The 267,758-nt window shown below is 34.8% G+C and overlaps 5 protein-coding genes and 1 long non-coding RNA gene across 19 annotated transcripts; 2 read left to right on the forward strand and 4 right to left on the reverse strand.

Moving 5' to 3' along the window:
- Nucleotides 1–53,656: 53,656 nt before the first annotated feature.
- On the forward strand, nt 53,657–72,570 carry LOC18423641 (mitogen-activated protein kinase 4b). The gene is made up of 6 exons (XM_006828240.4): nt 53,657–54,064; nt 60,058–60,187; nt 60,589–60,726; nt 70,951–71,283; nt 71,646–71,829; nt 71,964–72,570. The coding sequence occupies exons 1-6, from the start codon at nt 53,904–53,906 to the stop codon at nt 72,131–72,133; spliced, it is 1,116 nt and encodes a 371-aa protein (XP_006828303.1). The 5' UTR covers nt 53,657–53,903; the 3' UTR covers nt 72,134–72,570.
- A 20,084-nt stretch (nt 72,571–92,654) lies between these two features.
- Nucleotides 92,655–111,287, reverse strand: LOC18423640 (Tetratricopeptide repeat (TPR)-like superfamily protein). 9 transcript variants are annotated; one of them, XR_016061586.1, is made up of 12 exons: nt 110,734–111,287; nt 107,729–107,816; nt 104,163–104,367; nt 103,789–103,896; nt 103,184–103,348; nt 102,423–103,025; nt 98,958–99,023; nt 97,721–97,801; nt 96,486–96,583; nt 96,198–96,389; nt 95,898–95,958; nt 92,655–93,102 (listed from the first exon to the last, which is right to left on the reverse strand). XR_016061586.1 is itself a non-coding variant. In XM_006828239.4 (12 exons), exons 1-12 carry the CDS (start codon nt 111,269–111,271, stop codon nt 92,768–92,770), a joined length of 2,568 nt encoding a protein of 855 aa, XP_006828302.1. In that variant the 5' UTR covers nt 111,272–111,287; the 3' UTR covers nt 92,655–92,767. The 9 variants fall into 9 exon arrangements, 7 of the variants coding, with proteins under 7 accessions (XP_006828302.1, XP_088731035.1, XP_088731033.1 ...); XM_006828239.4 differs by having other exon boundaries at nt 96,198–96,417; XM_088874909.1 differs by having other exon boundaries at nt 96,198–96,417; nt 103,749–103,896.
- Nucleotides 111,288–120,129: 8,842 nt separating this feature from the next.
- On the reverse strand, nt 120,130–122,521 carry LOC110008287 (uncharacterized). Its single transcript, XR_002283052.2, has 2 exons — nt 122,193–122,521; nt 120,130–121,370 (listed from the first exon to the last, which is right to left on the reverse strand). It is a non-coding gene; the product is annotated as an uncharacterized LOC110008287 (long non-coding RNA).
- Nucleotides 122,522–125,921: 3,400 nt separating this feature from the next.
- On the reverse strand, nt 125,922–167,747 carry LOC18423638 (Zinc finger C-x8-C-x5-C-x3-H type family protein). Its single transcript, XM_006828237.4, has 8 exons — nt 167,293–167,747; nt 166,781–166,865; nt 166,549–166,689; nt 166,328–166,416; nt 142,659–142,847; nt 142,373–142,503; nt 142,188–142,290; nt 125,922–126,535 (listed from the first exon to the last, which is right to left on the reverse strand). The coding sequence occupies exons 1-8, from the start codon at nt 167,458–167,460 to the stop codon at nt 126,359–126,361; spliced, it is 1,083 nt and encodes a 360-aa protein (XP_006828300.1). The 5' UTR covers nt 167,461–167,747; the 3' UTR covers nt 125,922–126,358.
- A 9,835-nt stretch (nt 167,748–177,582) lies between these two features.
- Nucleotides 177,583–207,458, forward strand: LOC18423636 (uncharacterized). Of its 6 annotated transcripts, XR_016061590.1 has the most exons (10): nt 177,583–178,028; nt 178,912–181,527; nt 184,340–184,423; nt 186,114–186,243; nt 186,340–186,428; nt 200,448–200,587; nt 200,811–201,055; nt 206,055–206,141; nt 206,248–206,347; nt 206,755–207,458. XR_016061590.1 is itself a non-coding variant. In XM_088874914.1 (9 exons), exons 1-9 carry the CDS (start codon nt 177,978–177,980, stop codon nt 206,929–206,931), a joined length of 3,579 nt encoding a protein of 1,192 aa, XP_088731040.1. In that variant the 5' UTR covers nt 177,583–177,977; the 3' UTR covers nt 206,932–207,458. The 6 variants fall into 6 exon arrangements, 2 of the variants coding, with proteins under 2 accessions (XP_088731040.1, XP_020530687.1); XR_016061588.1 differs by lacking the exon at nt 200,448–200,587 and having other exon boundaries at nt 206,048–206,141; XR_016061591.1 differs by lacking the exon at nt 184,340–184,423.
- Nucleotides 207,459–233,164: 25,706 nt separating this feature from the next.
- Nucleotides 233,165–243,971, reverse strand: RHL2 (Spo11/DNA topoisomerase VI, subunit A protein). Its single transcript, XM_006828232.4, has 2 exons — nt 242,319–243,971; nt 233,165–233,412 (listed from the first exon to the last, which is right to left on the reverse strand). The coding sequence occupies exon 1, from the start codon at nt 243,601–243,603 to the stop codon at nt 242,329–242,331; it is 1,275 nt and encodes a 424-aa protein (XP_006828295.1). The 5' UTR covers nt 243,604–243,971; the 3' UTR covers nt 233,165–233,412; nt 242,319–242,328.
- Nucleotides 243,972–267,758: the final 23,787 nt, after the last annotated feature.

Below are 267,758 nucleotides of genomic sequence, written 5' to 3' on the forward strand. Positions count from 1 at the left end.
TGAGCTGATAAAATCCAAGCATTGAAAGACTCGACAATGTTTGAGGCAAGATGATTGTATACAGACCCTAAAAAATAGGTATCCGCCCAATATTTGGGTGGAATATTCTTAATCCTATCATATGCTTCTAGGTCGGCACACTGTATATCAAACATTATTTTTTCAAACCCAACAATAGTCACTTTATGAGCAGCCTTCCAAAACAGCATAATCAATACTTCAATATTTGTTGACCTCTTCATAAAGCCCTTGAAGTTCTCTTCCATATGTCGCCGGCAAAATGATGGAAAACATGTTGGAAATTATTTTTCTATTGCTTCTAGCAGGCTTTTCTGTCGATATGATATAATGGTTAAGGCAGGCAGATTAGGGTACTCATTCAAAAGCTCACTCAATATACTTAAAAACCAATACCAACTCTGGTAATTCACCTTCTCAACCACTACAAATGCAAATGGGAAGAGCCCATTATTTGCATCTAGCGCGAAAGCGCACAATAAAATGCCTTGATGCTTTCCTTTTAGGAAGGTTCCATCAATACCAATTAGTGGCCTACATCTATTAAAAAACCCCATAATGCATGGACGATAGACAATAAATAGCCGTTTGACCTTGCCTTCATTTGTGTGAATGCGAACTTCGGTTCCCGGGTTAGTTCTTCTGATATTCTCAATATATAGGGGGAGGTCATGGTATTGTTATTCATGTGATCCATCTATCATCTCTCTAGCAACCTCTTTTCCCTGCCAAACTTGCATGTAAGAAAGTTTGACCCCGTGATCACATTGAACATCCTTTATAATATCTTTTGCTTTAATTTTTAGTTAGTCAAGAAGGCGTTTAATCTTTTTTGCCACCCAATCACTACGAGCTAGTGGCTGATTGACCCTCCCCATTGGACTACTACATGTGTGCTCTTTAACCATAGACTTCACTTTAAAGCATGCGGTGCTGCCAACTCGTAAGCACCGCACTTGTCATGTGCATCCGTCTGCCTTGCAACTTGCCCACACCCGTCCTAATTTACTTTTGTCAAACTTCAAAACAAAATTGTTGTGGATTGGAAAATCAACTAGATGATGCCGGCATTCATTAACATTTTCAAACAATTGCCCAACATTCAATTGAACCTCGTTACCAACTCCTCTACGTGGACTCTCTAGTGGTTCAATGTCCTCCATATCATGCTTTGTTATGACCTCAGGGTTGGGCACCAATCCAATGTTTTGATCTTTCTCAGGTAAAGTGTTACGTCGACTGTTGACAAAAGATAGAGTGTAAGATGAAGCAACAATTTCTGCACATATAAGATTAAAATAAAGCAATTTACAGATGAAAAAATAAATTGTAGATATACCTATTCCTTGAAAAAGGACCCTCAGCAACAAATTCTTGTTGTGCCTCGGCAATATATACTACAATTCTTGAAGATTCCCCTCCCAACATAAAAGATGTATCTATATCATCACTAACAGTAATCACATCAAGCCCACTAGATAGACTTGTGTTGTGGTACATAATAGCTAATTTGCTTGGATTACACTTGGTTAAATTTGCAAAATGATTTTTTAGTTCCTCCAAGGAACTATTCCCATTATACTTGGTGACCTTCAATTTTTCTCCTTTATAAATAACACGTATGTCATTTGCATTCGTCTCAAATGACCCCCCATATCAGAATACCAGTTGCACTCCCTCAGTAGTCATCGTCAATACTATTGTATTAAATGAATAGCAAAGTTAGTGTTACAAAAAATCAATACAAAAAAATTACCAAAAATTGATATATTTCTTACTACTTTAGTGTTCATAAAATCTGAGTATTGCATAATAGATTGAAATAGTTTACTACTAAAATTGTCAGTAGCCATCATCAAAACTCATGCATTAAATGGATAGAAAAATTAGTGTTACAAAAAGTCAATACTAAAAATTTACCAAAAATTGGGATATTTCTAACTACTTTAGGATTCATAAAATCTGAGTATTACATAATAGATTGAAATAATGTACTACTAAATTGTGAGTAATAAACATTAAACAAAAGAAAACAAGAAATACTCACATAAACACAAAATAAACAACAAATTTTAATGCAAACAAACAAGTTTAACAATTATTTAGCCAAAACAAGGAATACAATGTATCAACATGATACAAATAACAAATAATTACATAAAAAAACAACTTCATCAATATTAAACAAATTCCATTATTCATAAAAAAATACACAAAAAATGTTATTCACAAAATAATAAATAAACTTTAATTAATCAACCATATAAAGAAAGAGTAAGAACGGTACCAATCACGTCCAAATAGTGGGTCAATCTCTTCAACTTTGTGGGTTACTGTATCAAGGGACAGTAAAGGGAGTACGATGCTTCAATGATCAGTTTTTCCCAACTTTATAAAAATAAATATATATATATTTCCGTTTGTGAGCAAAAAATGTTGGCGCACAATATTTCACATGTTGAACATCCGAAATTCTCAGAATTTCGGATGTTTAAAATCCGAAATTCTCAAAATTTCGGATGTTCAACATCCGAAATTCTTAGAAGTTTGAATGTTCAGCATCCGAATTTGTTAAAATTTCGGATGTTCAACATCCGAAATTGAGAAAATTCACTATTGTCGGCACGGTTGTCTTCGGATGTTGAACATCAAAAAAAGGGCAAAAGTGTCTTTTTAAAAAAAAGACGTTATGGAAGATAAAAAACGGACAGATGAGTAATAACATAAACTAGTAGGTATAACTGTAATAACGTAAAGTATAACTAATATGTATGTAATTTCCCCTTATTTTTAATAAGGAATGCTCCAATATGATAAGGTTGTTTTCACGAGTGCAGTTGGCATAAGGATGCATCCGTAGCTGTAGAGGTAAGGTGTACCTTCAAATTTTATCATGGTATATAATTTTGATGTAAAATGTTCTTAAGTTTATCTCAAAATCTATTTTTATATCTAATCATAAAATTATAAATTTGAAGAATGGTTAAAATCAAGTAGATCAATAAACATATGAAAATCTTGAAAATAGACGGTGTATATGTTGTAAAATGCACTATTTCTGAGACTTAAAATCTTTTTATTTTTCATGGTCATATATCTCGAAGTCGAGATGATCAATCAAAGGGTTTTTCAAAATTAAAACTACCTTTTTCAATTGATTTTGAGGTGCATCCGTAGTTCTACATTAAAAGGTTGCATCTTTGTAGAAACGTTTTCGTGTCTTCACACCTAGAGAGACATGTAATATGATTCTCTACAAAGACTATATGATTAGTCTTCTTCGAGTGAGAGAGGAGGAGAGAGAAATTAACTTTCTTTCTTGAGAAACATGTACTCACTGGGTTATGGTGCACCGACCTTATGACCATCATGTTGCTATATGATTGCCGAGGTAGTACTGCATTATCCTACACAAAATTGTTCATAATAATGTAATAATATAAGGGTGTAGTTGGCATACGGATCATCCGTAGCTGTAGAGGAAAGGTGTACCTTCAAATTTTATCATGGTATATAATTTTGATTTAAAATATTTTTAGGATTATCTCAAAATCTAATTTTATATCTAATTATAAAATTTTAAATTTTAAAAATGGTTAAAATCACGTAGATCTATAAACATATGAAAATCTTGAAAATGGACGGTGTAGATAATATGTTATAAAGTGCACTATTTCTAAGACTTAAAATCTTTTTATTTTTATGGTCATACATCTCGATGTCGAGATGATCAATCAAAGGGTTTTTCAACATTAAAACTATCTTTTTCGATGGATTTTTGAGGTGCATCCATAGCTATAGAGGTAAGATTGCAACCTTATATAAACTTTTTCCATAATATAATATGGGATTGTATATTATGAGATCATTTATTTTTTGTACAAGAAAGTCACAATTATTTTTAGTCAGATGTGAAATCCAACAGATGAAAGTGTTTCACAACATTCGATAAATTTTATTTTGGAATTTGTGCCTTAGCACTGACACGTCATCATTCACTTAATTTCAAATATGATGGTCAATGATGATTGTGGCATCCATATATCAAAAGTAAATGGTCTCATTATATACTTTTCCATATAATGTAAGAAAAATTACAAAAAAACCCTCTCAAGTATACCATCTATGCAACTTACGCCCCAACTAACCTTTCCTCTCATTTTGTTCCCCACAACCATCTTTCCTTGCAAAAACCCCCCAATCCAAAGCAAAAGAAAAAAAGACTAAACTACCCCCTCTCTCTCCTCGTGGCTTTTACCCATGACTCTCTCCCCATGAGCTCCGGCAGTCCATTTAACGCTCCGGGAATGAAGACACAAGCTCCAGCAATACAAGGACTCGCTCCGGTAGTACACCTTCTGGAGCCATAGCGCTCCGGCGGTTGAATAGGTTGCTCAAGCAATGAGGACACACGCTTCGTCAGTAGAAAGACGTGCTTCGACAGTACACCTTCTGGTGCCACATCACTCTGGTGGTTGAATAGGTCGCTCCGACAGTACAAATACGCGCTCTGGCAATACACCTTATGGAGCCACATCGCTCCGGCGGTTGAATTGGTCGCTCTGACAATACACTACTTGGGACCATCAATTGATTTTTTTTTTTGTAGGGAAGGGTATTTCCATCCAAAAAATAATAACTTTTTTTACCTTGGGTGGTTTTTGCAAGGAAAGCTGATAGCGGGGAAAAAAAATGAGAAGAAAGGTTAGCAGGGGGTAAGTTGCATAGATAGCATGCTTGAGGGGGGGTTTTGTAATTTTCTCTATAATATAAGCATCCTAGTTAAGCAACAAAGATTTCCTAGGACTAGGGCTGCTAATGGACTGGGGCGGGCCTGTTAATGTTCTTCGGGCCAATTCGGGGCCAAGATGAACAACAGTCGTTATAGGGCTTGGACAGGCTTTGATGGGCTGGCCTGATGAGTCCCGAAAATGTCTTGGCCTGGCCCATTTAGCATGAAATTTTCTTTTTTCTTCAAATCTTCACTTTTCACAATTTTTTTGCTTTGAAATTCAAGAGATGAGAATAATACAAAAAAAAAAAAAAAAAAAAAGAAGAAGAAGAAGAGAGGAAAGAAGTAAAGAAAAGAAGAAGAAATAAAGTGACTGCCCCTGTGGGATGGATATATGGCACAAATGCATGTCATGTACTTATGGAGTACTGCCCTTTTTTAAAAAAAAACTCTAAATTTCCTCCACCGCGGCCCCTAATTTGCAACCCAAATCTCTCTCTCTTTCTAAAATATAACTTAAGAATAAAAAACTTGAAGTTTTGTTTTGTACCAGAAGATGACTTGTTGCTTCTTTTTGTATTTTGACAAGTTTTATTTATTTATTTATTTTTTTCGCTGTTGCTTCTTTTTGTTTTTTGACAAGTTTTATTTATTTTTTCCAGTGGCATAGTGGAGAAAATTTCCTGGTCTGACATAGGAATGGAACGTGGGATGCATAAAATGACCCATTGCTTCTTCCCTTGCTTGCTTTGCCTAGTATTACCTACTTTCATTTTGAAACTTTTTACCCACCTTATCTATTTTTTTTAGGAAAAGGCTTATATACGGTTGCAACCTTATATTGTAGAGCTACGGATGCACCTCAAAAATCCATCGGAAAAGGTAATTTTAATGTTAAAAAACTCTTTGATTGATCATCTCGATATCGAGATGTATGATCATGAAAAAAAAAGATTTAAAGTCTAAAAAATAGTGTATTTTATAACATATTATCTACACCGTCCATTTTCAAGATTTTCATATGTTTATAGATCTATTTGATTTTAACTATTTTTAAATTTTAAAATTTTATAATTCATTGTAAAAATATATTTTAAGATGATCCTAATCCCATTTTACATCAAAATTATATGCCATAATGAAATTTGAAAGGGCACCGTAGCTCTAGACCGCATCCGTATGCAAACCGCACCCTTTTCTTTATCTGACTTTTATTCTCTCTCTAAATAAAGAAAGTGAAGAAGAAGTAGTAGCTAGCTTAGCCTAATCACCTTCTATGTGGAAGAACAAATTTTGGCTTCTTCTCTTCTCTCTTTAAAAATACATTATTGAAACCCAATTTTTTATTTATCTCTTAAAAGTTAAAATCCATTCTCTTTCTTTTTAAAAACCTAATCTCCCTTTTTCTATTTAAAAACTCACTATTTTTTTCTTTAAATACCCAATCTCCTTTACCCTCTCAAACAACTCATTCTTTCTCCATGAAAGCCTATTATCTCTATAAACCAAATCTCTTTTCCAAAAACCCATTCTCTCGATAAAATCCTAATCTCTCTTTTTCTCTCTAAAACCTCATTCTCTCTAAAAATTCAATTTCTCTCTAAAAACCCAATCTCTTTTACTATCTTTAAAACCTATTTTCTATTTAAAACCTAATCTCTCCCTCTAAAAACTAATACTCTCTCTCTAAAAACCCAATATCTCTTCTTTATCTAAAAACCCATTCTATTTTGAAAGACCCCATCTCTCTCTCTTAAACCAATTCTCTCCCTAAAAACCAGATCTCTCTTGAAAATATTTTAGCATATCTTTTGTCTGATGAAAAAAAAAGAAAAAAGAGGTTTCTTAATGGGCCAACTTGACCAAGACCAATAGAGTACCAACGGGGCAGTCGGGCCTCACTGGCATATTTCTGGGCCGGGATGAGTTTTCATGGTCAATTTCCAGGCTGGTCCTGGACAGTTCCGAGACTCGGGGCGGGCCGTAGCGGACCGTATGCAGTCCTAATATTCATAACCCGCACAAAACGCGGAACACCAGCCATCTCCGAATCTCAATGTCTATGAATAATACCGCATTCTCCCCCTGCTACACTAACCTCTCTTTCTCTCTCTCTCTTTCTCTCTCTCTTTCTCTCTCTCTCTCTCAACGTTTATCTCTCCTCTCTCTTTCAGCTAAACTCCCTCTGTCTTTTACTTCTCTCTGCAAAATTCTCTCTTTCTCCAATTCCCTCTTTTTGTCTCTGCAAAATTCCCTAACTCACCTTATCAAGACTCGCTTTCATTCCTCCCAACTCACTCTCGCCATCAACTCTCTCGCTCCATTAACTCTCTCGCTCCATTAACTCTCTCATTCAACTCTCTCTCTCTCCATTAACTCTCTCATTCAACTCTCTCTCTCCATTAACTGTCTCATTAAACTCTCTCTCTTATTCCTCTGCGATTATTTCTCTCTCACTCAAAAGTCTCTGTGTCAAGGTTTTATTCTGAAATATTCCTAGAAATGACATCAGTGGAAAGTAAAGCAAAAGAGATGAGAAACCTCCACGGAGAGGCCAAATCAAGGCCAATATCCTTGCTTCTATTGCCAGCTCTGTGGCTTCAAAGAACGGAAAAGAAGGAAACCAGAATGGAAAAGAAGGAAACCATAGCTCTGATATCTCTGTGGCGTCAAAGAATGGAAAAGAAGGAAACCCTAATGGAGGTGGAGGCTCACCTCGTGAAGCTGGCAGCTCTTTTTGATCTGAAGAACACTTAGACCCCGGATTCCCTGGAGAAAATAGTCCTTTCCATAATCCTTTCTATATCTGTAAAATTTATGTCCTTTTTAGTGTTCCACTTAGGGTTTCGGAATTTCAGATGTGGTTAATAACTGTCTCGTTCAGGAGCTCTCCGATCATAGGGTCTTTAAGAAATCCATGATGCTGCTTTCCTGTGATGTAACTGCCTTGAATTCACATACAAAAACAAAGTGGAAAATTCGATCCTTTTAGCGTTTCTTCCTTTTAACTTTTCTGCAGAAGAATGTACTTTTTGATTCAGTGGATCACTGATAGTAAAGAAATGGAAGATAGGTAGGGTTTGAACTTAATGTGCACCTCTCAATTCCAGATGCAAGGCATAATGCGGGTTTGCAAAACTTTACTCAGGGCCATTGATGTCCTAGAGAAGATGGTATAATCTGTAATTTGTGAGGGCCAAAGCTTGATTATAAAATTAGGGTTTGCTTTTTAAGAGATGGATCCCAGTTTCTAAAAGAGTAGGATCTCTTTGCGCCAATTTTAGCTCTTATTTCCTTTCTTTTCCATCAATGAACGCATATTCGTTTCTTTTCCATTATCATAAAAAATGTACAGTTTAAAGTGAGAGAATTTGCTGAGCTAACCGGGCTGTTACTATTTGAAACGGGACTGTTAGAATCTGAAACCGCCTGATTTTTTCTACACTACTGTACTAATCACATTATCATAAAAATGGATGATTGAGAGTCTTCTCCATTATCAAAAAAAAATTGACAGTTTAAAGAGAGAATTTCTTGCTCTAACCGGGCTGTTAGAATTTGAAACCGCATGAACCGGGCTATTAGAATTTGAGACGGCTTGATTTTTTCTGCACTGCTTTCTACTGTAATCACATTATCATCAAAATGCTCTCTGCTGTACTAATCACATTATCATCAAAATGGATGGTTGAGAGAGAGAATTTCGTGAAGATTTTTTTTTTTCTTTTTTATTTTTTAAGAAATTCGTGATTTAAGGGCAGTTTAAGAAACTTATGTGGTATCATTTTATTTTTTTCATTTTTAGGAATAACGGCTGAATTTAGAGGAGGCTATGGACCATTTAGTGAGAGAGAATTGGAAAGGAAGAGAGGAGCAAAACTCTCGCAGCAAAGCACTTCAAAAAATTCCTCTATTATTATCCCGTGGTGTGGTTTGGATAACACGTCAATCTTATACGATTGAAGTAGGGTGCATCTCAAAACTATGCTGAAAATGTAGTTTCGGTACCCAAGAGCTTTGCGATGATTCATTTGTGAAATTTAAATTTCTTAAATCAAGAAGATTTATTAATATTTGAAAATCTTGAAAATTGACGGTTCAGATAATCTGTTAGAATATTAACTATTTCTAGGACTACAAATCCCCTTTTTTCATGTTTACGAATCTTGAAATTGAGATGATTGATTTGAGGGTTTTCCATTGTGAGAACAACCTTCTCTAATGGAATTTTTAGGTGCACCATACTCATACAGTATGAGGTTGACACCTTATATAATGTTATTGGAAAAAAATAAGGCTGCAACCTTAAATTGAGGGAAAAATTGACCATCTCAATGTCCAGATGAATAAATATATAAAAAAAAAGATAAAGATTTTGAGTCTAAAAAATAATGCATCTTGCAACACATTATCTAGACGGTCTATTTTCAAGATTTTTATGTATCTATAGATCTACTTGATTTTAACCATTTTTGGAGTTTAAAATTATATAATTAGATATGAAATAGATTTTGAGATAATCCTAATAATTCTTTACATGAAAATAACATGTTATGGTAAAATTTAGAGCTGCGTCTTAATTGGATTTCTTAAGGTCGCAACCTTTTAGAAACCACATATTTTGCCACCCACATTCCTGAAAATAAAGAGTAATTATATAAAAAAGTGTTTGGCCAAACTTATTATTTTAAGTAAAATATTAAAATTTAAATATTTGTATTTATAATATCATCTCACAAATATAATCATGAAAATTACTTCTTTTATTTTAAATTTTTTTGTGATCCATGAATGATGATAATTATTTTGTGGGTAGACAAAGTAGTATGCATTTTTTTGAGCAGTTTAGCGGCAGAAAGACATTCTAAATAAAAGAAACTTACCATTTATATAAAAAAATAAAAAACAGTAATTCTTAAAACTTTTCCATTAAATATTTTCTTAAGCACAAATAAAAATAAGAACATCTCACAATCGATAACTCAAAACGTGCGCAGAACATGTGCCCTTCGCTAGTCATTTTAAAGCATAAGCATAAAAGTTTAGCAGACTTTTTTTTTTTTGTGCTTATTAAAATGGGTGGATTAGACTAAGCCCCAGATGATCTCAATCAATGGTCAAAACCAGAAATATGAGACGGAGTTACTCGGCGGGACCAAGCTAAAATGTGTTAAAAAATAAAAATACAAAAATTTTAAAACAGGAAAAATATGTTTAAAGTAAAATTAAACACAATATATTTAAATAAGCTTTAAAAAGTAGTGAAAACATAAATTTTGAAAAAAAATCAATTTTGTAAAAGGAGTATTTTACAAATAACCTTAAAAAATATAAAAATAAGCATTTATGGCCAAAATATTTTCCAATCTTTGCCAAAAGATAGAAAATATAAAAATACATATTACAATAAATTTTTTGCTTTTTTTTTTTAATTTTCTGTGCATTCTTTTTTGTTTTTTTAAAGATCCCTCGTCAGGGTGGCGAGTCCGACATACTCGGACAAATCGCCCAAGCTTTTAAACGCTGGTCTTAATGAATACGGACCTCTCTCTCCCTCAATTTACCAAGTTCTGCTAAAATCTCTTCCTTTTTTTCTTCTCTTCGTATTGGTACATGAGGTTTTTAAAAAATGATTAATATAGATATGGTTTGTAAGGTTTTATTATCATTTGACCACATTTTTTTTATTTTTTATTTTTTTTATATAAGTTGCCCTCCTACCTAGCAATAAAAGCACCGAACAGGCCTGTTATTTCTGCAGAGCAGGCACCGAACAGGCCTCTTATTTCCGCAGAATACCAGACCACTCGTGAGGTATCATCTAAGGTGAGAAGCCCAAATAGATATTTACAATCAAATATGATTGTATCCAAAACGCCCTCCTTTGTAAATCCAGTTCTTGCCCCAGCACACATTCTTTTGACCATTGAGGAACGAATGGAGCATCTCTCGTAGTGCTGGAAGGCAACGAAGTTGCTGCATTGCGTTGAAGTTGCTCAGATTCTTGGTAAGAATCGCTATTGCAAATCTATCGAAGCCTACGCTACTTGTTGTCAGTAAAGAAGTTGTGGGAGCTATTTTTATTGAAGGCGACTCTCTTAATGTGATTAAGTGGGAGCTATTTTTATTGAAAGCGACTCGATTAAGTGGTGCCGGTTGGAACAATAAACCCCTTGTACTTCTCATATCTTTTGGTTGAAAATCATGGATTATTATCTCCTGGGATTGGAGTTTCTTTCTCTCATATCTTTCGTTAAGCTAATGATTCAGCAGATTGACTTGCTAAATATGGCGTCTCTCTATTTTCTTTGTCGACTTTTGATGTTTTGTTTCCAAACATGTAATCGATGCTTTTCAAGAACTCATTCAATAAGGGTGTGGTTTCCATAAGGTTGCAACTTTAAACAATCCAATTAAAGCATACCGTCAAATTTGATCATAACATATAATTTTGATGTAAAATATTCTTAGGGTTATCTCAAAATCTATTTTCATATCTAATTATAAAATTTTAAACTCCAAAAATGATTAAAATCAAGTAGATCCATAAACATATAAAATTTAAAAAATGGATGGTCTAGAAAATGTGTTGTAAGACGCATTGTTTCTGGGACTCAAAATCAATTTTTCTTTTATAATTATACATCTCGATGTCGAGATGCTCAATTAGAGGGATTTTAAACATTAAAATAATATTTTCCGATGGATTTTTGAGGTGCATCCGTAGTTCTACATTTTAAGGTTTCAACCTTATATAAACTTTTTCCTTCAATAAAAGTACTTATTATTGTAAAAAAAAGAAAAGAAACCCTCTCATTGCTCCTGGCCTCTATGGCTATTATAAACACGTCCAAAATGCCCTCCACTTGATCTATTTTAAAAGAGCCCAGTTTCTATGCTGCCAAGCCCATATGTAAAAATGCGGGCCTCTTAATAAATATATTTTTGAGATGGATTTTCAGACTTAATTTTTGAGGACATGCAATATCTAAAATGGAGATCATGAATAAGAATAAATAAATTTTAAAAAATAAAAATAATAATCCTAATAAGAAAACATTTGGACCATTAGTTTTCATTGTTTTTAGATGGAACACCTACTTGCATCCATTTTTAAGATGGATGCTTTATACTTTTTAGACAGCATATGTAGAAATGTGGTCCAGCCCGCATGAAACAATTTTCTATTAGAAAATTTTTGAAGGGACAAAGTGTGATAAGGAGATCATTCTAGTTTAGCATCTTTCAATTCAATGGGCTCAAGCTTTTCTTTGCAGCAAGGATTACCCCAAATAGTTTTTTTCCACCAATTTGGGGGATTTGTTGTTTCACAAGCAAGTCAAAATCATCAAATCCTCAATATGGATACCCCCTCCTAGCGGCTGGCTAAAGCTTAATTTCGATAGAAGTGTGAGACAAGAAACTTCAAAAGCCGGATTTGGGGGCTTACTCAGGGATAGTGAAGGCCTATATATTTCTTTTTATTTTAGGGAGTTGCCTATCTATGACATCAATGAGGTTGAGCTAAGAGCGGTCAAGTCGGCTTTCAGCGGATCATGGACAAGTCATCATTGTAGGGGATTTAGCTAATGTTATTCAATGGTGTTCTCAACCCTCATTAATCCTTTGAAAATGGACCTCAATTATGGATGAAATATGTCTAGCTTTAGCTTCTAAGGAAGTTCGGTTCCTTCATATTAATCGTGAGGAAAATAACAATACTGAAGCTTTAGCAAAATTAGGTTCTTCATAGTTCTATTTTCTCTTTCCTTTGTTCTCTTTTCTCTTCTCCTTTCTTCCTCTCTTTCTCTTTCTTTTTCTCTTCTTTCACTCCTCTGTTTTTTTCTTTTTATTCTTGTAATATCTCATTTTCTCAATGAAAGCTTACTGTTAACATTTTAAAAAAAATTCCATTAAATATTTGGGCTTTTCACAATGTTGTCCGGTATCCATAATACCGGTCAGGATCAAGGCATTGCAGAAATAACAGGCATGTCCAACATTGTTATTGTCAGATAAGATGGTAACTTAAACAAAAAAAAAAAAAACAGGGGGGGAGAAGGGGTAGTCCTCATAATTTATAAAAAAAATGACATCAAATGACAATAAAGGCCCCCAAACCACCTCCGTATATAAATCGCTCTTCTTTAAAAGCTTTTGTAATGAGAAAAAGGGAAAAACTTCATAGCCCCCCTAAATATAAGGTAATTTTAAAAAATATTACTTTCCATTTTGGACGCAAACTGTCTTGGTGTAACTTACTTATTTTGATCGTTTAAAGTTGCAACCTTATGTAAACTATACCTTCTTTTAATAACTTCATGTAAATTGCCAAAAGTAAATTGGCTTTAGTCCTCATCATACTTAGCAAAATAATATGTAAGATCAAATTTTCCATTCTTTTTAAGAGTGGACTACTTAAGATGGGGTTTGGTGGATTTACACTGATATCGATCAAGTGGATGAAATAAAAGACAAAGTAGGATGAGATAAATGGTGGTTAGGCATTCACATCCTAAACAATTTAATGGAGGAATCTTGACATCACAACAAGCCAACTTGTAGACCTACACGTAATAGCTAGTGATCTAATGTAATGGTTGTATCACAATATCATGCAATTACACTTTTAGAAAACCATATTTGTCGTATTTGTGTGACCCAAAATTTTGCATGCACACTCTTTTTATCTCAATAATCAGTTCAAAAAAAAAAAAAGTTCGATTTGAACCTTAGATATGGTCAAAATGAATCCCCTCCAAAAACGAATCTAGACTGTTCATTAGGTGAATTTTAAGATCTTAGCCTTTACAAACTCAAAATAATTTTTTTATTTTCTAACATTGTTCATCTAATGATAATAAAGCCATCTAATAAAGCTTACTGTTAACATTTTAAAAAATTTCCATTAAATATTTGGGCTTTTCACAATGTTGTCCGGTATCCATAATACCGGTCAGGATCAAGGCATTGCAGAAATAACAGGCATGTCCAACATTGTTATTGTCAGATAAGATGGTAACTTAAACAAAAAAAAAAAAACAGGGGGGGAGAAGGGGTAGTCCTCATAATTTATAAGAAAAATGACATCAAATGACAATAAAGGCCCCCAAACCACCTCCGTATATAAATCGCTCTTCTTTAAAAGCTTTTGTAATGAGAAAAAAGGGAAAAACTTCATAGCCCCCCTAAATATAAGGTAATTTTAAAAAATATTACTTTCCATTTTGGACGCAAACTGTCTTGGTGTAACTTACTTATTTTGATCGTTTAAAGTTGCAACCTTATGTAAACTATACCTTCTTTTAATAACTTCATGTAAATTGCCAAAAGTAAATTGGCTTTAGTCCTCATCATACTTAGCAAAATAATATGTAAGATCAAATTTTCCATTCTTTTTAAGAGTGGACTACTTAAGATGGGGTTTGGTGGATTTACACTGATGTCGATCAAGTGGATGAAATAAAAGACAAAGTAGGATGAGATAACTGGTGGTTAGGCATTCACATCCTAAACAATTTAATGGAGGAATCTTGACATCACAACAAGCCAACTTGTAGACCTACACGTAATAGCTAGTGATCTAATGTAATGGTTGTATCACAATATCATGCAATTACACTTTTAGAAAACCATGTTTGTCGTATTTGTGTGACCCAAAATTTTGTATGCACACTCTTTTTATCTCAATAATCAATCCAAAAAAAAAAAAAGTTCGATTTGAACCTTAGATATGGTCAAAATGAATCCCCTCCAAAAACGAATCTAGACTGTTCATTAGGTGAATTTTAAGATCTTAGCCTTTACAAACTCAAAATAATTTTTTTATTTTCTAACATTGTTCATCTAATGATAATAAAGCCATCTAATAAAGCTTACTGTTAACATTTTTAAAAAAATTCCATTAAATATTTGGGCTTTTCACAATGTTGTCCGGTATCCATAATACCGGTCAGGATCAAGGCATTGCAGAAATAACAGGCATGTCCAACATTGTTATCGTCAGATAAGATGGTAACTTAAACAAAAAAAAAAAACCAGGGGGGAGAAGGGGTAGTCCTCATAATTTATAAGAAAAATGACATCAAATGACAATAAAGGCCCCCAAACCACCTCCGTATATAAATCGCTCTTCTTTAAAAGCTTTTGTAATGAGAAAAAAGGGAAAAACTTCATAGCCCCCCTAAATATAAGGTAATTTTAAAAAATATTACTTTCCATTTTGGACGCAAACTGTCTTGGTGTAACTTACTTATTTTGATCGTTTAAAGTTGCAACCTTATGTAAACTATACCTTCTTTTAATAACTTCATGTAAATTGCCAAAAGTAAATTGGCTTTAGTCCTCATCATACTTAGCAAAATAATATGTAAGATCAAATTTTCCATTCTTTTTAAGAGTGGACTACTTAAGATGGGGTTTGGTGGATTTACACTGATATCGATCAAGTGGATGAAATAAAAGACAAAGTAGGATGAGATAAATGGTGGTTAGGCATTCACATCCTAAACAATTTAATGGAGGAATCTTGACATCACAACAAGCCAACTTGTAGACCTACACGTAATAGCTAGTGATCTAATGTAATGGTTGTATCACAATATCATGCAATTACACTTTTAGAAAACCATATTTGTCGTATTTGTGTGACCCAAAATTTTGCATGCACACTCTTTTTATCTCAATAATCAGTCCAAAAAAAAAAAAAGTTCGATTTGAACCTTAGATATGGTCAAAATGAATCCCCTCCAAAAACGAATCTAGACTGTTCATTAGGTGAATTTTAAGATCTTAGCCTTTACAAACTCAAAATAATTTTTTTATTTTCTAACATTGTTCATCTAATGATAATAAAGCCATCTAATAAAGCTTACTGTTAACATTTTAAAAAAATTCCATTAAATATTTGGGCTTTTCACAATGTTGTCCGGTATCCATAATACCGGTCAGGATCAAGGCATTGCAGAAATAACAGGCATGTCCAACATTGTTATTGTCAGATAAGATGGTAACTTAAACAAAAAAAAAAAAACAGGGGGGGAGAAGGGGTAGTCCTCATAATTTATAAGAAAAATGACATCAAATGACAATAAAGGCCCCCAAACCACCTCCGTATATAAATCGCTCTTCTTTAAAAGCTTTTGTAATGAGAAAAAAGGGAAAAACTTCATAGCCCCCCTAAATATAAGGTAATTTTAAAAAATATTACTTTCCATTTTGGACGCAAACTGTCTTGGTGTAACTTACTTATTTTGATCGTTTAAAGTTGCAACCTTATGTAAACTATACCTTCTTTTAATAACTTCATGTAAATTGCCAAAAGTAAATTGGCTTTAGTCCTCATCATACTTAGCAAAATAATATGTAAGATCAAATTTTCCATTCTTTTTAAGAGTGGACTACTTAAGATGGGGTTTGGTGGATTTACACTGATGTCGATCAAGTGGATGAAATAAAAGACAAAGTAGGATGAGATAACTGGTGGTTAGGCATTCACATCCTAAACAATTTAATGGAGGAATCTTGACATCACAACAAGCCAACTTGTAGACCTACACGTAATAGCTAGTGATCTAATGTAATGGTTGTATCACAATATCATGCAATTACACTTTTAGAAAACCATGTTTGTCGTATTTGTGTGACCCAAAATTTTGTATGCACACTCTTTTTATCTCAATAATCAATCCAAAAAAAAAAAAAGTTCGATTTGAACCTTAGATATGGTCAAAATGAATCCCCTCCAAAAACGAATCTAGACTGTTCATTAGGTGAATTTTAAGATCTTAGCCTTTACAAACTCAAAATAATTTTTTTATTTTCTAACATTGTTCATCTAATGATAATAAAGCCATCTAATAAAGCTTACTGTTAACATTTTTAAAAAAATTCCATTAAATATTTGGGCTTTTCACAATGTTGTCCGGTATCCATAATACCGGTCAGGATCAAGGCATTGCAGAAATAACAGGCATGTCCAACATTGTTATCGTCAGATAAGATGGTAACTTAAACAAAAAAAAAAAACCAGGGGGGAGAAGGGGTAGTCCTCATAATTTATAAGAAAAATGACATCAAATGACAATAAAGGCCCCCAAACCACCTCCGTATATAAATCGCTCTTCTTTAAAAGCTTTTGTAATGAGAAAAAAGGGAAAAACTTCATAGCCCCCCTAAATATAAGGTAATTTTAAAAAATATTACTTTCCATTTTGGACGCAAACTGTCTTGGTGTAACTTACTTATTTTGATCGTTTAAAGTTGCAACCTTATGTAAACTATACCTTCTTTTAATAACTTCATGTAAATTGCCAAAAGTAAATTGGCTTTAGTCCTCATCATACTTAGCAAAATAATATGTAAGATCAAATTTTCCATTCTTTTTAAGAGTGGACTACTTAAGATGGGGTTTGGTGGATTTACACTGATATCGATCAAGTGGATGAAATAAAAGACAAAGTAGGATGAGATAAATGGTGGTTAGGCATTCACATCCTAAACAATTTAATGGAGGAATCTTGACATCACAACAAGCCAACTTGTAGACCTACACGTAATAGCTAGTGATCTAATGTAATGGTTGTATCACAATATCATGCAATTACACTTTTAGAAAACCATATTTGTCGTATTTGTGTGACCCAAAATTTTGCATGCACACTCTTTTTATCTCAATAATCAGTCCAAAAAAAAAAAAAGTTCGATTTGAACCTTAGATATGGTCAAAATGAATCCCCTCCAAAAACGAATCTAGACTGTTCATTAGGTGAATTTTAAGATCTTAGCCTTTACAAACTCAAAATAATTTTTTTATTTTCTAACATTGTTCATCTAATGATAATAAAGCCATCTAATAAAGCTTACTGTTAACATTTTAAAAAAATTCCATTAAATATTTGGGCTTTTCACAATGTTGTCCGGTATCCATAATACCGGTCAGGATCAAGGCATTGCAGAAATAACAGGCATGTCCAACATTGTTATTGTCAGATAAGATGGTAACTTAAACAAAAAAAAAAAAACAGGGGGGGAGAAGGGGTAGTCCTCATAATTTATAAGAAAAATGACATCAAATGACAATAAAGGCCCCCAAACCACCTCCGTATATAAATCGCTCTTCTTTAAAAGCTTTTGTAATGAGAAAAAAGGGAAAAACTTCATAGCCCCCCTAAATATAAGGTAATTTTAAAAAATATTACTTTCCATTTTGGACGCAAACTGTCTTGGTGTAACTTACTTATTTTGATCGTTTAAAGTTGCAACCTTATGTAAACTATACCTTCTTTTAATAACTTCATGTAAATTGCCAAAAGTAAATTGGCTTTAGTCCTCATCATACTTAGCAAAATAATATGTAAGATCAAATTTTCCATTCTTTTTAAGAGTGGACTACTTAAGATGGGGTTTGGTGGATTTACACTGATGTCGATCAAGTGGATGAAATAAAAGACAAAGTAGGATGAGATAACTGGTGGTTAGGCATTCACATCCTAAACAATTTAATGGAGGAATCTTGACATCACAACAAGCCAACTTGTAGACCTACACGTAATAGCTAGTGATCTAATGTAATGGTTGTATCACAATATCATGCAATTACACTTTTAGAAAACCATGTTTGTCGTATTTGTGTGACCCAAAATTTTGTATGCACACTCTTTTTATCTCAATAATCAATCCAAAAAAAAAAAAAGTTCGATTTGAACCTTAGATATGGTCAAAATGAATCCCCTCCAAAAACGAATCTAGACTGTTCATTAGGTGAATTTTAAGATCTTAGCCTTTACAAACTCAAAATAATTTTTTTATTTTCTAACATTGTTCATCTAATGATAATAAAGCCATCTAATAAAGCTTACTGTTAACATTTTTAAAAAAATTCCATTAAATATTTGGGCTTTTCACAATGTTGTCCGGTATCCATAATACCGGTCAGGATCAAGGCATTGCAGAAATAACAGGCATGTCCAACATTGTTATCGTCAGATAAGATGGTAACTTAAACAAAAAAAAAAAACCAGGGGGGAGAAGGGGTAGTCCTCATAATTTATAAGAAAAATGACATCAAATGACAATAAAGGCCCCCAAACCACCTCCGTATATAAATCGCTCTTCTTTAAAAGCTTTTGTAATGAGAAAAAAGGGAAAAACTTCATAGCCCCCCTAAATATAAGGTAATTTTAAAAAATATTACTTTCCATTTTGGACGCAAACTGTCTTGGTGTAACTTACTTATTTTGATCGTTTAAAGTTGCAACCTTATGTAAACTATACCTTCTTTTAATAACTTCATGTAAATTGCCAAAAGTAAATTGGCTTTAGTCCTCATCATACTCAGCAAAATAATATGTAAGATCAAATTTTCCATTCTTTTTAAGAGTGGACTACTTAAGATGGGGTTTGGTGGATTTACACTGATATCGATCAAGTGGATGAAATAAAAGACAAAGTAGGATGAGATAAATGGTGGTTAGGCATTCACATCCTAAACAATTTAATGGAGGAATCTTGACATCACAACAAGCCAACTTGTAGACCTACACGTAATAGGTAGTGATCTAATGTAATGGTTGTATCACAATATCATGCAATTACACTTTTAGAAAACCATGTTTGTCGTATTTGTGTGACCCAAAATTTTGCATGCACACTTTTTTTATCTCAATAATCAGTCCAAAAAAAAAAAAGTTCGATTTGAACCTTAGATATGGTCAAAATGAATCCCCTCCAAAAATGAATCTAGACTGTTCATTAGGTGAATTTTAAGATCTTAGCCTTTACAAACTCAAAATAATTTTTTTATTTTCTAACATTGTTCATCTAATGATAATAAAGCCATCTAAATAAACCGGAAAAGAAAAAAATCCTTATAAGGCTTAGATTTAAGCAGCTTATCCAAATAGACGGTCTATGTTAATTTGGCTAAAAAAATACTTTTGAAGTTGTGTTTTTAATTATTATTATTATTTTATTATTTATTAGAATGAAAAGAGTCTATATTTTAAATTTTGGATTAAATAAATGGCCCTAACATGGGCTTTGAAGATTGTTGTATTATATTACTATACAACCGTTGCATGAAATCCTTGCCCAAACTTAATGGGCCGCAATCTCATACAACCGTTGTATCATAATATAATGCAGCCACAATTTTAGAAAACCATGTTTGTGGCATTTGTATGACTCAAAATTTTACACACACACTCTCATCATCTCAATAATCAATCCACAAAAAAAAAAAAAAAATTTCAATTTGAACCTTAGATATGGTCAAAATGAATCCCCTCCAAGAACGAATCAAGACCGTATATTAGGTAAATTTTAAGATCTTAGCCTTTACAAACTCAAAATAATTTTTTTCTTTTTTAATATTGTTCATCTAATGATAACAAAGCCATCTAAAACAATCGGAAAAGAAAAAAAATCCTTATATGGCCTCGGTCTAAGCACCTTATCAAAATAGACGGACTATGTTAATTTGGCTAAAAAATACTTTCGAGGTAGCGTTTTTAAATTTTTTTTTTTTTTTTTTGAGATTGTTTATTAGAATCAAAATAATACATATTTTAAAATTTGGATCAAACAAATGGCCTTAAAATGGGTTTGGAAGATTGTTGCATTATATTACCATACAACCATTGCATGAAATCATTGCCTCAACTAAATGGGCAGTGATCTAATGCAACGGTTGTATCATAATATAATGCAACCTCACTTTTAGAAAACTATGTTTGTGGTATTTGTATGATCCAAATTTTACATGCACACTCTCTTCATCTCAATAATCAATCCCAAAAAAAAAAAAATTGATTTGGGTTTAGTTACTTTATTCACCATGACTAACCATATAACCAAGCAGTCAACGATTAAAAATAAAAGATTAAAAATGACCAATTATATAATATCTTTTTATCATGTTTCGTTTTCTACAGGGAAAGTATCTACCTGAGTTCTACGCGACTGTGGACATATGGCGCAAGAATAAAATGAGACTTCACTGCTAGTGAGAATGCAGGAGACCATGTAGGGTACGTGAATTTATGAGTGGGAAAAAGTTTACATAAATGCCGAGTCTCCAAACAATCAAATTAGGGCGCACCACCAAAATTTCACTAGAAAATGTTGTTTTGATCATCGTAGCCTAGTTCGCCACTTGTCGGTTCTTATTTCGGCCGGTTTTGGCGATCTAGCAGAGTATTTTTTAAAAAAAATTCAAAAAAAATTATATAAAATTCCATAAATAAGAGATTTTGTTTGTAATATATGTTTAAAATGTTTTTCATCATTTTTGCCAAACTTGAAAATTGTTTTGGCCAATGTTTACATTTTCCCATCGTTTTTAGAAAATTTTAAAAATACCACTAATTCTTTAAAATTCATTTTTTTATTAATTTTCAACTTCATTTGGATGTGCTTTGTTTAATAATACTTTAAATATATTTTTCATATTTTATTGGATGTTATTTTGTATTTTTTTTTTTTAACACTTTTTTTACCGCTCGGGACTTGTCCAGTTAGGCCGGTTGAACTAGCTAGTTTACCGGTTAGGTCGGTTGAACAACTTTTGTCCCCATGTTTGCTTAACCGTTCCAGTTTGATTTTCCTACACTGATTTTGGTGCCCAAAGATTCTCAAATAGATCATTTCAACATGGATATGAGAAAAAAATGGATTTCAAGTCTTGGAAACTATGCATGTTGTAATGTATTTTTGGACTATCAATTTTCAAGATTTTGAAGTTTTCAGAGAACTGCTTGATCTACACTATTTTTTAAGCTTTAAATTGGATAATTATAAATAAAAATATATTTTAAAGCTTTCATAAAGATTTCCAATATTGAAACCTCATTTTTCGACGCTATTTGAAAATGCACTTTACTTTGTTTGTTTAGGGACTCGGCCTTATACAAATCGCACCCTTTAAAGATAGAGATGGATAAACAGTTCAGAGCATAGAATGTAGGTGTAGATCGCATGAATCTCTTTCTAGTTCCTATTTCAATAGGTACCAATTTAAGTGGAAGTTGAGATTCATACACACACAAACCCTTTTTCGTCATGCACACGTACCGCAATAGTGGGTATCAGCTTGCCGCACAAGAAAAAAAAATCTAATATGTATTTTCTTTATTTTGGAATGTTTTTTATGAGTAGTTTGTGTGCAAAAACAAAATTCAAACATTTTAGTTTTTGAAAAGGCCATAATAGAAATATTACTATTTATTTTTTAGAGAAGGATGCGATAAGATAGAAAAAATATATATTGCATGTAACAAGATAGGAAAGTATATATTGCACTATTGTATTGTCATTATATATACAATATATGAACCGTTACAAAATTAATGTGAGATACAATTATTTTCTCAAAGAGTTACTCTCTCTAAAATTCTTTAGCGGCAGCGACAAAGGCCTTACCTGTTAACACTTCATACATTCAAACGTTACTACTTATTGGTAGTAGCGTGAATCAATGTTCACAAAAACGGGTGGGTCAACCAGGGCCCACCCAAGTTACTCAGACCTACCCGGTCTGGTTAGCTTGGTTTTGGTGGTCAAGCTAAGGATCTTAAAAAAAGTTTTAAAGATAAAATTAAAAATTCTAAAAATAAGAAATTCATTTGTAATGTATTTTTTAATATTTTCTATCATTTTGGTAAATATTGAAAAGTGTTTTGGCCGTGAATACTTATTTTTACATTTTCTCCTTCTTTATATTTCTAGAGTACCTTAGGTCACCAATTGATTTCTCAAAATCTATTTTTTCATACTTTTTTTAACGTCATTTAGATGTGTTTTGTTTAAATTTTACTTTAAACATTTTTATATTTTGTAGGATATTTTGTTTATATTTTGTAACTCTTTTTGGCTCAGCCGGTACTTGCCCGGGTCGGCTGGTCTCGTGAATACATGTTTCCTAAGGGGTCATTTGGGTACCTTGAAATACATTGTCTCAGAAATATATTGCTAGCGTAATTATTACTGACGTAATTTATTACATGAAAATTGATTGTTATTGTTTGGGTAGTATTTTGATGCAATTTGGGTAATACATTACTACTTTTTGGCTATGTTAAGAAGAAATCAGGGAAATGCATTACCAATATTTTGGCTAGGAAATACTACATTACTTTTATCTATAGTAATGCGCTTTTTGTTGTACAAGTTTTTTTTTTTTTCCTTTGTTAAGATAAAATATCAATTTAAAGTACTTCATTTTGTAATATGTGAATGAACCAACCAGTAATTTTATCCCTTCTCTCTTTAATTATTTCATTAATAACTGAATAGCTTCATTATTTTTCAAAGAGAGAATATTGTCCTCATCACTACTTACTAATATGTGAAAAGCAATGTCGTCATTATTATACTAATGTGAGGCCATGGCGAATACATTTGACATTGACCTGCATAATAAATAACAAGGTTTGCAATAACACACATAATCCCGACACAATCATAAAATTCAAGAGTGAAAAACACAATGGATGAGTGTGTCCAACAGATTGAGTCTCTGTTTAATCCAATGTTATCAGATTCGCTTCAGAGTCTGCTTCAATTTGGTTTGAAAAATGAAACAATTTGGTACTTCGGCTGATTCGGGAAAGACTTTGGGTTTTTTATTTTTTAAAAATAAAAATTTTAAAATATTTTTTATAATTTTATATAAAAATAAAAAATTAAAAATTTAATAATAAATAAATTAATTACTACTTATATATTCAAGCCTCTTAACTTTTAAGAGAGAGAATAAATAAATTAACTACTTAAAAAGGGTTTAGTTAGAGGTGGCTACTTCATTCATTTTTATGGAAGATAGGCGAGTTTTGACTTCAAATTATCCACCTCATGCTCGACGATCCAAAGGGCGTGCCGGACGGGAATAGATTACCAGTCTTACTCGTAATCCCTTTCGCAGCTATTTTGGTGGAAAATCCAACACACAATTTTGAGCCATGTACGGTAAGCCTATTAGCATTTCACACTTGTGTTGTTGCGTACCCAAACAACAGAACATGTGAGATTCATGTAAATCCATTTCCTTAGATTGTCCGATACCCAAACAGCCCCTAAATTTAGGAAACTTTCTATGTTTGTTAACCACCCATATTTCTCGTATTTTTGGAAATCCTATTTCCGTGGAATTTGAATTCATAAAAATATAGGAAAGGTCATGTGGTTCCATGGGAGAGATAAGACTGTCAGCTCATGTGGTTCCATGGGAGAGCTAAGACATTCTAACTCCTCAATGAAAAAATAATTGGAATGCCTCGTATGGCTTATTCCTCCTTATTTTTTCTTTACTGGTTGAATTACGTGAGTTGCTCGTATGCAATTATTGGTAGCAAATTCATTAAATATTCAATGATCAAATAAATTTATTATTAAAAATTTGATCAATTATAAGTTATCTCTTAAATAATAATAAAATTTTAATTACTTATCATTTTTATGAAAATAAATTCTATTAAAACATTGGTTTCCTAAAATACTGATTTAAGAGACTATTTCTTTCTCTACTCTTCAAGTCTCTCATCTCTCTTAAAATCTCTTATTCTCTATCTCTCTCCTCCTCAATTTTTCTTACAATGTTGAGATCTCACTCCTGTGTGCACTCATATTCAGTTTCCCCCTCTCTCTAATTAAGATATAAAAATAATGTGGAGATATAGAAACAATATTGAGATCTCTCTTGTGTATACTCATACTCTCTCTCTTTCAAATTTAGTAACCCTCAAATAAGTGCTTATTCTATCTCTCTTCTCTAAAGTTAAGAATATGTCCTACAATCTTTATAAAATTAGGGTCCCTTGGTATTTTCACGACACGTGTCCACCCCATAACTCTGGCTTAATAACATAGAGTGTGTGTGTGCGCACGTGTGTGTATAACACATGTTTTACACATGATTAAAAAATATTGACTATCTAATAAAAGCACAAATTTTTTAGATAAAAAACATAAAGAATACATATATTTTTATGATTACAAACATAAAATAATGATATTTATGTGGAAAAAACTCACTAAAATTGTGAACTAGAGTAAAAATTTGTAATTATTTTAATTGCTTATAATTTTTGTTTCTTATTTTTTACTTCAAAGAGAACATCCGCAAAATAAGATAATGTATAATTTAATTCAAAATAGGTGCTTATGAAATTTTTTAAAAAATAATTACATACCTTGAGAAAAGCAAGGTTTCTCTTACCTTTTAAGATTAATGTGTTCCTCAATCTTCATAAAATGGGAAGAACACCTAAAAAAATACAAACATAAGTAATACAAAAAAAACAAATTACTACGACTTACCTTCAATACAGATTTTGTTAAGCTTCATTCAATGGTAAAAAATATCTGAAAATTACAAAATCCATGAGATAATATGAAAGAAAGGCAGGGGATTGCTTTACAATTATCATTGCATTAATAATTTATAATGTATAACTAACCAACCATAACATATTAAAAATTAAGATTAATAAAAAAAAAAAAAGATGAATGTTGTTCAATAACAATGACATCTACAAAAAAAAAAAAAAAAATTTCTTTTGCAACCAATAGATCATAATTCAATTACCAAGATAATTTGATACACTCAATAAGCAAAATCATAACCACAAATATGTCAGCCTTTGCTATATATTATATATATGCAAAGCCATTATAAATATTCTAATCACAATGAAAATTAATTTAGATGAACAAACACATAAACACAAAAACAAAGGTATTTAAATAAAATTTAAAGTTAACAAAACTGTACCAATATAACAAAACGATGCGCCTTTTAATCATTTGAAAATAGAGTCATCAATGCCGACGTTGATGGGGCATCATTGCGGATTGTTTGATGATTCATCCCCCCATTTAATGAAAATGCTATTCCAGGGTATGGCGTCTGTTTAAGGTAGTCTAGAGTCACTATTGGCCCGTGGATGTGCATGGTTCAATCTAAACCATTACGTCCACCGCAATACCAACCCTAAATCAAAATCAAAAGGACAAATTCGAAATTCGAAAGGATATTTGTCAAAATAATAAAGGGAGCCTCCTCTCACTCAATATAAATAGGAAAATTTGTCCAAAAAATGGGAAAGAGAATTTTTTCAGCATGTTGTTATGTACCTCTCCATCTAAATCTTTCTCTAAGAATTGTATTTCTTATCATTTTGATTTTCTAATTTTTATAGAGGAAAAAAAGAATCAATCATCTCTCTAATAATTATCTCTCCTATAAGAATTATATTTCTTATAATTTTGATTTTCTAATTTTTATAGAGGAAAAAAAGAATCAATTATCTCTCTAACAATTATCTCTACTATAATTTATATAACTCAAAAGGGCATTATTGGTTGTACATAACAGATTCATATGCATTACATGAAGACATGTAATAAGAATAATAGAAAGGAATATTAATAAAAAAAATTTAAAAGGAAATGTTAAAAACAAAAAAAATGAATAATTAGATAATGTTATAAGAATATGCGTCATAAAACCAAAATTTTACTTCATTTCTCCCCATTTTCCATTTCAATATGTTTCTCCTTGTAAATATTAGATTTTTCTAGACCCATTTTCCAAAGCCTTTGTTGTTGGAACATATCTTTCTAGGCCAATAAAATAAAGTAAGAATTATATATATATATATATATATATATATATATATATATATATATATATATATGGGGGAAAGCTTTCTATGTTTCCCCTACAACATAGAAGTTCTATGTTCCCCCTACCATCCAGCCGTCCATTTTTTATCAAGAAAGTCACTCACCGTTTGATCTTAGATCCGACATCTCAAAGTATTTTATTTTTAGTTTTTTAATAAAAAAAATTTCAATATAAAATTTGGTACATGCCATTCTCATTGCGGCGTACCTATAAAAAATATTAACAATAATTTTTCGATAAAAAATAACGACCAAAATATCCCTTGAATCTTTCAAGGGTATTTTGGTTATTTTATTTTATTGAAAATATTTTTTTATATATTTTTCGTTAGTGCAAGTTTAATATAGGAATGGACGTCCAAAATTTGGTGTCAAAAAAGTTTATAAAAAAAAAATTAAAAATAAAACAGTGTAGAGACTTGACATTGTGATTGGGACAATCTTAGACCTCCAGTCAAAAATGGAGGGGTGGATAAGGAAACATAGAACTTCTATGTTGTAGGGGGAACATAAAAAGCTTTCCTTATATATATATGAACTAATTTATATATAGATAAAAAACATACCCAGGATTGAGCTCAAGACTAGGTGGTCAGGTGATGGGATGCCGCAATATTACATCTTGAGTTTCATTCCTACTACGTGGTGGGGCCTCTTTCCTACTAAATTACAAAAAAAAAAAAAAATCGATAAAAGATATACCTCCTTTCGCACTTATATATTAAGAATAAAGATATGCATAGCACATTGTCGAAGTGGAAAAGGTTGAAAAGACTCGAAGGAGATGTTGGTTTAAAGAAGATAAAAAGAGGTGGTGAAAACCACAGTAGTATTGATATATCGCCATAGAAGAATTGAGAAACAATAGTAGTGATCCATAGCCATAGGCTGATAGATACGTTGAAAAAGTGATAGAACATTGAAATGTTTCGAAGAAAATGGAAAGATTGAAATGTTTTGAAGAAATGGAATGTGAGGATTTACAGATATCAACTATTTAGAATTATCAAATGTCTAAAGTTATCTACCTCTGTCTGGTTCACTTACTCTCTCCCAAAAACATGAAAATCGTTGTAGCACTCTTAAAATTCCTAGATATCTAACAGAGGATATCTCTTAGAATATCTCCTTATCTTTCTCATTCATTCTTTCCAAACCTATTTGGGAATCCTTATAACACCTAAGTAGACATAAATTATTTAATATCAAAATTGAAAAGCGTCTCTATCTATACTTAATCCATAAATTTAAGGAAAGGTAAACAATACAAAATAATTTATTTATTTCGTGCATAATATTTTTTTATTCAAGACAATGGATGTAATGTTTGCTTCTAAAAGAACATGATTGTTTTCTATTAATTTTCAAATAAAGTATGATTATTTTTAAAATATTGCTAATATTTTTCTATTATAATAAAATAGTGAAATATAAACTTAGCATAAGAGTGTTGGATACAAGAATAGCATAGATAAATTTATATTTAAAGCTACTGCTATGTATCAACTATAGCGATTGAAAAGCATTGACTATCTAATGGAAACATAAATTTTTTAGATAGAAACATATAAAAAATAAATTTTTTATCACTACAACCATATATATATATATATATATATATATATATATATATATATATATATATGTGTGTGTGTGTGTATGTGTGTGTGTGTATGTGTGTGTGTGGAAAACTCACTAATGTTGTGAGTAGAGTAAAAATTTGTAATCCTTTTCATTACTTATAATTTTTGTTTATTATTTTTTACTTCAAATAGAACGTCCAAAAAATAAGACCACGTACAAATTAATTTAAAGCAAATACTTTGAAATTTTAAAAAATAATAATTGCATATCTTGGGAAAAGCAAGGCTTCTCTTACCTTTAAAGATTAATGTGTTTCTCAATCTTCATAAAATAGGAAAAATACCTAAAAAAATACAAACAAAGATAATGCAAAAAATAAGTGAAAATAATTACTACAGCTTACTTTCAATATAAACACCTACAAAATACAAATAATACCTTAAAAAAATACAAACAAAGGTAATGCAATAAATAAATAAATAAAATTACTACGACTTACCTTCAATATAAACACCTAAAAAATAAAAACAAAGATGATAGAAAAATAAAATAAAAAGACTCACTATGACTTACCTTCAATATGGACTTTATTAAGTTTCATTGAACCCAAAAATTATTGCAATAGCGAAATTTAGACGTAGAAAAATAGGTACAAACATTTCTTTCTCTTCCCACAATTAAGCGCACAATACTAAATGAAATGTCCTTTTAGGGTTTTCTAACTTTTATAACATCAAAACCCTAACTAATGAGAGAAGAGATAGAGAGAGAATGGGGCATGCATGCATGCATTGAGGTTATCATATTTGGATGGGGAAACAAAAAGTTATACAATCTTAACTATGTATGCATATCTTTCTCTCTCTTAAATTTGAGTTGGGGACCAGTACCACTATTAGGAAGTTTGAACCAAAAAATAAGAGAACAAAAAATTGGGCGTGAGAGAGGTTATCATGCTTGGATATGGAGTCCATACTTTTCTAGCTCGAGTTCATCACCCACTAGGAGTAAAACACCTAGCCTTGGTTCGGGGCACTTAGAACCGGTCAATCTCAAAGTTCTAGTAACCATAGCAACCCAAGGAGTCCTTCATAATCATCCTTCAGTATGCACCCAATTGTGCAAACTTTTATGCAAACCTTAGTGACAAGGACTCCCTTCAAAATCATCCTTCAATGTGCACCCAATTTTGCAAGCTTTCTTGCAAAACTTAGTGACAAGGTAAGTCCAACCAGGCTCAACTGAATAACCTAGGTTCAAACTTTGGGGCAACCCAATCAATCAGTCCACATACCCCAAAATCAAGGACACTTGTCCATGTTAGGCAACTAGCCGATTAGCTAGGTGGTTCTAGTTCCAACCGCTCGGTAGTCAACATGGAAACACATATGAAGAACCATCAAGGCTCTTTAGAAGTGATGGGTTTCAATATGCCTACGTGCAAGACACCCTCAAATATTTTGAAGATTACCAAATGGTATTCGTTATGCCGTAATATAGAAACAAGTTAAGGAGACCTAGAGGCGCGCATCACTGCTTACTTACTTTTACGACTATCCTTGAAAGATAGTCTCAATCACCTAAGTAAACACCACCTCCTAATTGGGAATCATTTCAGAGTTCAAACAACCTAGGGACCACACTCACTTTGTACTCCATAGGACCACCAAATCATAGTCTAACCGTACAAAGTACTGCATAAAATCCTAAAAACTACCCAATACCCCAAACAAATCATCTTGGAGACCAATGAGCCTAGTAAATATCCTTTATTTACCCAGATAGCAATCTGATAACCAGAAACCTGAAGACCGATATCTTAAAGTCCTAACCTTGTAGACCCCTCAAAGTACATTCAAATTGGGCGAATTTTGATTTAGATCGTGGAGGAGATAACAATCTTTTCAATCCAACGTATACCGTTTGAAAGCTATGGTCAAAACAAATTTGTTTTAATCCTACATCGCCTACTGGGAATCGTATATGACACATAATACATCACCTAGCCCAAAAAATCCCTAAAAGACACAAAATGCATCTCATATCCCTTTTTGACCAATCAGCTTCAGTTTTGAGGGATAAACAGGTGGGAAGATTCTAAAAATACATTTTGGATATAGAGAACTATAAAAATTCATAATTCGGGTTCTTTTGGGGAAAGGAGGCCATTTCAAAACCACCATGAATCCAAAGCCATAAACCACACCAGTCTCCCAGCCCAGTTTTTCTTAGAAAACACCCTAGTAGAGCCCTAAGCCCATTGCAATCTAGGAACTCCAGTAAACCCTAGATCCAATCTAACCCTAAAAGATACTGCCAATTCAAGGCAAATCGAGAAGAAGAACATCCCTGTAAATTCCAGATCAACAACGTTGAGGGACATTCCTAAGCATCTAGTCCTCGAAGTTTGAGAAGAATTCCATATCAACAACCTTGAAGGAGAAAGGAGTAGAGACTTGCCCTTTTCATCTTATGCAAGACCCAACTCTAGGTGCCGGCCCTGAGAGGCACATTTATTTGCTACTTTTATTTTATTCCTTGGTATTTGTCCTTTGTATTTCAAGAACACTCTCAAAACTTACTCTTGTTTTCCTACTCTTTTTAAATGCTCTTTTCGGTTTTACACAAATCTAAATGAGAAAAAGTCTCATTTGAGACCAATTTTTCATATATCGGAATTTGATTGGACCCATCTTTATTGACTCTTTGATTGATTGAGTCTCTCACTGATCAGAATAGAGTGGACTTTCAGCAGTCTGTTTTGTCCAGATGTGTGTAAACACTCCTTCAAGTGATATTTTGATACACCTTATGGGGAGGTCCTGTTGGTGAGTATGGGGAACATGGGGCTCTCATGCATACTATTTTTTTTTTCTTTAATCTTTATCATAAATATTATGTTTAACACTAAATAAGTACCCTTCTGAGAGAGAGAAAGTGACACTATCTAATAGGCGATGTTTTTTAGAGTTTTTAGGTTTCAAAGCTAGTTTAGCAACCCACAGGTCCCAGGATCGAAATCGATTATTTGGTTTCCTGTGATTTGTATTTTATTTTAACGAACAATATCTCTCTGAAAATTCTTTTTTCTTCGATGTCAATTCTCTATTTACTCTGTTGAAATTTCTCTTCTCTGACATTGTTGATTTCATAAGCCATTTCCATTCGGTTGACAATTTTTCTCTCCTTAAGAAGAGAACCCAGTTAGATAAGCTTCTTGAATTAAAAACTAAGAGATTGTTGTTAATTGTGCCTTTTTCATTATCAAATTTGATGCTTTTGTAGTTGCTTGTTTTTTTAGTCTTGCCTAAGAGGTGAGTTATATATATATATATATATATCATTGTTAGCTTTAGAGTAGAGGATCGTACCATCACTCAATTTTCATCTCGTTGTTATCTTAAAACAACCTCACGAATTCATTGTTATCTCCATATGCCATTTTATGCTTAGATTGCATGTTGTTGTTCACGTTATGTTTATCTATTATACTAGGTTAACTCATTGTAATCGTTTGGTTGTGCCTTAGAAATCCAACTTTGGTATAGAATATCTCCAGTGAATATCAGTAAAATTCACTGAAATTTCAGTAAATTTCATTGCTTGTTCTTTACATGCTTTTATTGTTAACTATCTTGCAATCTTACACGACAACTCTGCTAAAAAGTTTATTCTTACCAGGGTCTTCCTTCTTCTTTTTTTTTAATTCTGATTGGCCAGAGTGTCCCTGCTTATTCACTCTCTAAATTTTGATGTTGAGAAAATAAATAAATATTTCTCTTTACCTAATATTAATTGTTTTCTTGTGAAAACATTTCGGCAATCTCAATCATCCGCAAAATACTTAGAAAGAGAGAGATATAACTATTGCTAAAATTTTAGATAAAGAGACAAAGAGACATATAAATGTTGCCAATAATTTAATTTTCTACTGCTACATATTTCTTTTTAATATTTTTGGACTATGATTTAGGAATATTTATACATATTCTATTTGCATAATAATTATCATTGCTTAGTATAATTATATTATGCTTTGGTCTCTTTAAGTAAGAAAATTTTCATGATCTTGATTTTGTGAATTCTTTTTTTTCTTTTTTCTTTTTTTTTTGTGATTATGCAATGCCATGTTTTTGTTGAAAATATCAAATAGCATTGTAGACTCTCTCTCTTGTGCTAAGACATATTTGTATTTAAAAATAATAATAATTGTTCTTATGCATGAGTTGACATAAAGTAGTTGTTGCCTTACTTTATTAATTTCTGTTGTATCACAGCAGTGCAAACATAAACTGTTCGAGAAAATTTTTCTTTGAGGTTGTAACTCACTGAGAGTCGGCAAACCTATTGATTTGACTAGCAGACAACCCTTTTTTAAACACAATTATTTTTTTTATTTTTTTTTTAACTTTTAGGTATTATCTAAAATAATTATAATAATAAAATGGCATTTAAGCTAGTCATGTCAGAACTATCTAAACTTGAAAAACTCAATGGGACAAATTTTTCTATGTGAAAAAGAAAAATTGGATATATTCTTTTTCAAGATAGGGTAGATTATGTTCAAGAAATAGAACCACCAGCTTTAGAGCCTAATTAATACCAATGGTCACACCAGAAGGCGACTTGAAAAATGGTTAAAAGATGACAAAGTAACTAGAACTACTATGTTGAGTTTTATGGAAGATGATTTGATTAGAGTTTTTGAGGATCACACCACCTCTCAAAGTATGATGGGTGCCTTATCTGAAAAGTATGGGATCACTTTTGAAACTCATGTGCATTTGTTGTTAGAAATATACAATTCTTGCAGAATGAAAGAATCAGACTAAGTAACCGAGCAAGTCAATAAAATGACAATGCTCGCAAAGGACCTTGCTGCAACTGGGAATACAGTTCTCTACCGCATGCAAGTGTCCATAATCCTTAACATCTCCGTTCATCTTGGGAGTCTGTTGTAATTACATTGAACCATTCTGCACAAAGGATAACCATGTTAAATCTTCCCATGCATCATAATAGTGAAGCTGAGACAAGAATGATGAAGAAGTCAAATGAGCTCCACTTGACCCAAAGATTATCTTCTCAGATCCCCAAGAAACCTTTCAATAATCAGAAAAATAATAGGTATAAGGGAAAGGGGAGAAATTTTAAAATTAAAAGAATAAAGTTGAGAAGACATGTTTTTATTGTAAGGAAATTGGGCACATTAAGTTTAATTGTTCTAAGCTAAAAAATAAAAGTAAGAACCAGAATAACAACCATGTTCGAAATAATCAAAATAAAATAAAGAACTTGATATGTGTAGTCCTATAATCAATAGTTGCCGACCATGACCTAAGAAATTGGTTGGTCGACTCAATCTCCACTCAACATGTCTCGAGGACCAAGGATGGAATCACGGAATTGAAGGAGATTGCAACCGGTAACCAGTGGATTTACATGGGAAATGAGACATATTGTGATGTACTAGGTGTTGGTACTTTCAAGTTGTGTTTAGGAGAAACAAATCTCTTATTGACTGATACACTGTATGTGTCCAAAATGAGGCGCAATCTGATTTATGTCCCTAAGCCTGACGACAAGGGTTATGAAATAAGGTTCAGATCTGGTCGGGTCACCATTGGGAAGCATTCTAGAGCATTGGTATATGGTATTAAAGTTGACAATTTGTATCGACTGAATATTAATGAAAGTTTATCATTTTCTGGTTATTTTGATGCTCTTTTGATGCTTTTATGTATATGGATGATCCATATTTATGGCACTTAAGATTATGACATATAAATAAAGACAATATAAATCAAATGGTTAAAAGATGTTTGCTCCCCAATTTAGGAAAAATCGTCTTCAAAACATGCGCGCCATGTATTTCTGGTAAATTAACTAAGAGCCATTTCCTTAAAGAGAAAGGTCTAGTGGACTACTTAGTAACTCATTAAATGAAAAAACACATAGAGGTATGGAATATTTCATGACAGTTATAAATGATTATTCACGTTATGGATATGTATACCTAATTAGTAAAAAATCAGATGCATTATAAACTTTTAAATAATATAAAGCTGATGTCTAAAAGCAGTTAGGTAGACATATTAAAATGCTTCGAATAGATAGGGGAGGTGAATATTGCTCGGCCTTATTTATTGAATTTTGTAAAGAGCATGGTATAATTCACCAAACAACCATGTCATACATACTATAACAAAATGGTGTAGCTGAAAGGAGAAATAGAACTCTAATGGACATGATTAGGTCCATGATGAGCCATTCAAATTTATCACCTCATTTTTTGGGTGAGCCTCTAAACACTGCAATGTATATTATTAATCGTGTTCCAACTAAATACATAAACTTGACCCCATATGAATTATGGACAGATAAGAAGCCTGACCTTACTATCTTGAAAGTTTAGGGTTCTTGGGTACATGTGCTTATACCATCATAAAATAGAGATTAATTACAAAGTTAAACTATAAAATGCTCTTTTATATATTATTCCGAAAATTTTAAAAGGCATAGATTCTATAACCATGATACTAGATCATTACTAGAGAGTTGTGATGCTCATTTCTTAGAAAATATAGACGATGAAAATATTTTAAATAAACCTATTAACTTACATGAAATTGATAAAGATAAGGGTCTGAAAGACCCTGTTTTTCAGACTCTCTCTACATTTGGTGAGAATGATTCAATTGAATCAAGTATACCAGACAGGCCTAAAAGAACTAGAGTCTCACCTACGACTTTAGAAGAATTTTATGTATTTATGAATGAAGATAATTATTCTTCAATGAGTTAAAATACAATAGATGAACCTCGAAACTACAGTGAAGCTATTAGCTCACATGACTCAACTGACTAGACTCAAGCTATGAATAATGAACTTGATTCTATTAAAATAAATCAAGTTTGGTTGCAAATGAGTCCTAAAGAAAAAACGTAATGCAAATGGATCCATTGATAAATATAAAGCTAAGTTGGTAGCTAAAGGATTTACCCAAAGGGAGGGCATAGATTATGTAGTGATTTATTATCTTGTAGCAAAATTTCATCTATTAGGATCATCCTAGCATTAGTTGCATATTATGATCTAGAATTATTTCAAATGGATGTCAAAACAGCTTTCTTAAATGGGGAACTAATATATATATATATATATATATATATATATATATATATGAAACAACCAGAAGGGTATGTAATTAAAGGCCAAGAAGACAAAGTATATAAACTTAAGAAATTTTTATATGGTCTAAAATAGTATTTTAGACAATGGTATTTTACTTTTCATAATGCAATTACTGAAATTGGTTATATAACTAATATGTTAGACCATTGTGTATATGTCCAGAATAGTGGGAGAAATTTTGTTATATTGTCATTATATGTAGATGATATTTAGATAGCCGGTAATGATATTGACATGATTAACCATACCAAATCATGGTTAAATTCTCATTTTGAGATGAAAGATATGGGAGAAGGCTCATATGTATTAGGCATTAAGATAACAAGATATAGAAGTTCGAGACTTCTATGTTTATCATAATAAAATTATTTAGAAAGTATTTTTAAGAGATTTAAGATGGAAAATTGCAAGCCCATAGATACACAAGTTTGTAAAAGCTTAAAATTGTCAAAAAAAATGTATCCATTAAATAATAGTGACAAAGCTGAAATGGAAAGAATTACATATCCTCAAGTTGTATGATGCATAAATTATGTCATGTTGTGTATAAGATCCGATTTAAGTCATGCATATGGTCTTATAAGTAGATTTAAGAGTAATCTTGAGATAGCTTATTGGCAAGCCGTAAAAATGATACTTATATATATTTAGAAAACTAAAAATTACAAGTTGTGTTTCCAAGCTGACAACTTAGAGGTTACTAGGTACTCTGATGCAAATTTTGCAGGAGACCTAAATGATAGAAAATCAACCTCAGGATTTGTATTACTCTTTGGAGATGGATGTGTTTCTTGGTCTAACAAGAAACAAGGTTGTGTAGCTCGGTATACTGTGGATGCCGAGTATATTACGTGTAGCATTGCTATAACTTATGCCGTCTAGATTAAATGCTTGATTTGAAGCTGAATATAGCTGACGGACTTGTTCATTTTTTTTGTGATAATCAAGCTGCTATTTCATCAATTAGAAATGAACCTTATAGTTCCAAGGGTAAGCACATTAAAATTAATTGTCATTATATTTATGATATTATTGAAAGGAATGAAATAATTGTAAGTTATTTGCCATCTTCATATATGATTGCAGACCCTTTGACAAAAAGATTGAGTGCAGAAATATTATCAAAGCATGTAGCTTTGATGGGACTTAAAATATTTAAGTCGAGAATCCCAAATGGGATATTTGTTTTGATGTCTTGATCATGAGAGGAAAAGCCACATTGGTGTAAAAAACTTCATGACATGACTTTGGATGTTTTTTTTTGTTATGAGATGTATAACCGCACTAGCGTGAAAAGCCTCTTGACAAGGATATGCTCGTTAAGTGGTATTATATCAATATATCTAGCCCTCATGACCAAGTGGGAGATGTTGGTACGTATAGGTGGCCATGGGGCCCCTACACATGCTATTTTTTTTCTCTTTAATCTTTATCATAAATATTATGTTTATCACTAAATAGGGGCCTTTCTTAGAGAGAGTAAGAGCCCTTCTTAGAGAGAGAAAGTGCAGTTATCTAACAGGTAGAAAATAACCATCCACATCTTAAGATTACAAGGCCACGTTTCTCAGAGTTTTAAAGAAAAAGCCGAACGTTTTGGCGAACGGCCTCTTCCATCCTCTATAACTAGGCCTTGCATAGCCATGGAGGGGAAAATCATAGAGAAGTTTTGAGTTCTCATTGTTCTGGAAAATCCTCCACTCGATGATACTCAGTCTCACGACATTGCCCCTAATCCTGGAATTTAGAGATCCATCTCTTCCCTCATAATCCAACAGGTCCTCTATTGTGATATCGTGAATTTGTGAAAGACAACCCCCATGCAATCTTGTATAAACTATTCCAAAAGTTTGAATCTTTAAATAAGACTTTTGCACAGGTTTGCAATATATGTCCAAAATACATGTATACGCTATCGAATAGGCTACATGTACAAAAATTTGGTTTCTAAAAAATACTTCTACCAAGTCTATCGAAAAGAGGAGCTAAGGTGCAATTAGGGGTGGTAATGGGTCGGGTATGGGTTCGGCCCGACTAGATCCGGATTCAGACCTGAATGTATTCGAGTTCAAGTTTTGGACCTGGACCAAATCCGTTGGGTCCAAAAGTTGGACCCATACCCCTACCCATCGGGTCCCAGGTCTGGTCGAGTCCATTGCCACCCCCACTATGAGTTTCTTTTTTTTTTTTTGGCCATTTATTTACCATCATGTATCCAAATTATTGGCAACAAAGTCACAACCCACTATTAAGTTAAAGATGATTATGAAATCTTATTGTATACAATCCTTAATACACCCAAACGAATAAAACTTGAAATATTTTATCTCCAACAGTTTACGGGTACAAGTCGGGTCCAACTGAACCCAGACTCGGACCTGAACAGTGTTTGGGTCAAGATTTTAGATCTGGACCTAACCTGCGGGGTCCAAATGTTGGACCCATACCTGGACCATTCTGGTAAACCTGGCAGGTCCCAGGTCCGGTCTAAGTCCTTTGCCACCCCTAGGTGCAATTCGCTCCCGCGGGACCATAATATGAAACCTTCTCATGCCTTTAAGCCTATTTTCCGTTTTATTTATGGTTTTGGACCCTTTATCTTTGTCGGATTCACCGCTCGCTTAATTTTGGCCAGTAGAAAACACATAAATCATTTAGACATAAAATTTGTTGCTAAAAATAGTTCTCGAAGTATGCTATCAGTTTAAATTTCCATTAGCATGATGCACTTGAAAAACCACCAACTATTTTTAAAATGGGTTGGGGCATGTAATCCTACTGATCAGCCAAAAAACAATACACCACCAGAGGCCCATGTGCATTTTTTTATGGTGCTGCAGCCCATCATAGCGCTTGTGCATGTGTGCATACCAAAAAAAGAACCAAAACCGGACCCTTCAAATAATGAGAGAGAGAGACGGAAAATTCCCTTCCATACCAGGAGAGTAGTGAAATAAAACAGATTTATCAATTGGAGAATTTGGACCGTATTTCTACATATGCGGTCAAGAAGTTAAAGCATCCATCTTAAAGATGGATGCAAATATGTGATCTATATAAAAGCAATTGAAATTAACGGTCTAAATATTTTTTTAATAGAATTATTATTTTTATTTTTTAAATTTGTTTATTTTTTCATATTTATGATCTCCAAGCTAAAGATTATATATCCTTAAAAAATAAGTCAAAAAATCCCTCTCAAAAATACATTTATTAAGGGGCCCATATTTCTACATGTGCAAGCTTGGCCCTCATGCTAACCGCCTCCTTATCAATTTATCTTTCTATCTATGTCACTAACCCGTACATTTTTAAGTAGCCATTAAGTGGAAATATTCATACAATGAAATTTTTTGGTGAGTAAGCTAAATGATGTGTTTGTGTTTTTTTTCGAAGGTTTTATGAATCACACAAAAAATATTAAAGAAATCTTAAATCACACTATTAATCCCCAAAAAAAAATTTGTTGACACCTTTCCAAGTCAAAATAATAATTGTTTGAACCAAAATACCCCGACTTTTAAATTTAAGTTTTCTTTCTTACCTAACAAGTGGGTTCAATACTAAAATTGCAGGAACAGATTTGAGAGAAAAACTGTGGACAAGAGAGAGAAAATTGGATTAAAAAGAGAACCAATTTTTTTTACTTAAGGGTTGGGTGAAAATAATAATAATAATAATAATAATTCTAAGGTGAGTAGTGTGGTTTAAGAAATACTGGGGGAGGCATGCTTAGAAAGTTAGATCAAGAGGGATCATTATAATTTTCCATTAGTTTTTTGGATCCATGGTGTTTGACCATTTCCGTATATCCTTTCATTTCTCCAACGTTGTCATAAGTGTGTTGTGCACGAGAAATATACATACACATGCAACCAGTGTTTAAAAGATCATAACCAATGGTTTAAAAAACGGATCGGTGACCTGGATCGGGCTTCCAAAAAACCGATCCGGATCGGCGAATCGGTGATCTTGATCGAGAATCGGGTGAATTGGTCAGAATAAAGCTTAAAAAAAAGTCGAAAAAATTGTTAAAATTCATTATAAATATTGTTTTTTAGGAATTCAATAAAAAATGAGGGTACTCCATTAAGAATTTTCATGTTTTTGAATGAATATGCGAATATTGATATGTTCTTTCCCTGCATGAACCACCATTCAGCATTTAATTTACAGTATTTCGTGCTCATCCCTACACTGTTGCTGTTAGGACTCGATATGTGAATAATATGGCTGGGATAGGGTGGCCTCATAATCATCATCTCTCTCATTTTCTCTTTGAATATATGGATTAAAAAAAAAAAAAACAAATTTTCAAAAAAATCGATCATGGATTAAAAAAAAAATCACAAATTTTCAAAAAATTCTATCATGGATTACAAAAAAAAATTCGATCATGGATTAAAAAAACAAAATCACAAATTTTCAAAAAATTCAATCATGGATTACATAAAATTCGATCATGGATTACATAAAATTCGATTATGGATTACATAAAATTCGATCATGGATTACAAAAAAAAACAAACAAAAAAAAACAAAAAATTCAATCGTGGATTACAAAAAAAGAAAAAAACAGTTCGATCATGGATTACAAAAAATTCAATCATGGATTACAAAAAACTCTATCATGGGTTACAAAAAAAGCAAAAAACAAAAAATTCAATCATGGATTACAAAAAAAAAAACAAACATTTCGATCATGGATTACAAAAAAAAAACAAACATTTCGATCATGTATTACAAAACATTCGATCATGGATTACAAAAAATTCTATCATGGGTTACAAAAAAAAAAAAAAAAACAAAAAAAGCGATCATGGATTACAAGAAAAGAAAACAAACATTTCGATCATGGATTACAAAAAATTCTATTATGGGTTACAAAAAACCAAAAAATTCGATCATGGATTACAAAAAAGCAAAAACAATTCGATCATGGATTACAAAAAAATCGATCAAGTATTACAAAAAAATCTATCATGGATTACAAAAAAAAAAAAAAAAAAAAAAAAAAAAAAAAAAAAAAAAAAAAATCCGTACGGACTCGCCGATTCACTGTTCGGACTCGCCGATTCCCTACAGTGAATCGGCGAGTCACTGTTCGGAATCGTCCGGTTCTCTCTAAAACCGGACGATTTCCGATTTTTTAACCGATCCGGTCCCTTTTCGCGAATTCCGAGTCGAACCGGACGAGTCCGGTTCGACTCGGCGTTTTTTAAAACGCTGATCATAACGATTGGTTGAATTCATCACTGACTGATTTCTAGTTGGATGGGTCGGTTCTGATCTGTATTGCCTGGTTCCACTTAAAAGACTAAAATAGAAAAATAGAAAAACTAAACATTCGTGAAATGATCATTTCTCAATCAATAGAACAAAAAGGAGATGTCAAAAAAATAAAACAATGTTAAAAATCGATCAAAAAAACATATTGGGCATTGTAACGAATAGATTTTTTGATTGTCCATGAAGTCAATAGAACTTGATGCAAAACGATTAAAAAAAAGAACTTTTTTCAACATATTGAAAAATTAAGATGAAAAATGGTCATTTTGAAAAGAGATGTTGAAAAAGATCGATGAAATTTTACTGACAAACAAGTTAGATCAATTCATTTATATCATACTGTTACTTTGATAATCAATCTTTTTTCTTCAAAATTTTGATATTTTCAATATACCATCGAGATTAAATCATTTTTCATCGAAAATTTCCTCCAAACCCTAGATTTCCACCATAGATCTATTTCAGCCAAAAATATAGGGCAATAGAATTTCATGGAAGATGAAGATTTGGTGATAAATTTGAGTTAACTTGGTAAAATAATTAGAGAATGTTAAAGAAAATAGGATTTGGGGTTGAGAGAATCCGATTAGCTCTAGGGCGTGTTTGTTTGGGGGAAGACACTTCTCCTGAAAAAGAACCTTTCCGAATGCTGCAGCAACTCTCGCGTTTGATACTCACGTTTGATGCACTACAACAGGAGAATTACATATGCAATTTACTATTTGTTTCTTATCATGTTCTCTATCTGTTTTATCTTTTTATTGTAATTTATTGGCAAGCATTGGAATCAGCATTTTATTAGCTGACAACGAAGAACTGGGCCTTTTGTTTTGCTTGGGTTTGAAGTTGAAAGCAAAATGGAAATACTCATTTAAAAAATTAGGGATTTGTGGGCTACATAGATACCAATTAACTAGGAGCAAATATGAACATAGAAATTAAAAGTGGGAAAATGGTTTGCTAGGGCTGCAGCTCTATCAAAGTAAGTATAGCCTCACCTCATAACTTATCCAAAATTGCAATTCAAGCATTCAAAAAACATTTACATCAATCATTTGGACTTGCATATTATGGTTGTGAAAAAAAAAAAGATTTCAAGTTTTAAAAGTAGTGTACGTTGTAACAAATTATCAAGACCGCCCATTTCGATCTAAAAATAAGTGTTCCCATATCCACAAGATTTGTTCCATTTTTTTTAGTTTCAAATTTTATTGTTAGTATTGGAAATTACTTTTAGAGCCATAATGAAGATTTATTTTACCAAAAGTGCTTTCTGAACGAGGATTTGAGGTAAGACTTTATTTTGTTTTCGTTAAGCCTAGGCCTTAGAAACTTCATCCATTAAAGTGGTAATGTTAATCCCACAATTTTATGTGTGATGTTCTTATATTTGTTTACAATCCATTGCATGTAAATGATGATTTCTCTTTGTAGGTCGAATTACTTGTTTTGGTAGAAATTTGATTTGTAATTATATCCATGTAGAGTCTACAAAGTACATGTAAGAACTCCATATTAGGGTTTGGAAACTTGACGATGTCTCATGAAAATACGACTTATATTCAAAGATGTGACTGCTGGTGTGTCTTTCGAAAAGTCGCTTCGTCATGAATTTCAATAGTATATTGACTGGTTTTTGTGATTAAGCTGCTGAATACTGCTAGATTATTGGACGAAATTCAATTCATTTAATCTTCATATTCTTATTTAGATTTAATGATCATTTGATCAATAGATTTCGATCAACTTACAGAGAATTTTCTGCTAAAAATTCATTCACATAATCATGTCATTTTCTGCTAAATCATGAGGTAGAAACAATGATACTAAAGTGATTTTATTATCGTGCTTTCTTGATCTTTATGAACTAAACTTTCATTTAGTTCATGTAAGTGATGGGATTTGTCTTGAATCCCTACAAGATTTCCTTTTTATTTTGGGTTAATTGGGATTGCTTGTAACTAATGTCCCATTGTATAGGAGGTTTATTTTGGATAAGCCCTATTGAGATTAGAATACTAAATTAGGATAAAGTCAAAGTTGCAATAAAGTTAAAAAATATGGGCCTCATGTGGGTATTTGGATTGGTTGCATTTCTTTTTATATTTGGATTGGAGAGTGAGAAAGTGATACAGGAAAAGAAGGGAAACTTGGGTGTGTGGAGAGAAAATTGTAGAGAAATAGAGAGTTTTATAGTACTCCTAAATAAGTTCCTTGTAATTTTCGTTCATTTAATTAGTGAAAACTATCGATTGTCTTTACTCATGAATATAATCACATATGTGGCGAACCACATAAAATATGATTTTTTTGGATTATTTATTTCTTGCTTTACTTTATGTGCTTGTTTTTTGCTTCTTGTCTATTATATTTTTCTTGCTTTTTATTCACCAAAAATCAACATGTCAGGTTTTAAAGCTTTCGTGTACAACAAGTGGTATCAGAGCCTAGTTTGAGGTTGTCGATATGTAGTAAAGGTTTCGAATACAAAGTTTGAAGTGAAGAACTTTGATGGCTAAAATAATTTTGGAATTTGGCCAATCAATGTTTGGGATTGGCTAGTGCAAAAAAGTTTGAATAAAACTTTGAAAGGAAAATCAAAGACAACGAAGTACATGTCAGATGTGGATTGGGAAGACTTACATCTAAGGGTTATGAGCACTACTCGATTGTACATACCTAGCGAAAGTTTAACGTTGTCAATGAGGATTCGGCATCAAGCATTTGATTAAAGCTTAAGAGTCATATAGAATGAAATCCCTCACAAATGGACTGTTTTTGAAGTAACAATTGTACACTCAAGGGAGGAATGAAGGTATGGATATCCATGAGCATCTGAATCATTTTAATAAAATTCTTTGTGGATTATTAAAAATTGGTATTTGGATGGATGATGAGGATAAGGCTATAATCTTGTTGTCCACACTCTCTCATTTGTACGAGCATTTTATCACAAGATTGCTTTATGAATAAGATTCCATAAAGAAGGAGGATGTGACATCGGCTATTCTCTTGAATGATTTGAAGAACAGACATGGAAATACTTAGGCACATGCAAATGGTTTTGTGGCTAAAAGAGATCCATTGAGAGAAGTAAAAAAAGACATAAAGTCTAGGGCAGGTCTAGATCCATATCTAGATCAAAAAAAGGTAATGCTCATTGCTATTACTATAAGAAAAAATGGCAAATCAAGAAGGATTGTCAGAAACTTAAATAGATAGAGAAATAAAAAAGAGCATCTGATATAGCCAATATTATTGATGAAAGCTTGGTAAGTAGAGCAAATAATATGTTATTAGTAACGACAAATTGTGATTACTCTAAAGGCTCGTATGTTCTTGATTTTAGATTCTCCTATCATATGTGGCATCATTGGGATCGGTTTACCACATACATGAGCATTGATGGTGGATCATTTCTAATGAGGAACGATGTGGCTTGTATGATCATTGTTGTTGGGACAAGTTCTATTAAGTTGTACGATGGAGTCGTCAGAACTTTGACCGATATGAGACATGTTCCAAATTCTAAAAAGAATCGTATCTCTCTAAGTGCCTTAGACTCTAATTGTTGTAAATTTGTTGGACAAGGTGGAGATTTGAAAGCTTAAACTAGTTGTCATGAAAGGTAAAAAGATCTGACTAAATTTATATGTGCTGCTTGGAAATACTATCATGGATGGAGCAGCAGTTTTCATATCTGATTGTGGTGATTCTAATCCGAGTCAGTTATGAAATATACGGTTGGGAAGCATGGGTGTGAGAGCTTTGACGAAGCAGTGCAAGTTGGAAAGAAATACAACTTAGACTTTCATGATCACTATGTCTATGGCATGCGATGGAGGACGTAATATTACACATTGGAGCGTACCACAAAAGGCATTCCTGATTATATAGATGTATGGGGCCTTGTATCAATTGTCTCAAAAGGTGGATCTATGCACTTTATTTTCTTCATAGATAATTTATCAAAGAAAGTGTGGATTTACATATTACAGAAGAAGGCATATGTATTTAATACCTTCACGTATTTGAAAGTTAATGTTGAAAGACAGACTGAGAGTGAGGTCAAGTACTTGAGGACTAATAATAGTAGGAAGTACACTTCAATAGAAGTTTATAGAACTTTTGCAAGAACGAATGAATTGTTTGCCGTTATATCACTCCATAGACACATCAATAGAATAGAGTTGTGCGCATGACAATGACACTTTTAGAAAAGGCTCGCAATATATTGAGTAATGCTGGTTTGTCATGGACTTTTAAGTAGACACACTTAATGCAGTGTGTTACCTTATCAACAGGTCACTATCTACGTCAATCAAGTACAAAACACCACAAGAGGTATGACACAGTAAAATCGGTGATTGTTCTCATTTAATAATTTTTGTTTGTCCTGCTTATGTACATGTAAAGGATGATAAGTTGAGTCTGAGATCAAATGAGTGTATTTTCCTTAATTATGCGGATGGAGTGAAGGGCTTTAAATTAAGGTTCCTGGATCCTAAGTCGTCTAAGGTTATCATCAATTGTGATGTTGAGTTTGATGAGTCCACCATGTTGAAGCACATTCAAAAGGGTGCAGAAAAAGAAAATTGCAGCAATGGTGATACAGTTGAGATGGAGTTAACAACTCCAGAAATACTAAAAAATATGTGCTAGAAAATCCATGTGAAAGAGTGGAGGAATATGTTGAACACGAGGAGGTTGTTGAGCCTACTCCGTATGAAGAAGAGTCTTAGCTTGAAAAGGGAAAAACACTAAGAAGCCAGGTATATATTACGGTTTTGAATACATGATGGCTTATGCATTGGCCACTACAAGCCAATGGCCTTTACTTTTAAAAAAGCTACCTTGAATATTGACAATAGCATATGGAGTGATTCCATAAATGAAGAAGTTAAGTCTATTTAAAAGAATCGTACTTGGGATCTTGTGAAGTTGCCTAAAGGCAAGACAATCAATAGATGTAAATGAGTTTATAAGAAGAAAAAACATTCACCTGAGTTTGGTGGTAATCGGTTTAACACACGTTTGGTTGCAAAATGCTATACACAAAAAGAAGGTATTGACTATAATGAGATCTACTATCTAGTTGTGAATCATGGTTTTATTCTAATGTTACCAGCCATAGTTGAATTGTTTGATTTCAAGTTAGAGTAGCTTGATATCAAGACTGCATTTCTTCATGGAGAGTTACATAAACAGATTTATATAACTTAACATGAAGGATTTGTAATTAAAGGCAAGGATGACTTGTCTGCACACTGAAAAAGTCATTGTATAACTTGAAACATTCTCTTTGGCATTAATAAAAGCGTTTTGATACATTCATGATTGGAAACGGGTTTGTCAAAATTAAGTACGATAATTGTGTTTATTTTAAGATATTTATTTATGATTTGTTCATCCATTTATTGCTCTATGTGGATAATATGGGTATTACGATGAATGATTATTTAGAAATCAGTAAATCGAATATTCAACTTGCCAAAGAGTTTGAGATGAAAGATTTAGGTTCAACAAAGAAAATTCTGGGTATGGAGATATATAGAGATAAAAAAATGTGAATTTGTAGCTATCTTGGAACGAGTACATTAAGAAGGTCCTCACTAGATTTAGGATGGAAATTTCAAAGCTCTTGGGTACTTCTCTTGCTTCACATTTCAGACTGTCAATATCTTCGAGTACAAATGCAGAAAAGGAATACATGTCTCGTGTTCTCTGTACGAGTACAGTTGGAAATCTGATGTATGTCATGGTTTGCACTCATTATAATATTTGTCATGTTGTTCGTCTTGTTAGCAAGTATAAGGCTTATTTAGGAAATGAGCATTGGTATGCCATAAAATGAATTTTGTACTACCTTAAGAGCACATTAGATGTGAGTCTGGTGTTTGATAGAAGCAACAAGTCTAGTGACAAAGTTATTGGTTATGTTGATGATGATTTTACGAGTGAAAGATTTATTATAAATTATGTGTTTACACTTGCAGGAACTCTAATCAGATGGAAGTCAATGTTAAAATTGTGGTTGCCTTGTTTACAACTGAAACAAAATATATTGCCATTATTGAAGCCGTCAAAGAAGTTGTTTGGCATATAAGGCTTATAAGTAATTTGGGCTTACGATTAGATGAGACTATTGTTTATTATGATAATCAGGGGCAATACAATTGGTGAAGAACCATGTATATCATATAAGGACGAAGTATATTGATTTCACATAACATTTTATCTGTGAGATAGTAGTTGAGAATGATATCTTGTTGTTGAAGATTGATGCCAAGAAGAATATTGCATATATGCTGACAAAACCATTTCCATTACATAAATTCAAGTTATTCTTGGACTTGATTAATTTGTTGTCAAAGTAAACACCTATGGGGCGGATGTGGAGAAGATGGTTGATGGGAATCACTTTTGGAATTTAAGCAAAATGGAGATTTGTTGGGATTTGTCTTGAATCCCTACAATCAAGGGATTTAGTTTCTTTTTATTTTGGGTTTCCTATTTTATTGGAATTGCTAATAACTGATTTTTTATCATGTAGGAAGTTGTTTTTGGATAAGCCCTATTGAGATTAGAATAGACTTGTAGATTAAATTAGGATAAAGTGAAAGTTTCCGTAAAGTTAGAAAATGTAAGGGCCTCGCATGGATATTTGGTTTTGTTGCTTTTATCTTTATATTGGGTCATTGTAGAGAGAGAAAATAACATATAAAAAGAAGGGAAACAAGGGCGTGCATAGAGATAAAATTGTAGAGAGATAGGTTTTGTGGGAGATTGAGTTTAGCATCTCTAGTTCTCTCAAGAAGTGATTTGTAATTTTCTTTCATTTAATTGGTGAAAAATCGTCGATTGTCTTTGTTTATGGATGTAGTTACTTCTGTGACAAACCACGTAAAATCTGGTGTTCTTTTTGTATTATTTATTTTCTGTTTTATTTTTCGTGCTTCTAATTTGCTTCATGGCAGTTCTATTTTTCTCGCTCTTTGTTTACCAAAAATCAACCTACCGGCTAGAGCTTCCATACACAAGAATATGTTTGTTTTAGATTGAAATGATTTGATATTATATAATTAGATTGGATCAACTCTCTGTTATTTATGCAACAAAGAAAACAACAACAATATTTTGCATTTTGATCAAAATTTCTTGCATGAAAATCATCATGCTTGAGTTGTTCTTGATCATGAATCATTCATTGATGAACTAGTGGATCATCACGCTTGAGTTTTCTTGCTAGTTGTTTTGAAGGCATAAAAAAACCGCGCTTGTTAGTTTTCAAGATACATTTTTTCATTATCAAGTTACATGTTGATTTAGTTTCCTTGCAGAATATTATGACATGCTTGGAATTATGTTGCCTTTTGTTGTGATACAATATTATTTTGTCTCATCAATGCATATGTGAAAATTTTAATATATATTTTTATTCTTAGATTTTTACAATGATAACAAACAACAGGCGTTAATTTGAAGATCCTCAAGGGCATATTCCATCTATTACCAGTTTTGTCTTATTGAAAGGGAAATAAAATTCATAAGACTAGTTCTTTTTTCATTTTTTTGTTTACTTTGTTTATATTTCTAAACAATTGAAGAGTATAATCTTGGTAATAAGCTTATTATGATTTTGGTTGTTTTTATGTATTAATTGTAAATGGCTAGTTGTAACTTATAGAGATTGACAAATTGTTGAAGCATGTTCCCTTTCTATAGACTGACGAATTGCTAAAGCATGTTCGTTTTCTTCGTTGATAGGCAACCTTTATCTACACTAAAAAAAAATAAATGTTGAGTCATTTTGAAAGGGAAAGTTTATATAAGGTGTCACCTTATACCTTATGAGTAGGTGCACTTAAAAAAACCCACTAGATAAGGTTGTTCCCAAAATGTAAAACCCTCATATCGATCATCTCAACTTTCATATCGATCATCTCAACTTCGAGATTCCTAGATATGAAAAGAGGGGGATTTCTAGTCTTGAAAATAGTTCATGTTCTGGCATAATATCTAGACCGTTCATTTTTAAGATTTTCAAGTATTTATAGATCTGCTTGATCATCACCAATTTTGAAACTTTAAATTTTATAATAAGAGGCAACAATAGATTTTCATATCATCGCAAAGCTCTGCAGCACTGAAACTGCATTTTCAACATAGTTTTGAGGTGCACCTTACTTCAATAATATGAGGTTGACAACTTATACAAACCTCGCTCTTTTGAAAGACAGTGTTGGTCATATTGTTGCACTTAATTTATGATGTTAGCATTGTTTGTAGAAAGTGAAATTGGCAATTTAGCATTATCAACATGTGAAGCTACAAAGTAGAATTCTATTTTTATAGAAAAGATACATGTCATTGGTTTTTTTGTCATCATTATTTATTAATCTATTTCGTTTTGTATATTACCAAGAAATGACCTGCAAAAACTACTACATGGTCTTCAAAGACAAACAGCCAGGGGTTTATGACTCTTTGGCGGAGTGCGAGCACCAACTGATATATTACTGGGATGCAGATCACAAGGGTTATGTAACTAAACAAGAAGGAGAAGAAGCTTTAATGCTCATATAAGGAAACACAGATTAAAGATACATGAAGTAATGAAATGTGATACATTTCCATGGCTATAACATAGAATAATATAGATCAAACACAAATGTAGAAATGTATCTTGAACAATATAATATGCACAATGTGTTTGCTTTCGTTGTAGTGGTAGTTGGAGTCGTCCTTTTTCTTTTTAAGAATTAAAACGCAACATACCATTTATGTGAGATGTACTTTGCTAGACATCGAAAAGTATTTGGTTTTTTTTTCATAATCATGCTCTCTTCCTGTGAATCTCTATCTATGTTATCTATATGATGTACTATTGACGTTGGAAAACACATTACATTGCCTTGCTTTTATGTGCTTCATGTAGTTAATTATCATTGTTGCAGCGGTTTAAAATTGCATTGATGTGAAGCATATGAATGGTCTCAAATATATACATACACTCAGAGATGTATGAATTTGGAAGTCACTCCTCTCATGTCATATTTCTCATCTGGTGGTCTTTATGGCCAAAAAGACCACCAGATGTAGATACACAATCTCTCTCTCTCACTCTCTCTCTTTGGAATTGGGTTGAACTATGTATATGATGTAATTGTTTTATGGGATGAATGGATATGATAAAATGTAGATATTGATAGTAATGGTGGTGGTCTCTCCAGCTAAAATGTTTTATGTTATGTAATTTGTGTGTGTAATCCTATGGTTTGATTTTCAAAAATCTTCGACATTGTATATATATGGGGAGAGTCTGAGGTCAACCCGCTAACTGACAGCTATAGCAAACGCTCAATGGCCTAGGTTGAATCTAGGCCGATTTAATGGTCACGACAGTATTTCATATTCGAATTTTAATTTTCTCTACAAATCTAAATCACTTAAACTTTGAAGCATCTATTCTTAAAAATAAGATAATCTAATAAAATTATCAAAAATGTAATTCACTCAATTTAAATAGAACAAAATAACCTTCAAAATTTCAGGGATATTTTGATCAATTTATTTTTATTGAATTATTATTTTTAAATATTTTTATCAGATGCTTCTTGATGTAAAAAAATATTAAAATCTAAATAAAAAATGCAGTCGTGACAGTCAGATCATCCCAGCTTCAATCTGGATCGTTGAGCTTACACTATTCCATTAGCCCAAGATCTATATATATATATATATATAGAGAGAGAGAGAGAGAGAGAGAGAGAGAGAGAGAGAGAGAGAGAGAGAGAGAGAGAGAGCAATGATATCATGCAACCGTTGTATAGTAATATGATGCAACAATATTAAAAAACCATCTTATAGCCATTTGTTTGATCCAAAATTTGAAATATACACTCTTTTCATTCTAAGGATCAATCACAAAAAAATAAAAAGTTGAAAACACAACCTAAAAAGTATTTTTTAGCCCAATTAATATAGGCCGTTCATTTTGGTGAGATACTTAGATCTAGATCTTAGTAGGATTTTTTTCATTTCCAATTTTTTTGGATGGATTTATTATTATTAGATGAACAATGTTAAAAAAGAAAAAAATGATTTTGAGTTTATAAAGGCTAAGATCCTGAAATTTACAAAATGAATGGTCTAGATTCATTTTTGGAGATGACGCGTTTTGACCATATCTAGGGTTTAATTTGTTTGGAGATTGATTATTGAGATGAAGAGAGTGTGTGTGAAAAATTTGGGGTCATTCAAATACCACAAACGTGGATTTCTAGAAGTGTCGTTGCATTATACTTTGATACAACTGTTGCATTGGATCATTGCCCATATATAAATAACTGAAGGGGAGAGAGTATAAAAAATGGACCTTAAAAAGATGGCAAGCTTTCTATACTCCCCGTACAGCATAAAACTTCTATACTTCCCCTTATCCAACCATCCATTCTGAATGGAAGGCTAAGATTGCCCCAATCACAATGTCATGTCTCTACACTATTTTATTTTTAATTTTTTTTCTTAAACTATTTTGATACCAAATTTTGGATGTCCAATCCTCTATTAAACTCGCACTAGCAAAAAATATATAAAAAAATATTTTTAATAAAATAAAATGACCAAAATGCCCCTAAAAATTTTAAGGGGTATTTTGGTCATTATATTTTATAAAAAAATTATTTTTAATATTTTTTATAGGTGCGGCACAATGAGAAGAAGACACGTACAAAATTTCATCTTTATACAATATGTATAAAAAAACTAAAAATAAAATACTTTGAGATGTCAAATCTAAGATCAAATGGTGAGAGCCTCCCTTGATCAAAATTGGACGGTTGAATGGTAAAAGAAGCATAGATCTTATATGCTATAGGGGAAGTATAGAAACCTTTCCCTTAGAAAAAAAGATCTAAACTATGTAATTTGTTTATCATGTTAAAATGTCATTTTTTCAAGAAATTGTTTTTACTAGACATATATTCATATGGAATGATCAACTTATGAACGACTGGCAAAACAACTTATTCACTTCTCCTTTTTTGTTTGTGTATGTGGGGTTTATGCTCATCATTCAATTGGAATTTACAAGTTAATGGTGGTAGTTATAGCAGCTATCAAAATACCAATTCTCTTCTCTTTCAAAATAAGATTAAAGAAATATGAAGCGTGTATTTTGTTGAACATGTTGAAGATCAGGAGTATCATTAATGTCTCCTTTATACATGACATACGCGCCCCATATCGTTAAAAAATTTATTTATTTTTACAGATTAATGATCTCTATATTATCTCTATATTAGATACTATATATTTCTTAAAAATTAGGGCCAAAATCTATTTCAAAAATAAATTATTAAGAAGTGGTGCATTTCTACATACAAGTCCGAGGACTAATAAAAACCCTGTCCTTTTCTCAATGAAAAACCCTTTTTCCTGTTTTCACAACCTTGTATCCTTTCAATTCCTCAATAAAATTACAGCTAAAGCTAAAAGGTTTCTCTATTTCACATCTCTCTTCCTTAAGGGTTTTTTTGGGAAAATTATAGATACCATGGATAGGCACGTCAACCTGTATTTTTTTTTACCACACCACTAACTTAAATATTATTTATTTTTGCATCTAAGGCCCAATAATAAAGTAGTTTTTTTGGAACGAAATGATCCACAATGAATAGCTCATTCCCATCCCTTCACTTTCTCTCAAGGCTTTCAAATTTTCAGAGATTTTCTCTCTTTAAAAAAAAGAAATTTGAGATAACTTGAAATTTGAGATAGTTTTTGTTTCTAAAAAAATTGAGATAGTTTCTCTTTAAAAATTAAAATTTGAGATAACATATTTCTTATAAAATTTCGAGATAGTTTCTCCCTCTGAAAATTTGAAATGCTAAAAGATTATGCCCTTCCTAGAGAGGATACTATCCAATACCTTCCTCAGGCAAAACACATGCTATGGATACCTTTTGGATCTTAAAATTTGGGGATGTAATCTTTACCAACCCATGGAATAATGTCGGCCCAAAAAAAATCTTAAATAAGCTCTCTATGTATTATAAAAAAATTATGCTCTAAGACTAAATAGCTGTCCAATTTATTTAGGGCTAGATCCAAGTGTTACAAAACTTAAAATTCAAAATTTTCTTTTAAAAATAACCATCAAGTATTATTATGTGTTTTCCAAAATTTTAGACTAAGTGAATTCTCATAAGTAGGTGTTTTGAGTGAGGGAGGAAATATGCAGTTTTCTCTCTTGAGAACATAATATATGCACTCATTTGAAATTTGATATATTTTTTCTCTCTATATTTTTAAATTTCAAGCACAGTAACTATTTTAAAGAGGGAAAAGTTTATATTGAGCTTAGGTTCTAAATAATCAAATTAGAGCCTACTTCAAAATTTTCACTATAAGAGGTTGTTTTGATACCCAAATATCATCAAATTGATCATCTCGACATCAAGATGTATGAACATGAGAAAAAAATGGATTTAAAGTTTTAGAAATAGTGGATCTTGTAACACTTTTTTGGACTGTCAATTTTTAAGATTTTCAAGTTTTCATAGATCTACTCGATCTATACTATTTTCAAAACTTTAAGTTTTATAATTAGAGATGAAAATATAATTTAAGGCTATCACAAAACTTTTTAGTATTGAAACTATATTTCTCGATACTATTTGAAGGTGGGCTCTAATTTGATTGTTTAGAAGCACAACTCTACACAAACTGTACTCAAATAAATATACGATGAATATTTTTACTTTCTTACTTTTAAGAGAGATACCAAAATAAATATTATTGGCGTGGGTAGCTTAATGTCAGAAGTATTGGGGTTAGCATATATTGAAAGTCTCTCTTACTCTCTCCGGCTCTCGAAGCAATCGGCGGCCACATTTGACAATGCCTGCCAAACCAAAAGTCAGTCTCTCTCTCTACAAGCTAAAAGTCAGTGTGTCTCTCTCTAACCCGTGTTCTCTTCTATGGACCGTGGACTATGGAAGTCTTCATCTTACTTTCCTTCTTTCTTCTTTTAGGACAAAAAAAAAAAAAAAAAAAAAAATTATTGATATTCGTTTTCTTTGACCAACCTTCCTCTTGTCAGTGGGGACCGCAATGGCCCATTTCTTTTATCCCCCCATTTCCATTCAAAAGCTAAGCGCTTTCTCTCTCTCTCTCTCTCTCGAAACTTTTTTAAATCTCTTTTTTTTATCACATTTCATTTTGAAACTTTCTCTGCAACTGAGCCGACTGATCTCCCAATTTTCTCCACAATTCCGTTCTATACCCACCATGCCTTTTCTTGATAAAAAGCTCAGTTTTTTCTTCCAAGTCCCTTCGTACAAGATGGCTTTAAGGTTTTAGGTTTTTGGGCTTTAGGGTTTTCTGACGTTGCAGAGGATAATGAACGCCAATTCTTCAAGTGGGGAAGGGAGTATGCAAGGGGTTGCCACTCATGGAGGGAGTTATGTACAGTACAATGTTCTTGGGAACCTTTTCGAGGTTTCTTCAAAGTATGTTCCCCCTATACAACCCATTGGTAGGGGTGCATATGGTATTGTCTGGTTAGTATCTGCATTTTTCTTGTCTTTAAGTTATTTTGTGAGGCGATTGTCCTTGTCTATTATGCTTCTGCTTGAGTTTTTGGGTGGAGTGATTGATGGACAATTCTTTTTTTATTAATACTATTTGAAATCTTTTGTGGCTTCTGGTTTGGTTGATTAATATTTTAGTTGTCAATTGATTGTCATCATCTGAGCCTTATCCCAACTATTTGGCGAAGTTGTCAATTAATTGTATAAGCCATTAATTCCTATGTTGATCTCATGTATGTCTTGATAGTCGTTTTTTTTTTTTTGTTTTTTAATAGAGTTTGTTTTCTTTAAGTTTAAGTGTGATGTATATTTGGTAGAACAAAATTTCGCATTTGGATTTTGCGTTGCTGTTCTAGTGCATACAACTTTGTTCGGCTTTGATTTTAATGACTTGGTGGTTCCTTTTGATGGCTTGAATATCAATGGCATGAACTGATTAGGGTGAGTTTTATTCTTGATCAAATTTCTTTTGGGTATGGTAAATATTAAGATGAATTGTTTGTTTAACAATAATCATTGTTTTTGGCTGCTCAAACTGGGAATCTAAACTTTCAACCAACCCCTTAGATCTGAGTTATTCACTAAAATTCCACCAAATGAACTGTATTCTCTTTAGCACAAGAAATTATATAATATGCGTAATACCCATGTCTTCCAATTGATATTGGATCATCAGTCTTTAAGTTCTGAGTTGCCTAAGTTTGGATGGGAAATATTGACAATCAGCCAAAGTCACAAAACAGTGTAAGTTTGTTAACAAAAATAGATGTGATTTTTATTAAAAGTTTGGAAAATATTTAAATTAACCATATAGTCAGTATGCCTCCTCAAGATCTCTCTGTCTTTCTCAGACGGATTGGGTTGCTCGATTTTGTTCAAGGAACCTTTTGAAATGCCCTGCATTTAAGTGAATTGTCAGAACTCAATAAAACTGCCCTGCATACCATTCTTACTGAACACTGTTCCAATGCGATAACTATATTTGGAACTTTTTTTTTTTAATTCATTTTATTATCAATAAAGATTCCTGCACAACTTGTGGAAAACTTGATCTAACTTGTTCAAATCTTAAGATCTGCTGTTCACTGATTTTGGCCATAGCTATCAGTTTCACTTTGTTTTAGCCCAAAAAGGCAACCCTTCTTCTTGGCTGATAGGCCAGAAAGTAAAGTCCCCTGAAATTCTTGGGCCCTTGTCTAGACATCTTTTGTGTGAGAGCCCAAATAGACCTTTGTGGTTCGAATCCACAATTGGTTTTTTTACCTTTTCCATATTGGTAATCAATTGGTCATCTACGGCAAGAAATTGGCTGTAAGCAAAATTTTCTCTGTTCTTTAGTGTTGGGTCGGGAAATCTACTCTTTTTTCCCCCCTTTTTTCTTAAACTAGGTTAGCTTAGGCTTAACCAAACAAATTCATTGGTTTAACATGGAAAGCGGTCTCTAGAAACTTTCCTCTAACTAAGATTTGAGGGTGGAGCCTATTTTTGTTGCAATATTTGTGATCATCGTATCATTGCCTATCATCATGAGTTGTTCTGATACTTCTCTTTCTTGACCATAATTTGTCTTAGCACTAGAACTTTTTAATTTTGAGGCTAACACTGAAATTAAGTATATTTGATAAGTGAATCTTATTTGTGCATAATAATGATTTTTTTTTTCATAGTTTTATAACTGTTAATGCAAATAATTGAATGCTTTCTGCTATTTGATGGATGTCTAAATGATTAACATCTTTCTCTTAGACTTATACCTTTTTTATTTTCTTTAGTTATATCCTTTCTCTATTACCAACCTTTTATTCATTAGCATGAATATTATATCTGGCTCTACCTAAATTAAGCAAATAGAAAATATTCTACGTAGAATTATCCAAACAAATGGGGACATATATATTCGCATATATGGAACCAAGGTTCAAGCCCTTTCTTTAGTGCTGCCGAACTTTTAGCCCAGCCAAAAAAACATATAGAACCAGAATGGTATAGCACTGTCTAGATCCAAATCCCATAGAGAGAGGGCTTCTAAACTCTCTCCTTGCCTTAGGAAATGATTATTGCATTTAGTCGTGGAGTATTCCAGCAAAAGTTTCCTGGTTAACAACTCCAGCTTCATGATCATTGATAGTGAATGGCGACTTGTTCAATGCCATCATGTGGGCCCAGCAAGAATATCTTTGGGATTGGCAAAACTCTCAAGCTAGACCATCAAGGAACTGCTTGTATACTTTTTAGGAGTGAGAAATGCAAGTAGCACGTAAGAAGGTCTTCCTTTCTTCCCAAAGCTATCTCCGATGATGCTAGTAAACCTTTTGGGGTGGGATTTCCTACATTACTACATTATTATCGAGCTTTAGGATGCCAGCTAGAGGCACTTGACAAGGTCGCGTCTAAGAGATTTGGTCTTTGCTAAGAACTATATGAAATCCCACCTTTAGAGCTTTTTCAGTTCTTAGGAGCAGAGGGAGATACTAAATAAGACAAACTGGAGATCACCTAATATCTGACCTCTAAAGCAATTGGTAAGCCACATTATTCCCTGAGAGTAGATCACCCTCTCAAAAACCGACTTATAGATTTAAGAGGGATTCATGACTTCAAAAATCCGTTTGGATACCTAGAAATATATTATCTGTGAAATATATTACTGGCGTAATACATTACTGCGTAATACATTACCTGCAAATGGATTGTTATTGTTTGGGTAGCATTTAGATGCAACCTGGGAAATACATTGCTACTGTTTGGTTATGTCTGGAAGAAATATGAGAAATGCATTACCAACATTGTACAAGCACTTGCCTATAAATTATCATTTCTTTCTTTTTTGTCACAAAATTCTACTGAAATGCGGAATTAAAGTCATCATCACACCATTCCAAATAGATTTTCTAATAATAACATCATCACCATTCTAGAGAGAGAGAGAGAGAGAAATAAAGGTATTAATAATAACTATTCCAAAGATAGAGAGAGTGCAAAGTATTGATCTTAATCACCATCATTTTAAAGGGAGAATGAGAACGTGAAATAAAATTGTCATTGTTCCAACAAGATTTACTAATGGTATCATACTCTGTTTAATTTCAGCAGCATTATGTATCATACTTTGATAATTTTAGCAGCATGTAGCTCACCTTGACTATAAAAAGAACGCACCGAAATTCATATCAAAGATTATCAAAATAATTCACTGTTGTTCATATCAGATATAACCTAAACTCCAAAGAAATTTCCTAAATTGTAGAGAGAGAGCCCATATCAGGATTTAGAAAAAGAGCTCGAAAAACTCAAGAGAGAGATTCCCAAATGATGAATCATACAAGAATCTCAAAAGAAATTCCATAGAGAGATACCCACACACAAAAACCAATTGTCATAACGAAAACCCAAAAAGAAAAACGATTGACCTTATGAAATAAATATTGGTAACTACTGTGTGATAACCTCATGATCAAGACTTCTGAAACCTTTCATAATTACTGATTTTATGTAAACTAAAATAACAAGAACGAGCCAAATCAACCTATAACTGTACTGATTTTATGGAAACAAGAGTAACAAAGAACGAACCAAATCAACTTAATCTTATCTGCTCAAATCAACCCCTTTGGCCTATAAAATATTTACTGTTGCAAGAATCTTTTACCCACCAAATCCTACTTTTATAGGGCATTAGAAGAAATGAAAGCCCTAAATTTTTTAGAGCAGATTTATGCCATAGAAAAATAGGTAAAACCCTAATTTTTTAACGCACACACAGATACAGAGAGAGAGAGAGAGAGAGAGAGAGAGATTGCTCTTACTTGGACACGGTAAGAGAGACAAATGCTTACTTCGAATAGGGTGAGAGAGGTTGCTCCAAGAGAGAGAAAAAGGCAACAGTTTTGCTCGAGGTTGCTCCAAGTTTGTTGTTTCGAGAGAGAGAGGTAGCAAATTTGCTCGTAGAGGTTACCTGCATGGCTTGCTTGTAGAGAGAATGAGCACAGAGAAGGGAGGCTCGAAGAGGGACAGAGAAGAGAGGTTGAGTTAGCAGCGAAGGGATTTGGGGAAATGGCGCATAAACAATTACCCGTCGCGCCCCGTAATTGATTTCTTAGCTTTCCCATGCGTAATGGTTTTCACGACATATGGGGAAATGACACGTAATCTATTTTCAATTCCTTACTCTTTAGGTGTACCCAAACACTGAAAATGCTAGATTTCCTTCTAATATGTTTCCTTGTAATGGATTTTCAGGTATTCAAACGACCCCTAAAAGTTGATGTAAGCACACAAAGAATCAAACAAACAGTCCTATTGCTATCTTGTGCAACAAAAAGAAAGTGAATTGATAAATGAAATGGAATCTTGGTATATTTATAGCATTGCATACTGAATAATTGGTGACCTAAGTAAACAACTATGTATAAGATCAAGGTAGAGAAGCAAAATAGAGTTATTTTAGTCCTAGACCAAGTGGCTATCCCTTAAAGTTTCATCAGAGCTCCAGAGCTCTATGTAGGTGATGACTTGTTGTTGGGCTTCATCCTACACTAGGTGGTTCTTATGAATGACCTTTCTTGAATTTGAGGCTTCATCCGAAGGATTTTTAAGAACCAATCTGTATTCTCACCAGATATTGTTAATCTTATCCATTCCCAAGGGGGGAGTACAAATTTAAAGGAATGTCTGGTCATGTAACTCATCTTTGAAGGTGTATTTTTGGAGCTCCATTAAGGATAATCCAGTGTTGAAGGATGTCGTGGTGCACCACTAAGGTGTCTACTATTCATGAAGGAGGGCGAAAAGGGTGTAATCGTCCAAGGCATTTCCTCTATGTTACCTTGACACTCCCAAATGGAAGACGTATCACATGTTGACAAACCCAGACACTGTGTTGAAAAATTTGAACTCGGTGCACAACTTAACCATATTGACTCACCAAATTGAACAGTGACTCTCAAAAACTTGGGTTACTTTCGCCCTTTTTCTTTTTTTTTTTTATTGTATGACGAGTCAAAAAAAAGCAATGTCACCAATGATGGGTTCCAAACCCAGCCTTTCACCAAGTCAGAACCACATTGCTACTTCTTTGGAGTTGCCATTGACTTGATTATATAACCCAAAAACAATTATATATCCTTAAACTCAGGCATAACGGAGTTTTTCACGTGTATGATGTAGCAACTTGCTGGGTTGGATTGACTCTTTGAGTTTTCTTTAGTTGAAAATTATTTTTTATTCACTGCCCAGACATGCCATTGACACACGTTCCATGCCTCTTGAGCATATTTTGTTATGCAAACTGGGATTGCTTCACCCATAAACATGGGTGGAAGTTTTCGTTAGACGTGTTTTCTATATTCCCACCCATGTGTTGGGTGAGAAAGCGAAAACATGTGTGCAAATAGCAATCCTTTTGAAATAATACTGACATGTTTATGCAATCTGTTGCTACATACAAAATGGGCCATCCAAGGCCAAAAGGCTCATTACAAGAGAGTGAGTGTCACTATAAGAGAAACATTGTTTGAAGTGCTGCATTTGGGGTTTCTTCAAGGGGTGCGATTACTTGCAATTCTTTATTATTGATAATGTGATCGTAATTGTATGTATTGATGTATCATAATTTTTTTGTGGATTTATGTCAATTGTATTTTTAAATATATTTTGATCTTGGTAAATATTCAGTAGCCCTGTTGTAGCCTTATAGCGTTGCAGATGCAGTATGTTGGGGATAAGAATACATAAAAGGAGTAGATATTACTTTGCAATGTTGATAAGTTATAGTTAACTATGTATCCATGTCATCTCATAATTCTCACATAACTTGTCTTATGCTTAGATGCCATCATTCTTGACATTTTCTTCACACTAATGAAATTCATTTAGTTTTTCACTATGCACTGTCCTTTAATCCCTATGATTATTTTTCATTAACATTTTTTAATAAACTAGTATTGCAATTTACCTTTCTATAGCTGCGCTCGGAATTCAGAAACCAATGAAGAAGTGGCTATCAAAAAAATTGGGAATGCCTTTGACAACAGAATTGATGCAAAGCGGACCCTTCGGGAGATTAAGCTCCTTCGCCATCTGGACCATGACAATGTACTTTCTATTATATTTTTGGACTATGCCTAGGCAATAGATGTCATGTTTCATTCTTTTCTGTTCTTATAGTTATTACATTTATTTGCTGTCTTTCTGTTATTTATTTTTCCGTCGTTCTGTTATCTATTACATTTATTTGCTGTTGTTATGTCACTGGTTTCAATTTTTGTGACAAAACTGCCACAAGTTTTGAGAAATTCAACTATAGAAGGTTTTAAAGATGACTTCTACAGTTACCTATGGAAGTGAAACATTTCAAAATAAATGGCACTCTTGCCCATTAATATAGCTCTTTAAGGTCACTTCTACTATAACTGATATACTATGATTACTGATTAAGGTTATGTGTTGTTCTTCTTTTGATTGAGCACTAAAGGATTGTTTTATTTTTCCTGCAGATAATTCAGATCAAGGACATCATACGGCCACCCCAAAGGGAAAACTTCAATGATGTATATATTGTATATGAGCTAATGGACACAGATCTCCATCAGATAATACGCTCTAATCAATGTTTGACTGATGATCACTGTCAGGTTTGCTAGATATTTTTTTGATTGACGTCCATTCGTGTTGGATAGTTTTATCATTCAATGAATTTCATTGTTGTAAAACCTTTTCATGAATATCAGTGCTCATAGCCACATGCACATATGAAGGTAGTTTAAAGTTATCCATTTTCCAAGATTGGTAGTTGTATTGTGATTGTTTAGTAATTACTGTCATTCTGCCTGATGTAAATGCTGACAACTAGTTTTTAGTTTGAAATAATGATTGTCTCCAAAATATTGTTGCTTATAAATTTGTCCTGAATTGGAAGATTCAAGCTGCATCAAATGGATTAGTGTCCAAATGTTTTATTAGAAAATAAAATATTCCCATTGAGTGTGGAGCAGGAGCATGATTTGAAGATTGGAGAAGATGCGCAATTTTGGGGTCCACATGGAATCTGTGGATGAGAGTGGGAGGTTTACCTTGGAATATCTGGTTTCTCAAGTTTTACTCGTCCCTAAAAAACTATTCACATGGAAGGGATTTTTAGTGAGGACACATCTCTTTGGAGTTGAAGCAGGTGCACAATGTAAGGGTTCACCAAGGAATCTATGAATTGATAGTGGGAGGTTTACAATGGAACTTATGGCTTCTCAAGTTTTAGTAATCCACGAAAGAACGACTCACATGGAAGGGGAGACTGATTCATAGCGAGGACAAATCCCATTGGCGTTTGGTAGCAAACTTGTAGATCAACTTATGGACCATCATAGCCACAATTTTTACCAAATCTATGTGTTATAGGGTATTTTTCGACACTTATATCCCCTGTGCGAATAAGGAAGAAGCTAATTGCGACTTAGGCTTGTGGGAACCAAAATGCCTGCAGATTATGAAAGCACTACTGAAATAAACCTTGATCTAGAGCGAATTTTGAAAGGTGATGGATTGGTTCCAAAAAGCATGTGGGGGTAGTCTTTGACTCCCTAAGAATACCTGCCAAGTCTCGTCAAGATTCAATGAAGCTAAGGTGGATCAGATGGAAAACCATTTTTCAAATTCGACCCCTGGCATGCTGAAAAAGCACCTCATAACTACATCCCTATCATCGGGGTTTTAGATGAGTACTAGACCGCTTTCGTTGGATTTAAAAGGTTCGAAAACCCCCAAATATCAAATTTCAGCACATTCAGACACTTCTGGATCGTTCTGAGGCTAACTTACCCAAAAAGGGTAGGTTATACACTATTCTGGTGTATCCTAGGTGAACCATGGAAACTGGGTCTTATGATTTCGGGATCATGTTCAAAAGGGCATAACTTTTCCATTTCAAGCCCAATCAAGCCCAAATTTCAGGAGGTTCTTTGTCTCGTTGGCACACACGTTTTAATATATGGCACGTCCTGTGACACGGTTTGAGACGGAAGAAATCCTAGAGAGAAGTCGCTCAAGAACTCATGTGTTGCAGATTTTTGCAAGAAGGGGTTTCGCTCAATCAAACCATCATATGACGAAGCCCTGACCTTGGATCGACTTGAAAACACGTCCGTTGTGACCGTGACGTTGAGGGGTTTGATTCAAAGTAAACATCACATGTGATAAAAGACTGAAAAGGCTGTATTTTGATGTTGCAAAAAGGGGATATTTTTCGGTGACCGGAATCCATATTCTGGCGACTTTCCCAATTAAGAAAGTGAGATCCGGCAATCCAATCGAGTCATTTTTTTCGCAAAATGACCATGGTGGCTTCCTTGTCATTCTATGATAAAAAGATTGAGCCAAAACGTCAAGAAATGGGCAAGATCTAAGATCTAAGATTGCAAATTTTCCATCTTTTACTGGATTTTGCCAAGAGCCCAAAGCTTTGATTCAAGGATCAAGTAATATGCCAAAACGATTGCCTCGTCGAGACCATCATTTTTGTGACATTATTTCCGTCGGGGGTTTGTCGAAAGGACTCGAAATGACCCCCGAATGATCAGCATAGCCCATGGTACCTTTTTGGGGACCATCTCCCCATTTCCAAGATTATGGGTAGGGGCAAAACGGGATTTAATTTTAAATCATGAAAAATGTAATTTTTAGCAATTAGGGTTAGTTTTGAGCATCCACCGTTGTTTCAAGGGGATGTTATATAAGCATCTCATGATCATTTGTAAAGGAGCAAATGAAAAACCATGAGCTTGAGGAGTTCAAATTTTTAATGAAATAGCTTGAGCTTTCTTTGTTTGTGATATTTTTTTGTCTCTACCCCCTTTCCCCCAAAGAGAGGAGAGAGAAAACATTCCCCATAAGAGACTATCCTTGGAACTTTCCATTTCCTACTGAGAACCCCTCACTTCCCACTTGGAACTCTCCACTCCCAACATAGCTCCCGGTCTAGTTCAAGGACCACAATAGGTAACCACTCACCCTTTTTCTATCATCTTCCTCTCTTTTCTCTCTCTTTCTTTCTCTTGCCCTTTCTTTTCTCTCTCGTCGCTCTCTTTCTCTCCCGTCCCTCTCTTTCTCTCCCTCTCGCTCTCTCTCTCTCCTTTCTCTCTCTTTCCCTCCTTTCTCTCTCGTCTTCCTCTCCTTTCTCTGTCTCTTTCCCTCTCTTTTCTATCTCTTCTCTCTCTCCCCCTCTCTTTTTTCTCTCATTCTCTCTTTTTCTCTCTCTCTCTCTCTCTCTCTCTCGACCCAATCGGAACATCGGCTAATGATCCCCTCTTCCCCCTCTCTTTCTCTCTCTCTTCCTTTCTCTTTTCTCTCTCTCTCGGCCGAGTCTGACTGGCGGCCCCTCTTCCCCCTCTCTTTCTCTCTTTTCTTTCTCTCTCTTGGTCCAGTCGGACCCGGTCCCCTCTCTTTTTTCTTTCTTTCTCTCTTTTCCCTCTCTCTCGGCTCAATAGCCACCGGTCCCCTTTCTTCCCCCCCTCTTTCTCTTCTCTCTCTCTTTTCTCCTCTCTCTCACTACCACCGGTCCCCTCTCTTCCCCCTCCTCTCTTTCTCTGCCTCCTCTCTCTCGCGCCTATCGGCATGGATCGACGGCTTAGCCCCTCTTCTCTCCCTATTTTTTCTACTCTTCTCTCTCTCTCCCACCGACTCGAATCGGCAGCTAAGATGTTGACCCCCCTCTCTTCTCTCTCTTTCTTCCTTCTCTCTCTCTCTTCTCCTCTCTCTCCCACCGGTTCGAATCGGCTGTCGATCCCCCTCTCTTCTCTCTCTTTCTTCTTTTTCTCTCTCTTCTCCTCTCCCTCACCACTGACTTGGATCGGCAGTTGGGCCGCTGGTCCCCTCTCTTCTCTCTCTTTCTTCTCCTCTCTCTCACCATCGACTCCCTCGCTCTCACCGGCACCACCGATCCCCTCTCTTCTCTCTCTTTCTTCTCTCTCTCTTCTCCTTTCTCACCACAGACTTCTTCATCCTTACCGGTGCCGTCAGTCCCCTCTCTCTTTCTCTCTCCCCTCTCTCTCGCCCACCGGCTCGGACCCACAGCTAAGCTGTCGGTCCCCCCTCTTCTCTCCCTTTCTTCCTCCTCTTCTCTCTCTCTCTCTCTCCCACCCCTCTCTTCTCTCTCTTTCTTTCTTCTCTCTATTCTTCTTCCTCGCCCTCACAGGCTCGAACTAGCAGCTAAGCCGTCGGTCCCCTCTCTCCCCCTGCTTTCTCTATCTTTCTCTCTCTCGCCCACTTGCTCGAATCAGCGGCTAAGCTGCCGACCACCTTCTCTCCCTTTCTTCCTCCTGTTCTCTCTCTCTCTCCCACCCCTCTTCTCTCTCTTTCTTTCTTCTCTCTCTTCTTTTCTCTCGCCCTCATCGGCTCGAACAGGCGGCTACGCCGTTGGTCCCCCTCTCCTCTCTCTTTTTCTCTCTTCTTTCTCTCTCTCTCTCCGTCACACTCACTGGCTCGGTTAATCACCAGTCCCCTCTCTTTTCTCTCCTCTCTCTTTCCCTCTCTTTCATTTCTCTCTCTCTCTTGCACTCTCTGCTTGGACCGGTGGCTAAGCTACTGGTCCCCTCTTCCCCCTCTCTTTTCTCTCTCTCTCTTGCACTCTCGGCTTGGACCAGTGGCTAAGCTGCTAGTCCCCTCTTCCCCCTCTCTTTTCTCTCTCCCCTCTTTTCTCTTTCTATTCTATCTCTCGCTTTCTTCCCCCTCTTTTCTCTCTCTCCCTCCACTTTCTCGCTTTCTTACACTCTCGGCTTGGACCGGTGGCTAAGCTGTCGGTTCCCTCTTCCCCCTCTCTTTTCTCTCTCCCCTCTTTCCTCTTTCTATTCTGTCTCTCGCTTTCTCTTGATTTCTCTCCTTTCCTCTCTTGTTCTCGCTCTCTCTCCTCTCTCTCTTTCTCTCTTTTCTCGTCCTCTCTCTCTTCTCTCTCCCTCGGTCTCTCTTCCTCCCTCTCTCTCTCAGTTTCTCTCTCTTCTTCCCCTTCTCTCGATTTCGCTCTCCTCTTCCTCTCTTCTCGTCTCTCTTTCTTGCTCTCTCTTCCTCTCTTTCTCGCTCCCTCTTTCTTCTCTCTCTCGATTTCTCTCTCTTCCTCTCTTCCTCCCTCTCTCGGTTTCTCTCTCCTCCTCTTCCTCTCTTCTCCTCTCTCTATCATGATCTGTCTCACTCTTTCTCTTTCTCCCCCTTCCGCCCTGATTTCCTCTCTCTCTCACTTCATCTTGATAATCTCTTACTCTTTCTCTTTTTCTTTCTCAACAATTCCCATTCTTTTCTCTTTCATCATTTCCTCTCTCTCTCTCTCACTTTATCTTGATAATCTCGGACTCACTCTTTTTCTTTCTCAACAATTCCCATTCTTTTCTCTTTCATCATTTCCTCTCTCTCTCTCTCTCACTTTATCTTGATAATCTCTGACTCTCTTTTTCTTTCTCAACAATTTCCATTCTTTTCTCTTTCATCATTGCATTTCTCTTTTATTTACACATATCATCATCATCATCACTCTCTTTACCCTTTATTTTAACATTATTACAAGGTTGTTTGTTAAGATGACTTCGAAAGGCTGTCAAGTTGATGAATAATCGTCCATTCTTATCTTCTTCATCTCCTTCACTTCCCTCATTTCACCTTTAATAAATTACCCATCTAACGAGAAGTTAGGGTCCTTTGACCCACTTGTCTAGCCATCTTACGCATGTGTGTTCATAAGGCGCAGAGTGCAGCAAGGGAGCTAGAGCCGAACCAACCTCAGGGTAGGGGGCTTTTCGTCGTGATCTAAGAAGGCGTCATCACATGCCCTAGCGTATCACAAACCCACCGTGAGGTAGGTCCCACCTCACACCTTATAATTCCCTCTCATTAGTTGGTACCTGCCCGCACAAGCACCACACGCACCGCAGTTTTCGAGAGAGCGATCTCGAGCCGGATCCCACATCTAGGTCCCTGCACGGTCTTCTGACCCGACCAGATCGAGACCCAACCAGCTTGACGACTCCATTGGGGACATCGCTGCCCCATCGTCAGCCTAGTTTGCTTGCTTAACATTTTGCACAACACACACACATCTTCAGGATTATTCAATCCCTACGTCCGAGTCGGGGACTTCATCATCTCTGCACTAGTGAGTTTGTCCCCTAGGGAAGGGGTTTCACGAACCTCGCTTCCTACTTTCCTCTTGAGTTTAGACCAGGCTTCGCGCTCTCGGGTTCTGACCCGGCTTGGGGTGAGAAGGGACTCCCAAGTCGCTTACTCCCCATCCACCGGTATTGATGGACAAGCCGTCGGTGTCACTTGCATTAGTGGCACAATGACCACCTCTCACCGTATTCACTCGGTGACTGGCAAGTCACTTGTCGGTCTTGCTACTCGGGGCAGCTGAAAGGCTACTTCCCTCTCTTCCGCAATTGGTAGATTACCTGCCATTGCCTATGAGGGTCGCCATACGGCCATCCCCCACCCTCAATCACTTCGAAATGCCAGTTTTCCTGGCAGTTTGACCCAAAGAGTAGGCTTCAAGGCCACTCCCTCTCACCCACTAGCTAAGACCAGCGGCTCACCCGCAAAGTCCACATCTCAGGGCAGCCTTAGGACTACCCCAGTCTACCACCACAAGCTGGGTCTTTTAGGACCTAGCCCCACACACGAAGGCAACCCAAAGGTCACCTCACCAAGCATGTTGCATTTGCATCACTCTGCTCCTGGTAGCTCGAAAGCTACATCCCGGAAAGCACACGGGCGATGACCTTGTCGTCAACCCCACTCGCACATGTTTGCGCACCCCGTGAGTAGTGGTCAAGGCCACTTCATCACACACACCTGCTTGTAAGATCGGCATTTCTGAAGCCGGGTCTTCTATCCGAGCCCGAGTCGACCCTCAAGTTACCCGAGAGCCCTTCACGTGCCGTGCACATGCACCCGACCCTCTGACTACCCATAACTCTAAGGGTAAAGGCTAGTGGTGCGCGCCTTCTCCCCCTTTTGCTTCGCTTGTTCCACCAAAACCACTAACCATGTAGTACTCGAAGACGTTTCCGCTGAGTACCCTCCTCTTATCTCCTCAACAATCCCATGCACCCACAGGTTCCTGAAGACAGGCGCGGGGCAAGCTCCAATGATCAAGAAGGTCAGGCATCCCCTGTGTCTTCCAGCCAAGCACGAACCACATAAGAGAGTTGAAGAACCGACTCCTTCAGGTCCTCATTCCTTGCCCTGACTGATGGAAGTAGCTTTGGCCTGCTTAAGGAGGGGCAAACGCTTACAATGCTGCTCGCAATTCCAGTTTTGGGAAAAAGTATATTGAAATCTGAGGATCAGGCACAAGAAAATTGTGCGAATCCCTCAGAAGAAGAAGTCCGAGAGACCGGTGGCACCTGAGCCCATCGACCTTTTAAAGGATAACCCCTTCTACCTGTTGCAGTCAGTGACGGAGTCCAAATCAAAAGGGAAAGAGCAGTGTATGGTCATTGAGGTCGTTGAAGATGGCTCGAGTCATCAAAACCCACGGTCCCAAGACCTTCGTGAATCGATGACAACCCGGTCTCTTAGTAGAACCAAATCTTAGTCGGGGCATACCCAACCCCTTCTGACTGGTCTCTCGGACCGGGTCACCCGATGTTACGACGCCCCAGCTATGCTCGAGACCTCCTTCCCCGAGGAGAGGGCTGAGGTCATGGTTATCAATCAAACCAAGGACGAGCCTCAAGATTGCATAGCCCAACTTGAAGTGGTCATTTATCAAATGATGGAGTGGCTTAATCAGGTAGAGAATGCCAGACCCCCGCAAAGTCATCCCATCATGGGGCCAGTTTGCCACAGATACTGCAGTCTGCGGACGAGGTGCTTAAGCAACCACCTCCTCCACTGGCATATGGTCATTCTCTCCCCACGGCGCCTTAAGCTCCTTCTCACCCAGTTACAAAAGCAGATATTGATGCTATGGTCAGTCGCAGATTACGAAATAGGTAAATTCCCGGGGTCCAAGAGACAACCCTCTATAGCAAGCCCTACCCTGCATTCATCGACTTATTGTCATTCCCAGCTAATTACCAAAAGGGGAGACTCCCAGTCTTTAATGGCACAAGCTCGCCTCATCAGCATATTGCACATTTTGTATCCGCATGCCAAGAAACGGCCTCAGATGGTAGGCTTCTCTGTCAGTTCATGGAAACACTAGACGAACCAGCATTTAGGTGGTATGCTCGCCTCCCACTGAACTCCGTTCGCTCCTGGGAGGAGATGGAGCACTTATTTTACAAGCGCTTCTATGAGGTTGAGAGGAAAATGCAGGCCATAGAGCTTCTTACCATGACCCAGGGCCCAGATGACCCCATAGATCAGTTCATCACCAGGTGGAAGGACTTGGCCATGTACCAAAGCAACCCCATGCCAGAAATATGTTGTGCAGATTTGTGTCCACAATATGTGTCCCGAGATCTCGTTGCGTGTTGAAGCCTCAAACCCCACCTCTATTTCGAATCTGATTTCTAAGGCAGTCCCTATAGAAAGCTTGTTCAAGCACCACGGTAGGGCCCCGTCGTAATCTTAGGTGGATTGCTTGTCCTCTTTCTCTAATGCTTCGAACTGGTCACCGGCTTCAAGGTCAATTTGGCCAAATCCAAAATGATTGGCTTGGCAGTCGATCCTCTCTTCACCCGGGCCCTTGTTGCCAAATGGGGATGTGGGGACTCCCTCCCTTCCACTTAACTCAGTCTGCCTCTTTGCCACAGCAAACCCAAACTCAGTCAGTGGAGCCACATCATAGATCGGTTTGACTGCAAACTGATCGCGTGGAAGGGGAGATTTTTATCTCCAGCAGGTAGAGTCACCCTCATCAAAGCTACCCTTTCCAATGTCCCCATTTAAAAGATATCCCTTTTTCATATGCCGCCCATCGCCTCGAACAACTGATGTGCAAATTCCTCTGGTCTGGCTCAAGGGAATCCAATAAGATTCACCTCATCTCCTAGCAAAAGGTTTGCAAACCCAAGGCCCTCGGTGGCTTGGGGATCCAAAACCTTCTACCCAATGACCTAGCCCTACTCGGAAAATGGTGGTGGTGGCTCGCCACCCAGGAGGGGCACCTTTGGCAATAGGTTCTTCGCCACAAATACCACATCAACAATGCCTCTTGAGTGCCCCAAACAGACCTTACAGCTCCTCCTCGGGGGTTTGGAGATCACTAACCTGGTGCCTAGACTATTTCAAAGCCCATATTCGCTTTCACCCCCACCATGGTGATAGAATCCTTTTCTTCCGACCTTTAGGCTGGACATACACTCTTGAGGAACCTCTTCCGCCTAGCCTATGCTTCAGTGGTGGATCTCTTTCCTTTTTTGGGCTCAGATCGCTCTTGGATTCCCAATTTTTGTATAGCCCTCCACGAGAGTGAGATCCCCTCCTTTCTCGAGCTCTCAACCATTCTCCACCCTCTCTACCTCCCTTCCCAGGGGGAGGATTCTATCATTTGGACTCCTTCCCCTAACTGAGTGATCTCAGTGGCCACCTTCTATCGTGTCCTTGACTTCCGCAGGACCTCCCCCCCCTGCCTCAGCCCATTGTCGCAACGGCATGGTTTTTATTCACCCCTCCGAGAATTCAGGTTTTCTTCTAGATAACATTGTCCGAATGAGCCCTCACTGTCGACCAGCTCCTATGCAGAGGAATGATAATCCCTAATTGTTGCGCAATGTGTAGGGAAGATTAGGAAAACAACTCCCACCTTTTTATCCATTGCAGCTTCGCGAGTCAATTGTGGGACAACCTCCTTGGCCTTTCCAAGTGGACCTAGGTCACCCCCATGTCAGTACCTGACTTTTCCAACAGTTGAATTTTCTCCCGTGGCCCAAATCTGGCACTTTGCTGGGGAAGGCCTCCGTCGCCGCAACTCTTTGGACCATTTGGAAGGAATGCAACCAAACGATCTTCCAGGGTAAATCCTCTCACCCCCGGGTGGGACTCCATCAGGTCCACTGTGATTTTTTGGGTTTCCAACCACAGCAGATTCAAGCTTTTACTGGCATTGAACTTCCTCCTCAATTGGCAAATGATGCTTCCCTTCAGGCCCCATCGTAATATCGTATTTTCTTGCCTCCCTGTGGTGCCCCCCGGAACTTGGCCAAATGAAACTCAATTTCGACGGTTGCTCTCTCGGCAACCACGAAGTAGCCATGCTCCCTTCCTTCGCCTCGCCCATTGGATGGGCTGACTCCACCACGGCCGAAGCCCTTGCCCCTTTGGAAGGCCTCACACTTTTCAACCCTTCTTGGAGTTCTTCCCTTGTGGTGGAATTAGACTCCAAAAATGTCACCACATGGGCCTCTAGAGAGGCCCCACCCCCATGGCAACTCATTTCGGTCTTTGACGAGATCTTCGACATTTGTAGGTATATACAGGTCTCATGGGTGCATATTTGGCGCCAGGCCAACCTAGCAGCAGACAATCTAGCTAAGCAAGGCGGTACCGAGGCTGAGAGCTAGCTCGTTCATACACTTATATACCCCCTGGTTTTTGGGTTTTTATGCTTGTATAGCATTTTTTGTTGATCAATACCCTCCGGGTGGTTTTTATACAGAACTCCCAACTTGTGGGTACCCATTTTTTGCAACATGTACGTCTCTCTTTATCAATACAAATGATAACACTATAAATATACTAATAATAAAAAATAAAAAAAATAGAAAAAAATAGAAAAACACAGACATGCACCACTCGATCACACACCAACAAACAGAAAGATATTTCTCTGTTATTCCAATGAAATGAATTTGTGGACATCACTGATATTTTTAATTGCTGCATCAACTTAAATTATTTTTGCAAAAATTCATTTCTCTTGTGTCCTTGCTCTGCAGTATTTCATGTATCAATTATTGCGTGGACTAAAATACATACATTCTGCCAACATTTTGCACCGAGATTTGAAACCCAGTAACCTGCTTCTCAATGCAAACTGTGACCTCAAAATATGCGACTTTGGGCTTGCAAGAACCACCTCTGAGACTGATTTTATGACAGAGTATGTTGTGACTCGTTGGTATCGGGCACCTGAACTACTTCTGAATTGCTCAGAATACACAGCTGCTATTGATATTTGGTCGGTAGGTTGCATATTCATGGAGATCATGAAGCGAGAGCCATTGTTTCCTGGTAAAGACTATGTCCAGCAATTAAGACTAATAACAGAGGTAAATGCTTATTACCATAGAGCGAATAAATTGATGGGAGAGTATACTATAATTGCTCATTTGAGCCATCACTGTCTGAATAAATGAGGGATGTGGTGGGAGAATGGGATGGGGAATTCAACATGGCCCCAGCATCCCACACTGTCGCCATCACGTTCTGTTATTTTATCAGATGGCAAGAATCCCAGTGAACTATGGTTTTCAATAGTCCATTGGGTTCTAGACTTCTAGTGTATTTTTCTTAGTTAATCCATGGGTTTAGTGTCCTTTGCAAATTTCAACTTTTTTGTAAGGTACTTTCTTATGTCTTGTGTATGGTTTTTAAGGGCCTGTTTTTATTAACTTCTTTATTCTCTGATTAGTTATTAGGATCACCAGAAGACTCTGATCTAGGGTTTCTAAGAAGTGACAATGCTCGGAGGTATGTGAGGCAACTACCCCATTTCCCAAAGCAGCCATTCTCCGAGAAATTCCCAGACTTGTCCCCTGAAGCCATTGACCTTGTAGAGAAAATGCTCGTGTTTGACCCTTGCAAGCGAATTAGTGGTATAACTCATTTCCTTTTTCTTTTCTGCTCCTGATTCGAAATGCCTTGTGCAATTTATTTTTGGTCTGATTAATTATTAATTGCCCAAAAAGAAATAAGGAAGAAGGTTTGGTTTTATGATATTTTTGTGCAGTTGAAGAGGCATTAAGGCACCCTTTTCTGTCAAGCCTTCACGAAATAAATGAAGAACCTATCTGCTCGTCTCCTTTCAATTTTGATTTTGAACAGGCTTCATTCACTGAGGAGGATATAAAGGAGCTTATATATAGGGAATCTTTGAGTTTCAATCCAGATATGAAGTAGTGGATGTATTTGAGTGCTCTTTAATCCTATTGATCGTTCCCCTTCCCTTTCTGTTCTTCGGTGTCCTGGTGAGTTACTGTTGTGGATCTGGATCAAGAAAGTTACATATTTAAATGCAATACTGTGTTGGGTATCGAATAGAGCGAAGCCAAGTGTTGCATAAAGAAAGAATTGTGTTTTCTTTATTTGCTTTGGTGATGGGAAGGTGTTATGCATATGTTGCAGTGGTTTGATATATGGGTTCTGGACTTCCGTGTTATGAAATAAGATGTTTGTTAGGTAAAAGATTATGGAGTCGTCATGGCCACCACACTTAAGTATGTTATTTATGTAACTATAGGGGAAGTACCCCCTTTATATGTCTTTCACATTTTCTACTTTGTATGCCTCAAGCATAACAATTGGGATATGGAAAAATGATATATTGATGAGCAAAACTGGATTAGTTGAGACCTATACATGCTAATTAAAGTACTGAATGTGAAAATAAGCAAATGAGCTATTATAATATACTCTCCCATCCAGTACTATAGCATCCTGGATATTAGATGCATGTGAAAATAAGCAAAAAGTACTGAATGCACCTCTTTCTCTAGAAATGGGAGCGGTTTTGGTGGCAGCGCGGCTTCACCCAGGGTGCTCTAATGGCATTTTTAAACTCCATATTTTCGATGAACTGAGGACCCGAATCAACTCTAATCAACCTGCAAATCTGCTTCTGCCCTATGAGATGGTTTTGGACGGCTTAAGAAGCTCCAAATCTGCTCGATTTGGTTGGACATTCCAGAGCATATCTTGAGATAATAGTCAAGATTGAGCACTTTTAAGGCTTCTTTTATTATATTTAGACCCATGATTTAGTTGGATAAGTGAATGGATTTACAAATTTTTGGGTACTCGAGTGCCTAGAGTCAATAGAGAAATGGGTGCGAATGTGGTCTGTATGCGAGTGGTAGATGCACTCTTGTGGGCTACATTGAAGCATCGTCAAACAACTTAGCTTTACTGGAGGTTAAGCAAAAAAGCAAAACAATGACATAAGCTTTGAATTGTGAAAATGGATCAATGATCTGGATCACCCATATAGAAAATCGATATGAATCGGTTGATCAGCGATACAAAACCGCGATCTGGCCGAAAGAATTGACCAATAAAAATAAATAAATAAATGAATATTTCTGTGTCTTTTTGTTTTTAAGTTTTGTTTCTCAATAAAACCAAGATTTTATTAAAATATGGAGATCCTATTTATTATGTTTTCTAACTCTATAAGCTAACTCTACTTATTTTTTATTTTATTTTTTAGTCCAAACAAAATTTAAAAGGACATGCGATGTAAACGTTATCCTTTCCCTTCACTCAAAAACTTGTTAGAATTTCCCCAACTCTAACTCTCTCTCTCTACTCTCTCCCCATGTCTCTCACTCTTCTCTTTGAGCAACAGAGTTTTCTTCATTTGTATACTACTAATAATGCCTTTAGAACATAGAGAGAGACGGAGAGAGAGGGCACAAGGGTTGATCTCTGCTGCTTGGGGAATATCATTGTATCTCCCACTTCTACTCTGACATGTGCTGTGATTGCTTGCCAAATAACCTGATGACACCTCTAGAGGGTGGTGGTGGGGTTTGTGAAGAAGATGGCCATCTTAACCAAGAGCAGCCGCTGGTCTTTTGTGGTGGTGTTGAGTAGGGGTCTCAAAATTGGTAGAAGAAACTCTTGGATCAGCCAACTTACTCCCACTAAATCTCTTCATTGAAACATTTTTCCAAATACTGGTTGACGCAGAAATTCAACCATCTCTCTCATCTCTTCTTCTTTTTCACACAAATCTGGTTTCATTTCCTCAGCCATTGGAGGAGCAAGTGAATCCTTCTTGCTTCTTGGCCCATCATCGCAAGGCAAATCAGTTGAAGTCTGAGAAGAGTAGAGTTGCTCACTAGGTGGAGATTGAGTAATGAAGCTTTGGGGGCTACAAATTGGAGAGGGAGAACCCAGGGAGTCTCCATGAGAGAAGAACCCAAGCTGAAAGCCGCACATATCGTTTTCATGAGGTCGAGTCAGATGAGTGATTTCAAGCTTTGAATCGACAAGTAGAGAGATTCTAGAGAGAGAGGGGCGGACAGAAGAGAGAGGTTGGGAAAGAGAGGGAGAGTTGGAGAAATATGGTGAGAGGACGGGAGAAATTCGGGGAAAATAGAGAGATGATAAGTTTACAGTTTTACATAGAAAATGTCATTTAAGATTTGTTTGGATTAAAAAACAAATTAAAATTACTCTTAGTTAGAACTTGGAAGATATAATAGATATGAGCTTTATGTCCTAATATATATTTTTAAACCTTTTATTTATTTAATAAAAAATTTAAAAAATGAGCCAGTTCTTTGATAAAACCTATTTAATTACAAAACCTGCTGGTTTTTGACGTATGAGTGGAATTGGATCACTCCCACCAATTCCTCATATGGATTGCATCCATAAGGTTGAAACCTTCAACAATCCAATTAAAACGCAACTTTAAATTTGATCATAACAAATAATTTTGATGTAAAATATTTTTAGGATTATCTCAAAATCTATTTTCATATCTAATTATAAAATTTTAAACTTTAAAATTGGTTAAAATCAAGTAGATCTATAAACATATGAAAATTTTAAAAATTGATGGTTTAGATAATGTGTTGTAAGATGCATTATTTATGGTATTCAAAATCTTTTCTTCTTTTATGATCATACATCTCGATGTCGAGGTGCTCAATTAGAGGGTTTTTCGACATTAAAATAACATTTTCTGATGGATTTTTGAGATGCATATATAATTCTACATTTTAAGGTTGCAACATTATATAAACTTTTTCCTTTCTTTCCGCCCTAATAAAATCGTCATGGACATATGAGAGAGAAAGAAATAGAGAAGAGAAAGATTATACCATTAATTTATGGATTTTCCAATAAGAACATTCTATTGTTGGAGCTAAATATACGTTTACTCCCTCAGGCAAGAGAGAGAGATATTACTTTCATGAGAGACAAATTATTAAGAGTTTGCTCGTGGGAGCTAAATTTACGTTTACGCCGGGCAAAACATAGGTAGGAGAATTTTTTGACAGGCAGGTGTATTTTTACTGACCTAATTTTTGGAGCAAGTGGAGATAAAATGAAGACGGGCGATGGAAGAGAGAGAGCACTCATCATCATAGTAACACATCTTATATAGAAAAAATAAATAAAAATGATAGGGTACACTGGAAATCTCTGAAGATATATATATATATATATATATATATATAAATAAAATTTTGGAAACCAAAAAATAGTCTTTTTTTTTTTTTTTGGAGTGCTTATACTAAGGGTTTTCAGAAGCTGTTTATTTGGATATTCCCCCCGATTTAAAAGTAGAGTTAAATATTTGAAAGGTTGGAACTTCATCTTTGGAATTACCCTATTGTGTCTAAAGGGCACTTAGGTCATCACAATCCATGTTGACCCTTATTGCAACGCGGTTGGAGAGTTCAATTTTGAACCTTTCAAGCAGTTTGATATTACAAAAAAATATACACAAGGTTGCAATCTTAAAATGTAGAATTAAAGATGTACCTCAAAAATCTGTCAAAAAATGTTGTTTTAATATTGAAAAACCCTCTAATTGATCATCTTGACATCGAGATGTATGAATATGAAAAACAAAAAAAAACAAAAAAAGATTTTGAGTCTAAAAAATTGTATATCATACAACACATTATGTAGATCATCCATTTTAAAAAAATTCATAGGTTTATAGATCTACTCAATTTTAACGACTTTTTTAGTTTAAAATTTTATAATTAGATATGAAAATAGCTTTTCAGATAATCCTAAGAAGTTTTTATACCAAAGTTACATGAAGAATTGTTGCAACCTTATAAAAACCACGCCCAATTTAAAATTAGGAGCTGCATTTTTATTTTTATCTTTTCATATTTTACGTAGTTCGAGAGTGTGACTCTTAAATTGCCTATCAACGTTTTGAAATCCCCTAACACTTGGAATTTCTTTTGGTTTTGCTCTTTTTCCTAACAAATATGCGGTTTGAAAGTCACATTTTTCAACCAATCTTCTATTTTATTAAAGGAAAAGTATAGAATGAGGCCATTTATGAATGATACAAGGTGGTCACATTAATCTTAATTATTGGATGTGAAATTGGGTGATTCCAATTATTCCATTAACTAAGCTCAAATTTTTTTTTAAAAAATTTCGAACTTAGTGATACATCCAAGCCATCAAATTTCACATCAAATAGTTGTGAGAAATTGTGACCATCTTGTATCAAAAGTAAATGGCCTTATTGTATACAATCTCTTTATTAAAACCTCAAAAGTCACTTACAAATACATCAACTCAAACTTTCTAATTCAGAAACCCTAATATGCCCAAACTTAACAGTTCCTTTCCTAATGGGTGTGGTTTCTATAAGGTTGCAACCTTCAACAATCCAATTAAGGCACGCCTCCAAATTTTATCATAACATATAATTTTGGTGAAAAAAATTGTTAAGATTATCTCAAAATCTATTTTTATATTTAATTATAAAATTTTAAACTCTAAAAATGGTTAAAATCAATTAGATCTATAAACATATGATAATATTGAAAATAGATGGTCTAAGAAATGTATTGCAAGATGCATTATTTATGGGACTCAATCTTTTTTTTCTTCATATTCTTATATCTCGACTTCATATTCTTACATCTTGATGTCGAGATGATCAATTAGAGATTTTTTCAACATTAAAACTAACCTTTTTTTTATGGATTTTTGAGGTGCATCTGTAATTCTACATTTTAATGTTGCAACCTTATATAATCTTTTTCCTTTCATAATTTGACGATTGCATATTAATACTTCTCTAAATAAAATGATCGATTGAAAATACGCCATCTAGAATATGATAAACAAATTAGATGGTTCATATCTTATTTTATAGAATATTTTGTAACCAAATTTTGATTTATGTTCCCTCTCTCTCTCTCTCGAATATTCATACAAAATCCTATATTTAGTATGTAATTCTTAAATAATAATATTCTTTTTTGAGTAGCATGACCAATGAAATACATACAACTAATAATAATATTATTTATAATAAATATTTATTTAGCCAAAAATTTAAATGATCACTAGTCCAACAATAAATATTTCAAATGATAATAATAATACTAGTTACAACACGAACTAAAACAACACAACAACGAGTCAACGACGACGGCGATGACAACAATACATAAAAATACCATAATAATATGAAAGGACGAAGTTTGCAGGTTTTAAAGCCTCCAAAAGGTTTCTCACTTGCAGTACGATAATGATACATTATTATTTTATGCGGCTTCTGTGGATCAGATTGTGCATATTAGACGAAAGTTTTTGTGATTATGAAGTCGGTTTGGGATTGAAAGTCAATCTAGATAAGACCTCAATTGTTGGGATTGAAGATGTTCTTTCTACTTTGGCATTCCACCTTGGATCCAAAGTAGACAAGTTCCCTATCAAATATTTAGGGATGCTTTGAAAGAAAAATCTATGTGATCTTTTGTCGAAAAAATACAATTGTTTTTTTTATTTTTTATTTTTTTATCAATAATAACAATCACCCCTTTTGTTTTGACAACAAGATCACATACAGATGATCTTATTACAAATAATATATATTTCAAAATTAAGTAACACAATAATAAAATAAAACTCAACCACTTCGTGTCATTTATACAACTTAATATTATGCTTGAGAATATAAAAATAAAAGAGCAAGTAAATATCAAAGAAAATGCCGGAGAATACCTCAACCGGGATCAGTGGTCTAACTTCAATCTCCACCGGAAAAGCTGATTTGGCCAAACTAGGCAACTACCCTTAAATCTCTACAAGACTTAACCCCAAAGTAATTTTTAGGCGTCCCTCTGATTTCCCAACCTTTAGTATCTCATAGTTCTAGAAGAGAGAGAGTACTTCACCTAGGGTTGGGGCGTGCCTCTTATGGAACTTTTAGAGAGAGAAAGTTGGAGAGAGATAATAAGGAGGGAGAGAGTGTAGAGAGAGAGGAAATAATATCCCCTTTTATGGTACAAAGTTAGGTTAAAGGTTTTTTAGAGTTTTCTCATAGTTTATCTCTTTTATGAGATTGAATCTTGACTATTGATCAAGGTGATTTGTGATGTGAGATATCTGAGTCATCCATTCCATAGATGGGCCGTCAACATTATGGAAGGCGCATGAATCATTATCCCCCTTTCTTTAAACGATTTTCCCATCAATATATTTAAATAACATAAATATCATGCATTCCATAAAATTGCATGATCCATCTCACATATTCCATAAGTTAATATATACTGCCATATTTAAACAAGATAAGGTCAATGTTTACTATATAATCAAATTGACCATATCCCTTAAAGATTTGACCACATGCTACAAATGACTTTAACACAAAGCAATCAAGAAAGAATCCAAAGGGGTGGGGCATGCACCCATATGTGGCACATGTGGGCCCCCACCCATGTGCCACATGGTGGCCCATGTGCACTATGGGCCCCAATGGAATTTTATAAATATTTTTTAAAATTAAATAAAACAATTCAATATATATTTCAATTTTTATAACTTTGTAAAATCAATAACTGTATTTTTATCAGTTCAAAAATCATAAATAAAATATTGAGAGATTCATAAAAATTCAACTAATAAAAATAAAATCATTTCAAGAATAAAATGAACACAATTAAATTAATATGATGGGAAAATGATCCACATGGTTTTAAGAATTCAATCTGTAATTATGGGGTACTTCACGTTCAATTGCGGACTACAAACCACATTTGCTTTATCAAACCGATCCAGTATTTCCCATGACCCACAGTCCAAGCAGGGGCTCATTAGCGAGTCACCAAAGTCTGCCCGATGAGTCAAGGGGTCGCAATCTCAGTCTGTGGATTACAGGTCTTCCCCTAGAGACGAGTCAAGATCACTACGACCTGATGCGACCACAGCTCTATGGTGCATAGGGGTATCTCTCGTACTTGCATACGCTTCACCCAAAAAGGTAGATAACTGGCTTTCCCGAACGATCTATCGATATGCATGCCGTGTGATGGAACATGGATGAGATTTTGGCCCCCGTTTCTGTAAACCAACCATCACACACAAGGGTCACACAGTCCCTCGGCTCACTCATCCAGGCATAAGCTCCGACCTCTTCAAGGGCTAACTCAAAACCCTTCTCGGTTTATTCCTTAAGCCCAGGTACCTTGGATTTTCCAACCGACTGGCCTAGATCGTCAAGCACAGTCTGGTATCAGTAAACATCATTTGCTTAGTATGGTCCTCAAGGGACCACACTCCCACTGAGTTTATATTCCACGATAATAAATATTTTTTATTACACACTCATAAGGTTTTTAAAGGCTACATGAACCCAACATCTCTCACTTGGCCTTTGAAGGACTTACATTTTAATTTTCTCACTTTCTCTCGTCCCCATCTCTCTCACATGTCTTGTAAAAATATTAGGGACAACTCCCTTAGTCAGAGGTCTGCCATCATCAAATTTGTAGATATATAGTTGATCTCGATCTCTTTCAATCTAACATCATTTCTCAGGTGATAGAAGTATGGGTTGATATGCTTGGAATTCTTGTGAAACCGAGGCTCCTTAGAAACACAAAGAGTCGTCGCGCTGTCGCTGAAAATTCGCACTGCCTCACAACGTACAGGATGAAAATTAAGCTGATTCAGAAACTTTTTAATCCACACAGCCTCCTTGGTTGCTAGACAACATGTCACATACTCAGATTCCATGATGGGCAAAGCCACAATGTCTTGTTTCTTTGACTTCCAAGAAACCGCACATCCTCCAAGCATAAACACATACCCAGATGTAGATTTCACATTATCTAGATCTGCGAGATAGCTTGCATCTAAATATCCCTCTATTGTTATTTCAGTTCCCCCTTTGTATATGAGCGCATAGTTTATAGTCCCTTTTAAATATCCAAGAATTTTTTTAACCGCTTTCCAATGCTCAATTCCTAGATTGCCTTGGAAACGGCTCACCAGACTTATGACGAATGACAAGTCAGGCATTGTTCTCGTCATGGCGTACATAAGGGACCCAACTGCGCTCCTGTATGACACTCTCTCCATGGCTCTCATATCCATGTCTTCGGTATGACACATTTTATTATTAAGCTTCGCCTTTTTTTCTATTGGGGTAAACATGGGCTTACACATACTCATATCAAACTTTTCAAGTATTCTTTTACAGTAGGTTGCCTGATAAAGTTGGATAGTCTTCTCCCTCTTGTTTCTTATTATCTTGATGCCCAACACATATGAAGCTTCTCCAATATCCTTCATATCGAAGTGTTGTGCAAAAAAAAAATTCGTCTCTACTACTAGGGCGATTGAGCTACTAACAATTAGCATATCCTCCACATATAACGATATAAAGATCCCATCACTCCCACTGACCTTTTGATATATGCAATAATCCCTATTATTTATAGAGAACCTTACAAGAGCAAGGGTCTCTTGGAATTTTATGTACCACTGTCGCGATGCTTGTTTCAGGCTATAAATGGATTTATTAAGTTTGCATACTAGGTTATCTTTCCCTTTTTTCCTCAAATCCTTCAGGTTGGTTCATGTAAATTTTTTTTTTTAAATCCCCATTTAGAAAGGCTGTTTTGACATTCATTTGATGAACCTCAAAGTCAAAATGGGCTGTTATAGCTATAAGGATTCAGATGGATGGAAATTTGGCAATAGGGGAAAAAGTTTCGTCATAATCTATCTCTTTTTTCTAAGTGAAACCTTTTGCAACTAACCTAACTTTGTATTTTTTTATTTTCCCTTCAGAGTTTAACTTTTTCTTGAAAATCCACTTACAACCAATGGCCTTACGCTTTTGAGGTAAAGATACTAATTTCCGTACTAGCAATTTGGTTCTATTTTAATTTTCAGTTCATGATAAGGGGTACTGATTCTACAGCCTTGAAATCAGAGCGGTTAATGACAGCCACGATGATCACTTCTTCGAGGAAGAGTTCCTTGAAGGAGGGGTGAGTAAAAAACAAGTCGACTTTTATTAGGAGGCCAAAAAGAATGATGTAATTCGAGACCCAGAATCTGAAACTTCTAAACCAACCCAACCTAAACCTGAACTCCCTTAAGAAAATGAACATTTACTTGAACCAAGACAAAGTAACCGAGTCAGTAGACCACCTCTATACCTAGAACAATTTGTCTACCTAGAGGAACACTTTGATAAGGTTGGGGAATATCCAGATTCATAACCTAGAACTTACCATGAAGCCTGGACCTGTCCTGAAAAGGAATACTGGGTAGAAGCCATGAAAGATGAATATGCTTCCATTAACCAAAACCATGTATGGAAATTAGTACCTTTACCCCAAAAGCGTAAACATCATTTGCTTAGTACGGTCCTCAAGGGACCACACTCCCACTGAGTTTATATTCCACGATAATAAATATTTTTCATTACACACTCATAAGGTTTTTAAAGGCTACATGAACCCAACATCTCTCACTTGGCCTTTGAAGGACTTACATTTTAATTTTCTCACTTTCTCTCGTCCCCATTTCTCTCACATGTCTTGTAAAAATATTAGGGATAACTCCCTTAGTCAGAGGTCTGCAATCATCAAATCTGTAGATATATAGTTGATATCAATCTCTTTCAATCTCACATCATTTCTCAGGTGATAGAAGTATGGGTTGATATGCTTGGAATTCTTGTGAAACCGATGCTCCTTAGAAACACAAATAGTCGTCGTGCTGTCGCTGAAAATTCGCACTGCCTCACAACGTATAGGATGAAAATTAAGCTGATTCATAAACTTTTTAATCCACACGGCCTCCTTGGCTGCTAGACAACATGTCACATACTCGGATTCCATGATGGGCAAAGCCACAATGTCTTGTTTCTTTGACTTTCAAGAAACCGCACCTCCTCCAAGCATAAACACATACCTAGATGTAGATTTCGCATCATCTGGATCTGCTAGATAGCTTGTATCTAAATATCCCTCTATTGTTATTTCAGTTCCCCCTTTGTAAGTGAACGCATAGTTTATAGTCCCTTTTAAATATCTGAGAATTTTTTTAACTGCTTTCCAATGCTCATTTCCTAGATTGCCTTGGAAACGGCTCACCAGACTTATGACGAATGACAAGTCAGGCCTTGTTCCCGTCATGGCCTACAGAAGGGACCCAACTGCGCTCCTGTATGACACTCTCTCCATGGCTCTCATATCCATGTCTTCGGTATGACACATTTTATTATTAAGCTTCGCCTTTTTTTCTATTGGGATAGACATGGGCTTACACATACTCATATTAAACTTTTCAAGTATCTTCTTACAGTAGGTTGCCTGAGAAAGTTGGATAGTCTTCTCTCTCTTGTTTCTTATTATCTTGATGCCCAACACATATGAAGCTTCTCCAATATCCTTCATATCAAAGTGGTGTGCAAAAAAAAAATTTCGTCTCTACTACTAGGGCGATTGAGCTACTAACAATTAGCATATCCTCCACATATAACGATATAAAGACCCCATCACTCCCACTGACCTTTTGATATATGCAATAATCCTCATTATTTATAGAGAATCTTACAAGAGCAAGGGTCTCTTGGAATTTTATGTACCACTGTCGCGATGCTTGTTTCAGGCTATAAATGGATTTATTAAGTTTGCATACTAGGTTATCTTTCCCTTTTTTCTTCAAATCCCTCAGGTTGGTTCATGTAAATTTTTTTTTTTAAAGCCCCATTTAGAAAGGCTGTTTTGACATCCATTTGATGAACCTCAAAGTCAAAATGGGCTGTTATAGCTATAAGGATTCGGATGGATGGAAATTTGGCAATAGGGGAAAAAGTTTCCTCATAATCTATTTCTTTTTTCTAAGTGAAACCTTTTGCAACTAACCTAACTTTGTATTTTTTTATTTTCCCTTCAAAGTTTAACTTTTTCTTGAAAATCCACTTACAACCAATGGCCTTACGCTTTTGAGGTAAAGGTACTAATTTTCGTACTTGCAATTTGGTTCTATTTTAATGTGGGATAAGAACATGTGCTGAGCAACCCCAAACTCTCAGGTATTCAAGGGAGGGAGTACGACTTGTGAAAATTTCGTGAAGAGTAAGTGGGGTAGCTTTTGTGGGAGTCCGATTAAGGATATAGCACGCTGTCAATACGGCTTCTCCCCAAAAGTTTAAAGAAAGAATTGCATACCTCATCATACTCCTTACCATTTCAACTAAGGTCATATTTCATCTCTCAGCTACACCATTTTGTTCGAGAGTACAAGGCATGGTGTATTGATGGATAATTCTATTTTCAACGTAGAGTTATTTGAAAAAGTCAGATGAATATTCTCCCCCCCCCCCTTTATAGGTTCTAAGAACTTTGATTTTCCGGTTGGTTTGATTCTCTACCTCGGCCTTATATTCTTTGAATTTTTCTAGGGCTTCTGATTTTGTTTGAATAAGATACACATGGCCAAATCGCGAGTGGTCATCTATAAAAGAGATAAAATATCTTTTTCCACTTTTGGTGGTCACATTCATAGGTCCACATATGTCACTATGGATGATTTCCAATACTCTAGTAGCTCTTTTTTCCCTAGTGGTATTTTTCCTTACTAATTTTCCTTACACACAAGACTCGCACACTTTCGATAAATCTTCCTTATAATTTTGAAGAATCCCGTCATTTTTTAATCTTTCCATTCTTTTGATATTAATGTGTCCTAACCTCATATGTCATAGGGTAATATCTAATTTATTAGGGGACGAGACATAAGCAACATTCTCTTTCATTACAATAGTAAATAGTCTATCTACAAGTCGTCCAGTCATAATCACATCTTTCCCTTTTTTTACTACCACTCTCTTTCCAATGAAAGTGGTTATGAATCCAATCATGGACATCTTAGGGATCGAAACCAAGCACTCCCTCATATCAGGAACATAAAGTATTTGCTTTAGGATCAATGTGCTCTCATTCTTCAGTTTCAGCTCGAAATCTCCAACTCCAAGTATATCAATTTTTTGATTTCCTCCCATGTAAATATGTTGTTGTCTTGGCCCCATAAGAGTGAAAGAACGGAAATCATCCTTGGTGTTTGTGACATGAGCCGTAGCCCCCGAGTCAAGGCACTAAGAAGCTCCCTTGGGGTCAACCAGCATAGATTCAAAAACCACACATGCCAATTCCTTGTTGGTCCCTCCAGATTTGTTGAACCGACAACTATTGGCTATGTGACTCACTTTTTTGTAAATAAAGCAAGTTTGAATCTCTCTCCTTACTCCCTTATTTCCAAAATCTCTCATTTTGAAATCTGTTTTCTTTCCAAAATTATTTCTTCCCTTTCATTTCTTAAATTTAAAAGAAGGTTGATATTTTACCATATGCACGGCTTCCCTTGTAGTTGTTGTCAGTAGTTGCCTTGAATTTGTTCTCTCTTCTTTTGCTTTGATTGTAGTGATGAGCTCCTCCAGTTTTTGTGTTTTTCTTTTGGCTGAGATGGAAGATATGAAGTTCTCCCATGAATTAGGAGAATTAGGAAGTGAATTCATAAGATGAATCACTTGCATAGATTCATTGGGTTTCATGCATGTGTCTTCAAGTTCTCTGACTAGCACACGAAACACGTGCACATGATCTGCAAACTTAGAACCTTCTGTCATCTTTAACTCATTAGACCTTCTCATAGTCATGGTTTGCTTCATAAGAGAGGGTTCAGCATACTCTCTCTCAAGTTTATCATAAATCTCACTTGCAATATAGATTGACTTATTCTCAGAAGCATATGAGTCAGTCATGGTAAATAAAAGAATGTGTTTGCATCTTAGATTCCTCTTCTTCCAATTGGCGTACTCATCTTTAATGAGTTGAGATGAAAAGGTCGGTCCTCAAAGAGTACCTCATACAAGTTTTCCTCATAGAGCACAAATTTGACTTTACTTTTTCCATGAAGTAAAGTTGGTTCCATCAAACCTTTCGGTTTTCAGGATCTCTGAGATGAAGGTACGAGCAGCCATATATTTCTATTCTCAAGCAAAAAAAAAAAAGACTCATAATGGCAATCAAGTAAAACTAGCTCTGATACCAATGAAAGAAAACCTATGTGATCTTTTGTCGGGGAAATACAATTATTTATTTTATTTTTATTTTTTTTTATCAATAATAACAATCACCCCTTTTGTTTTGGCAACAAGATCACTTAAAATGGTCTTATTACAAACAATATATATTTCAAAATTAAGTAACACAACAATAAAATAAAACTCAAGCGCTTGATGTCATTTATACAACTTAATACTATGCTTGAGAATATAAAAATAAAATAGCAAGTAAATAAAAGAGAAGATGTCGGAGATTACCTCAACTAGGTTTTTTACACCCCACATCGAATCACCACATCCAATGACGTGGGATCAGCGGTCTAACTTCAATCTCAAATCGAGAAAGCTGATTTCGGATAAACTAGGTAACTACCCTTAAATCTCTACAAGACTTAACCCCAAAGTAATTTTTAGGCTTCCTTCTGATTTCCCAACCCTTAGTATCTCATAGGTCAAAAAGAGAGAGAGTACTTCACATAGGGTTGGGGCGTGCCCCTTATGGAACTTTTAGAGAGAGAAAGTTGGAGAGAGAGAATCAAGAGGGAGAGAGTGTAGACAGAGAAGAAATAATATCCCCTTTTGTGGTGCAAAGTTAGGTTTAGGGTTTCTTAGGGTTTTCCCATAGTTTGCCTCTTTCATGATATTGAATCTTGACTGTTGATCAATGTGACTTGTAGGGTAAGATATCTGAGCCATCTATTTCATAGATGGGTCATCAACATTATGGAAAACGCATGAACCATTATCCCCTATTCCTTAAACCATTTTCCCATCAATATATTTAAATAAAATAAATATCATGCATTCCATAAAATTGCATTATCCATCTCACATATTCCATAAGGATATGTCAAATATTGTCAAGTTAATATATACTACCATATTTAAACAAGATAAGATCAATATTTACTATATACTCAAATTGACCATATCCCTTAAAGATTTGACCATATGCTACAAATCAAAGTTTTCAAAACTTAAATGACTTGAACACAAAGCAATCAAGAAAGAATCCAAAGGGGTGGGGCATGCCACCCCTATGTGGCACACGTGGGCCCCCACCCACATGCCACATGGTGGGCCCATGTGCACTATGGGCCCCCATGGAATTTTATAAATATTTTTAAAAATTAAATAAAATAATTTAATATATATTTGAATTTTTATAACTTTGTAAAATCAATAACTGTATTTTTATAAGTCCAAAAATCACAAATAAAATATTGAGAGATTCATAAAAATACAAATAATAAAACTAAAATTATTTCAATAATAAAATGTACACAATTAAATTAATATGATGGGAAAAAAATCCCTATGGTTTTAGGAATTCAATCTGTAATTATGAGATACTCCACTTTCAATTACGGACTACAGACCACACTTGCTTTATCGAACCGACCTAATGTTTCTCATGACCCACAGTCCAAGCAGGGGCTCATTAGTCGGTCACCAAAGTCTGCCGATGAATCAAGGAGTCGCAATCCCAGTCTGTTGATTACAGGTCCTCCCCTAGAGACGAGTCAAGGTCTCCACGACCTGATGCGACCATAGCTCTATGGTGCATAGGGGCATCTTTCGCACATGCATACGCTTCACCTAAAAAGGTGGATAACTGACTTTCCCGGACGATCTATCGATATGCATGTCGTGTGATAGAACATGGATGAGGTTTTGGCCCCTGTCTCTGTAGGCCTACCATTACACACAAGGGTCACACAGTCCCTCGACTCACTCATCCAGGCATAAGCTCTGACCTCATCAAGGGCTAACCCAAAACCCTTCTCGGTTTATTCTTTATGCCTAGGTACCTTGGATTTTCCAATCGACTGGCCTAGAGCGTCAAGCACAGTTTGGATCAGCAAAACATCATTTGCTTAGTATGGTCCTCGAAGAACCACACTCCCATTGAGTTTATGCTCCACTATAATAAATACTTTTCATTACACAGTCATAAGGCCTTTAAGGGACACATAAACCCAACATGCCTATCGCGGATCATAGATTGCTTCGATCAGTTTGGGAGCCGGTCATTCAGAGGGCAAATATGAAACTTGATCTTTAGAAATCAAAGCACTTATCATTTGGAGGTAGACCTAATTAAATCATTCTTATCTAACTTACCTATCTATCAAATGACTATATTTATAATGTCAAGCTCATTATAGTTAAAACCATTGAAAAGTTAATGAGGAATTTCCTATGGGGGTCGGGGGATTTCGGAAGGAAGTATAATTTGGTTAGTTGGGATAGGGTATGTACTCTTGCCTTGGAAGGAGGTTTGAAGATGAGGAGATTGAAATATATGAATTGGGAACCAGTGGTAAAATGGTGATGGAGTTCATTAGCTGGGGAAGATATGTGGATAGGGGGAAGAGGTCCAAGATACCAATCATTTGTTTAAAAAGGGATTTTGCAAAATAAGCTTTTTATGAAGCAATATATAAGATGGGTGGTTGGTGAGGGAACTAAAGTTCCTTTCTCGCATGCGGGAACTAAAGTTTCTTTCTCGCATGATAGATGGTTGGGAGATGCTCCTCTGAAATTGTCGTTTCCTTTTCAATGCAGCAGGAATCCTTTGGAAAAGAGAGTGATGAGAATAGCAATCATCTATTATTTCATTGTGCTTTTTCTCATGGAATATGCTGCTGGTTCTTCCATATGCACCTAATTGATCAATTGTGTTATATGATTATTTGCCGAAAGTTGGGAGCCTTTTATTCTAAAATGGGAGGGCGGTAGTGCTACAGGAGATTTGGCTGGAAATAAATAGGCGTATGTTTGAAGTAGTATCATTGGAGGTGAAATATTGAGATGAAAGATTAAAAAGATGATATGGAGATGGTTTTCAGTGACAAACAAAGGGTTTGGCATCTCTGAGGTGGATATTGAGGTTAATATTCTAAACAACTATCAAAATACGACCAAAAGGTCGGTGGGAAGCTCCGACGGTACGAAGTGTGAAATTGAATATTGATGGCAGTTCATATGGGAACGGCTGGCTGGAATTGGAAGGTTGCTAGAGATTCAAAGGGAGCTATCATCTTTTGCTTTGCGGGGTCATGTGGTAAATTACCGCAAATGAGGCTGAATTATTAGCACTTCTCTATGGATTGAAAATTTTGAAGAGCAAGAATATTCAGTATCCTTGTACTGTTGAAGGCAACTCTTTGAATGTGATTAGTTAGTTAGTGTTCTAAGATTTGGAGGCCTCCCTGGAGATTGAGATCAATTTGGATAGAAGTTATGGAACTTGGAGCTTATCTACGTCTTTCTTTTAGGCATGTGCTTCACGAGGCTAATGATGTACTTGTTCTCTCTTATTTTGCATTTGTTTAGCTTCTTGTAACCACCTTTGATTAATAAAAAATTGAATGATTTCAGAAAAAAAAAAGAAAATAAAATGGATGAAGTTTGAGGTTTGTATAAGCCCTAAGCTTTAAGAAAACAAAACCTCAAATCCTCATCCGGAAAGCACTTGATATCTCTAAATTAATTTCCAACACATACAATAAATGAAACTAAAAAATGTACAAATCTTGCGGATTTATGAACATTTATTTTTTGGGCGAAATGGACGATCGAGATAATTTATTACAGTGTATACTACTTTTAAAGCTTGAAATCCTAATTTTTAAAGTATAATATTCAAGCCGAGATGATCGATGTAAAGGTTTCCCAATACTTGCATTGTAATTTTTGATGAGTTATGAAATGAGGTTTTATTTATTTTGATAGGGCTACAGCCCTATCAAACCATTTTTCATAATAAAAAAATATTATATTTTAATACTAGTATAATGCGATATTAATATATTAAGATGATAATGTTATATTATAATAAAGTTATTAAATACTAGTATAATGCGATATTAATATATTAAGATGATAATGTTATATTATAATAAACTTATTAAATACTAGTATAATGCGATATTAATATATTAAGATGATAATGCTATATTATAATAAAGTTATAAATGAATTATGAGTAATGATCCTATGAGACCCTCCCACACCCATGTGTTTAAGACCCCAAAAGGATCACCATTAAATTTGGCTCAAATCTCTAAAAAAATCAAGTCTCACACCCATGTGATAACTTTTCTAGAGATCTGTGTCAAATTTAATGATGATCCATTGGGGTCCTACACACATGGGTGTGGGAGGGTCTCAGAGTAATGATCCTATGAGACCCTCCCACACCTATTTGTATAAGACCTCAAAGGATCACCATTAAATTTGACATAGATCTCTAGAAAAGTCAAGTCCCACACCCATGTGATAACTTTTCTAGAGATATGTGCTAAATTTAATGTTGATCCGTTGAGGTCCTACACATATGGGTGTGGGAGGGTCTTATAGGATCATTACTATTATTATTATTATTATTATTATTATTATTATTATTATTATTATTATTATTATTATTATTATTATTATTATTATTATTATTATTATTATTATTATTATTATTATTATTATTATTATTATTATTATTATTATTATTATTATTATTATTATTATTATTATTATTATTATTATTATTATTATTATTATTATTATTATTATTATTATTATTATTATTATTATTATTATTATTATTATTATTATTATTATTATTATTATTATTATTATTATTATTATTATTATTATTATTATTATTATTATTATTATTATTATTATTATTATTATTATTATTATTATTATTATTATTATTATTATTATTATTATTATGACGGTGATCGTTATCGTTATCTTTATCATCATCATTATCATTATTATTACTATTAGGAAAAACTTTATATAGAGTCGAGGCTTTAAGCAATCAAATTAGAGCCTACCTCAAAAATTTCACTAGAAGAGGTTGTTTTGTTGCCCAAATATCCTCAAATTGATCATCTCAACATCAAGATGCATGGACATGAGAAAAAAAATGGATTTCAAGTTTGGGAAATAGTGTATTTTGTAATGTATTTTTGGACCGTCAATTTTCAATATTTTTAAATTTTCATAGATGTGTCTATCTACACTATTTTTGAAACTTTAAACTTTATAAATAGGGAAAAGTTTATATAATGTTGCAACCTTCAAATGTAGAATTACAAATACACCTCAAAATTCCATCGAAGAATGTTGTTTCAATGTTTAAAAACCCTCTAAATGATCATCTTGATATCGAGATATATGAATATGAAAAAAAAAAAAAAAAATTTGAGTCCCAGAAATAGTGCATCTTGTAACACATTATCTAGACCGTCCATTTTCAAGATTTTCATATATTTATAGATCTACTTGATTTTAACCATTTTTAGATTTTTAAATCTTATAATTAGATATGAAAATAGATTTTCAGATAATACTAAAAAAACTTTACACCAAAATTACATGTTATAATAAAATTTGGAGGTGTGCCTTAATTGGATTGTTTAAGGTTGCAGCCTTAAAGAAACCACACCTTTATAAATAAAGATGAAAATACATCTTAAAGATTTTAAGTATTGAAACCACATTTTTTGACACTATTTGAAGATAGGCTCTAATTTGATTGTTTAGAGCCTAGGCCCTATACAAACCGGACCCTAACTATTAATACAATATTAATACATTAAGATAATAAAGTATTATTAAAATAAATATAATGATATTTTATGTTACTATTATAATATTATATTATTATATTATGTTCTATATTATAATATAATAATACTAACATTAATGATGTCCATAACGACGGTGGTGATGATCAATACACCACACAAATGGTGAACCTTGTATTCACTATTGTGAAACTTTTAAACATGAAATGCATTTATTAGATAAAAAATGACTTTTGATCATAAACACCTAATGTATGCATTTTTTATCCCTTTAAATCTTTCCGAAACTCAACTTTAAATTTAAAAGATTCTTTTGATTAGAATTTAAAATGATTTAAAATTACAAATATGCTCTTTCCAAAAATTTTGAAAAAATTATTTTTAGTGTTAATTTTTATATCTGTAAAAGCATTTCATTATAAAAAAAATTTCCAAATAGAAAATTCAAAGTTCACTATATGATATATTCTAGAATAAACCATAATAAATATTAAATAAAAATATTATATCTATAGATAATATCATTATTATAATGAGTGAGAATGAAAAAGGATGAGAGGCACCGGGCCCAATCCAAAAAGCTAACTTTGTCAAAAGCCTGCATTTACTCAGTCGATGGCGCCCCCCAATATGGTTCTATAACATCCCACCGTATCCTGCATCTTAAATATGCAAAAGTAGATTTTGCACATAGTCCCAAAAATGACCTTATCTTTTCCCTTGCAACTTTTTCTTTTGATCATGGCATCAAGCAACAATCCAAACCGACCACATTCCAAACTGCAACAGTCCAAATCAAGTACTCTTGCTTAGGAATTCAATGATTAAAATCATGAAATAAGTTATTCCTAACCCTAAAGACTAGAGTATCATTTGAAACCTGGAAAGACTATTATCTGATTGAGCTTAGTGATATTCAAGATATTAATTATTGTATTCCCTGCCAAACTCCATCGGAGATTAAGAGTCATCCCTTAATTTGATCTTTCTTTAATCCATATTCCTATTTCTTCAATACTTGCCAAAGATTAAAGGTTTTTGCTTGAATATCAATTCTCAACCATTATATTAGGATGTATTCCAACGAGCAAATGATATTTTTTAGGAGAATTTTAGAGAGAGTTCGAACAAAAATCTGGGAGATAATCTCAAAGGATAGTTGTTCATAAAGCTTCAAACATACAAATATAGTGCTATTTTTCAAGATTTGAGAGAGCAAACCAGGAAATGCAGAACAAGTTCTAGAGAGAGAGAGTCACAGCTCGACTGCCTCTCATCTATATGCAAGTTTCACAGGATTTATATGAATAATGGGTCTTTATATCTGTAAATTTTCGTCCTTTTTCTTTTGAGTTTTTTATATCTTTGTAATCACAGATCAAAGGTGATCCCTTGTAAATGAAACGTGTTGCTCACGAATGATTTGATCACTTCCCAAATCCATTCTTTGATGAAATACTCCTGTTTATACGGTCTTGAGTGTGTGTATGTTCTCTTGTTTTTGCATATAGAGTCATATCTACCTTTCCGGATTCCCCTTGGTACACATTTTACTGCTCTCAGGCTCTTCTCACCTTCCATTTTGTTCATTTAGAATAGACTCTGGTGATCCACTCTTGATTTAATAGTGAGAAACATCGCGACTTTTTATCCTTCCTATTTCTCTTTCTTCCCTCTGCTATTCCCTCTCTTTACCATGTTCTGAAAGTGTTTCACAATGATTCATCAAAAGGTATAGCGAAACCAGCGATTCTATTACCTTTTCCTTAAAAAGAATGATAACAATATACATAACACAACATACATAAATATACAAAACTGAATGAGATCAAGCTCGACGAATTAAGATCATCTCTTTTGGGTGCCCACTCCTTTCTGTAGCCACAGATTTAGTGATCTCCGAGGGATCTTCAACCTTTGGACATCAACAGGTCTTCGAGTTGTATATTCACGTAACTGTGGCCTCTTTGACATGGTAAGAGTTTCAGGGGACAGAGAACTGATAACATGTGCATGCCTTGTAGAGAGCTCACCAAGTTCAGGACCTTCCAAAACGGAAAGGCCCAATTCCCCTTGAAGAACTCTAATGACTGCATCACGTACCCTCAGCTCTGTTTCTGCAGCATCCATATTTGATCTTGTGTTTGCAGTGATGATAATCATATCATCTCGAACAGGTTTACCTGCGTACAACAAATGCAACATCTTAAGCCATGATATCTATAACCCTTTTTTCATAGTTATTATATCACTTTTAGAAAAATTCTAATGAACCACTCCGAAACTTTGCAAATGGATTGCCAACATATAAGTCAGGTTTTTAATGCCACATTCACCTGTAGCAGAACACATAAAGTTGATGCTACGAAGGGTATGACATGATGAAGATTCAACTAGGGAAGAGGTGAAAATCAGGCTTTTCTAATGTCATGATGTCTTAGCCCGCATAATCCTCTTTGAGGCATTTCTCTTCCATTCATTAATCGAACATCCAGAGAATAAAATCAAATGGAAACTGTGTGTGTGTCCAGGGTCCTCATACCATGGCAATTGTCTATATACTGCATGGAATAATCAGTTCCCTCATGTCCTAATGCCAACACAGTAAGTGGGTGTAATTCCTCCACACAGTCGGTTGAATGAGTTCGAGATAAGAGTCCCCCAATTTGTTGAAATCACATGGTTAAGGCCTTAAGGGACACATTTATATTCATACATGAACATGAATACATGCATACAAATGTGCATGTAGTATATATGAAAGGGTGTAGTTGGCATACGGATGCATCCGTAGCTGTAGAGGTAAGGTGCACCTTCAAATTTTATCATGGTATATAATTTATATGCAAAATGTTCTTAGGATTATCTCAAAATCTATTTTTATACGTAATTATAAAATTTTATATCTCAAAAATGGCTAAAATCAAGTAGATCTATAAACATATGAAAATCTTGAAAATATACAAGGTAGATAATATGTTGTAAAATGCACTATTTTTGAGACTTAAATTTTTTTTATTTTTCATGGTAATGCATCCCGAAGTCGAGATGATCAATCAAAGGGTTTTTCAACATTAAAACTACCTTTTCCGATGGATTTTTGAGGTGCATCCGTAGTTCTACATTATAAAGTTGCATCCTTATATAAACTTTTTCCTATATGAAATCATTTCATGAAATCACTTCCCATATGTGTACAGATATGAATATATGGCCCCATGGAGCAAATTGTACCTTTACTCCCTCGGGCAAAGACTCGCTAGGAGTATTTCTAGGACCCCAAGTTTTGGGGATGTAACATAATCAACCTAGAGGCCAGCCTAAAAGAAAATTGAATATAAACTACCTACATCCCAAAGATAAATCTCAAAAAGAGAAAAATCAAATTTGCATCCTACAAAAGGTTCAAATGAGTCCAGCAACGATGAATGTAGCCCCCATTTGGTGATCATTTATATCTAGGACTTTAAGAACTCAAAATCAATTTTCTTTTATAAAATTGTTCAACTGGTGATGATAAGGCCAATTCCGGGATGAAAAATAGGGAAAGTACATAAAGAGACTATTTACCTTTAATACAAGGTGGTCACAATTAACCTTGGTCATTGGATGTGAAATTGGGTGGCTGCATTTATTTCATTGCCCAAAGACAAAGTTCAAAAGAAATTTTCTTGAACTTTTTGACACCAAAACTATCAAATTTCACATCAGATGGTTGTGCAAGTAATTGTGACCTCCCTGCACTCCCCGTAAATAGTCTCATTATATACAATCCCCCCCATCAAATGACGACCTAAGTTACTTGTGTTCAAAAAGTTTACTTTTTAGGGAGCATTTTCGAATTTTTATTTTCTGAAATTGAACCTTGGAATGGAGAGAAAGTCCGTGCAAAATTTGGGGTCATAGAATTGCTCCTAACATAATTAAAGGAACAGTTTCATTATATATATCTCCGGCATGATTTATAAAGTGGTTCCATTTTATGGGCCTGTTTGGAGATACTCGTTATCATTGATAATTCACTCAATAAAATTAGTCCTGATAATAAATTATCTATCACTGATAATTCACTCAATAAAATTAGTCCTGAGAATTAATTATCTATCGTTTGGTAGTGTCCAACATAAAGTTATCTGAGATATGTTTATAGGCAGTTTATACATGCAAGTTCATCTTTTGAAAAGTTGTTTTTATAGTATTCAAAGTAATTTTCTAAATCACTGAAAAAGTTAACAAAATAAAATTATGCAGAATATAATAATTTTAGATAAGATAGCTCCAAATACAATTATATAAATGGGGAGTAATTTTATGCAACGGTTGTATAGTAATATAATGAAACAATCTTCAAATACTATGTCAAAGCCATTTGTTTGACCCAAATTTTAAAATATACACTCTTTTCATTCTAATGAACAATCATGAAAAAGTAAAATTTGAAAACACAACCTAGAAAGTGTTTTTTAGCCCAATTAACATAGCCAGTCCATTTTGGTGACATACTTAGATCTAGGTCCTAGAAGGATCTTTTTTCTTTTCAAATTTTTTAGATAACTTTATTATCATTAAATTAACAACATTAAAAAAGAAAAAAATTGATTTTGAATTAATAAAGGCCTAGATCTTGAAATTCACCAAATGGACGGTCTAGATTCATTGTAGGAGAAAACTCATTTTGACCACATATAGGATGCAAATTAATTCTTTTTTTGGAGATTGATTACTGAGATGAAGAGAGTGTGCATACAAAATTCTGGGTCATACAAATTCCACAAACATGGTTTTCTAAAAGTGTGGTTTCATTATATTATAATGGCATAGTGACATGATATCATTTCCCCTTATATATATATATATATTGATATATATATATATATATATATATATATATATATATATATATATATATATATATATAGAGAGAGAGAGAGAGAGAGAGAGAGAGAGAGTACAACAAGTAATGCAAAAGATGGAAGACCTAGAATGTAGTTCTCTTTAAGCATCCGCAGCTTTGCAAGGACAATGATTCGAGCCTCGACCTGTTAATTCATGGAATGTAAGTATTCAATTCATCTAACAGAGTTGATGAGAAATATCTACTTGACAGTTGAAATTCAGCTGGCATTAACTTCTTTTATTTATGGATTAGGAATATATATATATATATATAAGAATGAACCATAAAACCAAGGCTAGTTAAACTAACATGGGTCCAAGAGAATACAAATTGTTCTCCCCAATAATGAAAATTTTAATGAATATCTACAGGATTCTCTACCTTTGTAAGCCCTCTAAGATCAATTGTCAAGTTCTCTGCAAAGTTCTCTTGTAAATATGCAGCTACTTTCTCAAGAAGCAGGCTTTGAGGACCATAAACTTCACTTCCTTTATCACATTTGTCAATATTCAACTCACTCCACCGTTTACCTTTATCAGATATCACTCCCTCACACCACTCCTCAAGTAGTTCCTTCAAGAAACGATCATTTGAATTATATCTGCATAGTTTAAGAAATTGTTGGATTAACCAATGCTCAAATGGTGTTGGATTTAATATTTTACATACCCTGCTTTACGCATGTCCTGATATATTGCCAAGCATTGCAGAACTTCATCCAAGGATCCATATCTACTTCGAGCAGTCAACAAAGTATTGTATGTCACCTGCAAAGCATGTAACTTCAGGATCTTGTGATCCTCAAAGTATAAACACTTCCACCAAGTAAAAGATGTTCATTTAACAGGATACATCATGGCAATAGTTAGAGAAACAAAAAGCAGAAAAGAAGTATTTTACAATCTAGCCAAAAGATTTCATGCTTCCGAGGGAGCATACTGGCCATTCACTCCCTCTGTGCAAAACCCAATCTAGGAGTATTTTCCGGACCGTAAATTTTGGGGATATAACGTCCTAAACCTATATGCTATACTCACCAAAAATAAAAAGGTCCAAATTGTGTTGTCCATAGGCATGAAAACAATAAGGGTGCGGTTTGTATAGAGCCTAGTCTCTAAACAATCAAAGTAAAGCGCACCTTCAAATAGTGTCGAAAATTTTCGTTTAATACTGAAATTTTTTGTGATAGCCTTAAAAAATATTTTCATCTATAATTATAAAATTTAAAGCTTCAAACATAGTATAGATCGAGCAGATCTATAAAAACTTGAAAATCTTGAAATTGACGGTCCAAAAATGCGTTACACGGTGCACTATTTCTAAAACTTGAAATCCATTTTTTTCTCATGTTCATGCATCTTGATGTTGAGATGATCAATTTGAGGATATTTGGGCATCAAAACGACCTCTTCTAGTGAAATTTTTGAGGTGGGCCCTAATTGGATTGTTTAGAGCCTCAACTCTATATAAACTTTTTTCAAACAATAATGCCTCAAGATTGAATAGAAACTGTCCTATTTCTTAATGGTGAGGTCTTAGCATTAAAAACTCAAAATTTGAACTTTTTCTTTTGAATATAATCATCTAGTGATTTTTAGGTGGTTCCCAAAATTTTGGATCAAAACAATCTTCCCAAGGTAGTCTCCTGCCCAAGGGAGTAAATGTACAGAACACTCCTGCAGGAGCATAGTACACCCGCTTTACAATATAATTTAGTTTTGATACTCATTGTACTTCAATTGCAATCACATAAAAACATTATGATAGCTTTTGAATGTTCGAATTTAACTTTGTAAATTACTATGTATCCATATATACGCTACAAGATTAATATCACACTTGAGAACCTTAAAACATTTGGAGATCAACAATGGCAACACAATTATTATCTAGATAACACTCACCAAATTAGGCTGCAACCGGTGTCTTTTCATCTCCTCAAATAATGAAAACGCCATTTTGAAGTACTTGTTACCAACACATGCCTACCAATACAAAAGAATGTTATTGCAAACATAAACAATCAAACCAAACTTCTTGAATTATTCAAACCAGCTCCCAAAAATTATTTTTTGAAACCATACTAAGATATCGGACAAGAATCTTCCAAAGCTAACCAGTTTTCATTCTTACCTAGAGTTGAATTCAATCAATTGTCCATCACAAAAGCAAACTAATTGTTTCAACCAAGCAGCAAAGCACATAGATAAATCAATTCACACCACTATACAGTTCTGTTTATGTGGCTGTGTGCTTGATACTGTTTAGACGTGTTTAGACTTCAAATAATTATCCGTACTGTACATCATATTTCTCCATAGTAACCATATTTTTAACAGCTATTACAAAAAATTTCAAGAAAAGAAAATGTTCCATTGTCGCATCTATACAGGTCGAGATCAAATTTGTGGCACGTAAGCTTGCTAAGCAAGCACTCAGAAACCAAATTTTCCAATTTTATTGGATGTCTCTGATAAAATATCTTGCTGTGCTCCTTTTTATTAACACAAATCTTTAACTTCATCAAAAAAATATATCTTGCTGTGTAAGCAGGAACTTGGAAATCTCTATGTAAGGAATGTCTTGAATTCAAAAGTTGAAATCCGGTAAAAAGAGTTTCCTTTGAAGTAGGGACACAAAAAAAGAAAACAAATTTGAGATCAACTTACATGCCTTGGTTTAATTATTTTTTGAACACCAAGCAAGGTCAACATACCAAAATTTCCATTGTTTCACTCCAGAAAAAAAGTATAATGCCATATGCACTCTCAAATGATTCAATTCCTTCTCTATCTGAGGAGCAGCAAAAAAATAGTATAGGTGGATTTCCCTAGTCGTTAATCACACAGAATTATGTCGATTATTTTTGTCTTTACTTTTTGATGAATAAACTTAGAACTGTTCTTGCAGGTAATTACAGAAAATGGGGATCCCAAAGGTCGAATTATAGGTCAATAGAATGTGACGAAGCCCATTATAAACAAGAAATCTGCTTGTTGAAAATTCAAAATTGGGAAATAAATTTGGTGTGAAAACAATAATATTGCAGAACATTATCAATACAGCAAAACAAGTAGATCTCACTCATGAAAGAATGCTAATAATTATTAAACAGGAAGATACATTGATCGCACTACTAACCTTGATTGCTGTTGTATATGCAACAACATCAGGAATAATACCTGCATTGTACATGCTTTTGAATGCCTACATCACAAACACAAAATACACAAAAATATTGCATCATAAAGCACCATTAGTTTATCAATGATAATACAGTTCACAAAAAGAAATTTCTAGCCAAAGATATATTAACCAATTGCTGACAACATTATTCTTTTGAATATGTTAACTTTTGTATTGAGTAAGACAAAAGTATATGAGGCGTATGAGAATTGCTGACAATATTATTTGACATCATAAACAACACACACATATCATCCAACAAAAAGTGTATTACATGCAAGGAAAATGAAGTTTAGCAACCAAAACTTAGTGAGGCCAGATTCAAATCCCAATCTAGAGCAGGAATGAGTACTATAGAGCAGATAAAATTCTGAAAAGAAATCATCAATCAGAAAAGTTTGGATTACCTTATGAACTGGAATGCACCTTCTTACAAAAACTATTCATTGACCATGCCATTAGTTGAGGCTTATAGAGATGCAGATTGGGCTGGTTGTATTATAGAGATCTACGACAGGTTAATATACACAAGGTAACCTTATAATTTGGAGAAGTAAAAAGCAATCAATTGTAGCCCATTCAAGTGCTGAAGCACAGTATCGATCCATGGCTCATGGAGCACGTGAGTTTCTGTGGTTGAAAATCCTATCACGAGAACTTGGTTTCTGGTAAAGAAATCAATATCCTTATATTCTGATAACAAGGCAGCCATTAATATAGCTCCCAATCCAGCCCAGTAAGATCGAAGCAGCATTTTATCAGAGGAAGAGTTACTAATAGAGAAATTTGTCTTCCTTATGTGATGACTGAAGATCATCTAGCATATATTCTAACAAAGGCCATGGGAAACCTCGAATACTATTTATCTTAGAGGAGTTGGGCATGATTGAGGTCTATGCACCATGCTAAGGGGGAGTAATGTGAAAGTGAATATTGGCTTCTAGTTTTCTTTTAATTGTATTTTAAGCCCCTAAGGACTTATGTATCCTTCTTCTACTTAAGTCAATTTTATAATTAATATAATACAGTACAGAAGTGCATGGGGTTCACAAGTTAGACCTCACATGACCTTCTCTCTTCCTTTTCTTTTCTCAAAGTATCTCACCTCCCCATCTTTCTTTCTAATCAAGCCTTTGATCTCTCTTTCTATTCTCTCCTTCTTTAGTGCTGCTGTATTATTAACTGTGATAAGCCATTTATATGACAAATAAACTACTCTCATATTTAGCCAACCCGACCATGTGACTTGCCTATATATTTACTATATAGAGGTTACTTTATTTGTTATGTATCATACAGATTGAATAATTCAAGGTTAAAAATTGAGATTGATTATAAGAATAAAACCTCCACAAGTAACTGAGTTGAATCACTCGAGCACCAAGTTGACTTGACCTAGCATGCTACCAACTCATCTCCCAGTATACCGAGTTGGCAAATATTGAGTAAAACATGATTCCTTTATTATTCCATTAGTCTTTGTTGAATATTGGAGCATGTCTCCTCTCATTAGTTTGCCATTTTTCATCTTCCTATCATAGGATGTCTTCCACTTCGTCCACCTCTCCTTGAGAAACTTCACACATTGTTTCCCGAAGCATTCTACCATCATCCTAACGAATTGCATATCTAAGAATAAGCAGGCCAGGTGTACTGCTGATAACTGAAATAAAGTTGAAACATAACACAAGCAAACTCCATATGAATGTTATTTATGGCAGTTCAAAACAGTGAGACTCCATACAAGAATTCCTGTTTGATCGGTAACTAAACCAAAAAAAAAAAAAACCCTCCCTAATGGATATTGGATTTTGCAATGGTACTCTTGACATTCTCTTCTTCAATAGAGCTACTCAAGTCAGCGACCTTTAACTATAAGCAACTGTCCTTGTATAGCATACACACAAACACAAATGTACGAATGCATGTGTGGAAACACCGACAATTGTGTGTGTACATGGGTCCTGGAATGTAACTTAGAATTATGTCCATGTTCGCGCATGTATGACTTTAAAAATCAGCCAGCCAACCAAGACTAGGTCTGAGTAAACTCGCCTCAGTTCACGGCTGAGTCTTAGCAAGCCTATTAAGATACAGGCAAGTCTAAAAATTACACTGTTTTCTCAATTAGACATGGTCAATTCTCACCCATCTGACTCAGCTCAGCAAAATGACAAAGTCCCGAGATGAGTTCACACTTCTCTTGTTACGTGCGCTGGAAGTAGAATTCACACCTGGAATATGGTGCTATAATTGTCAAGACCCTAGATGCACGCACACACATGCACATACCGGCACACACCATTTACTATAGTGCATTCTTTACAGTGACTATAAATATCTACTGCTCACTAAAGAATCCTCCTCCTTGGCATAGAACAGAAGGCATAAAAACATAGTTCAGGGAGCAATCTTTTCCAGTACCCTTTTCTTCATTTCCTTTGTTTGTGGCTCATGGTTCCCATGATGCTCCAGCCCTTAAGCACCAGAAACCTTCCTCTTATATTACATGTAAGAGGATCTCCCCCTACTGTCATATCTCTAATGTCAATAACCTCGGTATCTCTATCCCTCTCAATACTTGAATATCTCTCTCTTAAAACTTAAACCCCCAGTACTCTCTCCTGTTCTACTTTCTTCATCATGCTAAAAGAAAAAGATCAAAAAAAAAAAAATGTGCTTTGGAAAACTAATGATGTGCCCACGAGCCCCCATCATTTTCCGACCCCAACACCTGCCAACAGTCAACATAACATTTTGCTGAAACACAAAGTTCTTTGTTTCAACAGATAAAGGTCCCTCAATCCAAAATATAAAAAATATGAAATGCATGTATAAAGAAGTCCGTTAAAATTTTGAAGACTTTGATCAGAGGATGAACCCCCCAACCATCCATTGTTGCATTGGACAGTTGAAGCACCTGATATAAATGCAGGATAAGAAAAGGCAGCACAAGACAGATCTTTTCCAATGCTGGCTATGATTTCCTTTAGTACAAGAATAAGCAAATTTAGAACAGTGCCTGAGTTCCTCCTCCTGACATTTTAATTCCGTTGAATATCAGTAAAATATAAGCACTTTTTAAGTTGATAATATGGATCCACATTGGTCCTATTCAGCCATTGGTACATTGAAGGATATTATTTACAGTACACAGAATAATTTCAACTTGAAGCTGACAGATTCCAAGAACATCCTGGAAAATCATAAATATCTAAAGAAATAAAATTTAGTAATTGCAAGGACTCAGAATCCAGATTAATCATCACAAGGCTTCAAAATGTAAGTGACACAAAGCAAGCTGCAACTGGTTGTTCTTGGGAATAGCAGCTAACTAACATATTCATTGAGTCAATGGTCAATAAATAGTTTATATGAAATAAAGAACTGAATGCAAACACATAGAATAAATAGTCTAACCTGTATTGCACCCTTCATGTTGTACGACCTTCCACATATATCAATCAAAATTGACCAACTTATGTGATTAGGAGAAAGACCTCCAGCCTTCATCTCATCCATTAAAGCTTGTGCACGGTAGTAATCAGTACCACAAGCTTTCATTAATATATTGTATGTGGCAACTGTGGGTTTGAAAGGAATAACCTCAGAGAAATTTAAATCATGCGGATCTAATGCATCACTAGTAATATGGAATTCATGGTTTCCACTTGAAAAGTATTCATTCTGCTTGATATCTGTAACTGTCTTGCTTCCACATTCTTTTGCATTACTACCCATTGAAAACCCATTTTGCTTCCAGAAATGAAAAATACGAAAAGCTCTATCGAATTGGCACGACTCGACACATGCATTGAGAAGAATGTTGCAACACTGAGTATTTGGCTCACAACCAACGACAAGCATTTCTTCAAGGACCTGAATGACTCGTTCTACTAGCCCTGCATTAGCACAGGCACTAATCAATGATGACCAAGTGACTATGTTTGGGCTAACACCAGCAGATATCATATCATCTTTTATTTTAAACGCCATTTCCCACATTTTTGCATCTGCGAATACCTAGAAATCAGTCAAATAGACATTAAGTCAACATGCATCCCCTAGCATCAGATACCTGATCTCAACCAACAAGTACATGGGAGCATTTACAGGAAAAAGAAAACAGTGAACAGTGTATAGGAAGGACTTGGAAGATGACACCATAAGATTTTGTATACCTTGATTATCGTACTATAGGTGATAACATCCAACTTTAGGCCACCAAACAAGGCTCTCTGAAGTATCTCCTCATAGATTTCTTGAGCCAAATCAACTCTTCCAGCGAGGCAACACACCTTCAATAACACATTATAAGAAGCCATATCTGCAGCAACACCTAATTTCTGGAGATGGCATGGTTATGAAAAGATTAGTGAAATACAATAGAGTGCAATACTGCAAAGTATCCCATTATAAAACAAAGGACAAAATAAATCGGAGACAAAAATAAAAATGTACGGAATATATCATCCTGCTGAGTACTTAAACATAGTTTTTTAACCACAGCAGGGGTGTTAAGGAGAAAGAAAATGCTCAACAATATGGTCATGCATCACTCGATGTGGTTACATAATAGTAAATTACAGAAAAAAATACTTAACATGGTTTCTTCTAACACTGGAATAATAGAAAACTCATTGAAGAGATTATGCAAATGCCAATCATCCAGCATAAATAAAAAGAGAAACAGAAACTATTTCCAAGGACAGATGCACAAACACTTGATCGATTTATGTAACCCACCTATAATACAAGAGGAAGTCAAAGAAGGAGATGGCATTACTTTCATTTGCTTGTATATATGCAAGGCATAATGCGAATCATGAGCATTCACATTCATCAGACTGTTGAACACGAAAGTATTTGGAGTGATCTTCTGAACTAACAAGTCCTGCAATAGAATAATTCTTTATAAATCGAAGCAGTGATCAAATTAAAAAATAAATGCATAAATATTCTCTTACTCATACATAGAATTATTCCAGAGGATGGAAAGGGAACTCTAATACCCGTATTGACATAAGCATTGTTTAAGAAAGTAGACATATGCAAAAGGAGAATAAAAAAAATGCAATTCACATATACAGGCATGTGCATAAAGATAACTAGCACATGGAGGATGACCTCAGAGACTAGATATGGACCACTAGCAGTTACCTCAAAAATGCTCCTGGACTTCAACGAGTCACCACAGTAACCACAAGCATCAATGATACTCCGGTATATGTACATGTTTGGACTAACAGATTTCCCCTTTGATACTTCAAAAGCAACTAAGGCAGATTGCAAATCTTTCTTCTTCCCAAATTCACATATTAAGAAATTGAACCAAACATCTGCATGAGGAAGAATACTTGCATACCTACAAAGGAATGTTGATGTTTAATACCAACATTTATGGACACCCATAACCAAGCACAATCTCAAAGAAATTTTGATCTTCTATTCTTGGACATAGTACTCTTAGGGCCCGTTTGCCTCCTTGGACTCAAATTTCAAGGAGTTACTTTTCCTAGAAAAGGCTGAGCAATCGTGTTTTGTTCGTTTAGAATTCACATTTCTGTTGGAATTGAGATTTCCATGGGATTCCTAAATACTCATTTTCAGACTAAATTTTGAAAATCTCAATTCCACGAAAATAGGTGGAATTGACATTTCATGGAAACCACATTAAAATTTTAGAGAGGGAAACTATATCAAATTTTAGAGAGAGAAAACATATTAAAATTTAAGAAAGGGAAACTATATCAAATTTTAGAGAGAGAAATTACCTGAAATTTTTTAGAGAGAGAAAATACATGAATTTTTTAGAGAGAGAAACTATCTCAATTTTTTAAAGAGAAACTACCTCAAACTTCATGTTTCAGATTGAGCATCTCAAAATTTTAGAGAGAGAGTATCTTAAAATTTTAACGAGAGGAAACTATACTAAAATTTAAAGAGAATAACTATTTAACAACTTTTAGAGAGAAACATCTCAAAACTTTTACAGAGAGAAACTCTCTCAAATTTTAAGTTTTAGATAGAGAGTATAAGGAAATTTTAAAGATTAAAAACTATATCAAATTTTAGATCGAGAAACTACCTGAATTTCTAGAGAGAGAAACTATATCAAATTTTAGATAGAGAAAATACCTGAAATTTTTAGAGAAAAACTATTGCAATATTTTTAGATAGAGAAACTATCTCAAATTGTAAATTCTCTTGAGAGATTATATTATAATTTTAGAGAAAGAAACTACTTGAAAATTTTAGAGAGACAAACTAACTCAAAGCTAAAGTTTTAGAGAGAGAACACATCTTAAAATTTTACAGAGAGTAACAAATCAAATTTTAGAGTGAGAAAGTACCAAAAATTTCTTACAGACAGAAACTATGTCCCATTTTTTAGAAAGAAACTATCTTAAATTTTAAGTTTTAGATAGAAAAAGTATTTTAAATTTTTAGAGAGAGAAACTATATCATATTTTAGATAGAGAAACTACCTGAAACTGTTTAGAGAGCAAAACTATTTGAAAATTTTTATAGAGAGAAACTATCTCAAATTTTAAGCCTTAGATAGAGAAAGTATCTCAAAATTTTAGAGAGAGAAACTATATCAAATTTTAGAGAGTATCTAAAATTTTTAGAGAGATAAACTATCTCAAAAATTTTAGAGAGAAACTATTTTTTTTATAGTTAGAGAGAGAAACTATTTCAAATTTTAAGTTTTTGAAGAGAGTACTAAAATTTTAGAGCAAAAACCATATCAAATTTTAGAGAGAGAAACTATCTCAAAAATTTTAGAGAGAGGATTTGCATTTCCAAGAAAAAAAATATTCCAGGAAATCCAAATAGTGAATTTGCATTTTCCTGGTTTCTACCAGATGTAATCCAAACAGTACACCATATTCAAGGAAATGCCAATTCCAGGATACACTTTTCCACATGATTGAAAAATCCAAGGAACCAAACAGAACCATAAGGAACTACTTTATCATAAATTGCTGCTTTTCAATTAAAACTTATTTGTTGCAGTTTGAATGAATCAAAATTACAATCATCTACAATAGGTGTAATGTATTGTGAAAAGTAAACAAATGCAAAGACAATCCACAGAAATGCATATCCAAGTTCCAAGATGGCCTGGGAGTATTTCATTTGAATTCTTTATAGCACTCATTTCTTGTAGATTGTATCAATCATGTTCCTCACAAAGTTGAACCATACATATAGCCGCATGATACAAATGTTCAGGCATGCAGCACGTGCACAAACATATACATATAGAAAATTCATCGTGTAGCCGACCCCAAATTGTTAGGAAAAGGCTCTGATGATGATGATGATGATGAAAGCACGATTCATAAAACTTCATCCTTTTTTGAATTCAAAAAAAAAAAAAAATCTTGCTGGATGCATAAATACATATAAACTCAATCTAGTTTGTTGGGAGCAGCTCATTTAGATCAGTTAGGAGAAAATAAAAGATACAAGTTAGGAGAAGGAACAGAAACATTGAAATTTGTACAAACTAGATCAGTTTTCAGTACTAACTTTATTGCATATGAACAATGCATAGAAGGAAAGAATTCCCCCTTTAGAGTTTAGTTTTTTACGACACTTCTTGTGTATGAACTCCAATTTAATTTTTTTTAAGCCATGATACATCTAGACAGCTTATGGGCTTACATTGGAGGATATAGAGCTCGGAAACCTAGGAGCTATATACACATATTTGTCCCTAGAAGTTCCAAAATTGGTCTGGTTCCTATAAAAAAATTCATTTCTTATTAAAGGTTTATCTACTTAACATGTACTGTTGTACATAAGAACCTTCTAGAAGTATGGAGGGCTCAATCATAAAAATGGTGGACTCAAGTTTGAACAATAAGGTCTAGCATCACAAAGTTATGCCTATATTAAAACAATAAACCCCTACAGCATTCCAAGAATATTCTCGGACAACCCCAGCCCCTCCATATTGCTCTATTCATTTTGTATTGAAGGTTTATCTCCTTGACATATACTGTTGTACATAAGAACCTTCTAGAAGTATGGAGGGTGGACTCAAGTTTGAACAATCAGGTCTAGCATCACAAAGTTATGCCTCTTTTAAAACAATAAACCCCTACAGCATTCCAAGAATATTATCGGACAGCCCCAGCCCCTCCATATTGCTCTACATATCGAGGAACCAACCTTGAACTGTGAAAATGACAATAAAGTAGGCTCCAACAAATGATCATAACAAGCTCATATGAACCTCACAATTTATATTTGTCATGTAATTTGTTTGTTTTCTTGTACTATATTCTTTGTAACATTTTGTTTCTGAAAAAGGTACAACACTTGACAAAGGTATAACACTTAATAATTCTACAAGTTCCTGTATGGCACGTTTAAATCTAAATGGTAATGTTCTCCTTCCAGCAGGCCAAAATTTCATCTCGGCATAATTCTCAAAAACAAATCAACGTATTACCAGGATAAGATTATGAAGAAGCCAATTTAACTAGAAAGCATGCTACTCGGTTCTCAGTTTCATCACAAAACATTTTAGTGAACAATTAAATCACTTGAAGACAAAGAAATAATCAATAGAAAGGTCTGAAACTATGATATTAACCCAAGATTTAAACTTAACCCAATAATGTATAACATCCAAAATCATTTTAATCTTGAAAGGCACGATATAGAAACCAACTTGGAAGAAGTTGGGTTAAGGGTATATTTCATAATACCTCCCAGCCATAAAAGGATCATGCCTATCAATACAAGCCTGTAAGATGAAAGTTGGTTTCACAACATCTTTTACTGAGAACCGATAACCTAGAGCAAAAGAAGAAGAACCTTAATTAGAACTTCCAAGATCAATTTTTGCGACCGCGTAACCATTTTGTTCCAACTCAAAGAACCATACAATATTTGTATTTCCTAAGCACTTTTATTGAAACATCATTAATTCCATTATCACTTTGGTGGTCATCAAATATGACAAAACAATTGAATTAAACAATTGACTAATAAGAATATTAAAAGAACTCATGATGACCACTGACAGGGCTTCAAAAGGGGTATTCTATTTAGCTAGACCAAGAAAAGTGAAATAGACTTTGCTACACATGTAATGGAAAATCTCATTATTTCACACTAATCAACATCAGAAAGCATAGAGCAGAGCATCTAAAAAGTAGTGAATCCAAAGATTGAGAAATGTGGAGCGATAATTCATCCTCTAGGCAGTATGCAGGAGCTCTGGATCTATTTCATGTAGATCTTACCAGAATAAGGTGTAGTATCGAGACCCCAGACAACGTGATATCATACCATGACAGCCTGTGAAGGTATATTGAGGTGAACTTTGAATTTTGCAATGGAAAGTGGAGGAGAAAATTGTTCAAATTTCAACCACTACAATGATGGGCATCAAAAAGAAGACGACACGCATTAAGTTTGTTGATTTTTAGGTTATCCCTCAAGAATGTCATGCACATAAGCAGTGAGTGATGTTAGATATAAGGGACGAAAACGGTGAGGAAGCTATCCTTTGACTCTTGAAAGAATAATAAGCAATTATATCAAGGTAATGAGGCTTTTTGAGGGAGTCTACATACTAGGAAGTCCCAGTTAAAATCTATGGACTGCTAGGTAAAGAACATATCAAAGGCTTAATCCCCTAAGAGTGGCCATTTCTTTTAGTGCATGACACAAGAAAGGTTTTGACTGGTGATTATATCATGTTGATTTGACAAGCCATGTACATGCAACATTATTTTGGAGGAGGAACATTCTAAGATCATCCTACCATAAAATTAAGCATCTGAGTTTTAGCCACTTCTTCCACTATTTGGAAGTTTTGAGGGCTTTCACCTTTCAAAGGGTGTTTCTGGTATCTAGGGCAGTGATTAATCCTAACAAAAAATGTATCTGATTCAGTACCAGTTTTAATTGCCCAATGATATTCCAGAGATTATAGGACTGAAAAGTAGAACTACTAATATGATGGTCATTTGCAGGGTATAAGTTTGGGAATCAATGTGCACTTTCTCTTAGTAGTTCACAGGGAAGTTGAGTATAGATTAGCTCCAACAAGATTTGAATCAAGTAATCAGAAACCTAAGCCAGCTAAGTGCCAATAATCTTTAAGATATCAGGCCTCTTTCGATGTGCATATAGCTCACCAAAAAGGCGATCTAGGCACTCGTATATATGCTAATCTTTTCATTGGTTCATCATGTCAGGGTATTGATATTATCCTGATGGTTTAGTGCAGGAAAAGGGGAGACACTTCAGATAGGTCTAATTTTACTGAATAGGTGATACATGGCTATTTTTAATTACATCTGTCAAGCACTGACCTATGTATGCATTAAAACTGACCCATTTTCATTTGAATTACAATTTAGCATTATAGTAGAGCAACCCACAACCTCTCATAAAAGATGATTAATACAGGATGCAACATAACAGCATAAAGAAAAACATGGGCTCGTTCCATTTTCCTTTTCGTACATCAAAGGGGATGATTCAACCAAGATTAGAAATTAATGAATTTTAGAAGAGCAAGCAACCCTTCCATGCCCAATTTGTGTTCATTAGTAAGCGGGGTTGGTGTCTCTCAGAAACATCCAGTAAATTGGATGTATGGAATGAGATATAGAAGATTACCATGGCCTCTGCACCACGATGACAACACAAAAATTGAGAAATGGTCCAAATCCCAAAAAGAAAAGATGCATTTGATGGTATCCATTGGCCAAAATAAATGTTCCATTGTACTTGGCTCAGTACTAATTATATTATATTGAGGAAATTAAGGCTCCAATTTTTTTTCTTTTTTGCCCGATGACAAGGTAACAAACAACAACAATCCATTGAAAAGTCCAGTTATACAACTAGATGCACCCTGGTAAAACTCGGGATTATCCCAGTAAGATTTGAATTGAAGAGATTGCCGGATGCATATAGAAAAGCATCACTCAACACTATAAGATAGAAATGAATCTAACTAAATTTAATGCGCCTGGGGAGACTGACTTATTAGCACTTCCCTTCATGTAACGCTCTAAACAAATAACCCCATGGATTTTTACCGAAAAGAAAAGAGAAATTTTGCTACTAAACTGCTTACAAGAAGTTCCCTACTTCATGCTGTTCCTTATATTTATGAATTTTGAAAAACGAGCCCATCATCAGTGGAACCAAATTGACCTTTTTCAAAGGTAAGGCAATGAAGATACAAACTAAGAACTTGCAAAACTTGCATTGAATTTCAAATAGGTGATCCCGAAGCTATTAATACAATCATCCACATTAAATTTTCCGATAGAACAACAATGACTGATATTCCATAAACTAACAGGTGCTCCAAACTCTCACAAACAACAATCATATCAAGTAATTTGACAAAAGAAATATAAAAAGCAAAAGTACATCAAGAATTTCCCCTACATTACCGTCATATGACCTCTCCATAGTTTACATAGCCATTTTCTAGAATTCTCAATAGAAGAAAGAAAAAGTTCAAAAATCATAGAGGATTTCCACTCGCTTCCGACAGCAGACTCAACCAACACTCAAGGAAACATTTTCTCCAACCATTCCGAAACACTAAATTTAAAAAGTAGAAAAACTACCCACAACTCCCATCACCATTAATAAAACCAAAGTGAGCTTAACAGTATAAGAAGAGTGAGATCAAACTATCATAGACAATGAAAAATGAAATCAAAGGAAAGTTAAGAACCTGCAAAAATCTCCACCAACCGCACAAATTCCCCAATATTATCACCATCCAAAACCCTTCTGCATGCACTCAAGAGCAACCTCCTAGCTGAACCATCAAAAATCAAAGAAGGGCAAATCCCAAGCTTATCAAACTTCTCCATAACTCCAAGCACTGTATCAAACTCTCCGTTCTTCAAACACAGAGCAAAACCAGCTGAAACATGCTTAATACTGAGAGCTTCAACAAAGTGGCCTGGAGCCATGCCTGAGCCAATGAAGCTCTCCGCAAGCATCGAAAATTCATCCAGCCTTCCGTTTTCTGCAAGTTTCGAAGCCATTGAAGCATAGAATTTCAAGGAACTAGGATTTTGCAAGCCAAGGTCTGGCCTAATATCAGATAGAAGAGGGGTTGAAGAGAGATATTTGAGAGAGAGAGTGGTTTTAGTAGGGTTTTGTGGGGTTTTTGTTGGAAAGGTTCTGATGAGCCTGTTGTTGAGGGTTAGGGATGAATTTGGAGGGATAGGTGAAGAGGAGGAGGCCATGAGGAGGTCCCTCATCCTAAACTAAGCATTTGATAGGCTTTGCTCACTCCTAACTTTTAAGGGAGAGGGAGAGAGAGAATATTTGATTGTGATTGAGACGTGTGAGAAGCAGGGAGCTCTCTTACTGTACTAGCAAAACACAGCAGTGACCCCACTATCTTGATTTACAGAGAAAATGGGGTCTACAATCGAAGACTATCCTTTCTACGATCACGAGTGACGACTATAACACTTCTGATTTTCTATTTTGTGGTGTTTTTTTTGTAGGGATTTTCTAGTGAATTTCCTGTTATGAGGTATTTTTAGCATATCATAGAAATTTATTAAGTCTTATCTGAAGTGTTTCCTTTAAGAATTGGTGGTTTATATTGCTGGAATTTTTCTGAATTTCTTTGTGTATAATAACTTGAAGAAATTGTGAGCGGAATGCTTAATAAAAATATGGAAAAAGTTTTATATAAAGATGCAACCTTATAATGTAGAACTACGGATGCACCTTAAAGATCCATCGGAAAAAGGTAGTTTTAATATTGAAATTTGATTAATCATCTCGACATCGAGATGTATGACCATGAAAAATAAAAAGATTTTCAGTCTCAAAAATAGTACATTTTACAACATATTATCTACACCGTCCATTTTCAAGATTTTCATATGTTTATAGATCTTCTTGATTTTAGCCATTTTTACAATTTAGAATTTTATAATTAGATATAAAAATAGATTTTGAGATAATCCTAAGAACATTTTATATCAAAATTATATACCAGAATAAATTTGAAGGTGCACCTTATCTCTACAGCTACGGATGCATCCGTATGCCAACTGCACAATAAGAAGCTCCCACAAGGATGATGAATCTTTGCAAAAGTTTAAATGTAAAATGTGATGTTCTAAGTAGTTAAAAATTCACTTCTGCTTGTTTAGAAATTGAGAGGGAGAATGAAAAGGATTGAAATGGAGCACCTCTTTATCTTGGTGCAAAAAGTGTGTGCTCCTCTAGTAGGTTGCTAAATTATAACTAGTGGCTCTATATTCTATCACTTGCTGAGCTAATTTAATGTAAAATGACCAAAGTTCACAAGCTTATGAAATGCTCTGAATCTTTAACATACTTGCTTATGAAATTGTGAAACTCGTGAGTAGTGATCCATTGCCAAGTTCTTCCGTCTCTATTAATGTTCTTCCGTCTCTATTAATATTTTATAGAATGTGCAAATTGCTTGATTCAAAGCAGAGGTTTCAAATGGAATGAATTTGCCTAGTGTAGATAAGTGAAATTCTTTTTGAGAATCAAATGGAGTTCAGTGCATGAATTTGTTTTAATTCGCATTAGTTTATTAGTACACAGCAGTAGTAACATCCTTCCTTATGAAATGTTCTAACTATGTAATTTTGTGCATGTGCTTATCAATTGCTCTGAAGCTGTAACATCCTTGTTTATTAATGTGCATGACCTGTAACATCTTTGCTCATGAAATGGTTGAAATTTGATTTTTTATCGAGGCTATTTCATAAGCTACATAGACGTGAGATTAAATTTCAATCTTAATTATACATTGTAAAAAATGCATTAGATAGGTAATAGTAAGAAAATCTTATTCAAAAATATACAGTACATAGCAGCACTACGGTTTATCAAATAGGGTTCCTAGCTTTCAGGCTACCAATTTTCACTTTCCTCCCAGATTATAGGTAAATCAGCAGTAGGGAGAATCCCAAAAAAGCTGTAGAGGAATTTATTAAATGCACCCTAAGAGAGTGTTCTACATTGGAATTGAATGATCTAAATAGCATAGCCAGTGTTTTAAAATCCGGCAATTTTATCGATTCGAATACGAATTTGTTGAGACCTAACTGGTTCGGTGATTGTATGGAGTATGAATCCCGACCTATTTCCCCAATAAAACCCTAGTTTTATATTTTTTGTTTTTTTCTTAAACTTATCTAATATTTTTTTAGGTTCCCTTAAATCTCTACCCTACAAAACCTCTATTTCAAATTATTTTATTTTATTTATTTTTCATCTATTTTTAATATTCTTCTCAATTAATGATTCATACTAATCCAAACCCAATCCACATCGCCAACCTAGTGATCTGACACAAATATGTAGGTGAACGATCCACTCAACCATCCTAGTTTTGAAACACAGATCAAAACAATGTAGTTAGAACCAGTGTTCATAAAATCAAATTGAAACGGTTAATCGGACATAGGCTTAAAAGCGATTTAACTGACCTAATTGGTAAGCAAGTCCCGGACGATCAAAAAAGTGTTGAAAAAAAAAAAAAACCAAATATATATATATATATATATATATATTAAAATATGAAAAACATATAAAGAATAATTAAAACAAAACTCATTCAAATGAAGTTGAAAATTAATGAAAAAAATAGTTTTTAATGAATCGATTTATGCTTAGGGGTATTTTTAAATGTTTTTTGAAAAAGATGAGAAAATATAAATGTGAGTATTAATGACCAAAACAATTTTTAACCTTTATCATAATGTAAAGAATATTAAAAAATATATTACCAATAAAATTCCTTGTTTTTAGAATTTATATACATGTTTTTTATTTTTTTTAAATACCTGTCGATCACCAAAACCAGAACTGGTTCCAATCTAACCAAACGGTTAGCGGTTAGATCGTGCAGTTTTTCCAACAGTGGTTATAACCGATCTGAAACATGATAGCGCTTATTACCATGTTGTAACCACGGCTATACATATTATTTTGAGCTTTTGATTCTAGGATTGTATACTATGAGACCATTTATCTTTATTACAAAAAAGTAACAATTACTCATAGCCATTAGATGTCAAATTGGATGACTTGGGGTGTATCATAAAGTTTGAGAAATTTTTTTGTTGAACTTCTAGTCAATGACACTCCTGCAACTACCGATTAGAAATCTACGACCTCCTACCCAAAGTAAATGGTGTTGTTATATACTTCTAGTTTGATTTTTGTTATATGGGAATCCATGTGAATTTGGACAATCCATGCTCATTAAATTGCATCGGTATCCGTCAATGATGCAATGTGTAGGAACCACTAGAAATGGCATGATCTAAGTTCTAAACACCCTCTCAGTAGTCTTTGTTTCTTGATTGGACAATGATACATGCTCATCCCGATAGGTTTTCAGTGGTTACATATGTCACTGCCTTGTTTTTTAAAAAAAGAAAAAAGTTTACATAAGGTTGTAACCCTAATTATAGAAATTACCTTTCTTGTAGAATAAAGTTGCAATAATCTACATTGCTCATTTTATTTGGATGGTATAGATTTGATATTAGAAAGTGATTTGCAAAAGGTCAACCTTAAACAATCAAAGTTAGGCACATCCTCCAAATTTTGTCATAAGATGCAAAGTTGGTGTCGAAAATTCTTCGGATGGCCCGAGAATCTGTTTTCATATCTAATTATAAAATTTTATGGTATAAAATGGTTCAAATTAAGCAGATATATGAATGCGTTAAATTAAAATCATTAAAATGAACAATCCAAATAATCTATTGCGGTTTTCCAACATCAGGATAACATTTTTCGATAGATTTTTTAGGTGCACCTTAGTTCTACAATTTAAGGTGTCAATATTGTATAAGCGTTTTCCTTGATACTATCTCACAAGATATGTCACTTTTGATATTATCTTAAAATATGTATCAAATCTACACCGTCTAACTAACATAGACATTATAGGATGTTGCAACTTACTTCTACTAATAATGTTGCAATCTTATATCCCTACTTATTTACCAAAAAAAAAAAAAGAGGTTGCATAGATGGATTTTGGATCTAAAGTTTTAGAGGTTGAGAATCCCAACCATGTTAAACATGAATATCATATCAATAAATAAATTTTAAGACTTTAAATGGTATTTAAAAGAAAAATGTTTTGATAAGGGTGCAGTTCTATCAAAATATGTAAAGCCTCACCTCAAAAGTCACTAAGAATTGGAGCTCTAAAGTTGAAAAACACTAAAATCAATCATATCGGCCTTAACCATATGGTTGCCAAAAAAAAATAAAAAAATAGGATTTCAAGCCCTAGTTATTGGAATTGTGTCAGGCCTTAAATTCTTGACATTTGCAATGACTCTTAGCTTTAGTGGGAGTATAAAAATGATATGACTCTAGGATCATGGCGAACTAGGACCAAGAGTCGTAGAACCCCCGATTAGATCATGATGAGGATTTATGCATGGGAGGTACTAAAGAGGGTTGAGGGTAACCTCTTAGTCATAGTCGGTTGTTATGTTTGTGCCTCATGACTGTGTGATGGGTCAAGGCAAAACAATTTATATATGAGCTTGATGATGAAAAGCCTTATACGAGAAGTTTAGGGCAAATAGAGGACATTGACCTAAATTCCTGACTCCTAGGACCTTCTCGTAGCATGTGCATAGATACAATTGCAATGCATGGGAAGTCGTTTTTCTAAGGATCTACTAGATAGAGCTATGCACATGTGACAAGAGAGGAACCCTTACACCATATATGTGCATCTCCTCTCGAGGGTACACCTGATATCCACTTAAACTTGGGGATTCAGAGTCACACATCGGTTTGACTTTGATAAAGTGAGATTATGAGCCATTGATTATACATTGTGGATCATAAGTCTGTTGGGTCATACCGAGAATGGGGTTTTAGATTCTAAGTCTAGCCAAGTGAAATGCTATATTTTATAATTCGATTTCAATGATCATAATTTCCCTTGTAAATGTTTTTAATCGGTGAAATTATTTAATTTGATGGAAAATCATTAAAATGATTTTTGTGGATTTTGAGAATTGTTTTGGATTTTTTGGTACTAAAATCCAGTTTCCAAAATTATTTCAAAGAAATAACAAACAAAGACAATTTTCCAGGACCACACGGGACATCCAAATAGCTAATGGGTGTCTACATGTCAGCTTGAGGGGGTCCCACATCCCCCATGTGGAGATGACGTGGTGGTGACATCTACCCCACTTGCAGGCCCCCATGTCCTTTGTTTAATTATCCTTTTAAATTAAAGTGTTATGAAATTTTTTAAAATAGTGAGATTTTGACAATTTATTTTTAGCACATGTTAAATATCTAGAGCAAGTAGTTTGTGCATGTGGAGGATTCTAAAAGGGGTATAGAGTTTGTAATTACAAGCCTAACCCTAAAGGTATATGGTAAATGTGCAAATAACCAGTTAGTTTACGTTACATGATTTTATTAACCCCTTATGCTCTTATGAAATAGGGAGAATTTAAGATTTGCCTTTTGCTGGATTTTTTATCAAATAACCATAAGGCCATACCTTCCATCTTGGTTTTAGATTTATTAAATGTAAGGAGAATGAGCTTTCTGATAACAAGGAAAATTGGAGTGAATTAAAAGAAAATAAAAGTGTTTAAATCTATAACACACATCTTGATGGCATAATGGTGGATAGTGGGCTAGAATCATATCTCTCTTGATAGCCATTGGTAGATGGTATGAAAGGCCAATATTCATCTATCTAGAAACACCTTCATACTTGAGGGTTGAAAAGTTATAAATACCCATGAGCTTTCCTTTTCCCACACATGAGTTCACACTTTATATTTTCCCTCTGATTGGGTGGCACACCTCTCTCCCTCTCTCTCTCTTCCAAGAGTGGCACACCCTCTCTCTCTTTCTTCTCTCTAAGATCGTAATGTGAGAGAAGAACTCATGTGAAGGTCTCATTCTACTCCACTAATAGTGGTCCAAAGCTCAAAATTCAAGCTATAGATGATCTAATCTTCAAGCCTTCAACATCTGAATAAGATCAATTATATCTCCATTGATTTTCCTTAATTTGTTCTTGCTGTAAATTATTAATTACATCAATATTACTTCATCCTTTGATCATTAGATCTTTGATCTTTTGATTGATCATTAGTCCCTCTTAATTCATATAGTTAAAGGCTTCATCCGGACATATTTTGACATAGTTTTTCATTATCTTTCTTCTGTGGATTTTGGAGTAATTTTAGAAGATATTTCTTCCATGGATCCCTCTTGAACATTCTTCTTGATATCATGAATTGTTGATTTTATAAAAAGAGAATATGGAGATTTTTTATGTGTCGGATTGTGTACTCAATTGAATTAGTTTTGTGTTTTTAAGACCCAATTTTCTCTCACGATTTTTCCACTCGATTTGATATTTGGATCTCTATAAATCCTTCCATGATTAAGTGAGTATCGGTAGATACTTGACTTTCCACTTGATTAGATGATGAATTAGCTCGATTTTGTTCTATGACATCACATATCACCGAATGGCACATAGCTAAAACCCAATGCTGTAAACTGGATACCCGAGAGCTCCGATTGGCTTCCCAAGGTCATTGTTCATTATACACTTGAGCATATGTATATTGTCGTAATGGAGATCATGTTATACTGTTATTTTTTAGGTCTATTTATGTATTATTTTGCTTTGTAAATTTGAGTAGCACTAAAATTTTAAAAGCATATTATTCATGTGCAGTTTGATGATCTTCACTCATGGCTTGTTTTGTTCATATGTAAGGTACCCTAATTGAGTTGTATCTTCCATCTTGAGTATATTTCAAAATCAATAGCTCACTGTTATAAAAGTGACCTTGCTGTAATTTTAAATTTCGAGTTGTAATTGCAAATGTATTGTAAGATTTGTAACTATAATGGCTTGTAATTTCTCTATCTTTTAATTCAAGTCGAGAGCATTGGTTTATATACACTCTCAGTTGTAACATATTATCTAAACCGTCCATTTGTCCCTAAAAAATAAGCGTTCTCAAATCCGTAATATCATCGCCATTTATTAGCATCAAATTTCATAGTCATTGATGAAAATTGATTTGAGCCGTCATGGAGATTTCTTATGCCTAAAATGCTTTTCAAATGAGCATTCGAAGTGAGGCTTTACTTTATTTTCATAAAGCCTAGGCTAATAGATATTGCATCATTTTATTTTATTTTTTCTTTTAATGAATTTTCATTTAATATTTGGAAAGGGCCCCCATTTTTTGAAATCCATCTTAAATATTGATGTGCGGGGGAATGCTTTTGTTGAATTGCATCCCCATCAAGTACTTTGAAAGGGCCTTTTCATATAGTTACTGTTCTTTAAGAAATAGGGTTACAAAAGTGGCTCGCCCATGAATGAGAGAGCGGATCAAGCCTCACCGCTCTTCAGTCGAAGGGACTAAAGAGGTGATGTTTATCAAGAACTGCTCCACGCTAAGGTTATCAAGGTCAAGATGATGGGGGCCATAATGCGATGTCTAGGGTTCCAGAACTTCATTCTCATCTAGTCTCAAATTAATATTTTTTTTAAAAAATTCTTGATTACCAAACAATATTTTCGAGTAGTGCATCAAGTGGCGCCTCTCTCTAAATCATAGTTATCTAGACCGGAGTAGATCACATAGTCGGACCGTCAACTATTGCCTTGGCTAGCCCTACTTAACATAAAATCTGGTTTGTTCGAAACCAATCAAAATCAATATTCAATTGGTTGTGACCAATTGGAGCTTTTAATTTTGACCAATTCGACAAGTTAAAATTGTGAAAACGTTTTTGCCAATATATTTTCTTATATTTTTAAATTATTATCCTTTTTTTCCTTGTTTATATTTTTCTCAAATATAATCCAACTAATTTGACTATAATCGAACCCGTTTTGATTAGACTAGACGCTTAACTGGTTCAATTAACTGTTCCAATCCTTTTGGGTGAGTTGGGATTGACTAATAAATATAATTATTGAGATCCCGATACCTAAATAGAAGCCCCTTATTAATGAAATGAAATGATTATGGGGTTATGACTTTTATGAGTAAATTTTGTGACCTTGGCGTTATGGAATTTCGGGTGGCAATGGCCTGCCCAGCCGAATCAGCCTGGCCCTATCAAACTAGGGTCTCTGCTACAAAATGTGGCCTGAGAGTTAGGCAACCACAACTAGACGGCAGAGCCGGACCGGGAGTGGGTCATGGCCATGGCTGGCCTAGTTCAGCTCTACCCCAACCTACTTATTTATTAGTTTTTTTTTTTTTTTTTTTTTTGACATTGCCCAGCCCTAATAGGGCTAGGGCGTCTTTCGCCCAATGCAAGGCCAGGCTAGGGCGGGCCTGGGTCTGTCCCATGGAGAGTAGGGCCAAGGCTAGCCCAGCGCGATGCCATCCTTATATGGAGTCGATAAAATAAAAAAGAAATTTTAACAAAATTTAGCATTTATACAATAAAACATGAAAAATATATAAACAAAAGTTTAGCGAGTAAATCCATAATATTGAATATTACTTTTCTAATTAACTATTAAAAAGTTAGGAAAATCTTCATAAATATCACATTTCAAAAAGATTCGTAAATATCTCAAATAATTTCTGGTGTTTAAAAAATGTCCGATATTTTTTATCTTTTATGCTCGTCCCTTTTTTGTATTTTTTTTTTTTTTCAAAATACCCTCTATTCAAATCTAGTTTCAAATCCAATTTTTCATAAATAAACTCAGTTCTAAAGTGCAAGTTCGGAACTGATTTTTAAGTGACTTTGTTTGGAACTTGAACATCGAAACAGAGCTATCCTTTTTTTTTTAAGGATAAAAAAAGATTTGATGGAAAAACCTACTATAGTGTGCTTCCACAAGAGCACATTACGTGCTTAGTCCCTCAAATAAAAGATCTATTTAGATGGAAAATTTAAAATAATCATTTCTGAGCGAACAAGTGTAAATTGTCGTCTTGCAAGACCATTAGGTGATGATCTTGCTGGCCACATGGTGCACTTGCTCTGGTAGATATAGAGACAGATCTCTTTAAATTTTTTTGAGACCCAGAAGTGCTGGATGATTATTTTAATAGAAAACTTTTAGACTTTTCATCAACAAATATCCTCTTTTTTTTTTATTTTTTGACAAGACATAAATCTATTGATAAAAGATAATTACAAAAGAATTACAAATCAAGAAGGAGAAATGACCACAAAGTGTAAATGAACAACAGCTTTTGCCAAAGATTCTACCTTATCATTTGCCTCATGCTGGATATGTTGGAATGAAATAGTATTGTGCCAACATAGATAACAAATTTTTATCCAAACTTCTTACAAATTCCACAATAATCTCCCAATAAAATTGCATTAGTTGATAACATTTAAATAATCCCCTTCCACCCCCCAACATAAATTAACATATTTTCCTTTCAAAATTTTCAAACCTTATCCTTCTAATACATGTTGGCCCTAGGTTCCATAAATAATTCCCATCAAAATTTAGCTTAACACTTCAATGTATAGGCGGAGGCCATCTCCCTCACAGCTGATTTTCAATATTGCATGCGTTACCAAATTCTTTAGATTTAACATGACATCCAATTTCTACACACCATTTCTTTCTTTCGTGTTTGGATACCAAAATCACACATTATCATATCATTATTTTTTGTCATATCATAACCATTTCTATAAAAAATACGCCTATTTTTTTCCAATCAAACCTCCCAAAGCAAAGCCCCATGAAAGATATTCCAAATGATTACACCTTCTTTGGCAAACTAGCTCAACTTAGTTGTCGAATAATTTCATAATGTCTAGCAGGCAAGGGTACCAAATATCCTTTATTTGAGAGACTAAATATATAATATGCTCCATTAGTAGCGATGCACTAGTTTTTTTAAAAAAAATATCTCAATATTTTTTATTTTTAACTTCTATATCTCATCATACTTAATATATAAAAATATTACTGATAAAAAAAATAAATTCAATCTTTTCCATCTGACAACCCACCTTCTGTTTATAAATTATTTACCCTAAAAAAAACTAAAATCACGTCCAATTCTTTCCTTCTTTTCTTCTCTGTTAACGTGAACCACCTCTCTCTCTCTCTCTCTCTCTCATGACCGTCTCTCTCTTGCAACCCCAAAGAAGCAAAGCAAGATTATTTTCACAAGCAAGGAGACTTGAGCAAAAGGATATCATTCTCATTCTTCAGCTTGTGTGGCTTCCTCAACTTCTTTTGCCAGTCTGGTTCAGCTTCCGCAACAACCGTCGCCATAGCAAGAGAAAGACTGTTCATTTGTAGAATCAGAGAAGGAGAACCTTGTCCATCTGTCAAGGTCTCTCAGCCAAATGAGAAGAAAAGTAGAGATAAATCAGTGGAAGAGGAGTTGAAGGAGGTAGGGAAAAGCTAAAAAAGATGAGACTTGAGAAGGAGAAGGCGGATGAGATATTGAAGGAGAAGGATGAGCTTTTGAAGCGGAAGGCGGAGGAGATAGAGAATAGGGGGAAGGCACAAGAGAAGCTCGACTCTGAGATCAAGAAGTTGCAGAAACTGAAAGAGTTTAAGCCTAATCTAAGCCTTCCTATTGTGCAGCCTCATCCGACAAAGGAGCAAGAGAAGAAGCTAAATCCCCCATATATTTTATGGTGTAAAGAGCACTCAAATCAGATTAAAAGTGAGAATCCTAAAGCAGAGTTCAAGGAGATAAGCAACATTTTGGGAGCGAAGTGGAAGGATTTGAGTTCAAAGGAGAAGAAACCATATGAAGAAAAGTACCAAGCTGAAAGGGAGCTCTACTTAAAAGTCTTAACCCAAAAATTTCGTAACTCCAACTAGAATCGAGCTTCTACAATAGTTGCAGAGCTCTAAAACTCCTTCGTTGAAAGGAAACAATAATTTCTTCAAAGCTCAGAAATATTTCAAAGTTGAAATGGTGTCCTGCTGCGTCTTTGCAAGTGACCAGAGAATTGATCCAAGATTTGTACAGTGGGAAAAGAAATCTTTTTTACAAATAAACCCTAATTGCATACAAAAGACGCAAGATTTGTACCAAAATGAAGACCCTATTGGTTGCAGAAGAGAGAGACAGAGAGCTTTGAATCTCTTAGTGGTCAAAGCTTGTAAAGTCAAGTCTCGAGAGAGAGAGCTACCTCGGCTCGCAAGAGAGAGAGAGTTCTCTGGTTTTCGCAAGAGAGAGAGCTGCCTCTAGTTTTAGTAAGTGAGAGATGGAGTTTTGAGAGAGAGAGACAGAGGGTGGTTCACGGTTAGCAGATAAGAAAAGGATACGGTGTGATTTTATTTTATTTTTAGGGTAAAAAATTTATAGTTACAGGGTGGGCAGGAGGTCGTAAGATAGTAAAGATGGATCTCTACCGGTTTTAAGGAATATTTTCATTTTTTAAGTCTCATGAGATACAGAAATTAAAAATAAGACCTCGTGAGATTTTTTTTTTTTTTTTTTTCATAGGCTTTAAAAGATTCTAGAAAGTTGAAGTCCCACGTCATAGTCTTAAAATAAACACGAGAGACCTAGTTCACGACTTTAGGTACCGCATTGGTCACTTGTATATTTAAGTGAAAAATGAGTTCAAATTTGAAGTTCCAAATCCACATCTTGACCAAAAAGAAAAAAAAAAAGAAGGTATCGACCTTAAGGTATACTTTAAAAATCCATGAGAAAAAGGTTATTTTGATAGTGAAATATCTCAAATTGATCATCTCAACCTTGATATGTTTAAATATCAAGACAAAAAAATTTTCCAGTCATGAAAGTAATGTATTTGTGGCAAATTATTTTGACTGTTCATTTTCAAAAATTTTAATCGTTTATAGATCTGTTTGATCTGTACTGTTTATGAAGCATTAAATTTCATAATTAGAACTAATAATATATTTTCTTTCCATCTTTCTGACACCAAAACTTCATATTTCAGCATAGTTATGAGGTGTGCCTTATTTGATCGGTTAATATTGATGCTTTACAAAACCTCACTCTGGGCCCTAATTCTAATATTGCAGTTTTGAATGAGTTATTTTTTGAAAAAAGTGACAAAAATATGAAAAGGGTATGCTTTGTATAAGGTGTCAACTTGATACTGGTGAAGTAAGGTGCACGTCAAAACTATGTCGAAAATGCAGTTTTGATGCCACAAAGCCTTGCGACGATATAAAATTGCCCCCAGTTATGAAATTTAGAGTTCCAAAAATAGTGATGATCAAGCAGATCTATAAATACTTGTAAATCCTAAAAATGGACGGTCTAGATAACGTGTTACGACATCTTATACTATTGAAATAAGGTGCATCTCAATACTATGCTGAAAATGCAGTTTTTGTGCCACAAAACCAACAATATGAAAATCTGTTGTTGTCCCGAATTATGAAATTTAGAGTTCTATAAACGGTGATGATCAAGTAGATCTATAAACACTTGTAGATCTTGAAATGGACGGTCCAGATAACATGTAAGAAGAACTATTTTTAGAACTAGAAATTTTTTTTCTTTGTGTCTATGAATCTTGAGGTCGAGATGATTGATTTGAGGGTTTTTCAGCATGGAACAACTTTATCTAATGGGTTTTTTTTATACACCTTATACATGATACCTTATGAAAGCTTTTTCCATGTGAAAAACAAACCTCCCATACAGTATAAAGTTAACACCTTATATAAGCTTTCTCCATATGAAAAATAAGACATTTGTTTAAAATATAAGGTCAATTTATTAAAATACACAACTAATCTATTTAACATCAGGTGTGGTTTATATAAGGCGCCAACCTGAAACTGTCAAATCGTACGTCTAAACCTTGCTAGATGTTCTGATGCTGAAAATTCCTGCCACGGTCCCAAAATCTATTTCCCTACTTAACCATAAAATCTAAAGATCAAAAAATGATGTAGATCAAGTAGATATATAAATACTTAAAAATCTTAAAATCCTTTTAATCAAATCAAGCATATGTAACTAATGTGTTATAAGATGTACTATTTTTTTTTATCTTTATCCAGGCATCTCGAGGTTAAAATGCTTCCGGCATTCACAAACGTTACATCAACTTTTTCTTTTATCTTTATCCATGCATCTCGAGGTTAAAATGCTTCCGGCATTAACACAAACGTTCATCAACTTTTTCCTTTAACACTTTACTCATAACCATTCCAACCCATGATCATGTATAATAATGAGCCTGCTTAAACTAATAAAAATGTATATATTGTTAAATTGCTCATCTCTTAGGTCATCTTGACAAACTTCCCAAATATAAAAGATCATGAACATTTTGTATACAAGGGAAAATATATGAAAGGGTTCCTTTTAAACTATAAGTCACGCCTCCTTTTCCCTCCGAATTTTCTTGAACTTCTCTCCCTAGATGAGTTCTTCATCTAAACCCAGTGACAATCAGCCAAAGTCCATGGTTATCTAGCATTAAACTAGAGCAAAAAATCCCAATGAGATGAACTTTTAAAAACAAAATTAAATACATTTTAAAAATTAACTTCAATAATTTTTAAAAAGAATAATTTCCAAAATAGGATTTCCAATTTTTTGCAGATGAAATAGGTATCTATGATAGAAAACAAGTAGAAAAGTGAGTAATTCAAGAAACAGAACTAAATATGGAAAATTAACAAAAATAAATGTGAGAAGTCAAATAGATATATGAATAATATCAAATGACTTAAAAATTAGTAATTAGTTGTATATTAATATTTAATTTAGATCAAGTTTCTAAAATTTAGTGACGCTTAGCTCAAAAAAATGTCATGGCTACAGTTAAAATCTATCTAATTTAATGTCTCAAAATTATTTTATAATAAAAATAAATTTGAGCTTAGAGATAGCAAATTCAAAAAATAGATACTAACTATTTAGAAAATTATTCCATGCTATAAATTAAAGAAAAAAAAAGTAAAGTAAAGGAATTCCCACTAAAATGGAATTTTTATGGCTAGATGGGATAGGACATTTGCAGAACTAGGATGGCAACGGGCTGGGCCTCAGCTGGGCCAACTTGGCCCTAGCCTGCCTCTTATTCCTATAGGACCACCTAGTTTGGATTGCCAAGAGGCTCTAGCATAGGTCCGGCTCTAGTCTTGTACAAGCTGGGTCTAATAGATCCAGAAAAAAAAAAAAAGAGAAAAAAAAACAGAAAGAAAAAAAAAGTAAAAAAGAGCTGGGCCGGGTCAGCCCTAAGCTTGGCTCGGGCCTAGCGCCAGACCACATTTTGTGTGCCTAGTTCTTAATTTCTAGAGCCCGGCCACCCAGCCAATCGCAAGCCATGTGCACGACAGAGCATTACTTTGCCTTCCTAACCTTTAGAGCAAAGCGATGGGCTACATTGGGCTTGGTGAAGTGTGGAAAGAAGCCGAAAGCAGAGTACAGGAAGAGGATGTTGCCTAGGATTCTTTGAAGTGTTAATGGACAGTTCCAAATGTAATGATGGGTCGTGATTACTAGGGTCAGTAATTGGTGACATTATGATGCATGGTTCTCTTTGACGCCTTTTTCCCTTCTATATAGTTCCCATCCCATCTCTTCCAATAAACAAGTGAAACCCATTCACAATGGAATGCCATGTCTAGAGTAAAGGATTGCTGAATAAGCAACATTAACGAAGCCATAGATCACTAGGGCATTTGGAGGCCATAGAAGTTAAAATTTCAATTGCTCTAAGAAGGGTGAGGACCTTAAACTTTTCTCAAACCCGTCTCAAGCCCAAGTAAAAGAGATGGATTGTGTTAGATAAACAGCTAACATAAAATTTTGCTAAAGCTTTCCGTAATCTTGAAGATGGCGGACCAGGATTCCTGTAGCCGACTCCAAATATTTGGAAAAAAATGTTAATGATGATGATGAGAAGTCGAAACCCCAATAACAACCCAACCCTAATATTTATAATAGTAATATAATTAATGTCAACATCATCATTATCATCATGGTAAAGCCAATAATCAAAGTTTACATCATTCTATATCAAGGGACAGTTTGTTATTATGATCTTTCAACGTGGGTGTCACTCTTAACTTCAAGTCCCCACCTATTTTCAAGAACAGCACAGGTGCCAGTTTATGATAATTGCCAACCATTCATCCAACTGACCATTTAACTGCAGTCTACTAAACAAGAAAAGAATAAAATGAAAAGACAACCTGGACAACACGATCTTCCCTCATCAAAATTGTTAGAACGTGCATTACTTTTCCTTCCTTGCAGCTTTTGCTACTACCTACCGAACCATCTCTTCAAGTGGAACATCAAGATTAGCCCACTTCAAAAGACGCTGCCCAAGAATAAATGACTATGAGAGCTTCACGATGCTGTGTCTGCGACTGGTTCACGAATCTCAAGAGAGGTTTTTGATAGGCTCGCTTCCAACTCATTTAACTCATCCATATCCAGTTCATCTTCATCTCCAAGTACTGCTTCAGCATCCTCATCTGTGATAGATGATGTGCTTGGCCCTTCTTCACTTGTTGCATTCTTGACCTAACAGAAAATAATATAAGACAAATAAAATGAGACTGTATTTGGCAGTCAATATATCAATAGGTTTGAGCTTTCAATTTTCTAACCAATCATATTATATAAAATATTCACAAACCAAGAATGAGGAAAGAATTCAGCTCACAAAATTCTCCCACTGGGTTCTTCTAGTTCTTTTTTGAAATTATTCATGGATTACCAAAAACTTCATTCTTTAGGTGGTGCAGGAATCAGGGTAGTGACAGGATCCAATCAGTAAACTTGGTAGTTCCTATCCAGTATATAGAGCATTCCATAAAAGGTAATGGAATCTTAATACACAACAAAATGTCATAGAAGCATTTCTTTCAAATGGATAGCGTATTTTATGTCCTATCAATCAAGCAGTTGAAAGCTTAACAATGAGGTAATCACCTTGGATAAGGCTCCTTGAGCTAGCCATTCCACTTATACCACTAACCCATCTGCCCAAGCAGGTATTTGAATTTCATTACTATATTCATTCTGCATATTACAATATTTGTCCTGTAATAGCAACACAAGGTCGCTGACATACATGTGCCCCAAGATAACTCTGTTAACTACTTAGAAGTTTAATAGATGAGCATTCGCCATAGGTTTGTGTTACCATTTCTTCCTGCATTTTCATTTGTTTTCCAAAGCCATCAATTCTAACATATGCTATAAGAGCCACCACAGGGCGATTGAAGGATTATTCTTGTGCGATGGTATGATAGTCCATCCATCCAATGTGAATTCTTAATTCTCACTTGTTTCAAATGGGAGTTGTGTATCTATAGGATTTTGAAAAATTTCTTGGATTTTCTGAAAGGGTATAAATGGAGTTTTCCAAAACTTCTTTGACTTGAATCATATAGCCAGGAACTAAACTTTCCTCATTTTCTTGTGATCTGTTAATCAGGATGAATTTATGCTTTCTTGAGGTTTGCACCACCCTCGTTAGTATAATGTTTGGAAGAAATTACAATTTCCAGTGGTGATCAGTGCCAAAGTTTTAGGGATTTTATGCATGTTTCTTATGAATGCATATAGAGACCATCTTGGGTTTTGTGTCCCTGAAAGCCAAGTTCAATGGGTTTCTCAACAGTTTTTTTAAACAGCTCAAAAAAAAAACGCTTGAGGGGTTTTCCTTAACTGCCAGTCTGCCAGAGAATCTTCTTAACCACCAGATAGCCAAGTAACTACAGATCCCTTAACAGCATGAGAACTATAAACCCACAATAACTGAAAAGTAAGCAAATCACAAAGGGTTCAACTTGAGAATAGAGCTTGTACTTCTCTTTCAAAATGAACACACAACTCAACTAAGCTTAAGCTTGAACTTTTGAAATATGAACACAAGGTTCCAAAAACAAGCCTAAAATTCAAACTTCTCCAAAACAACTGACACAGCATATGCTTCAACAATGCACCCATAGGCAGAACATGCTCTCATTACCTTCAAGCCTACTTGGTTATTCCAAGACGCAAAGTTTCTTGACGAGTTTACCTCTAGGACACAATTAAACCCAATTCAGCACCATAACTCTTATCTTATCTCCAGAGAACAGAGTCGCCAAACTGATTTGCCTTACATGTTGGTTTAGGTTTGGACTTGATTTGAACTCAAGAAGATCCAATTTCCAGGATATTCTTGGTAGAAAAGGCAGCTTGTAAGTTAAAGCTGGCGAGAACTCATTAAAAAAAATGCCTGAGCATGTTTTAACTCTGAAAGGGGGTATTTATAGAAGTTCCCAAAACTCAGTTTCTGTTGGTTGTTGAAAAAGTGGGATGACATGTAGCGAAGGGACAGCATATGTGGCAAGGGATTTGAGCTGTGTAGAAAGAGACAACTTAGTGGTGGCGAGAAGTCACCTTCACCTTTATTACACAAAAAGGTGCTTAGTGCTCGCAAGAAGTCGGGCAGCTTGACTGCCTATTAAGATGTGGCTTATCCGGGATGAGAGACATCAATAAAAGTTGCTACCCATATAAAACCAATAGCCCGGAAACTACAAACACAATGTCAAACAAGCATGAGTGTTCCGTTTAAAGCACATCATGATGGTTAATGACATATGCACGGGCTGTGACCAGACATAATGGGATGGGATGTGTCCATGGTATTGCGACAAACTGCAAATAAGAGAAAGGTCTTACATGTACCACAAACAATGCACCACAAACAAAGCAAAGTTTGTTTCATCATTCACTGTGTCTATAGAACAAATCAAAAAATTTCATTAATTCTATGGGCTTGAACACTACAAACAACTTTACTCTGCTTCATTTGGCAAGGGAGTTGAGAGATTTCAAGCAAGTATTTCACGAGTACAATCATTTACAATTTAACCGACTGGAAAAAGAATGTGTCAGAGACAAATTCATTCAAGAGTTTTTTGCCACTTTTTTCTCGACATTTGGAGATGACAGTGATGGAACTGACACGCTCTCCCAGGATGCTTAAGATCCATATTAAGACTCAGGATCCAAGGTCACACCATCCACAGGTGGATGAAGTTAAGACCCACACTTAAACACATCATGGCATCTTGATGTCATAAAACTGAGGTTCCTAATTATATTTGAGACATGTAGGAGTAGTTATCTACTAATCTGAGAAGACGTAATTGGAAGCTTTGGACTTAGAACCAAAGAGAATTATAACTGCTGAATCAGTTCTTGCAGTGACCCATATTGACTTCACACCACTGAGATGCAAAGTCACAAGGGTGGGAAATGGGACGCATATCACCATCCTATAGGAAGTCAACAAGGTGCCTACCGTAAGACGATAAGGTATGTTGCCATAAAAAGTCAACAATAACATATATAATGCTTATTGTAACTCCAAATGCATCTAGTTACTCCTCCTGTTCAATAATGACGTATATCACTACTTATTGTAACTCCAAATGCATCTAGCTACTCCTCCCGTCCTCGAGAGAGAGAGAGAGAGAGAGAGAGAGAGAGAGAGACCTTTCATCCTTCCTCTAGGATATAAAATTCCATAACATCCATCACATGACTGTTGTCCCCACTCACATGCCATACAATTTCGAACTGTCATGGCAACAACATGCTATGAGCTTCTGGAATTGGTAATAGATCGTTTCATGTTAGACCTCTGGCTGCTCACGTTTACTTATCCAAACTAATTTTTCTAGATTTTTCAATTCACCATGTATCTGTTTGACACTTCTCAGTCCAATCAGTAAAAACTTTGTATCTTCGACACAAAACTGAAAATAAGTGCTAGTGTCCTTTTCTGACCATACTCCTGAAATCTATGAAGTTAAGTCCTAGTGGGAGTTGTGTGATGTGGCAATAACCATAGTTGTCGAGAGATGGAGTGAGGGAGGATAGAAAGAGTGTGAGAGATGGAGTGAGGGAGGATAGAGAGAGTGAGAGTGAGAGAGAGAGAGAGAGATGGAGCGTGTGTTCATCAAAAAATAGGCGAATCTACGAAAAATATCAAAAAAATATTTTATATGAAATAAATTGACCAAAATACCCCTGAAAAGTTTCAAGGGTATTTTGGTCAAAACAATTTAGCGAATTATTATTTTTTATTTTTATTAAGTGCGCCTCACTAAGATGAACACACGCTTCAAATTTCAAATCATTTCGATGTGTAGAAAAAAAATGAAAAATGAAATACTACCGGACAATCGTGACCGTGCGATGAACTTTGGACGGTGATGAGGGTAGGCGAAATCACTGTTCATTTTCGCCTATAGGCGTTTTGTAGTATCTTCCATAGATATATATATATATATATATATATATATATATATATATATATATATATATATATATATATATATAATAAAATTCATTAAATAGAAAGAATAACATTCTAACATAATAGAATTAAATTATAAAATAAAACAAAAGTATAAAAGCAAAACAGAGAAAAGCTCGAAGTAGAGGTGAGAGGCAAACTTAAAGTACTCCTAGTAAATACTTAGGCTTACAACAATCACTCAAAAATCACTCGAACTTACAACAATCACTCAAAAATCACTCAAACTTACAACAATCACTAAGACTTACTAAAACCTTAGCTATGATATGTAGAAAGAAATCCCAAGGTGTTCTCCTTCTGAGGTATCGTCCTCCTTTTATAGAAGAAGGGAGGGCAGATTCCAAACGTTCTTAAATCCGCACCGACAAGGTAATATGCCTTTTCCTTCACGTCAAAGTAAAAAACAAATATTCTTGTCGTTTTTTACTATAGCAACAGTGTCGGCAATAATGCATCTTTTACTATAGCAATAGTGTCGACAATAATGCTTCTTTTATTGTTAGTAATAGTGATTGATGTGTTGACAGTCTTCTTTTACTGTCATTTTTGGGACACGTGTCCTGAATGGTGATGGAGTCGTACCATCCCTGATATTTTATCTAATTTAGTTGGAAAAATATCCCCATACAATCATCTTCATTTGGAGGATCCAAATCTTCGGTTCTGTATCATTTGAGGAAATTGGTATTTTAACTTCTACTTCTTCTTCCAGGGCAAAGAGTAATTTTCTCCTAAGCTTTGCTTTTGACAGAGTGGATTTTTCTGTTGCATTAGAGCAATGTAGCCGGAGAATCCCATGTCTGATTTTGGTGAAGAGTTCGGAATTGCCTTCATACAAATTTTTCTCGGATCTAAAGAATCATTCTTATAATTGTCCCACCATTTAATTGAAATTTGCCTTTGTAGTTCTGGAATATAATCCCACCAGTCTGAATCATCTTCAGAAATTTGGTAGGACCATTTTAAATCCAGGGAACCTGATATAAGGTCGTGAAATATATGTGATAGTTTTGTTTTATACTAGCTTTATTATATTCAAAGAATTTTCTCTGTGATATTTGGAATTTTTCTGGAAGTATTTGGCTTAATGATCCCCATAACAAGAACCAACTTTTAAACCAGTTTGGAAATTCTATTGGCTCAGTTATTTTAAACTGCACATACCAGCTGTGTGTATTTTTTGCATTCTGGTAGGCAAAGACTTCGTCCCATGCCTTAATATATTCAAAATAATGATAGGATTTGATTTTAAATCCTTTGGTACTTAGTGCCCTTGATTTTAAGGGATTCAAACCCCAGTCATTATAAGTGATAATCTTATGTATTTGGAATTTTGAATATGTTATTTCCGAGTCATTGTTTCTATAGTGGTGAACTATTGACACCGACCTGGTTCCATTAAAATAGCTTCATACCATTTTCTACATCTTTCTTCTATATTAGGATGTAGATGATGGCGCAGATATATGGCGGCTAATTCAACAAGGTCTTTTTCCCTGTGTTCATTTTCTATTATGATCAGCGGGATATAGGCTATATCAAGAAATGGAGTTCTATCAGGGTTTGGACTATTGTAGCATAGAGGGGATTGTTGAGGAGATATTTGAATATCTTGAGCTTGCTTTTTTATTAAAGCATTCGGATTTGATGAGGATGCCAAGGATTTTCCTAGGCTAGAACTATTTCTAGCCAGGTGTTGTCCTGGATTATTATATATAATCAGGCCTTTTCCTGAGCTAAGGACTATATCCATCGGCTGTTGGCTTCTCCTTCCCTCCCTGCAAAAATTCTCTAATCAAAAAGTCAGGATGATGATTATTTCTCCCTTGAATATGTTCAATATCTCAAAATCAGAAAGAATACCTTGCCATCGAGCGAAAATTTGCTTGGCGATGAGATTTTTGACATCCTTTTCTAAAATGTCTTTGGCTGATTTGCAATCAGTTTGTATGAGGAATTTTTTGTTAAGTAGGTCCCTTTGAAATTTTGTGACACAATGTATTTTTGCTATGTTGTGTCGGATTCTAAGCTTTAGAGGTAAAGCGTATAAGTTGTTCCTCATCTAGGATTTTCTGTTTAAGGATACCTCCTAATCTTATTTCAGAAGCATCTCTTTCAATAATCTTAAAAGCTGTAGGATTGGATAGAGCTAAACAGGGTAATTCTTTGGCCTTTTGTTTTAATTTTCTGACTGCCATAGTATGCTCATTAGTCCACTCTGGAGGAACCTTTTTTAATCTCTGGAATAAAGGTTTAGCATCTAAGGCTAAATCTTTATAAAAATTTGAAATATAATTTAGACATCCTAAAAATCTCTGTAATTTTTTTTATCTTTTATGATGTCAAGAAATCTGGAAGCAAATTCAATTGCCCTATCGATAGGAATTATCCTTCCTTGAAAGATACTATGCCCAAAAAACCTAATTTTTGTTTTAAAAAGATTTATTTTCTTGCATAAACAACTAGTCCGGCATTTTTTATAGCTTTTAAAAATATATTTAAATGTTTCCAATGGTGGTCAATATTATCAGAATGTACGAGGACATCATCAATATAGACAATAATGAATTTAGTATATGGATTAAAAATGTCATTCATAATGTTCTAAAATTCTGAAAGGGCATTTTTTAACCCAAAAGGCATTACATTCCATTCAAAGTGCTCGAAAGGAACATTAAATGTTGCTTTATATTTATCTTTTTCCAAAATTTGAATTTGCCAATATCCTAATTTTAGATCAAACTTTGAAAAAATACAGGCATTGATTAATCTATCAAGGAGATCCCTTTTATTTGGAATAGGGTAGCGAATCCATCTCAAAACCTTATTCAAGGGTTTATAATTTCTAACAAGGCGTGGGGCTCCCTTTTCAATCTCCGAAACTTTTTCTCAATAAAAAGGTGCACAGCGCCAGGGTGAAGAACTTTTTCTGATTAGTTTTTTGTCGAGGAGTTCTTGTATTTCAGTTTTACAAATTTCTAAGAGTTTGCTATTCATTTGTCTTAGCCTGGCTTTAGTTGGAATTTTCTGTTCGTTAAAGCCTGGTTCATAAGGAAGTTCCACAATGTGTTGCTTTCTATTCCAAAAAGCGTTAGGGATTTCAGCACAAACTTCTTTTTCCAATATTGTTTTGAAGTTATTTATTTTACTTTGTATTTGTAGAAATGTTTTCATCAATAGTTTTATACTGAACCTCTTTTTTTAAATGAAAGAGAAATCTTTCTTTTGCAGAAATCTTATTTTTGATACTATTTATTTCATGAATTCTTGGTTTATCAATAAAGTCAAATTTTACTTCATATCCTTCAATATCAGCTTTTATCCCAGCATTGTCAATTTTAATGGGATAAAACATGTTTAAGAAGGGAGTTCCAAGTATCATAGGCTGGCTCAATCCTTTAACCATTATAAAATGAAATTTAAAGCATGCACCATTATTACAAACTGTTGAATCAAATAGTTTATATTTTATTATCATTTCACTACCATCAGCAGTATTCAAAACCTGGGTTGTTCTGCTGAAATATTTGGTTGGAACCAATCCTTCATTTATACAGTTTAGATCGGTTCCTGAATCGATAAGAGCAGTAATTTGAAAAGTGAATTCCTTTTGTACCACTATTTTTATGATGGTAAACCGTCTTTGGGTTATCACTTTATTCAGAAGGTTTACATATTTATAATCTTGTATTTTTCTTAATATATTACAATTACTGGAAGTTTGTGGATCGTCTATTACTCTTGGAAGCGTATCTTCCATTTTGGGTGGTAACAGATTGTGATTATAATCATGCATTATATTATTAAATTCTTCTTCAGAATTTTCTTTTTCATTCCCACTTTCATTTTTAGTGGCTGCTACTTCAAGAATTTATACTCTAGTTTTTAGAGTTATTAGTTCATTCAGGACCTCATTTATTTCATTTTTTAGATCATGAATTGTAGGTTCTTTTTGGTGTTGAGTTTTATTTTGAACCCTTTTCAAAATATCACTAAAGCTGTAATCTTCATTAGTAGGAACTAGAGTTGGTTTAGGAGCAAGAGAACTTGAAGGTTCTTTGGCCATGTTGATATAATGAATTAAGGCTTCTCTTTTAGCCTCAGGGTCACTTATTTTATCAATTAGGCCAATTATGAGATTTTCTTCCTTGGTCAGAGTATTTAAGTTTAGGTCTTTCAAACAATTGCACTGACAATTTATTCTTCAGAATCTGTTTCAGAGTCTGAACTGGAGAAAATCAATTCTTCATCATTTATCTCTCCGATGGGCATTTCTTCATCAGAGTCAGAAGATTCTTCAGAATCATCTCTTTTAATTAAGAGGATATCAAATAATTGCTTTTTTATTTCAAGGTCTATTTCTAAAACATTTATTTTCTTTTTCACATGATATTTATTTTTATAGTGTCCTACTTTTCCACAGTTATAGCAAACTCGTATTTTCCTTTTTCCCTTTTGTTTAAAGGAGTGAGCTTGTAAGAATTTCTTAGGAAAGGTATTTTTCTTTCCTTTTGAATATCTAGACTTTATCTTTCTAGAATCTCTAGAGTCTCTAAATTTCTATTTGTGAGAGGACTTGGAAGTAGGTATTGTATTAAAGCCGAGTTGCTCACAAAAATCTCCCAATTCCTTTTTCCCCGTCATTCTTTGTTTCTCCAATTGTCTTTTCAATTTTAAGTCTGTGCATAAAGCAAGACCTTCAACACATATTTCTGCTGATAATTCTCTAAGAGTGTACAAAGAATAAGGAATAATTCCTCCATGCTTATTTTTCAATCTTATTTTAACCTTTTCTCCAAATAAATGAGGAAGTCCGGCAATGAATTTTTCTTCCAATGGTCAGCTTTACTATCTTCTCTAGATAGCAGTCTGGAATAAAATACATCTTTATACCATTTGAACTATGAGAGAGTTGGACAATGAAGATTTGAAAGTAGATCCTCAGATCTAGCTGATAAAAGAGTCGTACTCCCCACAAAGTGAAGTGTGATGGTATATATTAGAGTATTTTCTGCATCTCCATCAATAACTATTCTCAAGGACATGTCCTGGTCCTACCTCACTTTTAACAGCTCATTACTTAGTAGCATTTAGGATTTGATTTTTTGCTTCTTCGTCCATATGAAAATCCCACCATCCTCAAAGCCATCCAGTAAACCCACATATAATGGCATTAGCAATTTCATGGTCTTAATTTCCACTTGCTTTACATGCGATGGCATACATAGTCATATGTTTCATGAGATCGAGAATTTGATTCTCAAACATCCCATCAATATTCCAATTACTATAGATCGTCTTGAATAGGAGACTGAGGTAGTAATGAGGTCATCTTCTATTTGTAGATTTACAAGAGTGGGCCTAGGATAATACATTCTTGTTGGGGCTACAGCCCTAGTCTTTTTCCCATAGTCAATCCTATTAAGCTCCAAGCTTTCTGGCTTAAAAGCTTCTTCTATTTTAGATATTTCAAGATCAGAAGAAAATTTTTCTTGTTGAAGCACTTGGACATTACCTGATTTTTCTTTAATGTCTAATTTTTCAAATCTTTTCATCAGCTCATCTACCAATTATTTATTATCTTCTTTCCTTTTAACTCCTTGCAGGTTAAATTTTCCTGCAGCAATACTCGGAGGCAATTTGAATAAAACTGCACTCTTTTCTTTATCTTCTTTCTTCTCTTGAGGTTTTATTTTATTTAAGACGATTTCTATTCTATTGGTCTGTTTCCCTATAGTCTGTAGGAATAGATTTGTATAATTATTTTGTTCTATTATATGGGGTATGGCTTCAATTTTAGCCATCTAGTTATCTGAATATTTTGGTCCAATTTTGAAAGGTGAAGCTTTTATGTCTTGTTTTTCTCCTTTTAGGTTTAGACTAGTTTTAAGAGGATGGATAGCTTCAATGTTTTCTCCTTTAACTGTATGAAAGGTTTGAAAGGTGTTTTGGACAGTATTAATATTCTAGTACTATTATCCTGAAATTCTGGGTATTTTATTCCTTCTTTTTTAAGGATATACCTAAGTCATTTAAAAAAATTTATATTTGTTTTATGTTGTATCATAAATTTATTGAATTTACTATGAAAGAGTTCTTTTAGTCTTTCACTAAATTCTTTGAGGAACCATTTATTTGTTTATTTTCTTCAGACAAAAAATCTTTTTTACTCATTCTTTATCTATGACAAACTTATCTTGGATTTGAATTGTCAGAACTTCGAAATCGAATTCAGACATGGTTGGCTCATCAAGCTCAGTCTGAGAAGAACTGTGAGTATTTACAGTTTAAACTGGATGGTGTACCAGTTTTTCATTTTTTCTTAATCCTTCTAAAATGATTTTGTCATCATGTGCTTTTGAATAATTAGAATGAGGTACTGAAGAAGTCGAACTTCTAGAAGGAGTATAAGTTGATGGTACAGTATTCCTGGCATGCAGCCTATGAGCTAAAACAATATTTGGAATACTCAATCTAGTTCTTCTAAGGGATGTAAATTGAATTTCAATTTCTCCATTTGGATATTCAATTATTTGTTCAAGCTCTTTATTTTCGGGAATAGGTAAACGAGTCTCAGTTTGTAGAGACCAATTTTCTGGTAAGTTTACCTGCTTCCAGCATATAGCTTTAGGCGTAACAAGATTGAATTTTTCCATATTTGTTTGAAAAAGTATTATTTGTCCCTTTTTATTCATTAATCTTGCATTAGGACAAAGAGTGTTCATGACCTTATAACAAATTCTATAACAAAAACCAAATTTTGGGATCCAGGGTCCATGTCAAAACCTTGAGTTTTAAGGTTAAGGGTTAGCACTTTTAATAAATTTGGATCGGATAAGGACACAGAAAAATTTGGAAAGCAGTTGAAATATATGGGTCCATTACAGACACTTGACTCAACAATCCCTAAAAGAGAGTCACTGAATCTTCTATATCTACTATCTCTTAGACAGAGTAAAACCGAATTGTTTAATCCTTCTCTAGTTTATGGTTTTACTGCTATTTGTACAAGACCTATATGAAGATAGTTATAACCCCTTTTTATATGATCTGCAATCATTCTAGTTGAAAAGAGTTGAAAGCTATCTTGATTTTCCATAACTGAGAAAGTTTCTTCAATTTTTTTTATTGAAAAACTGCTTTTAAACTCAAATGTTCCCCTTTTATAAATATCATTTGTAGGGACCTTTGAAATATTCCAATTTTGCAATTGTTTCTCAATATTATCTATTATTATTTCTTCTCTATTATTTACTCGTAGAGTATTATTACTAGAACTACCAGAAGGGGTTCTATTCGATAGTGTTCTAAACAAATTAGCCATTTTATCTTAGTTTTCTTTCCCTGAGTCAACCGGAAACAGTCCCTGCACCTTATGGCCTTCCTCGCTCCCGGTGGTCTTTGGATCACAACGACTTTAGGTATGTTAACCAGATAAATGTACAAATTGGTTCAGTTTTCTACTGAATAAAACTAGCTCTAATACCATAAATAGGAGAAAAAACAAGACATAAAAGCTTCACCTTTCGGACCAAGAGATTCTGATAAATATATATATATTGTGTGTGTATTATTCCAATTTATACGTGTGTGTGTGTGTAAATTATTCCAATTTATACATACATTTACAGTATCCTCAGTTGTTACTATACATATATTGCAATTACCATAATGATAACCATAACGTATGTGCATGCATATACTTACAAATATGTATTATCAAATTTTTCAGAAGTGATATTTAAAAATAAAAGAATGAACAATCAATCTTTTAGCATTATCAATATGCTGAACACATGCTAATAAGAACTTTATAGCTAGAAAGTCCAATAAAAAATAATGAAATCCATGAAAGAGTACGGTTAAGAGTCTGTAGACACAAGCAAATGATCGATATTTGGGGAGATTTGGGTGAGATACAATGAATGCATAAAATGACATTAAATTGATGTTTAACACATAAAGGGCATTACAGAATCCAAGATAAGATTTATAATATAAACAAAAGCATTTAGATGAAAATTAAGAGAATAAATAACTCAATGAAAAATGTCATTACTCATACACTTTCAAGTAATATAACATAAAAAAAATCGTCAATTGAATAGACACTTTTGAAATGGTGAAAAGACTGTGTAAAAAAAATATGATGTACAAAATATTAATAATTAAAAATCAAGGAAAAACTTTTAGGGAATATTTGAAGTGACATGCATTAAATGCATGAAATGACACAAAAAGCATTACAAAATCTAAGAGAATATTTTTATTATTCATTATAGGTTCCAAATGAAGATGAAAAGAATAAAGCAAATGTATGAAATTATTCCATCATTATAATGCACTTTGAAATAATATGAAATAATAAAAATCATCAATTAAGTAGACAATTTGGAGGAGTGGATCAAGATCCTTTGCAGTCAAGGATCGAAATCCCTTTAAGTTAGAAACTGAGATCCCAATAGGTAGAGATCGAGATCCCTTGGTGGGAGGAAGCGAGTACTGCTTGGGTTCCAGCCCCAGGACAGCCAGATCAAAATTCCAAGAGGGCATCACCACCCCTTGACGAAGATCCCCGCAACTATGGGGGTACAGGTGGTGAAACTAAATATGAAGAGTATTCCTTTTTTATATCAGCGGAAATTTTCAGCTTGTGTACATGACCTTTATATGTTATTCTGGATGACTTTACTATTTTTGTTTTTTTTGAACTGTGATGACTTTACCTTTCCTAGTGGCTTATGAGTTAGTGAATGACAGTTATCCTTCTGTTGCTAGTTGAATATATAAAGGTATTTACTTACCCCAAAAAATATAAATAGATATAAAGGTGCTCGTGGTTCAATTGCTTTTAGCATGTTATTTTCTCTTGGTCATTGGTCGCATTGTCATCTAGATGAATGTCATTGCTAGCATTGTCATCTAGATGAATTGCAGCACCTCATAGATTCAACTAGATGATAATGCTGGAAGAAGAATACATTATTCAAACTTCCAGTAGTTCACTGTATTTTTTCTTCTTCGCCAATTTTCTCTACAAGTCTTATTTCTTCTGTAGATTCAAGCTGTACTTTTTGCTAATACCAACCAATTTCATTTTCCTTGTAGCAGGTCAATGAATATAGGAGAAATGGAGCTTTAGAGAGAGAGAAGGTGGATTTTGAATTTAGAGAGACGAGAGAATGTTCAGTTGTGGTGAATGCGGTCATCTGGGGAAATTTGGGAGAGGGAAGAAGCAGAAATGGGACAGAAATAGACAGCTTTTTTTTTTTTTTTTTTGGGGGGCGAGGGGGGGGGGGGCAGGTGTTCTGGGTCGAGAAAAAGAAGATTTCAAAAAAAAAAAAAATGGGGCTGAAACCTAAGGAGAAAAGATGGCAAAAGATGGCTTCCATTTTCTCTCTCTGACAAAGATTAATCAGTTTACTCCATTCTATGGAACTAGAGAGGGTAGAGACCTGTAGAGAGAGAAAAGAGATTGCGATGATGGCAAGAGAGAGAGAGGAGATGAAGTCAGGTAGAAAAGTGGGAATGAGGAAGAAAGGCCACTGGTGAGCCTACCTAATTAATTTTTGGACCCGGTTTCTATGCGGCCAAGCCCACATATGTAGAAATAAGGGCCTATTAATAAATCTATTTTTGAGATGGATTTTTGCACTTAATTTTTAAGGACATGTAATCTCTAACATGGAGATCATGAATAAGAATAAATAAATAAATTTTAAAAACTAGAAATAATAATTCTAGTAAGAAAACATTTGGACCATTAGTTTCCATTGTTTTTAGATGGAACACCTACTTGCATCCATCTTTAAGATAGATGCTTTACACTTTTTGGACTGCATATGTAGTCATGCAGTCCAGCCCGCATGAAACAATTTTCCTAAATTTTTTATTTTTCATTTACTAAAATGCCCTTCAAAATTGTATTATGGCTATATTGAAGAAGGGTTATTTTCGGTAAATAAACCATTCACACCTCTCTCTAAATGTAACCTCTTGTTTTTGAGGGGTGTGACCAGTAAAATATCCATGTGTGTGTGTGACACAAAAAAAAAAATGAGGGGTGGCATTTTCCTACAGTGTTAGCCAATGGGCTAACTAAGAAGCACACAGATACAAAGACATTGAAATAGGGTGAAATTGGGTGAGATTTTTACTAAACTAAAACAAATAACTCCATTTTTAATATTATAACAAATGCACCATGGAAAATTCCATAGTAAGAGAATACCATATCACAAGAAAGAGAATTGACATTTATCCTCGGAACATGATAGTCTTTTGATGGTCTTCATGAAACAATGGTTTCTTTTTTTTGAGAAAAGCTAACATATGAAACATTGGATCTATCTCTGATCTCCTATCAGTATCAAAGATATAAGAAACATATATATACATGCAGGTGTGTGAGGGCGTGCACACACACTACTGCAGTATAGTTAGTGAACATAAGCGTCTTTATAATTGGTAATTTATCTAGTCACATATCAGTTATCAAAAAATAATCATCTAAATCCCAAATCTAATGACCATGGATAATGATCCCAAGTTAAAATGGAATTGAGATTCCAAAAAATAAGTAGTCAGCTCCCAAGGCGGATCAGCTCGGGGAACGCATAACCCTGTTCCTGAAGTGGGATCATCCCCTAGGGAAGGCACTCAACATGACTATGGTAATCACATTAGACATCCACGTTTTTGACATACACACTGCAGGTTTAATGCCACATTTAGTGCTCGTTAGTCCCGAGTTTTACGGTAGGAACTGGGGACCATGTTCAAGAGAGAGCAGAATTTCGTGTGTGACCATGAAATCAAGTTGAATCATAGCTAGGACGATACCAACAGACAAATTTTCAAAATCTCAAGTCCATAAAAAGTAAACCAAGATACCTGTTGACAGAGGAATTTTCAAGAGCAACCAGAACAATGGCCAGCCACGTCTCCATGGGTTTCCTCACTTCTTGCACTGTCTAATGCATAGTTGTGGGAAACGTCTAAGACTCTTAGGAATCAGAATCGTGGTTGGCTAGAAGATTCATGTTTTCAGAATTGACAGCCGCACAAGAGAAACTACGGAAAACAAGATTCCTATTATATAGGAATCCAGATTCGACCCAAATGGAATCTAGAACCCTACATATATGGAACTGAGATTCTGTCCTCTTTAGAATTGTGTTTCTGATTTATTTGGAATTGACCCATATAGAATCTAGATTCTTCCATATACAGAATCGAGAATCTAGATTCTTCCATATACAGAATCGAGATTCTGATATCTTTGGAATTATGTTTTAGATGCTTCTGATAGGTTCTGAATTGTTTATTTTGTAGTTCATGGCCCTATAATTGTGTTTCTAATTTGTTGGGGGGAGTATCATTACATGTGGAATCCAGATTCAACAAATGCATAATCAAGATTCAACAATTGCGGAATTGAGATTCAATAAATATTAAAAAACGATATTCTATAAATATTGGAATCGAGATTCCTAAAATAAAGAATCAAGATTCCTGACTCAATGGAAATGGATTTTGTGAAGATTCCTTGTCAGAATCGCAGAATCGGAATTCCAAAATAGGAATCACTGAATCAAGATTCCGAAATAGGAATCACGACCTTGGGTGAGAGATTCCGGTAACTATGGTCTAATGTCAACATCACCATTTCCTTGTTCTTGTGGTGCCCCCAAATCATAGTCATCTAAACAACATTCTTGCATCCATTTTCCCAAAATTAAAAAGAAGAAAAGATAAATATATATTAATGGGCAAAAGCATGCAGTCCATATTTGTCAATAGCAGCCAAAAACAACCAGGACAGATTATTAAAAGCAGAAACCTCACCTTCGGCTCAGATACATCAGATACTTCTTCTCTTTGGTACTTTTCATAAGCCTCCGCATCATCCACAAACAAGCTAGCGTCCGATAGAAACAGCTCGCGACCACTATAGGTGATCCAAATTTGAAACAGTCAGCAAGACTATAGTATTAACACCCAAATTCGTTGTATAAAAAGATAAAAACTACCTCATGCGGTCATTCTTAGCTCTCTCAGCCCTCAAGGCAGCAAGACTAGCCTCCCTTGCTTCTGACTTCTTCTTCTTCCATTGCATGAATAGTTCAGGAGTAAGTGGCGTTGTAGTTGTTACTTTTGCACGCTGGAGAATAGCCGAACATTGTCAAATTTCATGGAGCAATAAAATATTGTGCCACTAAGGAAATGCTTTCATCCAAGAAAAGAACACAAACTTTTCTCTTTTTCCCAATCAATAAAAAGGCAGATACTGTTATAACAAGAAAACAGATTTATTACCTGGTTTTCAATCTCATCTTCGATAGATATCTTTTCCGTCTCTTCCTCCAATAAAGCCTTCATTTGAGACTTCAAAACATATCCCGGAGGGAGAGCATGCCTGTAATGACAGTCTTTCCCACCGTTAGGACAAACCCAGAACCAGCCATATTGCTTCTTTTCCACTGCTTCAAGAAAATATTTACAGACCTGCAAATAAAATCCCAACACTTCAGAGAGAAAAAGCACCCAAAAAAGATAAGAAGAATTAAAAATAAGTAGTTCAACTTGTGTGCCACGCAAAACACCCAAGAGATGTAAAGACGACACATAAAGTATAAAACATTTAGTTAAAGTGTATGCAGTATAATTTCAGTTGATACTCATGCTGCTTTGGATTTCCCTAAGAAACGCTTCTTAATTGCAGGGCAATCAGTGCATAACAAAAACTCAAAGAGGGTAAAAACTTCCGGAAAGAGGTATACATAAAATGGGACAGTTCCAGAAACAGGTACACCCAGAAAATGAAGAGGTACACCAATAAGAACAAAGTTACCCAGTAAATATTATATGCATGGTATAATCGGATGTGTATCTCTTCCTCCACTCTGCACAGAATTAGATATTCCTAATTTCGAATTTTATCTAAAACATTAAGATTAGCTCAGTAGTCTGTCCAGGTATATTTTTTATTTGATTCTTAGATAACCTACTGGATCTTATGGGGCATTTACCTCACTTTGTACTGTGGAAACTTAAATATTACCACTTGAAGTACTTCTATATTCTGTTTACATGGTATTGAAGGGGCCAGGTTCTGAACTAGGTTATCTAGTAGCGCACAAATGCCATGTATTCAAGCATTCCCTCCAGCGACATTCACATAAAGAGAGCACAAGATGCTAAGGATTGCTATTCAATATAACTAAGAAGTACAAAAGGGCCACATCTTCTGAAAGGAACGAGGGCTTAGCAAACTAAATCAAGCAAACAATCCGATACCCTGGCATACAGCAGTGATCTCAATTTATTTCGAACGGCCACGACAATGAGTTATATCAACCGATACGTATTCCCGCAATACGTAAGTCCCGTTCCACTCATTAGAACATGAAGCAAATGAAAGTTGATAAATTCCTTATATTTCAAGCCCTGGGTTTAGTTCTTAAGGTTTGATTCCTTGGAGCAACTCCTCATTGAAGTTCCATCATGGAACTTCTCCATGCCGTCAAAAAGTTAGGACGCTTACAAGTTACATAATTATAACAAATAAACAAACATTAACCCCAGAGACACAATATCAAATGTATAAAAAAGAAAAACTAAAAAACTGAATAGAATAGTTCAAGAAAACCAAATTATAGAACAACTCATTTCACCACTCATAGTGACAAAAAGTCACATTTCCAGGAGATGCCAGTTGTAAACAGAGCAACCAACATGTTCACCATAGATTTCATCAAATCAAAATTACAAGAACCTGGAAACCTCTTGAATAAGCTGAAACAACAGTCATATAAGGTTTATCTTGTAGAAAATCCGCACTGCCCACAGCAGTCAAGTAACTGAAGGAGCTAAGAAGTCAACCCTGGGTTCCTCCGTATGTATTATTCTCTTTGTAGTTCTCTCAAAAAACAGTAAATCATCGATTCTATAACTCAATCCATGTGAACTCATATGATACACTATGTATAACTAGTTACTTTCTCGCCGTATACATGGGTATGTTTAAGTTAGGTGGCCTCAAGTAAACTCTCATCACTCTGAAAAGATCCAAACTTCTTTGTGTGCGTAATGTCTGATACATTCCATGTGCGTAATGTCTGACACATTCCAATCTTGAAGTATCAATTCCATAAAAATAGGTGGAATTAACACTTCCAGGAGATTGAAAGAGAGCCAAGGGCTCCAAAAACTTGCTGTAAGTTATATTTTTTAGAGTGGGTTAAGGTCTGCCCCAAAAAAGAACCTCAAAGCCTAGAGTTGTAATAATTAACATAATAATTGTATGCAATAATTATATAATTATAATAATTATATAATTATATATTTAAAAAACATTAAAACTGTTAACTCTTTATTAATGTGAGATTACTACAACATTTGTTCCCCCAAAGGCGGGGCCAAAAATAAAACAAATATAGATGGGTAATCCCACGCATGGAACCCAGGAGAAAGCCAGAACAAAAAGTAAAATTCGAAAACACAGACGGCAAATCCTTCCGGTTACAGTCCTACTCTTTTACAATCGAATTAATAGAGGCACTTTCTTTCGCAAGGGTAACCGCCTCTACTCTCGCGCCAAACATGGCTCCAAGAGATAGAAATTCCCGAACAGAGATGGGCAATTTCTTCAAAGATCAGCGCCAATGCCCAGAAGTAGGGGACTACTGCTGAGGCCCAGCGGATGGCATTGCTGGAATCGCCTTCGGTGATGAGGGGGCAAGACCAATGTAAGTGCAAAACGAAGACTCGCAAACCTTCAAGGAGGGCGAGGGCTTCCACTGATTGGGTATCATCATGACCGATAGATTTGGAGAATGACGCGAGAATGTGGCCATCATTGTTCCGGAAGAGACCACCTAACCAGCCTGGCCTGGATTGCCCCGGGAACAACCATCAAACTTGAGCTTGATGGATCCCGCGCTGGGGAAGGACGACCAGTGGGAGGACCGACAGACCCTGGGCTGTGAAAGGTGTAGGAGAGGTTGCCAATTGAGCTGGAAAGCAGACCGAAGGACGCCTTCGAAGAGTTTGTGATTAGAGGCCCAAAAAGAGACTAGGGACTTGATATGATCGAATGGTACTTCGGGGACTTGTCTATGCCTTGGAAGATACGATTGTTTCGCTCAATCCAAATAGACCAGATTAGAGCAAAGATCGAGGCCTTCCAGAATAAGCGACCCGACTCCACCCAACAGTGAAATTGCAAACCAGAGAAGAGACACGGGATAGATTGGGATATATAACTATATAATTTTTTATATATAATGTATAATAATATATATGATATTATATAATATTATAACATATATAAGATACAATAAAAATTTTTATTATAATACTATATCATAATGCTTTAATATATATAGCAATATATAATTAACACGCATATTATAATAGATATATAATACTATAATATATAATTAATATAGAGACTATAATATAAATGTTAGTATATAATACTATAGAATTACATTTTATAACTTACAAGAGACATCTCCCAGGCAATCCAAACAATGGACAGGCATCTATCAGGTCTCTTACCAGATCAACCCAAACAACAGACAAATATATTCTAGGAGATACCAATTCTAGTAGACAGCAATTCTAAGAGAAGCATCTCCCCAAGATACCCATTTCCAGGGAACCAAATGAGGCCTTAATAGTAGGCTAGAGATGAAAGCAGGGATCAGTCCCCCACCCCAGTCCCCTGCTCTTCTTTACCACCTTTTTTCTTCTTCCAACACCATCCTTTACAAAACCTTAAAGGAAAAAAAAGGCCTAGTACTTATCCAGACACGTAGGCAGTCCAACCATAGTTACCGGAATCGCTCCACAAAGCTCATGTTTCTGGTTCCAAAACCCGATTCCACGTTTCCATTAAGGAATCTCCACATAAACCGTTTTTCTGAACCAAGGAAATTCGATTCCTTAATTTCGGAATCTCGATTCGACACATCTTTATAAAACTGTTTTCGGAACCAAGGAAACTCGATTCCTTAATTTCGGAATCTCGATTCCTTAATTTCAGAATCTCGATTCAATACATCTTTAGAAACCATTTATCCGAACCAAGGAAACTCGATTCCGTAATTTCAGAATCTCTATCCAACACATCTTTGAAAACTTGAACCTATTAATTGCGGGTAGACGTTCCCAAATATATCGAATTTGGATTCTAGCGAGAATTAAATCTTGTTTCGATGTCAATTGGAGTAGAAATTTTCCTTCGAATGCTTCTAGTGGTTGCAGGGTTTCATTATTTTACTTGTGCTACCCTGGATGGCCTTTACTTTAAATTTAAAATATAATTGATAAATACAACACATACAATTAAAAGTAAAAGCATGGCGTAGACATAATCCTATTTTGTCTTTATAATAACGGTGTGGTTTGTATAAAACCTAGGCTCTAAACAATCAAATTAGAGCCTACCTTCAAATAGTGTCGAGAAATATGGTTTCCATACTGGAAATGTTTTTGATAGCCTTAAAATATATTTTTCATCTTTATTTATAAAGTTTAAAGCTTAAAAAATAGTGTAGATCAAGAGATCTATGAAAACTTGAAAATCATGAAAATTGACGATCCAAAAGTGCGTTACAAAATACACTATTTTCAAAACTTGAAATCCATTTTTTTTCTCATGTCCATGCATCTTGATGTCGAGATGATGAATTTGAGGATATTTGGGCATCTAAACAATCTCTTCTAGTGAAATTTTTTAGGTAGGCTCGAATTTGATTGTTTAGAGCCTCGGCTCTATATAAACTTTTCCCTTATAATAATGAAGCCAAAATCACAATTTAGGAATACTTGTCTTTTGTATATAATGACCATAAGTTCAATAGTCAACACAATCACTTTAAAATTCGGGAAACCTAATAAGAGACATCCAATATAGGTTCTAAAGTTGATGAGGCTCAAGATGTGCTTGTGGCTTCCTTCTCTATAAAAATAAAATCCTGATTCCTGGTAGGGTTGATCAAACATATTCCATAGTCCATATTATTGTAAATATCGATCTCAAACTAGCATTGATCTCTGATTTATATACTTTAAAAACTTGATTCCAAATATGTTAGAATCACAATTCGAAACAACAACATATCTATGTTCCACATATGTCAGAAACTCGATTCCATAGATGTCGGAAACTCGATTTTGCATATTAAAGAATCTTGACTCCTGGAGTGTCGATTCCAGGGGAATGGGAATCCTGATTCCAAGGAGGACAGAATCTATTTCGGTCGAAACACGATTCTCAAAAACTAGGAATCTCGTACCTAGCAATTCCTATTGTACGTACAACGATTCCTAAGACAGAAATCTTCTAGTCAGCCGCGATTCCAGCTCCAAAAACGATTTGGGTTCCCAGGTGTTTCCAACAACTATGAGTCCAACTAATATAAGCAACTACTATGAAGCCAATCTAGCCAATGCCTCTGGGAAGTGCCAAGGCTACTAGTAGACCCCATTAGTACAATGCCACTTAGTCATTTGGTCTTAGTTATGATTTTTAATGTTTAAAATTTGCATTACAATTTACCTGACAGTCTATAGTTCTTTGTTTCTTTTTTGCTGAAATTTGATGAAGCAACTGAGCATTGAAGGACCCTTCAATCAAAACAAATCATGAATCGACAAATCTTGGATATGTTTATCATCTCCTGTGGGCTTTCATGTTTTCTCTGCTTTGCTAAGACTACTGGCTAACACCAAACACAAGTATTTCATGTTTGTTATTCTCTGCTATCAAAAAAATATTTTTTAAGTTTGCTTCATTGAATATCACGATGTATCATATAACTTCTCGGTCATTTATGGCGATGATTCCATATAACATTGATATCTCTACAGTCTTTCCTTCCTCTAAACTCCCTTATTCCTTCACTTAGCATATTCCAACTTATTGTTGCGATAACCAATCATGTCATTCCACGTGCCAAACATTTCTTTCTATAGTAATTGGAAACGCCTACGATTCCAAATCGTTTCAGGAATCGGAACCACGGAATCATAAGTGGCCAATTGATTCCTATAGTTGGAATCACCATCCATATAATGCCATATCACATGAAGCGAGATTCCTACCATTTTGGAATCACACTCCTATCCATTAGGAATCGAGATTCCTACCTTGTTAGAATCGAGGTTCCCTCAACTTGCATCGAGATTCCTAACTTACGGGGACCAGGCCTGAAATTATTAAGAGATGAGTTCCAAAGTGATTTAACGTTTTAGATTATCTATAAGCAAGAACTCATTAGTATTGAACTCCATATATTGAGTATGTTTACCCAAGGCTCCACTGTTATTAGAATCGATGTCTTTGACACGACCACCCTTAACATTGGCATCAATGTATTGGTCCCCTTTATCACAGTTTTCCACAAGTGATGGAAACAAAGTCGAGTACCTTAACTAAGTACTTTCCTAGAGTTTTTAGATTGAATAAAAAAAATAAAATTATTTTATTTATTAAGAACATATTTAAAAATATAAGACATTTAATACAAATTCTTGAAGGGATTCCATAAATAACAAAATTTTCAAATAATGTTTAAATAACAACTTCTTAACATTTGAATAACAAAATTTTCAAAATGATGTTTAGAACATTCTAAGACCATAAAATGAAGCAAGGTCTCATATTGGTTGAATCACGGTTTTGTGCGCCTCTGAATTGCAAAATTTGGTGAGGTGGAGTCTATATTCTAAATACATCGGAAGAGATTCAAAAAATGTGGAACCGTGATTCCTAATTTCCAGGAATCAGGATCTATGGCGATTCCTTCACATAAAGGCAGAATTACTATTCCAAACCAGAATTCCTACCTAAGGTGGACGATTCTGGCAACCATGTTTCATTCCCATCCCCCTTTATTCTCTTGGTCATCATTCTTATAGAACTACAAAAAAAAAAACGTAGTCATGTCGTAGACTTTTCCCTATAGAAGACAAATTGGGAACAATAAGTATGGAAATGTAAGCACTATCATGTAACCTAAGGTAAATTGTACTTGCATATCCATCACAACACACTTAATATTCTTATCAAACTTAATTGAGCAAACTATCCAGAGCCCAGATGCGAAGACTATTTTTTCTTGTCATTAATAACAATGTTTACTGCCTGTCTCAACTTTCAAACTTTGTTCTCTGAGCGGTGCCAACTGTCTCTAGTGAAATCCAAATTCTTGCATAGTGAAGGAGAAAGGCCTCTATACATAAACGGGTTTCACTCACTCTCCGTTTCTTCCTTGCTCATCTATAGACAACTCATTATAAAGCATAAAAAAATTGTGTGATATGGTAAATAAGGAACAAAATTAGTGTCTAATGACTATGTCCCCTTTCCCCGATCGGTGTCTTACATCAGTTTCTTTTATTATCAATAAAATTGTTTAGTTGTCTCTAAGGGGCACAAAATTGTGTGGTATAGAAATGGGAGAGACCATTGCACATTGCTAATGGAATAAGAATAGTGTTTCACAACAATCTCCTAAATCAAGAGAGGCCCACACCCCTTTATGGTGCACAACCTACCTATAGGAATGCCCCTTATGCCAACACTCCCACTTGTCCAATAGTGAGATGCACATTTGATTTTATTTTATTATGCAGTTGTATTTAAAGGGGAAAGCTCCCGCTTTGTAAAGATCCAAGAATGAGAATTGAGTAAATTTGATCTTGTAAAAAGATCGAGTTGGGGTGGATTCCCTTGCAGACCTTGAGAGAGGATATATTCTGTCAACCCCGTTCTTTTTTTATAGTTATTCTTCTCGTTTTATTTTCTTCCTGCATCAATATGTGTGGAGGCATGTTGCTTCATCCCCAACACTCTACCATAAACTTAAGGAAATGTGGCATGCAACCCTCGGGAGCCTGTCCTACTCTATCAAGAGACCATACTAGGTCTCCATTTGACTAACTTGGAACATCTGATCTCTCCTAGTCTTCTCTCACATGCCCGAGACCCTATACCAGGACAATATTCAACCCCTCCATGCAAACTTATCCAATTCATCTAGCTCAAACCAACGAGCCCTCACAACTCAAAACTTTTACAAATAATTAGTAGAACATGTACCTCCTTTTTTTTTCGGGAAATGCAGTGCACGTACTCTCTTAATCATTTTAAAAATTTGTTTGAAAGGAAAGCTCGTACTGATTAAAGCATACACTACCTTTCTGGTACCAAACCCAAGGTTGAGGCCATGGTCATCGTAAAGCCTAACATTATTCAGCTTTGACTTGACCATAGCCGAAGCAATGTTTCAAACTAGGCCACATCAGCCCATGGCCTTAAGGAGATGTGCTGAGGAGAACAAGTTCATGTTATCCTCTTCACAGTCAAGGATCTCCACTTGCACTTCAGATCGCCTAACAAATCGCTCTCATGTAGTGAAACAAAACAAGGATCCATTCTTTCACCTGTATAGGAAAGTCTACGCCATTCATATAATATGTGTGGTACATACACAGAGTATGTATTAGGATGAGTGGATGACAGCAGGCTTTAACCACATGCAACTCTTTGTCTCATATAAGCCTCATCCTTGTGCAGAACCTGAACATCTCGAATGTCCATATCTGGCAGTATACAAGCCACAAGAACTCGATAAACAAAATTTAGGCTCCCGAATGTCACAGGATGCATTTCCTAAAGTGTATGAGAAAGCACTTTTGATAAACCAACAAACAGCCACGTCAAGTGATCCTCATCACAAACACACCCTACCATATGATGAATGGGAGATATTGGCACACAGGGCATCCCAATGGGGTAGATAGCCAATAGGGTCAAGGGGCGCACTTAGTTTATGGGGTTGCTCAGAGAGCAATGTAAACTCAGAATTCAGAAGATTGGATTTTTCGTATTTGTACCTCTTTAGATTTAAACAGATTGGACTTAAAGAGATAATTGGATTCATATCCAAATATCAAACTGAAATAGAGAAGTAAACGACCAATTAAATCTCATTGGGAAAGGACTCCCATATTTGATTCAAAATGTATATAGGCATGGGGTTAAGGCATATCCACATGAATTCAAGCAACAAAGCCAGCAATCCACATGATATCTCATAGAAAGACCTTCAACATGGATCCCAAGTTCATTTCATAGTAGCTGGAGGCGGGAGCTGCTGAGGGATCGGAAGTCGGAGCAGGGGATCACCTCTTGCTAGGAGTTCCATAGTTTGGGAGTGCCACGAAGACACTTTTACATAAATAATAAAACAAGGGAAATTTAAAAAATAAAAGATTAATTGCAACTTTTTGAAAACAATTTCGTTGCAAAATCAATATATTAAAAAAATAATTTAAATTATAATTTACTAAACACATTTATATGATCCTACATTGTAAGAATAGTATTTTGGTAAAATTACATATAATTCCTGCGATTTCTTCAAATACCCCACTTCATTTCAAAAAACAAAAAAACAAGCATGAGGTAGATCAAGCAAATAACTATAGATGTATAGGGAGAGAAAGATGGGAGAGAGATCATTCTCTCACTTGTACATACATTAAAAAAGATAATGGATCAAAATCCCATAACCATTGGTAACAAATATTGAACCCATCATTCCCTCCATTTAATGTGATTATAGGAAAATTGAATTTTAATCTCTCTCTCTCTCTCTCTCTCCCTCCCTCCCTCCCTCCCTCCCTCCCTCCCTCCTTCTCTCTCTCTCTCTCTCTCTCTCTCTCTCTCTCTCTCTGTGTGAGAGAGAGAGAGATTGATGTAGATTTAATAATAATCCCTTTTTCCTTAAAATATTTACAAATAGTGTATTTGAATATATGTTTTTGAAACTGTTGACAATTGGATTTGAATAGATGTTGACTTTCCTTTTCTTATGGAAACAACTATTGCTTCCTTTCTTTTGATGGATATGCATTTATTGCTTCCTTTCTTTTATCAATATGCATTTATTGCTTCTTTTCTTTTAAACATATGAAGAATATGTGGGTGTCAACGCATTAACCTACTCATATGGGCTCCATTGTGAGCCCCTCGTAACTAAGGTCACTTCCTCTCATTGTAAGTGCCTTCTATCCCCCCCCTTCAGTCCAACCTTGTGGTATGATGTGTTTGCCAGGATGCGCTCTTGAGAACCCCAATCAAGAGCTCAAATCTTGCAATTTGAAAAATGCTATAAGCCCTATGGGTAAGATAGCCTTCAAGATGCAAGCATTCATCATTATCCAAAAAAAAAAAAAGAATGCAAGCACTCATCGCCACCTAGTTTGTGGGAACGTTAAAGGAGACCAATCTGCCAAAGAAATGTATATAACCTTCTCAATGATTCATTGTCTATTTTACTATATATCTACTGCATAGTAAGTTAGGGCATTACTAAGATTTCTCAGTTTCACTTGCATAGTTTTTAATACAATGAAAACATTGACAAAACAAGAGAAAAACAATCCTCTCTAACAGTAGAGATTCAAAGGTATTCATGGCTTATTAAAGAAAAAAGGCTATTAAAATAAGTCTTAATTTCTCCTTTTTTAAGCAACCTACCACCACGACACCACAAAACCATCTAGGAAAGCCAAATTAGACTTCCTTTTGACCCAGTTGATTCACTCAAGGCAATTTTTTGAACTAACTGTCCAACATCGTTATGCAGGCATGATTTAAACCACGTTATCAGAAGGTATTTCTTTAATCGAATATGAGGGTAAATGGGAATCAATTCAATTCTTCTAGCGACATGTTTTATCGGATAACATAAACAAGAGTGTTGGAGGCTAGAAAGCACAACAAAGAGTACTCCATGGTATACTGATACTTCTGCATTTGCATGCAGTCTCAAACAGAGTCAGTTTTAATCACTGCAGCACCATAAGGGAGGTGAATTTGATTATATTTTTTTTTTGAGAAAGTTAACTATTTGATTACATGATACAAGTAAAGTACCTGCAGCACCATAAGGGAGGTGAATTTGATTATATATTTTTTTTTAGAAAGTTAACTATTTGATTACTTAATCTAAGTACTGTACTTTACGCATACTTAAGAGTCAAAGAATCAATGCAATAAGGACCAAATTACACAGACTGGTTTTGGGGGAATGAACCAGTAATGGTCCTTCTATCCTTCTGGTGCAAATCAAAATAAACCAGCCCACAAAACTGGTTAGAAATATTGTATTTTCTCCAATCAGAAATTAAAAAGTTGGTGTTTTATTTCCAACCGTCCATAGAACAGTTCTTAATATTCAAATTGCATCAACTCGATCAATTTTCTCCCAATAGCTTTATCTAATTGTCAACCTAATCAAAAGGAATCGACCAGCCCATAAGAAGTTTGTAATTTTTCCTGAACTCAAGCAAAATATTGATATTTCTTCCTTCTACCCCCTGTCCCTCCAACTCTACCAAACCCGCTTTTCATGTACAAAGTTTCCAAAACTCCACCCACCTCACAAAAAGAATGGAAAAAGAAATGGGAGAGAAGCAATGGAGTAAAGGAGGAGAAAATACCTATTATCTTGCCGTCGATGCCTCCTCTCTAGAGCGAGCACATCATTCTACACCTGATCCAACTAAAATTGATAAGTAGTCTCATTTCTTTCTTTTTTTTGATAAATAAGTAGTCTTATTTATTAATTCCCTCAAAACTGTAATTTAGATATATAATACAGCTAAATGGAAAAGAGAAAAAGCTAAAGAAATAGATGGGTATAAACAATGATTCAAAAAGCGGACCGCTCAACGCCTAGGCTGTCCGAAAGGCCTCGGCGCATCGCCCAGGCCTAGGTGGTCAATCTGGGTGGTCGATCCCTGGGCCACCGCCTAGGCGGTACGGAACCAGCCTTGGCGGGCGCCCAACCCTGGGCAGCCGCCCAGGGGCGCAAATTGATTTCGGTAGGGGCAATTTTGGTCATTTGTTTTAGTTTTTGTTTTTAAGAGCCAAAATTTAGGGTTTTAGATTCATTTGAACCCTAAAACTTGTTGGAGCCAATTTCGAGAGAGAAAGCCCCCAAAAATCTAAGGGTATCTCAAAGTTAACAAAAATCGATCAAAACATCATCCATTGATATTAGATTTACTTTTTGAAATTTTGCAAAGTTATTAGGGGTTTTTTAGAAGATTTTGAGTATTTAAAAGCATCTATGAGATGGAAGTTTGAAGATTGAGCAATCAAACTCAAAGTAAGTGATTTTTTTTTATTGCTTTAGTAATTTGCATTATTTTTGAGATGTCTTCTTCGAGATCTAATAGGAGTGCTGATTTCGGTTGGAAATATGGCTATAACCCAAATCCTAATGATAAAAATCGCATAAGATGCAAGTTTCGTGAAAAGGATACAAAAGGGGGCACAAACCCGTTCAAGAAACATCTTGCTGGTATCAGGGGGGATGTTGCCCCATGTAAAAAAACTCCTGCTGATGTTAAAGAGGAAATAAACAATTTTTTGAACATGGTGAAAATGAAAAAAGATGAGAGATTTGCCTCAATAGCAAAGATTAGATCTGGGGTTCGGGTCAATTTTGATGATGATGATAGTGATAAGGAAAGGGAGGGATGTCAAGAGGTTGAACAATCCATTATTAAGAGAAAGGGGAAGGGAGTTGTAATTGCTTCTGGTTCTCGAACTAAGAAGCCTCGGGTTAGAGGCTCTATGGATAGTTTTTTACCTCGGCCTAACCCTGAGATTGCAGGAGAGAAAACAAAAAAACAAACCACCATTGAAAATAGAATTAAGAAGGAAGAGAGAGATAGAGCGGCGTATTATCTTGTTATATGGTTTTATGAGGCAGGCAGCCCTTTCAATACCGCTCGCTTAAGCAGCTTCGATGCTGCGATAGAGGCAGTTGGCCAATTTGGCCCTGGGATGAAACCCCCAATCCCATATGAGCTTTCAAAGCCTTTTTTAAAAATGGCAGTGAGTGCCACGAAGGAAGTTATAGAACTTAAAAAGGATGCATGGGCATGGGGTTTCTATTATGACTGATGCTTGGAGTGATAGGAAGAGAAGAAGTCAGATGAATTGCTTGTGAATTGTCCGGCAGAGACTGTATCTTATAGGTCTATTGATGCCTCTGATCATATCCATAATGCCCATTACATATTTCAAGTGATAGAGAAGGGAATCAAGGAGGTTGGGGAGCATCTTGTTGTACAGGCTGTCACAAACAATGCTGCTCCTAATGTTGCTGCATTTAATTTGTTGCGCATAGCTTATCCTATAATCTTTTGGACACCACGTGCAGCACATTGTATAGACCTCATGCTTGAGGCACTTGGCGGTTTAACCAAGATATCAGGTGCAGTGAAGAAAGCCAAGTTAGTTACAAAATTCATTTATAACCACCATCTCACCCTCAGCATGATGCGTACCTTTACAAAGAAGAAAGAGATTGTGAGGCCTAGGATCACGAGATTTGCGACCTGGTACTTATGCCTAAATAGCATACATTCGAAGAGAGTGCAGTTGAGGAAAATGTTTATCTCTGAATGGAGAGCATGCAAGTGGTTTAAGGATCAGGTTGGGAAAAAGGTGAGAGATATTATACTTTCTAAGCCTTTTTAGAGAGGGGTGAAGGGTATGCTGTTAAGGTTTTTTTTCCTCTTGTCAAAGTCCTTCACATAGTTGATAGTGACACGCCATCTATGGGCTACATATATGATGCTATAGAGAATGTAAAAGAGAGATAGCCCAAAATTTCAACAATGAAGAAACCCGCTACAAGCTCGTTTTTGAGATTATTGATGAGAAGTGGGATAGGCAGCTACATCGGCCATTGCATGCAGCTGGTTATTATTTGAACCCAGCTTTTTGTTATATTAATAAGGATATACAAACAAATGACACAATTATGAATGGATTTAATGAGTGTGTAGAGGTGCTAGTCCTTGATCCTGATATGCAGGATATTATATGCGCTGATGAGCTGATAAATTACAAGTGCTCATTAAAGTCTTTTTTAAGTCCAATGGCGATGAGGCAAAGGGCCAAAATTGATCTAGGTATTAATAATATTCTTAAGTTCATCAAGTTCAAGTAATCAAGTAATTTTATTATTTATTTATAATTTTATTCTATATCTTTGCAGCCCATTGGTAGAGCCAACATGGGTTTAGTTCTCCAAATTTACAAAAGTTGGCCATTCGAATCTTAAACCTAACCACTTCTTCGTCTGGTTGTGAGCGCAATTGGAGTACTTTTGAATGGGTAAGGCCATAAGGGTAATTTGTATAATTTTATAAATAATACATGAACCATAGATATTAGATTTTAATTACTTTCATACTTTCATTTGATTTTATTATATTCATACAAAGAAAAGGAACAGGCTTGAATCAAAGAGGCCCAATGACTTAGTCTATGTCAAGTAAAATTGTTTCTTGAAGGACAAGTTTGCTAAGAGAGATAAGAGAGACCCCATCAGATCAAAAAATATGGACCATGCTATGGAGTGGTTAGTTGATGATAATGAGGTCGAGGGGCATGAAGGATTGACATGGGACATGGTCACGGATGCTTCAGGGACATCAGCGGACCCTCCTAGGGCCACTAGATCTTCTACACAAAGAACAAGGATGGAGGAAGAGGAGGAAGAAGAGGCTGATTCAGAAGAGACGGAGGAGGACGGGGACGACCAATATGTCGAGGAGGGTGACAACCCCGTCGACTCCGATGAATATGATGCCAATGCAGCTGGCCCAAGATTTTCTGATGATGAATGTTAATTGTTGAATAATTATTAAACTTTGAAGTTTGAACTTTGATTGAAGTATTGTGTATTGAACTATTGAAGATTCTTTTGAGTCTTCAAGTATTACTTTCATAGTTTCATAATTCAATTTTGTTTTCTTCCTCATGGTGGTGTACTGCAGTACTGGTGAGATACTATTTGATAACTTGGTTTGATAATTTGGATGGTCGTAAATTTTAAGTTTTAATTGGATATGGAGTATGAACCGACTTATGGATTATGGTTATGTTTATGGAGTGTGTGCTAAATGCTAAAATGTAGTATAATTTGAATTATGTACTGCAATATATATAACTGATACTGACATAACTGCACTGTAGAATCCTTATTTAGGTTCAACTGGGCCGCCCAAGTTCTGGACACCCGTCAAGGCACTAGGCGACCTAGACCCCCCAGGCCGCCTAGGACCCGCTTAGCGCTTTTTGAAACACTGGGTATAAACTTTGGTATACAAAAAAGGATAATAATAGAAATGGGGTAGGCATAATAGTAGACACAGTAGTTAATGTCAAGAGAATAGGTGATAAGCTCCTATTAATTAAATTTGTATTAGGGGAAGAGATAATTAATATAATTAGTGCTTATGCACCACAAGTAGGATTAGAAGATCGAATTAAGAGACAATTTTGGAAGGACATGGATGGAATAGTCCAAGACATACCAAATGAAGAGATGACCTTTTTGGGAGGGGACTTAAATGGTCATGAGGGAAGGACAATAGAGGATATGAAGGGGTACATAGGGGATATGGGTTTGGGAAAAGAAATAAGATGGGTGAGGCTATTCTAGATTTTGCTATGGCCTACAACCTAGCAATAGCAAACACTTACTTTAAAAAGTGAGATGAACATTCCATAACCTATGGCAGTGGATCACATAAAAGCTAGATAGACTTCTTCCTAGTTGAGAGAGTAAATCAACCATCATGTAAAGACTGCAAGGTTATCCCAAGAGAGAGTTTAACTACCCAACATAGGCTCATGGTTATGGACGTCTGCATCAGTACATGGAAGAGAAGGGTGAAATTAATAAGTGTACAAGAACTAAGTTGTGGAATTTAAAAAATGAGAAAATAAACTTATTTAGAAATAAATTAGTTAAAGAAGGAAAATGAAAATCTGGACATGAGGTCAATGTTATGTGGAATGAGATGGCTAACTGTATTAAGAAAGTGGCAACAGAAATTTTAGGAGAATCTATAGGGAAAATAAATTCTGATACGAAAATTTGGTGATGGAGTAATGAGGTTTAGAAGGTCATTAACAAAAAAATATCATGTAATAAAACTTGGCAAGGTAATAGAAATAATCAAAATTTAGAAGAATATAAAAATGTTAAGAAAAACACTAAACAAATAGTAAGGCTAAACTTAAGGCATATGATAACCTATAGAGTTAATTGGAAACAAGAAAAAGTGAAAAAAATGTCTTACAAATTAGCAAAAATGAGAGAGAAAAAGCTTAGGCATCTAGACCATATTAAATACATTAAGAGTAAGGATCAAAAAGTCATGGTGAAGGATGAAGAGGTCAACGAAAGGTGGAGAGTTTTTATTTTCAAGAATTGGTAAATGACGAATACTATAGGAACATAGCAGTAGAAGGAATCGTTGGCATAAATGAGAGCGAAGGTCATAGATACATTTGTAGGATTACGATATTGAAAGTGAAAGAAGCTTTGAAAAGGATGAAGATAGAAAAGGCTTTAAGGCCAAATGGTATCTCAATATAGGTTTGGAAGTGCATTGGAAAGATTGGCAATACCTGGCTGACCAAGCAGTTCAGCAAGGTGTTGAGAACAAAGAAAATGCCAGACAAATGGAAGAAAAGTATTGTAGTACCTATTTACAAGAACAAAAGAGACATACAGAATTGTTGGAACTATCGAGAGATCAAACTTACGAGCCCCACCATGAAGCTCTGAGAGAGAGTGATTGAGCAACGACAAAAGCATGAAACGAGTGTATATTTATGCCAGGGCAAGGAACGGCCGAGGCTATTATCCTGCTTAGGAAACTGATTGAGAAGTTTAGGGTGAAGTGAAAAGACCTCCACATGGTATTTATTGATCTAGAGAAAGCTTATGATAAAGTACCTCGAGATTTGATTTGGTGGGTATTGGAAAAGAAATGAGTCTCCAAACAATATCGACTTGGTAAGAGATATGTACAATGGAGAGCTAATTAGTGTACGAACAACTAGTGGAGAGACGAGTGAGTTTTCAGTGACAATAGGTCGATATCAACGGTCAGCATTGAGCCCATACTTCTTTGTCTTAGTTATGGACGACTTAACTATGCACCTACAAGATGAGGTACAGTGGTGCATGTTCTTCGCTAATGACATAGTTTTGATCGAGGAGACTCGAAATGGCATCAGCACAAAACTGGAACTTTAGAGGGATGCTCTAGAATCTAAAGATTTTAAAATTAGCAGGATTAAGATAAAATATATGGAATGCAGGTTCAATAATAGGAGTAGAGACGAGGAAGTAGTATAGATTGATGGCTAGGAAATTCCAAAAAGAGCGTACTTTGGATATCTTGGGTCGATAATCCGGGAAAATAGGGAGATGGAAGAAGATGTCGCACATAGAATTAGAACTGGGTAGGTGAAGTGGAGATGTACAAACAGAATTTTATGTTATCGCCATACACCATTGAAGTTGAAGGGCAAGTTCTATAGGACAGTTGTGAGACCCTTTGCTCTATGGAGTAAAATGTTGGGCTGTCAAAAAAAATATCCCATAGAATGAGTGTAGCAGAGATGAGGATGTTGGGTTGGATGAGTGGCAACACAAGAAGGGATAAATTTGAAATGAATACATTCTAAAAAATTTAGGTGTACACCAATCGGCAATAAGATGAGAGAGAGTAGACTTAGGTGGGAATGCAACACCTATTAGGAGGTGCTAGTTAGTTCAAGTCGAAGGCTCAAAAAGGGTAAGGGGTGGGCTCAAAAGGACATGGTTGGAAGTAGTGAGAAAAGATATGGGGACTTACAGCCTCATTGAGGGTATGGCCCTTAATAGAGTATAATGGCGGACAGGGATTTGTGGAGCCGACCCCAATTAGTTGGGAAAAGGCTTTGACGATGATGATGATGATAATGATTTCTTAATTCCTTTAAATATGTAATTTAGATATATAATACAGCTAGTGCTAGTGATAGGAGAGCAAATGGTTGCAATCATATAAAACATTATAGATACTTTAAAAAGAAAATAAGATTATCTTGAAAGTACTTTTACAACAAGAATGTCCAACTTTAAAACAAGAGTTTCCTAATTTTTCAATGTGTTGTACCATTCTAGTCCTAACTCTTTCCATTCTCTAGTTCGAAGATTCTACAGACCAGTTAAAAGAAAAATACTCCAACAAATCATGCAAAACCAGTGTACCTTTCTTATTTATGGGTTTTGTTAGGGTACTTCTACACATGGAGTACTCATCATTTTTGGACACTCATTATTTAAAATGCAAAATGTTTTAGCAAGGTATTTTTCATTATTAGAAGGGATAGAACAGATATTTTAATAAGAAACTAATGGCATTCTATTAGCGGTTAAAGAGCAATTAATGCTCCATATGGGTGATATCACACATCATGTCGATGATGTCATTCTCCACTATAGATAATAAATGTTTAGAAAATGACATCATATTACCATGCCATTATAACATAATGAAATCACACTTCTAGAAAACCATGTTTGTGGTATTTGTAAGACCAAAATTTAGCGCACACACTCTCTTCATCTCAATAAATAATAATAATAATTTGCACCCTATATATGGTCAAAATGAGTCCTTACCAACAATGAATCTAGACTGTCCATTTGGTGAATTTCAAGATCAAAGCGTTTAAAATCAATTTTTTGTTTTTTGATCTTGCTAATCTAATGATAAGAAAATCATCTAAAAATTTTGGAATGAAAAAAGATCATTCTCAGGCTTTAGATCTAAGCATCTCACCAAAATGGACGGCCTATAGTAATTGAGCTAAGAAAACAATTTCTAGGTTGTATTTTCAAATTTTTCTTTTTTGTAATTGATCAATGAAATGAAAAGAATGCATATTTTAAAATTTGGGTCAAACAATTGGTCTAACATGGTTTTTGAATGAAACGAATATTCTTTCATCATATTACTATACAACCATTCCATGAAATCACTCCCCTAAATGTTTTTCTATCTAACAAGAATTTCTACTTTGCTCTTGCTTAATTACCTAAAATATCCATAGACAAAAAAGTTACTACATTGTGGATAAAGGTATCAAGAATCCAAAAATGTTGAGTACATTAACGAAATAATCCATGTGCATGAGTACCCTAACAAAACCCCTTATTTATTTAACATGCAAGGTATAATAGCTCCGACATTGACACTAACGAATTTTTTTTCCTTTCGACAAAAAAGCTTTTATTGTTTTACAAATGAATAAATAAACTAATAGAGTCGTATATTTGATGTTATAAATAATTACTATCTCTAGTGATAGCCCATCGTACATTGAGACAAGTGTCAAGAAGTCACAGGGAAATCCCAAATGCTTCATGGAAACCCTATCATAGGAAAAGAACCTGTGACCTCAATGACCTCCATGAAGCTTGCAAAAACAACATATGATTTGTGTCCTAAATGTCTCATCTCTTCAAGTATGTCTTCCAATCCCTATGGCACCCATGTCTCCCAACTGTAGTTGCAAATGCATGTGCATTCTCAGGAGCGGGAGCAGGCTCGGTTCTACAGAACTGTGGATTGCTAAAAGCTCCTTGTGGTTAAAGAAATAATCCATGTTTATGAGCACCCTAACAAAACCCATTATTTATTTAAACATGCAAGGTATAATAGCTCCGACATTGACACTAATGACATTTTTTTTCCTTTTGACACAAAAGCTTTTATTGTTTTACATATGAGTAAATAGAGTCATGTATTTGATGTTATAATAATTACCATCTCTGGTTATAGCCCAGTACATTAAGACAAGTGTCAAGAAGACACGAGGAAATCCCAAATGCTTCATGGAAACCCTATCATAGGCAAAGAACCTATGACCTCAATGGCCTCCATGCAGCATGCAAAAACAACATATGATTTGTGTCCTAAATGTCTCATCTCTTCGAGTATGTCTTCCAATCCCCAAGGTGCCAATGTGTCCCAACCATAGTTGTCAAATGCCGATGCGTTCTCAAGAGCGAGAGCTGGCTCAGTTCTGTAGAACCGTGGACTGCTGAAAGCTCCTTGTGGTTAGGATCGTTGTATGTATGATCTTATATCAAGGGAGTATGATCCTTGTCACATGAAGGGCGATTCCATGAGGTAGGAATCACAATAGTAAGTTTTAAGGGATCGCGAATGATGCGTGGGTTCACAGTTCCATTGGGCACAAATCTGAAAAGTGCATATGAATCAGTCCCAACTAGAGAAAACATCATATGCACTGCATCATACACTTGAGAACCGCGGTTCAAACCTACTGGGAACAAGGATCACAATATAAAGATCTGCGTTCCATCCAAGATCCTAGCTAGAATCACGGGATCGATGTTCTAAAGCGGCTCCGTGACCTACAAGGTTCCAGTAACTATAGTCCCAAATCACCCATCTATCTGATCATGTGCATTAGGGAAGCTCTAAGCACAGTCACAGCTAATAGAAACCACCAACGAAAGTTGTCCTACGCGCTACCAATCAAAAGGTATTTCCTAGAGGGAAATATTGCTATTTCTGTGAACAAACTACTCAACCCGATCCCCATAACCACCAACAAATATAACAGACATAGGTTTGAAGCAATTGCTTGATCCTCAAAATTCTTAGGACAAATGCCAACAAACCATGAACGTGTTACTTCAACCCAATACCTAGAGGGGTTCAAGCACAATCAATGGGTGAATGGACCCAAAATCCATCCTCCAATGGATGTTCTTTGCGTAATAAGGAATGAATTGCATTGGAGGATGGAAAGCAACTACCTGTTTTCCAAGAAACATTATATTCTTTTCAGTAGACAATCCAAACGTACTAGTTCAAACAGTGTTTCAAAAAGTGCTACGCGGTCGGGGGGGTCCAAGCCGCCCAACGCCTAGGTGGGCGCCCAAAACCTGGGAGGTCAAGTAGAAAATTTTTTGGGCTTTCTCTCACTAAAATAGCCTCTAATGGGTTTTAGGTTTCAAATGAACCTAAAATCCACAATTTTACCCTTTTAGTATTAAAAAAATGACCCAAAAATACCCTCAGGGAGCTGCAGTTCCACCCCTAGGTGGGGATGCAAGCCCTGGGCGGCCGCCTAGGCAGGTTCAAGCGGGCGGCCGCCTAGGCAAGTTCAAGCGGGCGCCCAAGGATATTCGCCCAGGCGGCCGCCCAGGCGCTGGGCGGTCCGCTTTGAAACACTGAGTTCAAATCGTTTATATATAGTGAGAAAATTGAGTTTGAATACAGCACCTTCTCTATACTCGACGTATGAATTAATAAATAGAGATGCTCTAAGAGTCAAAATCAACTTTTGGGTTTGATAGGAAAAGGTTGAAAGTCTACCCTTTTAGCCCAAGTAACAAGAAAAATAGAATCCACAAAAACTAATTAAACATTGGTGTTCACTTGATTAGAGTGTTCTCAATTGGACCTATTTCATCCAGCCATCCGATCCCGAAACGGTATATACAACAGTACCAACCAATCAATAGAATAACAGTCTTTTTCCCCTAATCTAAGCAGACTAAGTGTCCCCTTCCCCCAAATTCAGCCAAACCTTCTCTAGACATATGGATGCTTTTGTGATCCCCAACATAACCTAACACAAACCCTCAAACACCCAACATCCCCCCTTCCTCCTCCCAAGAAGGGAAATAAAATTGGGAAGGAGGACTGATAGGGTTTAGAAGAGATAAACACCTTTCAAACCCTCCCGCCTTCCATGCAATACCAACCAAATGACAAAATACCTTGGCATAAAAACGAGCTAATAGCCTCTCTTTAAGAAATGGCAATTTCGTAAAGTTCAAGAAGAAATACAGCATCCTCAAATGACCTATTTACACTGTTTTAGCATCAGCAATAGCTGAAAGAAGTTCATCTACAGTCCTCACCTCAGATGCAACAGAAATTAACAAGTTTTTAGAAACATAATAATTCAGATATTAACATGTTTTAGACATTAAACATATTAAAACATTTTAGACATAATACATATTAACATATTAACTCCACCATGGCCAGTCCCAAACCGATCATGCCGATCCCATGCCCATATAGAGGAGAAGGATTGTGCTAGGTAGGCAGCCAGCATAAAACTTTGCCACATCTTATTATGAATCTTGAGGCGATACAGGAATTCGGCAGCCGATCCCAAACAGTTGAGATAAGGCCCAAATGATGATGATGAGACATATTAACAGGTTTGTATCCAACTACTAGTCTACCCAAAGAAAGCTTTCAAAACAAAATAATTCAGATCGAGATAGACCAGTAGGTCTACCATTTGTGGAATTTCCTTCTGCCATGAAGAACGGTCAATTCAGTTTATTTTGTGGGGTGGGAAAATGAGATGCTGACTGAATCGTAAAAACCTAGTCCACAAACTCTATTGTAACCTATCTAGCAACTACAAATCTCAACAAATTTCACCCTTTCAATTTGGCATCCTGCACCATGTTTTCGTAATGAGAGGTCCCAGCCAGATTAAGATTTCTTCAAAATCAATAGAAACACGTCAATGTTAACACAATCCACACACACCGAGAAGCCTAAAGATGCAAATATGAAGACTGGAGCAAAAGTTTGCACTTACTACTTCCCTAACTTTTGTCCACGTGCATTACATCTTCCTCAACCATTCCCATTTCATAAGGTTTAACAGCCTCCAAATCGCAGCACTTTGGTGCTAGAGATTGCCCCAATCAAATCTCACTGGCCAAAAAGTTATATATAGAAGATAAAGAATGCACCTCTAGCAAAATACATGCATTCATTCCACTTCTACCTTTTTTAATACTTCAATCTTTAATAGCTCTAACAGTCAGTCCAGCAAATTATAAGGATATTACATAAGCCCTACAGTAAAAGAGAAGAAAGACTTGTATATTGTATACCATGCTATAGGCTGAAGTATCACCAATCAAAGGTCACCCGCCAAAATGTTAGATATAGAAGATAAAAATACACCTTGAGAGAAAATGCACATGCATTCTTTCCTCTAATTTTTTTAATACTTCAATCTCTAATAGCTCTAATGATAAGTCCAACTAATTATTAGGATGATACACAAGCCCAAAAGTAAAGGAGAAGAAAGACTTGTATATTGTACAACACACTATAGGCAGCAATAAAGAAAATACTCATAACGTAATCTAAATTTGACTGCTACAACATACTGGAATTTCTTTTTCAATAAATGCTACAATAACTTTTACAATATTCAATTATAAAAAATAACACTGTATAAATAGCTGTGTTATATTATAATATTCATAAATAAATAGCAAGAAGATCAATTCATAGAAACAAATTTTTCTTCTGCCCTTTAACCTCCTAAAAAGACCCCAAGTACACTGGGATTCAAGCATCTCTTAAAGGAATGAAACTTTTTCACTTTAAATTTTATAATGACTTTAGACATACTACCATATTGGACCCCAACAAGGAGAGAAACCTCCCTTTTCATGTGTTTCACGACTACCATTTTTTCAGTTTATTGTGCTCGGTATGATTCTATTCCAGATGAGAGTGTGTGATTCATGTGAATGGTATCAGTATCATGATATAAGAACATGAAATAATTAAACTAGTAAAAGTCCAAGCACAATAGTTATAGCCAAGGTTTCCGATGATTTATGAGAAAACATTTGGGTATCAGTATCATGATATAAGAACACGAAATAATTAAACTAGTTAAAGTCCAGGCACAATAGTTATAGCCAAGGTTTCTGATAAAATAAAACTGCTTGGCAAAACTGCTTTCACAATCATAAAAATACTCCCAAGAAAGAATACTCAATATCATGCCATAAAGATCAAAGTTCAAAAATATTAAAGCTCCACAGATAAAATATTGAGTGAAAAAACACTGCAATTCTTCAATAATGTATGACGTCTATATAGTGAATCCATATCTCAAAAACAGGGGTCTTTCAAACTTGGAGACATACAACCAGATATTTTTCCATGCCAGTGAAAGACAACTTTAAATAAGTGAAATGGGAAAAGAAAAGGAAGCATACAATCTCAGTTGGCTTGTTTTGCTTGTATTCCGTTCTCTTTGACTCTACAACCTGTTCTAATGTCTCTTGATCCCAGTCCTCCATCGTTTCTATAAAGAAAAGCAAAAACAAAATTTACAATCACACTCATATGCAATAGTTCGTAAATGATTTTGCACAAGTAAAGCACTAAGCAGAGATAGATAGCCAGGTTAGTGGTTAAAAGTAAAAAGAGCTCTGACCTTGATCACGCTTATCACTATAAATGTCAATCTTTTCGCCTTTCCTCTGAACGTTCAAATCATGCGAAAACTTACACTTGAATCCCTTGGCGCACTGCCCAACTTTGAAGAATTCGCATAAAATGGACTTAGGATCAACACCTGGGCAACGGCCAACACCATTCTCTCATCAATCCAAAATTGAATATTAAAAGATAGAGAGAGTGAGAGTGGACAGAAGCAATCAACATACCAACTGGGACTTTAGGCTGAGTAACAGCAATCTTAAACAGGTCATTCAGCTCCTTATCTTTAGCCTTCTCATCTTCCTTCTTTTTCTGCTTAGTATTCAACAAATATATTCATAATCAAACAAAATTGTAGATTTCGGAAGAAACCCAATTTACTAGATGTGGTTGTTTCCATATAAAATACTAAAAGATAATAAAAAAAATAGAAGAAGCCCAATTCCAGCAAGTTGTTTATTTCAACAAAAAAAAATTACATTGAAAAGAATAGCAATAATTATTATTATAAGAATAACAATAATCATAATAATAATAATCTAAAAAATCAATATAAAAGGTTTTGGAGGAGTGAAATTCGTCCAAGTTGATAAACAAGAAACCCATCATATGAGAATAAAATACATAGCTAACTATAAAGAAGAAGAGATGATGAACAAGAATGTGGGTGATGAAAAGGAAGGAGAAAGTCTGCAACTGCGATGAGTAAAAAGGAAAATTAACATGGAAAAGGGGATACCTTGGCTGCTATTTTCGAGGGATCGGTTTTGGGTTGAACAGATTGCTGAAGGCTCTGCACATATTTCTGGACATTTTTGCTCTTGTTTTTGTTCTTGAGGCCGAAGGTCTTGTCCTCAACCACCTTCTGCTTCTTTGCAAGCTCTGCTTTGGATTGCTTTGGAGGCATGATGAACAATCATCAAAACTCAACCCCAAGCCCAAGCGATCAAGATTAAGCACCTCCCTCTCTCTCTCTAAGACACAAAAAAACACCCCACCCAAAAAAATTTACTTTTATTTACAGATGATACAGAGAAAATTTCCCAACTTCCACCCTTTAAACCTCTCTCAAGATTTCTCTTTCTTCTATAGTGGTTTGATTATGGACAAGAGGCCTGTCGATGAGAGAGAAAGTATGGGGAAGCGAGTGACGAGTGAGAGTGGGTTTTTCTGGTTCTTTCAGTTCGGTTTCTCTCTCCTCACAACTCGATGATTCCTCCAATAACCGATGATACTCTTAAATATTTTCTTAGGGCTGAAACACTATTAAAATAATCAAAGCCTCGCCTTATAATTCATCAAAGTTTGCAATTTAAGAGCTGGAAAAACTTTTAAATCGATCATCTCACCTTGAACACTGGTTATGCAAAAAAGAAAAGTTAAGATTTTAAATTTTATATATATATATATATGGAAAAAGCTGGGATTAGCTCACTTATGTGAATATATGAGCCTAATTATTTAGATCGAATCTGGGCCGATTTGACGAACACGGATATCCAATAGCTCACCAGCTCACAGCTACAAATGAGCTTAATGGCCCAGATTAAATCTGGGTCAATCTGATGATTATGACCATTTTTTGTATTTTAATTTTAATTTTTTTTATACAAATCGAAAGTAATTGGAATTTTGGCCGTAAATTCTTTAGAAATTGAAGAATCCAATAAAATATCAAAAAAATAATTCATAAAAAATAAAGCAAATTACTTTTTAAATATTTTTATTATGTACGCCTTGATGAGAATAATAGACGTCTAAAATTTCAATTGATTTTGATTTATAAAAAAATAATTAAAATTTAAATACGAAATAAAATCGTGACCGTCAGATCGGCTCTATTGCGCTCATATATAGCTGTGAGGTAGTAGCTTAACCTCAACATATATATATATATATATATATATATATATATATATATATATAGCAATGATCCAATGCAACGGTTGTATCATAGTATAATGCAACGATACTTCTAAAAAACCATGTTTGTGGTAGTTGTACGACCCCAAATTTTGCAAATACACTCTCTTCATCTCAATAATCAATCTCCCAAAAAATAAAAGTTCAATTTGAACCCTAGATATGGTTAAAATGAGTCCCCTTCAAAAATGAATCTAAAGCATTCATTTTGTGAATTTCAAGATCTTAGCCATTATAAACTCAAAATAAATTTTTTCGCTTTTAACATTGTTCATCTAATGGTAATAAAGCCATCCAAAAAAATTAGAAATGAAAAAATCCCTCTAAGGCTTAGATCTAAGCATCTCACAAAAATGAACGGCCTATGTTAATTAGGCTAAAAAAATATTTTCTAAGTTGTGTTTTTCAATTTTTTATTTTTATGTAATTGTTCATTGGAATGAAAAGAGTGTATATTTCAAAATTTGGAGCAAACAAATGGTCGTAAGATAGTTTTTTTAAGGTTGTTGCATCATATTACTATACAACCGTTGCATGAAATCATTGCTCATATATAGATATATATATATATATATATATATATATATATATATATATATATATATATATATATTGAATATACCCAAAATTGAGCAATTGGGAACTGTTTGGATAACCCCATTAGATTCTATTCCCAATAAATAATGATGCGCCAAATTTGTCCGAAAAACGTGAGCGAAAATAAACTCAAATTTTTTTTGCTCCAAAACCTCCCTCAAACCTCTTCACTCTGCGTAGCACTTAGAAAAGCCTATCTCCCCCTCCTATCTCCCCCTCTTAAGGGGTCTCACATAGAAAACCTCTCTCCCACTCTCAAGTAGGTCTCTCAGCTCTTTCCTTCTCTCATCTTCAACTATTGTAGATTTTTTTCTCTTCCTTCTACAGGCATTTCTTCCAAATTTGAGTCTCATTTGCAAAAGCCTCCCTCCCACTCTTAAGTAGGTCTCAAGCAGGTCTCACTGCTCATTCCTTTTCTCATCTTTCCTTCTCTTATCTTCAACTATGCATATCATATCTCTATGTACCAGTTCAAGTTTTTCACTCTCTAAAAAAAATGAACATTTCCATCTTTTTCTCTAGAGAGCCGTGACCCTAATTCAATAGAGCTCTCCTTAGCATTCCCTAGGAGAGTGACTGGGTTACTGGAGAGTTGTTGTACTCCTAGATTCCCTTCTCTTACTCTCTCTAGAAATGGAGAGCGGTTATACTCCTAGATTCCTTCTCTTACTCTCTCTACAAATGGTGAGCGGTTGTACTCCTAGATTCTCTTCTCTTACTCTCTTTAGAAATTCAGTGTTTTACTTTTTGCCTTTTCTCATCTTCAACTATCTAGATTTCTTCTTTTACTCCCTCTAGAAATTCAGGGTTTTGCTCTCTCTTCTTTCATCTTCAACTATGTAGATTTTTTTCGCTTCTCTATGCGGTCATTCCCCCAAACCTTCAGGAGTCTCACTTACAAAAGCCTATCTCCCACTCAAACAGGTCTAACCGCTCTTTTATTCTCTCATCAATCCAACAAACCTTCCGGAGTCTCACATACAAAAGCTATCTCCCACTCAAACAGGTCTCACAGCTCTTTTCTTCTCTCATCAATGTACCTTTCCATCTTTTCTTCTCTCATCTTCAACTATCTAGATTCCCTTCTCTATCTATAAATTCAGATTCAGGGTTTTGCTCATCAATGTACTTTTCTATCTTTTCTTCTCTCATCTTCAACTATCTAGATTCCCTTCTGTTACTCTCTCTAGAAATTCAGGGTTTTGCTCTTTCTTTCTTTCATCTTCAACTATACAGAAAATTCAGGAGTTTTCTCTTTCTTTCTTTCATCTTCAACTATGCAGAATTTTAATTATGCAGAATTTTTTCGCTTTCTTTCTTTCATCTTCAACTATGCAGAAAGCTTCCCCCTTGGGGCATTCCCCCAAACGTTCCTAAGGCGCACTTACAAAAGCCTCTTTCTCACTCTCAATCAGGTCTCACAGCTCTTTTCTTCTCTCATCAAGGAACATTTCCATCTCTCTCTCTAGAAAGCAACTCCCCTAATTTCACAATGAACTTTCTATCTTTCTCTCTAGAAACAACGGCCCTAATTTCACAGAGTTAGCATTTCGATTGGGTTGCTGGAGAGCGGTTGTACTCCTCTCGATTCCCTTTTCTTACTCTCTCTAGAAATAACATTTCGACTGGGTTGTTGGAAAGCAGTTGTACTCCTAGATTCCCTTCTGTTACTCTATCTAGAAATTTAGGAACCATGATTCTTCGGTTCGATTTTGCTCGATATCTCTAGATTCCCTACTCTTACTCTCTCTAGAAATTTAGGAACAGTGATTCTTCGGATCGGTTTTGCTCGATATCTCTAGGAATCGTGATCATTCGGATCTCGATATCTCTTTGGATCGGTTTTGCTCGATATCTCTTGGAACCGTGATTGATAATAATATTGAACTTCTTCTCATTCTCTATGTCTCCTACATTTATAGGAATATTTAATAATAATATTGAACTTAATATTTAATAATAATATTGAACTTCTTCTCATTCTCTCTGTCTCCTGCATTTATAGGAATAAACTGCAGATCGACAGAGGAATCAATATAATTAAATTATAAAATTGTGTAAATTGGGTTTGAAATTTCTTATCGATTTCTTACAATGCATCCAAACAGACATATCTAGCAAATAAAATTTTATTCTCATATTTTAATAGACATCCAAAGAGTATACCAACATAATAAAATAAAACGATAATATTCCTCAATTGCAAAATAGACATCCCAACAGTATACCAACATAATAAAATAAAGCGATAATATTTCTCAATTGCGAAGGAAAAAAATTGCATTTTTTTTTTCAATGTGAATATTTCTTTCTTTGACATCCAAACTGAGCCGAAGATAGAAAATAAAAACCGTTTGAATAACCTCATAAAAATTCCTGGTTCATGTAAAAAGTTTACGTTACACTCAAAACCAGAGACAAAAAGAATCAAGTCTGAATGAAATTTTTTTTGGCTTCAGTCGTATTTCTTTTAAAAATTTACCCTCCTGCGCCTCTTTATCTCTCTAACTCTCATGTTCTTCCCTCTCCTCCCTACTTATATCTTGTCTCCTCCATATTTTTCCCTCTGACTCCTCCCTACTTCTCGATACTCTCTCTCTCTAACCTGCTCTATTAAACCTACCCCATTTTCCCTCTCACTCCTTTCCACCTCTCTCCTTTTTACCTCTTGGCCATCCTCTCTCTCTCCATCACCTTTTTTTTTGATGGGCAAAGAAACGCAAGGTAGACCAAGAGCCCCAACGAACTCAAACTTTGAAGAAGAATCAGAACTAAAAGCAACTTATCACCATAACTTGATTAGAGAAGGAGAAGAAGAAGATCTCGACAATATCTTAGAACCATTCTCCAAAGACCATGTCATAGAACTTATCATGACTGCAGTTTCCTTAGAGGGTCTTTAGAAGATTTTAAGATTGGAAAACATCTTAAAGGTGGAAGTTTGAAGATCGAGCAATCAAGCTTAATGAAAAAAATTTTGTTTTTCATATTGCTTAGAATAATTTGAGATATCTTCTTCCCGCTCTCATAGAAGTGGTGATCTGGTTTAGAAATACTACTACAACCCCAATCCTTCAGGTAAAAATTACATAAGCTGCAATTATTATGAAAGGGATAAAAATGGGGTATAAACTGGTTTAAGAAACATCTTGTCGATATTAGGGAGATGTTGTCCCTTTTAAAAAAGTTCCTAATGTGATTAGAGATGAGATGAAAAATTATGTAAATATAGTAAAAAATAAAAAAGATGCAAGAGAGGCATGCACTGTAGACTAAAGTCTGGTGGGTTCGTCTTAATCACGATAATGATGATGATAGTGATGAGGTGGAGTAGTTTGTTATGTCCTTGACTAGGGGGAAAAGAAAAGGAGTTGCAGTTGGTTATGAGGGTGGGGGGGGCCTAAGAGGCCTTGGATTAGGAGGCCTGTGGATTGTGTTTTGCCCTAGCATGACCTTTAGGTTGCAGGTGAGAAAATAAAGAAGCAAACAACCTTTGAAAATAGAATCAAGAAGAAAGAAAGAAAGAGATAATTGCTCAGTACATTACTCGATGCTTTTAAGAGGCATGCATTCCCTTCAATGTCGCTCGCTTAAGCAGCTTCTACACCGTGGTAGAGGCAATTGGCCAATTTGAGCATGGGTTGAGGCCCTCAACCCGTTATGACTTTTTAGAGCCTATTTTGAAAAAAGATACAAATATCACGAGAGATATTGTGGAGTCACATAGGAATACTTGGGCCACTATGAGGTTTCTATTATAACTGATACTTATAATCACAAGAAGATAAGTTGTCGGATGAATTTGTAAGTGAATTATCCATTAGGGATGTTTTTTATATATATCTATTGATGCCTCTAATGATAGCCATGGTTCCCATTACTTTTTTAAAGTGTTGGAGAAGGGCATCAAGGAAGTTGGGGAGCAGCATGTTAGATAGATTGTCACCGATAATGCTAGTCATAATGTTATTGCTGCTAATTTATTGCGTATAGCACACACCTCAGTCTGGGCGTAAGTTATATCATCAACTGCATCAGATAAGATATTTTTAGCCCACGATGGCGAATGATGCATTCAAATGTTCTAAAAGGTGCCATGAATGCCAGATACATGACGATTATATTTATTAGTCACTCGAGCCATTGCCACACTTGAGCCGTTGCAACACTTGCTCACCAACCAGCGTGTGCTCAACGCCATTGTGTTCAAGGTCGGAGTGGAGCCGACTGACACGGTGCTGGAGATAGGGTCGGGCACTAGTAACCTCATCCTCACCCTCCTCTACCACGTACGCCATGTCGTCGCAATCGAGATCGACCAACGCATGATACCTACCCTCATATCTTTTGCACACCATGCATAACACATTATATAGACCTCATGCTTGAGATTATTGGAGGTTTGAACGAGATTGCAAGTATAGATAATAAGGCTAGGTCAGTTACAACTTTCATTTATAACCACACACTCACCATCAGGAAAATGTGTCGATTTACAAAGAGAAGGAGATAGTGAGGTTGGGGATCATGAGATTTGCTATTTAATACCCATGCCTACATAGCAATTCAAGGAGAGTCCAGTTGAGTCAGATGTTCACCTCTTATGATTGGAGAGCGTGCAAGTGGACCAAGGATAAAAAATGGAAGATGGTGAGAGAAATTGTGGTATCTAAAGCTTTTTGGCTTTTTGTCAACGCCCTTCACATGGTTGACAGTGATAAGCCCTCAATGGGCCACATATACGAGGTAATGGAAGATTGCAAGAGAGATGTAGCCCACAACTTAGATAATGATGTGAGCTGCGATGAGCCAGTTTGGAAGATTATTAATGAGAAATAGAATAGGCAGCCACATCGACAATTGTATGCAGCTGGTTATTATTTGAAACCAGCTTTTCATTATGTTGATAAGGATATACCCAAAAATGGAACAATTGTATCTGGATTAATAAGTGTCTAGATGTGCTAGTCCCTAATAAGAATCTCCAATACATTATATGCATTGATAAGCTAATAAGTTACAAGTACATATTGAACTCATTTGGGAGTCCAATGGCGATGAAACAAATGACTAAAATTGATCAAGGTAATAATATACTTTATCCAATCATCAAGTTCAAGTTTCTTTTTTGCTGTTTGTTTTTGTATTTCATATATAATCGTAACTTATAATCAATTTGCAGCCAACATGGGTGTAGTACTCAAAACTTACAAAAGTTGGTCATTCGGATATTGAGCCCAACCAGTACCTTTGAGCAGAATTGGATTAGTTTTTAGATGATAATTTGTTTTATTAATTTATTTGTCTTGCCACTCATCCATCTCAACATCTTCATATCTGTTATACTTATTCTATGAGTATATTGGTTTTTAACCACCTAATATTCCACCCCATAGAGCAAAGTTGGTCTCACAGTTATCCATAGAACTTGACCTTCAGCTTCATAAGTATGCGACTATCACATAAAATTCTGGTTGTACATCTCCACTTTATCCAGCTTTAATTCTATGTGTGACATCTTCCCCAATCTCTCCATTTTCCTGGATTATCGATCAAATATATCGAAATTACGCTCTTTTTGGTATTTCTTGGCAGTCAATCTTAACTACTTCCCTATCTCTACTTCTATCATTACTAAACTTGTATTCTATATACGTTGTTATAATTAAGCTAATTTTAAAACCTTTAGATTCTAGAGCATCCCTCTAAAGTTCTAATTTTATGTTGATGTTGTTTGGGATCTCATTGATCAAAACTATGCAATCTGCGAACAATATACACCACAATGCCTTATATTATAGGTGCGTACTTCTATCATTACTACACTTATATTCCATATACTCTATCTTAGTTAGGTCAATTTTAAAACCTTTAGATTCTAGAGCATCCCTCCAAAGTTTTAACTTTGTGTTGACGTTATTTGGGGTCCCATCAATCAAAACTATGCCATCTACGAATAATAAACACCACGGTACATCATATTATAGGTGCCTACTTCTATTGTTATTAAACTTATATCCATATACTTTGCCTTAGTTAGGTTAATTTTAAAACCTTTAGATTCTAGAGCATCCCTCCAAAGTTCTAACTTTGTATTGATATTGTTTGCGGTCTCATTGATCAAAACTATGCCATCTACGAATAATATACACCATGGTACATCATATTATAGGTGCCTAATTAAGTCGTCCATAACTTTGACAGAGGTATAGGCTTAATGCTGACCCTTGATGCAAACTTATTGTCACCGAAAACTTCACTCGTCTCTCCACTGGTTGTTCGTACACTAGTTAGCGATATATCATACATATCTCTCACCAAGTCGATGTAGTGTCTAGAGACTCTTTTATTTTCCAATACCTACCAAATTAAATCTCCGAGGTACTTTATCATAAGCTTACTCTAGATCAATAAAGACTATGTAGATGTCTTTTCTCTTCACCATAAACTTCTCAATCAATTGCTTCTCAATCAATTGCTTAAGTAGGAAAATAACTTGGTTGTTGCCCCCGGTATAAAACCAACTATGTCTCTGATACACTCATTTCATGCCTTAGAAGAAGTTTCTATAACCTAAAAATGAGAAATCACGCACCACGACCATTTATAAGCATCCAAATTCGATCAAACCACCATCATTAGACTCAGCATGATCTTCTGATCAATCAGTGAGATCCTTTCAGCACTGTAATATGGTGTAGGTGAGAGGAAATCTACACTGGATATTGCGGTGTAGTCCATGTGGCACTTTTGTATAATTCGAGCTAGTGACTTCTTGTTTTGGGGTAGATTTTTGCAATGAAAAGACATTTTCCTAGACTTTTCAAAAGAGCTAGATATGAATAGAAATCTTAACCCTAATTCCCAGTCATAGGAACTTACAACATTTTAAGCTCTAGCTTTAGGCCATTCAAACCCTAAATCTAGAACCCTTCTTCAATCATATGTAGAGATCAAAACAAACATTTTTAGGCCAACAAAAAGCCCTGAATGTAGAATTCCTAGGCATGTCTCTCTTCCCTAGAGTGTAATCAATCATTCACGATCATCAACTTGAAGATCATGAAGTAAGGATTCAATCTTTATGGTCTGATCCAGGCATAACTCTAAGTGTCAGGCCTTAGGGATCAGACTTCCATGTTCTTTCTTCCTTTCTCTATTATTTACTTTGATTCATTGTTTTCTCAGTTATTTAGTTTTATTTTATTAGGAAATCAGTTATTCCTAATTTCTTTTAAGTTTATTTAGATTAAAAATGAATATTTACCTTTGTTTTTATTATTGCATCATCATTATTTCTTCAGTAGTTTTTTTAGATTAGTTTTGTTATTTATGTTTTCTTTTGTTTGTGTTTCTTTTGGATTTCATACTATCTAAGCTGGCTCGACTACAGATTTGCGAAGAATAAGCCTTTAAATAACTAAGTTTGGATACAATCTCGGACATATCAGATATCTCTTAGTCTGGTCGATCTCGGGTTCACGTGTATACACTTATGTCTGTGACTAACATGAACATAGAGAATGCATATAAAATAGAATACCGAGAAAGGCCATCGTGTACTATATAATCAAATTGGGACCAAATTATGAACTTCAACATAAAGCAAATATCTTCTGATCATATAGATGTTTAAGGTTGTATTATTATTGTTATTAGTATTATATGTAAAAGATATAAAAGCCTACAATTTTTAGGATGTGACTATGTTATCTAGTAGGTCGGTGTTCGAAATGAAACCTCTAACAATATGTACAAAGGAAACATCAAAATCCCTCAAGTGGATCAATATTTCATCTTTAAGGCTATTGAGGCGTCATAGGGTGGAATCTAGGACCATGCACCAACTAATCATGTTAGCACAATATAAAGTTGTAATATTAAAATGTAGAATTACAGATGCACCTCAAAAATCCATCGAAAAAGTTTTAATATTGAAAAACTCTCGAATTGATCGTCTAGACATCGAGACGTATGAATATGAAAATAAAAAAAAGAGTCTAGATCGTCAATTTTCAAGATTTTCATATATTTATAGATCCACTTGATTTTAACCATTTCTGGACTTTAAAATTTTATAATTAGGTATAAAAATAAAATTTCAGTTAATCCTAAGAGTTTTTTATACCAAAATTATATGTTAAGATAAAATTTAGAGGTGCCCCTTAATTGGATTGTTTAGGTTGCAACCTTATAACAACATAACCTTTAGGATAAAATTTAGAGGTGCCGCATAATTGGATTGTTTAAGGTTGCAAACTTATAATAACATTAACCTTCACTTAATCCGTACTAATCATATTTTTATAAAAATATTTGGATTTTTCTTAAAAAGATTTCCATCAGATATGACAGTTTTGCATACATCAAAGCGTAATGCCTGGCAAATTATAACATTCTAACTGCCTATTATTTTTGATAATCGTAATTCATATTTCCTTGATCTCAGCCAATAAATAACCCCTCTCTCTTCTTAATCCCTTTTATATCCCTTTATGAACAGCCCTGTAACTGATTTTACTCTTCTCTGCAGATAACCGAACTCCGATATCGATCAAACACTCTCCAGATAACAGAACTCGCCGATATCGATCAAACACTGAGCAGATGCAGGTAGCCGAAGAGGGTGGGCTCCAGTTCTACTGAGCAGATGCAGGTGGGCGAAGATGGTGGGTTGCAGGTGGGCGAAGAGGGTGAGTTGCAGGTGGGCGAAGAGGGTGGGTTCTGAGAACTGAAGAACTGAAGAGGTGGGTTTCTCAGACCTGAAGAGGGTGGGTTTCTGATAACTGGAGAGAGACTGATAACAGGAGAGAGGCTGCTAACTGGAGAGAGGCAACCTTGTAACTGATTCTTCTCTCCAGATAACCGAACTCACGGAGCCGATATCGATCAAACACTGAGCAGATGCAGGTAGGCGAAGAGGGTGGGCTTCTGAGAACTGGAGAACATGTTGAGGTAATCTCTCTTCTATCTTTCCAAAACTCTTCAACATTGTGCTTCCTCCTCTTGACTTCTTCTCAGTTTATTTGCATGTGAATTAATCAACTTTCTATCTCTCTCTCCTCTACTTTAATGTTGATTCCTGCTTTTTTCAGAGGCACTCTCTCTTCAGCATTGTTCTTCCTCCTCTATACTTCCTCTTATCCATTTATTTCGTCTACTTTAATGTCGATTCCTGCTTTGATTCTATGTCTGTTTTTCAGAGGTACTCTCTCTTCAGCATCGTGCTTCCGCCTCTTTACTTCCTCTTATCCGTTTATTTGCATGTGAATTGATCAAGTCTCTCTCTCTGTTTCCTACTTTAATGTGGGTTCATTCTTTGATTCTATCTCTGTGTTTCAGAGGTACTCTCTCTTTAACATTGTGCTTCCTCCTCTTTACTTCCTCTTCTCCGTTTATTTGCATGTGAATTAATCATCTCTCTCTTTCCTACTTTAATATGGACTCATGCTTTGGTTCTATCTCTGTGTTTCAGAGGTACTCTCTCTTTAACATTGTGCTTCCTCCTCTTTACTTTCTCTTCTCCGTTTATTTGCATGTGAATTAATCAATGATCTCTCTATCTCTTACTTTAATGCTGATTGTTGCTTTGAATCTATCTCTGTGTTTCAGAGGTACTCTCTCTCTCTTTCACTGTCGCCTGTTTTTTCTTTGTACTCTCTCTCTCCCTTTTCGCTCCCCATACTTCCATTCTTTGGTTTGAAAGAGAACCTAATTGAAGGATTTTATCCCTGCAAAATTACTCTTCCAGGATTTTACTCTCTCTCTCTCTCTAGCTGTCTATCTTTTCAAACCCTGTTTCTCAAGCTTCCTTTTGATGGCTTTTTTGACAATGTAGGTGCGGCTCGTTGATGAAGGGCTGAGAGGATCATGGCACCATGGAACAATCTTGGGTTTCTCAGAATCAACATGGTCTTGGTCTGTTGAATACACCCACCATAAAAATTTAGACAACACAAACTTAGTTGATTTGATACCAATAACACCAACAATCTTGGGTTCTTCGAACCAATATAGAGGAAGGATCAGACCCCCACCACCTCCTGTCTCTCATCAAAGTTTGGTTCATGGCCTTTGTGTGGATGTCCTGTTCAATGATGTTTGGTGGGAAGGTGTGGTTATAGAGAATGTAGGAGAAGATGGGTCTCTTGAGGAAACAGTGTTTTTCCCTGATGAAGGAGACGAGCAAAGAGATTGTCTTAGCAATATACGTATAACTCAGGATTGGGATGAATTCTCGGGGCAGTGGCGGATTAGAGGACACTGGCCATTGATAGGAGTAGTAGAGAATCTCCAAAAAAAGGGGTTGTTTCTCCCTCTGAAACGCCTCTGGTATGAAGTGAGGATGAAGAGTGAGTTTATGCAGAGGATTTTAGAATGGAACAGTGGGCAGATTTCTTTGTGGGAAAAGCTCATAAATGGCACCATTCGAGAAGCTCAATTTGCACTGTTATCTAATTCTGATTGTTTGGCTTCTGATTTCAATCGGGCTAAATGGGCAGCGAGAGAGCAGACTGAGAAACATAATCGAATCTCAGTGGATGATGAAGTCATGGGGACCAATGCCTATTCATCTTTGTTTTCAAATGGATCAAATTCAAGAGTTTATAATCCCCAACTTGCATTTAAAACTGACATCATGGAAGAAGGGACTCTGAACCTTTCAACTTCCATCAACTGTTTTTCTGATGATGGGATACTTGGTGGATCATCTACTGGGACAAGGGGATCTGATCTTGAAATGGAAGATCTCTCATTGCCCACAAATTCTCTCAAAAATATCAATGACATCAATTTGAAATCAAGGCCTTCTTATGGGCGGGAATCTTGGGTTCTCATCGATAAGCACAAACATTTAAAGGCAGTGTACTGTCCCCAAGCTATAACAGATTATCTTCTTGAATTCAAGAAGAGGCGTCTCGATAATGATGATAAGGCAAAGACTAATAAAGAAATGGTAACGAAGGCAATGGAGCATCTCAAAGCGGTGGGGTGGCATTTTCTCTACAAGCAGAAGAACGAGAGGTTTGAAACAAGGTATATTTCACCAATTGGGAAGAGCTACAATTCACTCTATACTGCTTGTGCAGCATTAGAGAGAGAAGGCATAGACAAGATGCCCTACACCAATGGAATCTGCAAAAATGATTCTTCTTTTACTAAGAAATCTATGGAGCAACTTGATTCCGATTGCATAGTATTGGGGAGAGAAGGTATAAACAAGGTGCATAGGAATGTGGAAAAATGCAAGAGATATTCTTCTCTCATTAACAAATCTGTGGAGATGAGGGAAACTATACTTGGAGAGAAGGGAGATAGAGTACCTGGACATGGCCTTGAGCATAGAGAGTGTTATATGGTAAATCCTGCTCCTCCAACTTCTTCACTTTCTGTTTGTACTGAGAGAGCCTCTTGTCGTGGGAGAGAAGGACAAGATGTTATGGCCTCTCAGGCTACTGCCCAAAAGGTGTACAACACTAGGGGAATTCGCAAGAGGTACACTATTGAACACGTCTCTTGTGACGAGATAAAAAGACATGATCTTTTTGGGTCTCCGGTTATTACGAGAAAGTTGCGGAGCATTAGGAGAAGCTTCAAGAGGAACACTTGGCATTCATTGTTTACTAAAATTGGTGAGAGAGACATACAAGATCTTTTGTCCTTTTCTACTACCAGAAAGGTGCGTAGCACTAGAGGAAGCAGCAAGAGGGATATTTCCTTTGCTAATAAATCTATGGAGGCATGGGACGGTAGAGTTGGTGATGAGGAGAGAGAGGAAGTAACTGGGCATGTCCTTGTTGATAGAGAGGTTGATGTAGTAAAGTTTTCTGCTTCACCATCCTCTTTGCATTCATCTTGTACTGAGAGGGCTTCTCCTGGTGAGAGACAAGGACAATATCAATTCGCCTTTATGGCTGCCACCATAGAAAATAAAGGAGAAGAAAATGAGGTTTCTGATGTCTCACTTCAATGTAAGAATGGCTTGGGACTCTGCAAGACACCCAGGAATGAGTTATCTGTGTCTCATACTCCCTCTATTCAAACTGTTTTGTCTTGGATGATCAATAACCGTTTGATATCACTAAATGAAGAATTATATTATCAATTGGACAGTGAGGATGATTCCCTTATAAGAAAGGGGAAAGTACGTCCAGAAGGAATTATGTGTGACTGTTGCCACAAGATCTATACTATTGCTGATTTTGAGGCCCATGTTAAGACCCCATCAACCAAGATTTCCTTAGTGAACGGAACATCACTTTATCAGTGCCAAAAGAAAATGTTGGGTAGAAGTATGCTAAAAGGCTTAATACAAACATCTTGTGAGAGAAAGAAGAGAGAATATGGCCATTACAAGACTGATAAGATATGCTCTGTCTGCCACCATGGAGAAACTTTAGTGACATGCCATCGTTGCTCATCTGCATATCATTTGGATTGCCTGGATCAAAAGGTATAGATCCTTCTTTTTGGGGTGAATTCTACCGAATTTTTCTAGGTCTTGAGATAGCATTAGCTATTCTTTGCTAAGCAAGATTTTCTCTTTGATTATTTTCTCACCTGGTTATTCTTTTAAATTTTTGGATCATATTCATTGTATAGTGGTAAATAGATACAGAAGGGGTAAGAAGAGAGTAGGCACCCTACGGAATGGTTATCCTGTACAAAACTCCCACGGGTTCAAGAAATGTAACGACCCCCTTGGGGCCACCAAAAGATGCTATTTAGGGAGTTTAAAGAATAGAAAAAGGTTACAAAATGGAGATTGATTCTTTTGGACATTACCATTTTACTTTAACCATCCGTTAGACATCGTTTTCTGTTTTATCTCTTCTCACCTGAATATAGTACTTCTAAGATTGATTTTTTTGGTTGTTCATGGATGATAGTTTTGATCGATGAAACCTGAAATGACATCAACGCAAAGTTAGAACTTTGGAGGGAGACTCTAGAATCTAAAGGTTTTAAAATTAGCTGGACAAAGACAGAGTGTATGGATTGCAAGTTTAGTAATAATACGAGCAATGACAATAAATTATTTAAGATTGATGGCAAAGAAACAAAAAAGAATGCACTGTCAATGTTTTGGGTTGATAACCCAGAAAAATAGAGAGATTGAGGAAGATGTCACACATAGAGTTAGAGCTAGGTGGGCGAAGTAGGGGTGTGCAATTGGGGTTTTATGTGATTGCCGCATACCAATGAAGATGAAGGAAAATTTCTATAGGAAATCAATGATTCAGCTTTGCTTTATGGGGCAGAATATTGAGCAATCAAGAAACTATCCATAGGGTGAGTATAGCTGAGATGAGGATGTTGAGATAGATGAGTGGCAAGACAAGAAGTGATAGGATTCAAAAGGAATACATTCAAGAGAACTTAGGCATGACTCCAATAGGCGATAAGATGAGAGGAAGTAGACTTAGATGGGCTGGCCATGTACAGTGCAGACCCAGTATAACACATGTTAGGAGGTACGAGTTAGTTTAAGTGGAAGGCTAAAAAAGGCCAAGGGTAGGCTCAAAAAGACATGGTTGGAAGTAGTGAGAAAGATATGGGGACTTATGACCTCATTGAGGGTATGGCTTTTGATAGAGCAAAATGACAAATCAGGATTCATGTAGCCGATCCCAAATAGTTGGGAAAAGGCTCTGATGATAATGATGATTGATTTCTTTTAGATATTGTTGCTAATGTTTGCATCATTCACTAAATGGTATCCATTAAGATTTGAGGTCATCATTACAGTAGTCGGACTATTCCGTATCAAATGTCCCCATAAATACAACATTCGACAAAAGTTTTTGTCAATTATTGTTTTATTTGAACTATTATTGTATTTGCACACTTTAATGGATAAGGTAGAAAGTTTTCACATTCATTTGTTATTTGGGGTGTCACTAGAACTTGTTAAGGTCCTAGACTTTGATAACATTTGCGCTTAAGAAAGATCTTCCGACAGGGAAATATATCACACACATCTTGTGTATGATGTACAGTACACCGCTGGGCTATCCACTATGCATTCTCTACCATGGATGGTGGAGATCAAGCACTGTTCTTGAGTATCACTATAAGAATTACTAAATAGTATGTACTTGCTTTTTCATTCCCACCTTGTACCAATCATCCAGCAGCGGCACACACTAATCAATTTCGTTTTGAACCAGTCCGAGATGGGTCGGTCACCCCTATGACTAGTTTGCATCAGCTAGGTCAGGCTCCTCGTGCTGCTCTTGGACAAAAAACCAGCCTGTCATGGGGTAGGTAGGACCGAGTCAATCATTTTATGTATGCCCACCAGAATGAGCACTGCTTGTGAGGAAGAAATCATTTGATATTCGGATATAGTAAGCAAATCTCCTTGGTTCACAATCCCTTCCCCATGGATGATATGGCTATACATGAGCGGGATTAGTCAAGCATTCTAAGAGTCTTTTCGTGGGCACATTTAAAGAAATGATTTGATATGAAATGCCTAGTTAAACTCGAAACCTGCTCTCATTTTTCTCTCAAAGGAAATTTGTAGTTGATCTGTTGTTTGGAACCGGCTAAGTTTACTCAAAGAAAAAACATTTGATACCTAATGCCTTATGGGAACTCAAATTGTTCTGGAATAATTTTTAGTTGATCTCCTAGTATAAAGGCGAGCAACTTGGAGTGACGTCAATTCCCTCTGGCAAAATCTCTCTCGCTCCCCCTCCTTCTTTCCCTCCCTCCCTCCAAAACCTCTGAGGGATCAACTTTGATCTCTGGGCTGTACATGGAGTTCTAAGATGTGTAATTTCTAACCAGGGACATGAATTCTACATATGGCAATATCATTTGGATAAATTTGTAGATCTAGACATTTGCTTAATTGGGTTGGATGTCTAGGCAATTTAAGGTCAATAAATAACCTGGTTTCACAGAAAAGTCATGATTGCTGTTGTCTAATGTCCTCCCACAGCAAACTCCAGTAATCTTTTGTTGTGGTTTATAACTAAAATTGAGTCACTTGAGCCGCATATGAATAGAGGTCAGTAACCATTATTGTATGTTATCCTCGTTGCCTCACCCATCAGATTTTCTTATGTTCTTTATGCATTACTGGAATAATTAAAGAATGCTAGCACATATGCTTAAATTCAGGAAGTTCACTAGCACTGCAATATCTTAGTCCTCATGCAATAATTGTATTGTATGTCTCCATTCACATCTTTCTCTCTATATTATGGCTCTTCATATGAAGTACTGATCTTGGTCGCATTATTCGTCTATGTTAGGTTGTTGATGCAGCCCAGAATACTTCTCTCGAGTATCTAGATAAGAGAGACAAGCTTAAAGTTTACAAGAGGAACCGCAAAAAGGCAAAATAGCCATTGAATCTGTCATTTTATTTCTTTTATTTATTCATTGAGTCATTTTATTCACTTAGGGGTATAAGTAGTAATTTTTAGAGTCTTTATGTCATTTTTATTCACTTAAAATCTTTTATAATGAATGGCCATAATTAAATTAGATAGATGGCCAGGATTTAGTCTTGTTTTGGGTTTTCATTTATAAAAGATTTACTCAAGCATAATGAAGCATCTTGTTATGGACTTTATTCGAAACCCTAGAGAAGCTAGTGCTCCTTCTTTTATATCTGGTTTTTTAATCTTTCTCTAATTTTGGGTCTTCTCTATCTTCTTCTTTGCTAAACTCTAGCTCCAAACTACTAGGTCTGTGCCAGTTATGCATAAAACTTTTAGGGATGATTCCATGTTTGTGGAAGTTCTATTGAACTAAAGTAGTGGTTAAAATAGTGAGAAAAATTAAAGAATTCTGGATCATATATGCTTAAATTCGAGACACCCATATTAGTATTTGCAATATCTTGGTCCTCTTGAAATAATCATATTTTGTGTCAATAGACTCTATACACTGATCCCTTTCTATCTTTTTTATGGCTTGATTGGTATCCTGCTCACTCTTCTCTCTCCATCTTCTGCATATCAAGTGTTGATCTTGCTTATGTTATTTTTATCTGCTTAATTGTTCATAAAATATTTGGAAATGATCTCAGACTTTTGGTAGTTCTCTATTGAACTTAGGGGGTGGGTTAATGTTCTTCAATTTACATATTTCAGATTTGAATATTGAAGGTTTGGTTTCTCTTGCTGGGTCTTCATGAAATCAGGGTAGTGAACTTTAACCTTTTATAGGGCATGATCGAGAATGATTTATAGGGAAAATATCTCCATCCCCCCTATTTTTAAGTTTCATTTCATAATAGACCCAAGGTTTCAAAAGATATCTTGGGGCATAAATATTGTAGATTTTATTTCTTCTACCCCCTGAACTAATTTAAACATTTTTTTTAGGCCAAACAAATCTAAAAAGACATGCATTTTTTAAAAGCCATCCTCCCAAACTTCTAGAGAGAGAGAAGGGCTTCATGGAGGTGAGAGGTTATCAGGAGGAGAGAGAGAGAGGTGTTTGGAGAAACACAGGAGGAGAGAGAGAGTGAGAGATGCACGAAGAGAGAGAAAGAGAGAAGTCTGGGGTATATAACTGAAGCGAGAGAAAGGATTGGGTTTAGAAAGAGTATGTCTTTCTCACATTTGTTTAGGTTAAAAAGTAGGTTTAAAGTGGCCAGGGGGTTAGAAGATATCTTCTGAAACCTTGGGTTTATCGAGAAATAAAACCTAAAAATAGGGAATATGGAGATATTTTCCCTTATTTATATTTGGAAAAATTTGGCAGTATTGGTTTCATATACAAAGCAGTGTGTTTATTTAAGCATGCGTTTAAGCAGGATCGTAAATCTAATTGAAAAAAGTTAGCAATTGTTTATATGCTTTTTCAAACAGCAACAGAGACTAACTCAAGTGTTTGGTGAATTTGATGTTGAAATATCTGTGAGGAAATCAAGTGGCATTGGTGTTTGAATTTCTTCGTCAAAAGCTTACATTTGCCTTGTAAATCAAACAAATTTTGAATAAGCTACATTATATTAAGTCATTGTTAATATTTGGCCTGGAGACTCTTCCTGTTCTGATCTGTTTTATTCTTTAGGATTCGACTGGAGGAAAATGGTTTTGCCCCTCTTGCTGTTGTGCCAAATGTGGGAGGGGTGAATTCAATGATGACAACAATCACTTCACAGAGACTGCAGCTTTGTGCTGTGAGCAGTGCGAGCGTCAATGTGGGTTTTCATTCTGAATCAATGTATCTCTTTTGGCCTTTTGCTTCTGTGCGAAATGCTAAAAGTGGATTGTGTTTTTTATCTCATTATTTTCAGATCATGCTGGTTGCTGGAATGAAATGGGGCTCCTGAAATTGCAAATTTATTCAGGGGGAAATTGGTTTTGTAGCATAAATTGTTCCAAGGTATGTTGACTTTCTTGCTGATGTATGCTAATTTAATAATTTTGTATCTGTGTGACGATGAAAACTTATTTATTCTAATCTATTTTGATCTGTAAATGACACTTGGAAGCTAGTCAGGTTTCTGCTTATATTCCCGATATCATTAAATGTTTCTCAATTTTGTGATGATCAGCATTATGAACTTGCATATGTTTTGAAGTTTTGTTTGGTGCATCAGAATTTCAAGTAGATCCCTCATTAAAATGGATGAGAATACTAAATTTAATGGGGCCTAATTGCCAAAACAAACATGCCATTGATAGACGTTGTCCATCAAATCTATCACTATATACTAACTGTGGCTTTCGTAAAGTGGTCATGTGTTAGATATTTAATGATATTTAATCAACCCCTGTTGTCTTGTATTAATTTTGAGAATAGACCTATTCAATTCAAAACACCCCTACTATTTTTCCAAACAACCCAGGTGAGTTTTTTGGATCCAAGTATCCTTAGGCTATGTTTGGTTCGTGCATAAATATTTCCACATAAATATTTCCCTGAAAATATTTACGTATGTAAATTGTGTTTCACATGTTTGGTTCATTCCAAATGCATATGTAAATATTTTACCATGGTAAAATATTTTACCACGAAAGGGCCAAAACATGGTAAAATGAAACCACACCTCTCGAGGTGTGGACTGAAGGTGAACTATTTTATGAAATCCAATTTATATTATATTTATAATATACAATATACATATTTATATTATTATAGTTTATAATATAATTATTATATATAATATATATATTATTCACATTATTTATAAATATATAAATATAACATATTATATTATAATATTATATTAATATTATATATAATATTTATATATTCATATTATATTAATGTCATATATAATATTTATATATTCATATTATATTATAAATTACATATTATATTTTGTATTATATAATATTTATATTATACTATATTATTGTATATATTATATTATAATATATTATATATAATATTATATATTATATATATGATATCTATATAGTAATATTATATTTATATAATAAATAATATTATATATAATACCTATACATATTTATATTATATTAAATATAATATATAATACTGATATTATATATTATAATATTTTAGAAATGTTATATATAATATAATATGAATATATAAAATATATTATAATATTATATAATAATATCTATATATTCATATTATAGTATGTATTAAATATAATTTCTATATATTATTTGCATTATATATAATATATATTATGAAATAAATATATATTCCTTATATTGTGATATATATTATCTATAATATATAATATTTATATTATAATATACATTTATTTAATATAATAATATATATAATATAAGAAATCTTATATTTCTGATATTATATATTTCGTATATTATATATTATTATTACATTATTTATGTTGCATATAACATTGGTATTATATTATATATTGTATATTTATATATAATATATATTATAAAATAAATATTATGTATTATAAAATAAATATTATCTATAATATATAATATTTATATTATAATATATATTATTTAATATAATATTATATATGATATATTTATTATATTATATATTCAAGGTTTTGTGTAAATATTTTCACACCAACCAAGCGCTACCAAACATATGAAATTGTTTACGCAATGCTTTTTAAATGTGCTACCAAACATCGTAAAAAGAATCCATATGCAAATATTTACATAGGTAAAGTGTTTACATATGTAAATATTTTGCGGGTAATATTTACGCGTGAACCAAACGTACCCTTAGCTTTGCGGCTTTCTGGGATAGTTTGTAGAAAGCTATCAGGGGCTTTTTGGGAAGAATGCATGTCTTTTCCAATAAACTATATTATAATCAATTAGTAAAATATTTATTAAAACTAGAATTTTAAATTATTCATTTTTAGAAAATAATATGTAAATTCGTATTGATGCGCAATTAATAATATTAGTTTCCGATAGGCCCTCGATTTCTCTAAATTCCAAAATTAATTTGATTCTTTTATTTTCACATCTACTGATAGGAATGTGTTCAAATTTCAACTAAAATTTTTGTCTTGCATGCTAGTTCAAATTTAGGCTTCACAAAACATGCCATACTTGAGAACTTCATGATATCAACCCCTGGAAACTCCCAAAGTCCTCTTTAGTGGTGAAGGTTGAAACCCAATTTGAATTGTCTAGCCAGGTCCAACATTGTTAGCTATCTTCTCTTCATTATACGAACTCCTTTCCTACTATCATCTTGTCCACTGTCTTCTTATGTGGAGAGCATTCCCCATATGACCAATGGAATCTTGATATCTCCTTGGTTTGCAACTTTAGGCATCTGTCTTTTGCAAAGCTAATTGTAGTTTCTGCTTTTGTTTCAATTGGCTCCTCATCGAATTGTCTAATATCAGCCATTAAAAAGTAGGGAAAATATCTTCGTACACCATCTTTTAGATATTTTTTCAATATTTTTTTTAAAAAAGGAGAGGTGTTTAGGGATAAACACTAGAAGAGAGAGAGAGAGAGAGAGAGAGAGAGAGAGAGAGAGAGAGAGAGAGAGAGAGAAGAGGGTTTAAAAAGGAGTGGAAAATATGATGTCTTTTGAACTTCTATTTGAGTTAAAGAACATGGGGTCAAATGGGGTAAAGTTGTTCCAAGGGGTTAGAAGATATCATATATGGGATCTCTATGCCGTCAGATATGTTTTGAAACCTTGGGTTTGTTGAGAAATAAAACCTAAAAAGAGGGTGTACGGAGATATTTTCCCTAAAAAATGATGTTTATCTGACTTCTGAAAAGAAAAAAAGTAAAGCAAAACATTTATCCATGAAGCATATTTCTAACATCAAACTATCTATTACAAGTGTAGGTTCGCAACCTGCTTTGTGTCAATGACATCCGGTACAAATGCACTGATTCACCTTCAAGTTATCATCTCTAGCTTCTACTGAACTTCTATCACCGGTCTCCAATTTTCTTCAATTCTAGGAATGTAGCTTATAAAATAACCAAAGGAAAAAGGAAAAAATAACGGAATCTCACCCTTTATCAACTGAGGGTATCGTTTTTCCCTTTCATATTTTGATGCCAGGTGATAATATTATTAATTAGGCTTAACAAATACAACAATGTGTTTGTGTATTTTTTGTCAGAAAAATCCTCACCGTTTCCCATTCTCTCTCTTCTCTCTCACCTTTCCTGCCTCTCTTTTTCTCTCTAAATGTATCACGCATATCTCTTTCTTCTTTGAGGTTTGAACAAAATCAACTAATCCCACTCTCTTAAATGGGATACGACCCCGCAAATCACTTTCTATCGCTTGCCAGCTCACCATCTTCCTCTCTCTTTCCTTATCTAATACTATCATTAAGCGACAATTAAGGGCTTGAAATATTCGCAAGAATAAAAGGGGACCCTATACCCCTAGAGATAATGTAGCGCAGATCCCCTAGAAATTGAGGGAGGTTACGGCAAACTATGTCAGATATCTTTCCATTTTCTGGTATCAAATACCATCTTTTAAGGATAGAGGTAGATGCCACAGAATAGAAAGAGATAAGGTAGTGGACAAAACATTCAAAAAAGATGAAGGTTAATAATTTATGGTAATTTATGGATTAGATATAAAATTATTAAATAGTAACTTATTTACAATTGTAGATATATTTTGACTTGTCTTTATAATAGTATTTAAAAACTTGTTGTTTATTATATTATTGGAGTAAATTATTATGTTTATCATTTATTATTCTTCAAATTATCTATAATATACTTATGTACGTATATGTTAGTACCAAAAAAATGGTTTAGGAAATCCTCATTAAGATAGAGTGACAAGCAAAAAAGGGTGTCTTTTATGTTCTTGAACACAATAGAGAGACAAGAAAAAAGAGGACATGTTTTATTTATTTTTTTAAAAATAATAATTATTATATTTAACACAATAATAATAAACATTCATAATTATTATTTTTAAAAATAATTAATAAATATGGTTACTACTACTATTGTAATTGACAATAATTATTAATTATGCAAAAAGAGCACTACTAACTAATTACTAATATAAAAATCGCTAATAAATATAATATGATTAATATAAGAAAATTATTATGCTTTATAATAATATAATTTTCTTATATTATCCTACTTATTGCTTTTATATGATAATTATGGTCCTTACAATAATGTAGTATGATAGATTAACAGCAGCAGCAACAACAACAACAACAACTGCAGCAACAATAATAATAGGTGATTATTTTATTTAGATTTCATAAGCACATGTGTTATGTTAATGCTTCTTTAATAACTTTATTATGAGGAAATTTTTGTTTAAATTAACTAATTTGATATTTTTGTTATTTGCTATTGTGCTCAATCAATTTTTGCTGATTTTTGATGTCACTAAATGAGTTTCCACTTTAGGTAGATTGTGAGTTTATTCAATTTTTGGGGTAAGTTAGCTCTAATGTGATAAGAAAAGAAATAAAACCCCATTCAATAATAATTAATATCATTATTGTCAATAACTATTTTTAATTATTCAATAATAATTAATATCACTATTTTCAATAACTATTTTTAATTATTCAATAATAATGTGTTGTCATTGTTATATTATTTTATACTATTATTATTGCTATTGTTGTTATTATTATTATTATTATTATTAATATTAATATTATTCTTATTATTATTATTATTTATTAGCTATAGTTATTAATATAATATCTTTATTTGGAAAATGACTATCAACAATTAATTACTAATATAATAAACTAAATAACTATTAAGTGATTCTTATATGTATGAGTATTATGATTTATCATAACATTATTGTAACGATCGTACTTATTAACATAGTACTATTGTTTGGTCGTTGCAATGACTTGGGCCAAGATCCAGCCCCGGGACTTGACGGCTACCCAGTAGCCCTTTCCAAAAACTCCAGAACTCTTTCCAAAATCCCTAGTTTGATCATCAAACTTGATTGGGAGAAGGCCTATAATCATGTTGATTGGGCTATCCTTGACGAAAAGCTCCTTAGAATGGGCTTCAAGAACTGTTGGATATTCGTTGCTGCATCTCCAACCCCTTCTTCTCCGCCCTTATAAATGGTTCCCCAAAAGGTTTCTTCTCCTCCTTCAGAGGCCTATGACAAGGGGACCCCCTCTCTCCATTCCTGTTTGCCACAGTAGTTGAAGTTTTAGCATATTAGTTGCTAGAATGCCAAGATGGCCTCTTAGAGTGCTTCAAAATCAGCAAGCAAGGCACCAAAATATGTCACCTGCAGTATGCTGATGATACCCTCCTCTTTTGTGCAGCAAGTCGACTCCCTCCTTCTCTTCCTAAAATGCTTCAAATTGGCCATGGGCTTTAGGGTGAACCTGGCCAAATCCAAAATGATAGGCATCTCAGTTGCCCCAAGCCATCCAGGACTTTGCCAATAGGTGGGGTTGCAATGTCGACGTACTGCCATCTACCTATCTGGGCTTGCCCCTTTGCATTGGAAAGCTCAGACTGAGGCAATGGAGCCACGTCATTGACAAATATGACCAGAAATTGGCCGGTTGAAAGGAGAGATCCCTCTCGTTGGCGCGTAGAATTACCCTTATCAAGGCAACTCTTTCAAAGTTCCTGTCTTTCAGATGTTACTTTTTCACATGCACGCCTCGTGGCTTCCCGACTAGAGCAACTTATGAGGAATTTTCTCTGATCAGGTGAGGGGGACATCAAAAAGTACCATCTCATCTCCTGGGATAAAATTTGCAAGCCTATATTCTGTGGAGGCTTCCTTGGTAAGTGGTGGTGGTACCACAACCTAAGAGGGCCATCTGTGGCAACAAGTCCTCTGCCATAAATACTGCCTTGACCCTTCAAGTTGGCTACACCCTTCAAATGCTAATAGCTCTTCCTTAGGAGTTTGGAGATCCATTCTCCACAGTTATAGCCCCTTCAAAGCCAATATCCGTTTCCAACCTAGGAAAGGCAATAGAGTCAAATTCTGGTTTGACCTCTAGATAGGTAACACCCCCTTGATGGATCAATATTCCAAGCTCTTCCTCCTGGCTAGGAACCGTACCACTTCTGTTGGTGATCTTCTTGACTCTTTGGGTCCCTTTGGAATTTGGAACCCCAATTTTGGAAGGCCCCTTGTAGACTGCGAGTTGGATGACTTCATTGAGCTCTCCTTATTCATTTTGTATACCTTCGCACCTAGGGTGAGGACAACACTTGGTCCCCAGCCTCTTCAAGCAGCTTTTCCATCTCCTCCTTTTGTCGCTAACTTCAAATGCCCCTGACCTTTCTAGCCTCACCCCCTTCTGTAGCTGCTAAAGCCTGCTCGCTTTCATTCCCCCAAAAATCCATGCGTCCAATTGGTTAGCCTTTCAGAGAGCCCCTTAACTGTAAATCAGCTTCAAAGAAGCGGACTGCCTGTCCCCAACAAATGTGTGATGTGCATAGTGGAGGAGGAAACTGATGCCCATCTTTTCATCCATTGCATCCTTGGCAGGGACTGTGAGCGGACCTTCACCACCTCTTCAATTGGTCCTTGGTGGTCTCGAGGCCAATATCACACTTCTTCAGCTCTCTCCAATCCCTAACTTGGGCCAAATGAGGCATCTTACTATGGAAAGCCTTGGCTGCAGCTCCTTCGTGAAACCACAAGATATTCTGAGGACAGAAGACTCCCCTTCAGCGTTTCAAAAAGCTCTAGGCGGGTCCTAGGCTGATTGGGGGGTCCAGGCCTCCCAGCACCTAGGCGGGCACCCAGAACCTGGGCGGTCCAGTTGAATCCAAATAAGGATTCTGCAGTTGTTTGAGTATCAGACTATCAATTATATTCAAATTATACTACATATTAGCATTTAGCACATATTCCTTAAGCATAACCATAATCCATAAGTCGGTTTATACTCCATAATCCATATCCAATTAAAACTTAAAATATTCCAACCAACCAAATTATAAAACTATGAAAGTAATACTTGAAGACTCAAAAGAATCTTCAATAGTTCAAATGTTCAATACACAATACTTCAATCAAAGTTCAAACTTCAAAGTAACAAAGTTTAATAGTTATTCAACAATAACATTCATTCATCATCAGAAAATCTTGGGTCAGCTGCATTGACATCATATTCATCGGAGTCGTCGGAGTCATCACCCTCCTCGACATATTGCGACTTGTCTTCCTCCGTCTCTTGTGAATCTGCCTCTTCTTCCTCCTCTTTCTCCACCCGTGTTCTCTGTGCAGAAGCTCTAGTGGCCCTAGGAGGGTCAGCTGATGTCCCTGAAGCATCCATGACCATGTCCCATGTCAATCCTTCATACCCCTCGACCTTATCATCATCAACTAACCACTCCATAGCGTTGTCCATATTTTTTGATCTGATGGGGTCTCTATTATCTATCTTAGCAAATCTGTCCTTCAAGAATTGATTGTACTTGACATAGACAAGGTCATTGAGCTTCTTTGATTTAAGCCTATTCCTTTTCTTTGTATGAACGTAACAAAATCAAATGAAAGTGAACTAATTAAAGTCTAATATCTATGGTTCATGTATTATTTATAAAATTATACAAATTACCCTTATGGCCTTACCCCTTCAAAAGTACTCCTATTGCGCTCACAATCGGATGAAGAAGTGGTTAGGTTTAATATCCGAATGACCAACTTTTGTAAATTTGGCGAACTACGCCCATTTGGCTCTACCAATGGGCTGCAAAGAAATAAAAAAAATCGTAAATAAATAATAGAAATTCTTGATTACTTGAACAGTTGAACTTGATAAAGATGAACTTAAGAATATTATCAATATAATAATATTTAATACCTAAATTAATTTTGGTCCTTTGCCTCATCGCCATTGGACTCCCAACGCACTTGTAATTTATCAGCTCATCAGCGCATATATATCCTGCATATCAGGATCAGGGACTAGCACCTCTATACACTCATTAAATATGTCATTTGGTAGAGGAAAAAATACCTTAAGAGCGCCTTTCACCCCTCACCAAAAAGCCTCAGAAAGTATAATATCTCTCACTATCTTCCCAACCTGAGCCTTAGACCACTTGCATGCTCTCTACTCATTCGAGGTAAACATTTGCCTCAACTGTATTCTCTTCGAATGTATGCTATCTAGGCATAAGTACCAGGTCGCAAATCTCGCAACCCAGGCCTCACAATCTCTTTCTTCTTTGTAAAGGTACACATCATACTGAGGGTGATATGGTGGCTATAAATGAAATTCGTAACATACTTGGCCTTCTTCACTGCACCTGATATCTCGGTTAAATCGCCAAGAGCCTCAAGCATGAGGTCTATACAATGTGCTTCTAGGATAAGCTATGCGCAACAAATTAGATGCAGCAACATTAGGAGCAGCATTGTCTGTGACAACCTGTATAACAAGATGCTCCCCAACCTCCTTGATTCCCTTCTCTATTACTTGAAATATGTAATGGGTATCATGGATATGATCAGAAGCATCAATAGACCTAAAAAAAACAGTCCCTATTGGACAATTCACAAGCAAATTCATTTGACTTCTCTTCCTATCACTCCATGCAGCAGTCATGAGAGAAACCTCATACTGAGCCCATGCATCTTTATTAAGTTCTACAACTTCCTTCGTGGCACTCACTGCCTTTTTTAAAAAAGGCTCTGAAAGCTCGTATGGGGTTGGGGGTTTCATCCCAGGGCCAAATTGGCCAATTGCCTCTACTGCAATATAAAAGCTGCTCAAGCGAGCGGTATTGAAAGTAATGCCCGCCTCATAAAACCATGTAGCCCAATAATACGCAGCTCTATCTCTCTCTTCCTTCTTGATTCTATTTTCAATGGTGGTTTGCTTTTTTATTTTCTCTTCTGCATTCTCAAGGTCAGGCTGAGGTAAGAAACTATACATAACCGAGGCTTCTTACTCCCAGAACCAGAACCAGAAGCAATTACAACTCCCTTTCCCTTTCCTTTAATAATGGATTGCTCAACCTCTTGACATCCCTCCCCAATCCTTTCCTCATCACTATCATCATCGTCAAATTTGACTCGAACCCCAAACCTAATCTCTGCTATAGAGGCAAATCTCTCATCTTTTTTCATTTTGACCAAGTTCAAAAAATTCTTTATTTCCTCTTTAACAGCATCGAGAGTTTTTTTACATGGGGCAACATCCCCTCTGATACCGGCAATATGTTTCTTGAACCAGTTTATGCCCCCTTTTGTATCATTTTCACAAAAATTGCATCTGATGCAATTTTTATCATTAGGATCTGGGTTATAGCCATATTTCCAACTGGGATCACTACTCCTATTAGATCCCGAAGGCATCTAAAAATTAATGCAAATTACTAAAGCAATAAAAAAAATCACTTACTTTGAGCTTGATTGCTCAATCTTCAAACTTTCACCTCAAAGATGTTTCTAAATACTCAAAATCTTCTAAAACACCCCCAATAACTTTGCAAAACATCAAAAAGTAAATATAATACCAATGGGTGATATTTTGATCAATTTTGGTTAACTTTGAGTAACCTTTCGATCTTAAAAAATTCACCACAATCTAGTTTTTTGGTGGTTTTCTTTCTCTAAATTTGGCTCAAACAAGGCTTAGGTTTCAAATGAACCTAATTTTTGGGCCTTAAAAACAAAAAAAATGACGTAAAATGTCCCGACGCTTTTCTTTTCGGCCCCTGAGCGGTCGCCTAGGCGGGTTTCGTACCGCCTAGGCGCCTGCTTAGGGATTGAACGCCCAGATTGGCCGCCTAGGCCTGGGCGCTGAGCCCAAGCCTTTCGGACAGCCTAGGCGGCCGCGTAGGCGCTGGGCGGTTTGCTTTTTAAATCACTGCTCCCCTTGAACCCTTGAGAGACAGCATTAGAATGTTGGTAATCTTTTGGGCCAACTTCAAAGCCGACACATTTGTTAACGAAGGAGCTACTCGGGTGGACGTATAGGGAACCTTGCGACACCTTTTTGCCTCTCGGTTTCCCTAGTCCTATTCCTTTTTTGGTTTTTGGGATGGTTGTATAGCACTTTTTGACTCTGGCCATCCTCTCGGTAGCCTATTTTTGCAACTTGTAAATTTTCTATACTCAATACGAATGTTAACAATTTAAAAATAATAATACTAATAATATAATAAGATCAAATGGTGATGATGAAGATGATGATAACAATAACTATTATTAATTATAATATAAATGATAATATATTTAAGATTACTAGTATATTATATTAAGGTTAATAGTGTAATAACATAATAAGAATTATAAGTTTTATTATTATTTTCATGCTTTAAAAAAATTTTATGACCAAGTTTTAAATTCTTATTATTTTCATGCTTTAAAAATTTTTTATGGCCGAGTTTTTAATTCCTTATAGAAAATACTTACTTTTTGTGGGTTTTATTTATTGATAATCATTGTCCTCATAATGATATAGTATGTCATTATAATATTAATATCATTAGTAACTGTAATAATTGTTATAATGCTTATTAACGTTTATTGTTATTATTATAAGTCTTGATTATTTATAGTATAATTAATAATTAATAATGTAACATTTGATTATTTATTGTCTTATTCTTTTCATTTATTGTGTTGGTTTGCTCATTATGTTTAGGATTTTAATAGTATGATTGTATTTTATTCAGATTCTTCATTATAAGATTCATATATAGAAGAAAATATTAGCAGGAAACCTTAATTTGTTTTTGTTCTTGGTTTAGTTTCTCCCATTAAGGCAAAGTAAGACCTAAACAGTAAAATTGCTACAATTCTATGCTTTGTGTGTCTATTCTTTTATTTGTAATTTTATAATATCATTTTGATATGGATTACTTGGTAGCCATCTTTTTTCAGTGCATAGTTTTAAAATATTTTCAATAAAGCAAAGCCGGTCTCAAAGTTATCCTATAGATTTTTCCCTTCAGCTTCATTGGTATATGACAATCGCATAAAACTCTAGATGCACATCTCCACGTTGCCCAATTAACTCTAATTCTAAGTGCGACATCTTCCTCGATCTCTCTATTTTTTTGGATTATCGATCAAAGATATTGAAAATACTCTCGTTTAGGTATTTCTTGGCTATCAATCTTAACTAATTTCTCATTTGTACTCCTATTATTACTGAACTTGCATTCCATATACTTTGTACCCTATCGTAAGCTTTTCTAAATTAATAAAGACCATTTAGAGGTATTTTGTCTTCTTCCTAAACTTCTCAAATAGTTTCTTAAGTAGGAAAGTGACATCAATTGTTGACCTCCATAGCATAAAACCGAATTGATTTTTTGATACACTCATTTCATGCCTTAGTCATTGTTCATCACTCTCTCCCATAGCTTCATAATGTAGCTCATAAGTTTGATACCTCGATACTTTGCACAATTCTGTATGTCTCATTTGTTCTTATAAATAGGCATCACATCACTTTTCCTCCATTTGTTTGACATTTTTTGTTTTCAACCCCTTGTTGAACAACTTGGTCAGCCAACATATGCCAATCTCCCGCATGCACTTCCCAACGTCTATCGGGATACCATTTGGATATATAGCTTTTCTTATCTTTGTGCTCCTCAAAGCTTCTTTTACTCCAGATATCCTAACCTTGCAAATGTATTATGCCAAAGGTTCGTCCTAGCACTGTGTTCCCATTGTGTTCGTCATTTAACAATTTTTGCTCTCCACCTTTCATTAACCTCGTTGTCGTTCACCAAATAATGTATTTGATATGTTCTAGATTCCTACTCTTCCTCTTTCTCATTTTTCCTAGTTTGAAGATTTCTTTTTTACCTTATCTTGTTCCCAGTTTATTGTATAAATTATCATATGCCGTTTAGCCTTATTTACTATTTTCTTAGCATTTTCTTAGTATTTTTATATTTTTGATCATTTCTATTACATTGCCAAGTTTTATAACATGATTGTTTTCCTAATGGCCTTTCAAACCTCATCACTCCACCACTAGATTTCTTTATCGGAATTTCTTTTCCCTCAAGTTTCTTTTGCCTCTTTCTTTATACAATCAGCCATCTCATTCTACATAATATCAACATCTTGTTTAAAGTTCCATTTTCCTTCTTTTACCAATTTGTCCCTGAATAGGTCTATGTTCTCCTTTATTTAAATTCTAGCAGTGTGAATCATTCACCCAAAAAAAAAAAGAGAGTAGTGTGAATGACTTGCATGTGGTTCAGCAAGAAAGACCACTTCAATTTTCTCTCCCCTATTCAACATCCTTGTTGTCATGATTGCCAAACTTGACCCACCCTCTGTGGAGGAGGAATTGGCTGAATTATAAGCCATACTGGCCACAAGCATGCCAAAATGAAAGCCGCATTGGCTCAAAAGGATGCTGGAATAGCTGCTTTGATGGGAAATATTAGCAGTTGCTATCATCTCCAGATCATAATCTCGAATATACCTAGTTCAGGCTCCACTACACGCTCCGTACCGATCATAGGCATGCATACACCTGGTGAGAGCAGTACACCCGTCGTTGTAGAAACAAGGCAGATCATTAACGGCTTGAAAAGCTTGCAAATATGTGGAGTCAAGATCCCCAATACATGCAAAGAACCATATCTGTCTCATGTGGAGGATTTTTCCTTTTACCCAGGGATATCAACACCCAAAAATTCATCTAGTTTGATTTGAGAGGAGCAACAGAAAAGAGAAGTGAAGAAAAGGAGGAACTATTCTGAGAAGAAGAAGAAATTCTCCATGATACAAGGTAGGGGCCCATGTAAGCCTGTAAGCCATTAAGGAAGGATTGATCTATTAACCAGGTATCATTTTACTTTCTTCTTGAAGATATGTAGGAGAGAAGAGAAAAAGAACAAAAAAAAAGATCCCAATGTTGCTTACTCAATGAGAATTGGGGGGTCTGTCTTAGAGATGTATCTAACAGAGTATCAGATCATGCTCTGGAAAGAGGTTTGATAATGATAAATTAGAATGCTTTGTTTAAAGCTTTTTAATTTTTTTCCTGATTTATTAAGGAGGTTGAAATGCATATCAGAAGAGATTTGGTAGAGGAAACGCAAGGCAAATCATTAAGAGCTAGGAAACATGGAGATAGTGAGGGGCACCTCAAAAGACAAAATTGGTAGGAGAAAAGAGAAAAAGGAAAAAAAAAAAGATCCCTATGTTTCTTATTGAATGAGAATTGGGGGTCTGTCTTTGAGATGTAACTAAGAGTATCCGATCATACTCCGGAAATGGGTTTGATACTGATAAATTAAAATGCTTTGTTTACTACTTCTTATTTTTTTTCCTGATTTATTAAGGAGGCTAAAACACATATCATAAGAGATTTGGTAGAGGAAACGCAAGGAAAAATATTAATAGCTAGGAAACATGGAGATGACGAGGGGCACCTCAAAAGACAAAGTTGTAACTAAAACCAACAGTAATAGAGGCACCTGGATGACGTGCTCCTTTGTATTTCAGTAGAGTGGTAGCATCATTGGTGTTACTAGGAGTGTGGCAGGAGATTAGGCAGTTACAACATAGCTCAAAGGCCTTCTCCATAATGTGGTGTACCCTCTAAGGGATTTAACTCTTCTCGTAGTCATTGTATTGCATTTAGGTACTCCCAATCCACTATGAGAGTTAAACCTTTAGTATCTATTGCTTTGGTTGTTAAACGTTAGCACATTTTCCTTTCATTTTTTATCCCTTCCACCTTACCGCATTTTTCAATCTCCTAATTTAGCTTTTAGTATGCTTTGGAAACTCGCAACTATATGCAACTGTAGGCTTGTTAGCCTTTTTTGTTTGATTCAGAAGAAGGATGAGCTGGGTTGCTTGCGTAACCATCTCTTTCCAAGACATGATATACTCTCTCTGTCTTGTCAACCTTTTGAACCTTCATCCTTTAGTCCTCTGGCTCTTTGTGTTGTAGGCTGGTTGATTGAACTAGCACGTAGCTGACTAATTGGTTAATGGTCATTGCATCTATAGGCTGGTAATATCGCAACTTTAGCACATCGACTATTTGTAACCTATTCACTCTTTGATGTGCTGGAAGCAACTTGTCAAGAGCAAAAGCATTGTTGTTCTATCATGTGCCTCGCTTGCAGGAGCTATCGCAATTTTACTAGGTAACGTTTTTTGTACTATCAGAATATTAGGTGTTGCATTTCTATTGATATGTTAACTTTTTTGCCTTTGTTCATTAGTTGTTGTGAATCTATCTTCATCTTTTTATGGTCCTTTAGGACTTATTTTTTTATTTTTATTTTTATTTGTAGTATAAGCTCCAGTACTTAAAAAGTGTTAAATATGACCAATTTTAAGTAATAATCTCAAGTTTTTTTTTTGTAGATTCATGCACAGTTACGTGGCCTTCTAGGTAAACCGAATTCAATAGGTGCTCAAGGTCTAAGGTGGACTCTTCTTAGAGGAAGGAACAATGACAGTAATGATCCCAATCAATCAGACACTGCAGATATGGCTGCATATCATTGCAAACTATGTGTCGCATGTGATGTACTTCATGAATGTTTTGTACCTATCATTGATTCTCACACGAACGGAGATCTTTTTGTGGACCTCCTTTCTAATGAAAGGTGAGTTTTCTTTACTTTTTTCTTTCCTTTGATTGATGATGAGGAGTTGTCTTTACTGACTAAGTATCACTTTGTTCATTTTTGAGTAATATTAGCATACTTTGTTCCCAAAAAAGCTTATTGTTGATCGGGATGATTTCCCATTTCCCTTCAAGAAAATTTATACCATACAATTTTCATGCCTAGCAAACAGTTGATGAAGAAATAAAGTAGCGTAGAGCCCAAAAGTTATAAGCTAAGAGGGTAAGAGAGCCAGATAACTTAAACTCACCCCTAAAATGCCTATGATACAATCAATTCCATAGTTTTCTATTGCATATGCTGTTGTGGCAAAGTCTCTTCACATGGCTTAGGGTTATAAAGAGAGACTCAATTAAATCTTTAATGAGCGAAGCTCCTAAAAGTTCAACCGGCTAGGGTTGAATCTCTTGAGGATAACATTATGGCAATGAAGTTGGTGTTGTTGCGAGTATTGTTGGTTATTATCTATGTCTTGAGTAGAAGTTACTTCTTTTGTATATGATTATTGTGTTAGATGTGTAGAGTCTTTTATACTCATTTATCTGTCCATAGGGGAGTTACTCCCTCAAACTTTCTTAATTCGAAGTAAAGATTTGTGCCCAAGTTTTGCAGCTTCATGTAAGACCAACTTTAGGAGATTCTATCCATATGATCATTGCTTGAAACTCTAGTCATTGAAATCTTTTTTATTAACCAGACATTTGAATAATGAGATTAGTGATAGTCGTTGCCTATTTTGATGTGGTGAGCACTAGGAATGCTGGTCCCACCATGTGTGGGAATTTATGGATCCTAAAGTTGCGAGGTTACCAAGGGCTAGTATTGTCACATAAAGGATGCATACACAAGGATCGATTTCTTGTCACAGCTCAATGATGTGAAGAAACGTCTTACTCTCTCAGAACTGAATTATTATACTTGAAAAGTGATATCATCTGTACCTATTAATCCATAAAACAAAGAAGGAAGCCAGCGGGCCCTCAAGATACATGGCTTTTAAGGTTTGTGACCTAATTCCAGGTTCAGAATTGTTTTCTCATATCCCTTCTCATACAGACTACAGGAATGTCATTTGTTTGTCTTGTAACCAAATATTTCGTGACAGCACAAAGAGCCCTGAGATGGGGTGTCATTAGATTAATAGAAATAGTACTTGATGATTGTCATGGTATCATATGTGTTAGTTTGCCTATTGAGGATTGTCCACAAGGCAACTCTGTAAAGATCAAATTCCTAGAAAACTAGGCGAGAACTCTGATCAGCAATTTGTAGTCCACCAAAGCCAGTGCAGTTCAATTATTTTAGCAATTTCCGTGGGCAGCAATCAGTTGCACTTGTAAGGAGAGGCCAAAAACTACGGCGGAGTTCTAGTTCAAAAATCCTAACGGGGTTTCAATGGGAAAGTCTATTGGTTCCTATTTATCATTTTTGGGTGGTCAGAGTCCTATTTATCATTTTTGGGTGGTCGGAGTCCTATTTATATTCCATGTGCGGCCTGTTGGCTAAAATTAAGTATGAATCCTAACTAGGTTAATTTACCCCCAAAAAAAATAAAATCCAAACTAGGTAATGGTCTATTACGTGATTGCATGTGATTAACTTGGAGATATGGATGGAGAGGTAACTGGAAGGGTGGGAGTTGAAGTTCCTTTCTATTGCTGGCCCCTTGCTACTGAACTGATCAAAACCAAGTAGAAATACTATTTACTGGATTTTGTCCATGTATATATATGAAGTGCCCTTTTACAAAATTACGAGTTAATGCTCGTAAATTTAACAAAAAAAATGTGTGTTAATTCTGGTGGACAGGATTGGAAGAGGACCAGAGCACTAGTTCAATGGTCTAGTATAGTATGTGAATTGAAGGCTGAGTTGGGATGCAAGATTTTGAGCAGTCTTATTTCACCTTTGCTTGCGCAGCAAAGGGAGTGGCTTGAAAAGAAAGTTTGAAATGGGATGGGCCATATGAAAGAAGGCTTAAGATAGTTGGGAAAACTTTTGGATTGACATATAGGTGTTTAGCAAGGTCCTTTAGTGGATTTTTGTGAGGTTAAAAACCTAGAACACAGCTGGTTGAGAGTCAGCAATTTTGTTACTGAATTGCATAAAATGGGGCATCCCAAGATGGACGTAAAGAGCAGCATAAATTTGGAGTGCTAGGTTAAGCTGTGACATACATTTACAGATCCAAGGACGGATGCATGTTGGCTCTGGAGGGAAGTTTTTGGTTCATTTTGAAGAATGTGGTGTTTTTATTGTATCACACTAATGTCTAGATATGGGTCAGTAGCAGCTGGGGCCAGAAATTTTTGAAGGTGTAGAAATGGGTTTGAAATTTTGTTTCTTTTTTCTCTCTTTTTTTCTTGGGTAGGTCAGTGGTGGGATTTGAACCTGGATTGGTAGTGTTGGCAATTGCAACATCCCACCATCAAGCCAGGAATCCACTTTGCTTTTGTTTACAGTGCTGTATTTAAGAGTGACTTTGCATTATATGCTTTGGTAACTGTTCAGTGGGGTAGATGGAATGAGGTCAGCTGTTGTTGAAGGATACTTGACAAACTGAGGAGCTTAAGGCTACCTGAGGTAAGTGTTTAAAAACTGGGGAGTCTGAATTGGACTCCCTTGAGTCCTCCCGGTGCTGTATGACCCTAACTTGGGTGACCCATGTCTTGGCCGAGTCTTGACCAAATCTTTATATAACACTAGGGATTTGGTCAGTGTCTTGACCTCCACACTAGGGAGTTGGCAGCTGAGTCGGAACCTCCCCCACACTAGGGAGTTGGCAGCGGAGTCGGAACCTCCCCCCGCCCCCCCTGAGTTCTGTGTTTTTACATTCATCATCATCAGATACTGTAGGTTCAGGAATATATATATATATATATATATATATATATATATATAGTGAGAGAGAGAGGGAGTATTTTTTGCGGGATTTTAATTTGTATCTAAAAGTAGGAATGTTTCCCTTTACACTACTTGAAGGAATGTTTTTACACTACTTAAAGGAATTTTTGTATCACTGCCGTAGAAGAGCAAACAACTCTCCGTGTATATTAGCTAAACATTCGTAAAAGGGAAATTTATTTACAGACCGGGTTGTTTTACAGTTATAACGGTATGGCCCAAAAATAGCCCGTTATTACCTGGAAGGACGGATCCACGATTTTTTTAATTTTTTGCCAATATTGCCCCCTGTCCTATGTTTCAAACATTGGATCGCTTTATTTACGCCCTCGAAAACTTACCTTCTTCTTTCTCTCTCTTCTCTTTTGTGTCTTGTCTGCTTTCGGTCCTCTCTCTCTCTCTCCTAGCTTGGGCCTCTCTCTCTCTCTCTAAAGATGCTTTCTTTGTGAATGCAGATTAAGAAAACAAAAAAGCCCAAATTCTAGGAGAGAAAATTGTTTCTGAAAATCACTCTATTTCTAAGATTTGAGCTTTCATATTTGCAAAGCTAAATTTCTCTTCAAGCGGTAACACTTTTGTGGTCATGGATCTGATGGGAGTCAAGTTCTTCCAAACTGACTGATAGGTGCCGAACCCATGGGCTAACACGCTCACCTTCTCGCCTGAACCCACCACCCTCACATCATGCGCCTCCTCCACAATCCCCATCCTTGTTTTCTTTTCTCTCTCTCTCTCTTTCTCTCTCTCTCACGCTCTCTCTCTCTCTCCTTCTGCTCAGCGTCACCTTCTCTGTCTCCTTCCCGACTCACCTTTCCTCTTCCTTTGACTTTCACTTTGGAGTCTGGAAATTTGCCTTGGTGGGAGTCAGCCTTTATGTTGGTCGTTTGCCACCACTTAGGCCAACTGTTCATCAACAAAAGAGACAAATGTAAACCTCTCATATGCATATGACCCTTCCCATTGGACCGCTTGGTGCAATTAAACGCATGATTCACTCAAGATGCGGTCTGATGTCAAAACCATCGGACTGCTGGATTTCCACAAAAAAATTGCAACAGAATGTGGTCAGATGGTTCAAACATCGGATCGCATCGTTCACTTCAAAAAATTGAACAAAATGCGGTCAAATGTTAGAAAAATCGGACCGCTTGATTTTCACAAAAAATTGCAACAAAATGCGGTCCGATGGTTCTAACATCAGACCGCTTTGTTCACTAAATATTTTCAACAGAATGCTGTCTGATGTTTTAACCATTGGACCGCTTTTTTCATAGAAAGTTGGCAAAAAACGATAAGTATTGGGGTAACCAAGTGTTTCGATTTTTTAAAACCAAAAAGAGGGCAACTTGGCAAAAATTAACAAAATTTGGGGATCCATCCTTCTAGGTAATAATGGGTTATTTTGGGCCATACTGTTACAACGGTAAAAAAACCTGGTTTATATGTGAGTTTCCCTTCTTAAAAACAAAGTGAATTACTACATTGACCAAGTGCTCCAAACGGGATGATACAAAACCTTGATGCTGACAGTGTGGTATATGAAACTATTTGTTTGGGAAGTCTGCATCTACATGTTAGTCATGTCATCATGCATATTTCTATCTGAAAGAAATCTCACGGACAACATCATCTCAAACATAGTTGTTCTTTTATTCATTCCGAGCTATGTTAAAAGAATATACCATAACATAGGCTTCTGGCAAAAAATGATTCCAATAGTGGCTTGCTTTGCATAAGATCAATAGAAGTTTCTTCGGCTTCCTCATTGCCGAGCATTTAGAAAAGAAAGGAAAGGTTAACCTTTCCCTATACTCCTGTGCATTCACTCAATATCAAAACATGAATTGCACATTAGAAATGAAAAGATGTTACTTCTCTCATAATGCTTTTGCACTTTCTTTGATATCCAAAATCTTATAGGTGGCGGTAGAAATTCAGTACACAGTTTTTTTCACTTTTGTGACCAAAATTTGATGTCGATGGTCTCTGAAAGAGCATTGTTTGATGTTATAAAATTTTTTTTCTAAAGCTTGTTGTGCATCAAAATGGGATTGTGAAATTTTGAAGGATGCAGGTCAGGACTAAAATGGCTGGACTTTTGGGGTTTCTATACCATGATTTTGGAAAGAGGGGATGAAATAATATCTGTGGCAACAATCAGGTAATCTTTTTCCTTTTCAATTTCTTTTTGGCTTGTATTAAGCTTTCGAGTGTCTGCCACTTATTCCATTATCTTGATTTTCCTTCCTGGTTGGTTATTTTTACAGGATTCATGGAGAAAGCGTCGCAGAAATGTCTTTGGTTGGAACATGTGTTAAATTTAGAAGACAAGGCATGTGTCGAATTCTTCTGGATGAGCTTGAAAAGGTACTTCTGAATATGCAGCATCGCTGTGATCCATTTGATACTATATGAGCTTTCTAATTATCCCTGAACTGTTTGTGACAAATGTTTTGTTAGGGGTTTTGTGAGAAAATTGAATGAGGGAAAAGCATAGTATAATCTAATGGACTATAGAAAACCCTAGCTTATCAAGTTACCACATTCCATTAAAATGATGCATGGTGATGAAATGGGACCCACCAGAGCAAGACATGAAACCTACAGTGGCTCCCATTTGTTTACCATCACCAACAATTTTGTTTTATGGTCATGATCCATTGGATGACGATTTTTCCATGTTTTGTTGATTTATTGTATACCTTCCCTTTTTTGAGAGGATCTATAATGTTTTAAATAAGATTTTGCTTTAACCTTCCCTGGTTTTTTCCCAGATGCTTTCTGCACTTGGAGTGGAAGTTTTGACCCTGCCCTCAATTCTCCAGCTAACAGAAATGTGGAAGACTTGTTTTGGGTTCAAAGAGGTAGGCCATTTGGAAAGAGCCAAGTTTTTAGGGTTCACCTTTCTGAATTTCCAACAGACAACGATGTGTTGGAAGAGCCTGAAGTAGGAACAAGACCTTGGTTTCTATATTATTTTTTGAGCTCGTACGGCATGCTTTAGCAAGAGCTCACAACACATTTGCTTCCTTAGGCACAAGAGCCACTTAGGAAGATTTTTTCTATGAAAAATTTCGGTATCCATTTTAGGATACCAAATAATTATTTTTTCCAAAAAACAGAGGATTTTTGGTTTCCTAAGACACTTGGTCTAACTGTCCAAAAATAGGACTCTCTGTTCAGTCTTAGGGCGTTATTTTTTCAGGCACATACAAAGTGTGCTTTGTTTTCTTTTACTGACTTCTTGAGGTTGTGGCTACCTTTAGGAGGTTGCATTCCCAAAATTTGGGGTCCTACAAATACCCTTAGATGGGGTTTTACTTGAGGGAGTGACTAGAGGATATGCTACTTTCGGGAATATAATCTTGACTCTTTCTTTCTATTTTAAAAACACAGTTTGTATATAATTAATGTTATTATCATTGTTGCAAGATTTTTTGCTAAATCAGATTACCCTAATGTGGATTAAGCAAGAAAACTGATCCAATTTGTATATAGTTATTACCATTCTTTTTCTACGATTAGGCCTTGGAAAGGCTTTTTGCTAAATCAAATTACTATAGTGGGGGTTTTAAGCCAGAAAACTGAGATAGCTCTTTGATTGCTCAGCATATCCAATGCATGCTAACCCTGCATCAAACAAATGACAAGTAGGAGAGTAGCTTTACCAATAACAGAATATTCTCCATAATTCTGTGTCTAGGAAGTGCACGAGCATGCATAAAATATTTTCATCCATGGTGAAAAAATCCTTCTAGAGAGCATTATGGCAAAAGAAACCCTTTAAAAATAGTGCTCCCATTCCTTGAAACACCGATTTTTCTTGTTCCTTATCTCTAAGGAAAGAGTTTGCATGAGGTTATAACCTTAAAGTAAGGTGTACCTAAGAAACCTTACAAAAGAGAGTTCTAACTTTGGAGAATCCTCCAATTGATCATCTTGACTTTTAGATGTATGGATATAAGGAAAATTTTTTTTTTTTTTCAAGTCTATGAAATAGTATTGAAAGGTATGCCTATGTGAGAATCAAGGTGATAAATTCAAAAGTTTTCTTTTTTCTTTGATTATTATATTTAAAAGCTACTCACATGGGCTACAAAATAGTGCTGTAAATAAAAAATAAAACCTAAATATAACTTAGGACCTTTCTTTTTATTGTCAAAGCAAATAGACCCAGCTTTGGAATAATATTAAACCTTTCACTATGATTTTAAGTAGAATGTATGTTCTTGAAAAATCACAAAAAGTATGCAAATATGACTAAAAAATAAATAGAAACAACTGGAAAGATTTATTTGATCATGCCTAGGGTTGCTCATTGCAAGAAACCTTAGGAACAAATTAGGGTTGGACTTGAAGGCAAAGAAACTTCTTATGACCTGGAGTACCTCTTTATTTTCTTCAAGTAACAAAACCCTAATTAAGGTTTCAATGTGTCACCCTCGTTTTATGAAATTTTGGATGGCATGACCTTTTTTTTTTTTTTGGGGGGGGGGGGGGGGGGGGGGAGAGAGAAACAAGAGCAAGAGAGAGAGATATATTTGATGCATGGAGGAGAGAAAAATGTGTGTAAAGAGAGAGGGGCTCAATGGTGTTTAAATATAAAGAATTCTTTGTCCTATTTTGATTAGAATTCCTTCGTTAAGTATGCCTATCTTTTAAGTATGCCTATCTTAATGACTCAGCTTAACCAATAGGAATTTGTTGGGTGCAGTTGGCATATAGATGCATCCGTAGCTGTAGATGTAAGGTGCACACTTCAAAATTTATCATGGTATATGATTTTGATGTAAAAAAAAATGTCCTTAGGATTATCTCGAACTCTATTTTTATATCTAAGTATAAAATTTTAAATTTCAAAAATGGTTAAAATCAAGTAGATGTATAAACATATGAAAATCTTGAAAATGGATGGTGTAGATAATATGTTGTAAAATACATTATTTTTTAGACTTAAATCCTTTTTATTTATCATGGTCATACATATCGATGTCGAGATGATCAATCAAAGGGTTTTTCAATATTAAAACTACCTTTTCCGATGGATTTTTGAGGTGCATTCGTAGTTCTACATTATAAGGTTGCATCTTTATATAAACTTTTTTCATTTATGAAATCGTTGAGGTGAGAGATTTAAATTTGAGCCATCTATCCCATAAATTAGAGTCATGATTTAGGAGGATAATTAAAAACTTTATCCGCTTATTATTTTGAACCATGTTCAACTTTTAGTTTAATAAGGATTATAACCAATTTAGATTTTCTAGATTTTCCTATTATCTCTTTCAAATTTTTGTAGGAAGTGAAAGACAATAATAATTTGGCCAAAACAAAGTCCCACAATAACAGGAAACAAATCTCTATTTTTTTAAAAAATGTATAACTTAAAGACAACTTAATCAAACTAGAGACCATTTAGAAATACGTGGGGCGTGTCTCTCCTGTGGACTGCAAGTGGGCCATATAGGCCACATGTTCCACTTTAACGATGGTATGTGGGAGCTGGGTCCAAGGTCCCTAACCGCCTTTCTTTATTTTAAAAGTTAACAGAAATAAATTTTAAAAAAAAGTTGAAAAAATTTCTAAAATTCACAAAAACATTTCTAATGACAAAAAATAAAATATCTACAGTACTCAAAATTTTCTTAACATTAAAGTAGGTTATCAAACACAATACGCAGAATTTATTTATGCCTTTCAGAACAAAAAATTCAATTTTTCAGAAGATTTAAAAACATTCAACTTTCTAAAAAATATCTTTTAGAAAAAATAACGCACCCTCAGGGCAATAGCTGTTTAGGAGAGACAGAAATAATACTATGATCCATATGATCATCGCAACAATATGGTCATAGTCATTGGGACCCAGTCAACCTCCACCACTGCCCAATCTATTTAAGGATGGTGATGGCTCATGTGACTATACCATTTTTATGTTCACATATGGATTACAATATGAAAAAATATTTAAAGAGACCATTTACTTTTCATAAAGGTTATCACAAACACTCTTGTCCATTAGATTTTAAATTGGGTAGTTGTAAGAGTATTATTGACTAAACTTAAAGTAAAAAAAAAATTATCGGATTTCAAGATGCATCCCAAGCCATCTTATTTGACATCTAATGGCTAGAAATAATTGCAACCTCCTTGTAACAAATATAAATGGTTTCATAGTATACAATTACTCTTGGTGATTATTTGCCAAGAGAACATTTCGCCCATTGAAACTTGAATATGTTAATTAATTGACGCATGACAATCATTAAATGATTTCATCTCCTTTTTATTCTCACTTTCTCTCAAAACTCAAAAAAGAAGCATGAAAAAGTTTTCGATCTACAAAAAAAAATTAAAGAATTTCTTCTCCTTCGCAATTTGAGAACAAGCGAGGACATGAAAGGATCTCTCTCCCTCTCTTTCTGGCAAACCCATCCACGTTTTAGGGGAGAAATATTCCTAGAGTGAAATAGAATGCTAAGTGAATGGATACACCTAAAACATACATTTTGAAATGAATGTAATAAAGTTGTAATTTTTGTTCATAGTACTATAATGCCATTTCAAAAAATAGAAATTTTGAGAATAGGCTGGGGCGTTGGCGGTAGTACCAATGAGTCCTACGATGAAGTCTCTGACTCCATTCTCACCAAAACGTACGAGCCCAAATCCCCCACTGACTTACTTTTTAACTTACCCAATAAATAAATAAATAAATAAATGGAATAATGTTCTTGATAACCATAGAAAGTCACTTAGATAGGCCAACTTGTCATTATCATAAACATGTGAACTTTTTTTCCTCAAAATGAGTAATATAAATGAGTGTTAAGGGATTCAGGAAAATATCGTACATAGAATTAGAGCTGGGTGGGCGAAGTGGCAATGTGCAACCGGTATTTATGTAATCGTCATATACCAATAAAGCTGAAGGACAAGTTCTATAGGACAGCTATGAGATTAGCTTTGCTCTATGAGGCGGAATGTTGTGCAGTAAAAAATCAAACACAGAGAACAAGAAAAGAATAAGCATAAAAAAAATTGTGTACCTCTTTCACTTTCCTCCTTGTTTCTTTCCAATATTAAAACTTTAGTTTCCTTCTGGGTAAGGAGGAAAAATGAAGATGATCTCATATCGATCTTAAACTACTGCGATGGATCTCTTCTTGTTGCTGAAGAAGATATAATGAGAGGCTTTGGCTGGGAAATGAGAGGCACCTACCGGAAAAACCATAGTTGGCCAGAATATAAGCTTTTCCAAGTACTATGTATATTAGGGTCTCAACCACTCTTCCTCGCACTAGAAACATAACACAAGTTAACCGACTCTCTGGTTCATCGACCATGTCTCCATTCCGAGAATCATCTCAGTTTCAATAGAAAATAAAATAATTTCAAGTTAAAAAATGATATGAAATGGAGGTTTTGCTAATACGTGTGGGTGGCCATGGGGCCTCACATGTGCCATATTTTTCTCTCTCTTAATGTAACTAATAAATTATAAGGTATTTTTAATCTTTATCACTAAAAGGCTTCTTAGAGAGAATATACTTTTATCTAATGTGTAGAATATAACTACCTATCTCCTAGGAAAACGACATCTTTCCATCCCTCTATAAGTAGGGTCTATTGGCTATAGAGAGGTACATAGAGAAAACACAAAGTTCTCAATAGTTATAGAAAGCCTTGCTCTCTGCTATATATAGTCTAACGACATTGTCTTCAATACCTGAGACTTTGGCGAGTTCATCTCTTCCCCTCAAAGTTCAACATGTTTTTGATATGGGTCTCTTCTTTTAGTGCTAAAGAGAAGGTTTTATCGGTACTTCAAATTTTGAAGAGAATCTTATTTTACTTGAGTTGTAGCAAGGGAAGAGAATTCCAACAAAGGCTATTTACTTGATGAGAATCGTTAGAGAGAATATGAGAAACCAAATCAAGGTTTTGTATTGATGTAGTTGTCTATGTCAGTCTTCTCTCTCTCTCCAAGCAATGGTGACCAGGGCTCTTGTTAGCGTATGGATATATTGTTAGTATTGATATACATCATTATGGATACATATCAGTATGGATATGTATGTATATGGGTATGTATATCCCTTGATAAGGGTAAGTGTCAATATGTATCTCAAGATTAGTTAGTAATTATCCATGACTGTTGGTATCTATCCAGAACTGTTATTAGCCATATATTTATATTGGTCTTGTATATTCTTGAGTATATAAATAAAGTGAGAGTTCTTTACCCTATTCTGAGTTCCTAATATGGTATAAGAGTAATAGATTCTTCAACCTTTGGGGGCTCGACTATTTAACCTCAGATCTGGGCTCGCCGACTTCATATTTGGGGTTCGAACCTTGGTTTTGAGGTAGGGAAATTTCATTACCCTCTGCCTCTGTCTTTGGCTCGGATTCGTGCCCAACATATTTTCACGAGATTCGAGTTTCTCTCTCTTTCTTTAATCTAGGTTTATTCTCTCTAGTTCGATCGACCGCTCAACCTCTTTATCTTTAGTAAATTAGTTCGTGGTTTTATCACCGTGTTTTAGTCATGGCCCTGATCTTGCATGTGGGGAACAACAATAAAAATGCTTTCAAGGTGCTGATTGCAGCGGAGTATGCTGGTGTGGAAGTCAAACTCGTCGAGTATTTTGAGGTGGAGGTTTCTAATAAGACTCCTGAATTTATTAAGATGAACCCAATGTGCAAGGTTCTCGTGTTGGAAACACCTGAAGGTCCCATATTCGAGAGCAATGCTATTGCACGTTTTGTTGCTCGTTTGAAGGGAGATAACATTCTCTGTGGCACTTGACTATTTGAATATACCCACATAGAGCAATGGATTGATTTTGTGATTTTTCATCTCTTGAGATTGATGCTCACATTAGTCGGTGGTTCTACCCTAGATTGGGTTTCATGGTCTACCTTCCCTTGACCGAGGAAGCTGCCATTGCTGCGCTCTTAAGAGGGTATAAAATCTGGAGAAACTCCTTCATCATCATCCGACAAAAAGAAATTACGAGACACGCCCTTTGCACAAAAACTTATGCTCTCCTCTTCGTCTATGGTTGAATCAATCAATACTATCAATTTAATAAAACCTTCAGCTCTCCTCTTCATCCATGGTTGAATCAATCAACACTCTCAGTTTAGTGAGAGAAACTCATAAACCAATGAACCACTACCAAAGGCCTCTGAGTCGTGTTTCGAATCTTTGTCGAGTCAGTTTTGACTCTCTACCGAGTTACTTTCGACTCTCTGCCAAGTCATCTTTCGACTCTCTGCAACACAGCCTTTGTCTCTGTTCTGACTTATGTTCTAGACTGCGAGTTGCTGAAGCGAGTTGCAGACTCTGCCTAGGATCCATACCGAGTTCTGTTAGTTCTTCCGGATCCACCCCAAGTTCTGTTGGTTCTTCCAAGTGTCATTCTGTGCTTGGTGTTCAAGCAATCTATGCACGTGAAGACTTAAAGATCCAACCAGTTCGTTTATGCAACTTCTTGTTCAAACTTCAGCTGCTTTGTGTAAAAGCATCTTGAGTTTAAGGGAGAGTGTTAGCATATGGATATCTTGTTAGTATTGATATACATCATTATGGATACATATCAGTATAAATATGTATGTATATGGGTATATATAGCTCTTGATATGGTTAGGTATCAATAGGTATCTCAAGATTAGTTAGTAATTGTCCATAACTGTTGGTATCTATCTAGAACTGTTATTAGCCGTATATTTATATGGGGTCTTATATATTCTTGATTGTATAAATAAAGTGAGAGTTCTCTGCCGTACTCTGAGTTCCTAATAGCCATGACTTTAAATTTCAATGGTTATTTAGGAAAAATTCTCGTATCATCTTGAATCTTAGAACATCTTGAATGAGCCATGAAAGCCTAGCTTTGCCCTGATTTCTAAAATGGGTTCTCTCTCCAACCATTATAACGGGAAAAGTGTGATCAAACTCTCATTCTTTCAAGAATTGAAGTACTCCACTTTGAGAGAGAAAATTTATGAATCTTCTTCACTCCAAACTTTTTTTTTTTGACAAAATTTAATATTTATTGATAATAAGTGGAATTACAAGATTGCAACGACATCAGCAGAGGAAACAAAAGTAGCAAGATAGACACCTTTTTTAGCTAAGGAATCAGCTAAATCATTGGCCTCCCTATACACATGTTGCAAGAAGAAGGTCAGAGAGGACTGAAGCTCAGAGATTTGAATCCCGATCTACTTGAGTTTCCAGGGGATACATTGCTCTTTTTTACACCATTTAACCACATTCATCGAGTCCCCTTCTATGATGATACCTCCCACATAATTTTCTGCCAGTAATAATTTTAGACCATGAAGAATCGCGAGCATTCACCTGGTTAGCCGTGGTAACTCCACACTGCCCAGCAAAAGTGAGAATAACTTGACCCTGCCAATCTTGGATAGCTCCTCCAAAACCTGCTGGGCCTGGGTAAGCCATCGAGCTTCCATCAAAGTTTAGCTTTAGCACTCCTCGATCTGGTGGTTTCCATCTAGTGTATGGTCTGATCTTTGGCACATCCAAAAGAAAGAGGCACATCCAAAAGAAAGATGTTGGAAAGGTTAATCATGACATCAACCTTCGACAAGCCCTAGCCTTCTTTGGTCACCGACAATCACGACCATAGGGAATGTTTGATTTATTTAACACCATGTCAATGCTACAAACTCTTCCTTCAAACGTTCTCCTGTTTCTCTCCAACCACACTTCCCACAAAATAACACCTCGGAGAATCGTCTAGATAGAATTCCCAATCTTCGGTAGAGGCACCTCAAGTTGGGTTATTAGGTCTAAGACAAATTGTGGTAGGGTTAGGTTAAGGCCCAGCAATTGAAAACACCACCATCAGATTCTGGATATAAACGAGCAATGAATAAATAAGTGTGGCTCACTCTCACCATCTGACTTGCACATGAGACACACATTAGTGATAATCTTTCCTCGCTTAATCAAGTTATCAACAATTAAGATTTTGTCTTGGGCCGCTAACCAAAGGAATACTTGAACTTTATGTGGTATAGGTCATCTCCATATTTATGAAATATTTGGTAGAGTCCAACAAACCGTATCAAAGAACAGAAGATTATAGACAGACTTAACCAAAAATTGGCCATCATTTTCAATCTTTCACACCACTTCATCCTCATTATGCTGCGCAATAAAAGTAAGCTCAAGTTCTCGTAACAGATTAACAAACGACATGTAAAGATGACTATGAATTCTATCATAAGGAAAAGTGATATTCCAGCTAATCTTGTCGCCTCTAAACTCCATCACATTTGCTACCGTTGCCTGCAGCAAGTTTACCTTCTCATACAAAAGGGGAAAAACATATTTCAAAGGCTCATCTCCCAGTTAGAATGAAACTGATGTACCCACACCTGCCAACTATAGAGTGTTGCGATCAACTATCTGTCTTAGGGCAAAAATATTTATCCATAAAAGAGACGTACTTTCCCTACTCTCTCCTCTGCAAATCCACATACCAAAATTATCAACTTTGTACTTTGATAAGAGTAATCTACACCATAGCTATTCTTTGCAGGTAAGACTTCGCTACCACCACTTAGCGAGCAACGCTTCATTCAATAATTGGCAGTCTCCTCACCCTTAAACCACCTTCCCTCTTTGGTGTGCAAACGTTGTCCCACTGAATGAGGCGATATTTCCTCTAATCACCGAAAGAGCCTCATAAAAAATTGCGCATCATACCTTCAATACGCTTTGTCATAGCCCTCAGTATATGCAGCAGAGACATTTGATATATTAGAAGGTTTGCTGAACAAGAGTTGAGTAAAGTAACTCGACCTTCAAAGATAGGTACTTAGGCTTCCACTACTCCAGCTTAAATTGGACCATTTGAATGACACTGTCCCAAGCAGCAACCGATATGCTTCTATTTGATATTGGCAGACCCAATTACCTAAATGGGAATTTTTCCACCGACATTTAAACCTCAAAGTAAGGTCTCTGACCACATATCCTCGCCACAATTAACCCCAATCATAGTCGTTTTTCAAAAACTAACTTTCAACCCTATTAACACCTCACAGCAGATAAAAAACCTCTCAATCCTATCAACTTATTCTCTATCACCATCACAAAAGAGCAATGTATCAGCAATATATTGAAGGTGGGAAATTCAGAGATACATTAAAGCCTGAAAAATACACTTGCTCTATAATTTTGCATATCATTTTACTAAAACATTCTGCATACAAAGTAAACAGAAAAGGTGAAAGAGGGTCGCCCTGTCTCAAACCCCTAGATGCCCTAAAGAAGCCTTTTGGGCTTTCATTAATGAGAACAGAAAAGTGTGTCGTCGAAAGACAACCAAAGATCCAACTTCTCCATCTATATCCAAAATCCATTTGTTTCATAACAGGAGGAGTTAGCAAAGGTACAATTATTCCTTTGTCTTGCGGGAAGGTCAGTTAAGCCCCTTTACTGGATTGGTAGGTTGAAGAGAAAGGCTTTCAGCTTTGTTTGGCAAACCAGAAAGCATATAGATATGGTCAGTAGTTGCCATTTTAGGGAGGAAAACCCATGGCCTAATTCTTGAATATATAAGTTAGGTTAGTTTTTTGATATAGTCTTGTCATTTGAAGGGAAGGCTATCTCTAACAATATGCACCATTCCACTTTGTCGTAAGCTTTCTCCAAATCCAGCTTCACTACCCCTGATTCTCTGCTTATCAAAGCTAGAGTGGATATACTCTTGAGCAATTAAAACACTGTTTGAAATCAACCTATTTTGAATAAAGGTTGACTGTGTATCCGAGATGAGCAAAGGAAGGACCATTTTCAGCCTTTTAGCAAGGATTTTACTTATAATTTTATAGAGACTAGTGAGAAGGCTGATAGGTCTAATATTTGAGAGAGCAGATATAACAAATCTATTTGGAATTAAAGCAATAAAAGTGGCATTTACCTCTTTAAAAAACTCCCATGTTGCCATAAACTCCCTCACCATCTCCAACAACTCTAATTTAACTACCGGTCAGAATCTCTGAAAGAATGTCAAGGGGAAGCCATCTGGTCTTGGGGCCTTATCTCCAGGGAGTTTGAACACTGTTAGCTTAAGCTCATCCATCGAAACCACCTTTTTCGAAACTGTCAGCAATAGAAGAAAGGATAGTCGAAAAGGCCGGTCTGTTCAGATTGGGCTTAAAGGGGATTTCAGTAGAGAAAGCTTTATGGAAGTGAGCCAAGATACTGTTTTTTCAAGATGTATTGTCATCTTTAGCCACACCCGGGATCAGGAGACCAGACAAGTCATTCTGTCTCTTGCGTGCACTAGCAATAGCATGGAAAAACTTGGTATTACGGTCACCTTCTTTTAGCCATTTTACCCTGGACCTCTGTTTTCAGCAGATCTCCTCAGCTCTATTAAGGGCATCCAAAGACGACAAAAAATTGTTAACAACCCAACAACAGCCTCAGATATAAGGCTCGTTTGTTGAATGTCCTGATTCCATCTCTGTAACTCATCCAAGATATTGTCAATTTTAGTTCTGATTGAGTAGCAGTTCTCATATCTCCAACTTAACAGTCTATTTGTAACATTGAAAAGCTTTTTATGAATCTGTAAATCCCAAAGCTATTAGAATTCTCCCAAGTGGATTTGATCATATTAACAAGACCTGTTTCATCCAACCAGTCCAACTCCAATCTAAAAGGCTTTCTCTCAATATTACTTAAGCTAATATTAAGTAATAACAGAGTGTGATCAGATGAAAGTCTCGACAATGCTTTGACTGTCACCAAAACACGGCTAAGCTTGAACATAACCAAACTATTAGCACTGTTATAGATAAAGTAAAATTCCCCTGCGAGGGGCAAATCAAAGAGCTGATGACGCTCAATAAAGAAATTAAACAATCGCAGAATTGATAGCAATATTTGACAAGCTCTCATCTGGCCAATGAATGAAGTTAAAGTCATTACCAAAACATATTGGTACATCATTAACAAGCAAAACATCACCAGGATCATTAAGAAAGGCTTCTTTAAGCGGAGGTATCACAGGGTCATAAACATTAATAATACCCCAAGAATTACCAAAAGTCGGCCCTTGAAAAAAGATAACCACAAACCTATCCCTTCTCTCTACACTCAAACAATGAAGAGAGAGGGGATCTCATAGAATCCAGAGCCCCCCTGAGGCCCCTATAGCATCCACACCCTCAAATTTAACTGCCCCATGACCCCAAATATCCTTAACCATAGCAAAATTTGGAACAATAGACATAGTTTCTTGCAAGATTATAATATCAGGTTTATATTTCCTTACTAATAGTTTAATATAACTTTTTCATCTGGTATCTCCCAAACCTCTAATATTTCGTGAAAAAATTATCATTAAGATTGAGAAGTAGAACCTGACCCTCCCTCGAAGAGACCGGAGTCGTCACAAGCAACATGAGGAGGAAATTCATCTTGGTCGTCGCTTGAAGACTCGCTGTTAATTTCGATCACATGGTCCTCCTGAATTCTGATTCCTTGCACAGGCCTGGTCCTTGGGCCCCTAGCAGCTTGACGTGCTGAGAACCTTACAACATGGTTCAAAAGTATCATTTGATGGTGGAGAGAATGAGCCCACCACCATTGCACCAGTTATGCACCTAGTATCTTCCACAGTTATTGCCTACGACCATTGATGGCACAAGAACTACCATATCCCACGATCATCTCCTATCTCCGGCAAATAATTATCTCTCTCCCCTGTATTTAGTTTTTTTAGAGAGAGAATAGTACAAGAGAAACGAATGGGAAATTAATAGCATGGGAAGTGAGCGCATAAATCTATTAAACCTTTTCCCTCCATCAAAGAACACCTCCATCAAAGAACCGTGAGCTTATCTCTTAATCTCCCCTCTTCTTCACTCCAAACTTGTTCCCCTTACAAACCCATGCCCTCTCTATTGTCGCATGAATCCTCACTCATCTCCCTATTCTTTATATTTTTTAGAAAAAATCAAGAATAGCTTAAAAAATAAAATTGATTTTAAATCTTTCGACACTTAAAATAACCATATGTGTTCAACAAGTAGTTTTAGGGTAAATGTTTTTATATAAGACATCAACTTTATACTATAGAAGTAAAGCACACTGAAAAAAATGATTTTTCCAATACTAGACAGCCATCCAATTAATCATATTGACCTCGGACTGCACGAATATGACAAAAAACGGATTCAAGTCATCAAAATAGTCCATCTTGGAATGCATTATCTAGACAATCAATTTTCAAGATTTTTGTGTTTATAGATGTGCTCGATGTACAAAATATTTTGAGCTTTAAATTTTATAATTAGAGTTGAAAAAGGATTTTCATCATAATTAGAATTGAAAATGGATTTTCAGGCCATCAAATGTCCTTTTGGCATAAAAATTACAGCCTTTGAAAGGATTTAAAGATGTGGGGCTTACTTTGATTTGTAGTCCTTCTGACATCAAAATTACAGCCTTTGAGAGGATTTAAAGATGCGGGGCTTACATTGATTTTTAGGCTTGGCACCTTGTACAAACCGCAATCAACCATTTTTTTAATAGATTAGGGATTTAAAAATGCGGGGCTTACTTTGATTTTTAGGTTTGGCCCCTTGTACAAATTTTTTAATAGATTAGGGATTTAAAGATGCGGGGCTTACTTTGATTTTTAGGTTGAGCGCCTTGTACAATCTGCAATCGACCATTTTTTATAATAGATTAGGGAGTTACATTCCACATTTGAGTCTATCATTTTTTTTAATAGATTAGGGAGTTACATTTTGAAGGTGCCATTTTTTTCAATAGATTAGGGAGTTACATTCTACAATTAGGGAGTTACATTTTGAAGGTGTCACAATCAAGTCTATCAATTTTTTTCAATATATTAGGGAATTACATTTTGAAGATGTTAATTGAGAGTGTCAATAGTAGGAATGGATACCATGATGTGATAACTGGATGTGGGGCTGCTACCATCACGACCCCAGCCCGTTTCCTCTGTTGCGTATTATGTTGAGAGCATCTATAAACTTTGAGGTCTAAAAAGTCCCCATACTAGGTTTTGCTTTGTATAAGCGTCCACTTTGCTCATGCACAAGCACGTAACAATTCTCGATTTTTGTTTTTTATTATTATCCCCAATTTTAGGTTTGTAAACAAAACAATCGTCGTAAGTTGGTATTTTGCCTTAAGGGGAGTAAGAATGCCTCTATAATCTCATCCGTTCACATATTTATATAAAGGAACTAGACTTGTAGCCTAGCACTAAATTTGAACGAAAATATTGCTCAAAAGTAATGCTTGAAAACTCGGATACGCAACCGAGATCAGCCACATGGAAAATCAATTTGGTTTGGCAGATTGACAATCTGGATCAATGGATCGATTGCATCCGGTCTTAAAAAATTTACTAAAATTCCTTAAAAGAAACTAGTTTTTTCATTTTCAAAATGAATACATTCGAGAGAATTTAGGTGTCGCAGCAACAGGCGGCAAGATGAGAGAAAGTAGACTTAAGTGGGCCGACATGTATGGCGTAGACTCAATACAACGCCTATTAGGAGGTGCGAGTTAGTTCAAATGTAAGGCTAAAAAATGACAAGGGATGGGCCCAAAAGGACATGGTTGTAAGTAGTGAGAAAATATATGAGGACTTATAGCTTCAATGATGGTATGACCCTTAATAGAATCGAATGGAGGACAAGGATTCGTGTAGCCGATAATAATTAGCTAGAAAAAAGCTTTGATGATGATGACTAGAGACCACATATTTCCATGTGGATGGCTCCACAGCCACTAAATAATAAAAATTTGAAAAGTAAAAAACAAAAACTACATGAAATTGTGGCTCGTGTAAATAAAAAATAAAAAATAAGATTTATGATAAATACGAAATTACATGGAATTGGGCACTGATTGTTGGTAGCAGTGTTTGAAAAGTCGTCGATTCGAATCGAACTCTCCCGGTTCGATACGAGAATCGGCACGGGGTAGCAGTGTTTGAAAAGTCACCGAGTCATACCGGACTTGCTCGACGGTTCGACATGGGAATCGGCACCCACGTGCGGGTTCCACCAAAACACATAGAACCACTCGTGTCTAGAGAGAACAGGGCGGTGAACCACTCGTGTCTAGAGAGAACAGGGCGGTTCGTAGTGATAACTTGCTAAACTCGTCGAGTCACTACAGTGACACTGGTGATTTCAACTGTTAGGGCCAAAACACAAAGAACCACCCGTGTCTAGAGAGAACCGTGAGGTTCGTAGTGATAACTTGCTAAACTCGTCGAGTCACTACTGTGACACGAGCCACGGGCGAACTATTAGGGGCAAAGTTTGTAATTTATTTAAAATTTAAGGGCGGCATGGTTCTCTCAGTTCGACATGAGAACCGTCACAGGGTTGCAGTGTTTGAAAGGTCACCGAGTCGTATCGGACTCGCCTGCTTTGATACGGGAATCGGCACCCCCGTGCCGGTACCACCAAAACACAAAGAACCACTCATGTCTAGAGAGAACCTGGCGGTTAGTAGAGATAACTTGCTTAACTCGCCGAGTCACTACAATGACATGGGCGATTTCAACTGTTAGGGCCAAAACACAAAGAACCACTCGTGTTTAGAGAGAACCGGGCGGCTCGTAGCGATAACTCGCTAAACTCGCGGAGTCACTATTGTAACAGGGGCCACGGGCGAACTGTTAGGGGTGACACGGGCCACGGGCAAACTGTTAGGGGTGACACGGGCCATGGGCGAACTGTTAGGGGTGACACGGGCCATGGGCGAACTGTTAGACACGGGCCACGTGCAAATCGTTAGGGATGACACGGGCCACGGGCGAACTATTAGGAGCAAAGTCTGTATTTATTTAAAATTTAAGGGTAGCAGCATGGGTCTCAATGCTACATGTGTCTAGAGAGAACTGGGCGGTTCATAGCGACAACTAGCTAAACTCGTCGGGTCTAGAGAGAACTGAGCGATTCGTAGCGATAACTCGCTAAACTAGTCAAGTCACTACTGTGACATGGCCACGGACGAACTGTTAGGGGCAAAGTCTGTAATTTATTTAAAATTTAAGGGCAGCAAGGGTTTCAATGCTACATGTCAAGCACGCATCACCAAGTCACTACTGTGACACAAGCCACGGGCGAACTGTTAGGGGCAAAGTCTGTAATTTATTTAAAATTTAAGGGCAACATGGATCTCAATGCTACATGTTAGGCGCCCATGGGTCTCAATGCTGAGAAGCATGCTACGCAACCAACGTGGGTCTCAATGCTGAGAAGTTGCCTGCTACACAACCAACATGTCTTGTAAAGCCTCGCTAAAAGCATTTATAGGATGCACCAATGGTTTAAAAAACGGATCGGTCACCCGGATCGGGCTTCCAAAAAACCGATTTGGATCGGCGAATCGGCGATCCGGATCGGGAATCGGGTGAATCGGTCAGAATAAAGCTTAAACAAAATCCGAAAAAATTATTAAAATTCATTATAAATATTGTTTTTTAGGAATTCAATAAGAAATGATGGTACTCCATTAAGAATTTTCATGTTTTTGAATAAATATGCGAATATTGATATGTTCTTTCCCTGCATGAACCGCCATTCAGTATTTAATTTACATCACACAAAAGGATAAACATATAATTATCATGGAATAAGTATATCAACATACATGGACTACAATAAAGCATAAAATTAGTAACATATGATCTAAAAATAAAATGATAGACGACGTTATTGTTTTTCTTGGTCACGCTGGTGCCATTGATTGAATTCGTTTAACAATTCATTGATTCGATCTAAAAACGAATCATCGATATTAGCAGGCGTCTGACTATTCTCAAATCCCTGAGTGTTAGTGTTTTGTTGTGTTCCCAATCTAAAATCCCCGAAGATTGTCCATCCTTCATTCTCACTTGCACTGTCGTGCTCATCCCTACACTATTACTGTTGGGACTCGATATGTGAATAATATGGCTGGGATAGGGTGGCCTCAGAATCATCATCTCTCTCATTTTCTCTGTGAATAATATGGATTAAAAAAAAAAAAAACAAATTTTCAAAAAAATCGATCATGGATTAAAAAAAAAAATCACAAATTTTCAAAAAATTCTATCATGGATTACAAAAAAAAAATTGATCATGGATTAAAAAAAAAAAATCACAAATTTTCCAAAAATTCTATCATGGATTACAAAAAAAAATTCGATCATGGATTAAAAAAAAAAATCACAAATTTTCAAAAAATTCAATCATGGATTACAAAAAATTCGATCATGGATTACATAAAATTCGATCATGGATTACATAAAATTCGATCATGGATTACAAAAAAAAACAAAAAATTCAATCGTGGATTACAAAAAAAGAAAAAAAAAATTCGATCATGGATTACAAAAAATTCAATCATGGATTACAAAAAACTCTATCATGGGTTACAAAAAAAGCAAAAAACAAAAAATTTCAATCATGGATTACAAAAAAAAAAACAAACATTTCGATCATGGATTACAAAAAAAAAACAAACATTTCGATCATGTATTACAAAACATTCGATCATGGATTACAAAAAATTCTATCATGGGTTACAAAAAAAAAAAAATAAATAAAAAATTCGATCATGGATTACAAGAAAAAAAAACAAACATTTCGATCATGGATTACAAAAAATTCGATCATGGATTACAAAAAATTCTATCATGGGTTACAAAAAAACAAAAAATTCGATCATGGATTACAAAAAAACAAAAACAATTCGATCTTGGATTACAAAAAAATCTATCATGGATTACAAAAAAAAAAAAAAAAAAAAAAAAAAAAAAAAAAAAAAAAACCGTACGGGACTCGCCGATTCACTGTTCGGACTCGCCTATTCCGTACAGTGAATCGCGCGAGTCACTGTACAGAATCGTCCGGTTCTCTCTAGAACCGAACGATTTCCGATTCTTTAGTCGATACGATCCACTTTTTACGATTTTCGAGTCGAACCGGGCGAGTCCGGTTCGACTGAGCGTTTTTTAAAACACTGGGATGCACACTTAGATTAAAGCGCGTTTTTTAAAACACTGGGATGCACACTTAGATTAAAGCTTCCATGAAGGATAATTCCCACATGCATGCAAACTGATTATAATATTTTTACGGCTATTCAAAGCATATTACCATTTCTTGGAGCTTGTGGCTTTGAGTCACAAAATTTTCTTATGCGTCCGGACTTCGAGTCCCTAGGATGCCATGCTGACTTCGGCTCGCTTGGGCGTCATACCCTTTTTGTCCCCTCTACAAGACATCCCGACTTCGAATCGCTTGGGCACATCCCTTTTTTGTCCTCTACAAGAAATTTGTTCGAGTCCCTTGGGCGCCATCCCGACTTCGAGTCGCTTAGGCGTCATCCCTTTTTTGTCCTCTACAAGAAATTCGCCATCCTTTTTTTGTCCTCTACAAGAAACAAAATAAAGTAGAAAAAAATAAAAACATAAAATGTTTTTTTTAAAAAAAAATCTCCTTTTTTATCATCTACAAGAAACAAAATAAAGTAAAGGAAAAAATAAAAAATAAAAGGTTTTTCAAACATAAAAAAATGTATAAAAGGAAGAAAATAAAGTAAAAGGAAAAAATAAAAAATAAAAGATCTTTTTAAAAAAATATCATAAAATATTTTTTTATTTTCTTGTCAAAAAAATAAAATGCAATATAACAAGAATTAAAAGGTAATATAACAAGTATTTTTTATCAAAAAATAAAATAAAAAGTATACAAAAATAAAAAGTACCTTAGTAGCATCATTTTCTTATTTTTGTTGTCAAAAGAAAATGAAAGGTAATACAACCAGCAAAAAAATGTAGCACAACATATTCTTATTTTTTTAGATTTGTTATTATTTGTATAATAAAATAATTATAAAATATAAACCAACAATTTCAATTTCAGTAAATAATATTATAGTTAATTAGGTTGTAATAATTTGGGGTTTTTTTAGCGGATTAGAGTTTTCCGTCAATTCGAGATTTTAATGGCTATTTTTTTATCGATTTAATTCACTATTTATTATAATACACATACGAGTATATACTTTATCCATAATAACTCTATGATTTTTCTTTTCTATAATATAAATTTAATGGTTAACATAAGTTCATATAGGGAAATAACATCTCAATATTCGTAAATTGATGAAAAAAATGAAAGTTAATAATGCGATACTCCCATTTGTTACTGGATTCCCAAAAAACAACATTTCTAATGAAATTTTATACTTTTTTTGGATTTTTTTTAAAGCTTAATCTAACCGATTCGCGATCCGGATCGTCAGTTCACTGGTCCAGATGGGTTTTGAAGTGCCCGATCCGTGATACCGATCCGTTTTTTAAACCACTGGTTGGTAGTAAGGGAACCTACTGGTTCTTACATGTTCTTGATATTTAGAGGGAACTGGACTAGTTCCCTAGAAAACTGATTAAGACCAAGTCATTCCAATCCCAATAAGTATTTTTTAAGTAAGAAGGCATTTAAATAAGGTATGATATACAATGAGACTCTTTATCTATTGTACAAGGAGGTCACAATTGCTTCTAACCATCTAATGTGAAATTTGATAGCTGCGATATATCACAAAGCTTAAAAAATTTCATTTAAACTTTGATCTTGGTTAATGGAATCAATACAACTACCCAATTTTAAATGTTGTGGTTAATATTAATTGATACCACCTTGTACAAAAAAATTAAGTAGTCTCAATATACACTTTTCCTTTAAATAAAGCTCTCTCCCTTCCCCCTAAAAATCACATCATTTTTTACACACGTCAAGTTTTAAAAAATGCTCAATCCAACCCACAAATCAGTGGTGTTGTTCTGCTTCCCTAATTATAGGACTCGTGGCGGTTCTGCTAGAAACCTGCCGGTTATCTCACGTGTGAGAAATCCAAATTTTGAATATTTTATAATGGTGATGTGGCATCACTTTATTAGACCCATCCATCGGAATGTATAAAATCTTCAATTCCTTCCCAATTCAACGGGATTGTAAACTCAAGAGACCTATCTCTTCTCTCTCTCTCTAAAACTTATACGGTCTCTATCTTCTCTCTCTATCCCTTAACAGCAAGTAGGGGCACTTGTGTCATTTAGCTTGAGCCAATTAAACAACATTACTCAAAGGAAAAATTTATATATGGGATCAATCTTGAAGTATAGAAATAATGCATATCTCAAAAACCTACAATAAAAAGTTATTCCGATGCTAGATAACCCTCTAAGAAATCATCTTTGATCTCAAGATATAGAGTATAAATAAGAAAGATCGTTAGAATCATGAAATATGGGCAATGGGCAATTGGAGTACTTCTTGAACAAAAGCTTTGGGGACGTATCAAATGTTAAATCTGTTGCTTTCACCACAATTTAAGCATTCCAGTGGTTTTTTTTATCGAAGAAAAGGAAAGAATGCAACTGTCCTGTATTTTTAACAAAATAGATATATAGGGAAAAAGTTTATATAAGTACGAGGCTCTAAACAATCAAAAGAGCTCAGCTCAAAAATTTCATTAAAAGAGGATGTTTTGATGCCTAAATATCTGCAAGCATCTTGTAATGCATTTTTGGTCTTTCAATTTTCAAGATTTTCAACTTTTTTAAGTTTTTATAGATCTACTCGATCTACCCTATTTATGAAGCTTTAAATTTTATAATTAGAGATAAAAATATATTTTGAGACTGTCGTAAAGATTTCCAATATTGAAACCATATTTCTTGACACCATTTGAAGGTGCGTTTTATTTTGATTGTTTAGAGCCTCAGCTATATACAAACCGCACCCAATCATGAATGAGAAAAAAAAAGAAATCTTAAAAAATGAAAGAGACCCAAAAAAGACATTATTCGGTTTTTATGAGTCCCCAACTCAAACTACTTTCATGTGGGCTCTCATAAAGACCCATTATTTGTATCGATCTTAGATCCAAAGTTGTAGTAAACTATGATGATTATGAATATAAAAAAATAAAAATATAATATAATATAATTTTAAGAAATTTTTATTAGAATATTTTCCTGTCCGCTGGATATGAATCTTTAGTTGTGGATGTTCATCTTAAAGATGTATGTTTGTCATTGTGCAGGCTAATGAGTCCGCTTATTCACATAACACTTTTTCGTGTTTGGCAAGTTAATAGGTGAAGGGAAGTTAACGGGCATTTTCTTTCTCTAACAATGCACCGCATCTCTCTCTCTCTCTCTCATTTGAAATCCTCTAACGGCGCCAAATCCCATAATCTGCAGCTATATCTATCGATCTCTCTCTCTAAAACCATGCCAATTCTATTCTCTTCCTCATCTTTGTCTCTCTAGCTTCCTCTCTCTCTATCTGTACCTTTCTTTTCTCTGAATAAATCTAGGAAAATCTCTTGCAACATGGGCATTCTAATCAGTACAGAAGACATGTACAATCTCATGCTCCTCACTCAATGTGCCTATGATGCTTCATTACCTGGAGGATGGCTCAACACCCTCCTTCCATTGGGTGCTACACGCTTCTCTAAAGTCTGTATAAAAACCCTAACCCTAAGTGACACAGACCAATGTCTAAAGATGCTCGCTCTCCCCAAAGACAATGTCGAAACCCTAATTTTTCCAATCCTTAATGTTGAGGAGAGAAAAAGAGTGGGAGAGAAGGGGAGAAATGGGGGGTTGCAGCTGTCTGCTTACGATGAAGGAGGAAGGATTTGGAATCTGATTTTCAAGTATTGGGACACTTCGAAGACATATGTACTGATCGAGGATTGGAAGACGATGGTGGATACGAATGGGTGGGAAGTAGAGGTTGACACTCTCTCTTTGTGGAGCTTCAGATTTGGCTGCAACGACAAACTCTGCTTCGCTTTCTGCTGCGATGGTAAACGCAAATGCTTGTGAATGCTTTGGCAACGGATTCTGAATACTGAGTCACTCTCTCACACCCTTTTTTCTAGCTTTGTTTTTCTCATTTTTTTTCATTATGGGTGGGTTCTGCTACTAATTGGGTTTTCTCTCTCTTTCTCACAAAGGGAGAGCTATGAAGATTAATTGACTCTCTCTTTTTTTTTTTTTCTGAACATGTAATTGGTTCTCTTCCTCTCTCATACATATACAGGATCAGGAGTAACCAATTTTTATAGTTTATTTTGTTGAGTTTCTCTATGAAGAGTGAGTAACCAATTTTTGTTTTTTTTGGTTGAATTTCTATATGAAGAGTAGGAGTACCCAATTTTTCCCAAGACCATTGTTAAGGGAGTCTTGTGGGCGAAATCTGCCGTGAGTTAAACATATATAATTCTGTTTTGGGGGGTTTTGTATTTGACCCTGAATGAGAATAACAAAGCATGTATAAATCATTTGCTCATTTCTGAATAATATTTATCAATCATTAATGAATGCGTTGATTCAATTGTTTTCATTTTTATGTTTTTGATAATTGGTGTTTATTTTGCCAGTCTCTCTCTAACCTGCAAGGGTTTCCTTTCTTCTCGTTATAAACTCTCGTGCTTCACACTCTTTTATTAAGTTATTTAATAGCCAATAGTTTCTCCCAATGGTTTAAAAACCGGATCGGTGACCCGGATCGGGCTTTTCAAAAACCGATCCGGATCGGCGAATCGGCGATCCGGATCAAAATCGGGTGAATCGGTCAGAATAAAGCTTCAAAAAAATCCGAAAAAATTATTAAAATTCATTATAAATATTGGTTTTTAGGAATTCAATAAAAAATGAGGGTACTCCATTAAGAATTTTCATGTTTTTGAATGAATATGCGAATATTGATATGTTCTTTCCCTGCATGAACCGCCATTCAGCATTTAATTTACAGTATTTCGTGCTCATCCCTACACTGTTGCTGTTGGGACTCGATATGTGAATAATATGGCTGGGATAGGGTGGCCTCAGAATCATCATCTCTTTCGTTTTCTCTTTGAATAATATGGATTAAAAAAAAAAAAAAACAAATTTTCAAAAAAATCTATCATGGATTAAAAAAAAAATCACAAATTTTCAAAAAATTCTATCATGGATTACAAAAAAAAATTCGATCATGGATTAAACAAAAAAAATCACAAATTTTCAAAAAATTCAATCATGGATTACATAAAATTCGATCATGGATTACATAAAATTCGATCATGGATTACAAACAAAAAAAACAAAAAATTCAATCGTGGATTACAAAAAAAGAAAAAAATAGTTCGATCATGGATTACAAAAAATTCAATCATGGATTACAAAAAACTCTATCATGGGTTACAAAAAAAGCAAAAAACAAAAAATTCAATCATGGATTAAAAAAAAACAAACAAACATTTCAATCATGGATTACAAAAAAAAAACAAACATTTCGATCATATATTACAAAGCATTCGATCATGGATTACAAAAAATTCTATCATGGGTTACAAAAAAAAAAAAAAAAACAAAAAAATCGATCATGGATTACAAGAAAAGAAAACAAGCATGTCGATCATGGATTACAAAAAATTCTATTATGGGTTACAAAAAACCAAAAAATTCGATCATGGATTACAAAAAAAATCTATCATGGATTACCAAAAAAAAAAAAAAAAAAAAAAAAAAAAAAAAAAAAAAAAAAAAAAAAAATTCCGTACGGAATCGCCGATTCACTGTTCGGACTCGCCGATTTCGTACAGTGAATCGGCAATTCACTGTACAGAATCGTCCGGTTCTCTCTAGAACCGGACGATTTCCGATTTTTGGGCGATCCGGTTCCTTTTTCACTATTTCCGAGTCGAACCGGGCGAGTCCGGTTCGACTCGGCGTTTTTTAAAACGCTGGTTTCTCCTTTTCTCTGCACTTGCTCACGATTGTCTTGCCGATTACTCTCTCTCTCATTTTAAAATTGGTCCTCAATTCCTTTTTTTTTTTGAAATTTCAGTATTTTTTTCCGTACTTTTTCTCTCTCCCTTTCATTTGTCTAATTTGGTTTACAAAACGGACGGTATCTCAGATCGGGTACCTCAAACACCTATATGGATTGATGAATTGGCGATCTGGATCGAGAATCGGCCGAATCGATCGAATTAAGCCTTAAAAAAAATATTAAAATTCATTCTAAAATGTTGTTTTTTTAAGAATACAGTAAGAAATAGGGATACTACATTATTAACTTTCATTTTTTTTCCATCAATTTACGAATATTGAGATGTTCTTTTCCTGTATAAACTTATTTAAACCATTAAATTTATATCACAAAAAAAAAAAAATTATAGAATTATCATGGATGAAGTATACATCATACATGGACAAAAAAAATATGATACTTGTTGTATTACCTTTTATTTTATTTTTTTGAGAAGAAATATTTGTATTACTTTTTATTTTTTTGACGAGAAAAATAAGAAATAACAAGAAATATTTGTTGTATTAAGAAATACCTTTTATTTTTTTTTGACAAGAAATACTTGTTGTAATACTTTTTATTTTTCTTTAACGAGAAAAATAAAAAAATAACAAAAAATACTTGTTGTATTAAGAAATACTTTTTATTTTTATTTTTGACTAAAAATACTTGTTGTATTATATTTTATTTATTTTTTGACAAGAAAAATAAGAAGATATTGTATTACCTTTTTTTTTTTTTTACCAAGAAAAATAAAAAAATGATGGGTTTTTGGGGTGCCCGATCTGGGGCACCGATCCATTTTTTAATTATAATATAACATTATAATATAGTATTATAACTATTAATTACAATATAATATTATAATATTACATCAAAATAATTTAAAAATATTAGAAAAAACTTCCATATAATTTAAAAATAATTTTAATGTTTATAAAAATAATTAGATTGACATAAACTTAACATAATTATATTTAAGTTACTAATATAAACAAACAACAATTTCATATAATTATGTTAATTTTTACAAATTATTATTCTTGTGGACATCAACTACGCGTAAAAGTAAAAAGAATTGACGAAGGATCACTTTAGTTGACTAAAGATCACCCTTATAATGTAGAACTATGGATGCCCCACAAAAATCCATTAGAAAAGGTAGTTTTAATGTTGAAAAACTGATTGATCATCTCGACATCGAGATGTATGACTATGAAAAATAAAAAGATTTTGTCTAAAAAATAATGCATTTTACAACATATTATCTACACCGTCTATTTTCAAGATTTTTATATGTTTATAGATCTACTTGATTTTAACTATTTTTAAAATTTAAATTTTTATAGTTAGATATAAAAATAGATTTTGAGATAATCCTAAGAACATTTTACATCAAAATTATATACATGATAAAATCTGAAAGTGCACTTTACCTATACAGCGAAATTTATATACATGATAAAATCTGAAGGTGCACCTTACCTCTACAGCGAAAATTATATACATGATAAAATCTGAAGGTGCACCTTACCTCTACAGCGAAGGATGCATCCGTATGCCAACTGCACCCTTTAGAAAGATATGTTTTTTATTCTAAAAAAAGAGATTATATTAGAAAGATGAAAGTTTCGTTGAAGCACTTGGTAAGGAATTTTATGTAGGCCACATTTCATATATACATAAACGGGGAAGTTTCAATTGTTGAGAGAGACAGAGGGAGGGAGGAGGGAGGGAGGGAAGACAGGGAATTACATGCCATCAAGAAAGAGGAGAAAGAAGAGGTTTGGTAGCTAATCCTAAAAAAATTTCTTTTAGGGCGTGCTTGCTTTTCTGATTTTTTAAGATTTTGTAAAAATTTTGCATTTGTTTCACACGTTTCATGTTTAGAACCAGATCTTTCAGCAAAAGTTCCCCATTTTTTATTAAAAAGTGAAAGATTAAGTTCTTAAGAGCATAAATTTAATCTTTTATAATTTTTTTGTTGATCACTATTCATTATGCATAATATAAATACATAATATTAATATTATTAATATGATATAATATAATATAATATTATTATAACATAATATTATAAAATATAATATTATAATTTATAATATTATATTATATTATACTATATATTTATATTTATTTTAAGAAAAGGTTTTTGTGAGCCAATGGGCTCACAAAAAAAAATAAACCCAATGGTCCAGATTGAATCTGGGCCGATCTAATGATCACGGATGCCCGATAGTGTTTGAATTTTAATTTTTTTTCTACAAATCCAAATCACTTGAAATTTTAGACGCGTGTTAATAAAAAAAAAAGTGAATATTCAAAAAATATTAAACAAAAATATTTTACATGAAATAAAATGACCAAAATACCCCAAAAAATTTTCAAAGGTATTTTGGTCATTTTTAATTTTACGGATTATTTTTTTTATATTTTTATTAAGTGCGGCTTGATGAGAAGAACATTCATCTAAAATTTCAAGTGATTAGAATTTTTAAAAAAAAACTAAAATTCAAATACTTTCGGCCGTCAAATCGGCCCAGATTCAATCTAAACCATTGAGTTTATACTATTATGTGAGCTAGTGGGCTCACCCTAAAATCTTCCTTTATTTTATTAATGCAATTTATATTATATAGTATATATGGAAGATGCATAAATAGTGAGATGAGAACTTCCAAAATAATCTTCACCCCTAAAATCATCAATAAAAAGATCGACCTACAAAGAGAAGGCATATGAAAACGCATTCACTCCTAAAAAGTATTTGGATAGATTTGAGACTTAAATGGGCCATTTGGTCACTGGAAGCTGGAAATCCATAGAACCTGGAAGTTATGGAATTCAGAACCACGAACTTTGGGCACCTCATAATGAAAGCAGTATTTTTGACCTAAACGGTTAATTGAAGTTATCATTGATAAGATGGTGATACTTGTTCAATAAACAATATCTTAAACGACACTTGTTAGGAGGTACAAGTTGGTTCAAGTGGAAGGTTCAAAGGGCAAGGGGTAGGCCCAAAAGCACATGGGTAGAAGTAGTGAGAAAAGATATAAACACTTATAGCCTCACTGAAGCTATAGCCTTTGATAGAGCAGAATGACGGACCACGATTCGTAGAACTAACCCCAAATAATTGAAAAAAAACTCTAATAATGATGACGAAACAACATCTTAAAATCGTAGTTCATTCACGATAGGTCTCACAAAATGGATAGTTCAGATTACAAAAAGTAAAAAGTCAAATAGTTGTAGTTTCGCACTAGATTGCATTTGAATTATTCATTTTCATGAATTAATTACAATTACCTAACTTACACGTTACACATAATAACTAATGATGCCCATCAAGAAAAACAACAAACTGTCCATTTTTTAACATCAATATAAAACCATTAAAAGTTCAAATAAAGAGTACAAGCTATCAAATACATAAATGTCCTTTTTTGCATTGGTATAGATAGCTAATGTCATGAGATTCAAGGCTGCGTCGACTTAATTGGAAACAAAAAGATCTGTTAAACAAAGAAGGCGAAATGAGTCGTAGTTTTAAAAATACACTGCTGCAATGCAAAAGATGCATTATTCAGAAAAAATGCTGATAAGCCTAACACTGCCCAGAAACCCAACAAAGCAACCAGAGGAGCAATAACTACAAAACAATCCAATTATAAGACAAATGACAACCATTTTCAATTCCAATGCGGCTACAATCCATGGAATCAAATTTCAGAGGTATCAAAGCCAAAAGGTATACCCAAGTTTTTATTCAGCGAAAAGTGGCCTCCTCTTCCTCTAAGCCAAAAATAGAAACAAAGAAAATCGAGTCTCAGCCAAACTAGGCCTTTATATTTGGACCTCTAATGAAATTTCTACTGAAGTTCTATTGGAATTCAGATAATTCAAGCTTTGAATTTAGTGTATGGAAAATCTTCTCTCTTTGAACCAATTACAAAATCCAGACCAAGGTCTAATAAAACCAAGAAATCCACAAGAAGATTTACAGCTAATGATATCATTCCTTTTCCAAAACTTAAAACAATCAGTTTACTGATAAACTGTAACTTGAATGTAAGCATCCATAGTAATTTCATCTCATTCCATTGGATCCTCTTCATAAGGGCATCATTAGCATTTCAATTAATTGCGAACACTGATTCACAAAACCATCTAATGAAAACCAGGGGAATAGCCAACAACCTTCCCCAAATTTTCCTAACATACACTATAACTAAATTATGATAAATTTATGCAAACAAAATTATGATAAACCATCTAATCCAAACACCTTTCTTTTGATATTTATGCAAACAGAATTATGATAAATTCAGGTTCTCTCCATACAAATTGCATTTACCCATAAAATATTAATTAACTCGCTTCAACGAGCACCAGTCATTATAATTTTCCTAACATACACTAAAACTAAAAACATAAAATTTATAGTTCATAGCCTTTTTTCCAATTAATTGGAGTTGGCAACATGAATCCTGGTCCACCAATCTGCTCTATTAAGGGCCATACCCTCAGTGCGGCCATAAGTCCCCATATCTTTTCGGACTACTTCAGACCACGCCCTTTTGGGCCTACCCCTTACCCTTTTCAGTCATTCCATTTGAACTAACTCGTACCTCCTAACAGGTGTTGTACTTGGTCGTTGCCACACATGGCCAGCCCACCGAAGTCTACTATCTCTTATCTTATTGTCTGTTGGTGCCACACTTAAATTTTCCCAAATGGATTCATTTCGAATTCTATCTCTTCTTGTCTTATCACTCATCTATCTCAACATCCTCATCTCCACTATACTCATTCTATAGATATATTGTTTTTGTCCGCCCAACATTCTGCCCCATAGAACAAAGCTAGTCTCACAGTTGTGTTATAGAACTTGCCCTTCAGTTTCATTGGTATGCAGCGATCACATAAAATTCCAGTTGCACATCTCCACTTTGTCCACCCAGCTCTTATTCTGTGTGCGACATCTTCCTCAATCTCTCCATTTTCTTTGAGAGATTGAAAATTTATAATTATATATGTTTCTTAAAACCCAACCAAACCAAATGTACATTAAAATTCAAAACAAGAGAATTGCATTTGATAAATAAAGAACCAACTAAAATCAAAATATTAATCAAAAGGAAAGGTAAGAAACAAAACGAGCCATGGATTAGTTGAAGAATCGAATAGCCATATTTAAGTTGCAGACTTTTAAATGCAACACGTCCCCATAGGTCATATCCAATAAATAGAGCAACAGTCCAATGCTTCCCAAGTCCAAGAAACTGAACTTCAAAGGCTCATGAGGCTCTTTGATCTGATCTGAATGCCATTCAAAGGCATCTCCAAAGGTGGAAAAACCATCTCCCATTCTTCTACCTAAAATTCCGGTAACCTTCATGATCCCACTCTCAGACTTCATTCCAAGCTATTCTTTGCTCTATTAATTCCCCTACACCATTATGCTTTCTTCTTTCTGAAGAATTTATTGGATTTTAAGGCAGAAGGATTTCTTGGATTTTAAGGCAGAAGGATTTCTTGGATTTTAAGGCAATCAGATATTGTATTAGGGTTTAATGAAGCCAAGATATACAACGGCTGATCAATGACCTCCAAATGAAAACTAGGGCAAGTAACAGAGCCTCGTAATCGGGGTACTGCAAAAAACTTGGCAGTTGTAATCTTTTGAGGTTCAAGAGGAGAGGGGGGGGGGGGAGGCTTTTGTTTTTTTTGGGTGGGGGCAAACGGGGTTTGAATCCCCAGCTCATGTTCCCACTCCCTCCATGCAAGGGAGTGAGGGTGTCACCATCCAACAAAACACCCCCGCCCCCGCCCCACCCCCCTCCGTGCGTCACTTGAAGTCTTGGTACCTTATTTTTTGAGGTACCGAAACTTCAATTTCTAGGGGTTATTGTAGCAATCCCTGTCATGAAACAAGGGCAGTAACAGGGAGTTTGGTCACCAACTTTAGACTTCAGGTTACCAAATGGTCCCAAAAGGGATCTTTCCAGCATATATCCAAAGATGTTAGCATGACCATTTTGGGTGAAACCACTTGGTCCCAGGCACTCTGCATTGGAGGTATCGCTTACCAATTTTCTAAGTTCTTTTAATCACTTTTACAGTGAAAAGAATTGGAGAACAAGTCAAATCAAATTAGATGAGTCCTAGGTTGACTTGGTTTTAGCAGAGGAGTAGGAGAACACATTCATCCTTCTAAAACTGCTCAAGCAGTTGATACCAAATATTATTGTAAGAGCAGAAAAACCATCAAGGGATAATTTCCATTTGGAATGGCATAGAACTGCCAAATAAGAGCCATGGCAGTTTCTCGTTGATTGTAGAGAACCTCAATTCCATTTTCAAACCCAAATAACAGCTCAAGTAGTTCCATGTCTCGGGCAGTAACACTTTGACATATCGTTCTTACAATGAAGGTGGACGAGTTCTTATGTCTGTTGTACTAGGAAGCTTGCCAAGAGCACATTCAATAACTGTATGCACATTGCATGTATTCACACTCAGCAATGGGCCTTTCTTATAAAATAATAGAATAACTTGGTGTACAGAGACAATTGCTTCACAACAGCTTTCATAAGCAGTCTTCAAAAACTCAGCGAGTACGACTATGAACCACCTGGGTCACTCGGAACCAGCACCCTCCCAGTCCCAGATGATCTTAATTCAGGTCTCTCGCATCTAGCCGAATCTAAGGCTTGACCCAATCCATCTTGGTCTTTCAAAAACCAGTGATTCTGGTCCAAGTATTGACGAGTCATACTCGGGGACTCAGCAAGCCAACTGAGAGCTGCTCGCTGCCTGATTCTATGCCAGTTCTGTGCTTTTAAACAATGCCTGTAAGCATGACTTTGGATATGTATTAATGTTTACAATTTATGGCATCACCTTCAAGCTTCAATCCTATAGGAGGAACAGCCGCGACATAGGATTCACCTTTAGAGCATATATGATAACAGGTAGTGTCTTCCTAGAAGTTGAGAACTTCTTAATACTGTTCAAGTTTCGTTTTTGATAAAAAAATAAACTTCAAACAAAACTTCAAGGAACTGTTCATGTTCCAATCTTGCGTTAAAAAAAAAGTTTCAACCCAAGGGTCGGAACTAAACTTGGAACTTTTTTTATGACCCCCCCCCTCCCCGGATAACCCTAGTTCCTCAGCATTTCGCAAGAGCAATTCACAGAGAAGCAGAGTCCTCCGCCATCTCTCACACAGAAAAGAGCTTGCAGTTCACAGAGAGCCCTCCTTCCACCATCTCTCACATAGAGAAAAAGAGTTCACAATTCGCAGAGAGCCCTCTCTCCGCCATCTCTCACACAAGAGAAAGAGCTTGAAAAATCTATTGTTGGGGAATCATCAGTAGGTCGAGCTCCATTGTTCCTTGGCTTGAGTCACCAACCTCCCACCTTCCATTACCAGGTATGGTCTTTTTTTTCTATATACCTATTTCTCTTGCTCGAAAAATTAGGGTTTCTCTGTGCGAAGATCTTCTAAGATCCTGTGATATTGGTTGTTATGGCTTTTTTTCGTGCTAAAAATGCTTGATTTGGTTTATCATATGTGGGAGAAATTCTAGGTTGCCCATATTATGGAATCAGAGGGTTTCCTTATTTTTTTGTATTATTCCATTTTTCTGTGTTTATTTGTTATTGATTTGATTTTGTGGGTTCCTACTCCATGGTCCTCCGTTTTGTAGAAGTCCCAATTGTAAATTGTGAATTTTGGCAAAAGCCCTAAATTTCATTGGACTGGTGTTTGTTTGCATATACGGTTTCACTTCTGGTGTTGATCTCTATATGATTTCCATGCGGTGCTTTTTATTGACAATTTCTAGAAATTGTTTATAGAATTTTGTGCTTTTTCTTTCTTTTTGGCAAGACTTGGCAAGACTTTGAGCTCTGATCTCTGTTTACAATAATTTTTAGATGGACCATACATTTTTTATTGAGCTCTGTTTAAATCTATTGATCTCCGTATTTGTTCTTGCTTTTTTTACTCTGAGCTCTGATCTCTGTTTACAGTTATTTTTTGATGGATCATATATTTTTTATTGAGCTCTGTTTAAATCTATTGATCTTTGTGTTTGTTCTTGCTTTTTTTACTCTGAGCTCTGATCTCTATTTATAGTTATTTTTAGATGGACCATATATTTTTTATTGAGCTCTGTTTAAATCTATTGATCTCTGTGTTTGTTCTTGCTTTTTTTACTCTAAGCTATGATCTCTGTTTACAGTTATTTTTAGATGGAACATACATTTTTTATTGAGCTCTGTTTAAATCTATTGACATATGTGTTGTTCTTGCTTTTTTTACTCTGAGCTTTGATCTATATTTACAATTATTTTTAGATGGAACATACATTTTTTATTGAGCTCTGTTTAAATCTATTGATCTATGTGTTTGTTCTTGCTTTTTTACTCTGAGCTCTGATCTCTGTTTACAGTTACTTTTAGATAGAACATATATTTTTTATTGAGCTCTGTTTAAATCTATTGATCTCTGTATTTAAATATATTTGTTCTTGAGCTCTTGAAGCAAAGAGCTCTTATTCTCTGTGTTATTGATCTCTGTGTTTGTTCTTGAGCTCTAGAAACAAAGATGTCTTATTCTATCTGTGTTATTTATCTTAAGGTATCTATAGACTGCTTTAATTTTGAGGTCCAATGAAGTTTATCATGGAACATTTGTGTCAATTTGTGTACAAATGTATCTCTCTAGGACGCTTCTCTCACTCATCAATTTAAAACTCTCTCTCTCTCTCTCTCTCAATCCAACATACTTTACTTTCAATTGATATTGTATTCATCTTGCCTATTATTTAAAGCTAATCCAATACAGATACCCAGTTCTTCTTTAACTTCCCAAGAGGTTATCAAACAAGAAACTAGGAACTTCTTAACTTCCCATGAGGTTATCAAACACAGAAGCCAGCAACTTCTTAACTTCGCAGGGAGTTCATCAAACACAGAAGCTAGGAACTTCTTTAGTAACTTCCAATTTACAGTTCATGAACTTGCTTCCAGTTATCCATGAACTTGCTTCCACCCTTGTCAATACTGCACCAAGCACTAGTCCAAGAGATCTCTTATCAACTGACACCAAGCACCAGTCCAAGAGTCCAAGAAGGAATCTCGATCCCCACTTCTTACAGGTTGCTCTTAGACACCCAAAGGGAAACTAGTGGCTAAGAAAATGATTGATTTGGATCTTAGTTGTCATCATGTAAATTCCAAATAAAGCAGCTTCTTATGTTTTTGGATGTTGTAAAGTGTGAAATTGTAAATAAAGCATATATTTATCAATGAAAAATCAGCTCCATGTTATTGCTAATAGAATTTTTGTTTTATTAAATTTTAATAAAATTTCTGTTTTTTATTAATTACAAAATTGTACAGAATGTGCTCCCAACCTTGAAAGCTTTTTACATGCATCAATCTATCAATCCCACTCCTGCTCCACGCGACTATGATTTGAGTTGCAGGCAAAATTGTTGACCACTAAAAAGTGCTAGTTCTGAGTGCATTATCAAATCACTAAATGATAAAATTGGTAGAAATATTGAAGGTTCTAATCCACAGCCTGCGAATGCACATGCATGAACAATCAATTGTAAATATTCAGAAATCTCATATTCTACATGAAAAACAATTATTAAGCAACAAAAATTCATAAATAAAATAATAAAACTAAAAGTGTCATATTCCTTAATTGTAATAGAAATAGAAATTAAAGGTGTCCTTATAATTTGAGAATTTATATTCATTTTCTAAGCAAAATAAACTTTCTTTAGAAATCTATTATCCATAGATATCTTAATTTATTCCATTTATTTAAATGGAAAAAAAATGAGCACCAAAATTCTTAATTTAAAAGTAAAAATTTTGTGAAATTATATTTCTTAGTTAACAAGAAATAAAATCTTATGGAAATCCAAAAGATTAAAAATTCATCTAAACCCCATACATGCTACCTTAAGGAAAGAGAAAATATGCAATGGAACCTTTTGCATAAGAACTCTAGTCTTCAAGGAGAGTTTTGTATGCTACAAGGAGAGGGGAAAGATCTAAAGGCTCCAACTGACAGCTTTAATCACATGATGATGATTCAAACACATTCATCATAAGCAATTTTGTACACGTAGTATAGATTAAAGCCTGCCTATAAGCCCATGCTCACAATGTGAATAGCCCTGTGGGAATTCCCTTGGCAACAGATATTTTGAAATATTTCTTCCCATGAGTTCATGACTTTAGGGAGTTTGCATCCACCCAGGGTAGAAGCTTTCTTGTGGCTTTCAACACCAGGCAAGACGTTGTGAAGCAATCATCCCAAGCAACGGAGGCTGGCAGTTCCACGACTAAAACAACTTTTGTCCCCTAGGCTAAACTAAAGAGGCGCTTACACCATGCTCCTTCATAATGACGACTGCATTCAGCTTGGAATACCTAAGTAGAAATCATGTGTTTACATGTGACATGGTGTCATTATAGCTTGCTTTTCTTGTTGATCCAAATGAAATTTCCTTTAGTCTCAGTACCTCGATATCATATTTTTGCAAATGTGGAAAAGCATATAAGTTAAAAACTTCATTATAAATATCCATTTCATATGAAACGAATAGATAAGGATGTTAAGGTTACATTTGTTTCTTTTCTTTTTTTGATATTGGGAAGAGGCTTGATGGTTCCCTTTTTCAGAAATTGAGGTTAAGATTTCAATTGAATGAATCCGTTGCAGGCATAAAAGGATGACAGATCAAGGTGGATCCCCTAAAGACAAGATTTCCTCCAAGTTCAAGGAAAAAATGGAAGCAATCCTCAGTGATGAAACCTGAAGAATAGAATCCTACACACCCTTACACAGATAATAGAGCAATCATTAGGTCAAAGATGATTTTATTGTTTGTTTGTTTTTATGATTAATTATCCTCAGTATGACAATCTATGGAACTAGTTACATCAGTGTCTACTTTATTATTTCAAATAATAATCAGATTACTTCCAAAATACAAATAAACAATACAAACTCACTAACAAATTCATTTTTTTCATGATAAGTCTATTTCAAATAGTATCCGGAACACTAAGACTAAAATAGACTTGGTGATGCCCCAAGACATTTCTTAATGAACGAAACAACAGAACAAGGAAGTCAAAAGTCATATTAACCCATGCAAAGTTGGATGACCTAAGTAAGTACTGCATAGGGGCTCCAATAATAGCACAATCATATGCTACTCACGTTGATTTCAGTGGCTACTCTACTGATCAGCTAGAGACTAGCTCATGGTCACTGTAAGGTCCAGAAGCGAGTTTAATCACGAATTGTGAATGAGGCAAAAGAGCACAAATAAGGCGCAAATCAGATGAAGTAAAGACCTTTAGGATGGAATGAAAGCATGTCCAAGCTGCTTCAATGAGAAAAATCAGTTCAAGAGTCCAAGATAATTTGGTCCAGATATCCAACTCAGATTCATAGGATCAGATTAAAACAATGTTCAAAAACAAGGCTCAGACTCAGGACTCAGCAGGGTCCAGTGTCCAAGTTGATTATACAGACTTGGAGGGGTCTGTCAAAGACTCAGCCGGGTATGTCAAAGACTCAGCCGGGTATGTCAGAGACTCGGACAGTCTGTACAAGTTATAATATCAAAATGTAGGAACCAGTCGAGTTTTGGCTGGTTCGGGCAAGCCCGAGTGGACTCACCTGATTTTTAGAACACAAACAAAAACAGCGGCACATACTTTGAATTGGGAAAAATGTATTTGTACTTTATCTTTTGACAGATCGTATGTATCAGCAATGACCAGTTACAGTGTTCGGTACCAGTTTCTCAAACTAATCCACTACACAATTGTGAAAACATAACCTGTAAAACAAACATAAGTTTACCATATGCAATCCCATTCTTTTAGGAACAAAAATGAGTGCATTGTTCGCTTTGGAAGCAATCAAAGAAAGAACAAACATCCAGATAATAGATGCTAACGTGGCTATAATAACATGGAGCAGAGGCCAACAACATCGATAACAATGATGATGGTAAGGCAGTTGATGCCTGTCTTGATATCATAAAATCAAAAAATGAAGCTCAAAGAATATTGAAAAATAAGCTAAAAAGCGATTCAAATTATGACGTGATGATCATGCAGTATGACATCAAAACAAAACTCAAGCAGGAGTGTAGTGACCCACATATTAATCAATCCTAGCACATGCTTAATGGTTTCATGACTCAGTGAAACTGACTGCTTTTGCAAGCCAAAGTCAATGTTGACTAGGGAAAAAAACAAACATTACGTGTCCAAAATAAGAAATAGAAAACGAGAGAGAGAGAGAGAGAGAGAGAGAGAGAGAGAGAGATCACTATATCAGATTCATCTTAAGATGCCTCCACATCACCTGAGTCGATTTACAACCAGTCCTTCTGTTGGATCTTCAAAGGTAAATAAACCTCCGACAAATACTGAAACCCAAATGAGCTCAATGCCTGAATCTCAGCCTTCTGCCTACTTTTTACCATGATCCCTAATTCCTCAACCCATCCAGGATTCTTCTTCACGAACTCTTCCTCCAACAAGTCCTTACCAGTCTTCACATCCTGCTCGGTCATAGGCAGTCTACACTGCTCTGGTATCTTGTACTTGTCCAGATCAGTGGGCCTAATGCCCAGCCATTTTATATCAGGCGTAGTGAGATTTGAGCTATCATAAGACATATTCTTTGAGCCACACATATAAACTGATAAGATCTTCAGTCCATATGGATCACTATCAACTAGTGCCAAAACTGGAAGCTTCAACTCAACTTTCATCTTCTTCAAAAACAATCGAGTCGCTACATCAGGTTGACCCTTTGCTGTAACAATAACACACGGAAACCTGTTATAGAATCGATCCTCTGCAAGTCTCATGAAAGCTGCATCTTTCTCGACCAGAAGAATGAAATGGGCATCACTCTCCATGTCACTAACCCTATCGATATTGGGGGGAATTGCTTTTCCACCAACCCCCATTCTTGTACAGTCGATGCGATCACCATTATCACTGAATATCAACCTCCCAACCACTACTCCTTTCTCAGATGCCACCACATTGAGGCTTGATCTTGTACAACCAAGCATACAAGAAACATCGTCCAGGATACTATCAGATTGACTCTGGTCTTGAAAAAGCTTGACGTCAGTGTAAAATAGGTCACGTTTTGTAACATGGATTTGCTTGATAGAGAGCTGATGAACAAGTTGCAGGATCCTTGTGGTAATGGTGGCTTTTCTAACAGTCGAGAGGTTAACAAACTGGCGAGAAGAGGACTTATCTTTGAGAACAATTCGATCTAGCTCCGGTACATAGAGCTGATTCGAGTTGTTGCGAGAGGGTACCTGGTAAGAGAATCCATTACCAGCAAGGATCGAAGCAGCAATGGAGAGGATGGTGTGCTCTATGGCCAAGCGAACTGAGGTCGATTCAAGGTCAACGACTTCTCTGCAAGCAATGCCCAGATTTAGGTCAGAGAGAGAGAGGGACTGGGGCTTCTCTTTCTGAGCAGCTCTAAGTTCAGTAATGGAATTAAGGATTTGTTCGTCTGGTTTTAAGCGTTTTTTGAAGGCAAGTGCTCCTTTAGAGGATGATGCTTCCTCTGAGTCTGAGTCTGCTTTTACAGGTCGTTTTCTCTTGCGGTCCGCCATTAAAACTCAGGCTCGAGATACAACGAGAGAGAGAGTGCAGGAGGAGGGGAGATTAAAGCGCTTGGATGTGAGACAAAAAAAGAGCAAGCAAGCCCTAGGGTTCGAGGGCGAGAGATTTGGCGGGAGTCAGATTAAAACGCCGAGTCCTCTTTAAGCTCAAACCTCAAAATAAATTTTGTCGAACTCGGCACATCACGCTATCAAAGTTGTAAATATAGCTACAAAGATAAATGATCTCGTATACAGGCACATAAAATAAAGTCTCACCTCAAATCCTTAGTTCGAAAAGTAATTGTCAGTATCAATAATAAAATTTCAACCTTAAAAATTATACAAATGTTATATGTCCGTGAACACATATTTTTAGGGTGAAATGGACGTTTTGGATTTGTTACGATATAAATTAAGCTGTTTGGATACCCAGAAATATATAGTCTGTAAAATATATTATCGGCGTAATATATTACTGGCTAATATATTTCCTGTAAATGATCGTTACTGTTTGAGTAGTATTTAGATGCTGAGTACTATTTAGATGCAACTGAGAAATACATTGTTATTGTTTGGCTATGTCTGGAAGAAATATGAAAAATGCATTACCAACTTTTTACCATCACGTGCTTATAAACTGTCATTTCTTTCTTTTTTGTCACAAAATTCCACTAAAATGTAGAATTATTATTTCTTTTTTTTTTGTTACAAAATTCCACTAAAATATGAAATTAAAATCATCATCATACCATTCTAAAAAGATTTCTATTAATAACATCATCACCATTCCAAAAAAATGTTTTAATAATAATTTATACCATTTTATAGTCATGACACCATTTCCTACTCATTTTACATACCTTTGGCACTTATATGAAATCACTATGTCGACATTAGTTTCAACATGATAAGTCATTGGAACAATATGATTGAATAACATGATTTTATTATGATAAGCTTTATTTTTATTTATTGTTTACAGAAGTCTTTCAAATGTCTCTCTATATAATTTTAAATAACTAATAAATTTATAGTACTAAAACATAATGTGAACCCTAAATTTACTAGTTATTTAGGGTTCACAAAACATAATGTGAACCATCACGTTACGCTCCTCCCCTCATTTGAAAGCATCAATGTCATATAATAATAAAAAAATTCACACAACATAATCCTCATAAGATATTATTAAAATCTCAATTCAAATAACATACATTTTTAGTCTCCTCCAATACTTCAAAATTTTATACTTCAATTACTAAACTTTTTAGTTTACTAATCAAACTTCTTCCCATTTTTTCACTCGTATCCTACCGATTTTGAATTTAGTATCATAAATTTATTGTTTATTTGAAATTATATTGAGAGACATTTGAAAGACTTTTGAAAAAAATAAATAAAAATAAGGCCTATCATAATAAAATGATGTTATTCCAATCATATTATTCTAATGACTCATCATGCTGAAACCAATGTCATGTTAGAAAACATGTGATTGCATATAAGTGCCAAAAGGCATTTAAAATAAATAGGAAATAGTGTCATGACTGCAAAAAGGTACAAGTTACTATTAGAAAATCTTTTTGGAACGGTGATAATGTTATTATTAGAAATCTTTTTGAAATGGTGTGATAATGATTTTAATTCAGTTTTTTAGTGGAATTTGTGACAAAAAAGAAGGAAAAGATAATTCTGCATTTTAGTAGAATTTTGTGACAAAAAAGAAAGAAATGATAGTTTATAAGCACGTGCTGGTAAAATGTTGGTAATGCATTTCTTATATTTCTTCCAAATATAGCCAAACAATAATAATATATTTCTCAAGTTGCATCCAAATACTACCCAAACAGTAACAATTCATCTATAGGTAATATATTATACAGTAATGTATTACGCCAATAATATATTTCACAGACAATATATTTGCAATTTTCAAGCATCTAAACGGCTACTGAAACAATGGAAATGCCATTAAATGTACTGAAACAATGGAAATGCCTTATTTACTTGTAATCTATTATCATATCAGGTAATAAATTTTGAAGTACCCAAATGGCCCCTTAGTTTGAAGTCTGATTTTTTTTTGCAACAATCTTCAAGCGGGGATAATCTTATTTTTTTTGCAACATAATCTTCAAGCCGAGATGACCTATGTAAAGACTTTCCTGTACTTGAATTGTAATTTTTTGATGAGTTATAGGATGATGATTTATTTATTTTAATAGGGCTTAGCACTATCAAACCACTTTCCTTGCTTTTTTTTTTTTTTTAGGTCATGCTTGATAACGCAGAAAGCAGCGCAAGTCTGTCCCTATACTGTAGTTTTTCCCTGTTTGGAAAGTAAAACTAGGGAAAATCAATTCTCCCGTATTACCGTTTCAACTTCCCGTTTATTCAAAAACGTCTCTTTATAGGGTTCAAACAAGAAGTACCTCTTCCATTTTGGTATATATTAGTGCGAGCTCTTGTGGGAGCATACTATGCACTTATTTTTTATAGTAGACGATTAACTTGGGGAAGATTTTTTTGATTTAGAACCACCTAAAAATAACTAGATGATTATATTCAAAATAAAAAAGAATTTTGAGTTTAATATTTAGATATCACCTTTTAAAAATTTGACAGTTTCTATTCAATCTTGAAGCATTATTTTTTCAAGCACATAAAGTATGTAATTTGAAAATCTTTTTATCAAGTATAGATATTGGTTGAAAAGTTTACATCCCAAAATTTAAGTCCTAAAAATACTCCTAGATTTTGCCCGAGGTAATAAATGAACAGCATGAAATCTTTTGGCAATATGATCTATATATACTGCATCATCAAGCCATCACAAGAACAAAAGGAAAACAATAGTAAGAGAGAAGGTACGGCAAACAGTCCTGGAGTTAGGATATGGTCTTCATGAACTAGGATATAAAAAGCTAAGGATCAACTTGGATGTCAAAGAAAAAAATATTCACAGTTAAAAAAATCTGCCGAGTTTTTCCCACCTCAATTGGAAAGCATTCTCAACTTATTTTATTATGTTAGTAATCTGTTTGGATGTCTAATTTCATTGATTTGTCGAACTAGCCTTTACCCCATCTTGGTAATTTTTGGGATCAGGGGTACCAGGCTTCTTCAAGGCGCATCCATCACATCAGTTGGAAATGGCAGTTTTGATGGCAAGATTAGGGATTAGGAAGGTCATGGCCGTGGCTCCCATGTCCTTGTAGGCCTCGATGCATCTCCTCTCAAAGGTCCATCCAGAAGAAACAATGAATGGGTCAACCGTTGGAGCCATGGAGATGGGGTACAGGAACTCCGATGGCCATTCTCGTCGAAACTTCAATGGCTGAAAAGAAACCTATGAGAGATCGTCCACCTTGCTTTCCTACTACCCATTTCAAACTCAATCCTCATAAGCGTAAAAACTAACTTCTCCAACCATCAAACCCAAGCCGGATTTGACAGTTACAGCCAAGAAATGCAGAGTTATCCTCACAGAGAAAAAGTAAAAGAAAACCCGACCAAATTCACTACAGATATTTGATGAGCTTCAAGAATCTCAAGAACCCAACCCTGGTCACTTCAAATGCAAAGAAGGAAACCCAACTATAAATTTACAGAGATTTGATGCCCCACCAGGTGGTTTTCTTCTCATCCACCCAAAAAAGAAAGAAAAAACCGATGCACTCCTAAATGGAAGAGGAAAAGACAGCTCGTTTGATCAGCGATCCTTGAAAACCCAAATATTCAGGTCAATCTCGTCTCTCCAGGTGGTTTTGATCAGCGATTCTTGAAAACCCAAATATTCAGGTCTGTCTAGACGACAAAGGAAAAGAAAAACCAGCTCGTTTTCTTCACGGAGAATTGAGGATCTTGAGGATTCTTAAAACCAAGAAAAACCAGGTCGTTTTTTTTTCTTACAGAGATTTGAGGAGCTTTGAGAGAGTTAGGGAGAGAGGCGCGGAAGGAGATGAGGGAAAAGCAGGAAGGAGAGGGAAGAGCATGAGGGTTAGAGAGAGAGAGCCGCGAGAGGGTAAAGTTTGAAGCAATGGTTTAAAAACCGGATCGGTGACCGGGATCGGGCTTTTCAAAAACAGATCCGGATCGGCGAATCGGCGATCTGGATCGAAATCGAGTGATTCGGTCAGAATAAAGCTTCAAAAAAATCCAAAAAAATTATTAAAATTCATTATAAATATTGGTTTTTAAGAATTCAATAAAAAATGAGGGTACTCCATTAAGAATTTTTCATATTTTTGAATGAATATGCGAATATTGATATGTTCTTTCCCTGCATGAACCGCCATTCAACATTTAATTTACAGTATTTCGTGCTCATCCCTACACTGTTGCTGTTGGGACTCGATATGTGAATAATATGGCTGGGATAGGGTGGCCTCAGAATCATCATCTCTCTCGTTTTCTCTTTGAATAATATGGATTAAAAAAAGAAAAAAACAAATTTTCAAAAAAATCGATCATGGATTAAAAAAAAAATCACAAATTTTCAAAAAATTCTATCATGGATTACAAAAAAAAATTCGATCATGCATTAAACAAAAAAAATCACAAATTTTCAAAAAATTCAATCATGGATTACATAAAATTCGATCATGGATTACATAAAATTCGATCATGGATTACATAAAATTCGATCATGGATTACAAAAAAAAACACAAAAAAAACAAAAAATTCAATCGTGGATTACAAAAAAAGAAAAAAATAGTTCGATCATGGATTACAAAAAATTCAATCATGGATTACAAAAAACTCTATCATGGGTTACAAAAAAAGCAAAAAACAAAAAATTCAATCATGGATTAAAAAAAAACAAACAAACATTTCGATCATGGATTACAAAAAAAAAACAAACATTTCGATCATATATTACAAAACATTCGATCATGGATTACAAAAAATTCTATCATGGGTTACAAAAAAAAAAAAAAAAACAAAAAAATCGATCATGGATTACAAGAAAAGAAAACAAACATTTCGATCATGGATTACAAAAAATTCTATTATGGGTTACAAAAAACCAAAAAATTCGATCATGGATTACAAAAAAATCTATCATGGATTACCAAAAAAAAAAAAAAAAAAATTCCGTACGGAATCGCCGATTCACTGTTCGGACTCGCCGATTCCGTAATGTGAATCGGCGATTTCACTGTACAGAATCGTCCGGTTCTCTCTAGAACCGGACGATTTCCGATTTTTGGGCGATCCGGTTCCTTTTTCACTATTTCCGAGTCGAACCGGGCGAGTCCGGTTCGACTCGGCGTTTTTTAAAACGCTGGTTTGAAGAGAAATGCGACCCAAGCCAAAATGATTTGAATTTGACTTGAATATTTTTGTCTTGAGGTTTTGAGGGTAAAGTGATATCTTTTTTCGATAAGCTATAAATTTTTAGGAGGTTATTCAAACGGTTCGTACCTTTTATCTCAATATTTTTTTCTTATCATTTGAAAATATTATAATTTTGGATACATTTAAACCGGCACTAAATGATATATCAAATTTTAGAAATTCTCAATCCTAGATTTTGGAGAGAGTGATAGACATAGAAGGGTATTTAATAATTAGAATAATTAATTTTGAATCTCAGTTTGGGATATTTGTGGTCCTTGATAATATGTACACATTTCGTAGTAATAAATTAGGACATATCCTAAGAAAAGCGGTAGGTTATGCAACCTTTAAAAGAAAGATGCGGTTTCTATAAGACCAACACTTCATGAAAACAAAGTAACCTTTAAAAGAAAGATGCGGTTTCTATAAGACCAACACTTCATGAAAACAAAGTAGAGCCTGACCTCAAGTCCTCATCTGCAAAGCATTTTCAGCATCAGAAATCTCCATGACGGCTCTAAAATTAGTTTCCAATACTAACTATAAAATTTGAAGTTAAAAAAATGCTACAAATCATGCGGGTCTATGAACACTTATCTTTAGTGTGAAATGGATGGTCTATATAATGTGTTACATTATTAGGTTTCGCAATTCTTTTTTTTTTTTTCCACAACCATTTGAAGATTTTTCGATGCCAAAACTACAATTTTAGGTGAGTTTTAAAGTAAAGCTTTCTTTATTTTGATAGGGTTGCAGCCCTATCAAAACATTTTTATAAAAAGAAATAGTTTAAGGCAGTATCGGGGGTAAATGGATTACTTTCAAGATAGAATAAATATCCATGCTTGTTATCCAAAAATTCTCTTTTTGTCGATCTGTATATTCTCTTTTTAATGAAACTTGAATTGTTTTGTTTCTACTATTGTCTCTTAGCTTCTCTCTCCCTCTCTCTCTCTTATATCAAATTTGGGGTACTCCCTTCTATCTATCTTCTATTTTATATCAAGTGAGAAGAGTACCCTCCTTATTTTTGTGTCATATGCCCTATTTTTTCTCTTCCTTAATAAATCTCTCCTTACCTACTGTGAAAGATATTGTTTCTATTATCTTTCAAACTTGATTTCTATAACTGTTCACATTATCTATAACTGTTCATAGTTATACATGAATGTACAGTTCTATAACTGTTCACAGTATCTATAACTGTTCACACTCCCCCTCAAACTCGAGATGATTTGAGAAGAATCATGGAGAGTTTGGAAACAAACTGTGAGAAAGAATGATGGGGACAAAACTTAGTGAAGAATTGGTGAGTTGAGTTGCGATAGGCACATGTGGTAAGGAAATTGTGCTTGCAAGATATTCTTGTCGAACATTGTAGCAATCAACTTCAATATGTTTCATGCGCTCATGAAATTCTGGATTTTTAAAAATATGAACGACACTCTTATTGTCACAATAAAGTGGAGTAGGAGTGGAGATAGTGACACCCATGTCTGCGAGCAGCCAACGTAGCCAAACAATCTATGTGGTGGTTTGTGCCATAGCCCAGTATTCAGCTTCCGTAGTTGATTGTGCAATTCGTTTATGTTTCTTGGTTTTCCAATAGATGAGAGAATCACTAAGAAAAATACAGAATCCTGTGGTAGATTTGCGATCACTTGAATTTCCTACAAAATCGGAGTTCGTATATGAACGAACCTCAAGTGAGGTAGAAGATGAGAAGAATAAGGCTTGGTGACGGGTATCCCTGATATAACGAATGATACATAAAACAACATCGAGATGTACAGAACACGGGGCACTCAAAAACTGACTAACTGTATGTGCTGCATAAGCAATATCAGGGCGTGAAATAGATAGATATATTAGTTTCCCAACTAGTTGCCTATAAAAGGTTGGGTTAGGAAGAGCTTCACTATCGGTAGCTCGAAATTTGGCATTGACCTCAAGAGGATATCAACCTTTTTTGTATCATTCTGAAGTAAATCTTGAGAAACAATCTCTGAAGCATATTTTAGCTGTAACAATAGATAGCCACAAGGAGAATAAGCTACCGTAAAAAACCCAAATCTTTAATTTCAAATGTGTTATTGAGCTTTTGTTTGATTTTATAAATTGTGCCTATATCATTATCAGAGGTAATCATGTCGTTGACATATAGTAACAAGAGAACCTGTTCTGCAGAAGTTCCAAACACAAAGAGCGCTGGATCATGATGACTTTGTCGAAATCCAACTAAAAGAACTTCATTAAGACCCGTCGAAGTTTATACATGTGGTTATGAGGATCCACAACTCCAAGAGGTAACTTCATATGTACGTTTGTATCAAGATCACCATTGAGAAAATCATTTTTTACATCTAATTGATGGAGAGACCATTGATAAACAGAAGCCACTGAGACAAGTGTACGAACTGTAGTCCTATGAGTAACTAGAGCAAAAATTTCTACAAAGTCAATACTATGTTGCTGTTTGTAACCTTTTGCCAGCAGGCGGGCTTATAGCGTTCTAGCCTGCCATTTGCATTGGTTTTAATTTTATATACCCATATGCTCGAGAGTATTCAACTCATCAGTCATTGCTTGTTACCACTCAAGTTGACTTGCAGCTTCTTTATAAGTCTGAGGTTCAGAAAAGAATGAACAAAAGGCAAGGAAAGCTTAGTGTTGAGGTAAGAAGGTTTCATAGTCAGAAAGTCGGGAAGTGGAACAGATACCCGAGTGCTCCATCTAAGCGCAGAAAGTGGCAAAGGATCAGCAGGGGCAGGGTTTTGATCAATACTGTTAGCATGAGATGGTAGAGTTTCTTCTTGGACTTCAGAATGAGCGACACGAGTAGAATGACTAGAGGGATGAAGAACAAAAACAGAGAAGGAGACTAAGAAAGAAAGGTGAGAAGGTGATGGATTATTGTTACTAGCAAAGAATGAAATCTTCTCAGAAAACACTATATGTCGGGATATCCAAAGTCTTTTGGTCATATGGTCATAACACCTATATCCTTTTTGATGATCAGGATGACCAATAAAGCAACATTTGATCGACTTTGGAGACAACTTATCTCTCTCAGTTGGGGGTAATAAAACAAAGCAAGTGCAACCAAATACATGTAGGAGGGAATAATCGGGTGGTCATGTAAACAATTTTTGAAAAGGTGTTTTGCCAGATAAAACGGAGGATGGCATGATGTTGATGAGGAAGACTGAGGTACGAACAACTTTTGTCCAAAATTCTTCTACCCAAATTTCTTTTGGGACAGATGTAGAAAAAAGAAGGGACCTTGTGGTTTCCAAGATATGACGAATTTTACGTTCAGCAACACCATTTTTTTTTGGTGCATAAGCACATGTTTTGTGGTGTTGAATGTTGTGATTAATCAAAAATTGTTGAAGCAACCCACTGACATATTCCCCTGCAGAATCTGAGTGCAGGGCATTGATTTTAGTGGAAAATTGGGTTTCTAAATACGAATAAAACTGAGTGAAGGTTTTAAAACTTTTAGTGTGAGTATTCATAAAGAAAACTTATGTATAACGAGTATGATCATCAATAAAGGTTACAAAATAGCGTAGCTCTCCACACATCAGTATGAACAAGATTGAACATAAAAGGAGAAACATAAGTACTTTGAGAAAAAGGTAAAGCATAAGACTTAGCAAATTTGCAAATTGCACAATGTTGGACATCAATACAAATTTTATTTCTAATAGTACTAAGCACATTGAGGGAAAATAAAGACTGTAAACGAGATGCAGAGATGTGACCAAGGCGTTAATGCCAAAGGGATGTGTCATCAACAATAGAAACAACAGACAAAAAGGTTTGGCATATGGAGATAATTCGGGTAGTACAAATCACCAATTTTACACCCAGTCCCAATCAATTGCCCTGATTGCCAATCATGTATGTAGCAAGAAGATGGAGACAACAATATTACAATTGGAACTGATAAGCTGACCACCGAATAATAAATTCATAGCAAGAAAAGGAACATGGTAAACATTAAAAACCTTTAATTTACCAGAAGGGTCAGAGGTAAGAGATATAGAAACCCTTAATTTACCGGAAGTATCAGTAAAAGGGTTATGGATTCATTGGAGGTCATATGGTGATATAGAGACCCTTAAGTTACCAGAAGTATCAGTAAAAGGGTTATGGATTCATTGGAGGTCATATGGTAAACATTAGAAACCCTTAATTTACCAGAAGTATCAGTAAAGGGGTTATGGATTTGTTGGAGGTCATATAGTGATAGGCTCTTGAGTCGATCAGCCAAGAGGTAGAAACAGAGTTACCTGAAAGGGAGGGAGTGAGTTCAAAGGCTAGGTGTGTTTGGGAAAGTATACACTGTACTTGTTCCAGGGTAAATGTCACAGGTGGTGAAGTAGTGGTAGGACTGAGACCTCCAATTTGAGTTGGGGGGTTCTTGAGCAATAGTTGACTTGTATCAACAACAACAACGAAGATGGGTTTTTTCTTGTTTGGGCAGTTGTACTTGAGGTGTCTCAATTCTTTACAATAGTTGCATCTGACAGATTGCATGTTCTTGGGAGGAATATAATACAATTTGTGTTGATTCTGTTTAAGCACATTTGACCTTTGAAGTCGGGTTGCCACAAAAACCGTGTATCCTTTAACACTTGAGTTAAGAGATTTGATCTTAGTTTCTTATGTAATTAGCTCAGAAATAGCTTGATTCAGAGTAGGGAGAGAGCTTCTGCGGATCAAGTCATTTCTGATACTCTCAAGTTCTAGATAAAGTACCATTAAGAATTCAATAACTTGAAATTCCTCTTGAGATTTAACAATTATTTATGCGCTAGGACTATATTCAATTGCAGGTTCCATTAGTGCTAGAGCATCCCAATGTGTCTTCATGGAGGAGTAAAAATCTTGAATTGACTGCTCTCCCTGTCTGAGGGAGCAAAGTTCCTGTACTTGCCCAGTTAGTCTGATTATAAATGTCCTCAAGAAATTTCTATGCTTCTTGAGCAGTTTTGAATGTGCTTAGGTTGATCCTTGTGTTGTTTTCAGAAGTTCTCATCAACCATGCTATAATTCGAGCATTATTTATGCCCCATTCTTCAAGTTTTCCTGGCTCAATACGTTTCCTCTAGGCCCCATTTATGTATCTGATGAGGCCTTTTCTATGAATGACATTCCACATAAATGAGGCCCAAAAGGTGTAATTAGTGCCATTGAGTTTAATGGGTACAAGTTGGAAGGACTTTGATTTTTCCATGAAGGGGATGCAAATAACAAGATTGTTCAAAGAATAGTATAGTCCTAAGGTGATCCCTCTCACTTTTGAAAGAACAAAACTTTTTACTTGGTTTTAAAAGGAAGGTGTAAAGTGGGATGCTTTTAAGTAAGTGGAAAAGAAAGGAAGGTATAGAGAGAGAGAGAGAGAGAGAGAGAGACAGACGTAGAGAGAGAGGCTCATAAGTGAGATAGACTTAGAGAGAGGGGCTCATACATGGAATCTCAAGATGGTTCTAGCCAAGATGCAGAAACCAAAGATGACCCAATTAAGAATTCAGCCTCTAACGTGGACCCAATAGCCCCACCCAAATTTCCCAAATGGACTAAGCACGAAATAGTGGTTTTGATAGAAGGGAAGAAAGTGGAAGAGAGCAGAGGTAAGAAATACAAGGTATTTAATAGTGGTCCTACAAATACTGAATCGAAATGGTCCAATGAAGAAAGAGATGGAGCACTTTATCCAGAGCCTATAAGAGGATCAGAGTGGGAGAGGTCTAATAAGGACCAATCCTTTTGGTTGTTGATGAATGATTTGAGGAGAGAGAGTACGCTTCCAGGGTTTTTCTGATAGGGAATTGTATGATGTTATTGAGATAACTTTTTCCTATGGTAGACAGCAGGGTGATTGTTCTTCTTTTGTGAAGGAAGATGAGACTGATCCAAACGTAGGGCGAGGGACCACTGAGGAGGGTCTTTTTTTATTTTTTATTTTGACAGGTGATTTATGCAGGCGATATTAGATCCCGATTTCAGAAGACTGATTTGGCAAGACCAGAATCTTTTTCTGTTGGTTGAGTTCTTAGGTGCTGAGATAGAAAGATGGAAAGGCAGTTCTCAAGAGAGAGAGAGCAGAGAACAGGAGAAAGAGTAGAGAACAGGAGACCCAAACACATCTGCAAAAAAAAGAGGCTTTGATACCATGTGAAAGATATTGTTTCTATTATCTTTCAAACTTGATTTACAATGACGGATTTATACATGAATGTACAATTTCTATAACTATTCACAGTTATACATGAATGTACAGTTTTTATAATTGTTCACACCTACAAGATTTTATCTTCTCTCTCTCCCTATTTCTGTGTTACATGTCCCATTTTTCCTCTTCCTTAATAAATCTCTCTCTCCCTCCCTTCCCCCCCACAAGATTTTCTCTCTTCACCCTCTCCCTATTATATATTTCTTTAAATATATTCTCTGTGTTTTGTGCCACTTGTTTCATATATCTCCATTCCTAATAAATCACTACTCCCCATGAGTTTTTTTTTCTCTCTCCCTCTTATACTTTATCTTTACAAGATTTCATATTCTCTCTCTCCCCTTATTTTTGTGCCACGTTGTCTCATTTTCTTCTTCCTTAATAAATCTCCCCTCCCCCACGATTGTCTCTCTTCTCTCTCCCTATTACACTTTTCTTTAAATATATTTCCCATGTTTTGCACTGTGTCCCATCTTTCTTCCTTTCTAATAAAGCAACCCCTCTCCCACGATTTTTTTTTTCTCTCTCTCCCTCTTACACATTTTCTTAAAATTACATGTTTCTAAATTCTCTCTTATCTCTCTCTTATTTATATCATCTACGATTACCCACTCTACCATTTCTATCACTCTCCCCCTCTTTCCTAAAATCTCTCCCATTTATTTTTCTATAATCTCTCATCTCTCCTTTATTTATATCATCTACAGTTTCCTCTCTACCATTTCTATCTCTATCTCTCCCTTTAATAAAATTTCTCTCCCCCATTTATTTTCTTAAAATCTCTCCTCTCAAAATCTCTCTCCCAATTATTTTATTAAAATCTCTCATCTCAAAGGCCTCTCTCAACTATTTCTCTCTCTCAAGTTCATTTCTTTATTGATCTCTCACAATGAGTTTTTAGCTCGAAAATATTTTCTTAAGAGAAAAGTGGAAAATACGATGTCTGTCTCTATCTCTATGTAATAAATTTTTCAAATTGTAATATGAATTTTATAAATATAGAATATATGTGGTTTGTCCTCTCTCTCCCAGGTCATGAAATTCAATTAGAATAAAAAAAAACTAAGGATTTAGATTCTTGAATAGTTTTAATTTTTTATTATAAACATGAATTTAGTAATAAAATAGTAGTATATTTTTCAAATTATTATATGATTTTTTACATGTAGAAAATAAGTAGTTTGATCTCTTTCTCACATGTCGTGAAACTCAACTAGATTACAAAAAACGAAGGATTTAGATTCTTGAATAGTTCAAAATTTTTATTATAAATTTGAACATAGTAATAAAATAATAGTTATTATTATTATTATTATTTTTTGATTACCTATAAGTTATTTATTTATGTTGTTGTCTCTTCTAGCTTTTTCTTGTTATTTTTCTGTTGTATTATGCTTCTATTATGAAATAATATTTTAATTTTTATATTATAAGTTATTTTTATCGTATAAAGTAAATCCCATGGGTCTTAAATGCTAATGGAAAAAATGATTTTTTTCATTCTTGATTCTTATGTTAGATTACATCAATTTTGCTTCTATCTCAATTTAACCCTTTATGATTTTAGCTGCATTTTATTATATTTTATTGTTTTATAAATATTTTAACATTACAATAGTTTTTTGATGACAGTATAGCTTTCTCTGGCTATTTTCTAGATGTATTATTGCCTCTTCTGAACTCTTTATTATGAAATAAAATTAAAGGGAAAAATTGAGATAGAAACAAAGTTGATTTATCACTTAACATAAGAATCAAAAAGAAAAATAGTCCTGTTTCTTTAGTATTCAATATCAATGGGCCTTACCTAATAAGATAAAAGTATAATAATAATAATAATAATAGTACTAATAATAGTAATAATAGTAATAATAGTAATAATAGCAATAATAGTAATAATAGTAAAAATAGTAATAATAATAATAATAATAATAATAATAATAATAATAATAATAATAATAATAATAATAATAATAATATAGTCTTATTATATTATTTTATTGTAATAAAAAATAATTATATATATATATATATATATTTATTATTTTATTTTTATAATAATAATAATAATAATAATAATAATAATAATAATAATAATAATAATAATAGGAAAAAAATAAAATAATAATTTTGTTTCTATCTCAATTTTGGCCTTTGCGTATCTTAACTATAATTTTTACATTTTAAAAGTTTTTATGACTATTTTAACATTGCATTAGTTTTTTAATGACATTACTATATTTTTTTAATGTGATTAAGCATATATGAAATTTTATTCTTTGTTTTTTGAGTTCCTTAATATCTTTTACCTTTTAATTATAAATTTTGAATTATTAAAAATTATTCAAAACTTATATATTGTGATCCCATCTCCTCTAACTTTTTCTTACTATTTTTCATTTGCACTATGTCCCTCTTTATTCTTCTATTTAAAATAATATTGTAAATCTTTTGGTCGCATTTAGTTTTTTTTTATGATAAATATTACATCAGAATTATTTCCTCTATTCATGCTTTTTAAATAAACTTTATATTCTTAAGTTAATGCAATAGAAAAAACACAATTTATTGAAAATGACCATCCCTCATTAATAAGCATGCATTTTTTATTAAGCATAATTTATCTCTTTTACATTCAAGTCATTATTTCCCATGCACAACAAAAAGACATGACCCAATAAAAAGTGATATTTTATCCCCCTTACTCACGTTACTATTTTCCATGTCTATTTTTAATCCTAATCACAACAAAAAGACCTGACCCAATAAAAAGTGTACATATTTTTATTTATGATAATTTATCCCCCTTAAGTTACTATTTTCCATGTCTGTTTTTAATGAGCAACATGTGGGTTAAAGAAAGAAATAAGTATTTATCTAACATCTCATCCCTAAATCTCTCACTCACTCTTTCTTTCTTTATCTCTTGCGGTCGCTTTTTCCTTAAATCTCTCTTCTCTCTCTTATTCTTCACCAATATATATAAATTCCTATTATTCTTTTGTTTATAATAAGGTTAATGCTTCTTGAGTATGCCTTAAGGGACAATATTAGATATAGATATTAATAGGATCTGATGTCTTAAACTAATATTTTCGATAGTAGCATTAGTGAGACCCGGCATAAAATTAGTTATTAGTTTTATTTATTTAATTTAAATTATTTATTTAAGTCATATTCATTATTTTAATTGTATGTTAAATGGATTCATAGTAATTAATAATATATTAAAAATATTTTTTACTATCACATTTATGATTAATTAATAAAAAATTCAATTGTGAAATAAATACATTAAATTCTCTCACTCTCTCTAATATACCATGTTTTATTAAAATTGTTTCAATGATAAATATATTTCAGTGATTAATATTAAATATCATGTGCAACACACATGCATTTACTAGTTATATATTAAGCGAGAGCAACACCCCTACTAATTATATATTAAGCGATAGCAACACCCTCCCTATTCTTTCGTCACTCGTCCCACCATATTAATAAGTCTCTTTTCTCTCTCTTCCCACATCTCTCTCATGTCATACATGTCATCTCATGCCCATCCCTCTTATGTCTCATCACATTCTCTCCCTTCCTCTTTCTCCTGATAAATAAACTTTTATAAAATTTGTCGCATATTTTCTTTCTCCCAATAAATAAATCTCTCCCCTTCCCCACAATTTTCTCTCTTTTCTCTATACTCACTTATATTCTCATGCACCTCCACTATCTTTCTTTCTTAATAACTCCTTCCTTAAATCTCTCCCCCCATATTTATCCCTCTCTCCCTTTCTTTCCATAACGTCCTATTTTTCTCTCCCTCTCTTTTCATAATGGAATCCATTATCTCTCTCCACACTCTCTCCCTCTCTATCCCATATTTCTATATCTTCCTCTCTTTCTATCTCATATGTTTATTTCTTCCTCTCTTTTGATAACCTTATACTTCTCTTTTTTTCTTTTCTTCTTCTTCCCCTCTCCTTTTTCTTCCCTAGTTTCTCATGCCAACCCCTCTATCACAAAACACACTCTCTCTACTCTTTTTCTTTTCTCTATAACCCTAATATTCATTGTAATGGAATTTTCAACGTATTCTTTTATTATTATTATTATTAATATTATTTAGAAATGCATTAGTTTTTCTTTTATTTTCACTCTTTTCCATCACGTTCTCTTTAATTTCTATGTGGAGTTGAGTTTTTTTTTTAGATTATGTGAAATTAAGTTTTTTTGTTTGTTTGTTTTTTTAAATCTTAGTGATCTACAAGGTAAATAATCTTTCGTTTTTTATGCAGTCTATGTATTTCTTCATTGCTTTTGCCTACATTTCAATCATTTTTCATCATATTCTCTTTAGTTTCTATGTGGAATTGATTTTTACTCTTTTAGAATATTATGTGAAATCAAATTATTTTTGTTTGTTTTTGTAGATCTTCGAGTGATCTATAGAAGCCCTAAAATGATTTCTTAATTGAGGCCCTGTAGATCAAGTTGTTTCAAGATATACTCAACGAATCTACAGTGAAAACAAAATTTTGGGTTTATAAGGTAAGTAATATTCCATTTTTTTTGCATTTTTTCATTACTTTTGCCTATATTTTCCTTTCCATCATGTTCTTCTTAGTTTCAATGTGGAGTTAAATTTTTTTTTTTTTTTTTTCAGCATTATGTGGAATTTGTTAGAAACTGTATTTTTGTATATTTAAGCCTTAAGCACTCATAGAAGATGTATTATTCAGCTTATTGAAGATGTGAATAAGAGCACCAATTTACAGGATTACAAAGTTGTGTACTACTAAAGAAACTAACATATGAAATGAACCACCTTTCTAATATGGGTACAAAAAATATTGTTCCAAAAAATAAGTGCAGGTATTTATAATTTCCACACTCCCCCTCAAACTAAGATGTGTTAAGAGAGAGCAACTTGAGTTTGGACAACTGAAGGTGGGTCTTAGAAACAAAACATGAACATAAGAAGCGTGAGCAGCTGCAAATTAGTGATCATCGGACAACTGAAGCTGGGTCTTAGAGACAAAACATGAACATAAGAAGCGTGAACAACTGCAAATTAGCGATCCTCAGAAACTGACACCTCGAGCAGAGCAGTCTCGCATAACAGTAAATCAACATGCCTCCGAAAAAAACATGATCAAAATCGACTATCCCATAGGATGGAGTAACAAAAAACTCAATCACCCAATACGATTGAGTAACGGATAACTCAATCATTAAATATGATCATGTAACAAAAAATTTGATCATCAACCAGAATTAAAAAATTCGATCATCAAACAGGAAGCACTTGGAAGAGCCAATAGAAATCAACGACGGATCAATAAGCGCAGTTGGACCTTAGATTCAGAGTTGAAAATAGTAAGATCCAAAGCAAATCAGAGAGTCGAAACACGACTAGACAGAGAGACAGATCAGATAGTTGAAACACGACTCGGCAGAGAAACAAATTAGAGAGTCGAAACATGACTCAGTAGCTGCTTTGTAGATGGTGCAGATCGGCCGTTTTTAGATGTCATTTTCAAAGGTGGATTTAGAGATGGGTTTCTACCAATTCTTCTAATCTCGTAGCCCGGGCGGTACTTGATGTGCTACTACCATCCTCCTGACCCAAAAGTTTCTAAAGAATTGGGGAAAAATCTTAGTTCTAGTATGATCAGCCTCCACCCACTTAGTGCTCACACACTGCTTAGCAAGCTTCAAAACGATCTTCTTCATCTCCTCATCTGGAGATTGGAACTCTCGAATCGATATGACCATGACTTCCTTTGTATAGTAGCAGGCATACGTCGCATCCATGAGAGGGATGATAAAACCAATGTCCTTCAAAGAAAGTAGTAAGGACCTTTCTATAACCATACACCTGTATGACTCACTCTCATTCTTGAGGTCCTCAATGATCCTTCCAACGATATCAGCCACACCAACCTTGTTATTTCAGTTTTTTTTTTTTCCAACAGAGAACTAGGATAGAGAGAAAAAGAGTTGGGAATGGGTAAAGAGAGAGGATGAGAATGGTTAGAGAAAGAAAGAGAAAGATGAAGCTAGAGAGAGATATAGAGGTAAATAGATCAGATCAATTTAACAGACTAGTAACAGAAACGGTAGATCCAACCAATTTAACAAAAGATTTGGGTTGCTCAAATGACTAAGGTCTAACCAATAAGAAAAAGAGGGGTCCGATTAAAGAAACCCAACCCAAGAAACAAAGAAGTCTTACAAAATCAGTTGGTAGGGAGGTGGCGTCTTCGCCTTCCTACCCAAGCAAGTCCCCTGTAGTCCAGGCCACAAAAAACAACTAGAAAACTCCTAAGCTCTGATCAAATGCTGGAAAAGGATTTTTAGGCCCCCTAGTCTCCATGATTCTGGCAGAAGCTCACTGTAAAACTGACACCAACAACAGCAATAACCATTGAGGCCAACCTCACCAAAAGTCTTACACAAATCAAGCATAAGAAGAAACAATCCGAGAAGAAGCAACATAGAAGAATCAACAAAAGACGAAGGAGTTGAAGAAGAAGCGGTAGAGTTGGCCAAGATTTTTCAGCAAAGAAAAGTGGTCGAAAGATCGAAGCGGTGCCGTGTGTTTTAGAGCAATCTCCTCCTCATCTGGGTTAGATGATGAGATTTTCGAGTAGGAGAGGAAGAGAGAAACACGGGTTTGACTGACTTTGACTGGAAGGCGGCGCTGCTCCGAAAGCAAACTCCATGGAAGCAAATAAAAACCCCAAGGAATGCAAGGTGGATGCAAGATGCAAGGTGCACGTGGGGGCCAAAAGATGCAAACAAATGCAAAAAGAAAGCAAGCTGCAAACGGGGCAGACAGATGCTGACGGGAGGTGAAAACTCCGGACAAAATTAACCTCCGAAGAAAATAAATTCTGTATGATTAAGAGAGATGAAGAAACCAACAGAGTTCAACGGACACTACTGACAAGATCAACCTGGCTTTGATAGCTCTGATATCCTGTTAGAAATTATAGTTTTTATATATTTGAGCCACCAAAGATATTTTATTTAGCTTATTGAATATATGTTATTGAGCTTATTGAAGATGTGAACAAAAGCCCAAATTTATAGGGTTACAAAGTTGTGTACTACAAAAAAAATTAACATATGTAATGAACCAATTTTTTTATATGGGAACACATAAAAGGAAGTAAAATATTATTTCAAAAAAATAAGCAGGTTTCTATAATTTCCACATAATTGAGTTCTTTTTGTTTGTTTTTGTAGATCTTTCAGCTATCTACAAGGTAAATAACATTTTGTTTTTTCTACATTTTTTCATTGCTTTTGCCTACATTTCGGTTATTTCCATCGTGTTCTCCTTAGTATATGTGTAGAATTGATTTTTATTTGTTTAGAATATTATGTGAAATTAAGTTATTTTTGTTTGTTTTTTTAGATCTTTGAGTGATCTATAGAAGCCCTAAAATAATTTGTTGATTGAGGCTAAGTTCGAGATGTTCTAAACGGGTCTACTGTGGAAACAAAATTTTGGGTTTTCAAAGTAAGTAATCTTTTGTTTTATCTGCATTTCTATACATTTCTTCATTATTTATGCCTACATTTTCAGTTCTTTCTTCATTACTTTTGCCTACATTTTCGATCATTTCCATCATGTTCTCCTTAGTTTCAAAGTGGAATTGAGGTGTATTATTATTATTATTATTATTATTATTATGTGGAACTGAGGTTTTTTTTTTTTGTTTTGTTTTGTTTTTATAGATCTTTCAACGATTTACAAGGTAAATAACCTTCCATTTTCTCTATATTTCTTTCATTGTTTTGCCTATATTTTGGTCATTTCCATCATGTTCTCCTTAGTTTCTATATGGAATTGATTTTTATGTTTTTAGAATATTATGTGAAATTGAGTTATTTTTGTTTGTATTTGTAGATCTTTGAGTGATATACAGAAGCTCTAACATGATTTGTTGATTCAGGCTTTGTAGATGAAGTTGTTCAAGTTATTCTCAATGGATCTATTGTGAAAGTAGATTTTTGGGTAATATTTGCACTATTGTTAAATTTTTTTTATCTATTCTCAGTCATTTCTTTCGATGTATCTTATTTTATAGATAAATCTCTTATCTCATGAAACCGTAACTGTATTTTTTGATTGGAGCTCTACAAAATATCATTTTGGTTATTATTTCATTGGATGTGAAGACACCTCTTTTTAAGAACTAATTGAATCGAATTCCAATAAATAAAGGAAATTATAGTATTACTAGTTATTAGATAATTAAAAAGTTTATATTCTTGAGTTAGTACTATATATTAAATATTTGCATTAACTCGGATAACGTTTGTTTTAATTCGGATAATAAATGTGCTTTTGCAAATTTATTCATTTGTGTTTTGCATTGATTAGGAATTTTTCAAACTATTCGAATAAGCTATGATTTCCGGTAATTATGAAAATATACATTCCTGAGGTAGTACTATATATATTAAGTATTTGCATTATTTCGTATAACAGTTGCATGTGTGACTTTGAGATTAGGATTTTTATTTTCGAATGTTGATTCCATTGACACGATTCATGGGTCTAATGTGAAAACTTATTTTTGGGTAATATCTGTAATATTACATTTTTTTTATCTATTGTTAATTATATATTACATAATGATAAATATATTCTTTTTTGTAAGAAAAATATATTTTAAAAATAATATAATAATTTTATTCTTCATTTTTTTTTTTTTTGTATTTTCTATATCTTTTACAACTTCTGACATCCATAATGAAATTGGAAAAAAAAAAAAAGAGTTGTAGACACCATAATACTATTTTTATTTTTTCTTATTTCTTTCATTTTTAAAAGTTTCAAATTGACATTTTCTTAAAGACATAGTTAATACTATTGAATATGAATTATTTTTCATAACATAAATAGAATTTATCAGTAAGAAATATAATATTTAACAAGACTTATTTAATAGGTAATATAAAACTATATATAGAATAATTAACAAACAAATTATTCTATTTAATAGTTAATAAGAATTATATTTTGCAACATAATTAGTTAGAGATTATTAATACCATTAGTATAAGGAATAAATAGTTTTCTTTTTACAATTCGGTATTGGCCAATGCTTTTGAAGTACGCCTTAATAGCCTATTACATTGGGTATAGATAGTAGCAAGACCTTGTCTTAAAGAACTATTATATTTGTTATTGGCATTAGAAAGATCCTATATTAATTTATTTATCTCTTATTTTTATGTATATATTACTTTTATTGACTCTATATTAATTTATCTCTCACTTTTATTTATATATAACTTAAATTGTCTATCACTTTTATTTATGCAAGTTGAATTATTTTTAATCATTTTTGTTTTAATTTGTGCCAAATGGATATGTCTTAATGAAATATTTTCAAAATAATGTATCAAATTTATAATTATTTGATACAATATTCAATTTTGAAAATAAATTTCCTCATTTTAAAATTTTTTTAGTCTACTTGTAATTTTATTTTATCACAAATAGTATCTGACTTATTTATTTATTTCATGGTTTAAAAAAACCTATAATTATGTAATAAAATTATTCAAATAAGGATAAAGTCAATAATATCTAAAACCATATTTTATTCAAAATATTTTTTAATGATAAATATGTTTCAATGATTAATATTAAATATCACGTGCAACGCATGTGCATAATAGTAGTTAAAAAAATACGTGAAACTGCTCCCCTAAAATGCATTTCTTATTTTTTAGGATCAAACCTCCTAAACTTGGTGCTATTACATATGGGCTACTTGTTTGCTTTCCAAAATTAATTCAATCATTTTAATTATTTCATAACTTCCTTAAATATTACAAATTTAAAAAATTTAACGAAAATATGCACATTAATTTGTAATATTTAGCTCAAATTACATGACTTCCTAAAATATTACAAATTTTAAATTTTTTAGAAAAATCATTTGTTGGATATTATGATTCTTAAAAATATTTCTAATATTTCTAACTATTTTATTAAATAAATTATGAATATTCCAAACTTGCATAGCAATGTATTTATATTCTCAGTTTTTAAATTATAAATTTTTGTACTTTAAAAATATTTATGCTTGCTTTTAATTTACTATCAAACTTTTTAATATTTGAAAATATTTATATTGTCTTTGCTACCAAAAAGGGAAATTGGCATTATTTATTTTAAATTGTTAATAATTTATAAATTTAAGTACAAAGTTTTATGCTTTAAAAACCATCTATGGCTAATTTCTCAGTTAAATTACCATTTTTAAATACTTTAGAAATGATGTTATTTCTTTCCTTTCTCAATTTTTTTCTTTTAAATACAAAAATTTAAGGATTTTAAATTACATGCATGATTGATTTAGAATATTTTCAACTATTATGAAAACATCTTCCATTCATGATTGTATCATTATGTTATTATCTATGCTTATACGGTTCGATCTATGTTTAAAACTAAAATTTTAAATATTTTAAAGAATTTTATCTCCAAATATATGTTCTTATCCAATATTTGTCTTTCATTTTTAATTTTTTGAAGTAGATTTGAAATCTTTTATTTTCTATTTTACTATATCCCGGTTTTATTCATTACTTATTTTCAAGTGCTTTTAAAAAAAGAGAAATATATATATATATATATATATATATATATATATATATATATATATATATATATATATATATATATATATATATATATATATATATATATATATATATATATATATATATATATATATCCGTTATACTTTACGCTATTATGGTTACACCTAATAGTTTATGTTATTACTCATCTGAGTGTTTTTTATCTTTCATAACGCCTTTTAAAAAAAAAGACACTTGTGCCAATTTTTGGATGTTCAACATCCAAAAACAGGATCTTAAAAAAACGTTCAGTTTTCAATTTTCGGATGTTGAACATCCAAAAATGTGGAATTTTTGGATGTTCAAAATCTGAAAATGTGGAATTTTTGGATGTTCAACATCTGAAAATTTGGGATTTTCGGATGTTGAACATCCGAAAAGAGCGGGACAGTGGGTAAACTTCGTCTGCCCTATTTTCTACGTTTTTTTCGTTCTTTCATAGTGCATCTGAGTTTTTCTCATTGTTTGAGAGTGTGATTGATATTGTCTGCCTTATTGGTAAAGAATAGCTGTTAGTTTTTTTATTTTGATTTTCAACAGTGTTTGTCTTTGGCAAGTGACATTTTTTGGATTTTGAAGCAATTTCACATTGTGAACCTATGTAGGTCGATTTTTTATTTAGATTGCCACCTGAATTTTGGTTAGGGTTTATACTCAAGCATACTAATTATTTGTTGTGATTTTGGTATAGATTGAATTAATTTGTGGTTCCATTGTGATTGAATTAGATATTTATAATTTGGGGGTTTTGAGAACTTGGAATTTTGTGGTCTCTGTATAACTATAAATTACTTAAATTTGGGGATTTATACTCTTAGATAGTCTTAAGCACAGATTTGTGTTACATTTATTGATATATTAGTAAATTGTTGATTTTTGTAGTTGTAGATTGAGTAGGTTAAAAAATAAAATCTGTATGTGATTTATGATTCAAGTACATATTTACTTTGAATATTTTGCAAAGTATTTAATAAGTGAATTTATTTGAATTATGATTTATGATCTATGATTCAAGTAACAATGACTACATTTATTTGAATATTTTGGATTTAATCTGTTGCTTGTATTATAAGTAGAATTGTTCTCTATTATTTGTTTGAAATTGTTGCTTGACATAAAATTGAATTTTTTTTTTTTTGATGGAGCCGTTCATTTATCTATAAATCGATTTCTTCAGTTTTTGATTGAACTGCATGGTTTTTTAATAGATTGGTTACTGATCTAACATGAATTCTTTGTTTTTTATGGGATGATTTAGCTGCTTATGAAAGTTGGATTCTTGTCTTTACAATGAAATGATTTGTTGCTTATCGATGTTGAATTCCGTTGAAATAATTTTGTTCCTCATTAAAGTTGAATTCTTTAGTTTTTGGTCGACGATGGTTACTTAGAAAGGGATTACTGTGTTTTTTTGTTTGTTTATCCATCTAGGGTTTTGTTATTATTTAGCTGAGGTCTATTGAATTGGACTTAGTGTAGTATTTCACGTGGTTTTGAAATTGTTACTGATAAAAGAAGTGGATGAGGATTGTGCATATCTGGTTAATTAAGGGGTCTGTATAGTAGTTTTTCAAGTAGAGATATTAAATTGGATATAAGAGCTGGATATGAGACTGTTTTTTCGCTGTAACTAATTATGGAAGTTGTTTAGTGGTTTTTGAATAACTCTTTGAATTCTTTTTAGTTATCTGTTTGACTCAAAGAATCAATTCTTTATTTGGCCACCATATTCACTTATTGATTTCGATTTTCAAGTATACGATCCTTAGTTGGACGAGCATAGCAATTTCATTTTAGCACTGTTCTTCTTTCATCTTGTAGCAATGTTCTTCTCCATCAGTAGTATGTCATTATTATTTTTTTGTTATCCAGCTAATTTCTACATGTGTAGCCTTATGATTAACA

The sequence above is a fragment of the Amborella trichopoda genome, chromosome 8, assembly GCF_054954075.1.
Source record: "Amborella trichopoda isolate Santa Cruz 75 chromosome 8, AtrichopodaSantaCruz75HAP2 v2.0, whole genome shotgun sequence".
Classification (NCBI taxonomy): domain Eukaryota; kingdom Viridiplantae; phylum Streptophyta; class Magnoliopsida; order Amborellales; family Amborellaceae; genus Amborella; species Amborella trichopoda.

Excerpts from the sequence above, each read along its gene's own strand:
- LOC18423640 (XM_006828239.4), bottom strand. The coding sequence starts at position 111,271 with ATGAGGGACCTCCTCATGGCCTCCTCCTCTTCACCTATCCCTCCAAAT. Across the intron at positions 107,817-110,733 it reads GTTGGTGGAGATTTTTGCAG|GTTATCGGTTCTCAGTAAAA; the intron begins GTTCTTAACTTT and ends CTTTTGCTCTAG. Across the intron at positions 99,024-102,422 it reads ACATGAAGGGTGCAATACAG|GCATTCAAAAGCATGTACAA; the intron begins GTTAGACTATTT and ends TTTGTGATGTAG.
- LOC18423641 (XM_006828240.4), top strand. The coding sequence starts at position 53,904 with ATGAACGCCAATTCTTCAAGTGGGGAAGGGAGTATGCAAGGGGTTGCC. Across the intron at positions 54,065-60,057 it reads GGTGCATATGGTATTGTCTG|CTGCGCTCGGAATTCAGAAA; the intron begins GTTAGTATCTGC and ends ACCTTTCTATAG. Across the intron at positions 60,727-70,950 it reads TGACTGATGATCACTGTCAG|TATTTCATGTATCAATTATT; the intron begins GTTTGCTAGATA and ends CTTGCTCTGCAG.
- LOC18423638 (XM_006828237.4), bottom strand. The coding sequence starts at position 167,460 with ATGCCTCCAAAGCAATCCAAAGCAGAGCTTGCAAAGAAGCAGAAGGTG. Across the intron at positions 166,690-166,780 it reads TCAGCCTAAAGTCCCAGTTG|GTGTTGATCCTAAGTCCATT; the intron begins GTATGTTGATTG and ends GCCGTTGCCCAG. Across the intron at positions 166,417-166,548 it reads TAGTGATAAGCGTGATCAAG|AAACGATGGAGGACTGGGAT; the intron begins GTCAGAGCTCTT and ends TTTTCTTTATAG.
- LOC18423636 (XM_088874914.1), top strand. The coding sequence starts at position 177,978 with ATGCAGGTAGGCGAAGAGGGTGGGCTTCTGAGAACTGGAGAACATGTT. Across the intron at positions 201,056-206,054 it reads GACCTCCTTTCTAATGAAAG|GTCAGGACTAAAATGGCTGG; the intron begins GTGAGTTTTCTT and ends TGAAGGATGCAG. Across the intron at positions 206,142-206,247 it reads ATATCTGTGGCAACAATCAG|GATTCATGGAGAAAGCGTCG; the intron begins GTAATCTTTTTC and ends TTATTTTTACAG.
- RHL2 (XM_006828232.4), bottom strand. The coding sequence starts at position 243,603 with ATGGCGGACCGCAAGAGAAAACGACCTGTAAAAGCAGACTCAGACTCA.